General features: G+C 54.1%; 7 protein-coding genes across 29 annotated transcripts; 2 read left to right on the forward strand and 5 right to left on the reverse strand.

Annotated features, from left to right (window-relative positions):
* Positions 1 to 27,493: 27,493 nt before the first annotated feature.
* KIFC3 (kinesin family member C3) lies at positions 27,494 to 79,736 on the forward strand. 8 transcript variants are annotated; one of them, XM_047712252.1, is made up of 22 exons: positions 27,495 to 27,608; positions 46,554 to 46,758; positions 49,476 to 49,618; positions 54,471 to 54,609; positions 57,583 to 57,785; positions 67,218 to 67,283; positions 67,808 to 67,951; positions 68,105 to 68,344; positions 68,866 to 69,039; positions 69,643 to 69,790; positions 69,875 to 70,005; positions 71,275 to 71,386; positions 72,684 to 72,865; positions 73,883 to 73,987; positions 75,721 to 75,851; positions 76,401 to 76,524; positions 76,713 to 76,842; positions 76,934 to 77,163; positions 77,387 to 77,521; positions 78,106 to 78,214; positions 78,792 to 78,820; positions 79,011 to 79,736. In XM_047712252.1, the coding sequence occupies exons 2-21, from the start codon at positions 46,593 to 46,595 to the stop codon at positions 78,794 to 78,796; spliced, it is 2,817 nt and encodes a 938-aa protein (XP_047568208.1). In that variant the 5' UTR covers positions 27,495 to 27,608; positions 46,554 to 46,592; the 3' UTR covers positions 78,797 to 78,820; positions 79,011 to 79,736. The 8 variants fall into 8 exon arrangements, with proteins under 8 accessions (XP_047568207.1, XP_047568208.1, XP_047568209.1 ...); XM_047712251.1 differs by lacking the exon at positions 78,792 to 78,820 and having other exon boundaries at positions 27,494 to 27,608; XM_047712254.1 differs by lacking the exons at positions 27,495 to 27,608; positions 78,792 to 78,820 and adding an exon at positions 42,285 to 42,433.
* Positions 79,737 to 80,609: 873 nt separating this feature from the next.
* KATNB1 (katanin regulatory subunit B1) lies at positions 80,610 to 101,511 on the reverse strand. Of its 4 annotated transcripts, none has more exons than XM_047712270.1 (20): positions 101,366 to 101,511; positions 99,906 to 100,209; positions 95,574 to 95,704; positions 92,545 to 92,662; positions 86,869 to 86,969; positions 86,466 to 86,507; positions 85,760 to 85,843; positions 85,431 to 85,546; positions 84,931 to 85,002; positions 84,625 to 84,775; positions 84,334 to 84,524; positions 84,088 to 84,218; positions 83,655 to 83,705; positions 82,640 to 82,707; positions 82,381 to 82,494; positions 82,148 to 82,297; positions 81,784 to 81,860; positions 81,630 to 81,704; positions 81,273 to 81,389; positions 80,610 to 81,016 (listed from the first exon to the last, which is right to left on the reverse strand). In XM_047712270.1, exons 2-20 carry the CDS (start codon positions 99,943 to 99,945, stop codon positions 80,884 to 80,886), a joined length of 1,962 nt encoding a protein of 653 aa, XP_047568226.1. In that variant the 5' UTR covers positions 99,946 to 100,209; positions 101,366 to 101,511; the 3' UTR covers positions 80,610 to 80,883. The 4 variants fall into 4 exon arrangements, with proteins under 4 accessions (XP_047568226.1, XP_047568225.1, XP_047568223.1 ...); XM_047712269.1 differs by having other exon boundaries at positions 82,381 to 82,500; XM_047712267.1 differs by having other exon boundaries at positions 82,381 to 82,557.
* A 3,406-nt stretch (positions 101,512 to 104,917) lies between these two features.
* DRC7 (dynein regulatory complex subunit 7) lies at positions 104,918 to 122,737 on the reverse strand. Of its 4 annotated transcripts, XM_047712261.1 has the most exons (19): positions 122,644 to 122,737; positions 121,264 to 121,467; positions 120,687 to 120,861; positions 119,451 to 119,576; positions 118,431 to 118,625; positions 116,382 to 116,540; positions 115,312 to 115,530; positions 113,903 to 114,031; positions 111,748 to 111,820; positions 110,699 to 110,827; positions 110,375 to 110,503; positions 109,394 to 109,429; positions 108,951 to 109,171; positions 108,062 to 108,277; positions 107,357 to 107,467; positions 107,162 to 107,272; positions 106,086 to 106,280; positions 105,279 to 105,418; positions 104,918 to 105,182 (listed from the first exon to the last, which is right to left on the reverse strand). In XM_047712261.1, the coding sequence occupies exons 2-19, from the start codon at positions 121,449 to 121,451 to the stop codon at positions 105,089 to 105,091; spliced, it is 2,646 nt and encodes an 881-aa protein (XP_047568217.1). In that variant the 5' UTR covers positions 121,452 to 121,467; positions 122,644 to 122,737; the 3' UTR covers positions 104,918 to 105,088. The 4 variants fall into 4 exon arrangements, with proteins under 4 accessions (XP_047568217.1, XP_047568218.1, XP_047568215.1 ...); XM_047712262.1 differs by lacking the exon at positions 109,394 to 109,429; XM_047712259.1 differs by having other exon boundaries at positions 107,162 to 107,467.
* Positions 122,738 to 127,717: 4,980 nt separating this feature from the next.
* Positions 127,718 to 148,726, reverse strand: ADGRG3 (adhesion G protein-coupled receptor G3). Its single transcript, XM_047712271.1, is given in 13 exon segments — positions 127,718 to 128,723; positions 130,346 to 130,629; positions 132,004 to 132,097; positions 132,306 to 132,586; positions 134,512 to 134,624; positions 134,756 to 134,847; positions 134,987 to 135,026; positions 135,603 to 135,737; positions 136,542 to 136,688; positions 138,106 to 138,241; positions 143,016 to 143,199; positions 145,607 to 145,637; positions 145,639 to 148,726. Coding segments are annotated over 13 exon segments (1,701 nt in total). The 5' UTR covers positions 145,690 to 148,726; the 3' UTR covers positions 127,718 to 128,610.
* Positions 148,727 to 148,851: 125 nt separating this feature from the next.
* ADGRG1 (adhesion G protein-coupled receptor G1) lies at positions 148,852 to 187,041 on the reverse strand. 4 transcript variants are annotated; one of them, XM_047712264.1, is made up of 14 exons: positions 186,948 to 187,041; positions 160,709 to 160,806; positions 159,729 to 160,151; positions 158,962 to 159,094; positions 158,224 to 158,371; positions 157,532 to 157,663; positions 157,083 to 157,199; positions 156,823 to 156,868; positions 156,475 to 156,578; positions 155,350 to 155,468; positions 153,345 to 153,613; positions 151,969 to 152,077; positions 151,350 to 151,618; positions 148,852 to 150,207 (listed from the first exon to the last, which is right to left on the reverse strand). In XM_047712264.1, exons 2-14 carry the CDS (start codon positions 160,770 to 160,772, stop codon positions 150,077 to 150,079), a joined length of 2,064 nt encoding a protein of 687 aa, XP_047568220.1. In that variant the 5' UTR covers positions 160,773 to 160,806; positions 186,948 to 187,041; the 3' UTR covers positions 148,852 to 150,076. The 4 variants fall into 4 exon arrangements, with proteins under 4 accessions (XP_047568220.1, XP_047568221.1, XP_047568219.1 ...); XM_047712265.1 differs by lacking the exon at positions 186,948 to 187,041 and adding an exon at positions 179,458 to 179,708; XM_047712263.1 differs by lacking the exon at positions 186,948 to 187,041 and adding an exon at positions 179,472 to 179,707.
* A 26,771-nt stretch (positions 187,042 to 213,812) lies between these two features.
* Positions 213,813 to 235,536, reverse strand: ADGRG5 (adhesion G protein-coupled receptor G5). Of its 7 annotated transcripts, XM_047711859.1 has the most exons (16): positions 235,032 to 235,536; positions 234,236 to 234,467; positions 232,542 to 232,669; positions 231,168 to 231,306; positions 230,999 to 231,042; positions 224,944 to 225,045; positions 224,674 to 224,752; positions 223,886 to 224,042; positions 223,212 to 223,328; positions 222,588 to 222,701; positions 220,740 to 220,892; positions 219,871 to 219,992; positions 219,346 to 219,614; positions 218,250 to 218,364; positions 215,344 to 215,621; positions 213,813 to 214,958 (listed from the first exon to the last, which is right to left on the reverse strand). In XM_047711859.1, exons 2-16 carry the CDS (start codon positions 234,265 to 234,267, stop codon positions 214,858 to 214,860), a joined length of 1,950 nt encoding a protein of 649 aa, XP_047567815.1. In that variant the 5' UTR covers positions 234,268 to 234,467; positions 235,032 to 235,536; the 3' UTR covers positions 213,813 to 214,857. The 7 variants fall into 7 exon arrangements, with proteins under 7 accessions (XP_047567815.1, XP_047567819.1, XP_047567816.1 ...); XM_047711863.1 differs by lacking the exons at positions 231,168 to 231,306; positions 234,236 to 234,467; positions 235,032 to 235,536 and adding an exon at positions 229,494 to 229,694 and having other exon boundaries at positions 232,542 to 232,666; XM_047711860.1 differs by lacking the exons at positions 231,168 to 231,306; positions 234,236 to 234,467; positions 235,032 to 235,536 and adding an exon at positions 229,494 to 229,867 and having other exon boundaries at positions 232,542 to 232,666.
* Positions 235,537 to 235,661: 125 nt separating this feature from the next.
* CCDC102A (coiled-coil domain containing 102A) lies at positions 235,662 to 256,366 on the forward strand. The gene is made up of 9 exons (XM_047711866.1): positions 235,662 to 235,762; positions 242,660 to 243,407; positions 245,371 to 245,597; positions 248,255 to 248,363; positions 250,525 to 250,641; positions 251,023 to 251,232; positions 251,463 to 251,633; positions 253,463 to 253,566; positions 255,794 to 256,366. Exons 2-9 carry the CDS (start codon positions 242,817 to 242,819, stop codon positions 255,921 to 255,923), a joined length of 1,659 nt encoding a protein of 552 aa, XP_047567822.1. The 5' UTR covers positions 235,662 to 235,762; positions 242,660 to 242,816; the 3' UTR covers positions 255,924 to 256,366.
* The last annotated feature ends 22,502 nt before the right edge of the window (positions 256,367 to 278,868 follow it).

The following is a 278,868-nucleotide window of genomic DNA, read 5'->3' on the forward strand; positions in this document are numbered from 1 at the left end:
TCTTGCTGCCTCCTAAAATCTTTAAGCTGGGGGTTTCCTTCTCGCGCTGATGGTCCCCCTGCCCCAGCCTTCCTCCCCGCTGCTACTGGGCCTGTGTGTCACTAGGTGGCGCTGAGACTCGGGTTATAGCTGCGGCGATGCCGGGGAAACTGTCTTTCCCGGAGCCCCGCCAGCCGGAATTTGAGAACAGGATTCCTTCGGAGCTCACCAGGGCAGCACTTCTGTTTGACAAATGAGGACACAGAAACTCAGTGCAAATAAGTAATTTGTCAGAGTCCCCTCGACGTCTCCCCTTCCGCTGCTACTTCGTCTTTGTTTTGTTTCTTGTTTGTTAATAGCTCCCTTGTAAACTCATCACCAGAGGAGGAGCCCGGGGAGGAATGTCGCTCAGAGAGAGATGTGGTCGGATTCACGGTGCACAAAAAGCATCGTGGCACCTGGGCGGGGGGACCATCCATTCCTTCACTCATTCATCCAGAAAGAGGCTACTGAATATTTACCTTCACTTTGCACAATGCTGGGCACTGGGAATTAAAAAAAAGAAAAAAATGAGACAAGGTTTCTAGGAACTCAGAGGTTCTCTTAAGAAATCCAGAAATGAAATCAATCAATCAATAAATAAAATTTTTTTTTATTTTATTTATTTGACAGAGATCATAAGTGGGCAGAGAGGCAGGCAGAGAGAGAGGAAGGGAAGCAGGCTCCCTGCTGAGCAGAGAGCCCGATGTGGGACTTGATCCCAGGACCCTGGGATCATGACCTGAGCTGAAGGCAGCGGCTCAACCCACTGAGCCACCCAGGCGCCCAATCAATAAAATTTTTAAAAATGAAAAAAAAATCCAGAAATGAAATTTAAAAATCACACCCTAAATCAAAGATGCTATAACAGAGGGGACTGTAGTACACTTGGGTCACTTGGAGGAATTTGCAACCAGCGGCTTAAGGAGTTTAAAGGGAAGATTTGGGGGGTGCCTGGATGGCTGAGTCAGTTAAGCCTCTGCCTTCAGCTCAGGTCAGGATTTCAGGGTCCTGGGATGGATCCCACAGGACAGGGGCTCCCTGCTTAGCGGGGAGTCGCTTCTCACTCTCCCTCTGCTCCTCCCCCTGCTCACTATCTCTCTCTCTCTCAAGTAAATAAATAAAATCTTAAAAAAATATAAAGGGAGGATTTAGGGGACATTACCTTTGAGGCTGAAGGATGCGGGGGCTTGTAGGCTGAGAAACCAGGAGGGAGAATCTTCCAGACAGGGAAGGGCATGGGGGAAGTTGGCCCAGGCTTGCTGGAGAGCTGCAGGCTGTGGCTGCACCTGTGGCTGAGGGCACAGGGCAAAGCAGTGGCTGGCAATCCTGGAAGCAGGGCCACACTCTGAAGGCCTCATCCCAAGTGTTATCCTCAGAATGTGTGCTTGATCCTGGAGGCAGAGGGACAGCCCAGGGATAGCTCAGGGAATGGCCTGGACAGGTCTGCTTTTCACAAAGAACACCCTGGCAGCTGCATGGGGGGCTGGAGGCCAGGAAACCCAGAGTCCCAGGGCAGTGCCAGGTGATAGCCTGACTGGGGGCTACACAGCAGGGATGGGAGGGGAAGGTGTGTCAGAGAGAGATCTCAGGCGTGGAACCCATGGTGTTCTCTTTGGAAAACAGTGATCCGGGTTATAACCAATATCCTTCAAGGGTTGTTACAAGTTTGGTGCTTGAATTACTTACAAAGCGTTGACAAAATCAAGTTTTGATTAAATGCACGTACTACTTAGATGACATCATTGAAGTTATTTTTAAAATGCAATTTATTGGGGTGCCTGGGTGACTCAGTTGGTTAAGCATCTGCCTTCAACGTAGGTCGTGATCTCAGGCCACCTTTGTCATCTCCTTTGTCTTCTGTAACATCCCACTAATGTTTTCCTTTTAGTTGTCAAACTTCTGCCTCCACCAAAGCTTTTTTCTTCTGGCTACCACCATGAATAGCTGAGGACATGATTTCTCTCTCCTGGACCCAACGCCACCAAGACCAGCCTGAAGTGGCCTGCTTGGTGGGTTGTGGGGGAGCCTTTCCCTGTAGCTGGAGGAGCAGAAATTTGGGGGCCATTGATGGGGGCTGCTCTGGGGAGGCACTGAGCTGCCACTTTCCCTTGGAGGGTTTTTTTTTTTTTAAAGAATCTTTTTTTAAGGGGCGCCTGGGTGTCTCAGTGGGTTAAAGCCTCTGCCTTTGGCTCAGGTCATGGTCTCAGGGTCCTGGGATTGAGCCCCGCACAGGGCTCTCTGCTCAGCGGGGAGCCTGTTTCCCCCTCTCTCTCTGCCTGCCTCTCTGCCTACTTGGGATCTCTGTCTGTCAAATAAATAAAATCTTTAAAAAAAAAATCTTTTTTAAAAGAGCATCTCCAAGGCCAGAACCATCCTGTTTTCCTTTTGTCCTGTCCAAGCACTAATTACATTTATTCTTACTATTAATGCCACTTGGCACCCCAAATTAGAAGTTCTGTGAGTGGAATCATATTTCACGTGTGTCCGAGGGGATGGGGATGGGAGGGGCTGTGCGTGGAAAGAGAAGAAGCAGAGTCCTGGGTAAAATGGGGATCCTTGAGACGTTCTCAGCACAAGATAATTTCTTTGTTTTGTTTGAGTAGATTTCCCAGCTCGGGGTTTCCTTTAAGAGAATATAAAGTTCCTATTTATCTTATTGAAGGCTTATTTCATGTCAGGTATTTTTACTATTTTTGTCTCTAATCCTCTGGGATCCTCTCCTGCCAGGAAAGTTCACCTCAGCTCCCCCCTTTGGCTCCCCACGGCTCTGCCAGAGCCCCTCTCTGCCAGGATTTGCACCCAGAAGCTCATCCTCACTCTTTGATGGTCTGTACATGGACCAGTACTCCGATGCCCTGGGCTTGAGACGATTTTTACCTATAGGAGCAGGTTCCCTTACTTACCTGGCCCTCTTCTGCCCTCCCACCCCTCCATACGTGAGCGCTGTGTCGCCAGTGTCCGCTGGGGAAGTGGCAGCCGACTGACTGGTCTACAGCTCTTCCTGGCACCGGCAATGTCTCCTTGAGAGCGTCCAGGCCAGGTCAAACCCATGTGATGCAGGACACCAACAAACAAGTTGTGGAAGGTTTTGTAGCGATAGAATCAGGGGGAAGGACATTGAGATAGAAGGCTGATCATGGTGAGGAGTGCCAGTGCAGAGTTAATTTCACTGGTATGTCCAATTCGATTTTCTACACTTCCCTCTGTCTTTGTGTAATTCCCTCGGAAAGCATGAGGAGCCCTCATCTGCCACACTCGTGGCTGGTTTGTTTGTTGTTTTGTGGGTCATGAGTTTTGAAATGAAACCAGTAGTTTGGGGTTTTTAGTTACCTACACAGCCTCCCTCCCATGTCACTATTACTCAGGGAGTGTGGGAGGGGAACCGTGTAGACAACATAATCGTGGGGTCTATGGCAGCTCGGCAGGGAGGGATGAGTCCCCTGGTGGAGTTTCTGAAAGCTTGGTGAGAAGATAATTAGTACCTCTTTCACTAGTACCCTTTTTACTCCCAACTAAAGTCATTCATGCCATTTTAACTGCAAAACCAAACTTTGGGGGGAAGGGAGGGCGAGCCCTTTCTCAAACTTGGAAGTGGAAGCAAGGAAAACAAGCAGAGAGAATGCATTAGTGAACTAATTCGGGTGTGTGGAAAGGGTCTTTAGCAAAGACCTTCCTGGAAAGCCTTTGTCTCTCCTCTTGAGATACTGCCCACTGCAGTATAAAATTGTCACATAGCCACGGCTTGAAGGGTATCTAACTGGGAGGTGGCCACAGTTCTATATATTATTTTAAAACTGTAAGAACGCAAAGCCTTTTTGTTTACCTTCTTTTCCATAAAACCAAGGAGTACTTTGTAAATTTTTATATGCGTTGGTCTGTCTTGATACAAATGGAAATTAAGTTGGTTTTGAGAATTCAATTATATATTTCTTTCCTTAAAATTTTCAAGTGAGTGAGGGGTAAAAAAAGGTGCTTATGAACTCGTGAACAATAGAAGGTAAATGGCATTTCACAATACACTTGCAGCAGAACTCCAGAGAAAAACAAGGCTGGCTCACATGTTGTGGGCTTTGTGTTTTGATGAGTAGTGCACAACACTTAGGCTGCGTGTCTTTCTACTATTGAAGTGGGATGGGAGGTGAAAAATAAAAACAAATGAGACAAAAACAAAAGCAAAACAAAAATCTAAAACCTGTTTAGCTGCTTCTGAATTCTGGGGGAAAGAAAGCGCACGGAGGGACAAAGTGCCGGCATCCTGGGGACATGTTATCCATGGGTTTTCGGATGGTGGAACCATGAGCCTTTGAGATTCAAATAAACTAAATTTCTCTGTTATGTATTCGGAAATTTGAAAAGGGAAAGAAAGGAAGTTTGTTTGTAGGGGGGATCCTAGGAGATTTGGGGAAGTGAAAAATGAGAAAAGAGTCTCAGGAAGCCAGCCTGAAGTCAGGAACCAGGAACAACTTTCAGAAACAAGCTTTTCTGGGGCGCCTGGGTGGCTCACTCGGTTTGGAGTCAGACTCTTGGTTTCCGCTGAGGTCATGACCTCAGAGTTGTGAGATCGAGCCCTGGAGTCTCTGGCTCCACACTCAGCAGGGAGTCTGCTAAAGATTCTCTCCCTCTCCCTCTCTTCCTCCCCCTGCTCATGCTCTCTCTCTTTAAAATAAATAAATAAATCTAAGAAAGAAAAGGAAAGAAAGAGAAAGAGGAAGAGAGAGAAGGAGAAAGAGAAAAAAAGGAAGAAAGAGGAAAGAAAGAAGGAAAAAAAAAAAAAAAGGAAAAGAGAAGAGAAGAAAAGAAAAAAGCTTTCCCAAGGAGGGCAGGCTGACATCTTAGGGATGGTGATGCCTGACCTTCGAGTTCACTTTGTTTCCTGGGGAGATTGGCAACAACCAAGGATCATACGTGCTTCCCTCTACAGTTCCTTAGAAAGACACACAGTACACAGGGAGGGTGGGCCTGTGCCACTCTACCTTGGAAGTAAAGCCTTGACATATCTTTAGAAAATGGATTTTATCATATATGAAAAGTTACTGGCATTGCTAATACCAAAATCTTGGGCTCATTGTTATGGGTCATGCTGGTCTCGTAACAGAAGGAGAGAGGTATTTCTGGCCTATTTTCTGGAAGAGATTATGAAGAGCTGGTGTTATAGCTTCTCTAAATGTTTGGTAAAATTCACCAGTGAAACCATCTGGACCTAGAGTTTTGTTTTGTTTTTCCAGAAGGATTTGACTCTAAGTTCAATTTCTTTATTATTATTATTATTATTATTTAAAGATTTTATTTATTTATGAGAGGGAGAGAGAAAGCAGGGGGAGGAACAGGAGGAGGACCAGAAGGGGAGGGACAAGCAAACTCAGTGATGAGTGCAAAGCCCATGAGGGACTAGTTCTACAACCCTGAGATAATGAGCAGAAACCAACAGCTGGACATCTACTCAACTGAGCCACTCAGGTGTCCCTATAAATTCAATTTCTTATAACAGATATAGAACTATTTAGTCTGTCCATTTCTTCTTGGGTTAGTTTTAGGAGTTTGTGGCTTTAAGGAATCGGGCTGTTTTGTCTAAGTTGTCAAACTTACGTGTATGTAGAGTTTGCAATATTTTCTTAATTTTATACCTTAAATGTCAGTGAAAGTCTTTCATTATATCTACTTTTTTTTCCTGATATTGGTGATTTCTGTGTTCTCTCTCTCTTTCTTTGTCCATCTGGCTAGAGGTTTATCAGTTTTATTGATCTTTTCAAAGAACTAGCTTTTGGTTTTATTGTTTTTTTTTCCTATCGTTTTTCCATTTCAAATTATATTGATTTCTGCTCTTTATTATTTTCTTGCTTTGTATCTATTTTATTCTTATCCTAGTTTGTTATGGTGGAAGCTTAGCTTTTTGGGTTGAGACCTTTTCTAATATAGGCATTTAATGCTGTACGTTTTCCTCTAATCACTTATTATTTGCATCTCACAAATTTTCATGTGTTGTATTCCCATTTTCTTTTTTTTTAAGATTTTATTTATTTATTTGAGAGAGAGACAGAGCATGAGTGGGGGAAGAGGCAGAGGGAGAAGCAGACTCCCCAGTGAGCAGGGAGTCTAACAGCAAGCCTCCATTCCAGGAACCTGAGGTCATGACCTGAGCCCAAAGCAGACCCTTAACTGGCTGAGCCACCCAGGTGGCCATGTTGTATTTCCATTTTCATTTAGTTTAAAATACTTTCCAATTTTTGTCGAGACTTTGATTTTGATTATGAATTATTTAGAATTATGATATTTAATTTCCAAATATTTAGAGATCTTCCAGGCATTTTTCTATTGATTTCTAGTTTAATTCCTAGATAGTAAGAGAACACACTTTATGGGATTTAAATTCTTTTACAATTATTAGGGTTTGCTTTATGACCCAGTATATAGTCTATGATGGTGAATGTTCCATGTGCACTTGAACAGAATATGTGTTCTGCTGTTACTGCGTGGAATGTTCCATAAATGTTCCTTGGATTCATTTGCATGATGGTGATATTCACTTCTATGTCCTTGGTGATTTTCTGCCTACTTGTTCTATTAATTCCTGAGAGAGGCATGTTGAAGTCTGCGAATATAATTGTGGATTTATCTACATTTTTTCTTTTATTTCTACCAGTGTTAGCTGCATGCATTTTGAAGCTCTAGTAGGGGCCTATACATTTAGGATTATTAATGTCTTTTTGGTGAGTTGACTCTCTTATCATTAGGTAATGTCCATCTTTATCCTTGGTAATTTCCTTGCTCTGAAATTTACTTTGTCTGATATTGCTGTAGCCACGCCAGCATTTTGTTAGCATGGTATATATTTTTCCATCTTGATGCTTTTAATATACCTACACCACTATATGTAAAGTAGGTTTCTTATAGGCAGCATATATATAGTTGGATCTTTTTAAAAACTCCAATTTAAACAATTTCTGTTTTTCAGTTGGTATGTTGAGACTATTTACATTTAATGTAATTATTGATATCTTTGAATTTAGGTCTACCATTTTATTACTTGCTTTCTGTTTGTCCTCTCCACTTTTTGTTTCTTTATTTGTCCTTCCTTGCCCTCCTTTAGGTTATTTGAACATTTTTCATATACTATTTTAATTTATCTATGCAAACAGTTTTTTATTTATATACTAGGACATACTAGTTTTAGTTCTACACAAAAAAGTTCTAGCTTTTCTTTTCAAAGAAATAGTCTACGAATTTTTTTTTTAAATTGCTCTGGGAACTATAATATATGTATCTAACTTTGCTCAGTCTGCTTGGAATTGATAATCCACCCCTCCAACTGGAATATAGACATCTTTTTGGCATATATTTTTTTCTTTACTCATTCCCACTTGGGCTCACTGGACCTGCTGGAAAATTACTGTTCCTAATATATGTGTGCTTTTCGCTAATCCTCTCAAAGTCAAATAGGAATGTGTCAGATTCTACTTAAGCATGAAGGCTTGAGCATACACATTTATTTTCATCCCTTCCTGAACCGGAATGAAATGACTATAAAGGGGACTCCTGGGTGACCCTGTCAGTCAACCAGTTTGCATCTGCCTTTGGCTCGGGTCCTGGGATGGAGCTGCCCATCGGGATCTCTGCTCCACAGGGAGCTTGCTTCTCCTTCTCCCTCTGCCACTCCTCTTGCCTGTGCTCGCTCTCTCTGTGAAATAAATAAATAAAATCTTTGGGGAAAAAAACCAAAACAAAACAAAAAAAGAAAGTACTGTAAAGGGTTTAACAAGGAAAAACCTATAAGGGTAAAGATTATAGAAGAGGGAAAACATCAGACAAAAAGCATCAAAAAATCTGGACATAGAAAGACCCAATGCAGAGGTGTGGGCTGATGAGGCCCGGAACCCCAAACAGGGAACAACCCCAACTCTGACTCTGAACCCTGAACCTCTGAACCCTGAGACCTCTGGCCCCTTTCTCTCCCAAAGGTCTCAGAATACTGGTGGCCAGGATCATACCCAACCTTAACAGGAGAGAGGATTGTTCACTTGTGGGGAAATTGGCCAGTTCAAGAGAAAAGGATCTAATAAAGCCTGCCATGGAGGCTTTCCAGTGAAATACCCCGGTCCCACTCCATCCCCCAGAGGGAAGTCCTCCAACCCCAAGCCCCACCCACACAAACAATTTCTAGTTGCCTTTGTAGTGCCTCATCCCTAAATATGAACAGAAAGTCAAGAATAATCTAATAGGAAGTCTCTAGCTGAAAAATAGATACCAACACAAAGCAAACGGGAGAAAAGAAAGCGAAAACAGGCAATCCAGACAGCAGAAGAAAAAGGAAGGAAAAAACCCAAGCCCTATAATTAGTAGTTCCAGAGAGATGAGATGCAATTGCATGTTTGGAATGCTGTTTAATAAATAAATACTCAAAAACAAGAAAAATATCTGGGGAATTAAAAATATAATGTGGGGGGGGGAATGGATAGGTTGGAAGGCACAGCTGAAAAAATTTCTCAGGAGCTAGCACGAAAAGATAGCGATGATATCTAGAAGAGAAAAGAAAGGTAGAATCAAATTAGGAATTCCAAAAAAACAGATCCAAGGGAATTCCGGAGTGAACCAAGACAATGGAGGGAAGGACAATATCAGAGAAATAAACGGAAATTTCCCAAAACTAAAGCACATGAATTTCTAGATCAAAAAATGACTTGCTGAGTACCCAGCATGACAGATGACTCATTCTTAAAAGAAGTCACGAATCTCAGGTGTGCCCTGGTATTTTTCCAGGGTGTTTTACTCAGAGACTTTAATCACTAAGTGAAGGAGGAGAATAAATTTCTCTCCCTCTTAATGAAGTTTCCCCCTTTACAAATTTCCCATTACAAACCAGAGTGAACCATTGGAAATCCTTTGAATTTTACCATTGTGCTATGAAGGAGCATGAAAACCTCATCCTACCCGCCTCTACCCAACATCTTCTATTCCAGAAGCAACAATTTTGCGTCCTTCCCCTCACAAAACAAAGGGTAGTAACTGTAGTTTAAAAGACTATACTGACTTTCAGATTCTAGAAGTACCACCTCCTGCCCTCTGAGCATGTTAGCAAGTACTTTAAAGTAATTCCATCACTAACCGAGAGGACAATGCCTTCACAGATACACACACACACACACACACACACACAGAAGTGTATCTCAGCTGACTGGGTATAAGTTTGCATTGTTCTTATTTACAAGGTAATTTATCTCCATGAAACTGATCTGTAGGGAATCAATTTATGAGTGAAAACTGGGTTTCATTTCTGTGCTTATTTACAATTTACTCTTTCTGCTGGGACCACCAGCTACCAAGGAATTGTCGCAGTAGTTACCTTGAATTGGTTAACAGGGTTCCTGGCTCCACCAATAAGGGACCCAGTTTCAGACTAACAGAGCTACAGGTATAAATCTCTAAAGCTTATGGCTAACCTCTCTGCTAATCCCTTCTACCATCTGATCACTTAGAACTTATTGTTTTCTGCTTGTTAACAAATCACATAAAAAGTGGGTTACTTATCATGACATCTGAGGGGAGAAGAATTTTGGGATTTGGGGATTAATGTTTCATTGAGGGGAGAAAAAGAGAGGCAAAATGAAATCATCAGAGAACCTCTCTCACAAAGCTTCAATTTCTGGGACTATTTTCCTCACACAAAACAAAGTTTAAGATCACTGCCTCCAGGGAATCTAAATTCTTTAGATTTTTTCTTTTTTTTTAAAGACTTTATTTATTTGAGAGAGTAATATGGAGAGAAAGCACAAGCAGGGGGGAGGGACAAGGGGAGGGGGAGAAGCAGGCTCCCCACTGAGCGAGGTGAGGAGGGGTGTGCCCATGAAGGGCTTAATCCCAGGACCCTGAGATCATGACCTGAGACGCTTAACAGACTGAGCCACCCAGGTGCCCTTAGATTTTTTTCTTTTCTAACAGAATTTTCACAAACTTGAAAAATTATGTCTGAACCTCCATAGTTTTTTTCTTGTTTTTGTTTTTGTTTTTTTAAGGCTGCCTGAAGATACCACAAGCATGAAGTCCTAAGGCTTGGTACATCTTTTTGTTAAAAATGCTATACAGGGATTCTTAGGGCTTTTGTGTAGTAAGAGAGATAATTTGGTGGTCCTGCACACAGAATAGAAAATGAGATTCACAAGGCGTCTTAACACAGGTCCTGGATTTCATCTCTCTGTGTGGTCCTGCTTCAATCAGATAAATCACACCTAGTTCACTTCCAGCTTTCTGCTAAAGAAACAATGACTAAGTAACAATGATTCCGGGACACCTCTTAGTTCCCAAGGGCGTCATAGTAACACATGGACACCCAAGTGGACAAAATGAGCTTATAACTCTAATCAACTCCCCCAAATGTACGGCCGTTTCAAAGCATTAGATACAAAATAATGACTTAATATTAAAACTTTGCTTTCTGGTTTATTTTTAATCAAAGACAAAGATGCTCCAACAATCATTTTCCAGAGTATTTCAAAATTGCTTTGCCAAGGACTCTTGGAGCATCTGGGCTTCATCTGAAAGTATATACTCTTGAATGACAAGATGAAGGAAAAGAAGCCTTTAATCTCTCATACACTCAGATCTTGGCAGACCCCCTTACAGGATGCACTTCCTATCGGGTAAGTCCTATGTGAGCGTGACGCACACAGACTCTATCTGGAGTCCCAGAGGAGAACAAACTTCTTGTTGTTGATCATTTCTTTGTTTTGCGTGTAAAAGAGTTACCCTAGGTCATAATTGGGCTCCTGACATTCACGTAAATAGAAGATTTCTCAAAACCCCACACCTGAGTGTTTGCTGGGGAAGGAAATTGGACCTGTCGGCACGGAATGAGTGTGGACTGATGGCGTAGCTTAGAGCCAGCCACGGGAGTGACATTTCTAATCTGCTTTTCGCCTTAACACCCAGATGGAGAGGGAGAGAGAGGAGGGAGCCCAGCTGTCTGTGACCAGATTCATTAAAGAGTGGGGACCAGGCTGTATTTGACAAGAGAAGGGGCTACGATTCCCAGCAGGACACTGTCTTCCCGCATCTGCGGAGAGCTTGCTCTGAGAAGTTTGGCGTCCAGGCTGGGGGCGGCCAGGAGGCCACAGGTAGGGAAAGATGTACCCTACAGCTCTGTCTGCTTCCCCCAGCCTGATTTGGGTTTTGGGGCTGGGAGCCCTGCCAGCAGAGGACCCAGTGAGTGGGTGGAGGTCCTCCACTGCCCAGCCCCACCCAGGGTCGGAGTGAAGCTCTCCCTGCACCTAGCTTGGGGTCTCTAGAAGTAAAGGGCCTCCCTTCTCTGTTGGGGTGGGGGTGGGCAAAGGCATGCCAAGTTGCTGTGTCGGGGGGAGGGTCCCTACCTGGTCTCCAGCCCCTCACCCACTCCCTCTTCTCCTTCTAAGCTCCACCAGGGGCTGGAAAAGCCAAAACATTTCTTCTGTGCTTTCTCATCCTGGTTTGACAGAAATTCTGTGCCTCGAAGGGCCTCCCTTTCGTCTCACATCTTTCCTGAGCCTCCTCCATGTGCCAGGCTCTGTCCAGCTATCTGGGATACACGTGCAAACAAAACAGACAAAGATCCCCACCCCACAGTGTTTACTCCCCCTCACAGAGGAGAACAGATACTGAGTAATAGGCCCAACCGATAAGCACATCCTTTAGCATGCCGGGGGTGTGGAGTGCTAAGAAGGGGAAAAGAAAAACTGGGGTGCGGTGGGGAGGGCAGAGGTGGAAGAAGGGGGGTGAGGAATGAGCTGTCATCTTCAATACAGTAGTCAGGGTCCCCCTCCTTGAGAAAAGACATCGAGCAGGTGTGAAGGTGGGGAGAGTGGGAGCCACGTGGGAATTTGGGGAAAGAGCATCCAGGTCGAGGAAACAGCCAGTGCAAAGGCCCAAAGGGTGCCTGGTTGGGGTCATGGGCAGCGTGGAGTCTGGCCAGTGGTGGCAGGTTTGGAGCAGAATGGCCTCGAGTGCCCTGGTAGGACTTGGGCTTTTACTCCGAGGGCTATGGAAGCCACCAGAGGCTCTGCGCAGGAGCGAGTTGATTCCGTTTAAACAGGCCACTCTGGCTGCTGAGTTGAGAAGTAACAGTAGCGAGTCAGGCACTGGCACGGGGAGACCAGTGCGAGCGGCCCTAGGTCGTGCACAGCGGTCAGATTCTGGAGAATACTGGAAGCAGACGCCCACAGGAGGTGTGATGGATGGGATGTGGGGTGCGCAAGAGAGGAAGAGTCCACAGGACATGGAAGCAATGTGGCTATGGGAGGGCTGGGGGTAAAACGGGGTTTGGGGGGAGAGCAAAATCAAGTTCAGTTGTGGACATCTTGAGGTCCCACCTGAAAGTCAGGAGAGCCTAATTCATTTTATTCTTATCCCCCATTCTGTCACAATTCCAACTCTTCTCAAAACCGAATGGACCACAGAGGAGACACTCGAGCTAGAAAACCCAGAAGACAGTATTTCAGGACCCTAGCTGGAGAGGAAGCCGAAGGGAGCCTGCCCTCAAAGCTTTTTAATTGCCGGACTACAGACTGAATGGCCACCTTGTTCAGCACCAAAGCCACGTCTGGTCCAGCTAGGAATTGGTGAACCAAGCAGAAAATTCCAGGGCGCCGGCCATCACAGGCTCTGGTTTGGAAGCTTCTGCTCCCTCAGCCTGACTGAGGAAGCCGGGCCCCAGGCTGCCATGTTTGTGGTTCCGGTCCTGGTGTGGCTGAGCTCGAACAGCTGGGTCCTGCGGAGGGGATGGCGGGGAGATGAGGAGAGAGACCCCGGCACAGGCCAGGAGGAGGCCCCTGGCTGTCATGGCGGGCATTGGCCTTGCCCCTGCATCTCCAACAGAGCTCTTCTTGCCGAACTCCAAGCCCCCGCCCTAGGAAGCATCCTGGTCTCAGAGACAACCGGCCATGGTGTACAGGTAAGGAACAAAGGGATGACTACCGGATGTCGCCAAGGGGCTTATATTGTCTTTAGATAAAGGCAAGAACCTTGAGTAGGAAGGAGAATGGATGTTTTCCTTCAAGTCCTGCAAATGTGTCTCAAGTATAGTATCTTCTTCTAGTATCTTCTGTGCACAGAAACTCCTGCCAACCGACCAGACTTAACACAGAGTACTAGGTTTTTCCTGTGGTGAGTATCTCTGCAGTCAGCGCTGCCTTCAGCTTCCAGCCCCATCACCTCCTGGCTGTAGGACCTTGGGCAAATTACTTACTTACTCCATGCCTCAGTTTGCTCATCTGCCAAGTGGGGATAATAACACACAGTGCTGAGGTCATGTGTGTGAGGTCATAGGCCAGGCCTGATTGAGAAGAAGCACTCAGTGAGTGATTTAGGTCACCTTCTGACGATGCTATGATTGGATCTCTGCCAAGCAGTTCAGAATTCATTGGAAAACCTTTTTATCTGAAACATCTCAATTTGCCTCTGAGATCATCAATCTTTGAAACTTTTTCTAACTGGGTTTCTTGTACACAGTAAGTTCTCCATGACCTTTATTTGAGAGGGATTTGATTACAGTTGTGCGACCTGGTTGTGAAGGTGTGGGCTCTGCCCGTTACTGGCTGTGTGACCTTGGGCAAGTCACAAATCATCTCTGACACTTCCGTGATTGGACTTATTCAAATGGGAAGGCGGGACCATCTCTCCCTGGGTTGTCATGAGAGGAAGAGAAGTGGTAAATGCTGAGGGCTTTGAATAAATGCCCAAGTGTGAGTGTTATTGAACTGTTTTTAGGGAATCGAATTATGAGATGGAACTATTGAATTGTTTTTATTACTACTATGGTTGTCTTACTGTTGATAAAATGACAGAGCTTGAGACGGAGTTGACTAGTTTCTGAGTGAGGCCCGGTTTGTGACCCCGATCGCATTAATTATTTACAAGTTTGTTAACTAGTCCTGTTTGATTGATTGATTGCTTCATTCAGCAAATATGTATTGAACGTTTGCTCCAAACCAGGCCCCATTCCAGGCCATGGACAGGCCACTGTGGGTCTTTGCATTCCCCATAGCTGAGACAGACAGGAAACAGTTTCGGATGATGATGAGAGCCTTGCTTAGAATAAAACACGGGAAGAAGGCAGGTAATGGGAAGCTGGGGTGGTCAGGGAAGGCTTCTCCAAGGAATGACATCTCTAAGACCTGGGGTTGGGCAGGACCTGGCCTTGAGACAAGGAGAATGGAGGGTGGTCATGCATGCAGGGAGGGGGAGGGCGGGGGTGGCCCAGATGGGGAGGACCCAGAGCAAATTTCTACATTTCACTCTTTAATTTGGGTGCTTGTTCCCAGCCCGACAAGCATGCAAGGTCTAGCAAGGTCAAGAAATTGCTAGAACAGAGCTGGCCCAGAATAAGTGTGCAAATATTTGTTGAATGCGAGTCTGAATAAAGTGACATGTAGGTTATGCTTGTACCAGGTCCCCCTGGCTGCCTCAGGGAGGGAGGACTGGGGAGGGGACTTCTGAAGCCCTCTAGGATGAGGAGGCTGGGAGGTGGTCCGGTTTGACATTATCCGACATGCAGGGCCCCCTGGACTTGCTAACAACTGGGATGTGGTTTTGAGTAATGACGACTTGCTCCAGGATTTTGATTTGAGCAGCTGTGACCATTTACTGAGACCGGGAAGGCTGAGGGGACATAGATTGCGGAGGGGGCATCCAGTGGGGGGAGTCAACTTGCGATGTCTATAAGACAGCTAAGAGGGCATTGTCGATGGAATAAGATGGTGAGGAGCAAGAAAGTGCTTAAAACAGCAGAGAAACTGTCCGATGGACAAATGCGTGTCACTCAAGTATCATGCAATTTTATTTTATTTTAATTTTTTTAAAAGATTTATTTATGTGACAGACAGAGATCACAAGTAGTCAGAGAGGCAGGCAGAGAGAGAGCAAGGGAAGCAGGCTCCCCGCTGAGCAGAGAGCCCGATGATGCAGGGCTTGATCCCAGGACCCTGGGATCATGACCTGAGCTGAAGGCAGAGGCTTTAACCCACTGAAACACCCAGGCGCCCCGTATTATGCAATTTTAGATTAAAAATAAATAAAAATCCAAAATCTAGATCTAAATAAGTTTGCATACATAAACCTAACGCTTTGATTATCTTCAAGTACAAAGCATCAAATAATAACATTAGCCAAAATGCCTACATTTTCAAGTCACAGGCAGTGCTTTAAAATAAATGTCGATGGAATTTAAGATAAAATAAGGGACTCACAAAGGGAAAGGTCTCCAACGTACAGTTTTTGTATTTTGCCTTTCGGCTACAGAGACAATTACAAATAACCTGTAATATTTTAGGAAAGGGGTACCCCCCCAGAATAAAGATAATTTCCCAGAAGTCTCCTCTCCATTTTTAAGAAAGCTCCCGGTCCAGTGTGAGACTTGAACTCACGACCCTGAGATCAAGACTCACATGCTCTACCGACTGGGCAAGCCAGGCGCCCCTGCTCTCAGTTCTTCCCACCTGAGTTTTTCAGGCCACGCCCACATTGCCCAGAGGCCACGTTAACCCCAGTCACCCACCCCACCAAACGCTTCACGTTACCACCTGCCACCTGCCGCAGGGCCTTTTTGTTGCGTGGTTTTTCAAACCACACTAGCGACACTACCGATCTCTTCATGATGAGATTTTGCAGTAACTAAAAAGGGCGGGAGTGGTTCCAGCCACTGGGAAAATGACGCCAAACCCGTGAAGAAATGGATTAAGCTAAACTGTGATAGGGTGCAACCTGGAGGGGCTTCTCGAAAGCATTTTGCTTTTTTGGAAAAGGGCCGCCACAGCACCCTTGGCAATTTCAGCCGGTTCTTTCCTTTCGGGGAAGTCATCAGAGTAGTAGAAAGGGTGCCTGTCCCCAGGAGGATGATCTGCTGGCCGCCCGTATTCCACCCTCCTCAGTCCCCCCCACCCCCGCCCCATGGAGCTGTGCGAAGCTGTGCTCTGCAAACGCTGCCTGCAGGTGCTCAGAGCAGATCCACGCGAAGCCTTGCGCGGGAGAGCAATTGCGGCAGACAAGCGCAGGCAGGGCCGGAACCAGGTGGCGGCGTCGGAAACCCCCCGGGTGTGTTTGGTATTCCGCGCACGTGGAGGCTGCGAGGACGCAGCCGCAGCCGCCTGGAGGATTGCTGCTTGCAGAGCACGTGCCTTCCGCATCTCCCAGACTGCTGGGAGGAGGTGCGTGCGTAGTCAAAACATCAGCTCTCTTGCAGGTACACGGGCCTTTCACTCCGTCTCCGAGGGCCGATCTCGAGGATGCTCCCATGTCCCCGTTCTTTGCTCCCTTGCAGCCATTTGTTGGTAATGCCTCCCCTGGTGCGGAAAATACACAAAAGATGGTCCTGCTCTGTCCACGGGTTGAGGCTGTGCCTCGCGTTTCCCTCCAACCCCTCCTAACAGACCCTAGTTCAGCCAGCCAAGGTGGAACAGCCACTAGGGGTCGGTGGACTTGAGTCCCAACCGGGCTCTGCCTCGGCTTCCCTGTATGATACTCTGGCCCAATCTCAGTGTCACCTCCAGGCCGTGGAGAACTTCGAGTACCATCGCCCTCACCTCTGAGATGATGTTCTGCCTGGCATGGGTGCTCTGAAGCCCGAAACCCAGACTTTTCCGTGTACTGACTGCTCAAGACCCCGATTCCAAGGACCTTATCTGGGGGGCAGTACCAGCCCCCCCAATTAGGAACCCTGACCTGGGCAAATGGGCACACCCTCATCCTCGAATATCACGGAGGACACCTGTCTGCCCACACCTGCCCAGAGCAAATGCTGGGAAAATGAAAATGTCAATTACATGGTTGCTATGGCAACACTGTTGGCTGCTACCCTTGTGATGGTTTCTTTCCTGCGGAGCTGATTGAATTCCTTAGTTTTTGCCTGCTTCCCCAACTCTGTCCTCCTCTCCAAACACACACACATTCACAAGTATTCACACACTACACACCCAGATGACGTGTCTTTAAAAGGCTGAGAGGAAAGCTGGGAGAATGCTTTTGGAGCAAGAGTGGACATTTTTGTGACCTTTCTGTGCCTTTTTGGGGCTAGTTCAATGAAATGGAGTTTTCAGCCCAAGAACAGAAGACTCTGCCACGAATTCCTTTTCTGACTTTGCACAAATTCAACTGTTTGAGCAGGAAGTTTAGCTCTGTATCGAGAAAAAGGAATGCTCTTAGCCCTACCAGGGGGGCTCTATCTGCACCCTTCATGTTCCCTGGAGAGGAGTGAGCTGCCCACAGGTGGGGCCTGAGTGGGTGCACCCTGGTGTCCAGGGTGGCCTGGGTGCCTGGGTTGAAATCACATTTTATGAGCCACAAAACTTTGAGCTGGACACTTACTCCTTCTGTTGGCGTAAAACAGGCTGAGTAGTGCCACCTTATTGGGTTATTCTCAGAATTTAAAGAAAGGCCATGGAAAATGCTGGCATGTAGTCCGTGCCCAGTAGATGGTAGTTCTTATTATATTCATGCTGGGGATTCCAGAAGATCCACCAAGGAAAATTGTACTGTCAACTTGTCATTATTGGAAGATACGTGCACTGACTTTCCATATGAGTGTTCTCCCCTGTTCTATGGAGCAGCTTCCATAGGTTCCAGCTTCCTCTTTCAAAACAAGCTGGGATGCAATAAACAAACTCCCCCCCCTTTCTTGATAAAGTAGCTGATGTGATTTCATTATTTTTAAATTTTGTTTTTAAAAGATTTTTTTTTTCTGTTGCCAAAACCTTCTGATGATGAAATCGCCTATCCTCTACTCAGAGATCGGTGCGAGAGTGCTTTGAGGGAAGAGGCAGCATTTCTCCCATGACTGTATGGCTAGAACAAAAGAGGGAATCTTTTGTCTGTCTTACTCACAGGGCGGAGGGGCCCTGCAGGGATCGAGTCAGTCAGTCCTGGCAAAGAGGAGAGAAATGAAGACGCTCGCTTTTCTGTTGCCCGTTTTTTGTTTGTTTGTTTTAAATCCTCCTGAGCTCTACTATCGCAGCCTGGTATCTCCTACTGTTTCCTAGATGAACTTCCTTGGGGAAGAACGGGGAGGGGGTGAGGCCCGAACATTGCTGATTAGCCGCTGGTTCTGCAGAGCGAGCGCAGTGCTGTCGAGAGTCGCCAGAAGGGAACGGCTCGTCTTGATGGCTCCTTATGGATATTCCGATGTCCCAAGGATCTCAGAATTTTAACACTCAAAAAAAAAAAAAATCAAGGTGATGCTGAATAATGGATGAACTATACCGTGCGTATAACCTTTGCTTTATTCATTCCCTCATTCCCTCCCTCATTCATTTACTCATTCGTTCCTATGTTTAAATAATGTCAGGGAGTGCAGTTTGCTCAGGGAGCAACTAAACTGATGGTGTAGGTAGTTGAAACGAGGAGAGCGCCATCGAGAGATGGCACTGAGCGACTAGTTTAATAGATGGTAACCTTTAGCGATTTTTTTTTAATCAAACGGTGTAGTCAATAACATGTTTCTAAGCCACGGTTCGTGTCTCACTTTAAAAGTAAAATGGTACCTGCTTTCCTAAATATTGAGCATCATTAAACTAAGTCTGTGCGGGGTGTGAAACCACTTTCAGAACTGATATTGAAAGGGGCACCAGGCTGGTTCTGTTGGAAGAGCATGCGACTCTTGATCTCAGGGGTCCTGAGTTTGAGCCCCACGCTGGGTGGAAATACAACTTAAAAAAATAAATACACTTTAAAAAAAGAATTAAACATTGCCATTGATGGTGTCTAATTCTGTCCCCCAGATCCCTTGGAGAGGGGTGGCCATAAATTCCTTTTCAATAATTTTGGAGCCCCTCTGCCTTCCAGATGTCTCCAGAGCCGGAACTCACCTGAGCCAAGGGTAGGGGCGCTGTACGTCTATATCATCATTTCCGATGCTGGCATCATAACTATCCCAGTCTTTGAGTCCTCTGGGCTGGGGTGGGGGGTGGTCCAAGGGGGCTGCTTCCAAGTACAGCAAGCTTGCAGCCGGAGAGCCTGGAATGTAGCTGGAAGCTTCTCTGAGGCTCAGCTCTGCCTGGTTGCCTCAGCCTGTGCACAGCTTTGCTCCACAGTGCAGAGAATCCCCTCGGATGATTGGCCCCAGGACCCCAGAGTGCTGTGGCTGAGCTGTCTATGCTCAGGAATTACGGGCAGGTCCTGGTGGCATTGATAGGGAGGCTGAAGACCCCGAACTCCCTGTGGAATCATCACTACGTACCACCACCACATCTTGCACAGATGGGAAGGGGGAGGGCCACTGTCCCCTCCCCCATTCTGAGTAGGGAACTTGCCGTGGGGTTCGATCCCAGGACCCTGAGACCGTGACCTGAGCCCAAGGCAGATGCTTAACTGACTGAGCCACCCAGGGGCCCCTAAATATATTTTAAGATTTTATTTTTAAGTAGTCTCTACACCCAACATGGGGTTCAGACCCACAACCCCAAGAGTTGCATGCTCTAATGACGGAAACAGCCAGGTGCCCTGGGCTTATTTTTTTATAAAAGGAAAGAAAAGCCACTCCAAGATGATTCTGCAAAAATCCCTCTTTAAAAATACGTTTCCAGGGGCGCCTGGGTGGCTCAGTGGGTTAAAGCCTCTGCCTTCCGCTCAGGTCATGATCCCAGAGTCCTGGGATCAAGTCCCGCATCAGGCTCTCTGCTCATCAGGGAGCCTGCTTCCTCCTGTCTCTGCCTGCCTCTCTGCCTACTTGTGATCTCTGTCTGTCAAATAAATAAATAAATAAATCTTAAAAAAACAAAAACAAAAACAAAAAACGTTTCCATAAGCATGATCAGGGGAGTCCTAAGGTTGGGGGGAGGTTAGGAGAAGTGGTGATAGCAGAGTGTGTGGCTTTATCCACAGCCTTTTCTTTTTAAAAGGAAAGCATCTGACTACTCCAACTAGTTATTATTTTAAAATCTCTGTAGCAAGAGAGCACCAAAGGGTCTTGCTTCCTGAAATGGGTGTGTGTGTTGGGAAGTGGGTTTGCTGGAAGGGTGAAAATGAACGTTCAATTAATTATCCTGCTACAGATGTTTCTATTTAATTTATCTCATACTCCATCCCCCAACAAAAAAGGAAATCACAAGGATCTAGTTTATAGTCCGGTAGCCTTGAATGCCAAGTTCTGGAGCACAGAGCGCTTGGGCTTCCTGGTCTAGCTCACGGAGGGCAGCCTCGGAGGAAGGTCTTGCCTTCGTGCATCAGCATCACTGGGGACCAGTCAGAGAGGCAGCGTCTCAAGCCCCACTGAATCTTAAGCTGAATTTTGACAACATCCCGGGTCATGTGAGTGCAATTTGAGAAGCACCGCTCTGGGGGAGGGGGTTGGGGGTGCTGTCTTCAGAGGAGGAGGCTGCTGGCCTCCTGCCAAGTGCTTTGGGCTTTGGGGACCCCCCGGAGGAGCTAGCTGCCTTGTTGGGTTAGCAGGGTTCAGCCTCCCTGATGTGCACAAATGCAATTCTAACTACAGCACCAAGCCTGGTGCAAGGCAGGCTCAGCTGCTGGGTAACAATGCTGCTCATTGGAAGGAACCCTCAGGTCTGCTCATTATTCAAACCTCTGTCCTATTTCACGGTTTCTGCCTGACATTGTGTAATCCTGGACTTGCAAGGTTCAAGTGCAGCATAAGTCACTGGGGCTGATGAATCTCCAACTCTGGTGACGCTTTAATTGGAGGCGACACTCCTCTTTTGTTAGCAAGGTGACTCTTTCCTGTCTCAACCATCCCCTCAAAGCCTTGGAGGGAAAATGAGGCTGACCTCATAGTAATGGCAGCTTTGCTGGCTTCTCCAAGTAGATCAATGTCTCCAGCAAGCTCACAGCATACCAATTACCCAAGGCCCTACGGATGCTGGGATCAGTTTTTTTCTTTCCCCCCAAAATAAATATTCCTCTGGCAACTGCTTTTCTATGTGGCAAGCATTTTCTGTACAGGAAGCATTCTCGTTGCAACCCTGTGGGCATGGGGGGTTGTTCCTATTACCATTTTCCAGGAAGGAATTCAGAATCAGAGAGATAAAGCAACTTTTTCAAGGTCACACAGCAAACTTAAGTGACAGAGTGGGAACCAGAACCCAGGCCTGCGTGACTCCAAAGCTAAGGCTCTCTGTCCACCTTGGCCATATCTGGACTTTCAGAGACAGAATTTCTACTGCTGGTCCAGGCTTTTTTTGGTTTTCTGTCAGGTGAAGAAGAAAAGCTAGAATGTTATTCTAGATGATCTTTGTCATTCTTCTCCTGCTCCCCCCAGGCAGGAACTTCCAGGGGATAACCTTGTTTCTCATCTTCTCCTCATGAATGACTTGCCCCTGAGATGTGATTCCTCTGTTCCCACGGTTTCTTGCCAGGAGTTGAGCCCAGGGAAGCTCGTCCACCAGGGAGAGTGGCCAGCCGTGTGAGTGTCCATAGCCAGGTGGCTGTTCTGACTGAGGCCCTCCCAGGGACATGTGCACACTGTGGCTCCCAAGATGGCCCCGGGTGCTGCTCCTTTGACACCAGGAGAGAGGCTGGGGCATTTCTTTGACAGCTCTGGCCTTGGGAGAGGAACAGATCTGGGCTCTTCAAGGGCTTCTTACCCAGAGTGCCATGATGACTTTCATGAGTCCTAGGCACTTTTGCCTTTCTGGGTCCCTTTCTCCATTAAAAAGAAAAATCTAAAAATACATCTACTACTATGTTGATAATAAAGATAACTATTAATGTTACACATTAAAACATTTCCTTTATCCTGAAAGCTTATTTTTTCCTTCTGATTTTTAACTGAAATTAAAACAGTTCCATGGGCCCTGCAAAAAGTACAGTGGTCCCTGAGCATGGTGTCCACTGCTGCTAGTAGATAAGTCGGTCTCAGGCTTACTTGAGCAAGTTGTTTGACTTCCCTGAGTCTCGGTTTCTTCATCTACAAAATGGGTGTAGCAGCGGTCCCTGCTTTAATCATAGAGTAGCTTGCGTAGAGGTGCCCTGTGGTACCTGGTGTCTGGTCGGTGCTCAGAGATGCTTGCTGTCCCTGTCCTCTGCTGTGGGACCTGCTGTGGAGAGGCGCAGAGTCACAGCCCTGAGGAATGTGCTGCTTCTCAGGCATTCCCTGAAGGGGAAGCGGAAGGGTTTATGTGGTCCATGCTGCTTCCTGATCCCGCATCACAAAGTATTAGGGCCAAGAGGGTCTGCAGAGTCTGCCCTCTGCCCAGCCCCGGGAAGAGGCTGGATCTGTCTGGGCAGAGCTAGGGCAAGAACCCAGCCTTGGACCCCAGCCCAGAGGCATTGCGCCCCACCCGAGGCTGTCTGTTCGGGGTGCCACCCTCAGAGAGACAATTACCAGCACATCTTCTTGGCAGAGACATAGACAAGACTTTGCCGCAAACCTCCCTCCCGCCTCCCACCATGCCTCCTTGGCCATGCCCCCCACCCCCACTCCGTTTCCTCATGGCCACGTCTGCACGTGGGCTGCCTCGTGCAGTGCCCAGCGTGGGCCTGGCCTTGAAAGAAGGTTCAGCTCTGGGCTGGATCCCGGCTCTACCACTGAGTTGCTGGGTGCCTTGCTTCATGTCGGCCTCCTCCCCTGGGACAGGGACATAACCAGACTTCCTACCTCACGGGGCAGTTGCAAAAGCGATATGAGATGACGCAGGTAAAGCCCTTGCTCAGTGACTGGCACAGGCGGGGGCTCTGTCATGAGGACAAAGGCAACTGGGAGGAGGAGGGAGGGGCACAGAACTGCTTTCTCCTCCATTCTCCTTAAAAGGCTGCTCACTGGGAAAGCCCCTGAGGGGGGTCCATGGGCAAAGTGGCAGGCCCCACTACTTGCCAGTAGTGTGACATTGAGCAAGTACTTCACCTTTCTGTGCCTCAGTTTCCTTACTCAAAAATGAAATAGTCCTAGAACTTACCTTGAGGGGTTATCAGGAGGGGATAAATGAGTTAATGCATCGAAGATGCTACCTTGCTACCTGGTATGTAGTGAGCGCTCACTAGATGTTGGGTATTTTGTTGCTGTTGTTGATATATGAGCCACAGATGACAGAGTGGCCTTTGCCGTCAGGATGGAACTTTCTGGAACTTACATGGTGTTCCAGAAATGATAGTTCGAGTTCTCGGTTCCTTCCTCTCCACAGTATGAGAGAAACACTCTCTGCCCTCGGGATGGTTTGTAGCTCAGGGAATGGAGGGGAGTTTCTGGCCACCCAAGGCCTCATCGTTGCTAAGATCCAAGCTGATGACGCCTCAGCCTCCAAAAACAGCCATGTCACCAGAGGGCTGCCGAGGCGAACATCCCTGTGAGGTGTCGTACGGGCAGCGGGAGGCTCTGGAGAGGTGAGCTCCCGGCACCTTGAGGGGAAGGGGGAAGGAAAGAAAGGGACAACAGGTGTCAAGTGTCTCCTCTCTCTCAGGCATGGGGTGGCTCTTTAGCTTGGCTCTGGATTTTTGGCTATGGCGCCGTGGGAGGTGAGTGGCCCTGGGGGGGACTGTTGGTCAGGGTCCTTGGCTCTCTGGCTTTAGCTCTCACCGCGTTGTCACTGTGGGGAGTGCCCTCTGGCTTACAGCCAGCTGGACACCAAACTGCGGCCTGTGGTCACTGCCCATGGGAAGCTCCCGTCCCAAGGGCACCCAAGTTAGCCTCCGAGCACGTTGACGCCAGACTCGAACCTGCCACAGGATGTTCTCGGTTCTGGTTCCTTTTAGCTTTTCTCTCATGGAGTCCCTTCCGTCTGCTGTGGGCCCTGAATGAGAGTGCGGTGTGTGCTCTCCGCATGGTGCTCCCCTGAAGACACTGTGGTTACCCCGCGTCCTTAGTGGCTGCTGCCATCAAATATTCATACCTAACTGAGCGTGTGAGCTCCAGAGCCTTCCAGACACGGGGTCTGGTTTCACAGGCCGGAGGCGGCAGCTGCGGGAGGGGTCTGCCGCCAGCCCCAGGGGCCCAGGGCCCGAGCAGCCCAGCGCTCCTGCTCCACAGCCGCGTTCTGGAAATTGAAGGTCAAGGAGCGTGACGACGACCGTGAGAGGTATGTACCCTGGTGGATGAAGTGAGATAAAGAATCTCACTTCTGGAATCTGAACTCAAATGTGCTAGCTGCCTCCGCCGCTGTCAGCGGAACTAATGGGTTGCTTCCTGTATGATGGCCAGATCGAAGCGTGCGTGTGCACACACACTCACACACACACACACACACACACACACACACAGGTGGTGGTCAGAGGCAACTTTCTTATGCATCTTCTTTTCCCTTGTACCAAGACTTCCTACTGTGGGGTCTGTGAGCTTCCCTTCAGAAATCTGATGCAAAATAATTGCGCAGGGTTTTTGTGGTTTTGGTGCTTTCTTGTTTGTTTGTTTTTGTCTGGAGAGAGGAGTCTTCTTTTTCATCAGATTCTCAAAGGGGCTGCTTGTTCCTATCCCAAATTTTAAAACGCTAGAGGTTCCACCTCTAGGAACACCTGCGACTCCGTGTGAGAGCCGAGATCCAGCTACAAGGACGTTCCCTTTGGAAGCTGTTTCGTGGTTGTAAAAGACTAGAAGTGACTCCATGACCCATCGACAGTGACGGGCTAAATCAGAGGGGTCCATCCGCCCTTTGGAAGATGCACAGCCCTAGGGAGGCAACGTGTCTATGGGGTGTGGAGGACTCTCTAGAAGGGTTAAGTAAGAAAAGCAAAGTTCATGTGCTTGTTTTTCCTTTCTCTGCCTGCACACAGAGCGCTGTGTGCTGTGCTGACATTTGTGGGACAGTGGGACATTTCTTCGCGAGAGCTTGTATGGGAACTCTCCCGGGCAGGGTTCCCCAGCCATGCTTGCAATGATTGTTTCAGAGGAGGCAGATGGGGCGGGGGGGTTCAGAGGTCAGGGGTGAGGGGGACTCTTACTTTTCACCGGACTTTGTGCTGTTTGAACGTGTGTGGCATGTATTTGAGCGGTCCGACAAGAATACAGCCCCACTGGGCGACGTGCCAACTTGGCTTTCGAAAGAACCTGAGCAGAGAGAGGCAAGTGAACGGCGGGCTCCGGGCCGGACAGGGGGTGGCTAATTTGGGTGGGCAGCTGCCGCTTCTCTAAATTAAGAAGGTGGCCGTAGTCAAAGCCTGACTCACAGCTGGCTCCACGGCGGACGAGGGAGTTAAGTGGAGTGGCGTCCTCCTTGCGCCGCCCTGAGCAGCCCGTTGCAGGCAAGCTCGTATCCGGGTCTTAATCACGGCATCCAGGCTTTCATGGTTGGGCTCAAAGCTGTGTGCAAACCCACTGACCCTCCTCAGAGCCCTTTGAGGCCGGGAGGCCACAGCATGGGCGCCTGGTGCCTGCCAGGGAGGGAAGGACAGGAAGGAGGGGACAGTCCTGTGATGTTTGAGGACTGACAGTGGTGTCTCTGTCCCGCCTCCCACAGGTGGAATGTCCCCGGGAGGTCATCCGTGAGGGAGCAGTCTGGGTTGGCCACCGGGCCAGCTCCAGGTGGCCATCAACCAGCCAGGCAGGCCCGGCTGCGTCTGACGGTGCTGTAGGCCGCCTCAGCCCTGAGGCACCCACTTGACAGGGCCAGAGCTCCGGTTACTGACAGCCACCCATCTGTCATATGCTGGGTTCTGGCTGGTCCCGGGGACAGCTGAGCAGGCCTCAGATGCAGGTTAACTATGTGCCCGAGGCCGAGGGCAGGCCTGGTCAGGAGGCGTCAGGGGGGCAGGCCTGGCCTCCCCATAGGCTTCCGTTTACGCTTGAGGCCTTGGTTGTGCTCCAGGCAAAGGGCAACTTGGCCTCTTTGATATCCTGTTATGAGGTGAAACCCCCGAATTTGCCAGTAAGTCTCTGGCCCAGTTCTTTTCACTCATGAAGTCAGGTAAGACGAGGCATCCGGGCTGCATTCCGTCCAGCCACTATGCTGCTGGTTCCAGAGGCGGCCTTGGGGCCCTCGCTGCTGCAGGGAGGCTCACAGGACCCACCAAGAGGCTCGTCATGCGCCCAGCAGCATTCAGCCACAAGGTTGGTCCGGAAGCAGGGTGACCCCCTCCCCTGCTCCTCCCATCTCGGTTCACACGGGCCTGAAGGATTTCCCAGGATGCCAGATTTTCAGTTGCCAAAGCCAGGACAGTCCCCAGCGATCCCGGATGGCTGGTCACCCTCCCTGGAAGCCTGCCACCAGAGGGACATGCTCTTCTTTGGCAGGGGAATATGCCAGAAGCAAGCATCGTTTCAAGGGCAAGGCCATGCATTTCTTCTTCTTTTGCTTTCACAGTTATAAGCTTTACAGCAGAGTTGCAGGAATAACCCAAAGAATTCAGAGGTACCCTCCTGCTAGATCCCATGGGTGTTAACACTTTACATCTACTTTATCCTTTTCTCTCTCTCTCTCTCTCTCAGAAATTTAAGAGAAAGCTGCAGACATGACACCTCTTTACCTCTAAATACTTCAGTGTATGGTTCCTTAAAAAAAGAAATTCTCTTTTGTAACTAATGTGTGATGATCACAACCGGCCAGTTAACACTGAGACCATACTACAGGTCTAATCGACAGCCTGTATTGGAGTTTTTTTTTTTTTTTTTTAAAGATTTTATTTATTTTTTTGACAGACAGAGATCACAAGTAGGCAGAGAGGCAGGCAGAGAGAGAGGAGGAAGCAGGCTCCCCACCGAGCAGAGAGCCCGATGCGGGGCTCGATCCCAGGACCCTGGGATCATGACCTGAGCCGAAGGCAGAGGCTTTAACCCACTGAGACACCCAGGCGCCCCTGGAGTTTTGTCAGTTGCCCCAGTAATGCCCTTTATGGCCAAGGACAGTCAAGCTCAGGTGTGACCTTTGGTGTTCGGGTCCCTTGAGTCTCCTTTCCATCCCAAACAACACCAGAGTTTTTCTTTGTATTTCATGACATTGACATTTTTGAAGAGGATAAGCCAGTTATTGTGTAGAATGAAGGATCCTTCAGCAATCCGGCACGTGATTGGCCCTGTGTACATGTTATCATGTATTGAGCACCTACTGTGTACCAGGCTCTTCACGTACATGATCTCGTTCGTCTCTTCAACAATGTTTTGAAAGATGCGTGATAGGATTATTCCCATTTTGCACAAAAGGAAACAGGCTCTGGGAGGTTTAGGGGTTTGCCTGAGGTCATTCAGCTGGTGAGAGGTGGACTCGCATTTTAACCCCAGAGCCCATTTTCCTGACCACTGGGACATTGTACCCTGGGGGAATTTTCTCTGTCTTTTATTGGCCAATGTTGTTTCTGTTTAACTTCTGGAGCAATGAGGTCAGCAAGTTATTGTTAAGATCCCAGCTATCCCTTACCTAGAACCCTCCCCCATGCACCTACAGAGAGAAAGGCTGACCCTTGTACTTCCTGAGGGTTCACGAGGCCAAGACACAAGGGGGCAATTAGCTTGCAGAGCCTCAGAGAAATTGCAGGCGGATGAGTGCAGAGAATCGCGGGGTGAAAATTCACCTTTGAGTTTAAACAAGTCCTGATTCAAGTCCTCCTTTCTGGCTGGAGGAGGGCCTGGACTAAGGAACCCTTCCTGGTCAGGTCTCCATGTCTATGGCTAGAGCTGGAGCAGCAGAGGGACACCCGGCTCCCATTCCTGCCTCTGTCTCTGCCTAGAGCTGCATCCTCTCAGGGGGTCTGGTCACTCTCCTCTGGTAAATGACTTGAGGCCCAGCAGCCCCAGGCATCCCCTACCTCCTCCTCTACTCTCCTTGACCCTGTCCTGGTCCCTGCCTCCTCCCCACTCCCACCTTCCCCAGAGCAACTCTCCTCACTGGTGGCCACGGAGAGCTGTTTGATCCTCATGGATGAATGAATGGGTAAAAGGAGGAAGCATGTTTTGGGGTTTAGCTTTTGCTTATTATCCTGCCAAGTAACCCTTAAACCCTTACCAGACTCTCTCCGGTCTCTTCTCCCGGCTGGTTGGCCACGTGTTCTGGTCGGCACTGCCCTTGAGAAACAGCCTCCTTTTGCCATTTCTGCCCTTATTTGCATCCCCTCATTGCTCACACACTCCTCACCTCCCCAGGATTTCCCCAGCAGCTTCTGCTCAGGCCTCAGCCTCCAGGGCTTCTCCTGAGCTGTCTCCTCTGCTGGTCTGGTCTTTTCCCAGGCTTTCTTTGGGTGGTCTGTCTGTGGCTTTATATCTCCGTTGAGTTCATTTATTTATTCATTCACCAAATACCCAATGAACACCTGCACAGGAGGGACTGTGCCAGGGGCTGGGGTCAGCAGGGAACAGGACAAAGTCCTTACCTTGATGGGAAAAAGACAATTAAGGAGCATACAATAAATAAACAGGACACTGCAGGTTGCATCAAGTGCTATGAAGGAAAGATAACGGGGGGATTACGCAGACAACAACGGGACCATTGATGCTGGACTGGTGGCCAGGGAAGACTACCCTGATGCAGGCACAGTAGAGCTGAGATTCTAAGGATGAGGAGCCAGAATGCACAGAGTTGGCAGAATGGCATTCTAGGCAGGGAGAACAGTAAGTGCAAAGGCCCGGTGGCATGCATGGGGAACAAGAAGGAAGCCTATGCAGCTAGAGCTGAGCTAAGCTGAAGGAGGTCAACGGAGCCAGCCCTGCAGGGCCTTGTTGACCACAGGAAGGAGTTTGGATCTGTTGTGAGCTCCATGGGAAGCTACTGGGGTTTTTAAAGTCAGAAGGTGATGTACTCTGATTTTCATGTTAGGACCTCTCTCACTGTCAGGTGGGTCAGAAGAGAGGCCCCCAGGCTCCCAAGTCCATGCCTGTGCCAAGCTGTGTCCTCCCCCTGCCCTACATTGCCAAGAACAAACTGGCTCGCTCGGCCTCATTGGTCCTAGGTCTGTCCTCCTTCTCTCAAATCCTCCTCCAGTCCTCCACACCCCTTGTATGCTCGAAGGCGCTCCCCTCACAGTGGCCACATGTGCAGACTTGGACAGTCCCTGAGAGCACTTTCTGCAGAGACCAACATGGGGCTCTGGACTCAGGCAGGCCTGGGACCGAGTCCTGACTTGGCCACTCTCCAGCAGAGTGACCTTCCTCTGAGCCTCAGTCTCCTCTGGGAAAGTGGAGGAACCAGTAGTGCCTACTTCGTGGGGCATTTGTGAACATTATCAGAAAGTGCTAGACTGTGCCTGGACCAGTGCCCAGCACGTGGCCAACAGCAGGCTGCGTTGGTATCGTGAGCCCCCTTGTCTGGGAGCAACTGGGGGTACAGTGCCCACTGCGTTGTCCTCTGTTGCTGCTGCCAGGCTCTGCGGCTCACCTGTAGGCTGGGAGGCCCTTCTGCGGTCTTGACCTAGTTTTCCTCTGCTTGGTAACTGCTCCAACAGCTGGCCTTGCGGCTGGCAGAGCACAGTGTGGGACGAGGGGCTGAAACCTGAGGAGGTGAATTTAAGCCGCAGATTTACAATGCCTTTTATGGGCTTGGCAAGTGTGGCCGAAGTAAACACAGCATGGGCACTGATCACGTTAGGTAAATAGCCTTCACTGGCTTAGCCAAGTCTCAGAATGTTCCCATTAGACCCCCATTTGGAGCCTCTCTAGGGGAATGTGCTAGACCTGTTAGGTTCGAGAGATCTGCCACCCTTTAGCTGTGTGACCTTGGTCAAGTTAACTAAGGGAGACTTCTTTTCCTTTGTAAACTGTAAGCCAGGCCCCTCAAGGCTGTGGCAGGAAGAAAGTGTGATGACCGCCAGAAGAAGCTTTGTGCCCACAGAACTGCTGGGCACCAGGGAGGATGATGTCTGGCACAGAGTAGTGTGAGTTGTAGAATCAGAGAGACTGGGTTCCTGTCTTGGCTGTGCGACCTTGGGCAGATGCTTAACCTCTCTGAGCCTGTTTTATTACATGTGAGATGGTGGTAAGAGCAGTGCTGGGGTTGTTGGGAGAATTATGTGTGATATACTGGGTTGAATAATGTCTCCTACAAATTCATGTCCCTTTGGAGCCGTGAATGTGACCTTCTTCAGAAATAGGGTCTTTGCAGAGGTAATCAAGAAGAGATCACAGGAGGTTAGAATGGGCCCTAATCCAATATGATCGATGCCTTTAAAAGAAAAGACAAATTTGGACAAAAAGACACAGACGCACAAAGAGGAGAACAGCATGTAGACAGAGATAGGAGGGCAAGGAGGGGTTCTTCCTTAAGGCCTGCAGAAAAGGTATGGCTCTGCCAAAGCCTTGAATTTGGACCTCTGGTCTCTAGAACTATGAGGGACTACATTGCTGCTGTTCAAGCCACCAGATTGGGATAATTCGTTACAGCAGACCCCGGAAAATCCATACATGTGATAATCCAGAAAAAAGTGTCCAGGGCAGTGCCTGGCATCTGGGCAGTGTGTTATTATTATCCTGTTTATCACTTCTGCTCGACTGGGGGAGAGCCTGCCACCCCTCTGCCCTCCAGGCTTGGGTGGAGTGGGGTGGCTGTCCTGGCCATGGATGGGTTGGCTGCCCGTGGCAGGCAGGGGTGGCTGGCTCCCGTGCATCTTGGGGGTTATGCCGAGGTTTGGGGGAGGGGTGGTGGCTTGCCCTGTAGCCGAGGCCTCCTGGGAGCCACCCGGTGTGGCAAGAGCCCAGGTCTGGTTTCTGGAGTCCAACTTGGCAGATGCCTCATGAACCTGTCTGGCAACGACATTCTTCTGACAGACAGAGCAGCCGGCTGTCACTCCACAGCCCCTTGTGGTTTTGTAACTCGTAGACGAAGAATGTCAGCTGTGACTCACTGAGCCCAGAGGTTCCCCCGTGGCAGGCAGAACTCTTACCGTCTGCCCAGCTTCTGTTCAGTGACTGAACGTGGGTCCTCTGAGGCCTCCTTTGGAAGGAATCGAGGGCGAGATAGGCATCTGGGATGAGGCCCTGCCTTCCCTGGGATCCCGGCGTGGCTTCTGAGTTTGGGGCCAAGAGAGTTTAGGCTTTGGGTTTCAGGTGGGCAAGAGACGGAAGTGGCCTCAGGATGCCTGGTTCTGGCACTTTCCTTGGACTGGCCACTTTATCCTTTAGGGCCTCGGTTTTCTCACCTGTAAATGGGGATGTTTTGAGGGCGCAAGGAGCTATGGGAAGCGGCGGGCGCCCTCCTCCCCTCTGCCCCACGGCACCAGGCACATCTGTAAATGACTATTAGTAGCAGCTCCTTCCTGTTTGTGTCCAGTCATTTATATTGGGGGGCTTGGAGGTCCCGGGGGAAGAAGGGACAGGACTCCTGACCACCCCAGTTGAAGTTCAAGGATGGAAAAACCAGCCTGCCGTGCAGGGGAAGCCCCATCCCACAGGTGGATGCCTGGGGCTCGGGGCACAGATTTAACCCAGATGCCAAGCACTGCCTGTGTGCCTGGTGGGGGAAGTGGCCAGGAAAGGAGGGGTGGGGGCATGGGGGTGCTTTTGGTAAGCCAGAGCACTGCGATGCCATGAACCCAGGCAGCCCGGCTGTGAGACAAGCCAGGCTGGGCACCGTTGAGACAAGGACGATGCCCCTTCTTCCCAGTGGCAAATGCAGTGTTTCTCCCCACTTTCATTTTTGGAGCAGGTGTTTCCAACATCAGGGGCAGCACCGATTCTGGAGGTATCCCCAGCTTCCCTGGTGAAGGGGTTCAAGCATCCATGTTGGACAGCCAGGCCGGGAGCTCTGATGGGGTCGCAGCTCAGCCAGTGGGGTTGAAGGGCGAAGGCCCTTGCAAAGTAGCCCCTAGGGCTTCTGAGAAAAGTTGAGGGGGTGGGTCCTAGAGTTCCCTAGGGTTTTGAGCTTGGACCACAAAAACCACCCCAGGTTCCCAGCCTCTACTGTCTGCTGGCATCAGCCTCCAGAGATGTTCTGCCCCAGCCAGGACAGGGCTAGGCCTGAGTAATCCAGAGCACACGCAGGGCACTGTTTCTGCCGCAACTCTCTTCTCTCCAAGTCCCCTCCCAGTTTCACCACATCGGAACTTAAGAAACTGGATTTGAGCATCTGCTGCATGCTAGGCTTCGGGTCAAAGCCTGGCAATCATGTTAATCGTGACGATCCTGACAACAGTGATGGTTTCTGCCTCTGTAAAATGGGCGAGTAGTAGCCACCTACCAGGTACTATAAGGATTACGTGAGCTCATGTACATAATGTACTTAGCACCTAGTGCCTGGAACACAATAAATGCTTCACTAATATTAGCCATAATGGCCGCCATTTATGAGGACATCGAGGCTCAGAGAGGTCAAATGCCTTATGCAAGGTCACACAGCATGAGAGCCTGAGTCTGGGAGCTCCAGTCTAATGGAGGAGACTGATAAGTCCCCCATAAACTCCAACCCAGGGTACTAAGTGAGTTAAGGGAAGGGTTGGTGGTCCTGGTGGGGTTCTGGCTGGGTAGAGTCAGGAAGGCCTGATGGAGAATCCTTTTGTCGGGCTCCCAAGGAGAATGAGCTGTCATCTTGGAGGTACAAAGGTGGGAAGGCATAGACACCTGGTAAACTGAAGGAACAGAGACAGGTGCCTTGGAGGGCAAGAATGAGAGCAAGGGTTGGGCAGGTTAGCTGCCAGTGGTCGCTGAAGAGTGTTGAAGGCATGCTGAGAATGACCAGGACCCCACTGGCAGTCCCCTCCAGGGGCAGCATGGTGTGGTAGTTCGAGACCTGGACTCTAGAGTCAGCCTGCCTGGGTCAACCCTACAGAGCAAGGCCAACAGCACCCACACCCTTGGTAGAAAGAAGAAGGCCAGGGCCCTCAGCCTGGGGCTGGGGTGCATTCCCTCAGCCTCTGCCAGCCTGTATGGCAGGCATAGCATGGCTTTTCTGCCAAGGAAGCGTCTGGGTCTCCTCCCTGCGAAGAAGTCCACTGCAGGGGACTGAGCGCACCCAGGCAGATGGTTCCCAGCTGGCGGCAGCTATCACCCTGGTGAGCAGGGTGCAGGCTGGGGGTCAGCTTCCCAGCAGAGCAAACTCCCTATTCTTGACAAGCAGGTGCTTGGCAGGCATGCGGGTGTGACCTGACAGCTAGGACTCTCGGAAAGTAGTTATCGTCTACGGGATGGGGCTTCCTCAGTTCCCTTATGGTTGGGGAATCCAGTGCCATGTGCCCCAGGCGGCTGGTGCAGAGAGGATGTTTGCCGGGTGAGGTTTGTCTGGAAGAGGTGCTTGTAGGGAGAGATTCAGAAGGGAGGCCGTGCCTCCCAGACCCCCTGGGAGTCCCCTCTTTCAACAGTAAGTTGCCCTAACAGCAGGAGCGGACTGAGCTCCAGCCTCTTACTGGCCAATTTGGACCTCATTTTGGGTCCCCTGCACCTGCACACCTGGCCTGGAGTCCAATCTGGGCTGACCCGGCCTCTGGGACAGCAGCATCTGTCTGTGTCCCCCACTGCTTCCAAGAAGACAGCTATGCCAGTTTGCAGCAGCAGGTGGGAGGTGCCCAGGAGACGCAGGGATTTCCCATGAGGGAGTTCTGGTGTGCCACAATGTCTCCAAGCAACCGAGAGAGCCCCTGGCTGGCCTCATGTTTACTAGCCAGGGGCTGCTTCCAGGCCTTCCCAGTCGGAGCAGCCCTGGGCCCCAACTCAGGGCCTCTTCCTTCTCCGGGACGCTGCCCCTGCTTTGGCCTTCATCCCTTTTCTTGACATCCCCACCCCCGCCTCCCTATTCCTGCAGGCCCACGCCTGCTCTTGGATCCTTCACCTTCGAGGACACCAAGAGCTCCTGACACCTCTGGTCAGAATCTGGAGCCATCGCCTCTCACTTGGGTGTCTTTCCAGACACCCACCCTAGGCTCTGGAGTGTGGGTGCTTGGAGGAGAGAGAATCAGGCTGGGTGCTGAGGGTCCCACTCCCAGGAGACAAATCCCAAAGGCAGTTTTGACCCAAGCTTTATGCCGGCCTCCTTCCCACCCTCCCTCCCTCTTTCCTTTCCTTCCTTCCTCCTTTCTTTTCTTCCTTTCTCTCTTAAGCAGCTTTATTGAGATATCGTTAACATACCATAACATTCACCCATTGAAATTGTACAATGTGGGGCACCTGGGGGTCCAACTTCTGGTTTTGGCTCTGGTTGTGATCTTGAGCTCGTGGGATTGAGCCTCACAGTAGGCTCCACGCTCAGTCTGGAGACTGTTTCTCTCTCCCTCTTCCTCTGCCCCTCTTGCTCCTGCTCTCTGTTTCTCTCTAAAACAGATAGATAAATCTTTTTTTTTTTTTTAAGGTTTTTTATTTATTTATTTGACACAGGAAGAGAGATCACAAGTAGGCAGAGAGGCAGGCAGAGATAGAAGGGAAAGCAGGCTCCCTCCTGAGCAGAGAGCCCGATGCGGGACTCGATCCCAGGACCCTGAGATCATGACCCAAGCTGAAGGCGGAGGCCCAACCCACTGAGCCACCCAGGCACCCCAATAAATCTTTTTTTATAAAAGTGTAAAACTCAATGGTTTTTAGTATATTTGCAGAATTGTGCAACCGTAAACATAATCTAATTATAGAATATTTCATCACTCCAAAAAAGCCCCATTAGCAGTCACTCCCCATCCCCACCCTTGCCCCCCAGCCAGTAATCGTCTTTCTTTTGCCGCCCTCATTTCTGACATGACCTGTGATCAGCGAAGCCGGAGCCCCAGGCAGGAGTTACTCGTTCTGAGCCCAGGCCTTCAGCAGGCAGAATCTCGAGAGTCATCCCTTCCATCTTGCCCACTCACTCCCTCGTGGTTTTGGTGCTGGAAAGTTTGCCAGCCCACCCTCCTCGTTTACCCAGGGAGGAGCCCCAGAGAAGGGAAGACGTCTACCCAAGGTCACTCAGGGATTGGGAACATGGCTCCTGGCCTGGAGCATCTGCCTTTTCCAGCACCCCGACGCCATCTTCCCACAGCTGCCCCCTACTCATTTAGGGGCCTCCCCCAGCCGTTCTTTAAACATAGTACCTCAGTTTCTCCATCTGTGAAATGGGATTATAACATTGGCTATGTGGTTGAGAGGATTCCATAAAACCAGAGGCAACCAACCATACAGCCCAGTGCTCAGCACTGTTAAAAAACAAAATTCATCAGAGTAAATAAAAAGCTCAAAATGGCCTTATTTAATCATCCGTGAACCGGGCAGCATCCCGTCTAGCAAATAGAAACGAATTCTGTCGAGCTACAGATAAAGAAAGGTTTTTAAAGGCAGAGAGGGAATGCACGGGAAGGAAATTATTAGCAAAGAATGTCCTTTTAGGCAAGGTCACCCTTCTGAGGTATACAGAGGGGTCTGTCAGTAAGTCTAGTGCTGACCAGGAAATTCCCACATCGACTGGTTAAAGATTACATTCTTGGGTGGGAGGGTTGAAACTATAGTTAGATCAGGTGTAAGTCTTGGTGAACTGACATGAGTGACTACATTTCGGTCCTGTTGTTTTCATTTTCATCACACATAGCTGTCTCTCAACAAAGGCAAACTAAGTCAAATTATTTTAAATTCCTGCCGTGGCAGTCAGACCCCATGTGGATTTCCAGTCCTTTGGAATGGGTGGAAGTTCTCTCCCCCTCTTCTCCCCACCCCCACCCCCCCGAAGATGATGGATGGAAGCCACTGAAACTAGCCAGCAACTAGTCACTTCTTCCCCATCACCTGGAAGCTGGTGATGTCGGCTGGGCGGGCAGAAGGTTGAGACTTGCCACGATGACTAAGAACTCAGAGCCGTGGGAGTCTGGTTAATCAGCAGCGTCAAAACTTCCCGTGACTGTTTGCAAACAAGGACCACCCCCAGAGGAGGAGGAACAGAGTCTAGGGGGCAGTGGGAGAGGCCTCGGGGCTGTGCAGAACAGGGTGAGTGATGGAGGCAGTGTCAAGAGCCTGGCAGGGTGGTCCAGAGCCATGCTCCTGACCTGGAGGTTGCTCTGTACTCACCCCCCTCCTCCCCACCCCCTCCCCAAGAACAGAAAGCCCACTACAGTGTCTCTTGAGGGACTCTCTTTCCAGGAGCGATGGATTGACTTATTGTAAGAAGCCAGAATGGAGTGCCCGGTTGGTGTCAAAGCAGGGATAACCTTAGTAACCCTAAGACTCTTCCAGGATTGTGGAATGTTCCAGAACCCACCTGGGAAGATGTCTGGGGGCCAAAGGACAGGCAGGGAGAGGGTGCACTGACTCAGTACTCCCAGCCCCACCCCGCCCAGCCCAGTCGACAGAAACACCGACAAACAAAACCAGACACTCCTCTCTCTTGACAGCCATCATTCAGACTATCTTTTTATATGCCTCCTGCCGCGCAGGGGAACCAGCCGGGGCCTGGATTCCGGATCCAAGAAAAAAACTGTAAATCAGCGCAAGAAGTCGTTCTCGTCAAAATTGCTACCGACGACAGTGTAAAGTGTAAATTTGGTACAGCCCTTCTGAATGCAATCTGGCAACATGTTTAGAGAGTGTAAAAAAATGCTCAGATTCTTTATTCAGGAAGAATTTATGAAATTAACAACACCCCCTTCCCCTGGGAGTGAACAGGCTGCGTGTGGGGAGATGTCAACAGCTGTGCTGTTTATAAAAATGAAGAAATAGGACCTACGCACATGTCTGACCTCATCAAATGGTCAGCTCAGGGCAGAGCCGTTTGAAGTGATTATTATCTTTCGGGGCTCCTGGCTGGCTCAGTCAGTAGAGCGTGCGACTCTTGATCTTAGGTTTCTGAGTTTACTCTTTGCAGAGATTACTTTTAAAAAAAAATGGGGATGCCTGGGTGGCTCAGTTTGTTAAGCATCTGCCTTCAGCTCAGGTCATGATCTCAGGGTCCTGGGATCGAGTCCCGCATCGGGCTCTTTGCTCAGGGGGGAGCCTGCTTCTCCCTCTCTTCCCCGCTTATGCTTTCTCTCTCTATCTCTGTCTCTGTCTCTCAAATAAATAAAATCTTTAAAAAAAAAAAAAGAAAGGGAGGAAGGAAGGAAGGAAGGGAGGGAGAAAAGAAGAAAGAAGAGAAAAGAAAAGAGAAGGAAAGAAAGAGATAGAAGGAGAATGATGATTATTTCCAATAATTTTCACTCAGTGCTGGGTGTGTCTCCAGACACTGGGAGCCCAAAACTAAATGGGACCTGGTTTTATCCTCAGTCTGGGGCCTGCAGTTCAGAAAAGAACAGGACAGAGCAGAAAAAAGTAACTTGGAAAAATGCTCATTATACAGTTTAAAGTGAGAAAAGGCAGAGCTGAAAATTGCATTCACTCTCTGCCTCCCACTATAAGCTAGTATTTGTGGAGGACCGACCCTGTGTGGGATGCTGGACTCGCATTTACCTCTTACAACAACCCGAGGGGTTAGGTACTAGGGCTACTCCCATTGTCACAGGAAGAAACTGAGGCACGGAGGAAGTGTTTTGAGCCAGGGTTCAAACCCTGGACCACTTGATCCCTAAACCCAGTTTCAACTGTTGTCCTAGACCGTCTCTCCTTAATATAGAAATACGTCTGTTCAAGGTTGAATACTGAAAAGAAAATCTGGGTCAGGAACAAAAAGGTAAGGGTGGTGGGATCTGGGCTTTGTCCCCCCCCACCCCCACCCCTTTTGGTTTCTATTACATTTGTGCAGGAAAAAAAAAAAATTGAAGTTAACAAAAAAAAAACACAAAAAACAAAAAAAGCCCAGCCACCTAGAATTTGCAGCAGATGGGTAGAAATGAATGGGGAAGTTGAAAAAAAGTGGGAACGATGTTAATAATGCATGCCTTGGCTTAGAACAAGGAGATAGAATGATTTAGGAGCAAGAAGGGAAGCCGGGGAGGGAGTGTTTGGGTGAAGGAGCTCAGGCGGCTTCTGTATGGCAGACGCGGGGGTTGGGGGGATGCTCTGACTCAGGGAGGAGACACAGGGGTAGAGCTTATCTTCCAGGGGCATTCTTACTAAATCTTTTTATTACCTGGTGCCTGAGTACAGATCTTCTCAGTGTTTGCATTCCTCTCATTTTTTAGACTGCAGGAAATGATAACAGGGGAAAAAAAAAAAAACACCTCTCTGTTTGCTTTCTACCCAGGAGTGCTAGGAGGGTTAGCTGCCAAATTCTTTCTCAGGTCATGAAGAGGTTTCAGGTTTCCCTCACCTGAGAGCCTGGGGAAGCACTGCTAAGGCCAGTCTCCCTGGCAAATGCAGAAAGGTAGTCACTGTCTACAGCTTTAGGGGCAAGGTGGTTTATTGAAGGGAAGGTTGCTTGGTTCCCCCAAAGAGACCTTTGTAAATAGGAGAACTGTCTCCCCTGTTAATACAAATTTTAGAAAGGAGGCAAGCACCTTGGGCAGGGATGGGGAAGGCACAGAGGGAGCTGGAGGGGATTGGAGAGAGAGTGGTATCATTTGTTCATTTATCTGTTGAGCATCTAGCTCTTGGAAGAGCATAGTGTGTAGCAGGTGAGAATGACAGGACCTTACCAGACGAGCCAAGGGCTGTCCAACACCCACCCCTTCTTGTCAACGGAGGAGTGTGGCTTCCTAAACGTTGGCAGGTGTGAACCAAGATCCAGGGCCCCCTTCTCTCCCACCCCCAATACACTCAGAGGTTTAGCTGCCAAATTCTGCAGCTGGGAGGGAGTCAAAAGCATGTCTGCAGGGCTGAGTTCTGAATCCTGCCTGTTCTCTCCGTGGGATTCTCCCCAGCTCTTTCTGCGCTGTCCATAACGAACTATTTCAGGAGTATTGGAGTATGTGGATTCAAAACAGTGGCTAATTGAGTCAGGATTACTTAATATTCGACTCCTACCCTCAGAATGTTGTTCTCCAACTTCAAGAAACTGTTACCCAGAATCGTGCAAAGATATACAGTTTTCAAGACTGCAGGGTGCTCCTTACTGACCACATTGAAATTAATTGCGTAAGGATCCATTTCTTACCTCCTTTTGATAAGAACTATCATTAATTTACACAAGAAGAAAGTCTGTTTGGGGGCGCCTGGGTGGCTCAGTGGGTTAAGCGTCTGCCGTCAGCTCAGGTCATGATCAGTGTCCTGTGATGGAGCCCCACGGTGGGCTCCCTGCTCAGCACGGAGTCTGCTTGTCTCCCTCTCCTTATGCCCCTCCTGACTGCTCATGCTCTCTCTCTGCTCTCAAATAAATAAGTGAAATCTTAAAAAATAAAAGAAGAAGAAGAAGAAAGTCTGTTTGGATATGCTTTAAGGTACATGTTCTTCCCCATCTGAATTATACATGACCTATTTTTTAGTCTGTGGAAACTTACATGATATCAGGCACTTGCAGAGGATTTCCTTGTGATCAAGTCAGGAAAGTCCCCTGCCGTCCAAGAGCTATTGGTGTAGACAGGAGAGGCCATTGCAGTCCAGTGTGGGGGTGTGTGGCGGGGGGGCAGGGAGAGATGGTGCCTGGGAGGGTCAAGGAGCATGAATTCTAAGCTTGAAGGACTTGAAGAACAAGCAGGAGTCAGCCAGGTAAAGGTGAGTGGAGGCAGGTGGGAGAAGGGGAAGGAGAGAGACTTTCCAGGCAAGGAGAACAGCATTGCAAAGGCCTGAAGGTGATCAGATCTTAGGTTAAATCATTAAAACTGGAAAATCATGTAAATCTTATATGGTGCTTTACTCTAGGTTACTGTGAGAATCACACCAAACACAATCCGTGCTATTCCCCTCTTCGCTTCCCTCTGGGCCATAGACTTCTTGGGCCCCTGACTATATCTCAGATGGATGCCTAAAAGTGAGGGGTTTCAGGCTCTTTGAACCCCCACCTGGGGGACAGGGTGGATATGGATATGGGGCTGCAGGGTTCTGGCCACTGCCTCTTGTGTGGCCCTCCCTCCATTTCTATATTTCTGCCAGAAGGTGGGCAAAAGGGCAAGGCCAAAGGCTGAACCCAAGGGTCCTCACTTATGGATTCAGGACCTCCGCACTGGGATGGCCAGGTTTCTGGTCCATCTCTACCTTCCCTGTGGCCAGGAGATAGTTGGCAGCCTCCACATCCAAACCATCAGTGAAGTTTCTGCGATAGAAATGACCTTGAAGTCATTAGTGTATAGTTGCTGGTGACATCGTACATTCTTAAGCTAAATTCCAACAATCATAAAGCAATTTGCTTTTGCAATTTCAAGTCAAAGTTTTGCAAGAACCTCAAAAGTGTTTCCATCTAATACCTCAATTTTCTTTGTTTTTTCACTAGTGCTTTGATCTTAGTAATGCTTGCATCTGGTATCTGAAACTCGTTACATACGATAGTACGATCTGTTTGCTTGTACGTGTACATACACCCCACCCCAGCCGCATTGGTCTCACATCTCAGCTCTATCACACCCTGGGTTTATGAATGAACTGTGGGAGGCTGTTTCCTCTCCTGATAACTGGGCATATACTGGTGTCGACCTCATCGGGTGTTCAGGGTTAAATGGGATCTTGTTTATAAAGAGTTCAGCGCAGTGCTTGGCACAGTGTTTGCTTTCAATAAATGGTAGCTATTATGTGATACCAAAAAAAAAAAAAAAAAAAGACTGTACTAAAATGTTGGCAGTATTTATCTCCAGTGGGTGGGATTATGGTTACAATGAACATCTATTACTTTTGTAATCAGAGAAAACGAACAGTAAATGTTATCATGAATTTAAAAATCTGGCTTTGGCTTTGTCGGAACAAACCTGCAGTTAATGCCACCGTACTGGCCAGCAAGGAAGACAAGGCCTCCAGTTCTCCACCAGGACTTTACAGACAAACAACCTGCCTCACTCAGATAATAGGGAGATACTTGGTCAGGATTCTGGAGATACCCTGCCCTCATCCATCCCTGTAGTCCCCTTGGCCACTCTTGTCTGGAGAGAAGGCAGGGGGGTTCCGAGAAGGAAACTCTCAAATTATGGCCTTCCCTCCTGTTGGGAGGGTTTTCTGGGGTTTGTAGTTGGACATCTCTAACTCTCCAAAAAACCATTCCAGGAGAGGGATGTTTATCATCTGCTGGGCCTTCAGTTGGGTGTCTCAGAAAATAAAACACACATTAGCCCACTTCCAGTAGGGGGATTGTGAGTGTCCTGTACTGGCATCCAGAACAATCTGAGGCCCAGGACCTTGGCTCTGTTTCCGGCTGAGATTCTTGACTGCCAGCCCAGTGCTTGGGCAGCGACAGGAGACAGAACCTTCACTGATCTGCGTGTCCCCCTCCAGTCCCCTCCTTGCACCTCTTGGGCCATCCCCTGAGACACCGAGAAAAGTCAAGTCCCCACCCTTCTCGGACTATCTGTGGAACCATCAGCCTGCACTGGGCTGGCTTCTGAGCTTCTTTCTCCTCCTCCTGCACCCTGGAGGGGACAACGGCGCAGGCTTGGGAGTAAAAAGCCGCCTCTGTTTGGGAGACAAAGAACAGAGTGGCTCCTCTGGGTCAGCTGTCCCTGCTTGGCTGGCTGGCTCCCTGGCGTTCCCTGTGCCTCTTCCGAGACGTCCCCCAAGGAGGGACTTCTGGACGGCTCTGGGAGGGCTGCGTGCTCTGGACAGGTTTTCACTGGCGCCTAAAGGAATATTTTACCTTAAAAAACCCTACGGCCTGGAAGATGTTAATTCGGGAGTGGTGCCGTGGCTGGGGAGGCAGCCGGCCTGTGTATTCCTACTAGAGCTAGTGAGAGCATGTGTGTGTGTAAACATGAGTGATAACGTGTGATGTGTGTGTATGCATGCTACCAGAGCGTGAGAGAGTGGGAGTGAAAGCGAGGACTTGGATTTTAAAGGATGTGTCTACTAGAGAGAGTGTCAGAGGACGAGGCATAGGGTGTGTGCAAGAATGTGAGGGTGAGCAAGTGTATGTGTACACGCGGACAATGTGTGGGGAAGCACGTGTGCGTCTGAGCACCTGACGATAACGTTAGTGCGTGTGTAAAGTGTGTGAGAATGTGCAAATGTATACATGCGCCATCTAGAGTGTGTGAGTGCGTGTGTGTACGCGTGTGTGTTAGAAGGTCCAGAAAACGAGCTGGTGTGTGAGGGCGTGTGAAGGACAGCATGGGAGAAGTGTATGTGTAACGAGGAGTAACGAGCGTGGGCGAAAGTTCTGTACCACCAGGGTTAGGGGATGTGCACGTCAGAGTGTAAGTTTAAGCGCAAAGGCACGTATATAGGACTAGCGTGGGCACGTGTGTGAATACTGGATGGATTCGCGCTTGCAGACCAGAGCATGTGTGAAGGCATGTGTGAGGGACGTGTGTACCGGCGTGCGAAAGCACGAGCACGTATGACGCTGTGTGTACACCAGTGGGTGTGCACGCACGTGTGCACTAGCGTGTGCGGCGCGTGGGGCCCCCAAGGCCCAGCCGGAACATCTGGGCGGAGCCGGGAGGCCGCCGAGTGGGCGGTCCCGCGTGTGAGTGTGGGCGCGCGCGCGGGAGAGTGCGCGGGAGCGCGCGCGCGCCGCCGACCCCCGCCTGGGCAAGAGCCAGTTGCCATGGGAACGCGCCGCGGCCCGAGTTAATCATTTCCTGTGGAAAGTGTGCGGGAGGGGCGGGAGCGGGGCCGGGCCGAGAAGGCGGCGGCGTGGAGCTGCCTCCCACCGGCAGGCCCGGTCCGGCCGAGCCCCGGGCTCTGCGGCGACGCCGGGATCCTGCCTCCCCCAGGCCGGTGAGTCGGGGACCCTGGCGAGCCGGTGGCGGGGGAGGAGGGACGGGCTGGGCTTTCGGGATCCGCCCGGCCCGCCGTTCCGGGTGCCGCGTCCGGGCCCGCCCTGCCCGCAGGACCCCCTCCCCTGCCCGGGCCCGCTGCGGGGCGCGGAGAAGGTCGGGCCCGGGAGAAGCAGCCCTGTGCGGTCGCCGGCCGAACCCCGCGCCGTCCAGACAGAACCAAGGACCTTGCTCACAGCACGGCTTGGGGCGGCACGTCCCCTGGGGTCGCAGCAGCCTCGGGAACCCCCTTCCCATCTCTTTGGCCCGAGAGAGCCGTAACCGACCCGGGGAACCGCGTGTCAGTCAAGGCCTCCCCCTCCTCTTGCGGAGATTTTCCCCGCATCCCCCAGGGATCCCTTAAAGGCTGCAGTTTCCAGCCCTCCCACCACGTACGTTCCCTGGGCAGTTCGCTTTTCCCCTCGCAGGGCAGGGGAGGGTAGGGCGGCCCTGTGGTTGGAAGGAAGGCCTGGGCGGGTGCCCTCCTGGGCAGTAGGAAATTGAGACAGTGACAGCAGCAGCCCGGGGGATCCCAGGAGGGAGGGCAAGCCAAAAGCCACCTCCTTCAACCCCCTGTTGTGAGTTAGAGCAGAACTCTGGGGCAGTGTGAAGGGCCTGGTCCTGGGAGATTTTTCAAAAGGAAGCTGTATTTAAATTCTCAAGTATTCCCGCCCAACCCCCAGGATACCTGTCTCAAGACTGTGGGTCCCCGCTGTCCCTGACCTTTCACCTTCCATGGGCCATGAGGCTGGGGCACCTCTCCCTGCCCAGGCACACTCCCCATGCCCTTGGTAAAGTAGCAGTCTCCTTGGCCAGGGAGAGTCATTGGCAAGGAATGCAGCCTCAGAATGGGGCCCTGTATTTGCAGTTACTGGACTTTAGGGACTCAGGGTGATGAGTTCTGCTGTTCTTATGGGAGTGGAGGTTTTTGAGGTCTAGGTTGTCCTGGAAGACCCGGGGCCTGTGATTGTGTGCAGGGGAGGGCCTAGCTAGCCCCTGTCTAACCTTCCTGACCTTCTCTTCCAGGGAGACTTAAGCCCTCCCCAGCAGCAGTATCTGGGCACTTGTCAGGTCTGTCCCTCAAATTATGGCAGTATCCCTGGTCTGGCAGAGAGCAGGGGTGGGGGTGGGTGGGGGGTGTTACAGCTCTACTCCCGTGGTCTAGACAAAGAGGGGTAAATCTTTCCCTCTTCTCAAGCCAGCCCCTCTGCACTCACCCACCACTGGAGGGAGGAAGATGACTGAAAAATAAAAATTTTGAGTTCGTTGTATATGCCAGCATTGTTATGAACATTTTATATATGCATTGTCTAATTCTTATACCAACCCTATAAGGTGGAGTTCTCCCCATTTTCAGATGGAGATAATGAGGCACAGAGAAAGTAATTCTCCCAAGGTCACACATCCAGTAAGTGGCAGAGTTGGGTCTGAAGCAGCTTTTGGTCATAGCCACTCCACACCATGTCCCTGTTGTCCCACCCTGTGGGTCCCAAGTTGGCAGAAGCCCCAGCCTTGGGCTTATTTGAGGTCCTGGATACTTTTGACCTTTCCACCCTACTGGCTCTAAATTCAGCTGCTTTTTCCTCTTCAGGATCTTGCACACACCCTTCCTCTTTCTTCCTGCTATCTTCCTGGCTCCCTCTCCAACTTCCCTTCCAGAAAGTCACAGAAGCATTGTCTCCTTCTGTCCCCGTCCCTCAGACAAAGCTGATCTCTTTAACAGTCTTCTCTCTCAAACAGGGAATCAACCTTCAATGCCCCCTCTCACCTTTCCAGGCATGTGGAGCCTTTCTTCCATTAGGCTGCTGGTTCTTGGGGTTGGTCGTGTGCCCAGCTCTGTGCCAAGCAACCTAGAGAAAAGGGCATCTGGTGCTTCCCCCTGGTTCCTTCTGCTCCGTAAGGGTCCATCTTTCTTCCCTCAATGGAGCTGGCCCACATATTTGGATTAGCCTCCGCCCCATCCTCTAGCCCACAGTCCAGTAATACTGTACCCAGGAGCCTCCTCCAAGTTGTCTTCCTCAGTCAGGGAAGGCAGAGAGCACAGCTTTTTAGTCAGTAAGCCTGGCATCCTTCTAGGGCCCGGCTGTGTGAACTGCCATCACCAGATCTTCTGCTGCCCATCGCCCTGCTTTATTCATCCTGGCCCTGTCCACCCAGCAGGCTCGGATCCCTCCTATTCTGCATACCACATCCTCTCAACTCAGCCTCCCCTCCTCACCCTAGCCAAACTTCCCCTCAGAAGAAAGCAGCCGCTTCCTTTAGCCCTGCCCACCTCTTGGGCCTACCCAGGTCTGCCCTCTGTGCGGCTCCACGGCTGGGCTCCCTTCCAGAGCCCCCAAGGCGTTCTCCAGTTTGACCTCCCCACGGCACTGTTTGCTGGGAACTGACCATCCCCTGCTTCCCCACCCCTCCCCACCATCCGGTCACGTGTGAGGACTCCGCACCTGCCTGGTGTTGTCGCCACCTCTGACCGTCCTTCTCCAACGTTCCTTACCACCCAGAGTGAGCTCCGTGCTTGGTTACGTTTGGTGACTGTGTCCTCCACTGCGGCACTGGGACCCTCATTAGCCTCCCAGCTCTTGAGTCCCCAGCCCTGCTCTTTGCCGGGCTTCAGCCCGGGCTGGTATGTACACACGCATTTTAGGGTACCCACCTGTCAAGCTATTGCCAGGGGTCTGTCAAAAAAAATTTTATTTATTTATTTTAAAGATTTTTATTTATTTATTTGACAGACAGAGATCAAAAATAGGCAGAGAGGCAGGCAGAGAGAGAGGAAGAAGTAGGCTCCTTGCAGAGCAGAGCTCAATGCGGGGCTCAATCCCAGGACTCTGGGAATCATGACCTGAGCCAAAGGCAGAGGCTTTAACCCACTGAGCCACCCAGGCGCCCCCCCCCCCCCGAAATATTTTAAACCAAAAGCAAATCCCACTTTGCCTTTCTGAGCTGACTTGGCTTCTTCTGCTAACGGCATTGCCGTCTGAGTCTGGGACTGTAGCTGCTTTACCTATGATAGGTGTTCAACAAAGACTTGTGTGGGGAAGACTTAAAGTCTGTCCTATTCATCTGCTCAGAGGGACCTATGCAGCTTTCTTTCTTTCTTTCTTTCTTTCTTTCTTTCTTTCTTTCTTTCTTTCTTTTTTTAAATAAGATTTATTTATTTATTTTAGAGAGCATGCACAAGGGGGAAGGGCAGGGGGACAGAGAATCTCAAGCAGACTCCACGCTGAGTGTGAAGCCCTGTTTGGGGCTCGATCTCAAGACCCTGAGATCACGACATGAGCCAAAACCAGGAGTCAGACCTTACCCACTGCACTACGCAGGCATCCCCCCATGGGGCTTTCTATCCCGGCCAGTGCCCCCCACTTTCTCCCATACCACCTGGTGCCTCCCTGCGTCCTGTTCTGATCTTGAAGGTTTGTTGAAGTGCTTACCTCCCTCCTGACAGGGAGCTCCCCATCTCTCCTGATCAAAGAGGACCCCTGGCAGGTGCCTGGCTCACAACAGACACCAGATAAATAATTATTAGATGAAGAAGCAATGAATCTTTGTATCTTACTGTCTGCCAAGTTGTAGGCACAGAGTGAAGCAGACTTGAATAGCATGAGTGGACTTTAAGAGAATTTGGTCCATATAAGCCTATCTTGTCGCTAGCCACAGTCTGCCCTTCCTGATTAGTACCAAGATGCTAATTAAATCTGATTAGATTTACGGAGATGCTGTTGACTCGTGCTGCCTCCGTGTGGGGCTGGGACCTGGTGCGCCTCCAGGCTGCCAGGCCTCCAGTGAAGGGGCTGAGATGTGAGGTCTCCTTAGTGTGCTGCTGACACACCTGTTGGGGTCCTCACCCACTTCTGAGCCTCCTTACTTAGGAAGAAGCACCCGGAAATGGTGATAGGCTCTGTTTCATCCCGCAAGCCCAGGGATCTTTGCAGGGGGCAGGGGTATGAAGGTGGCATTGGAGTTGGGGCTGCCGCTCCAGGTAACAAGTGGCCCCGTTGCAGGCGGGCTCTAATCTGTCCCCCAGCCCCTGCTCTGGGTGCCTGGCAGCCGGCTCAGCCTCGCCTTCCCTGTTCTGTCCGCAGGCCGCCCGGCGCCCCGAGGAGGCTGCTGAGCCCCGGGCCATGGTCCCGTCCCGCCGGCCGTGGAACCTGGGAGCCACGCCCTCGCTGCGCGGCCTGTGGAGAGTGGGCCGGGCCGGGGAGCCCGAGCCCGGGATGGCTCGCCCCGCCCCCGCCAGCCCGGCCGCCCGCCCTTTCCCATACACCGGCCCGGGGAGGTTGAGAACTGGTGAGTCCGCATTTTTAAAATGCCTCTTTATTTCCCTTCCTTCCTCCAGATAGCAGAGATGAGGCCGGGCTTTCTCGCAAGTTCCTAGGCTCAGTCAGAGCTGTCAGGTAATTACAGGGTGCCGGGCAGCCCGCGGGCCGGCGCGGAGTCGCAGTCGGGGCGTCAATCTCGCCGGCGCTCTTGCCCCGCGCCCGCCGGTAAAGAGAGGTCCCGGACGCCGAGTTAAACTTCAACGCGGTCGCTGGAGCAGGGGGACAACGCCGCCCAAACCACGCGCTCTCCACCCGGCGGGGCGGGGGGCCTCCGAGGGCGGCGCGTCCTTGGTCCCTGGCCCAGCGCTGGCGGTCTCGCTCCGGTTTCTGCCTGCGGCTGGTAAACAAGGTAGGTGAAGTGGCTGCCTGGTGCCCTGCGCGGGCGCTGACACCTGAGCGCGACCGGCCGGCCCGCGGGGGGCTCAAGGAGCCGAGTTGGGGTGCCCTGCGCTCGGTTTCAGGTGCCATCCGCGTCGGCTCCTGTAGGGGCCCCGACGCAGGTGGGCAGTGAAGGAGTCCCTGAGTGCAGGCTCCCGCTGTCCCCCTGGGGGAGCTGTCAACACCAGCTCTTCTTTCTGGGTCATGTCCCCTGGCACCTCACACGCCAAGAAGTGAGTGGCACATCTGATTTCCGGTGCCGGCTGGATCATCGGGTCTGGGGGGGCTGCCCCATGACTGTCTCCTGAGCTGAGCTTGGGGGAGTCTTCCTGAAGTGTGGAGGAAGAGAGGGGTGTTCAATCAAGGTGTGTTGAGGGGCTTGCTGTCTGTTATTCCTGACCTACAGAGAAAGGGGTTTAGGTTACCAGCCTGTCTGAGCTAACAGAGTCCCTCTGGGCCATCAGACTTAAGTCCCACTGCCCGCCCCCGTAAAGAAGGGGAAACTGAGGCCCAGAGAGGGCACACAGCAAATTCCTCTTCAATCCCCTCTCTCCCACCACACTTGTACCAGTGGTGGCTGCCAGAGTGATACCCCCCAAAGTCTCTGCAGGGGACAAGTGAGGCTGGGGATGGCCCTGGGGTCTCTGGGAAAAGCTTAGGCTTTTGGGTCAGGTAGCCTCAATTGTCTGGAAGGGATGAAGATGGCCTCTGCTCCACAAGGTTTTCCTAAGGATTACAGATGTGATATATGAATGAGTATTGCTGTTCTGGTTAAAAAAAAAAAAAAAAAAAGGAGAGAGAGAGAGAAAGAAAGACAGGAAGGAAGGAAGGAAGGAAGGACAGAAAGAAAGGGAAAAAACAAGCAAAAACATGTTCCTTTGGAAAACTAAAAAAAAAAATCACTCAAATCTAAAAAACTAAAAAAATTGAAAAAAAAAAAAACCTCTATAAAAAGCACAGAAAAGTATAGGGGCGCCTGGGTGGCTCAGTGGGTTAAGCCGCTGCCTTCGGCTCAGGTCATGATCTCAGGGTCCTGGGATCGAGCCCCGCATCGGGCTCTCTGCTCGGCAGGGAGCCTGCTTCCTCCTCTCTCTCTGCCTGCCTCTCTGCCTGCTTGTGATCTCTCTCTGTCAAATAAATAAATAAAATCTTTAAAAAAAAAAAAAAAAGCACAGAAAAGTATAAAAAAGAAAATAAAAATCACCTATAAGGTTGCTAGTGGACATTTTATATAGTTCCTTCCAATCTTGTATATGTGGGCACGCATGCATATTGATCTATTAAATGAGTATTAGGAAGATCATATGACCATGCAGGCTTATCCACTTTTACAATTTAAGACAAAGATCAAATGAAATCCCGTGGGTGAAATGCTAAGCAGAGTGCATAACACTGAGTAGGGTGTCACCCAGCTTGGTCACCCCTGGCCTCTCCGCCCCCACCCTGGCTCTCACCTCTGCCTTCAGAATGCCGGCTAGCCCATGGGATGGCAGGACTGGCTCAGTGTGACCCTGGGCGCGTTAGTCACCCCCTCAGCTGTGGTCCTAAGGGCCTGCATCCGTGGCCGCTTTCTGTGTGTCTGGCACAGAGTGAGCACATTATGTGTGTCGTTCATTGTAACCCTCAGCCCAGAACTCGGAGCTTGGTTCCTTACCCCATAGTGTTGGCAAGGAAACTGAGGATCAGACAGGGGAGGAAGGCCCTGGCGGGGGGGTTGAGGTGGGGTGCAAGGGATATCCATACCAGGGTCAGCTCTCTCTCCTGTCCAGTGAGGGCAGCAATGTGTCAGAGGCTCGAGGGGATGTGTTTTAGCTGGTCCCAAATACGCTTTTGGAGCCTGCCCCCCTTGCTGTTTAGGAAGGCAGGGGAGAAAGCGCCCCCTAGAGGCGGCCTTGGTAATAAAGCCACGGCCCTGGAGTGCACCTCCTGGGAAGACGGGCACAGCCAGGTTGGCATCGGCTTCCCTTTGCTTCTCTCTGGAGAGGGTGTGAGCAAGTGCCAGCCCCAGAGACCACTGTGGAGGGCTGGGATCACCCCCGCCCCTGCCCCAGAGGTTTCAGGTGACTTCCTCAAGAGAAGCTCTGGGTGGCTTTCCGGAAGAAAGAGCACACACAGCCCCTGCCTGGTGCCAGGCCTTCCCTCCGAGTAGGTCAGGCGTGTGAGGGCGTGTGAGTCCCTCTTGGCCACGCCTGGGCCGGCCCAGACGATGGGGAAGCAGAGCTCAGCGGCAGCCCTAGCCAGGGGTCCTGGCCAGCAGCCGTCAGCCAGGGGCCTAGCATCTTACCTGTATTCTCTGTCCTGGGACAGGGCGTGGAAGAGACACCCTGGTCAGCAGTGACGAGGACTCCGGTCCCCGAAGCGCAGCCCGCCCGACCCTAGCGCAGTGCCGAGCCCTCAGTGTGGACTGGGCTGGCCCTGGGAGCCCTCACAGGCTCTACCTGACCGTGCAGGTAAGCACTGGGGCCTTCTGAGAGGTGACGGGCCGAGCCAGGCTGTGGGCCTTAGCTCTGTGAGCTTCTGCAGCTGGGTCTCCAGCAGGCTATCTGGGGAAGGAAGCCCTGACAGGGGGCCTTGAGTCTCTTTGCTGAGCTCCTCGCGCCACGTCCACCCCGAGCCCGCGTGGATGGAACAATTTGCTTTATTAGGTTATCTCTGGGAAAATCTCACAGGAGATGACAGAAACTTTTCGGCCACACCTTGGCTGAGGTGTTAAAGTGAGAAATGTGGGACCTTCTCTGAGAAGCTACTAGGAAAACAGGCAGGTTTGGGGGTAGCTGTTAATTCCCATTCGAGCACAGTTGTACGTGGGGCGATACTTGTATTTCCTATTTGACATGGGAATCCAAAGCTAGACAGAGGAATTTTGCCAAAATTTGGGTTCTCTTCTCTTGCAGTTATCATCAAGTGATTTTTCAAAAGACAAATTTTATGTATATTTGTGTATTTGGTCGTAGAGATAATACATAACGATAGTGCTAATAACTATTATTTATTGGACACGGACTTTGTACCAGGCACTGGGGCCATGTGTTGTATATCTCACATCAGTACTCTGCAATCTCAAGACCCAGTTACCGTTTTATCTGAGTTGTAGGAATGAAGTATTGGAGGCTCAGAAAGGTTAAGTAACTTGCTACTGGTCACACAGCAACCTGGGATCTGAATAGCTAAACACAACGAGCTTTCTAACATACAGTGTAAAGAATTCACAGGGCGGAGGGTGGGAGGTTGGGGGAACCAGGTGGTGGGTATTGAGGAGGGCATGTATTGCATGGAGCACTGGGTGTGGTGCAAAAACAATGAATACTGTTACGCTGAAAAGAAATTAAAAAAAAAAAAAGAATTCACACAGGGATGTGATATTTAGAAACCGAATGCCTCCTTTAGCCTTGTATCTTGGAGAAATCCACTATTTAGAGTTGGGTGTTTATGTATTTTTCCTATGTAACCACTTACTTACATTTATACAATTGTATTATTTATTTGTACACACTGTCCTGTGACTAGCTCTTTCCCTCAACAGTAAATCTTGGCGATTTCCTCATGCTTGTCCATATACAAAGAACTCCCTCATTCTTTTAAACTGCTGCAAAGTATTCTGCTTCAGGGTTTACCATAAATTATCTGTCAGTCCTCTGTATCCTTTCTGATTGCTGTGAACTCCTTAAATATCTCTGCATGCACACAGCTACAGCTTGGAGCAATGTCAGAACAGTGCAGGTGCTGCACTTTTTAAATGAATACGTTTGCTAATGTATTTACAGTGCACCCCCATGCCAGGTGCTGGCCCATTCCAGAGCAGAGAAATAGACCTGACTGCCTGCACGAAGGACCAGAGTTATTTCAGGGTGTTGTGTTTCGAAGACCCCCTGCCCAGGAAGGATAGTACAGGAGAGAGCTCACGTTGAAGGGACATGGGACGGGATGGAGTGCGGGAAACCTAGGTGCCCCGGGAGGGCATAGCCTCCCTTGCAGATGGAAGTTGTGAGCCAGGCTGGCCTGCAGCCCTGAGTCCTGATCCGAGCATGGCCTAGGGTCTCACGTGGCTTCAGAGCTTCCCGGCCCTTCTTGTGTGGTTCATGTGCAAACTGAACCAAACGGTCCTTCTTTTATCTTTCGGTCTGCAAGAAAAGCAAGTCTGGTGTGGGAACAGTTCAAGAAACCAGAGAACCCATTTTTTTTTCTCTGACTTGAGCCATTGGTAGTTAAATCGGGAGGTGGTCAGAAACCGGCCGCCTGGAATTGGGCGGTGGCTGTCTTCCTGAATTTTGATTATGGGGTGTTGAGTTGTGGTTGCTGCCTAGTCCTGGGGTCAGCAGATCTGCTGCGATTCTCTGAGAAGCTCCTGTCAGCAACCAGTTTGCATGTTGGTGTCCTTCTGGGCCCCATTATGTTTATCGGTGCTCTGAGGTCAGGCCTGTGGGGCTGAAGGAGGGACCCAGGCACTGGGGGGTGACCTGGTAGGCTTAGGGAACCGCCCCCTGTCCCAGCCTCTCCAGTAGTTAGACCCTGGGATGCTCCCTCTGGAGGCGCTGCAGGAACCACCCCCCTCCCCTGCCCCGGGGGTAAGGAGTGTGGGGGGCTGGCTGCCCTTCCTGTGGCTTGGCCAACAGGCCAGAAATAGTGTAACCTTTGCTCTGGTCGGCAATTGGAAACCCCCAGCTGCTGCCATCGCCGCCACCGCTGACAAGCCGGCTCGGGGTGGGGTGGCAGTTGGTCACAGGGTGGGGACCAAATAAAGTTGAGGGGAGTTTTCCTATGTACAAGAGATTTTGCTCACCACCCTCCCTTTTCAAGCAGAACGTGAGGTCGAGAGAGAGGGAGTCAGACATGGTGAACACCGAGGCTGCTCATGTGGCCTTTCTCTTTCTTTTCTCTGTTGGATTTGGGGTTACAAAAATAATAATACTTTAAAAATAACAAGGAGACGTACAGAAAGAATATAATGCTAACGGCTACCTGGTCTTGGGTTCTGACTGTGTGCCGGCCGCTCTGAGAACTTGGCACGAGTTTCCTGCAGCTTACCCTTCACGCCAGCCACGTTGGGAGGCTGATAACGTTTCTGTTTTGAGAATGGGGAAAATGAAGCTTCAGGGAAGGAAAGTAACTCGCCCAGAGCCACACAGCTCCCCCGAGGCACAGCCAGGCTTCACACCTGGCGCTTTCTGAACTCCAGACTCAGAGCATTCTTTTATTTAAAAAAAAAAAATTTTTTTTTAAAGATTTTATTTATATATTTGACAGAGAGAAAGAGATCACAAGTAGGCAGAGAGACAGGCAGAGAGAGAGAGGAGGAAGCAGGCTCCCCGCTGAGCAGAGGCACCCATGTGGGGCTCGATCCCAGGACCCCGGGATCATGACCTGAACCTAAGGCAGAGGCTTTAACCCACTGAGCCACCCAGCCGCCCCCTAAAAAAATTTTTTTAAAATTTTATTTACATTCAATTAATTAACATATTATTAGTTTCAGAGATAGAGTTCAGTGATTCATCGGTTGTATGAAACCCCGAGTACTCATTCCATTCCATGCCCTCCTTCATGCCCACCACCCAGTGCCCCCGTTTCCCCTGCCCCACCCCCTCTCCAGCAACCCTAGTTTGTTTCCTGTAGTTAAGAGTCTCTTATGGTTTGTCTCCCTCTCTGATTTTGTCTTATTTGATTTTTCCCTCCCTTCCTCTATGATCCTATGTTTTGTTTCTTAAATTCCACATATCAGTGAGATATGATAATTGTCTTTCTCTGACTTACTCTGCTTAGCGTAATACCCTTGAGTTTCATCCATGTCACTGCAGATGGTAAGATCTCATTTTTCTGGATGGCTGAGTAATGGTCCATTATATGTATATGCACCTCATCTTTCTCCGCTCATCTGTCAATGGACATCGGGGCTCTTTCCACAGTCTGGCTATTGTGGACATCACTGCTATAAACATTGGGGTGCACGAGCCCCTTTGGATCACTATATTTGTACCTTAGGGGTAAATACCCAGTAGCACGATTGCTGGGTCATAGAATAGCTCTCTTTTCAACTTTTTGAGGAAACTCTATTCTCTTTTCCAGAGTGGCTGCACCAGCTTGCCTTCCCACCGGCAGTGTAAGAGGGTTCCCCTTTCTTGGGGCATTCTTTCAAACAGAGCATTTGTTTTTTGTTTCAAATACAGCAGGCACAAAGACACGCACAAAGACATGTCTGTAGAGGTCCCTGGCTGGCTTAGTCAGAAGAGCACGCAACTCTTGATCTTGGGGTCGCGAGTTCGAGCCCCATGTTGTGTGTAGAGATTACTTAAATAAAACTTAAAAAAAAATAAAATAAAATGTATCAGTAATCCCCTTCCCAGATAATTTCTGTTGACATTCAAAAACAGAACACTGTAGAAGCTTATAAGACTGAAAATACAAATGCCAAGAAGAGGTTCAAAATGAAATGTAAAGGTTCCTTTCCCTTCTTCCCATATTCTCATGGTTAAGTTTCTTTTTACTCACCCAAAAGTTTAAATGAGGCACGTTTCTCCTCCTAGCTGCCATATCGCCTGACCTCCCAGAGACAACCATTGTCTATGTAGTATAGTTCCCCAGATTTTTTTTTTTGAGGCCTGTTTAATTGTCTTATCAAATGGGATTACACACTACGTGTGGTTCTGTGCTTTGGATGTCTTTGTGAGCTGCAGGGGATTTTCTCTGGATGATTCTTTCTGTCTTACCCCCTTCTCTCCCAGCCTGTCCACTAGCCTGTTCTACCTCAGCCTTCTTTGCCTCGGTTTCTCCTTGACCAGGAGATGGGAGGGAGCACGGCCTTCCCCTGTTCGCGTGGATCTGTGTGCCCCCCTCTTGGCAATCCCAAACTGGTGCTGTCTGTAGGTGGGGGCAGCTGACATCATGGGGTGGAGTTGCCCTGAGATTGTGGGGTGCCTTGTGGGGCTGGACAGCCCTGTAAATAGTGGGGCCATGGGCCTGAAGCAATTAGGCCGCTGCCTCAGTGGCTCACACCCCACAGAGCCTGCAGGGACAGCCCAGTGAGCTTCCCGTGAGAACATCCAAGTGCCCAAGAGCCTTGTTTGCTGATGCAGATGGCTGGCTGCCAATAGGAGCCAAGAAAAATGTGCTGCCACTGTCTCATCATGGCATCAGGACACTTTTCTTCCGGACCCCAGGCCTCGTTGTCCTCACCCACTCACACAGCAAGGGATGGATCCCTGGGCCCAGGGTGCTCACCAGCTCCAGGAGCACACTGTCTTCGGGCTCGGGGGACCCCCTCCGCACTGCAGGCCCCTTCACGTGAGGATTCTGGTTGTGTCTTGGCAGCAAGCCCTGCTGGACAAGGGGTGCGAGAACAAGAGTCAGGGGACGAAAGAAGAGAAGCTCCCGAAGAGGCAGGCGCCGGCCCCCAGGCGGGACTGGGAGGCCCAGGAAGCTGGTGGCACCATGAATGTAGAGAAAACAGGTAAAGCAGGCCTGCCCGCCAACCTGGAACAGCCCCCGCTGAAGCTGGCCCTGGAGGGGAGGCTGCTGTGGCATTTGAGCGGTCCCCACATTGCTGTCCTCGTCACTTGGAGGAGGCCCGGGCAAGTCCTGGCCATCTGGACATGGAACTCAGAGACCCCAGCCTGCCCACCCCTATTCCAGGGATGCCCCCCTCCCAGTGCCACCAGGGCCCCATCCAGGGATGAGAGGCCTGTGTGGGCTGGGGTTGAATTTCCCTACATTCTGTCTTTCCCCCAGTGCCTGTGAAAAGCAGGCCAACGGTGGCCGCCTCAAAGATGCCACAGCCTGTAGACAGAGGCTGGAACCCATCTCCTTTCTCTGCAGACCCATCGGGGACCCATGGGCTCTAGGACAGGGCTTTACCTACTGCCACAAGGCCAGGGTAGAGGAGCTGGTGGCTCCCTTCTTCTCTGTCCAGGATGACTGGTTCTGGAAGATTCTATGGTCCCCCTTCGTGGGGTTCCCTAGCAGGAAACCTGAGCCTAGCAGTAATGGGAAAAAAACATCCTCAAAGAGCCAAAGGGGATGGCCAAGAATGTGTGGAGAAAAAAGCGTTTTCTTGCTTTCTTCCCCCAGTCACCAGGGGTCGATTGGTGTTTCTGTCAGTTCTGTTTTCTGCCACTTCCTTGTCTGGGGTTGTCCCAGAGCTGCGGTTGCCTGTCTGGCATTCAGGGGCTGGTGCCAGGGTCTATCCACTGTGTAGGCAGACCGGCCTTGGGAAGGGGTGCACTGTCCAGCCAGACAGGTCGGCTCTCCTAATTTGTGGAGAAGAGAGAGACCAGCTCCTGTGAAGAATGGGGACTAAGTCTTAGTAGTGGGGCCAGGGCCGGCCCTCAGTGTCCCTGTGGCTGGGTGGCCGTGGGAGGCAGTGCGCAGGCAGTCTCCGACACACGCTCCCTTGTGACAACTTGCACTGACAACTGACTCACTAAGAGAGGCAGGCAGCCTTCTCAGCAGGAAGGCCCCTCAGTTCCTTGTCCCCAAGGGCTCCTTTGATCTCCCCTCTCCCTCCACTTCTGATCTCCCTTAACTTCTTCAAGGTCTTTTCTCCCCTAGCAAGTGCTCTCCAGGCCCCGTTTCAGCTCCCCTGGCTGAGCCCCTGTGCTGAGGTCAGGATGAACCCATGGTCCGGGGGTGTCTCAGAACTTTCTCAAGTGCCCTGGACGAGAAAAACGTTCCATGTCTCATCCCAGCCCTGTGGCCTGTTGGGTGACACTCACTTCTATCCATTCCTCATGGAATCCGGGCTCCTTTTCCAAGGTTGCCTCTTTGGGCAAGGATCAGTGTCCCCATTTTGCAGAGGAGGATCCCAGGGCCTCATAGGTGACAGAACTAGCTCCCAGGGCCTGGAGTCCAGAGTGTTCCCTACCTCACCACAGCAGTCTGCACAGGGCCGAGGGCTGTACTGGTCACATGCTGCTCACGGCATCCCCGTGTGCAGGCCTGGAAGCATCCATCTGACCTCACTCTCTCTAGAACAGAGAGCAGAAGCTTGGCCAAATGTGTGTGATACCCCTGCTGCGTCACATGCAGGCCCCACGGCCAGGGCCACGAGCCAGCCGGGACGAGCTTGCTCCAGCTCTCCGGGAGTCTCGAGTTGTAGCTATTCCAAGGGACTGGGAGAAAGGGAACAGCCAGCCCGTGTGTGCTTCGCTTGCTCTCTTAAGAGTGGGACCTGAGCGTCCTCAGGGTCCAGCCTCCTGGGGACAGGTCTGAGACATCCTGCCCAGCCCGGAAACTTTGTTGTGGCTTCTCTGAAGTCTCGGTGAGCGTGAGTGCGCTTGCTGCCTCCGGGAGGGTGGAAGCTGCCAGCAGGGGTGTGCTGGCCTGCCTCTCAGCTGGTGCTCCTGGGGTGTAGCGTGGGGGAGCCCAGAACCCCTGCCGCTCTCAGAGTGGAGACCTGGAATCAGCAGATGCCACTTGTCACACTAAACTCTGGGTCACTTCTTTCTGCCTCCTGGGGCTTTGGCCGGGTCCCCAACTGGGCTACCAAAGGGAGAGGCAAATCTCCGGCCCTCACAGCCTCTCCTCTGCCCCGCCCCGCACATCCCCAGCTCCTCGCAGAGACGGTGGCCTTTCTTGGTGTCCTCCAAGCAAGCTATGACATGCATCCCCGGACCTATTGGCAGGTCATGGCCCTTGATTCTTTGTCTTTGTCCTTCTGTCTGTCTGTCTGTCTCTCTCCTGCTCCTGGTGACAGGACAGTGGAAGGCCAGGGGAGGAGGAGGACTCAGGCCGAGGCACCCCGCCCCCCGGTATTTATCACTTCCTCCTGCCTGTGTGGTCCCTGTCCTCAGCGCAGGCGTCGGCCCTGCAGCGGGCCTGGCAGTGTTCCTGCTCACATGCTGTGTCTGTGTCCGTGTGTCCTGGTCTGGCTGTCCCTTGCACCTGCACACCCTCCCCTCACCTTCTCTGTGTGACAGTGACCACTCCCTGCAGAGGTCAGGTGACAAGCTGGGGAACCTCTGCCTCTCTCCTGTACTCTAGGTGGCGGCTTTGAGTTTAAAGAAATCGTATTCTCCCAAGAGCAGGGCTTTCTGGGGAGAGAACCCCAGACTCTTCATCAACTGTGGCCAGAACCGTGTCTCTCTCAGCTGTGATTCCTTGCGGCCTGGCCACAGAGAGGGGATGGCCCGTCAGACTAGGGCACATGCTTTGAGGGGTGTAAGGTGAAAGTTGCTTTCCTAAGTCCTGATCTAAGCAGTTCTGTCTCACAGAAGATGCTCACGGACGTGGCTTCCTCTAGGGCAGGCCCCGGAGCCCCTGGCTCCCCCCCCCCCCCCGAACCTTGTTGCTGCTGTCCCTGGCCCCTGTCCCACTGGCTTGCAATCCCTGCCCCATCCCCGATGGTCTGCCCCGCCCCGACGGGCCCAGCACCTCAGCTAGGGTGGGTCCTCTCCATCCTGCTGATTGGCCACTACTTTGCTCATAGGTGGGCGGCTCTTTGGCAGCGGGAGGTGCTCGAGCCTGGGGGGGCCAGCGGGTGCGGCCCCCATGGTGCATAGGATGGTGGAGGCCATGTCCCAGCTGCAGGAGGAGAAAGCCCGACTGCAGGAGGAGCTGGCAGCCATGCAGGAGAGGCTGGCCCTCCGAGACAGTGACCAGCAAGCCACCTCCACCCAGCTGCAGAACCAGGTACCTGGGGAGGACGGGGTGGGCAGACGCCACTGCCCACCATGGAGCAGCTCAGAGGACACTGCTCGGGGCCCCTGGAACCCAGTCACGGGGCCGCTGGCATGACGGACAGATAGGGTCCCCTCCCTTGGCTCAGGAACGTGTGAGAGGACAAGGTGGCAAGAAACAGAGGCCTGGGTCTCCCCTCCTGTTCCTCCTTGTACCCCATTCCTCTTGCTTCCCAGGAATGCAGGCCATGAGTGCAGGTATGTGGGGAGCTGGGACAGACAGGGTTGCTTCCACTCTGCAGCCGGGGCAGAGTCCACCCCATCTGGCTATTGGGCAGAACTTAACTGCGGAAGTCACCCCAGGGAAGACTGGGAGGAAAGGAGAGGCTGGTGTGAGTGCATGTGGGAGGAAGAGCTCTCGGGTCTACAGAAGCCAGGGAGAACCTCAGGTGTGTGCTGGCAAACACCATCTCCTTCCTTGGCTGGCCAGAGAAATGAGTGCAGACTCTGAGCCACATGCCCTCTGGGGCTCATCCTGGGCTCTCCTCCCCGATCTGCACATGGGCCCTGAGGCCCCTTTCAAGGGGCTCAGCTCCCCACCGCCCTGGTCAGCATCTGTCTTTTGTATCTGTCTGACCTTCTGCACTTCCCCAAAGCCCCCCACCCTGTCTCTATGTCATCTCTGCCTCGGATCTGTGCCCTGAACTCAGGGCCCAGGGCTCTCTGTTGAGAGGCCTGCCCTCAGGTGGAGCCAAGTTCTTCCTCTGTGGTGACCCAGCCTGTGGACCTTCTGCTTGGGGGAACATCACTGAGTACTGTGACTTGTTCTTGGTTCTAGGGAGATTATCTAGATTACCTTTAGGCACTTTTTCAATGCAGCATTTTCCCCCAGCGCACCAGTGTCTCCTCTTCTCAAAAGCTGTCTGTTCTGACCACCTGCCCCTTGGGGAGTTAGGCGGGCCTCCTTGGGGCATCCCTAGTGCTCCATGTTTCCCTCTGAGACACTGACACCGTTGTTTGCTGCCTCTGGGCCTGTCTGCCTCATTTTCGGGGGCTCCTCTAGGCAGGGTCACACACCAACTTTGTGTCTCTTTGCCTCCCGTATCACCCTTCTGCCTCCTGCCCTCAGATGTTTGTGGAGTGCCTGGTATGCGCTGGGCACCAGGCTAACCACTGGGGACATCCAGATGGGCAGGCGCGCCCTGGCCTACAGAGGCTGCGGTCTAGCATCTTGGGGAAGGCAGACATTTGTTACATGCTCACGTGTTAAGTTAGAAGAGTAATAAGGGCTCTGCAGGTGGGCACACACAGGGCATAAGGGCTTGTACCAGAGGCCTTTGTCTGGGACGTCAGGACCTGTCAGGGAGGTCAGGTACAGCCTCCTTGAGAAAGTAGGGCTGGAACTAAGGTCTGGCACAAAGCAGAGGAAGTGGGTTCTGAGCTGAGAAATCAGTCTGTGCAAAGGGACTGTGGCAGGAGGAGCAAGATGAGTACAGGGGCAGAACCACGGTTTGGTTAGCCCTGTGGGCCTGGGGGCTGGTCTAGGGCTCACACCCTGCAGGACATGCCTGGCCCGTGGCAGGAACTTAGCAGCAGCTCGTCTTTCCCTGTCCTGGCACTTTATTTTTGAAAAAGTTTTTCTTTAAAGGGCTTTACTGAAATAAAATTCACATACCATAAAATTCACCCCTTTATGGTGTACAATTTAAAGATCTTAAGTATATTAAGACGGTGATTTGACCATCACCACCATCTAATTTCAGAACATCTTCATCTCCCTAAAAAGGCCTATTTCATCAGTCTCCTTTTCCCTGCCACCACAACCCCTGGCAACCAGGGATCCGCTTTCTGTTTGTAGGGATTTGCCTTTCCTGAACATTTCATAGAAATGAAATCATAACAATACGTGGCCTTTCGTAACTTTATTTTATTTTATTTTATTTTAAAGATTTTGTTTATTTATTTGATAGAGATCACAAGTAGGCAGAGAGAGAGAGAGAGAGAGAGAGAGAGAGAAGGGGGAAAGCAGACTCCCTGATGAGCAGAGAGCCTGATGCAGGACTTGATCCCAGGATCCCAAGATCATAATCTGAGTCGAGGGCAGAGGCTTAACCCACTGAGCCACCCAGGCGCCCCCTTTCGTCACTTTAAACAAATTAAAAAATTTTTTTCTTCTTTTACTTTTTTATTTTTTGTAAAGATTTTAATTTATTTATTTGAGAGAGCGAGCACAAGTCAGGGGTTGGGAGGAAGAAGAAGACTCCCTGCTGGGCAGGGAGCCCAATGGAGGGCAGGGCTTGATCCCCAGACCCTGAGATCATGACCTGAGCTGTAGGCAGACGCTTAACAGACTGAGCCACCCAGGCGCCCCATTTAGCAAGATCTCCTTACTTTTTACAGGGGAAATGGAAGGTGAAGCATCTCAGCCTTCCTGGTGTCTTTGTGCCCTCGCTTTCCAGATCTTCCCAGCCCCTGTCCTCTCCCACCCCTGGCTTCCCTGGATGATTGGGAGAATTCCAAACGGTTCCTCCTCTTTGCTTGAGTCTGATCCTTAAACTTCCTCACTGAGAGTTCCTCACTGAAAATTTCAGGGGATGTCCCTGAAGCTCTAGGTCTCTGGGCTCCTCTTCAGAAGGTCCAACTCTGTGGCACTCTGTCCTACTACATGGGCCAGGAGCTGGGTTCGAATCCTGACTCTAGGCTGCCTTCGCACAGTGCTCTTCCTGAAAGGCAGCGTAGCCCTGGCAGTTGAGTTCGAGGGCCCCCTGGGGGTCCCCACAGACCCGAGTTTCAATCTGACGTCCACTGCTTAGTGGTCAGGTGACCTTGAACTAGTTGCTTAACTAAGGCTTAGCTTCGTCTCTTGGAATCTTTGTTTTCCTCCTGGACAGTGGGGATAAGAATGGTATCTACCTCACAGAATTGGGGGGCTCAAAGGGATGATCTTAGGGAGCCCCCGTGCCCTACAGACCAAGCTGACTTAGTAAAGGGGGCTGCCATTATCCTGCTGGGAGCTGGGCTTGTGTGGCTGCGGGAGTCTTTGGTGGCATCACCATGATCAATGTCATGGCGACAATTGAATTTACCAGGAGCCCACTGTGCTCCTTGTGGGGAGCGGCCAGACCTCTGCCTCGGGCCTCTGGCTGACCTAGGCCACAGAGGCCACCAGTCTTGACCTGGCAACCAACATGTGGCTGTGGCCAGTCTGGATGACTGTCCCCAGGCCTGGAGGACTGTCCCCAGCATTGGCAACAATAGCCCCAGGCCACATCCTGGCAACCTTGAGCTCCCTCTCCTTTGTGGATGTCCCTGGAGCAGTGGCCTCTGCACTCCCAAGGCTGCTACCGGCGGTCCACGTGCCCACACTGCACTCCCCTCTCTTTGCCCCTGAACCTCAAGGTAGAATCTTAAAAAACTGTGCTCAGAGGCTGCAGACTGGCGGACTAGATAAGCCACCAAGTACGTCTTGTTTGCCTGTTTTTTTTTTTTTTAACCATTAAAAACATTGTGATAAATACGCCTAACAGAACATTTACCGTGTCAGCCATTTCGAGGTGTATAATTCAGGGTATGAATACGTTCACACTGCTGGGCAGCCCGCACCACCATCCGTGCCCAGAACTCTTATCCCCTTGCAGACCTGAAACTGTTCCCTTTAAATACTAACTTCCTACTCCCGCACCCCGGCCCCCCAGCCCCTGCCCCCCACGGTTCTACTCTCTGCCTCGATGAATGTAGCTATTCCTGGTGCTTCATGTAAGTGGAATCACAGTATTTGTCTTTTGCAACGGCTTATTTCACTTACCGTGATGCCCCAAGCTCATCCATGCTGCGGCAAGCGGCAGGATTTCCTTTTTTTTTTTTAAAGATTTTATTTATTTGTTTGAGAGAGGGTGTGTGTGAGTGCAAAGCAGACTCCCCACTGAGCATGGAGCCCCACACGGAGCTCGATCCCAGGACCCTGGGATCAGGACCTGAGCCAAAGGCAGAGGCTTTACTGACTGAGCCACCCAGGCGCCCCAGGATTTCCTTCGTTTTCGAGGCAGAATAATATTCCCATGTATGGATGCACCACGCTTTGCTTATCCATTCATTCATCATTGGGTGCTCGGGTTGCTTACGAATGAGGCCGCTACGACCATGGGTGTGCAGATACCACTCCGAGATATTTTAATTCCTTTTGGGTAAATGCCCCGAAGTGGAATTGCTGGCTCACATGGTCGTTCTAGTTAAAACTGAGTAATCTACCGTCCTGCTTTCCACAGCGGGTTCACCATTTCACATTCCCGCCAGCAACACACAAAAGGTCCGGTTTCTCCATATTCTCAGCAATATTTGTTATTTTCTGAGGGTTTGCTTGTTTTTTTAAATAATAGCCATCATAATGGGTGTGAGGTGGAATCTTATCATGGCTTTGATTAGCATCCCCCTCATGACTAGTGTGTGAGCTTCTTGTCACGTGCTCGTTGAGCGTGTGTCTGTCTTCCTTGGAGATGTGGCCATTCGAGTCCTTTGCCCATCCTGAATTGTTTTGGTGGGGTTTTATTGTTTTGTTTTGTTTCTTTGTTTCTGTGGTTGTGTTGTAGTTCTCTCTGTATTCCGAATATTAACCCCTCATCAGTATATGATTTTCAGAGAGTTTCTCCCATTCCATGGGTCGCCTTTCTGCTCTGTTGATGGTGTCTTTCGAGGCACAAAAGGTTTCATTTCAATGAAGTCCCGCTTATCTATTTTCTTGTGGGTTGCCTGTGCTGTTGGTGTCCCATCCAAGAGAGCACTGCCACATCCAGCGCTGTGAAGGTCTTCCTCTATATTTTCTTCTAAGAGTTGTATCATTTTAGCTTTTACATTGAGGTCTGTGATCTGTTTCAAATTAATTTTGTCTGTGGCGTAAAGCAAGGGTCCAGCTTTATTCTTTTGCACGTGAATGTCCAGTTTCCCGGCACCATTTGTTGAAAAGACTGTCCTTTCCCCATTGAATGGCCCTGGCGCCCTTGTCAAAAAGCAATTGACCACATACGCGAAAGCTTATTTCTGGGTTGTCTGTTCTATTCCACTGGTCTCTATGTCTGTCTTCATGCCAATACATCATTATTTTCATTGCTGTAACTTCGTGATTAACTTCTGAAATCAGGAAGTGTGAGATCTCCAACTTTCTCTTCTTTTGCAAGTATGTTTTGGCTCTTGGGGGTCCTTTGAGATTTCATGTGAATTTTAGGATGGATTTTTCTATTTCTGCAAAAAATGTCATTGAAATTTGGGTGGGGATTGCATTGTGTCACTTTGGGTAATACTGACATTCTAACAATATGACAGTCTGTGAGCAGACTTTTTTTAAGGTTTTTATCTATTTGAGAGAGCAAATGAGTACAAGCACGGGGAGGGACAGAGGGAGAGGAAGAAGCAGGCTCCCCGCTGGGCTGAGCCCGACATGGGGCTCTATCCCAGGAGCCTGAGATCATGACCTGAACCCACAGCAGACACTTGACTGAGCCACCCAGGCATCTCAAGCTGTCTTTTCATTTATCAGTGTCATCTTTAATCGATTCCAACAACATTTTACAGTTTTAAATGTACAGATCTTTTGCCTCCTTGATTAAGTTTATTCCCATCTTATTCTCCCTGATGCTATTGTAAATGGAATTGTTTCCTTAATTTCCTTTTTAGATTATTCATTGTGTGTAGAAGCACAACTGATTTTTTTTTAAGATTTTATTTATTTGAGAGAGAGGGAGAGCGTGGGGAGAGAAGCAGAGGTCAGAGAGGGACAAGCAGGGCTCGATCTCCCCACCCTGAGATCATGACTGAACTGAAACCAAGAGTTGGCCCCTTAACCGACTGAGCCACCCAGGCATCCTGAGGAACCACCGATTTTTACATGTTGATTTTGTATCCTGTGACTCTGCTAAGTTTGCTTATTAGTTCTAGTTGGCCTGCTTTTTTGTAATCAGATTAGTTGTCAATCTTTAAGCCTTGGCTAAATTCCCACAAAAATCTGGACTTCCTATTTTGTCAGAAAATATTGGAAGACGTGGCTTCTCTGGCCTGCCATTCCCGTGTGGCACCCACTGCCTGGGGCCTCGTAGCAGCTTCTGCCTTTGGCAGAAGCCAGCGTCCTTCCTCTGGTGCCCAGCGCTGCCCCCATCTCCAGCACCCCTCCTGCCCCATGCCCTGCCTGATAGCCTCACTCAGAGACTCTGCTCTGCCTCTCGTGCACTCAGCATTCTTTCTCCTGCTGTGTACCAGGGGCTATCCTAGGCACGGGCAGTGTGGCACCCACTCAGGAGACCAATATCTCTGCCTTCAGGGGCCTTCATTCTAACAATAGAACTCATTAAGTGCTTTACGTGTATTATCTCATTTAATGTCACTTAATCCTCCAGACATCCTCCCAGGGGTGGCCTCATTAGCCCCATGAGGCATAGTTGAGACTTTTCCAAGGTTACTCAGGGGGTAGGGTGATGTCTATTTTAGAAAGCTGGGCAGTCTGCCCTGAGAACCCACGAGCTCAGCTGCCCCTCACTGGCAGAAGGACTCGGATGTGAACACTTGGCGGTGGGCAGGGCAGGCTGGATGGGGCCAGACAGGCATAGTGAGCAGTCATGTGGCCAGGAGTCGGGTGTCCTGCGAGGGGATGTATGTGGGGACAGGATGCAGTGCTTCCCAGGGATGCCCCTCTGGCCTCTGTTTCCTTGAGGTGTTCTGGATCCCAGGACCTCTTGCCCTTTCAGCTCAGCCATGCCTTGATCTTGCCATTGAGAGAGCCCTCTTTTCCTCAGAAGATAGCTGTGGTGACCGGGAGGCGGCCTTGGCGGGAGGTGGGGAGGTAATCAGCACGTTGTCTCCGCCGGTGGGGGCAGACAGTCTGGAACACAGCCCTTGGCGGGGGCAGCCCCACCCTCCTCGGAGCCTGCTTCTGCTGAGACGCGGAAATGTGGGTTTGTGGCAGACAGGCCCCAGCGCCCCGCTCCCACTGACACCCTCCGCACCGGGCCCGTGACCCAGTTTCTCTGGCTGCCGGGGAGCCTGAGCCTGGGCAGGGGTGTTGCACAGACCTGGTCCCGGTCCCTTCCTCCACCCTGGGGTTGACGTGGGCAGCCTGCCAGGAGCCTGCTTCTCCTTTGGCCTGGCTCTCTGCACTCAGGAATGTGCGTGCTGCGCTTCTGTTGTTATTCAGGGGTTTACTGAGTATCTAGTGTGTGCCAGCCACCTGCTGGGGGCGGGGCCTCTGAGGGCTAACAGAGAAGGTCCCTTCCCTCTTCTCCTCCAGATGCAGGCACCATGGCCGACTCAGCTGGGGCAGGTGTGTGAAGGGATGCTCACAGGAGCTCTCTCCCCTGGAAGGCCTTGCTCGCTGGTCTGGTGCACCCCCAGCGCCCCACTCTATGCCCTCACCACTCCTGAAGCAGAGCCCTCTGGGTGGAGGGCAGCCGTCCCACTCCTGAGCCACGCACCACAGAGTGGCTTGGGCCTGACGGGCCACCCACAGTGTTGGTGGCCTGTGCCCCCAACCCCACCCCACCCCACCCCGTTGTCGGAGACGAGCCAGGAGCCAGGAGACGACTGATACCTCTACGAAAAGAGTGTTTGACAGCCTCTTCCTCAACCCCCCACCCACAACCCCAGCCTTCTGTAGACAGTTTCTTTTGGGGCACACCTCAGGGATTCCAGGCAGAGCCCTGGAGCACCCAGAGTTCTGATTGTGATGCAAGAAGGGAGCAGGAGCCTGGGCTGCAGGCAGGCAGCAGGCGGGCCTCCTGCCCCCACCGCAAGCAAGCCCTGGAGAACCCCACTTTTGCCGCATCCGGGTCTGAGCGCCAGTGGCGTTAGGGACGAGCGAGGTCAGAGCACGCCTGCTCGGTGCTGAGGAAGCGGCCTGTCCGGGGCACCTGCTTAGTGCAAGTGGGTCTTCCTGGGGCGATTTCCCAGGGAAGGATGGGGGACAGGGGCACCCCTTTTTCAAAGGGAAATAGACCCATCTATTTCAGGATGAGGGAGTGTGAGAGGAATTCCTGTTATTTGAGACTTAAAAATTGCCTGAAAGCACGAAGAATTTGTCGGGTGTAATTCTACAGTCCAGAGACCATCACTTTTGGCTGTTGCATTCATGGTTTTGTTTCTGGATTTTTGACCTAGTATGTTGAGGGGTCTTCCTCCAGGTCAAAACTTTCGACAAACAACCACAACCACAACAGCCCGTGTGAGCACCCGCCGTGACCTACCTGACCGTCCCCCTGATGCTGGGTATTGAGGTTACCCCGGCTTCACGGCTAAGGGGTAACAGGGGGCCTTCTGCCAGCGGTCCCTCGCTCATGCCAGCTCTCAGAGGAAGGGGGCAGAGAAGCGGCACAGGCTTGGGCTCTTGTCCATTTCTTCCCTCACCAGCTCAGCTTGGGGGAGCAGAGGCTGCCCTCTCCCACTCTGGGAGACTGAGCACCTACCTGTGTGCCCCCTGTGCTGCCACAAACCACAGATGACATCTCAGCCGTGTAAAATGGGGAGCTGTGATACACCCTCACCCCCTGTACCTGGCTGGCCCGGCGCCTGCAGGCAGCGGACTTCCTTAGCTGTTGCTTAGTAATAAGAACCCAGAGCTTCATGGCCCTCTGGGGTAAAACCCACCTCCTAGCCCCCCACAGAGTGAGTCTGACTCCCTGGGCCTTTTCAAGGTGAGCTGCGGTCAGATACAGTCATCACAGAATGTTCTGGAAGAAGATGTCCAGACATACCCTGAGGAACACTGGTGCCAAAGTCTTCAGCTGTGTTTTTGGGTTACTTCCTAAGAGGTTCCTGGATGGAGGCTGATGTGGAGTCGGGGTCTGGGGCCTGCAGGGAGGGCAGTCAGCAGAGGGTGACAGGGTATGCACCCCCTTCTCTGCTGGCCCCAGCTCTCCAGCAAGGCAGACTGGGAGCTGGGGGGGGGGGGGGGGACAGAGGTCTGAGATGTGCCCTGGTCCCTGGTAGACCTGTCTCCACAGGCTGACTTGCTAGGAACCCCCTGAATGGAAGAATCTAGGTTCTAGGCAAAGACCGATCTAGGTTTTATAGTGTCTGGAGTTTATACAATTTGGGAGCCCTTTTAAGAAAAAAGAATATAAAGTTACAAATACCTGAGTAGACAGAGGCCACGACAAGGGCCAGTGCAAGGCAGGGGTCCTGAGGGTCAGCCCGAGTCTGGCGTGGGCTCCGAGTGGCGCAGGGGTCACCTCTGCTCTGCTTGCTCCCCAGACTTTTCTGAGAGCCTGGGCTCCCTGGGTCTTGCGTTGGGTGAGGGCGCTGAAGGCTGTTGGGACAGGGCAGGTGCCTCTCACCTGGAGTCCCAGGCATTTGCCCTGATGCTTGAACACAGGGAGGGCCAATGGGGGTTGGGGGCTGAGAGATCAGGCCTGGGTGTGGCTGGAGGTGAAGAACAAGGCTCACCATGACCGTGGCTTTGTGCCGGCAGGTGGAAAACCTGAAGGAGAAGCTCATCAGCCAGGCCCAGGAAGTGAGCCGCCTCCGATCAGAGCTGGTGAGGCTCGACACCATCATCCCGAGGTGGGGGCTGTTGGGGGGCTGACCCGGCCTTGTGCAGTCTGACCCTTCCAGATGGGGTGCGGGACCCCATCTCTGCAGAGCCCTCATGTCCAGCCCGGGTGGGGGCCAGCAGACTGCCAGTCGGCCCCGAATACTTATCACCACTCACTAGGCCCTCGGAGGCCGTGTGACCGCCAAAGGGAAGGAGGTTACTTCTCGTCTGCTGATGTAAAAGAGGAGTGTGAAGTCTGTGTATAAATACGACTCTCTTGTTACTTTCACACTCAGGAAAATAGAATGAGAGGGGTGGGTGAAGGCCGTCCCTCCAGCTCCCCTTCTCTCCTCTGTCTTCGCCTTATGTCCCTCTTGAGTTCCCGCTCTCTTCCCTCCCTTGCCCGCCTTTCTTTTTCTTCCTCTCCTATTCTCTCCCCTACCCTTGCCCCCCACCCCATCTCCCTGCTCTTTGCTGCCAGGGTCCTCCCAGGCCCCATGCGCCCCCTGTGCTCTGGCTCTCTGCAGGGGGGCACGGACTTGGAGAAGCACCGCGACCTGCTGGTGGCGGAGAATGAGCGGCTGAGGCAGGAGATGCGGCGCTTCGAGGCTGAGCTGCAGGAGCTCCGGGCCAGGCCGGCGGCCCCCTGCTCGGGCTGCGAGCACAGCCAGGTGAGCGGGCTGGCCTGGCCCCAGCTGCTCCTGCCAGGCTGGGTCCCTACCGGCGAACCCGGTTCCTCACTGTGACCCCTGCCTGCTTGTCTGCCCTTCCCTCTGTCTGCTGCACACTTGTCCCGGGCCCCACTCCCGACCGCCTGCCTGCAGGAGAGCGCCCAGCTCCGGGACAAGCTGTCGCAACTCCAGCTGGAGGTGGCCGAGAACAAGGGCATGCTGTCCGAGCTGAACCTGGAGGTGCAGCAGAAGACCGACCGGCTGGCCGAGGTGGAGCTGCGGCTCAAGGACTGCCTGGCCGAGAAGGCACAGGAGGAGGAGCGGCTGAGCCGGCGCCTGCGAGACAGCCATGAGACCATCGCCAGCCTGCGGGCCCAGTCGCCGCCCATCAAGGTGAGTCTCTGGCTGGGGCCACATGTGGGGCCCTTGCTCTCTTGGCCCCTAGTGCCAAGGGCAGGGCTGCACCTTGTCTTGGTGAATGAGTAGGGGTGAGTGATTGGAGGAATCAGTCCAGATCTGTGCTCTGTCTTGCTCCCTCTCCTCCCCCTTCTTGCTGTCCGGGGCACGTAGTAGGCATCTGGCCCCTGAGGCTTGACGTGCCTGCACCTGCCAGGCATGGGAATGGGCATCGCAAGATTCTGCCCTTGTCTGGGCCCTTCTTGTTTGCTCCGTGCCCAGTCTGGGGCCACAGCCAGGCTCTTGGTGGGCTTCCCGAAGTGAGAGGATTCCCGGAGACCCGGCAGCATCCTGGAAAGCCGGGACCTTGAAGCTCCTCTAGTTTTTTTCCTGGGTGCTCTGGGTGGGATGTCCCTGAGGGTCCCCTCTCAAAGTCAGCTGCATCTCAGGGCCCCCCCCCCAAGGGAGGCCAAGGGACCCTCACACCTCCATGTGCCTGTCCCTTCCTTCCCTCTCAGTACGTCATCAGGACCGTAGAGGTGGAGTCATCCAAGACCAAGCAGGCCCTCAGCGAGTCCCAGGCCCGGAACCAGCACCTTCAGGAGCAGGTGGCCATGCAGAGGCAGGTGCTGAAGGAGATGGAGCAGCAGCTGCAGAGCTCACACCAGCTGACCGCGCAGCTCCGGGCACAGGTGCACAGGCTGCTGGGGGGTGCTTGGGGCTGGAGGAGAGCAGGGGCACACCCAGCTGGAAAGCCAGAGGTGGGCCGTCAGTATAGTGCAGTGGGTCAGCCCTCGGGAGGCCCACAGACCTGGGTTCCGGTTCCTCCTCTGCCGGCTGCCTGTGTGACCAAGGCCAAGTTTTGTCTGTGTCTCAGTTTCCTTATCTGTAGAATGATGCCCTCATGGAACCCACCTCCAGGGGGCGCTCAGGGACATAATCCCAAGAGTGTCCTTGCACAGCCGCCCACCACCCCCCTTGGCCACACACACATTCTGGGAAAGGGAGGCCTGGTCACCATTATAACATATGCTCCCCCCACTCTCCTGGGGCCTATGACTTGTGCACCTGTTAGGTGCCAGGACCCAGGTGTTAGGGCTAATGAAGGAAAAAGCTGCATGGAGTCTTTCGGAGAACGAGATGGCCATCTGCCCCTCTCCTGTGTGTGTGTTTGTGTGGACGTGTGGGGGGCACTGTATGCCCACGTGCATGTGGGGTAAGGCGTGGGGCTTCTTTTGGGCACCCATCCCTCTCCCTCCCGAGCCCCACACTGAGCTTCTGGCCTGGGCCATCAGATCGCCATGTATGAGTCTGAGCTGGAGCGGGCACACGGGCAGATGCTAGAGGAGATGCAGTCCCTGGAGGAAGACAAGAACCGGGCCATCGAGGAGGCCTTTGCCAGAGCCCAGGTGGAGATGAAGGCTGTGCACGAGAACCTGGCAGGTGAGCCAACTGGCCGGGCCCTGCCCCGCCCCCCTTCCCGCAGCCCCTCAGCCTGTCCACCTTGCACCTCTCATGTCCCCCAAGGTGTCCGGACCAACCTGCTGACTCTGCAGCCAGCACTGAGGACCCTCACCAGCGACTACAATGGGCTCAAGCGGCAGGTGCGGGGCTTCCCCCTGCTCCTGCAGGAGGCCCTCAAGAGCGTCAAGGCTGAGGTGAGTGCAGTGTGTGCCTGAGGGGGTGGGGAGGAGGCTCGGAGAGGCCCCGAGCCCAGTCTTCCATTCCAAAATGCAGCAAAGCCCCCCTAGGCAACAGCTGTCCTACCCCTCATGGGGACCGACTGACAGACTGGTCAGGGGCACGTATTTTGGTATCTGTCTTATGACTCTTTATTTTTTATTTTTTAGAGTGGGGGAGAGGAGGGGCAGAGGGAGAATCTTAAGCAGGCTCCATGCCCAGAGCAAAGCCCAACATGGGGCTCGATCTCACGACCCTGAGATCATGACCCGAGCCAAAATCAAGAGTCAGACGCTTAACCAACTGAGCCACACAGGTGCCCGTGTTTCTTAGGACTCTTTAAACCAAGCATGCAGCATATATCCTTATATCTCAGACATGCTACGTATATTATGTCGGTTTGTTTTAATTTTCTTAAGCTGTTCTCATACAGCATGAGAATAGCCAGCGTCTTTGAGTGCCTCCTACGTGCCAAGCCTTTCATAGCTGTCAGCTCCTTGAATCTGTACCATGGCCCCGCAGGGTAGAGAGACTGATATATTTTGGGAATAGAAAATAGTTCTTTTTCTGTGGAAAAATTATGTCAATAACACATGGACATGGTAGAAAGTTCAAACTGTGCAGAAGGTCATCAGATGAAGAGGAAGGGCCCCTCACTGCCGCCCTGGACTGCACTCCCCAGAGGCAGATGCCCGTCAGGATCTGAGCCCCAAAACCCTGTGGACACACTCCCTTCTGCCCAACAGAGGGGAACATTGCATGTGTGGTCTGCATTTTGCTTCTTTCCCCTATGAAGTGTGACTTGCAGATCGTTACCGCCCAGGTGCTACAGATCCACAGATTAGATGGTGTTATTTCCATTTTACAGATGAGAAAAATGAGACGTGATGACCCAGCTGGTTGTCTTAGGTCCCCCAGCTGCTCAGGGGTAGAGCTGGAATCTGGCTCCAGTTGGGTCGTATTATTACAGCCAGGCACTGGTGGTGGGGAGTGAGGGCGGAGTCCTGGCTGTTTGCTTTGTTAGCAGGGCGACCTTGACCCTCGGCTTAGTCTCTTTGAGGCTCAGTTTGTTCCTCTCTAAAACAGTGGGGGCAGCTGCACCTCTGAGCAGAAGCTGTTGGAAGGAGTTGACAGGTGACAGCGCACCTCAAGCTCTCAGCTCGGGGCAGGAGGGGGAACAGGCCAGGGAACAGGCCGGTTTGGTGGATCCAGCCCCCTAGAGCGCTGTGCATGCCCCCTCTCCCCAGATCGGCCAGGCCATCGAGGAGGTCAACAGCAACAACCAGGAGCTCCTGCGCAAGTACCGGCGGGAGCTGCAGCTGCGGAAGAAATGCCACAACGAGCTGGTGCGGCTGAAAGGTAACTGCTGCGGTGGGGGTAGGGGGTGGGGCCGGGGGGGGGCAGGGGAGGAGGCTGGGGGCGCCCACACAGGGGTCCCACCTGGCTTGGAGCTGATGCTGGCCCGTCCCCCTACCCCCCCCCCCCCGCCCCAGCCCCACTCCCTGGAGCCTGTGCCCTGTCACTAGGGGCTCCTGTACCTCCCACTTTCTGTAGATGAGGGAACCCGGGCCCAGAGAGGTCAGCGAACTGGCTCAGACCCTCATGGCTACTGAGTGGCCCACCTTGGATCTGGACTTGGATCCGTCCAGCTCTGAAGCCCTCCCCCCAGTGCCTGTGGCCCTGAGGCAGGGAGGGGGTAACAGCAGGGGGAGGGGTGCAGAAGCCCTGGGTGGTGGATGGCTGGAAGGCCGCTTGTTCTGACCCAGGGCCAGGAGGAGCCTGAGAATGCTTGTTCACAGCACAAAGGACCAGGGGTGGGGGGTTGCTGTTCCAGACACTGAGATGTGGCCGTGGGCCCCCAGATGCTGTAGCTGCCCTCACAGGGCTCACTGCAGCTGGGGGAGCAGACGGTGATCTGTAAGCACCCAGAGAACCCCGACACTGCCCTCTGTTACTGGGGCGGGGGAGGGGCTCTAAGAGCCCCTCTGTGTCTGACAGTCGGGGATGTTGCAGGGCTTCCTGAAGGAGGCAAAGCCATGGCTGAGGCCTGGATAATGGGTTGGGGTGTACAGGTGAAGGGGAAGGTGGGGACGTGCTGGCTGTCGTGGAGAGTTTGTTCTTCTTTCCGGGAGCATTGGGATCTGGCGGAAGAGCTTGAAGCAAGAGGATGGCACAGTCTGTGCCCCCAGGACCCCCCAGAGCTGCCTTGTTGCCTGTCCTCATTCCATGTGCTGCTTGTCCACCTGCTGTCTGGTTCTCTTTGCCCATCTGGTTCCCAAGCCCTGTTCGGGCATCCACAAAGTCCTTTTAGAACGACAGAACAAGTCCCTTGGCTTACTGGGACCCATACCCCTCATGGAATAAAGAAAACTGAAGTTCAGAGATAGTGTCCATTTGGTATCCCACCCAGACTGGGTGCAGTGCCTGAGCCCCACAATTAACCTTTTCTCCCTGTCCCCAACGTGAGGCTCCCACTTTCAACCGCTTTGCCCAGGAAAAAAGTGTACTGATGCATGAATTCATGGTGGTGCGAGTGACTGACAATAGAGCATTGCAGGTGGCCTTGCTCAGAAGGCTAGGACACCAAAGCATCCCAGTGGGGAGGCAGTCTGGTCTTGACTGTATGTACCTTACTCTCCTCCCCCACACAATCCAGGGAACATCCGGGTGATTGCTCGTGTCCGGCCAGTCACCAAAGAGGATGGGGAAGGACCTGATGCGATCAATGCTGTGACCTTCGATGCTGACGACGACTCCATCATCCATCTGCTGCACAAAGGAAAGCCTGTATCCTTCGAGCTGGACAAGGTCTTCTCCCCGCGGGCATCACAGCAGGACGTGAGTGTGGCCCTGTGGGGAAGCGGACAGAGAGCGGTGCGGGGTTGCTGGGTGGGGTGGGGGCACACAGGGAGAGATGAAGGGGGCATATACAGAAAGAAATCTAAGAGTGGGAGAGACAGGATGGAGAAGCTTGGGGTGCTGGGATGCCTTGCTTCTTCCACTGGAGGTGAGAAGACAGTGGGAAGATAAGGCTGAGAAGCCTCTGCTGAAAGGAGATTCAAGGACAGCTTATGGCACCTCCGGGGTTCATCCCACCCTTACAGCCCCGCCCACTCGGAGGCCCCTCCCACCCACGTGCCCATGCCCACCCATAGCGCCCCGCCCACTCGGGGCCCCGCCCACCCCATATCCCCTCCCACCCCATATCCCCTCCCACCCACCTGCTCATGCCCACCTACGCAGCCCCTCCTACACTCACAGCCCCGCCCACCCACCTGACCCTGGCGGTCGTTGCTTTTACAGTCCGGAGCACCGGGATCCATCCCACAGGTATTCCTAGGACTCCGCAGCTGTCCCGTGGAGCCCTCAGCCCGTAAGAGCCACGTGGTCTCAGCAGCGTTCTTCTCTCCTCTCTGCCAGGGCTGACCGGCCAGACCTGTCCTGCTTGTACCCTTCTGTCCCTGTGCTTGGCGTCACCTTTGCCCCGTCCTCTGTGGGCAGACAGACAGGCTGCATCAGGCGCCAGGCACATGCCGGCCTCTGCCTTCATTTTGCTGAGCTCTCCTTCAGTGTCGGAGAAGCTGGAGGCTGGGCAGCCCTTCCTCAGGCGCTGGCTGGCAGGAGGCACTGCCCTGTCTTCCCTTCAGTCTTGACAACCCGATTTCCCACTGAGGTCTGTTGTAAGGGGCCTATTTAGTCATAAATTCTTCCACTGTGAGCCGCTTGTAGGTCACAAGATGTGCTGTATTACTGCTGAGGGAGAGGGCCATCTGGGGAGCTGACAAGACTTAGAGCTGGGGCGGGGGGGCTCTTGGAGGGTGGGGCTCGCCATCTCATCCCACGTCCCCTCCCCAGGTGTTCCAGGAGGTGCAAGCCCTGATCACCTCCTGCATCGATGGCTTCAATGTCTGCATCTTCGCTTATGGCCAGACGGGTGCCGGCAAGACGTACACGATGGAGGTGGGTACCCGCTGCAGGGGGCAGGAGTTCGGCCAGTGAGGACCACCCCCCTGCTGCCCTCGTGCCTTCAGGTTTCCAGCGGCCCAGGAGCAGAGCTGCTAGTTGTCTGTGTTATGCCCCAAGGCACCAGGCCTGGAGAGAGGGCATCTTGCCCAGGAGGACCTGAGATGGTCCTGGTGGGTATGGGGCGGGACTGGCACTCTGTCAGCAAACTGGCATCAGGGAGCTCTCCATCTGACATTAGACTCGAGGCCAGACCTCCTGTGTGTCTCTGGGGTTGGGCTTTCATGTCACCGCCATGCACTGAGAGGGCAGCCATGCAGCACTGGGCCTGGGACTGTTAGGATGAATGAGGGCAGTCTCTGCTCGCTCGGCCGGGGCGGGCCCTCAGCTCCCCACGGCCAACCCCCCTAGGCTGAGTGGCAGGAGAGGGAAGCATTGAGAGGAGGAAAGATCTCAACTCTAGGTAAAAGTGGAAGGTGGTTCCTGGGGATGTCTTTGGTTTGTTAGCATTTCCCCGACTCTTGAGGGGGCGCTGTGGGGTTCTCTGGGAAGGAGTGAGGACAGGTGTCCCAGTGTCTGGACAGGCTCCTTTCGGGGAGGCTGCCATGTGGTCTTTCTTCCCAGTCTGGTCCCTGCTTTTGCCCTAGTTCTGGGGTTGATTAGACTGGGTAGTGCAGCGCAGGCCAATCAAGGTGGTGGGTGGGGGAAGGGGGTCTGCATGGACTAACTCTGTCTTGGGTACTCAGAATTGGGGTGACCCCCAGGAGCATCTATCCTCCAGCAACACATCCCAAGGCCCATGTACATTGGGCGCTGTTCTGGGGGCCGGGCACAGCTGTGACCACAGAGTATCTGCTCCCCAGAGCCAGCCCGCCAGTTGGGGGGACAGCAGTGCCCACAGCAAATCAGGCTGTGTCCTGTCAGGGGCTGGAGAGGAAACCTAAAGCCCGGTATGAGGAATCAGCAAGTGAGGGAGGGCTTAGGCCTTTGGAGGGAAGATGAAGCCATCTGCCTGCGGAGGGGACATTGGAGCCTCCCATGGGGGTGTGTGGGGAAGAGCATTCCAGGCATGGGGATCAGCAGGGCTGAGCCAACAAGGCCGGAACATGCTGGGGGGACTGAGGCCTGGCAAGGAGGCCAAGCCACAGAAGTGGAAGGGGGTGGGAGGTGCGACATAAGGGGAGGCAACAGCTCAGGTGAGGACTCCAGATTTCCTTCTAGAAGGGCTGGTCAGCCGGGCCAGCCCATCCAGCCCCAAGGCACTTGTGGCTCTGCCTGTGCCTCTCTTCCACCACCCACAGAGCCCAGCCCATGGCCTCCCTGACATGAGACCCCCTCTGGGTGGTGGCAGGGACATCACAGGTTCCCAGTGCCCCCTCCCAGGACACCCCCCCCCCGCCCCAGGAGCAGGTATGCACCTGGCACTCAGCAGCCCTCGTGTTCCAGCCAGTGCTTTACCCAGTCCTCTGCTCTAAGTCTCAGGCCAGTCCTGGCAGGGCGGTACCATGGGAAGGTGGGGGGAAACTGAGGGCCAAGAGGGTGACGTTGCTTACAGCTAGGGGAGGGTGTTTGGGAAGCAGACCAGTGGATAGGTGGAAGCTTTGGGCTAGGCGGCTGGCCTGTGGTCGCCCAAGGGGGAGGGGGCCACAGACCCCACATGAGCATCTGCACGGCCCACCCCTTGTGGCCAGGAGAGGCCTGGGTCACGGGGGCCTTGCTTCTGCCTCCAGGGGACCCCTGAGAACCCAGGCATCAACCAGCGGGCCCTGCAGCTGCTCTTCTCTGAGGTGCAGGAGAAGGCTTCCGACTGGGAGTACACCATTACGGTCAGCGCGGCCGAGATCTACAACGAGGTCCTCAGGTGGGAGGCCCTGCACGGGGCGTGGGCCTCCAGGGTGGCTCTGTGGTCCTCGGGGCCATGTAGGGCCATGCAGGATGAAGATTGGAGTTGGGGCCCCATGTCCTGCTTCAGCCCAGGGGTGCAGTGGTCCCAGCAGGGCAGGCAGCAGGGAGGAGGGCTCACTCTGAGTCTACCTGGGGCACCCAGACCAGACCTGGATGCTCCTTTCCCTCCAAGTCCACCTGTTCTCTCTGTAGGCTACACCAGGTGGTGAGAAATGAGAGTAGGGATTTGGGGGGGGGGGGCTGCCCACAAGAGCTCAGTTCACTGTCAGGGCGGGAGTAGCACCACCACAAGACTTTTGGGGAACATTCAGTCTCTGCCCCTCAGCGGACTGCGTGCAGGGAAGGAGCTAGAGGAGAGCGGGGCATGGCCCAGTAGTTAAGGAAGGCTTCCTGATGGTGCGATGCAGTGGGAGAACATTCCAGATGTGGGGGGTGGATAGCAGGGTGTGGTTCAAGCTGAGGCAGATGTGGGAGGAGGGAGTGACCGTCTAGACTGTCCCTGCAGGGACCTGCTGGGGCAGGAGCCTCAGGAGAAACTGGAGATCCGGCTGTGCCCAGACGGCAGTGGGCAGCTGTACGTGCCGGGGCTGACGGAGTTCCAGGTGCAGAGCGTGGATGACATCAACAAGGTACAAGTTTGGGGAGGCCTGTGGGGCGGGGAAGTGCTGGGGAGCCCCCTGCCCACAGGCCGAGCCGAGTTGGAGCAGGACATGTGGGATTCGATGCAGTCTCTGCCCAGCCCCCAGGGCTGGGGACACCCCCTCCCAGGGGTCCTCGGGGACGAGGTGATTCCAGAGCCTGCCCTGCTCTCTGCCAGGTGTTTGAGTTTGGCCACACAAACCGCACGACGGAGTTCACCAACCTGAACGAGCACAGCTCCCGCTCGCACGCCCTGCTCATCGTGACGGTGCGCGGGGTGGACTGCAGCACTGGCCTCCGCACCACGGGTGAGTGAGGGCCACGGGCGGCCGCGTCACAGGACCCCTGACACCTGCTCTGCGAGGGACGGCCTTGACCTGCCCAGGGGCCTCTCTGCAGGGAAGCTGAACCTGGTGGACCTGGCCGGCTCGGAGCGCGTGGGCAAGTCTGGGGCCGAGGGCAGCCGGCTGCGGGAGGCACAGCACATCAACAAGTCGCTGTCAGCCCTGGGGGATGTCATTGCTGCCCTGCGCTCTCGCCAGGGCCACGTGCCCTTCCGCAACTCCAAGCTCACCTACCTGCTGCAGGACTCGCTCAGTGGGGACAGCAAGACGCTCATGGTGGTGCAGGTAAGGCTCTCAGGTGGGCCGGGAAGGGCAGGCCATCAGGGTGTGGGGCTTGGCCGGCACCACAACTGGGGACTCCATTCCCCTGTGGCCCAGGTGCCCCAGGCAGGGCAGGGCAGGGACCTTTGTCCTCAGTAGCTCTGAAGTCTGTGCACACACTGCCCCTTCCAGTTCTGAGGGGGAGGCCCACTGGCCTGGGTGGGGAACGAGCTCTCGTGTCCCCTAGGTGTCCCCCGTGGAGAAGAACACCAGCGAGACATTGTACTCCCTCAAGTTTGCTGAGAGGGTGCGCTCTGTGGAGTTGGGCCCTGGGTCCCGCAGGGCAGAGCTTGGGTCCTGGTCCAGCCAGGAGCATCTGGAGGTATGGTGACTGCCACAGACGCCTCTTGGCCTGTCAAATCCAGGTCAGGGGCAGGAAGGAGGGTCTGGGATCGGGGACAGCTGAGAGGAAGATGCCAGAAGTGAGGGGGTGTGGAGTCAGCACCTGAACCCAGGAGCCTCTATTTATTTTAAAGATTTTGAGAGAGCAAAAGCTAGAGCGAGCTTGGGAAAGGGGGGAAAAGGAGAGGGAGAAGCAACTCCTTGCTGAGCAGGGAGCCTGACTCTGGGCTTGATCCCAGGACCCTGAGACTGTGACCTGAGCTGAAGGCAGACACTTAACCGACTGAGCCGCCCACGTGCCAGGAGGCTTTTTAGTCTAACTCTTCTGGGCCACAGAACTAGCTGTGGCCGTCCTCTGCTGGCCGCGGGGTGGGTGGGAGTAACTCACCCCTTTCCTTACAAACATGGTCTCAGGTCATTCTGGGGCTCTCCTCATCGTGCCCATTTTTGCAGAGGAACATACAGTTTCAGGAGGCTGGGAGGGGAATGGGGGGGCACCACGGTGGAAGTGTGGAGCCAGGGCAGCATGGCCCCCGCCCACCTGCTCACCCCTGCCACCCACAGTGGGAACCGGCTTGCCAGACCCCACAGCCCTCAGCACGAGCGCACTCCGCCCCCGGTTCTGGGACCACCAGCCGCCCGGGCTCCATCCGGAGGAAGCTGCAGCCCTTGGGTGAGCATTTGGGGAGTGGGCAAGTGTGTGTGGTGGGGTGGGGAGAGGTGAGCCTCCCTCCAGGTAGCACTGGACTGCCCTTGCCTGAATGGACTTTTTGTTCTCAGGTTTATAAAACTCATGCAGAACCTGTTTTACAATCTTTTCTGGCCTGGGAAGGAGTCAGGGCAGGAAGCATTAGGCCCATTTTACAGATAGGACATGAAAGGTCCCTTGGCTGGGGGGCGGGGAGGGCATGTAAGGAGAAACCCAGCCCTTAGGGCTCCAAGCAGGGCTGTTGGCTCAAAGCCCAGAACAGAGTTCTGAGGCTGTGCTTAAGCCTTCTTCTTTCAGGGCAGGCCGGGCACCCCTGCCCTGGGCCGGGCTCCTGAGTGGGGGGGTGGCAGGGCCCACCCAGGTCTCAGGTAAGGAGTGAGCCCACCCCAGGCCTGGAATCCAGAGCCCCAGCCCCCTGCGTGGCCCCTCTCACAGAAGGACCTGGCAAGGCCTGGGTCTAAGGAGGCAGGAGCCTCAGGGTCTTGGGGAGTCCCGGCCCCAGGCAAGCCCACCAGTGAGACACCTGTTGCTTTGATTTCAGCCTGACGGCTGGGGCTGCAGAGTCTCCAGGTGAGTGTGGGGCCAGCAGCCCAGGCCTGCCCACCCGCCTGCCTGGCCACCTTGGGGTGCAGGGCTGTGCCGGGGAGAGGGCTGCTCAGGGCTGGGACTGTCCTGCTGCTGGCTGCTGTCTGTGTGCTTCTGCCTGCTCCCTTGGGTCCGCATATGCCCAGGCTAACGACCCTCTCCCCCCATTCTGCAGGGAAGTCCAGGCCGGTGCCTGTGTGATGGACGTGTTCCCCCTGCCAGCCCGGGGACTGGGGCCTGCAGCCTGGCCGGCCTGCTCCTGCTGTAGCACCGGGAGCCCGGGGTGGAGGCCGGAGTGGAGGTAGCCCTTCTGTCTCGCATCAGAGATGCACTCAGAGATGAGAAAACATGTTCAGAAGGAAATGGTGTCTCTTAGCACGTGGCTGTGGGTGCAAAAGGCATGGGCTGGAAGGGCAGGGATGGCCCACTCCACCTGGTAGGCCCGGGCCCTCGGGGAGCTCTTGTTAGGAGGGCAGGAGTAGGTGGGAGGGTGGGCCTCTTGCCTGGCCTGGTTGGGCTGTCCTGTGCCTGCCAGGCCCTGCTGTAAGGGGTGGGTGGAGGAGCCCCTGGAAAGCAAAGGACCCATGGGATCTGGGCAGTTGGTGGGCACCCAGGGGCAGCCCTGGCCCCACTCCCCTCTGAGGTGGGCCCCTGTGCTGGATTGTATATAGTGTTCCTAGGTGTACATAGGAGCGTGGCCCTCCCTGCTGAGGGCTGGGCTGTATTTATGGCTGGCGGGAGGCCAGGGGCAAGGGGTCCTGCTACTCCCCTCATCTGCCTGGTATCAGGCTCTCTCCTTGCTCACTGGCCTCCTGACATTTTCTTCCCTCTGAAATTCTATTTAAGAACTTTTGGAAGCTTAGCCATTTTTACTTATTAAAATAAAAACCTTTTTGCACAAGTTTAGTCTGCCGGAGTTGGTCTCATGAGCCCCTGGTCAGGCCACAGGGATGAGCCCTTGCCTTTGGCTCCCCCTCTGCTGGCTGATCCCCCACATCTCTGGCCACCCTTATCAGACTCACCCACCCTGCAACGTTCTCCTAGAAGCTGGGAAACTCTGGCCTGAGAGCCAAAGCCAGGAGGGCTGGGATGGCCCAGCTTCCCTGCCTGCCCTAGGACCTGGCCTTGCCCCTTAGGTGAACTGGCTGTAGGTGAGTACCACCCTCTCTCTGGTGCTACAAGACCCCCAACTGCAACCTCAGTGCCCCGCCCCCACCCGGACCGCCATGAGGATTGTGCTGGCTTGCACCTGCTCGTGGCCTTGGCGGGGAATGTGCACAGGGGCTCAGTGGGGCCCTCTCTCCAACTGCAGCAAATCTAGCAGCTGCTGCCACAGGAACGGAAGGGATCAGCACTGCGCAATCCTGTGGGGAGGGAAAGGTGGTCAGAGCCCTTGCTGGAGGAGAGGGCCACAGCCCTTCCAGCCCAGTCCCTCAAGGCCTCCTGGTGGTGGGCTGTGGGTCCTGGCACCCCCAGGACAGCTGGGAGTGTGGCTGAGACAGAGGGGATGGGCTGGCAGGGCCCACTCCTCACCTGTCTCCCTTAGCTATGAAAGGAGTTGCCTCCTCCCCGACTCCTCCCCTGCCCCCCCCCCCTCCCCTGGTACACTGAACTTGCCCCTTCCAGCAGGCCTGGCACTCTGCTGCCCCCTGCTGGCCACACTGCCTCAGGCCTGGAGGGGAGTCGTCCGTCTCCGAAGGGCCCAGGTGGGCGGGCAGTCTTGGGCTAGGCTGAGCCACATGGCCGGAGAATGCACCTCCAGGCAAAGAAACCAGGGAATAGTTACAAATTTAATAAAATTCGCCTTATAAATTACAGCAGCAGCCCCAGGGTGCTCTTTGCTGCCCCAGAAGCAGGAGTTGGCCAAGCAGGGCAGCCACTGCCAGGGAGAAGTTGTCTGAGAGCTCAGGGCCGTGCAGGTGGCCAGTGGGCTGGAGCCACCACCTCCAGGATGGCCACAGGGCTGCAGAGGGGGCCAGGCAGAGGCTCACGGGCCCGGGAGTGCACAGGGAATGGGAACAGGGGCTGAGGCCAGGCCCAGAAGCTCCTCAGTCCAAACTGGCCATAAGTAAGTGCAGCTCCCGGAAGGCACTGCCGTGGCGGCCACTCAAACCCGACTTGCTCTTGACGAGGCCACTGATGCTCTTCAGCTGCTTGTAACACAGCCGGCACTTGTGGAGCCTGTGGGCAGAGAGGTCGAGCGCCAAGTGCTAGGGCCTTCCTGCTACACCACTCCCACCCCCTCTGGGAGGCAGGCCAAGGGCCTGGATGCAGGACCCACCTGGCCACAGAAGAGCCCCAGCTCTGGACCCCCCCCATCCCATGTTCCAAGCTACTGGCGCAGGCATGACTTCCACTCAGGGCTGGGGCCATCAACAGGCAGGCTGGGCCCCCAGGCCTCTGTACCCCGACACTGGCACGCTGCTTGGCCCCTCACCTCTCCTCTCGGCTGATGTCCACCCCCACAGAGGGGGGCGCTGCCAGGATGTCCGTGATCAGGGGCAGAAACCGCTGCAGGATCAGTTTCAGGGACGTGCAGCCAGTCTGCACGTAGCTTCACAGGTGGAGGGATGGAGCCACAGAAGGAAAAAAGAGAGAAGGCACAAAAACAGAGGAGTAGGCAGAGGGCCAGGGGCAACACGGGCTCATTTTTACCATGGCCTCTCCGACTTGGTGGGGACTGCGGTGCCGCACACTCATGGGGGCGTGGACCCTGGGGGTCCTTCCCGTTGTCCCTGAGGAGCCTTCCGCCCCTCCCCATCATGAGAGGCTGGTATGGTTTCCCCACACGTACCTCTCATACTTGCTTTGCAGAAGCTTCTCGATCTGGGGCAAGACAGTGGTGCACAGGTCCAGCTTCCACAGGGAGCTGGGGAGAGGGCCAGGGACGGACGGTGAGCAGCCGGTTCCAGCTCCTGGGCCAGCCCCGCCCCATGACAACTACTCACGCTTTCTGGTTGACAATGTTCAGGAGGTCCACTACCACTGACAGGTCATTGATGGCCACAGCCGAGTCCACCGACGTCTGTGCAAACAGACAGTGCCTGTCAGAGGGGACGGGGAGGGCGCGGGCCCTGCCTGGGCGCAGCCTGAGGGGCTTTGTTGGGGGCTGCTAACAAGCCTGCAGCTCAGCTGATGAGTGTGAGACCAGGCGCGTCAAGAGACACTCAATAACTGGCAGCTCACGACGACGACGATGACAGAAACAGACGCGAAAGCCGCCGTGTAGGGACAGGGGCCACCCAGCCCCACGACCTGCCCTGGCCAGCTTTCTCCTGGGGTCAGCCCAAACCCTGGGGGAGAAGTGCTTGCCTTGATATCCCCTGTGGTCCACACGGCCCGCACGGTGTCCAGGTTCTTGTGGCGGCTGGTGAGCACCACGCACATAGTGTCATGGCCTTTGCGGATCTGCGACATAGCGTCCTCGTCGACCAGCTCGGCCTGCTGGGGGATCTTCACGGCCTGTGCAGGACAGGTGCTGGTGGTCAAGTTCCACCCTTGCCGCCGGGACCTCCACCCTGCCCTCAGGCTGGACCCCCACTCACAGGCAGGAAGTCGGAGGCCTTCAGCCCGATGGGCTCGTTCCGGGTGGCAGGGATGATGGCGAGCTCAGCCTTGGGCGCGGGCGTGGGAGTGACAGCCGGGGGCCGGGGCGGGACCTCGAGCTGGTGGGGTCCAGAGCTCAGTGGGGAGCCAGCCCGAGGCCACCCCCTCTGCCCATCCTGACATGGAGGGCCCCGACCTGGGTTCAGGACTGTGGCCCCGCTCCCAGCCCCGCACCATGCCCTCTCCACCCACACGTACATTTGGCACCGGGAACTGCGAGTCTGTGGCCGGGCTGGGCTTGGCCACCTCCTTGGCTGAGACCATATCTGGAGGCAAAAGGGAAAGATCTCTGGGTTAGGCCAGGCCGAAAGGGACTAGCAGGAAGAAGGCAGGGCTTGTGGTGGGCCTCTGGAGAGCACCCGCATCACTGGGAGGGATAGAGCAGAGTCGGTGGGATAACCCAGGAAGGAGATAGCAACAGTTGTGTATGTGGAGGGTTGGAGGGACTCCTGGGGAGGCATGAGCGTGGAGGCTGGACCTGGCCTCTCATTTTCCACCCAATCACCAGGCAGAAAGGTGTCAAAGCACGGTGTGTGGATGGGACCCAGGGAGCTCCAGGGAGGGGCCACCCTGTCACCTCAATGAGAATGGAGTGTGTGCTGGCTGTGGGGGGTGGGTGGGGTGCTGCAGTGAGTGGGTGGTGAGAGGGATGCACAGGAAACCCCACCTGGAGGGAGAATGATAAGATGGCTCCTTGAAGAGAAAGCCAGGTGGAAGGGAGGGACAGCCTACAGGACAAGGGTGCCCCCCACCCTGACTTCTTCGGTCATAAAGCAGATCATGTTTTTTCCCAGTAGCAAAATCCAAACCCCAGCCAGGGCCTGGCCTCCTGCTCCCAGACCCCAGGGCCTGCCATCCTCCCACCCCTTCCCACCTGCAGCCCTTCCCTGTTCCCCTATCTCCTACAGGCCCTCCGTGGCCCCCTCTCACCCTGCCCGCCCCTGCCTCCGCCACACTGTCCCTTCCACAGACAAAGCTGTGTGGCTGTCTGCCATCTCCCTGCTCACTAGGGTGAGAGCTCCTGAGGGAGGCACCTGCCTGCCTTGCTCAGGCTCCATCACCCAGGGCCTAGTGTGGGTCCCGGCACACAGTAGGTGCTTTTGGGTGAGCACAGGGAAAAGATCTGATGGGAGAGAGGCTGGAGATGGTGCCAAGGCAGGGAGGCCTGGGGAGCTGGTGACCCTGGGATGCCAGGCTCTGCCCCCTTACTCACCATCCTCCGGGGGTGCCGGGAAGGGCTCACTTCTTCGGGGTGGTGTCCGGCCTGCAGAGGCAAAGGGGACTGGGACTCACGTTGGCCAAGGCTGACATGGGACACCAGGGGTGGGTATGTGGGTATGGGTGTAAGGTGGTCCCAGGTGCATACACAGCTGCAGACCCATGACCCTGTTCCCGCTCCCAGAAACCCTCAGGCCTGTCCCCTCCCATCTACTTGTCCGTGTGGGGCCTTCTCACTCAGGGTGTGCTACAGCACTGAGCAGCTGCCAGGCCTCAAGGACCTGGGAACAGAGCCTGGGGGCCAAGAGGTGAGCCGGAACTCCAGCCAAGGAAGCAGAGCGCCATTGACATTGTCCCCGCGAAGCACCGTCTGCCTCCATGCACAGATGGGGATGCCGGGCTGGGCCGGGGGCGGGGGCGAGCCTCACTGATGCTGTTCTTGGGCTGGAAGATCTCGTTGTACTCCTCGGCGTTCTGGATTTCGGCCCGAGACTCACGCTCGTCCCGGTCATCCTCGCTGCTGGGGCTGCGGCGCTCACTCTCCGAATTCTGCTTTACCCTGTGGGGCAGGGACAGGCCCACAGGAGGCCGGCGCGGTGAGCTGGGCTGGGCCCCCCACAGCCTTCCCAGTGCCGGCCCGCCTCCGGAGCCCTCTGGGGCCCTGAGCACCCCACCTCTGAGGCTTGCTGCAGGCTGTGCCAGGCCGCTCATAGATGCGCCGAAGAGGGGCACTGGGGTGGGCTGGCTGTTGTGCCAGGGGCCGGCTGTCCTGCACGGGGTCCTGGGCCACCGTGCCTGTCCTGGTGACCCGCGTCAAGTCCACCACATAAGAGGAGACGTTGCTCTGGGAGAAGGCCACACCTATCTGCAGGAAGCGGCGGAGCTGGGGCACACCCAGGCAGGACCCCAGCAGGGCTTGGGGACGTGGGGGCTGGCGTGGGAGGGACAGGCAGCAGCGCTCTCACCAGCTGGTCGTTGCAGACAGCCAGGTCGGCCACCTTGCCCCAGCTGACCAGGACCACATCAAAGCAGCGTTCAGGCTCCCAGCCGTAGACGCGCAGCGAGTCCTGGCAGCCGCTGTACAGGCAGCAGCCGTCGGGGTTGAACAGGACACTCCTGGGGGAGGCGAGAGGGGACCATGGGTCCCGCGCAATCCAGGGAGGCTGCGGGGAGCCCCGAACAGGGGGAGCAGGAGTAGGGATGGGAAAGGCCCACCCAAACCGCACACCCACTGCCCAGGAGGAAGACCCACCACCCGGCTGCCAGCACACCTGACGGGCCCCGGCTCTCCTTCGATGCAGCTCACCACCTGGAACCTCTCCAGATCCCAGAACCGGATGGTCCTGCAAAGGCAGGCAGACTGTGCTGGGAAGCCGGCATCCCTGTGCTGGCCTCCATGCGGGCCCATGGAGGCCTATTTCTGGAAGCCTATTCCTCTGCAAACGCCTGTCCCCTGGGTGGTAGCCACTAAGAACACCACCCAAGGCCAGAGGCTGACCCCGCATGGCAGGAGGAGAGACTTGGCTGATAAGGGGGGAGCATGGGTTTTGGACCTGGACATGCCATGACAGCCCAGGACACTGGGGCTGGGGACCAGAGCTCGGGAAGAGATGGGACCAGGGCCCCAGCCCGGCTTGGCCGAAAGTCAGGTCAGTCTACATAGCATCATTGGGCAGACAACACCTCAGGACAGAGGGAGACTGGGACAGACATTCACACACAGAGGACAGACATGTGAGAAATGGCAGTCATGGGCCTTGTTCTTCCTCACCTGTCCGAGCTGCCAGAAGCCAGCAGGTACTCATTGGGGTGAAACTCCACCACGTTGACAGGCCCTGTGTGGCCAGGGAACTCGGACATCATCTTGCCAGCAGTCAGATCCCAGAGCTAGAGCAGGGCAGGCTGGAGGTCAGGACCAGGCCCGGCATCTCAGCTGCCTGCTGTCCCCTGGCTGCGGCTCCCCTTCCACAACCCCAACCCCGATCTACAAGCCGCCTTCCCCTGTGAGATATGCAAGCCTGATCAGGAGGGAGGTGTAGACTTGGCAGGAGAGCATTCAGCAGACCCCAGTCCCCAGTCCCAGGCCAGGCCAGGTGCTACCTTCACTGTGTGGTCATCTGCGGCCGATGCCAGCCACTTCCCGTCGGGGCTGAACCGGAGGCACCGCACGGCCTGGGTGTGTCCCTGAGAGGACAGAGCACTGAGCCCCCCGAGGAGCCAGGGCCCGACGGACTGCCCTTTCCACCCCGTTCCTCCCTGCCCTTGACCAGAAGGCGAGGTGGAGCCAGATGGCCGTGTGTCAGAGATGTCCCAGAGGGACATCTCCCCACGCAGTCAGGATTCCCAGTGCTGCGGGATGCTCCAGGAAATCCGACTCCCCGGTCAGACAATTTGGAAAACCACATATCTTACGCCTCTTTTTGGGGAGTCAGGTGTTTTCTCTTAGTGTCAAGGGCGTAAATACCTCCAAAATTATGTATTCAACTCAGTGCTTCCAAAACACATAGGACTAGGAATCCTTTTCACCTCATGACACCTATTACCTGCCTATGGAACCAGAGTACAGAGCGCAGTTTGGTAAACACGGCGCTGGGAGGATTCGTGGAAAGCGGGGGATCCAGGTGGAACCCCCACAGCGCTCCTGCTCTGCTTGAGATTCTGGCTTCTCCCTGGGACTCTTGTTTCTCACGTTCTCCCCCAGGTTGGACGGTGATCCCTTCCAGCCCCTGCCAGGGTCTGGGCACTACCCCAGCCTCCACGCCTGCATGGGGCTCATGGACTGTCCGACAAAGGGCGCCTTCCTTACCCTATACCGGAAAACACAGCCTTTCCTTCGGATGTCCCAGAGCTGCGGGCAGAAGGGCGGCAGAGTCAGGACAGGTCACAACCAAGGTGGGCTCGGGTGGCAGCGGCCTTGCCCAGGTCAGAGGGGAGGAGCCCGGGTCAGAGGGTGGTGTGTGGCCATGAGCAGAGAGGGGCTCCAGGCACTCCAGTCATCACACCCCAAAATGACAGCAATCTGGAAAGTGCTTGTGAACGCTGGGCATTCTGAGCAGGAATGTCTGGCGAACGTTTCCAAGTCCCCCTCCCTTGGAGGCTGTGGGCACCACCACAGAGGGAAGAGGCCCTCCCACAGCACTAAAAGGCCTGCTCCTCACGTCGGACGCACGTGTCCCAGCGGGGGACGCAGGGCACAGACATGGTCTCACCTTGATGTTCGTGTCCTGGGAGCCCGAGGCTACGAACTCGCCGTACGGGTGGAAGTCCAGGCTGCAGATGTTGGCTTTGTGGCCCATCAGCGTGCGAAGAACTGCCGAGGAAGAGAGCAGAGACAGGGGCGTGAGGGGCAAGCCAGGCACCCGGCAGAGGACGACTGTGGTGGTCGCAGGTGCGTGCTTCCGTGATAACTGCACAGAGAACCAGAACAGCAGCGATTTTCAAATCAGGGAGATACATCAACTGGAGTCCTGTCACCGCAGCACCCGACCTTCCTATTTTTGTCCCGAGAGATGACAGCCATTTCTGTCCTGACCTGAGCCCCCGTAGCCTGCGCCCCTGGGCTCGTCTCAGTGTGCTCTTATAAGGCCACTGCCCTGGAGGCAGCAGAGCTGGAAAACCACTGCACTCAGTTCATGGACAGACAGACAGCTTATGTTCCGCTGGGCATTTCGCCACAGCAGAGACAGAAGAGGCAGGCAGGCGAGGTCCATACTGGCAGAGAAGCTGCTTGGATGAAAAGAGAAATCCAGAAAGGCTTTTTGGAGGAGGCAGTATTCAAACAGGACATCAGTGAGTGGAGGGTGAGGGAGGATATTAGGCAGAGGGGAAATGGTGGGCAAAGGCCCCAAGGAAGGCAATGTGGAGGGCCTCCCTGGAGTGGCTGTGGTGCTCACACCAGTCCCCTGCACAAGGGATCTTGAGGGTAGCTGTGAGGACAAGAGGAGATGCTGTGCAAACCAAGAGAACACACAGAGGACGTGACTGGGGCCAGTTACCTCCTGCTACCCTGGGAAACCTCAGCTTCCATTGCAGCTCCGTGGCCGAGCCCAGCCAGGCCCGCGAGCAAACCTTGTGTCTCTGTCTCCGAGTATTCCCCGGTGACACTCACATTTGCCTCTTCTCTCCGGCCTCAAGTGTCTGGCTTTTGGAAAGATTCATAATTCTGTTGTCTGAAGGAAACGGATCACCCCATAAGTGGAGTGGCCAAGGGCTGTGGGAATCCGGCCATCCTTAGGTTTGAGCCAAGGTGGAACAGCCATGTCATGAGGCGACGTGCTCCCGCTGGAGGAGGGTCCAAGCAGACTCCAAAGGCAGTGCTTTAGGGTCAAGAGAGGCACGCTCCAGGCACAGAGAGATTCAAACTCTACTATGAGATTGTCTTCATCCCTCAAGGTCCAGGTTCAGGGCTCTGGAGCCAGCCAGAAATGGGAGCAGTTCTGAGCTGCTCCTCGCTTGCCAGGTGACCCTGGGCAATCCCTTCCCCTCCATGAGGATCATAATGGGTCACAATCAGAGTTAGGAGAACGGGACATAAGGGGCTTAGCATGGGCACGAACACAGTAAGTGCTCAATGAATACCAGCTAGAGTTATTCTCGCTGTCCGTCCTTTCTGAAGGAGAGCTCTGTCCCCCAAAGCAGACCTCTTCTCCTCTGGCCTCAGAGCACCTGTCTTGGTCCTTGGTCTTCTGGCACCAGCGAGGACCACTACTCAGTGTCACAGTCATTTGGGCACCTCCCTCATCCCCAGGAGAGCTGCTGAGCATACCTGGGGTGCTGAGGACAGCCTGACTTCAGCACTCCCCCTCAAACCCTGCAAATAGCACCAGGAGATGGGCGAGGGCCTGAGGCTCCGAGGGCGAAGCTGCCTGCCTCAGGCCGGTCAGCAGGGCACAGAGCCAGAAATTAAAGCAGGCGTCGGAGTCCTGAGAAGCAGGCTTTACCACGTGACCCTTTGCCCGAGTCAAGGGAGCCCATCTATCTAGGGCTCCTAAGACAGAGGCAGGCACACCCAAGGGCAGGAAAAAGTGAGCTGCTCTGGGGGTTCCCTGCCTCAAGGACATTTGTATCCCTCTGCCCGCAGCCCCCCACAACCACCCATCCTACCTGGGGCCAGCCCACTACCGAGCCGGGACTGAGCCACCTTTATTTACATCCCTCACAGAGGGTGACATGGTGTCGACATGTGCGAACCAAGAGAACACATAGAGGACGTGACTGGGGCCAGTTACCTCCTGCTACTCCGGGAAACCTCAGCTTCCATTGCAGCTCCGTGGCCGAGCCGGCCCGGCCCGGCCTGGCCCATGAGCAAACCTTGTGTCTCTGTCTATCGAGTAGCTAATTCAACCACACGGAAACCTCAGCCGCTCTTCCCCACACTCTGGGGCAGTCATATACCACTGGGGGCTCAGGCGCTGCTCTGCTGGCCAAGCCCGGGGCCTGGAGGGGGCGGACGCATGCTGGCTCCTGCTCCAGTCCGTGCCCACCTCCCAGCCTACTGGCTCTGCGTCCCACAACGAGGCTTCCAAAATCCTGCCCTGCCCCAAGAGGATGTGGCGGGTTCCACCCCTGTGTAGGCCAGATTCACGAAACACATGCTACCTTCCTGTGGGATGGCCAGACTGGCCCACCCTGCCCTCTGGCTGCGCCGTGGAAAGCAGGCAGGACTGCATTCTTCCGGCGTGACTTTTGCCCTTGCTCTTATCCCAGGAAGCCTCTTGGAAGGCCTCCTACCGCAGGACTGTCACAGGACCAGGAGCCGCAGGCTGGAGGGGCGTCCTGGATGTGTCCGCCCTGTGTGGGAGCTCTAGGCCCCCCCAGGGGGTCACTGTTCGACCTCTGCCAAATGCTCCATCGATGGGTGGCTTTTCAGCGCAGCCCACATGATGATCAGCCGGCCCCGTTAGGAGCCTCTCTGCACCTGGGCACCAAGCTGCCCCTTGTTTTCACTCAGGCTGTGGTGGGTGGGGGTGGAGGTCGGCCTGTGGTCTGAGCTCTTCCTGCCATGGCTGCTGAGGGCAAGTTTCCATTCCATCACTGAACCCCTCGAACAGCGGCATGAAGAGCACTGGAATGGGAGTCTTGATGCCAGAATTTCAGTCCCAGTTTCCACCACCCTGGCCACGGGGTCTTTATCAGGTTCAGGGGTCCTCCTTGAGCCCCAGTTTGCCCATGTGTCAAATAAGGGGGCCCTGCCAACCCGGCTCTGCATCAGAACCATCTGGAAGCTTAGTGCAAGCCAGATCTGGGGCTTCCGCCACCATTGAATCAGGTTCCCTGGGCGTGGGGTCTGGGCCAAGTGTTGGAAACGAGCTCCTTGGAGAGTAACCAACCCTGAGACTCCAGGGCCCAGGAATTCCACAGGTGTTCGGTTTTCATTCTTTGCCCGCCTCAAGGAACTCCTCACACTTCCCTTCTGTGCGAAGTAGTCACAGCTGAGGGACAGGGGTGCCCTTGGCTTCTGTCTTTTGTCCCTTGCTCCTTGGTGAACGGTGAATGGCTGGTGCTATCCGCTGGGACTGAGATCCAGGCAGAGACGTCCCAGGAAGCAAACCGCCTTGTGCTTGAGTCTCTCTGCCCCCTCAGCCTGGGCCTGGCCAGCCGGGGCTTGCTCCCCCCCAATCCTCTTCCAGTCCAGCAACGCTCCGGCTCCGCGTGGGGCCAGGCAGCAGGAGCGCATGCTGAGATGCTAAGCATGTGGCCCGGCTGGCGCTCTCACGGGCTCTGTCTTGCACATGCACCCATCCCCGGGCAGGCAAGCCTCACCCAGCAGGCCTGGGGCAACATCTCTCTTGAGGACCATCCTTCCAACAAGAGCACCGTCCTGGAGCAGAGGCCCTGGCCACTGGGCATGCGCGCTGGCGGCGGCCGTCACGGTAGAGCACATACCCCAGGAGAGGCCCAGAGAGAACCCAAGTCTCAGCCAGGCGAGGAGGCTGTCTTCTGGCAAAAGCAGCCCCCACAAAACCCACACCACGGCTCCCTCTCCCGTCCTTCAGGCAGCAGCGGGCCTCCGGCCTGGCACGCTGGGAGGTCCAGGCTGGACGCTGGCAAAAAGCAGCGAGCAAGCAGGTTTTACTTGGACCTCTCCGGGCTGCTCTGCATAGGGCTCTGAAAAAAATGTTGAATTAGCGGTCAACATTTAGAAATGGGGATGGGGGGATTTCCACTTAAATGTCCAAATCCCCAGCTTCTCTTGAAAAATCTGTACAGCTGGCAACACTGGGCCCACTGCCACGTGGCCACGCCCACGGACACTGAGAGTGCCCCCACATTTGGCAAGGCGAGACTCCCCACGTGGCCCGGAACCAAAGGCACGAGCTGACACACTGAAAGAGCTGAGCTAGGATCTAGCCCGGGACCAAGGGTCATCACTACAGAACCCCAGGACGCGGGGACAAACAGCTTATGAGCTTGCAGAGAGACAGGAGAAGCAGGTCACATGCGAGGGACACAAGAGGAGACAGCGCAGACCTCCCGATGGCCACCAAACAGGAACCTAACATGCGACGCAGCTGCACCTTCAAACTTCTGAGGGAAAACAATCTCCAATCTAGACTTCTACGGACTCTAAAATAAATAAAAAAGGATGAGGGTAGAACAAAGTCATTTTCAGCCACAGAAGGTCTCGAAAACTGTGCCTGTCACGCACCCCTTCTCAGTAAGCTATGAAAGAACGTGCTCCAGCAGAGAGGCAGAAAACCAAGAAAGAGGGTAATGCGGACTCTGGCACAGCAGTGAGATGGGAGACCTCCCTGAAGACAAGGTGGCCCCAAGATGGCGGCCGAGCTGCAGGCCCAGGTGCTCCCCCTGACACTGGGACCCGGGGGACAGAGGCTCTGAGAAGAGACACCTCAATTATGGGATGGCTTCAAGGGTACCTCAAGGAGGAGCCTCCTCTTCAGGCTGAGAATCTGGGGACGAATTAGTAACAGATGTAGGACATATACAGATGGATAAAGAACAGCCATTAACTCCAGAAGAAACACAATCCGCTGTCACAGCTCTGCAGGCCTGGTATGATAAATGCAGACTATTTACACGGTGAAATCAGGAGAACAAGGCTGAGTGACAAGGGTGGGCCAGCAGCTCTAAGAGAACTAACTTCTTTTTTGTTTAAGATTTTATGTTTTTAAGTAATTTCTACACCCAAGGTGGGGCTCAAACTCACAACCCTGAGATCGAGTCCCAGGCTCCCAGACTGAGCCAGCCAGGCACCCCTAGGAGAGCTAACTTCCTGTCTTGCCCAGGAGGAAGGCAGCCAGAGACAGGAGTTGCCATAATACCATGTTGCTTCAGAAAGGGGAGGTAGCAAGACACCAGGTCAAAGAACAGAAGGTTGAGGCTTCTGGAGAATGGGAAAGAGTGGGGTGAAGCTTCTCATTTCCATTGTGCTTATTTGTAGAATGCCTGGCATTTGACTTTTTAAACTATGTATAACTTCTCTAAAGATGAAAAGCAATATAAACAAAGCTCAAGGAGACAGAGGATCGGGCTACCCTAGGCCCCATCCCTGCAGGCAGGCTAAGAGGCAGCCACCGCCAAGTCAAGACACCCCAGTTCTCCCCACAGGCCCCCTTATTTACTTGCCCTGTGTGGCCCCTGGTGGCACCTGACATTTTTCCAGGTTCTGAATCTACACACCCACCTGCCCACACACCCATAGTGATCCGTCTGGACCTTTCCGGATGCCTCCTGAGTGTCAGCACTCACGGACAGCAACAGCATGCCACTGCTGCTAAGCTCAAGGGGGTGGAGTGGTCAGGGTCTCCCAGAGGGAAGCACCCAATGTAGTCAGGACAGGCTTCCTGGAGGAAGCAGCTCCATAGCAGAGCCTGAGATAACACGGCCACCGGTGTGCATGTGGGAAGGTGAGTGCAGATGCCTACTTTTGGCAGCTTCTAGGTCCCAAACGCGGATGGAGCCTGACTGGGAGCCGGCCACGATGAGCTCCTCCGGGGTGTTGAGGCGGACGCTCTCCACTGGGGACGTGTGACCCGTCAGGCTCTGTGGAGAGAGGGTAGCAGCTTCAGTGCCCTGCGTGGAGAAAGCCCGAGCTGCTGGCCCACATTCTGGCTCCCAGTGAAGGGCAGCAGCAAAGGGCTCAAGCAGGGAGGCTGTGTTCTGTGGAACCGCATCTAGGCTTTCCTGCACGCGGGGTGGCCAGCTGCTTCTCCTGGCTTTGGCTTCCAGGGCTAAAACTGGGCCAAACCCCTGTCATGCTCCAACCCCATCCCATGGCCCACTGTGCCCCTGATGTGGGCATCATTTGCCAAAATGGCCCTGGGCCCCTTGGAAGGGGGGGAGCAGCTGACCCTCCAGCCCTGAGTCCAAACCACTGCCCACCTAGGCTCTGCTTCCGTCTCCCCTCTGCCTGGACGAGCCCCTCTGTGGGGGAAACCCTGACAGAACCGAGGCCTGGCTTGTCAATGGCACACATCTCCCCCCGCCGGAATGCCTCGATCCCCAGAGGCTGCCCCTGGTGGAGGACCCTGCCATGTTCCTAGGCAAGGAATTGTGGAACCCAGAGAGAGCCTTTGGTGACTTTACTGGAAAAAACTGTCACCCAACTCAGGGAAGGCCAGAGCTGGAGCAGGGCTGAGCCAGGCCCTGGAACAGCCCGAGAGGAGTGGGAGATGCTGGCATTTTCAGCTTTCTGGAAAGAGGCCCAAATCTGAAGTCCATGGCATCTGTCACTCCCTGCCCAGCACTGGTCACCCCAAAGCACAGCAGGAACTCCACTGTTTGCTAAAACAACGTTAGGGAGGTGGGCGGGGGGTAATGGGGAAATTGCTCCCCAGCAGAACTGCCCAAAGGCCAGATGGTCACAAGCAGCTTATGTGACTCCTGGCCATCTCCAGCAGGAGTATAAATGGGTATAAACTCCATGGGGGAGAGCAACTGGGCAAAATGTGTCCACATTTAGAAACGCACAACCTCTCCACACCAGCAACTCTGCCCCTGGGAGCCTACCCCCGCACACACTCAACCACACAGCAAACAAAATAGACCCAAGGTCACTGGCCACAGTGAATCTTTTTCACAAAACACCAGAAGCCATATAAATGCCTACCAGCAGACACTGTCGGCTAAGCGGTGGTCACCCTGGAGACAGAATACTATCTGGCTATAGAGACCAACGAGGCGACCATCTGAATACGATAAAGACTAATCTCCGTGACACTTTTAGGTGGAAAAAGGTGGAAAACGGTATATATAAGATACAGTCTGTGTAAGCAAAACAAAACAAAAGTGGAGGGGTAAGGGAAGAGACATACATATTTGCTCGCAGACATAGAAAATAATTCTGGAAGGACACAGGGTGATCATGGACTGTGGTTGTCCCGGGAGGGTTGTGGGGATCAGGGGAGGAAAGAAGACTTCTCACTTCAGACCCCACGTCTCTTGGACACTGAGCAGTAAGAACTCACACGTGCTCAGAACACCCAGGGACCAGCAGAAGGGACCCCAAGCAGGGGGCCCAGGATGTCTAACTCTGAGGGTGAGCAGGAAGTTGCCAGGTCTGCAGTTCCTCAGCGGGGCGGGCACGGGGTGAGCCCTGCAGGCTGACCCCTGAGGAGGAAGCGGGATGAGAGCATGGGATCATTTCAGGCCTGTTTTGGCCAGGGTTTGTTGGCTCGTTTTCCACCTATAAGTGTTACTTTGGCATTTTGGGGGATGGGACTCATTGGAACCCCGAAAACGAAGTGAAACAAAACAAAGCGATTTCAGTTCGGTTCTTCACCAGAGCCCTGGCTCAGCCGGGCTCTCAAGCCCTTGCCTACATCTCACAGAAATACTGAGGTGATTAAGTTTCTACTAAAAAAAATAATAACTTCCCATCCCTTTTTATCTTCAGGTGGCCAAGATCAAAAGAATGTTAATAACCTGTGCTTGCAAGGTCAAGGATGGGGACAGGGCAGGACCTGGTATCGGCTGGAGAGAATGTAAATTGATTTCTGGAGGGCGATTTGGCAATCTGTTTTGAAAGCTTTTTAAAAAGTGCACACCCTCAGATAATGCGGCCTTCGCAGACCAGCTCAAAGGCTGAGGGAGAGGAGGACGTTCGCCTCCTCCGCTGAGCAGAGCCAAAGCACAGCAGAGGACTTTCGTGTGCTGGGAATAGGGCGAGGCTAAGCTAATTATGGCTCCTGCCGAGGATGGTGCACCGCGAAGCCATTACAAACCCTGCTGTGGAAGGGTAGTTGTTGACACCGGAAAATGCTCGCAAACAATAAAGATTGTTTCCTTCAAAACCCAGGCTACAGGAGTAAATAAGACAGCGTTCCAAAAATATGCCACTCTACAGACATGTGGTGCACATAGGTACGTGTTTGCATGTGTGTACGTATGTGTACACGCATGTGCACACATATGGACCTACGCCGGCACCTAGAAGGACACCGTAGCGGTCTCTGGATGATGGAAATGAAATTCATTTTTGTATTTTTTCCTCCTTCATGTTTTCCTGTTTTGGAAGACAGGTCTTGGCAAGGAATTGGTTGTGCAACTGGGGCAAGAGCTAGTTAAGAACCAGCTCGCTAAGCAGCTTCAGCCAGGCGCCCTCACATTCTCCTTGTGGAACCAGACAGGGGATGGTTCAAAGTAACGTCCAAGTGCAGCTGACAGGTGGGCGGGTAGGCTGGTGGGCAAGTGTCCATCTCAGGCCCATGGGCTTATTTTAGCTTTACTCACACAGGCGCGCCAGAACTCTGTCCACCACCAAGTGACTTCCCCATTCCTCAGGGCTGGCCATGGTCCCAGACATCTTGGGGGCACTGATGCAGTGCTGTGTCCCCCTAGCCTCCCGCTGGGGTGCCCTGGGCCCGACAGAGCCTACAGAGCTGCCTGCCCCCGACCCCACCCCATTCCCCTCCCTGGGCCTTGGCCTTGTCCCCCACTGGCCAGCGAGTCTCACCATGATGCAGTTGGGTTTGTTGATGGACCACAGGTTGACACGGCAGTCATCCCCACCAGTAGCCAGCAGCCGCCCGGAGGCCTTGCCCAGCACCAGCGAGGACACATTACTGGCGTGGGCGACAATCTCCTCTACACAAGGAAAGACAGGAGGAGAACGCAGTCAGAGGGCTAGTCACGGCCACGGGGAGCAGGGCTGGGCCCTGCCCAGTGAGGCCCTTGGTCCTGGCACCCGAAGCCCAGGTGGAAGGGTCTGCCCGTCTCGGCTCCCCTCTGGTGCCAAACACCCTGGCAGGACCCAGAGGCCTGACGGCAAGGGCAGGCCTGCACCCAAGGGAGGAACGGCTACTTCCCCGCTTCGGGTATTCCCTGTCCTACCCCCAGGCCGCAAGGTGTGCTCTTTTCTCTGCACGCCGACTGGTCATATTCTCATGCTTACTCTGCTCGACTTAAAATACTGACTTGCCTTCCGTATTTAGCTCTGTCTATATAAAGACAATTAAGCAATAAAATCCATAAAGTTACAAGATTGATACATTCATTATACTTCTTCTAGAATATGAGATAAAAAAACAAAAAATAATTATTAAAATGAAAAATACTGACCCACGTAACCCTCTAAGCATCTCTCTGCTGCGGCTTGCTATACACGTAAACCCACTTTGGGGAACACGCTTTGGGAACCGTTCGGGTCAACTCTAGACAAGCTGCCTCCAAGTGAGCCCACCTAGAGCTTCAGCCTGCAGCTTCATAACAGTGGACCAGGTTCTGGTCTGAGCGTGGCTACTGCAGGCTGTGTGGCCTTAGACCAGTCACTCACCCTCTCTGAGGCTGGGTTCCTCATCGGGTAAATGGGGATAATAGCAGTGCCTGCTTCACGAGTTGCTGAGGAGTTGCTGAGGAGCCACCGAGAACACGCTGTAAGCCGTGCTCGGTGGTTGTTAGTAAGGCTAAAGCACAGACCGTGGGTGACGGGGACCTCGGCAGGCACAGGAGGGTGGGCTGCATGGGAGGCAGGAGGCAGCTGACTGAGAGGCCTGGGTGGGAGGGGTGGGAGTGAGGACTGACCAGATAGAGTGGGCAGGATGGCCATGGTGGGCAGCCTGAGGGCCCCTGGCCCCGGCCGCTGGGGAAGCAGCAGAGGCGGCAGACATGGGCCATGGAGGGTCTCGTTAGGGCTCCAAAGAGAACAAACATGAGCAAAGAACCAAGAGGCAGCCCAGACCACCAAGCCAGGCCCTCAGCGAGTTCCTCCTGGAATGAGGAGAAAAGACAGGTCTCCCCACCCCAGCAAAGGGAAAATCCCGCTGACACCCTGAGGCAACTGGGATGCTGGCTTGGGTGACGCTGAGGGAAAGGGCTTGCTTCGTTCCACAGGCAGCCTCCAGCTCCAGCCTCCACCCTGCCTGGAGGTCTCTGTGGCACAGGCCTCAGACCACAGGGCAACTGGGAAACGGGGCCCAGAGAGCCTGTTTGTCAGGCAGCATGGCTCAGAGGGCCTATCAAGCCTGCCCGGGGCGCCAGACCCCAGACTCGATCTCACGTATCCCACCTCAGGGCCTGGCCTGGCCAGAGCCAGGGATGGGCAGTGCCCAGCCCTAGCAGAGGCGAGAGTCTCCGGCAGGCCCCAAAGTCAGCGGGGGGCTCAGGGACCCCATCACTGGACCCAAGGGAGCTGAGCCCCTTCCTAGTTCTCATCCCAAATATGGAGCCTTCTGTCCTCTGGACACTTAGGGACAGATGCCTGAGGTGCTCTGGGGTTTGGGCCATAGCCTCTTATCTGTTCAACAGCTTCTGCTGGGCCCCACTGACTGGCCAACTCAGAAGGAGGACAAACCACCTTCTCTCTCAGCACTCTGTTCCCAAGCCTTGGGCCCTCTCCCCTTATCTGAAAACACTCCCTGTGTGCATTGTCCCCGACTTGTGAGTCACCTATAAGGTCTGGGTGTCTACCCTGGCTCTCACCCTTCCCAGGGAAAGTTCCAGCTGGGCTCCACCTCCCCAGGCCTTCTTGGGCACACTGCTACTCCTCTGTGGGCCTCAGGACTACTGTCCCTGGAGACAGCCCTGAATTCATAATACACATGTGTTCTGCGTATCTGCTCTAGGCCCAGCACTGGGGAGCCAGTGGGGAAGGACAGTGAGAAGGTTCCTATGCTCATGCTACAGCCTGATCGGATGGGTCCTGGCACAGGGCATCCAGCTGAAGACCTACAGACATGGGGGTGAGAAGGATTTGGAGGTTGGGCCCTTCTAGAAGGCTCAGATCACTCCCCTTTAAGCAGCCTGCCTAGGTCTCCAGCCTGACTGAAGCCCCTGGAAGGGCTGGGGACCTGGAAGAGAGGTAGGTATGTGATGGGCACCAGGCCTAGAAGCTTCTGATCCTTGCTGGACTCTATACGCACAGGGAGCCAAGGGTCACTTGGCTTTGGGCTCTTCAGAGAGCTTATAATCATGGAGATGGCTATGCACATGAACTTGTCATCAGAGCCCAACATGCCTGATCCTATTACCTCTTGTTTGAACACTTCGATGGCTTGACTTCGCCTTTAAGATAAAGCCAAGGCCTCTGAAGGGCTGGGGTCCTGTGGACATATACCCCTGAGGACCCCAACAGCTTCATTTGGCACATTCTCTCCACTGTGGTGTGGCAGCCCATGGGTGCCTCTGAGCCCTTCCAACGTGCCTTATAAGCTTCCTGCCCCAGGTCCTTTGTATGTCTCTTTAGGCAGCCTACAGCACTCCTCTACCCCTCTAGTTAACTGATTGGAAGCACATGATCCAGTTTGGAATCAGATAAGGAGAAATGGAGGGGTGTGGTTACCTGATTTCTGCCTCTTGCTCTCCCCAGGCTCTAGGCCCCATTGCACGGAGACCTCATCTGCTTTGCAACCCCCACCCCCAGCCAACTATCTCCCCAGTGCCTGGTTCTATGCTCAGGAAAGACCAGCTACTGAAGGAATACATAACCCCAATAAACACAAAGCCACTCTCTGCAAAGTACACCCTCCTTGGGAGCCTATGACAGGGTTCTCTCAGAGCCCTACCGCTAAGAAACAACTTGAAACTACCCAAAGCTCTCATTTTACCTGTGAGCACACTGAGGTCCAGCACTGGGCTTTGCCCAGGTTCTAACAGTTAAAGAGTGGGGGAGCCTTGCCCGGCTTCTGAAAAAAGCTGGGGACAGCTCGTAGCAGAAGGTGACCAGTATGGCCACAGGTTATCACAGGTGGAGTAAGGCAGTTCCCAAAATATGATCAGGGGGACCTTAGGATCCTCAAGATCTTCAAGGATCTTCAAGATCCTTTTTGGGGGTCCAAGAGAACAAAACTATTTTCATAATAACACCAAGATGGCATCTGACTATTTACGCTCTTGTTTGCTCACGAGCATATGGGGCGGGGGGGGGGGGGGGTTTCGGGAAGATACAAGAAATATGATGGCCCCATCACGAGTGGCACATTTGACTGTATACTCTTGTGTCTTAAGATGCCTGATTATTGGGGCGCCTGGGTGGCTCAGTGGGAAGCCTCTGCCTTCGGCTCAGGTCATGATCCCAGGGTCCTGGGATCGAGCCCCGCATCGGGCTCTCTGCTCGGCAGGAAGCCTGCTTCCTCCTCTCTCTCTGCCTGCCTCTCTGCCTACCTGTGATCTCTCTCTGTCAAATAAACAAATAAAATCTTTAAAAAAAAAAAAGATGCCTGAGTATTGATTTCTATCATGTAAATAGTGATGATTCCCATGAACAAAAACTCCTTGGGGTCCTCAACAATTTTTCAAAGTATAAAGAGGTCCTACGATCAGAAAGTTCAGAGCTGCTCGTGGAGAATAATGTGAGGGTGGGCGGTGCTGGAGCTTAGTGACATTCCAGAGCACTGCCAGCATCTCTGGGCCTACTCTCTCACTACCGCCCCCCAACCGGCTCCAAGATGCCCAAGATCTCACAGAGGAAGCCTGGCCCATGAGAAGTCTGCAAATGCCAGAACACCTCTCAGCATCTCTCCCCCAGTCCCGCCCGTCAGCCTAAATGCACCAAGTGCTTCTCTTATGTTCACCACCCCGCCTGGGTTCACCACAGCAGCTCTATGATGCAGGTGTGATTAGCTCACTGTACAGATAGGAAATGAAACCTCAGAAAGGTTAAGTCACCTGCCCAGTGTCACCCCGCTAAGAAGTGCCAAAGTCATGATTTGCATCCTGGTCTGTCTCCAAGGCTAGGAGTCTCCCTCTGTGCCAAGAACAGGAGATAAATCCGGGGGTTCAGGCCACCTGGAAACAAGCAGCTAATGGAATAAATGGGGTGAGAAAAAAAAAAAAAAAGAAAGTCACTTACGTAACTTCCAGGCCGTCTTGGTAACCACAGGGGTGGCCATCCTTCAGCTGGCTGGCACCTGAAGCTCCACCCACTAGATGGACTGTACTTTGCTCACGGGGTGGGGGTGGATCCCCCCCAGATCCACCGATCAAGTTGGCAGGGAGTTCCCACACATCCAGGCAGAGGGAATGCCTGTCTCTCAGTCCCGGACTGTCTCGTGGTTTTAGATCATTCACAGCAGCCACAGCAACAGCCTGTGTGTGCCCGTCAGGATCGCAGCTTATGGAAGGTCAGGCTCAAGCCATGTCAGTTCAACACTGGGCTGGAACACAAACAGAAGGCGATGGCTTATCAGAAAACATTTGGTGAGAGTTCGGGGCATGCTGGGCTTGCAGAACCACAGCGCAGCTCCCCGGATCACCAAGGCTACTGCATAGAGAGACACCCACCAGAGCCACCAGAGCCACCAGAGCCAGGAGCTGAACTGTAAATCGTGTTTGAGAATCTGGAGGGGCACCTCAGGCAGGGTGACTTGGAACACAGGGAAAGAAAGGTCCTTCCAGAGGCCAGGATGATGGGATGGCAGGAGGCTCTGTTCCAGGAGGCTGGCTGCCCAGAGAGCAGCAGCAGCCGCAGTGGGGTGGGGAAGACCACATGTCTGCATTTCACATAGATTCTGGGAGTCACTGTTTCCTCTGACGCTATGGGAAGGGGGTGGAGCCAGAGGCAAAGCTTTGGGGCCCAGGAGAAGCACTCCAGAGGCAGGCATTTAAGTCATCTCTGGGGAGAATGTCAAAGAGGGCCCTGAGGATCCAATCCCTCCCTTGGCAGCAAGGGAACTACTCCTGGTCCCCTCAGTTCCCAAGGACAGTACTGGGAACTAGGTCTCCAGTCTGGGCATGAGTCGGTATGCCTCCCCAACTCTAAAAGGCCACCTCATGAAGCTTCTACCCCCTTTCTCCAAGCCTCTTTCCCATGAACGCTCTCCTCTCCGCCCCCTCTCTCCTGGATTCCCCAGCTCTGCCTCTCTAGTCCTTCGTTCATTCCCCTTCTCCTTGTCGCTTGTGTCCCCCAATCCTGCACATCCTGTCTCCAGAGCTCCTTAGCCTGACCCCTGCCTCGCCAGACCCCCTCTATTTCCTTCCCCTTCTGCGATCAGTATCCCCCATTCATTCACTCTCCTGCTTCCAGTGTCCCTATTCATCACTCAGCCTCCTGCAGACCCCCGGCTCCGCTTCCGGCCTCCCTGGTTTTCTCCTCCGGCCCCCACGCCCGTCCCGCCCGTCTCGCCCGTCCCGAGGCTGGGGCTGGTCCCTCGGCCTCGCCGGATCCTCCCACTCCTCTCAGCTCGCGGAGCGTGGGCTCCAACTTCCCCCCACCCGGAGCCCTCTCGCCACAGCCCGGCCCGGCCCCGCCTGGCTTGGCCCAATACTAGGCCCAGAGGCCCCCTCGCCTCCTCGCCCCCTCGCCCACTCCACCTGCAGCTTAGGCTCCCGAGGCCAAGGCTCCGCTCCAGGGGCGACCCCCACTTGCCTCCATCCCCCGCCCTGATTGGCCGCTGCTTGACAACCGACCCTCACAACAAAACCTCCGGCTCAGAGCTCCGCCCTCCTCACCTACCGCACCAATCAACCGCCGCGAGCGCTCCACCTCCCGCCAGGTTTGACCAATCGAAGCAGGCGCTTCTGCCGCTCTTCCTAAGTACCCGCCCCCTTTTCCTGAATAGGACTAATCACGAGGAAAGAGAATTCCAGAGCCTCCCCTTAGCTTTTAATGAGCCAATAAGGGCTGCCATTTCCTTGGTCCCGCCTCCGCCTCAAGCTTTCCCTTTACTGTCTTTTTCCTTCCTCTCCCTCTTAGTTCGCCAGACGACCCTCCAATGCCGTCTGCGCTAATCGCTTTAGCAACGGTCCCAATTTAACCAATAAGCGCTAGTCTTATTGGAAAACCAATTCCCAGATAACCAATGGGAAGGGAGGGTCAGGAGGCGCGTGAAGCCGCGGACCTTCCATCTTGGAGAGGGGCAAGGGGGGACGCGGTGTTTCCCTTCTGCCACAGTTCTTACTTCTTCCCTTTAGCCGGGAGCGGTTCTTCAGTGGTCTCAGGACTTTGCCCCTCTTCTTTGGCTCAGACCGGAGACATAAAGGGAGACGGAGCCTGATCCCGGATCCGAGCCGAGAGCGGATCTCCGGAGGCTGCCCCACGGCTGCGGCGTCCGTGACTGGATGAGTGGGCGGCTGCCTTAAAGGGACCACCAACTAGAAATCTGAGAAAGTCCTTCTTTATTGGGCTCGCGGGTAGGGTGGACTTAGGGTAGGGCCATAACCGGCCCGGAGCCTGGGCCCCACGCATGGCCGGGCCGCCCTGGAGCCGCTTGGGAGGGACTGAACCCCACAGGAGGTGCCCAGGGCCTAGTGCCTAAAGACCCCCTAAACTCCCCGTTGTCCGCCAGCCGCTCACTGCAGCTCGGACAGAGGCCTCCGACATACCTAAGACATAGGAATTCCGGTTCCTATTTACGGATAAGGAAACTGAGACCTAGATTAAGGCGTTGGAAATGAGCCACACAGCCAAAAAGAATGGTGTCCGACTTGAACCCTTGTTATTAAAGCAAGTCTGTGGGTTTCTCCACGGAATGGCACCCACTACCAGACAGAGGCAGGGGGGTCCACGTCTCACGATGTACTTTTGGGGAGTGGGTCAAGAGACGAATGTGGGCACTATCAGCAGAGGGCTAGATTAGCAGACTAAAATCCGATCAAAACTGTCCACTCTCTATTTCCCCCAACTTTTTATTCTGAAAAGCTCCATAGAGAAAACTTGAAAGAATTCTACGATGATGTATAATAGTTTAATAGTGGAATCGACCTGATGGATAATCCAACACTTGCTAAGGTTTTCCATATTTGCTTTGAACATGTAGGTGTTTTCTCTGAGCGATTTAAAAAGTTGTCAGCCTCGGGGCGCCTGGGTGGCTCAGTGGGTTAAAGCCTCTGCCTTCGGCTCAGGTCATGATCCCAGGGTCCTGGGATCAAGCCCCACATCGGGCTCTCTGCCCAGCAGGGAGCCTGCTTCCTCCTCTCTCTCTGCCTGCCTCTCTGCCTACTTGTGATCTCTGTCTGTCAAATAAATAAATAAATAAAATCTAAAAAAAAAAAAAAAGTTGTCAGCCTCAAGACATTTTACCCCTGAATGACATGAAATACTGAGCACATACCTCTTAAAAATAAGGCCCTTATCCTACCTAACCATTGTATCAGCACACTGAAGAAAACAGAATCCTCTAATATGCAGTCCAGATTTCCCCAGACCCAAAAGCTATATAAAGCTTTTTTTTTCCTAACTAGGAAACAAGATTCACCACACCGTGGTTCTTTTAAACTCACTCTGTTTCAGTCCCCCAATTTTTTTTTTTTTTAATGACATTGATCTTTTGAAGAGATTGATTGGGCCTTTTCCCTTGCAGACTGCCCTATATTGTGATTTTTGTCTCACTGTTTCCTGCTAGGGTGGCTTACCCTGTTTCTCTCTCTCTGAATGTTTTGCTAAAGGGAAGTTAAAGCTTAATTGGGTTCACGATCAGCATTTGAAAACCTCTCATACTGAAGTGTAATACACCTACCCCCAAGGGCATGTACTTTGTAAAAGCGAGTTTTCACAAAATGAATATACTCGGGTCCGGAAGAACATTCCTAGCATCCCAGAAGCCTCCACCGTGCTCCCTTACACCCTAAGAGCCACAACTATTCTGATGCCAACGACTAATTTATTAATTTGCCTGGGTATTTTTCTATACAAATGGAATCATTCAGCATGTTCTTTTCGGTATCTGGATTCTTTTGATACTGCGTATGAGGAATCCAATGTGTTATTCCGTGTGGCTATAGTTCACATTTCGTACCTACTACTGATATTTTAGGCTAGGTCGTTACTTCAGGGAGCTTTCCTGTGCACTGTAGACATCTGTAGGGTGTTAAGCAGCTTTCCTGGCCTCTCTACACGCTAGATGCCAGGGCCACTCTCAGACCAGTTGTGACGACCGAAAATGTCTCGAGACCACATTTATGTCTCCAGTCTACTCTTAATGGGCATCTGGGGCGTTTCCAGCTTGGTACTAATACTACCGCTGCCATGAACATTCTAGTACTTAACTCTTAGAGGATGTATATGCGCATCTTGGTTGAGTTCTTCTTTGTTCTTGTTCATTGTGGGGGGGGGGGGGTTGAGTAGATGGATGGGGGAGAGTGGAGGGAGGGGTGGATGGAGCAGAACCTAGGTGCAGAACTACTGAGCCAAAGGTTAGTGTTAACTAGATACAGCCAGTTTTCCAAAGCGGTTAGACAGGTTCACCCACCGGGAAAACTGCTTGAGAGTTCCAATTGCTTCTCATCCTTCCAAGTCTTACTCATTTTATACATACTGGTGGGTGTGTGGTGGCATTTCATATCCCTGATGACTAATGAATTTGACACTGTCATGTGTTTATTGGCCATTTTTTAAGCTAACATTGGGTGCTTTCTACGTGCCACTTCCGCTCCTCTCTGCTTTACAAGTCTTTGAGACAACAATAGTGTCATCCCATTTTACAGATGGCTAAATAGTGGCTGGTAAGAACCGGAGCTGGGATGCTGTTCTTTGCAGTCTGGTGCGGAGCCCCCGCGTTCTGGGGCAGAGCCCCTTGGCCTTGCCACTTGCACTGTGTCAGCTGGGCCAATGCAGCTGCAAACAACTAACCGGCTGTTTGCAGGTGGCTGTGGGACCATCTGCAGAGGTGCCGCAAAGACTCAATGTTCCAATGGAGAGAAAGAGAGGGAGCAATTGAGGAAGGGGCCAAGGTGGGTGGGAGGAGGGAGTCTCAGGCTATAGACAGAGAAGGAAAGCAGAGGAAGCCTCCTCCGGAACTTGTGGAACATGAGGTACAAGTGGCCCATGAAAAGCGTGTTTATACGCAACAAATGAATCATTGAACGCTCCATCAAAAACTAATGATGTACTATATGCTGGCTAACTGAACATAGTAAAAAAAGAAAGAAAGAATAGTGTGTTTATTTATAGGAACGTCACGAGAAGCAGGAGCAGACAGGGCAGCTGGGAGGTGGTGTGGCAGTGAGGTCTGGTGCCCGAGGCGACGGCCACTGGCTGGCTGTAGGGAGCTCAGCTCAGGCTCTGGGGGCGGTTTCAGCCAAGGTCCCATGAGGGCCTCAGACGAAGACTTTCAGGAAGTCCACCAGGCGTGGGTCCTTGTGGAGCTTTTCCTCTAGGGCCAGGTATTTGAGTGGGGCCAGCTCCTTGTGACTGAGATCAGAGAGAGGAACAGGAGGTGGCCAGGGCTCATGAAGCCCCACCCCAGCTTCCCGGGGGGTCCTCTCCAGGCTCCCCACGCCCGCTCACCGGTTGAGCCGCTGCTCCAGGATGCGGATGCGGAACATGGCCTGAGAGCAGTAACTCAGGTACCAGTCCTCGTCCTCAGGCGTCAGGGTCACCTGGTTCTCCTGGTACCACTGCTGTTTCTTCTGCAGCTCCTGGGTCTCCTGCAGGCATGGGGAGGAGAGAGCAGGGGTGGGGTGAAGAGGGCTGGCCCTCACCCAGACTGCCGCTGAAATCCCCACTGGTCCCTGGACAGCCTCACCAGGGCCGGCCCCGCCGCCACCACCCACAGAGGCCAGAGCAGCAGAGGGGGGGGCCACAAAATGCCTCGCGTGGGAGCCAGTGGGGACATGTTTAGAGGGATATCGTGTCCAGGAGGAGCAAGGCTCAGGGCAGAGACAGGCTTGTGAACAAGTGTCCAAGGTTTTCCGAGCTTGTCTGCAAATGAAGGACATTGTCCGCCCCCGGCGCCTGGCATAGAGCATGTCGCCAAGACTCAGTGGGATAATGCATGCCAACCACATGGTATGTGGCAGAGAGAGATGGGACAAGGGCTAGGAGTCGTTGCACCCCCCGCTTCCATCCACCCATCCACTCCATCCACCACTCACCCCTCCCAGCCACCCTTCCACCCAACAAGCAAGAACCAGGAAGGACAACTCCACGTTTTAGAAACTCCAAGCACTGATAACACTCATCCCCTCACGGGTCCCTCCCAAGTGCTGGAGATGGTGAGCAGACAGCCCTGGGTCCATGTTCTGGAGGTGGACCCCGAGGTGCCCTCCCCTGCCCTGGGGGAGGGGTGGGGGCGGGGGGAGGGACTGGCCACACCTTCTCGAACCGAGCCTGGATGAGGTTGGCCTTGTCAATGAGCCGCTGCTTGAAGTCACTGAGGCACTCGTCCTTGACCCGCGCGGCCTGCCAGCGTGTCAGCTTCTCTCCCGGCGGGAGCTGGGCCAGGAACGGGGCCAGGTAGTCCAGCTGGGCCTCCACCTGCCGCAGGTGCTCCTCATGCATCACGCGCTCCTGCGGCCAAGGTTGGTGGGAGTGAGCTGGGCCAGCGCAGGCCACAGAGACCTCCCCAGAGGCTCCACAGCAACATGGGACCACCCAAAACGAGGCCTTAAATCCAGATCCCGGTGCCCGGTGCCTCTGGGACTGAGGCATCAGGCTGTCCCCCAGAATCAACTCTGTCTTACGCAGATTCGCATCTCAGCCTGAGCCTGGTGCATCACTCACGCTCAGCTTGTGCAATAAATGGTGGTTATAGCAATGTTAAATCGAAAACTGCCAGGAACTCCCTCCCTCTTCCACCTGGGGCCTTCTGGCCTGTGTCGGTGGATAGGGCCAGTGAGGCTGGAGATGTGGGGGCAGCACCCATCCCCGGAGTCTAAGAGCCAGTTATCGAATGCCCTGTCCTGCCTCACCAACCCCAAGCTATTTTTAGAACTCTCCACTTGGTTGCTGTAGGGGATTTAGAAGCTGGCCTTGAAAACCCCAAATGGGCCTTTAGCCTGAGGATGTGACCCGGATGTCCTGAGCTGCAGCTGCCCGAGAACTCAGGCTGCGGCCAGAGTCCTGACCTTGAGGGGAGCCCCAAGTGGAGGTGGGTGCCGGATTTTCCTTCTATCCCCATGAAGTAGAGGCCTCGACTTGGCCCTAGCCCCTGGAGCTGGCGGGGAGACCTGGTCTAGACCCTGCATACTCTTCAGTTCATTGTAGAAATGTTTGCCCAGCAAGGATGACCACAAGGATGGCCTTGTGGATGGATGGCCACAATGACGTCAGTAATGTCATCCCCTATAAAGGGCTTCCTGGCAGAGTTCCTAATCATCCTTACCACCCTGGAGGCCTGTGGGGGAGGGGTCTGGGAAAAGCCAGGGCCCAGGCAGGGGAGAAACGCTCACCATGGCCTCCCGGTACTCTTTGCTCTTCTCGTTGCGCTTGGTGTCGTAGATGGAGATGGTCAGGGCATGCGCCTCCTCCTCCTCCTCTCTTAGCTTCAGGATCTCCAGCACCTGAATCAGGAAGTAGGGGAGGGCACAGTTAAGACACTCTCCACCCATGCTCCCTCCTACCTGTCCACGCTCCCGTGGGTCCACCTCCAGCTCCGACTCCCAGGCCTGATGCTTGGACAACTTCTCCTCATTCTTCAGCTTCATCATGGCCTCGTACTGGTAGAGAAGCTTCTTGGTGTGCTCCATGGGCTCCACCTGGGACGACAAGCACAGGGACACGGTGACAAGGACAGGCAGCAATGGCTAAGGCAGTGAGCAGACTCTGGAGCTAGACTGCTTGGGTTCAAATCTTCCTCTGCCATTTTCTAGCTGTGTGACCACAAGCAGCTAGCTTAACCTCTCTGGGCCTCATTTCTTCATCTATAAAAACACAGATAATAAAAGAAGATGAACTGGGGGCTCAGAGGGACTAAGGAATGTGGCAGGAGAGAGAGGGTTTAAACGAGGAAAGTCAGTCCTGCAGAGGTGGTAGGACTCTCTCCTACTCCAGTGTTGGTCCCGGGATCTGGCTCTGTCCAGGACTGGGGGGAAGGGACAAAGGAAAAGTCTTGGCTTGCTGGGTGGTCTTTCTTGGTGGGAAAGGGGAAGATTTTCAGAGGAGCAGCAAAGACGAGGGTCCCTAGATGGGAGCTCTTGATTTTCCCAAGGGGCGGAGATGAACTTCTGGGCTGGGAACCATGAGTCTCCATCCCAGTGTTCCCAAGTCATGGGGCTGGCACTGGGGGCCCCCAGACCTTCTCCCTGCCCACCCTGCCCAGCCCTGCCAGCCACGGGCACCCCCAGACCCACCTCAAAGCTGATGCACATGTCGGGCGTCATGATGATCTTGTTGCCCTTGCTGTCCACCTCCGTGCGCCGCAGGAACTCGCGCTTGGAGGCTGTGATGTGGTCGTCTCGGCAGTGGTAACGCAGCTGGATACGCTCCTCTGGGATCAGAAACACGCGCTCCGCCACGTCCTCGTCCGCGGGCTTCGCAGGGTTGCGGGAGAACCGCTCTGTGATTTTCTGGGAGGCCAGAACATCAAAGGATGGGAGGTGGGAAAGGGGACATCTGTGCATGCCCTTGAGGGCAGAAGTAAAGGACACTCAGGGACGCTGGAGTCTAGGGTCTTTGGGGGAGTTTGCGTGGAGCAGCCCTTCCTAGCCAGACAACGGCTCCCGTGGCCCTGTGGGTTCTCAGCACCAGGCCACCTCAGCCCTGTGTAGTGCTGCATTTCTTCTCTAGCTCTCTTTGCAAGAGTCTACTTGTTCACCTCCAGAGATGGGGAGCTCACCACCTCTCCAGGCACCCTGCTTTATCATTAAACAGCCCTTACTGCTAGGAAGAGCTCCTCTGGTACACAGCCATTAAACATAGTTGCCAAACCATTTGTAATGATGTGGAGAAAAAAGTGCACAATTCAAGGTTAAGTGAGTGCTACAGGGATCTACCCAAACCAAACCTATGAACACATGTTAATATCGGAGAGACATCCTTCTGAGGGTGAACTTATTATAATAGTAAGGAAAAAATACTTTCTTCGCCCAGTGGTGGAGGGCACAGTCTGACATCAGGCAGCACTGGGATTGTAAAACAGGACAGGGCCCTTGGGAAAGGTGCTGTTTTCCCCCATCCCAGGGTGACCTTAGCCTGCTGGACAGAGTGGGCACCCTGTCCCCAGGCCCAGCGAGAGCTCACCACCATCGGCCGGGGGTTTGACTCCGCGCTGTTCAGAGCCAACTTCTTGACCCTGTCCCCGAAATCCACGTGGCGGTAGGAGAGGAAGTCGGACCGTCCCTGGTAGTACTCCGTCATTGTCTTGGGCGTCTCCTCCCGCTTTATCAGGCCGTCCACGCGGGCAGTTTCATAGAACTCCATGACGCGGTCCATCTCAGGCTGCATGGACTTGTACGAGTGCACTGCGGGGGGAGGTGGGGGTCCCAGAAGTCCACGGGCTGAAACCAGGTGTGCTGGCCCCTGACTGGAGAACCCGACCCTGGGCCCCAGGGAGTCCCTGAGTGCTCATGGGTGAGCGTGAGTTATTAGCCAATGCCCCACTGCTGGGTTCAGGTTGTTTCTAAACTTGTTATTATAAACAACACCGAGGTGAACATCTGCAGTGTGCATTCTGTAATTCTTGCCTATTATTTGCTCAGGGCAAATTCTCAGCAGTAGCCCTGTCAAATATTTTTAAATAAATATTTAAATATATTTAATATATTTATATATATTATATATTTATATTTAAATATATATAATATATTTAAATATAAATATATAATATATATAAATATAAGTATAAATATATATTTAAATATTTTTTTAAAAATATTTTATTTATTTATTTGAGAGAGGGAGACTACGGGCAGGATGAGAGGCAGAGGGAGAAGCAGACTCTCTGCTGAGCAGGGAGCCTGATGTGGGGCTCAATTCTGGGACTCTGGGATCATGACCTGAGCCACCCAGGTGCCCCAAGCATACATATTTTAAAGCTACTATTATGTTGCCCAACTGCTTTCCCAGAAAGTTGCACCAATTTGCTGTTTTACCAGTAGTGACAGGGAGCAACTCTCTGCTGCTTGGCTCATGCCTCACGGGGCCACTTTTGTCTTCTTTGCAACACGAGGCTTGTGAGATGGTTCCTTATTTCCTTCGTTCATTTATTCACGCCTTTCTTCCTTTTATTGCAACCACCAAGTGAGACTGATCGCTTTTTCAGATCAATAACCACACTATGTTTTTCTTTTGTGCGTCCTTGGTTAAGCTATTGATTCTCTCTCAAGACGTGTCCTTCCCTGGCTTCCCAGCCTCGAGGGCTCATGGCCACACCCCTGCTCTCTGCATCGTCCTTGTGGGCACATGTGTTGGCTTTGCTGCTCAGAATTCTGACCCCTTGGAAATGTGCCCCCCTCCATGGGCCCAGCCTTAACTGCAGAATAGGCATGTGGCCCCGGTTTTTTACTTTTCTGGAGGGACATTTGTCACATTTCCCTGGATTTTCTGAACTTCCTCTGACCTCCCACACATCTGATTTGCTCAGGGAAGCAGGGGTGGTGTCTGTTGCCTGCCTCCCCTGCACCACCCTCTGGACTCCCGCTGGGCTGGCAGTGGGGTCCACTCACCACGCAGGGCCTGGGGATGGCCTGGCTTAAAGTAGTCGATATTCAGGCCTGTGTTCTTGTTGATGTGTTTCAGCTCTAGCATGTCCTCCCGGTGCTGGTACCACTCCTTTATCTCCAAAGTCTCTGTACCTGTGTGGCCCGATCGGTGCCTGCTACAGAAGGCCAGCTCCCCCCAGCCTCAATCCCCCCAACCCTCTTCCCAGCACACAGAGGCCAGCGGGGCCCACACTCACACCAAGAGACCAGCAGTGACGTGCCCAAAGTCACACAGCGTGCTGGGGAACCTGGCTTTCCTGCCCCAGCAGCCGGGGCTGCCTGCCTTACACTCCAAGTCCTCGTAAGTGGTGAGGCGGCACACGAGGCCATCACTGTTGAGATACGGGGCCCACTTCTCCAGCTTCGCCCTCTTGTACTGGATCACCTTCTTCCCATTTGGGCAGCGGGTCTCGAACGCTGTGGATGCAGAGTGGGCTGGGGTCCCTCCTCCCCAGATCGGGGGACAGGAGGGCCGATCCCACCCAGCCACTCATTGGGTCACGGCACTAAACTCCTCCAGGCCCCAGGCCCGGTCCCGGGAGGCAGAGGGAAGTAGGCAGAGGGATCTGCCCTGGAACAGTTCTCAGGTTCGAGCCTGGCCAGGGGAGCCAGCCAGACCATGCCGCTCGCTCACTGCCAGGCCTCTGCCCGCATGGCTCACTCTCTGCTGGAGCCACCATCCCTTCCTGCCCTTACTGGGCTGACTTCCAACCCCTCAAAACTTAGCTCAGACTCCTTCTCCTCCTGGAGGCCCTTCCTGCCCACCTATTCCCAGCATCCCAAATCAGAGGCCTGAGCTGGGTGTTCCTCCGCTCGTTCCCGTGGTGCCCTCTCCAGCCCTTCCCACTCCGTTGGAAGAGCCTATGCCCTCGCTGTGGGCCTCGTCACTCCTAGATAGGAACCTCAACAGCCACTAGATGCTGGCATAGAACTCCAGTCTCCATGCCCAGCTGCATTCTTGGGCCACTCCTCCCTGGTCCGGACACCTCCACTCCCCTATGTCGTCTGGGTGCTATGCTGCTTGGCCTTCTCCCGGCCAGGGACCAGGGGGCGGGTGAGGGAGAGGAATGACTGGGCCCTGGTCCTCCGTCGTTTATTACCCACACTCCATCAGCCAGGACAGGTCAACCGAGCCCCCTCCTGCATGCCAGAGCAGTGCCAGGCCCTTGTTCACAGCGCTGAGTGCATGAGGCAGGAAGGAGGTGGCTCAGAGTCCCTGCTCAGACCAGGGTACGACAGAAGGCAGGAGGGGTGGAAATGAGGGGCCCAGGCAGCTTCTGCGGACTCCCCTGAACCAGTCCTGGGGAGGCCAGGGAACAGAGATCCATGTAGGCTACCTTCAGGGGAGATCTCAATCTGTTCCACCCAGGAAGGCGGCATGTCGAAACTCTTGTCCTCATCCTCCTTGCCCTGTGGGGAGAGGCGGGGAGAGGGCAGGCTCTGTCAGGCCTGGTCCTGGGAGCGGAAGCTAGCCTCCATCTTGCCCCCCAGGGCCCAGCCACAGGGGCTGTCAGCTCCCCCAGGGGAGCCAGAGGTCACGGGCATCTCTGACATGGTAGAGAGGAAGAGGCGGCAGCGCAGGAACCCTCCCTTGACCCACCTGACTCATACTGTGATCCCACCCGCTGTGTGCCCAACCGTCAGTCAGTCAGCGTGGGCACCATGTGCAACCACTGGTCCTTCCTTGAGAGAGAGGCTTCTGGAGTCAGGTGGACCCAAGCCCCACCTGCAGGACGCAGCCCACACACCTGGGCAGGTAAGTCCCTTCACTGCTCTGAGCCTGTTTCCTATTAACAGGACCGTGAGGGAGGATTAACAGATAGAATGTATATAAATCACTTGAGACACCACCTCCCTCCTGTTTGTTTTTGTTTTTGTTTTCCTTTCCCAGCCTTAGTTTCCCCATCTGTAAAATAAGTCCTGCTTTACACAAATGATCCTCAGGCGAGGTAACTGAAAACCTCGAAAAGAGTTTTTCTCAATTTCAAACTGTTCCACAAACGTTGCTTACATCTAGGGCCACCAGGGGGCGGCAGTGCCCCGAGATTTACTGCCAGGGAGGCTCTCTGGTCTCCAGAGGTGAGGATGCTGTACCAAGCTCCTCGTGGCCATGGTCTCATTTTATCCCCGAGCTGTCCGGAGGTTATAGAACAGAGTCCCTGTTCAGAACGCAGACTTGGGAGCCAGACTGTCAGATCCCAGGTTCAAGCCCAAGCTCTACCACTCGCTGGCCATTGACCTTTGGGTATATTACTTCCCCCCTTCTGTGTGTCTAAGTCTTCCCATCTGTAAAACAGGATGACAATAATCATAAATGATAATACGAACGCCCACCTCACCAGGTGGCTGTAAAGATTTGGACAAGTTAATTCAGGTTAAGCACCTGCTAATTCAGGTTAAGTGCTTCCTGGCCCTGGGGGCCATGGGAGTGTTCCGGACTGTGATGGGCTTAATTGTGTCCCCCTAATCAGGTCCTGACCCCCAGGACCTCAGAAGGTGACTATATTTGGAGATAGGCTCTTTCAAGAGGTAGTTAAGGTAAAATGAGGTCATTGGGGTGGGCCATAATCCCACGTGACTGGTGCCCTTGCTTGAAGAGGAGATTAAGACATGCATACAGAACGACCACGTGAAGACACAGAGAGAAGACAGCCATCTACAGGCCAAGGAGAGGGGCTCAGAAGAAGACAAAATGCTGACACGTTGGTCTTGGACCTCCAGAACTACGAGAGAATTAATTTCTGTTGTTTAAGCCTCTCAGTGTGTGGTACTTTGTTATGGCAGCTCTGGCCCCCTGATATCCCTAGTCCTATTACTGTGGGTATAACTGATCCCATCCCCCCGTCCCTTCCACTTTATATACAGACAATGAAACTGAAGCTCTCCATGATTGGGAAGTTTGCCCAAGGTGTCACAGCCAAGAGCTAAGGCCTCTGGGCCCCGACCCCCCAGGCACAGGTCCTCACGGAGACCTGCCTAGAAGGGCTCCTGACTAGGAGATGGGAGAAGGACGCTGACACCATGCGGAAGGCCCCAGGCCAATGAAGGGCTGTGAAGACAGACAAGAAAGGCCTGGAAGCATGTGAGGGGGATCATGGTGGCTATGCAGGAAGGCCTGGAAGTGAGCCCAGGGCTGCGGTCAAGGTCTTATTACGCCTTTTGCTGGGACATGCTCTTTACAGAAACAGGGCAACCATCGACCAGGGTGGGCTGCATGGGAGCCAGGAGACCCGGATGCAAGTCCCAGCCCTTCCTTACCCTCCCCCACCCCCAGGAGTTCCTGGGCAGGTCCATGAACTTGTCTAGGTCTCAGTTTGCCCATCTATAAATTGAGAGCATGGTCCAGGCCCCTCTGCTTTGGGGAATCTACAATCGGTTCCTCTGGCCCATTCCCCTCCAATACACACACACGTGATAGAGACGTTGGTCGGGTTGGCCTGACAGGGCACGAAGCCCCATCCCACCGCCAGCCCCCATGCCGTGAAGACCCACCAGGTTCTCCATATCTTCATCATCATTCATCCCGTCGTCCTCTTCCTCAGCCACAGCCAGTTGAGGCTTGTCAGTCCCCAAGAGCAGGTACTCCCACCTCACAGGGTCTCCCAGGTCAAAGACCAAGTCCTGATAGGGGAAGGATCAGCTGAGCACACCACAGGGCCAGCAGACCCCCTCCTGTTCATGAGGCAGGGGAGGGGGGGCGGGCAGCTGCACCCAGAGTAGAAGAGGGACCCGGGCCTCGGTCTCAGAGGGGCAGAATGTCGGCTCCCAGCAGCCTCTTCGAGTCCACGCCCATCCTCCTCATTTCAACAGGGAAACTGAGGCCCGCCTCCTCCGACAGACTCCCGTGAAGAAATCCTGCTGTTAGTCTCCATGAGACTTGGCAGCTCTCTGGCCTGGGACGGGCCCGGAGGTGGAGGTTATCCCGCACTGTCAGGGGAGCGTCCCAAGCAGAGTTTAGAGCAGACGAAAGCCAGCAGCATTTTATGGGACAGGGAAATGGTAGGTTTGAAAAAGGGCCGCCTCACGGTTTTTCCCTATGCCGGGGAGAGGGGGACTAGGCAGGCACACAAGGAATTGCATAGAGGAGACAGGTGGGAATTTCTCTTCCGTGGGGTGGGGCCCCCACCTGCTTTTCATCCAGCCCATCTGAACTCAGGTGTGTGGCTCAATGAATTTCCATAAATTGGACACACCTGGTTTCCTGCACCCAGATCAAGAAATAACATATTGCCCACACTCCAGAAAGCCCTCCTGTGTCCAGTTAGGACCCTTCCCCAAACGTGTGCATGTATTTCTAAATTATGTTATGTGGCACTGGGTTTTATTTACGTGTATACACAAAGACACACACAGACACCTCTGTGTATATGCACATAGAAATATGGGAATTCACTGTACACTTAGGATGAGTGTACTGTTCTGCATGTATGTTGCACTTCAATACATCATTTAAAAAAAAAAATCATTCAGGGGCGCCTGGGTGGCTCAGTGGGTTAAAGCCTCTGCCTTCAGCTCAGGTCATGATCCCAGGGTCCTGGGGTTGAGCCCCGCGTCGGACTCTCTGCTTAGCAGGAAACCTGCTTCCTCCTCTCTCTCTCTGCCTGCCTCTCTGCCTACTTGTGATCTCTGTCTGTCAAATAAATAAAATCTTTTAAAAAATCATTCATACAAAAACAATCCACATTTTGTAAGGATACATATTCCAAAGAGATATTTATCATATTAGATATTAGATACTAGATAATAATATTAGAATAGTTATGTCTGGACAGAGGAAGGGGCTATGGGGACTCAGCCCTGGGGAAAGTCTGGAGCTCTGTGGCAGCCAGCTCGCCCCACAGGGAACCCCCACCCCCACCCCGGGACTGCCTGTCACACTGGCCCCGCACCGGGCCCAGTACCTTGCAGCCGTTCCAGCAGTCCTGCATGTTGACCCAGTAGTTCTTATGGTTCCAGAGGCTCTCGATGCCCAGGAAGTGGTCGTCCTGGGTGCTGTAGCTGCGTGCCGTGAGTGGGTCAATGAAAAAGCTCTCAGGCACCTCGCGCTTCCCCGACAGCACCAGGACCCAAGCGTGCACCCGGAGGCCATGCAGGGGGTCGATCTTTGCTTTCTCCAGCTCCTGCACAGGAAAGGTGGGTAAGTAGGTAAGCATGGACCGATGGGTGGGAAGGGGGGTGTCGGGGCCCAAACATCTCCCCAGGGCTGGACAACCAGCAGGAGAGCTGAGTTCCGGTCCAGAGTGCAGTTTGCCTCGCTTCATGACCTTGAGGAACCCTGTTTTCTTATCAATACAGTGGGAGAATCTGAGTTTATCTGTAGTTTACAGATTGGGTCCTTTGGCGCCCTAGAGCATCTGGGATTTACTGGCTTTCTGCATTGCCATTCTGGGGGGGATTTTATCCAAAGGAGGGTAGGGGGCACTGTGGGGCTTCCTCCTCTGCTTCCCTGTGGAAGGAGGGTGACTGTCATGTTCATTATTGCAACCACAGAGCCTGGACGAGAGGAGATGCTCAGCAAATACTACATGGAAGGAAAGGAAAGGGAGGAAGGAAGGAAAAGAGGGAGCAGGGGGAGAGACGAGGGTATGGGTGGATGAAAGGAGAGCTGGAGGGTGGATGGGACGATGGAGACCTGGAAGGACAGAGAGCAGGGAGGACAGATGGGGAGTGTATGCAGGTAGGTCTTTAGGGAAAGAGTCTGGAACCAGGAGAACATCACAGCCCAGCATGGAATGAATGCGTGGCCTCAGGCAGTAGAGCTCTCTGATATGAGGAATCTATTGCAGAAGCTGGCTGACCACCAGGGAAAGATTCCCACATTGCTGGGCAGAGGTGGGGGATGGCGGGGCACGGAGGGGGCGATGTGGATCTGGGGTCCACAGACACATCCCCTCCCTGCCCTGTGTCAGTTCTCAGCTGCTAGTGGCCCCTCCTGGAGAGCTGAGCACAGGGACCGGAGGAAGGGACTCACCAGGAGGCGCTGTTCCTCCTCCTTCCACCGCTTTTCCTTCTCCCCTTTGATCTCCTGCTGCTTCTTCATCTTTTGCTCCTGCTCGAACCTGCTGCTCAGGTCTCTGGGCGGTTTAATGGCATACTTCTTAGGTGGTACCTTCTCTTCTTCCTGCACCTCCTGTCACCCAACGAGAGAAGAAGGATCAGCCGCCCTGCATTGCCCAGCCCTCGGACCAGGAGGTCACAGCTGCTCCGGAACCCTCAGCCCCCAGGCTTTTTGGTGCTAAATGCCTCAGCTCCCACTTCCCTGACTTCAGGCCCTTCTGGATATGGGAAGGAAACAGTAAAAACCTTCTCCCCAGGCTTGTTCTGAGAAGCAAAGACAAGGAAATGCCCACGTGAGGTGCCAGGCACCACAGGGATCGGGGGATGTGATTTTCTCCCCTTCGTTGCCCACGGCCCTTTCTGCCTACGATCCAGATCTGACCTAGAAAGTGGGCGAATTGTGGGGAGTTGGAGTTCCCAGATTCTGTCCTTGGAGGGTTTCAGGAGCTGACTTAGAGTTTGCTGGGTTAGGAAGAAGACGAAAGCCTGTGTGCGTGCGTGTGTGTGTGTGTGTGCATGCATGTGCCTAAGAGTGTGTGCTAGCTGGCAAGAAAAGTGTCCTGGGCACAACACCACAGAGGCTGCAGATGTCCCCGGGGCCTGGGACAGCGAGGAGGGGAAATGGTGGTCTCCGCAGCCCGGAGTCCGCCAGGTGGGGCCTGGGCCCCCAGGTCTCCTGCCCTGAGATGCAGACACCGCTGGGGCTTGACTCTGATCATGGAGCCCTGCAATCTGTCCAGTCCACAAACAACATTTTCGGTCTGTACTGTGGCTAGTTCTCAAATGCAAAAAGATGCTTTTTGATTCCTAAAATTAAATGCATTTAAGAGTGTTTCTTGGGGCGCCTGGGTGGCTCAGATGGTTAAGTGTTTGCCTTCGGCTCAGGTCATGACCTCCAGGTCCTGGGACTGAACTCCAGCTCAGCGGGGCGTCTGCTTCTCCCTCTCCCTCTGCCTCTCCCCCTCCTCATGCATATTCTCTCTCTCTCTCTCTCTCTCTCAAATGAATAAATACAATCTTTTTTTTTTTTTTTAAGAGTGTTTCTTGTGTCCACAGCAGCCTCTAGCCATGGGGGGCTGTTAGCAGAGATAAACATGACCACAATCTGCTGGAGGGTTAGCGATAATTTTTTGCTGTTAAAAATTTTTGAGGGGGTTCCTGGGTGGGTTAAGCAACCAACTCTTGTTTTTGGCTCAGGCCATGATCTCAGGGTTGTGAGATCAAGCCCCGAATTGGGCTCCGTGCTCAGTGGGGAAGCTGCTTGGCATTTTCTCTTTCCCTCTGCCTCTCCCCCTGCTTTCTCTCAATAACTAAATAAAATCTTTTTATTTTTTTATTTTTATTATTTTTTAAAGATTTTATTTATTTATTTGACAGACAGAGATCACAAGTAGGCAGAGAGGCAGACAGAGAGAGAGGAAGGGAAGCAAGCTCCCTGCTGAGCAGAGAGCCTGATGCGGGGCTCCATCCCAGGACCCTGGGATCATGACCTGAGCTGAAGGCAGAGGCTTTAACCCACTGAGCCACCCAGGCGCCCCTAATAAAATCTTTTTTTAAAAGGGGGAGTCTTTTGAATTGGGGGATGGAGGGAAAAAAGAGCAAACAAAATGTCTATCCATTTGTCTGTTTTTTCCTTACATGAAAGTGGCTGTGTGGATTTTTATCACACGTGTCAGGTAAATCTGGGGGAGAGTGACCTAAGACAGAAGCCATGCAGCAGTCACAGAAGTCACCCCGCGGGGAGCGGTAGCTGGAAGTGAGTTAGGACAAGGGAAGGGGGGACAGCGGTTTGGAAAACTGGGCTGTGTGTGCCTAAGGGACAGACCCACCAGGGCTGGAATGGACCGCGAGCAGCCGGCAGAGGCTCGGTGAGCGGCTGGGCAGGGCTGGGAGACGCAGGGACGCACCGCGTTAGGGAGGGCGCGTCTTGCAGGTTGGCCAGGTCAGCAGGAGCCCCGCATACCTCCTTGTGCTTCATGGTGAGTGGGCACACATCCCGTGTCAGGTCCATTTGGCATAGGTCCTGCGAGCCGTAGCCATTGACGCAGTAGGCGTCATAGCCGGCGCCGATGAGCATGGAGCAGAGCAGTGTGCTGAAGTCGAAGCAGTTCCCCTTCTGGTGCTTGAGCACCGTGGTGGAGGAGTACAGGTGCGAGGGCTGGCCGCAGACAGCTGGTCAGCACAGCCGGCCCCGAGGCCCCCACCCACCCTCCCCGCCCATCCTCCCCACCTATCCTCCCCACCTGTCCTCCCCATCCATCCTCCCTATTGGCCAGCAGCTAGGCACTAGGCCAGTGCACAGGCTGGATCCCCACCCCTCCCCAGGCTCCCCTGTCTTGTCAAGTTGGGGAGCCTGCTAAAAATGGGATGGGAGCCACAGCCCGTGTTTAGAAAGCACAACCCACATTTGCCTGTAATTTTAAGTGCCCGAGGACTTCCTGATGGGAAAGACCCTGTGGATGATGGAAGCTTCTGGTCTAATACTCTCTGATTGATCTTTTAATGGTTTTTAGTCCGAAGTTCTCCTCACCTTCTCTTCTCATCCTTTCCTTCTCTTCCCTTTCTCAGTTCTCCACTGTGTACCTACCCCTTTCTCCCTCGCTCCCTCCATTCTCAGTTGGGAAACAGACTAAGCTGGACAGAAGCTCAAAGATGGGGCCGCAGGTCACGGGCAACAGGGTCCTCCCCTCTCTCCTTTCCCCATCTCCTGAAGTCTTAAAAGGAAGACTTTGAAGGCAGAAGGAGGCAAAGGAGGCAAAGTGGTAGGAGCCAGGAGACCAGGCTTGCTGTGTGACCTCAAGCAAGTGGCCATCCCTCTCTGGGCCCATTTCCCCACCCACACCCCCTGGTGTGGGGGTGAGCTCTGAGGGACTCAGACCAGACAGACCATGGGCTGTGGCCTGAGCCTCCCTCTCCCTACCTCCCTGGCTTCTCATCTAAGCCTCAAGGGCCTAAGGATGCCGCTTGGGGCGGCGGCACTCACCGGCTGGAGGGGGTCAGGCAGAGACACCATGGAGAGGAAGTCTGAGACAAACTGGGCACAGCTGTCCCAGTTGTAGAGCTCGGGGTAGGGCATCAGCGTAGGCCGGATGGTTGTGCTCACGAACTTCTGCAAGGGGAGAGACCACAGGCCCCAGAGAGGGCACCCTACCTGGGGGAGGCTGGTGCACCCTGGAAGCCAGAGCCCTAGGGTGGGGGGGTGGGGAAGGCTCTCCAGGCCTCTCTGGGCCTCAGGCTCCCCACAGTGCCTCAGGAGCTGGAGAAAGGGGTCCCTCAACGCCTCTCCAGGCCGAACTGAATGTAGAATAAGCTTGTACCCCACTGAGCGCCACCAGCCCGGGCACCACCTCCTGCTCCCACAATGGCCGTGTATGTAAGGCCCACTGGCACGTGGGGAAACTGAGGCTCTGGGAAGTGAGCTGATTCGCTCAGGGTCACCGGCAGCAGCAGCAGCGCTGGTCTGTCTGGCTCTCAACCAACCCCCCTCCCCAGTGTGAGGGGATTAGTGCTGGCAGAGCCCACAAGGGGCTGCTGTCCCCCTGGGACTCACAGTCTGGGGTCCCAAACAGCACCTCTAGGGTCTCCCTGTAGATGTGAGGAAGGCCTGCCAGCACAGGGTCCCCCCAGCCCCACCCCTGCAGGCCCACTGACTGCAGCTGGGCAAGTAAGTGCTGTGGGATTACCAGCTCAAAGGAAGGAGGGAGCAGGGACCTGCAGGGGAGTCACCGAGTCTCACATGCTGGCAGCTCCTACAAATGCTAAAAATCACCACGTGGACCAAGTCAAACAGCCTGTGAGTCCCTGTCAGCCCATGGGCTGCTGTTTGAAAGCTTGGCCTTTCTCTTCTGCCATTCCATACACTGATGGAGAAACTGAGGCCCAGAGAGACTGGGCAGGAAGGAGGCAGGAAGGAGGCCAGTGCTCAGGTCCCGGTCCATTTCATCTCATTTCTCTGTCCTTCCAGGACAGAGCTGGTGTCTGGGATCGGAGACAGCAGTGGTCCAACCGGCCTCTTAGTTGGGCCTGGGGTCTCCACAACCTCCACACCACAACCTCCCCCACCATCTCCTCCAGGGTAATTCACATCAAGCCTGCTGGGGCCCACTGGCATTTGAGTTTCTGCTGTCCCCAGATACAAGCTCTGATCCACGAGCTTTGGCCCACCCCCTCCACCCTCTGCTTTCCAGTCTCTGTCCTGCCCTCCACAACCCGGCCTTACGGGCACTTGGCACTCGTTCAGCGGGTGCAGGAAAAGGGGCACGCGATCCGGGCACAGGTGGCTGTACTGGCGGGCGAAGTTGTCTGCCACCTGCAGCAAGTGTTCCTCCTTGAGCGTGTTGCTTCGGTAGGAGAGGGGGAGCTTGGAGATGTCGATAGTGTCCTTGGTAATGATCCTGTGCCCATGAGAGGGGAGGCCTGAGCCCATGTGAGGTTGGGCCTGGCCCACAGGGAGCCATCCGCCCACCGTAGCTGACTCTATCCCTTTCTCCTGGAATCCTCACAATTGCCCAGAAAAGGGGTATCATTATTACCATGTGCACTTTTAAACAGAGAAGGGAACAGAGGCCCAGAGAGGCTGAGTGACTTGCCCAGGGTCAAACAGTCATGAGGGGCAGAGAGGGGACTCGGCCCAGGCAGACGGAAAGCAGAGCGCTCACACATTATCTGCTTCCCTCTAGGTCCAGTCCTGCCTCCCAACCCTGGGGCCGCTACCCTGTCTAGCCTCTTCTTTTGCCCGGCCCCTGTCTGGCCCTCGCCAGGGCTGCCTGGCCCAGAGCCCCCACCCTGACACACACAAGGGCTGCTCCGGAATGGCGATCTCAATCTCTGACAGCTTCTTCTCCAGGTCTCTGAGCATCTCCTGCGTCATGGGCGGTTCCTCCCTCCACGTCTCCAGGGGCCTCGTCATCTTCTCACCCCTCTCGGCCGCCTCTTCCCGCTCAGCCTCCTCCTCCTCCTCCACTTTCTCCTTCAGGACCTCCATCCCGGCACGTCCCTGGCTGTCTCAAGACAGAGTCCCCGTGGGAGGGATAAATGCACTCAGAATGGCCCACTTCTGCCCTCAAGACCACCTGTGTCTCCGGGAGGTGGTTTAGAGGGGGGAAGCGAGCCCCTCTTCAACTTCCCTTCCATCAAGGAGAAAGCCTAGCTTGGGGCCAGCACGTCTGGAACACGTTTCTAACATTTGCAGATCTCCCTCTGAGACAAAGAGCAGGCTGCAGGTTGAAAGCTATGGTCTGGGCTAGAGCAGGTGCCCAAACTTACCAACATTGCTTTATTTATTTTAACTCACCACTATCTTCTCTTTGTGGCAAGTGATGCTAGAGAGGTAGGGATTAGAGGAAAAAGGAAAGAAAGAAAGGTAACATGACCAAACTTGGAGCCGAGGCCCCAAGAAGGCAAGGGCAGGCTGCCACTGGGCACCTGGACAAGGGGCAGGTGTGTGGGGGGTGACATAGCTTGTGCTCTCCGTGTCGAGCCCTGTGTTGACCCGCAGGACGGAGGTTGCAGAGAAAGGTTTGGGGTGGGGAGAAACCTGCACACATTTGGTGACCAGAAGTGTCGGGGCTGAAGTGTCCCGGGTGAGAAGTAAAGGAGATAGGACACTGAACTGAATTTTTCCGTTACACACTTAAAGAGGCAGTCCCTGATTTGGTGCCCACTTTGTAGATGAGAAAATGGAAACCTAGAGAGGTTAAGGGAAGTCCCTAAAGTCTCAGAGCTGGTAAGTAGCAGATCTAGGGTTTGAGCCCATAGATTTCTGGCTCTGGAAACACTTCAGGGCCTACTGACATAGGGAAGCCCTACAAGGGATGGGGCAAGGGCAGAGGTAAGTGAAGAAGGAAGTGGGGAGAAGGCCGAAGTGTATGCGGGCAGCAGGGGGTCGCAGCTGTGACCAGCACCTGGACGGGACCTGAGCCCGAGGTCCCAGAACACCTTTATCAGAGGTGGACCGGGCTAGAACCTGCCACACGTATCCCCCACACCGGGCTTCCCTGTCCACTACAGCCCAGTTTGGGGAGGGCAGACCCTGCCCAGAGGCCCTCCTCACCCCGCAGACCCTTTTCTGCACCCCTCCTTGGCAGCAGTGCCCCAACACCCCTTCCCCAGAAAGATGAGGGCAGAAAGTCCCCAAGCAGAAAAAGCCCCCTTCCCATCTCCACTCTACTTCTTACCCTGCCACCAACTACCTCAGGTCCTCTGCTCCCTCCTCAACCCTCTGAGGAAAGCCAGGGCTGTCTGTTTGCCCATCTCCACGGTAACAGCTTTCCAAGCCCAGGGCGGTTCTGGGAGAGGAGGCTTCTGGGAAATGTAGTCTTCCGTCACTGGCCAGGTCTCGGCCCAGAAGACCATCTGTGGTAGGTCACTCAGCAAAAGTGACAGGCTGGAGTCAGTTTGTGCCTGCTCGCAAGAGTTGACTTAAAATTTCAGAAATGTTTGCAAGCCAGTTGACAAACTGCCATGATCACACATTAAGTTACGAAAACATAAATAGATGATGTTAAAAACAAAAGTATAACTCATCACTTTTTCATTATTTGACTGCATTTTGCTAGCATTTATGTTCTTGAAGTTACTTATGACTACTGTATCTGTATAATGGAAATGTTATATAAGGGCGAGCTACTCTGAATTTCTTCCCAGCTTCTCTTCAGTGATGTCATCTCGACAGCTTAATGGCAAATGTTGGGGTGCCTGGGTGGCTCAGTTGGTTGGGAGTCCATCCCTTGATTTCAGCTTAGGTCTTGATCTGAGGGTTGTGAGTTCAAGCCCCGCATGGGGCTCCATGCTAGGCATAGAGCCTACTTAAAATAAATAAGTAAATAAGCAAAAAAATAAAATAAAATAATACAATAGGCGAATGTTATAGACCAGGGCTTTTTCCTCCTGTGAGCCCCTGTTAACCACCTACCAGGACACCACTGCCTCTGTCCCATGCATGGTCTGTGTGCTTTCAAGGCAGATGGAAACCAGTGTGGGTCCTGGTGTGTCTGCTTATCATGGTGAACAGTACCAGGCTGCCTGAGTCTTGGGTTCTAGTCCAGGCTGGGCCTCTGATTTCATCTATAACTCACGAGACAGGGAAAACTTACCCAAAATGTTAGTGCCCATGAAAATTAAATTTAGGGATGTCTGGGTGGGTTAAAGCCTCTGCCTTCGGCTCAAGTCATGATCTCAGGGTCCTGGGATCGAGCCCCGCATCAGGCTCTCTGCTCAACAGGGACCCTGCTTCCCTCCTCTCTCTGCCTGTCTCTCTGCCTACTTGTGATCTCTCTCTCTGTCAAATAAATAAATAAAATCTTTAAAAAAAAAAAGAAAATTAATTTTAATCTTTCAAATTCAGAAGAAAAAATGAACAGACTAATGACAAGTACATAATTATGAGTCCACCCTGGATTACATTTGTCTTTGTACCAATGCAGTCAAAAAAATATATTTTTACTTCTTTGTTATTAGAGGAAGGGGCCCATGAATGTCACAGAGCAGCCTTGCGGGGTGTGGCGGGGGAGGGGCTGTCTGGAGAAACCCCATCCTGACAAAGTTGGTCAGTTGCAGCCACTTGGGGGAGACAGCAATCACTTCAATTCTCAACAATAAATAATGATTTTAGGGGCACCTGGGTGGCTCAGTGGGTTAAGGCCTCTGCCTTCAGCTCAGGTCATGATCCCAGGGTCCTGGGATCGAGCCCCGAATGTGGCTCTCTGCTCAGCAGGGAGCCTGCTTCCTCCTCTCTCTCTCTGCCTGCTTCTCTGCCTGCTTGTGATCTCTGTCTGTAAAATGAGTGAATAAAATCTTTAAAAAATAAATAAATAAATAAAGATTTTAAATTCTGTCCGGAATAGTACTCAGTCATGAAAAATACAGTGTGAAGGATAAATGAAGCTGAGAGCAAGATCATGGGGCAGCATGTCCTATGATTACTTCTGGGGAATTCCCTTGGGGCGAGGGTGAATGAGGAGGAGGGAAAGGTAAGCAGGTAGTGTGTTTGGCTGATCTCATTTCTTTTGTGTTTTTATTTATTCCCTTTTATCCCTATACCTAATCCCATTCTCTGACCCTCCTAGGCACCGATTCTGATCCATTTTTTCCCCCAAATGGGCACTGTTTTGCATGCTGCTGTTTTTAACTATGTACATGATACTGTGTTAATACCTCCTCCGTTTCTTCTATTTTCACTAAGAACTGTGTTTTTAGTTCCATCCATGTTGCTGTGTGTCCACGGTAGGGATCCACTCTGTTCTCCCAGTGACGGACCCCATCCTCAACTCCCTTTGCCACCAACCCCTACAGATAATGCCACACGCATCATCGGCCGTGCCCCTTCTAGACCTGTAAGAGAATTCCTCTCAGGTAAAGGACCAGGAGCAGGACTGCTGAATGAGAGGCAGCTCCCTGTTTTTCTCCAGGCTGTGAAAGCTACACTCTACCCAAGGTCCACGAGGCCTGAGAGATCCTATACCCTCACCCCCCACCCATTAGTTGACATTATTCATCTTCCTGTCCTGCCCTTGGCCAGTTTCATACAATGAGGATACAGTGATGTCCCCCTGTCATCTTCAAGTGCAACTCCGTGATCACTGATGATTTCCAATGTGTCTTCGTGGGCTAACTTACTATGTTTAGATAGTTCTTTCTCTGAAATTGCCATTTAAAATCTCAGCCCATTTTTCTCTATTAGGGAAGTACCCTTGTTTTGATTTGCAGGCCTTCCAGATGTCAATTCTTGGTTTCAGATGTTGCAAATACCTTCCCCCACTCTGTCCCACGCCTGCTAACGTGGCCTATGGTGTCTTCCACTGAACAGAAAAACGCTTCATTTTGATGTAATGAAACGTACCCGCTCTTGGTCTGATGTTTTGTGCTTATGATTTTTTGTTTGAAAAGTCCTTCCTTGTCCTTAGGTCACAAAAATATTTTACTACATTAACTTTATCGTTTTGCCATTCCATCAAGAAACTTTACTCTGCCTGGAGCCCATCTGTGGATAAGAAGTTAGGGAGGGATCCTGTTTTATTTTTCCTCATATAACGAGCCACTTTTCCAACATCATCATGAGACTATCTGTCCCTTATTGGCGATGCCACTATTGTTGTGCCATAAGACCCCCAAGTGTGTATAAATCTGCCGCTGAGCCCTTTTTTCTGCTCCACTGGCCTTCATGCCTATCCCCGCTCAGATCCCATGTTGGATTCACCAGTATGGCCTTGTAATATCTTTACATCTGCAGGTCAAGTCTTCTTTTTACGCTCTCTTTCATTAATGTTAACTTAGGTATTTGAGGGCCATATGCCTCTGTATGAATGTTACAGTACATTTTGGAGGAATCTAAGAAAATACCATTTAAAATCTTTATTGGAACCATGTTGTATTCTTAGGTTAATTTGTGAAGAGTTGTTGTCTTTTGATATTACATTATCCATCTGCGAGCACAGGGCCAGTACGTCTTCTTATTTCCTGCACATTTGTTGTAACATAGTGAAAATTACAAGGAATGAAGAAGTTGGTACAGAGCAGAAAGAACCAGGCAGGGAGGCATGGCGGGAAGCCCTCCTTGCAGATGACCACAGTGGCCTGGAGCAAAGCTGTGGATCAGTCACTTTCACGCTGGGCTGGGGGTCCAGACACCGGGCAGCCCTCCCAGCCAGAATGTCCCTGAAGCCTTCATCCATTCTGTGGGGCCCTCACTGCTCTGCCTGCTTTATGGGCTCAGTAGGGGAGGAACTGGCCCAATGAGAGGTGCAGAGGGAGAATGTGGTCCAGACGGGCTGACCTTGGAGTTTGTGCCTTATGCCTTTAAGCCTAGTGCCGCCCATCTCCCAGATTGCTGCTGTGGTTCTGCGGTGATGGGAGCCCCATTCATCTGCACTGGGACTTGGGGTGCGTTTTTACCACCTGCCCTTAGCACGTGCTCAGCTTGGCACTTGGAGCCGCTTTTAGGGTGATCCCAGGTAATGAGGGACCCCAGCCCCTCTGCCCCTACCTGGCCCTGGGCTAGACAGTCAGTGGAAAGGGACACATCCCCACCATTAAGCACATCTCCCCATCTTCCCTCTCCATTGGCACCAGGAAATCCAGCCCATTCAGTGGCTATGGTTTTGTTGCTCCCACATCCAACTGGGAAAGCCAGAGCCTCAGGAGACTCAGGGATCACAGCGGAGGCAATAGTTCTGGAACCCAGGAAATGCTCTGGGAGGAAGAACGGGGGGCCGATCCATTTGGTGTCCACTTGGCAGGGACTGTAGAAGGAATCTGGAAGGTAGATTTAACCCTTCATACCCCTCCCATGTCACACACAGGTCTCAAAGGCTCAGGCTTCACACAAGGGGGCCACCTGCTCTTTCTTTAAGCTGCAGGAGTCTCCAATACCAGGGTCTTTACTTTTGCCACCTCACTTAATGCTCTTAGGTCGAGGCAAGAACTTGATGACCTCTATTTTTATGGACGGAGACACTGTGGCTCAGAGAGGTGAGGTGACATGCCCTGCATCACACAGGGCCTAAGTAGCAGCGCCGGGCTTTGAACCCAGGCCCGTCAGACATGGAAGCAGCTGTAGAGCATGCAGGGTTGTGTTCAGAAACTCCGAGATTTTGGGGTCAGGGAGCCCAGCCCTCCAGTGTGAGAAACAGACATCTGTAAACGTAAGTCCCCAAACCCACCAAGCTTATCACAAAACCTGATATAATGTGGCTCTAACTGTTGCAATTGTCCACACCCTAGAATTTCTCTTCCAGGAACCCAGAAGCTTGCATAAAGCAAGGGCCTCTGCCTTCCTGTCTTTCATCCGTTTGCTGGGTGGGAGGAGGGAGAAGAGAGGACATCCACTGGGCACGGGCATCGGGGAGCAGGAGGCGGGATGGCAGCCCAGGGACTGTGGGGGACGGTCTCCTAATAGTGGCTTCTCACCTCTAGCAGGTGCCTGACCTTGGCAAAGCACACTGGCAAGGGCGGGGGTAAGCAGGGAAGGCGAGATGGCCCCAGGGGTTAGGAACTTAAGGTTGGAGCTGGGGCATGATTGCCTGGGGTGGAGCCACCAGGATGCTGCTGTCTTTCTGTCCCCTCCACTCTTTTTTTCTTTCTTTGTGTTGGTTTATCTGTTGATTCTCTCTCTCTCTCATCTCTGCCTCTTTTGTTTCCTACTGAGGAAACCAGTAGCAATGTTGTGAAACAGAGGCCAGCCACTGGAGGTGACACAGACCCTCCCCAGCTCAGAACCCTGCTCAGCTGATGCCAAACTCACACATCCATCTCTTCAGCCAACAGATATTTATTTGGGGCTTGAACCGTGCCAGGCTCGGGCTGGGCTGAGCTGGGGAGTGAGGCCAACATGCCTGCTGCGTGGGATTCTGGGAGAAAAGCCTTCTCTCTCTCCACTTAGCTCCACCTGCGGCTCCCCTGCCCTGGCCCTCGGCCCTCCCATGTGCAGAGCCCTGGACCATTCGCCCTCCAGTCCACAGGGATGGGCGGATTGGAGGTCGGACCACACAAGCAGCCATCAGAACCCGGGGGCAGCCGCTAGTGGTATGACATCCACTACCGAAGAAATGGCATTCTCTGAAATTCCGTGTCCCGGAAGAGCTGGAGGGTTGGCAGCCCCCTGAATGGCGGGAGCTCATCCTTGAAGATAGACCCAAAGCTCTAGTCCACAACTGCCCCAGTGCCTGAGGGGGTGGGGACAGGCAGCCATAGGGTGTGGGTGTGGGAGGGCAATGGAAGGGGGAGGAAGGGGAGAGGCTGGGATCCTTCAAGGGGAGACCAGAAGGTGGCCAAAGGCAGAGATGAGCTGCTTGGCTATGAAGGCAGGAGGTGGGGGTGGGAAGAGGGGGCGGTACTGGCAGGGGTCTTCAGGTGGGGGTAGGGATGAGGGGGCACCTCTCTGTGCTGGCAGGGGTCTTCGGGGAATCAGAAACTTAGATTCCTACTATCCTTGATTCGTGGACTTTAGGACCCATCAAAGTATCTGGACGGAACCTTTGAGGCCAGGTGGTCCCCTCTGGTCCCCATCTCCTCCCTCCCCAGCCACGCTGTAAAAACACGGAAACTGAAGCCCAGATCGAGACAGGGAGCAGCCTGAGGCCACATGGGAAGTCAGAGCTGAGTCCAGAACGTGGGGCCGGCTCCCAGCCTGACCCCACGGAGGCCTCCTATTCATGAAACGTGGTGTGGACCTGGTCAGCTCGGGGCACGCTAGAGGAGAAGGCCATGGCGCTCCGGCTGGGGAAGTAGAGTGTGGTGAACCAGCAGAAGATGAAGACACCTGTTGGGAAGGAGGGGGCCTCCGTGAGCCTGCGTGCGGACCCCCCGGGGCGCTGGGCAGCCTGGCCGGCGGCTGCACAGAGACAGTCCGCTCCGTTGCAAAAGTTCAAGAAATGATGGAAAGAAACATCGGGCAAAAACGAAGCCGACGCCCAACCAAGAACCCAAGAGAAATCTTGGAAGAGAGAAACGGAGGCCCTGACAATCACATAAGACGTACATCCATCACAGAAAGGGAGGAGTGAAATAAAGGCGTTTCCATGCAGACCCAACAGCCAGCCTGGCTTCTGCCACGCTCCGCTAAGAGTTATTCCCGGACTCACGCCAGCAGGAAGAAGCAGGAAAGTGGGAGGTATGAAAATTAGAGTAAGCACAGAAATCGATAGAAAAGTCAAAATGCTGTGTGGGTTTAAAAGGAGTTTACAACTAAAACTCGAAACGACCACCAAATGATGGAGACACGTTCAAGCGCACTAAGGGCCACGGTGTTTGGAAGAGCAATGTACTGAGGCGCTCGCACTCAGCTGAGACAACTCCATAGAGTGAAGTGTTCAGGCTTAAACACAAAAGGTGGCCCCTGGAAGAATAATGACACAGTCTAGTTTCAAGGTGCCTCCCCTCCCCAACCCCGGGATGTCCCCGATACAGACTCATGATTCTTCCCCTGGGGACCATCTGTGTCTTCCACAAGCATTAGCTCAGTTACTCATCGCAAAATCTGATGAGAAAAATACCAGCTTTGTCCCAGCTTTAAAGATGATCGGAGGGGCTGGGGGACTTGCTGAGGTGGTATGTGGAACCAGGGTTCCCTTCTGGGTCTGCTTATCCCCAGGGCCACCCAACCGCAATGCCACATGGCCTCAGGAGGCCCTGGGAGCCAGCCCTGTTTGGGTGGGCCTCGGGCCACTGGCTGTGAGACTTGGACTCAAAGTCAAAGCACACCTCGTCAGTCCCTTCACAGTGGTTCGTCTTAGGCTGTGATGCCTGTGTATGACATTGTGTGGGGAGCGAAGAGGAAGGGGGAGCCATCAGTCACACCCCAGACGCCTGGCCCTCTCCTACCAGAGAGTAGGACTCAGGGCTCGATCCCGACCCCTGGATATCGGAGGAAAGACCCTGCAGGGGCAGGGAGCACACCTATCAGTCATTTCCTCTGCTAATCACATCCTTCTGCCACCACAATTCCTTACAGACCATCTGTGTCATGTGCCCATCATGTCACGTGCCCCTGACCTCCTGGTCACAGCTGCCTGGACCAGAGGTGGACACCTAGCCCAAGATGGCCTGATCTGATCCTTGACTCTCCTGAGAACACAGACCAAGCTGAATCAAACCACACGCCAGGGAAGGTTACATGGGATGGAAAAAACCATTTGGGACCCTGGGTGGGAAAGGGCCAGTGGAGAGAGGGAAGGAGTTTGCACAGAGAGAGGATAAGACACTACACACAGCTCTGAAGAAAAAATAGGGGAAGTGTCTGCTTCAGTTGGGTGGCTGGTGCCAGCTCCCAGGTCAGCCAGCCTGAGCAGAATCCTATGTCTTGCCATCCACCCCTCTCCATACCCGCAAAACACCCCCTAACAGATTAGGCGAAGCATCACAAACCTGGGCCCAGAGCCTCACCTTGCAGGGAGTTGAAGAGTGCGAAGATATAGATGGTGGACCAGCCCAGCGGCATGAGGATGGCCAGCCACCACGTGGCACCCACCAGGCTTGAGAGCCCCAGCACGGTGAGGACCCCCTTCCAGTTCGGTCCCTGCTCCTTGCCCGCTGTGGCCCTCGGCAGAGTGAAAATCTTCCAGGCTACCAGGCCCAGCACCACAGCGCTGAAGAGGGAGGTGATGAGGAAGTAGCCGTGGACAGTGACATAGAGGGCAGAGACAGCCGTATTCTCCTGGAACCAGCACCTGGAGGAGGCAGATGGCCACCAGGGCTGGAGATGTGCCCCCACACAGCAAGTCCCCGGCACTCTCCCCTGACCGACTTTCTGTGACCCAAAAGACCCCTTCCCCCACCCCCCACCAACCCCCCATTCTCCTGGGGAGGGGCTGTCATGAGGCTCCAATCTGCCATCTCTTCAGACCAGCAAGTGCAAAGGAGCCTATTTGGCCCCAAAACATGTTTGGTTTACCCCACATTGTATTGTAAAAAAAATTAAACTAATGACTACCCTTTAAAAAGCGTGAGGTTTGGCATAAGTATCCAGATTTCTGCTTTCCTTTTTTTTTTTTTTTTTAAGATTTTATTTATTCATTTGAAGGAGAGTGAAGGAGGAAGCATGAGCAGTGGGAGGTGGGGGGTGAGGGAATGGAGAGGCCAAGAGAGAAGCAGACTCCCTACTGACCAGAGAGTAGGACTCAGGGCTCAATCCTAGGACTCCAGAGTCGATTCCAGGACCCTGGGATCATGACCTGAGCCAAAGGCAGATGCTCAACCTCCGAGCCACCCAGGCGCCCCTCTGCTTTTCTTATAAAAGCATACAGCTGGCAGCTCTGTGCATGCCTCCCCAAGGGACATTAGGTAGGTATGCGACTGCCTATCTACTACAGTCCCCACCTGGGTCCCCGCGTGCACATATGTCACCTCCCCAGCCCCTGTGGCCCCTGTATTTGAGGCTCTAGGGACAGGACCAAGACCCCACCAGCCTCTCTTAGCACAGAGCCATGGGCCCAGGGGAGGGTACCTTGGAGAAGGCTCACTCAGCCCCATGCTTCCTGCACTGCAGGGCAAAAGGCTCAAGAGAATGTCCATTACCACCCCCCACCCCAGTACAAATGAGGAGACTGAGGCCCCAGGGGAGGCCAGGCTAGCCCACATAGAAATTCAGAGGCAGCACCTAGCTAGAACCAGGCCTGCCACCAACGTGGGGCAGCTTGTGTCCTGCTCAAGGGCACCTGGCTGGGGGTGGGGGGGGGGTCAGGCTGAAATCCAGCTCACCTCCCATTCCCCAGGCTGAGCCCCTGGCATGGCAGGTTGGCAGAGTGGGGAGGGATGGGATACCTTTTTAAATCTGCCCAAAGGTGCCATACGGGTTGGTGGTGTCCAGGCTAGAGCAATGCATCCTGCCACAGCTCACTCTCTCCCGTCTCAGACCCCCGTCTCATTGCACTTTCTCCTTCCAGTCCTCAGTTTACCCCTCCAGACTGTGAGCTAGCTGGAGAGTCCTTTGCCTTGGCTTGGTCTCTCTTCCCAGGATCCCCTCCTCTCCCGACATCCCACTGGCCCAGGTGTGTGCAGCCAGGGGCCTGATGTCACCGCTTCCCCCCCCAGCCCCCTCTTACAGCTCCAGGGTGGTGGCGTTCCTCTTGTCGCGGATGGTGTAGCGGCCATAGCTGCCCGCAGTCCCGGTGCCAAAGACGATGAGGGCAGGCAGGCCTGGGTACAACAGGGGAGGAGGTACGGCATCGCTGGGGCTCCCTTGGCACGTCCTCCTCCAAAATCCCCTCCAGCTGCCCGTGCCTCAAGCCCTGAGCCTGTCTGAGAGAGGGAGACACCTCTCTGCCCTAAACAGGTCTCCCTCCCGCCCCTCCCTCCGCCGGCCATGCTCTCTGCGCCACCCCCCCCCCCCCCGAGCTGCACCTACCCCAGCCCATGAAGCTCAGCTTCAGGAAGTAGTGCCCAAAGTAGGTGTTGAAGACCTTGATGACGAGCAGGTAGAGGTGGAAGGCTTCCAGGCCCATCCAGGTGAAGGTGCAGAGCAGGAAGTAGTGGAAGACAGCCGCCCAGGCCTGGCAGGTGGCACCCGACGGCTGAGGACCGTGCCCCATATTGAAGAAGAAGGTGAGATTCAGGAGAAATAAGCTCATACTGAGGGCCACATGGATCTTGGGGGCGTCTTCTGACTTGAACCTCTGCCGGTAGCACCTGGGGCAAGAAGGACCCATGAGAGGCCGCAGGAGGCAGGGCCGCAGCTCCTGTCGGGGAGGACCCCACCGCAGGCTCCCCACCCCACCGCCCCTGGTGCGCCCGGCCAGCCCCCCGCGGGAGCTCTCTTTCTCTCCTGGCTCACGGGGCCCTGGGGGGGTCCACGTCCCGCAGGCCTCATCCTCCACGCCGTGCTAGTGCCAAACCGCACACTTGGCAATTCCCTGACTGCATCCTGCTTTTCCGTCCCTCCCAGACTTCGCCTCTGCTCTGCTCTCTGCTCTCAATGCCTTTTCCTACTCTTCCTTCAGAAACTTCCCTGGGCATTTCCTCCTCAGGAAGCTGTCTCTGAATGCCACTTAGCCCATGCTGATCTGGAAGTTTCCTGCAGCGCAGGGTAGCCCTCTCCCCTCTCCTCTGACTGTAACCAAGAGCCAGCACAACAGGCAGCAGGGGGCCCTGCCTGCATTATTTGAGTGAATGGACTGACCAACAGGGCACAGAGGTAGGAGGCCAAGATGTAGTAGGGTGAGGCCCAGAGAGGACAGGGACTCACTCCCTCTCTGTGGAGCTCCCACTCAGAATTCCTAGCAAATCAGATTCTGAGGGCTCTCACTGGAGGAATAGGAGCCCAGGTGCCTAGATGGGAGTATGAGGCATTGTGTCCATCTCACCTGCGATGTCAAGGCCCACCCATGACAGACGGTGATAAGTCCTCCCAGCGTGCCAGGCCTGGCTCACGAGGTCCACCAGTGTGGCCCGCTGGCAAGTCCCACTCACCTTGTCGGGAATGGGGACTGTGCTCCAGGACCGGGCTCGGTGGGGGGCAGGGCTGGCACTGCTCACACTCATGCTTTAGTCTGAGATGGGGGTGGGGAGGCTAGACAGGGCTGCAGCCCAGGGCCAGTTGGGGACAGAGGCAAAGAGGCACGTGGAGAGCCCTGGTCTGGACCCAGAGAGCCTGAGCACAGGCCACAGTGATCTCTGCCTGTCCTACACCTGCTCCTCCTTCTGGAAACAGACCTGCGTGTCTCTGAGAAACACCCTTCCCTGCTGGCAGGCCTGATGTTTGGGGTGAGGTTGGCTTTTTGTTGGCTCAAATCCAAGAGCAATCACATGACCTGGCCTGGCCAATCAGTGTCATCAATCTCTTGACCACAGTGGCCTGTTCAGTCATGGGCACGTGACTCAAGTGAGACCAGCAAAACTCTGCTCTGGTATACGTGGGATAAAATTGCATAGAAACCCCCTCCCTACCCTGCACCACACACACACACAAATGCATGTAAAAATTTACAGAAGTCCTCTGGCACTGTACCAATGTCGATTTCCTGGTTTGGTATGATACTACAGTTCTAGAAAATGATATCACCAGGAACAGCTGGATAAAGAAACCAGGGGACTCTATACAGCATTTTTGTAATTTCCTGTTAGTCTACGATTACATCAAAATAAAATGTTGAAAAAAAAAAAGGCTTCAGTGTTGGAATTTGGTATAGAAAATTTGCTGCCTAGAAAGCTAAGAAGCTGTGAGACAATCCCTGGGCTTCCCAAGGCCCCTGAGAGTGAAGAAGCTGCTTCACATGGCTGACAAAGGAGAAAGCAAAGTTGGGAGAGGCAGAGGGAGAGCAAGTCCGGGGAACATCTTTTGAGCCCCTGGATCCAACCATGCCTGAAGGGAGCATCATTCCACCAACCACATATTCCCCCATTGTGTTTAAGTGAATTTGAGTTGAGTTCCTGCCACTACCAACTGAAATAGCTCTGACACATTTCAACCCCAAACCCCATTTTATAGATGAGGAAAGTAAAGTTTGGAAAGGCTATCAGTATTATGCTGCACAAGCAGGGAGCTTTCTAACCTGTTCTGCTCCCACCCTTGAGGACAAGCGGGAGACTTGGGATGGGGGTGGGGGATCACCCACCTTAGGGCAGCGTAGAGGACAATGGTAAAGGCCAGGAAGGTCATAGAGGCTCCACAGCCAGCCTGGGAAATGCGAATGAGGAACTGGACGGTGGCCTGGTCCAAGATCGGCTTCTGTGGGCGACCCCCCCAAACCGGGACCCCATCAGTTGGAGGCCAGGCCTCACACATCCCAGAGGCCCTGGATGCTGCCAGGAAACCTCGGTGCTCCAGAACTTCTGGGATCAGGGTGGGTGGGCCCTTACCAGCAGCAAAGCGAAGAAGGTCAGATGGTCACAGCGACAGATGGTCCTCTTGGCTCTGAGCTCCGTGGAGCAGCCCGTGGAAGACCAGTCTCCTGTTGACCGTGGAGAGGAAGGGCAGGGAACGTAGGGGAGTGTATGAGAATATGGGGGAGTGGAGGGGACCAGAGAGGAAGGGAGGGAGGGGAGGGGCCCCCACCTGTGGATCTCTGCCCCCACACCCTCCCTTCCTACCTTTAGTAGCATCCCAGAACACACAGCTGAGGGCCATGTTCTGAAACCAGAGAGTGGGAGTCAGCGGGAGGCAAGATGAGGCAGGGGGAGGTTGGGAGAGAGGAGAGCAGAGTGCGGAGAAGGGAAGGGAGAGGACAGGGTGCCCTACCCCCATCCCTGGGGTGTGCATTGGGTAGGAAGCAAGGCTCACCCCACAGGTCACACAGGACCATGAAGTGCACCATTTGGTATGCGTGGATCAGCATGTGAGAGATGTGGACACTGTGGGGCTGCGGCGTGGGGAGGGTAGCATGTCTGTGTACATGTGCCTTTAGGGGAGTGTATATGTGGGTGGGCGTGTAATCCCATGTGCGTGCTCATGGGTTTGCCACGTCCTTGGTGCTCCTCTGTAAGCACGAGTGGGAGGGTGTCTGTGGGTCAAGTGGACATTCGCGTGCGGGTGGCATGGGTCCCTGGGCGTCCCCGTGTGTGTGGTCTTAGTTGCTAGGGGGATGTGGAAGGCTGTCTATCCTTCAGAGGACTCTACAGAGTCCTGCACCTGTCTATCCGTATGCTTGTGCGTGACCCCCTGCCTGTCTGCCCCTCAGAAGCTGCCAGATTTGGGTCGGGGGCTCACAGGGGGTAGGTGCTGGTGGGAGAAGGTGATCTCCAAAGGCTCAGCCAGCCTTCTGACAGGTATACGGCCCAAGCTCAGGCCCACCAGGCGATTATTCAACACGCGGCTGCCATCCTCCAGGCTGAGCTGGGGGCCCTGTGGAGAGAGATGGGGGGCCAGGCTTCAGAAGGCGCTGTCCCAGCCCAGCATTGATGGGGGTTCCTGGAACCTCCAGAACCCATGGCCCTTGCCTAGAGAGCAAAGTCTGTGGCTAGGGGACCAGGGGACCCAGGGACCATGGGCAACCTTCTTCTCACGGCCCCCTGCAGTCTCCTGCTCGGACTGGATCACAGGGAGCCCCGCACCCCAGGCCGACTGGTCGCAAAGCCATCCACCCGATAGCTCTCCAATGCTGGCCCCAGAGCTCCTCTGCCCTTTGAGCCGGAGGAGCACAGGGCTGGAAGAGAGATCAGCCCCAAATAGAGGTCACTCGTGGTGCACTCTATCCACATGTGAGTGCATTACATGCCTCTGAAGATGCTCGCCCAGGACCCATTTGCAAGAACACGGGTGCACTTGCTTGTGCGGACACAGTCACACAGGAACACGCGTGACGGCATGTGCACCAGGAGTATGAAAGAACATGCACGTTTGTCCATGCATAAGGACCCACAGGAGGATACAAGCACTTGGGCTACACATACAAGTCCAAGGACACGGACGTGTGAATCCAAACATCTGAGTGTGACCAGTGATTATGCAGTGCACAGACTCCAGAGACAGAAGTCTGGGGTGACCTCAGGTTGCTTTAGAAACGCTCTCCACAGGCTCATCCCCTCCTTCATCCCCATGGGGACCCACAGCCAAGATTCCAGAGAAGGCAAGCTGGGGCACAGGGCCCTGGTGAACCGAGCATTGACCCACTGAGCTGCCCTGAGCCCCCACTAGGCTTCTCCTCACCTTGAACAGATTCCCCGGACCGATGTCCAGGATAGTGATGGCCAGCAAGACCTCCGACCTGTTCTCCTGCAGGGATTCAAAGAGACTCCTGGGCAGCCGGACTCTGTCGGGGTGTTCATGCTCATCCTCTGTCACCAGCCCTGGAACCTGGAACCACAGACCCCAGAGCTCCTATCTCTACCCCAGGCTTCCGGCCCCCAACATGGGGCTCTTGCCATTCCCCCACTTGGGAGGGGAAACTAAGGCACCAGGGGGAGGGGCAGAACCTGACGGCATCACTCTGAGAGGCAGGACGGAGCTTGGCTCCATCCAGGCTGTGAGCCTACAGAGAAGCCACGGCCCTCATGGACCCTCAGTTGTCCCACTACGGAGAATGGGGCTAACCAGGTAGCTGTGTGACCTCCCGTCACAGTCAGGCTGAGTGGACAACCGGCAAGTGTGTGAGGAGGGGTCGGCTGTGGTGCACTTCTGGCCTGTGTCCTGCCAGCCACTGTGCTTTCACAAGATTTAGGATCATGGTGTCTGGGTACTGACCTGGGAATAACTGGAAAGAATAAAGCCCCCAGGAAGAGAAACCGTGTGAGCAGAGGCGGAAAATATAAAACTTCACACGGAATGTGATTTCCACCCCCTGCCCAACAGCAAGTTTTGTAAAAGCGAACAATGGTTAAAATAATAAAATAAATTTCATTGGTGATTTGTTCACTCTTGACCTCACTGGTCCATTGGGCCTGTAGCCTGGTCTCACCGGGTCCTGCCTCAAAGGCATCCCATGGGCGCTGGAACAGAAGAAGCTAAGGTTGGAGGCAAGGGACCCAACTTTCTCCTTCTCAGTCTGGACCCTTGTCAAAGGACGTGAGGTGATCTCCAGGGCCAGCGGGTGCCTCCACGCAGAGGATGGGTCACATCAATAAGGGCCCTATCTTTCATGTCCTCTTTTCCAGACAGATCTAGAAGGACCTGGATGATGGCCAGCTCGCCTGTTTCCTGAACTTCCACACTCAGCTTCACCCCTTTAGGGAGGCTGCACCCTGCCCCCTGCACCCAGCACTCCCAGTGCCTTATCTCCCACAACCTTGCAAGTGGGCCATGCCAGCACCATTTTGTAGATGGGGCCACCAAGGCTCAGAAAATTCCGGTCATGCACCCAACATCACATTAGCTGGTAAAGGGCAGAACTGGGACTTGAATCCAGACCCATGTAAATCTAGAGCTCATCTTACAGATGAGAGCTATGGGGCCCAGAGAGGGGAAGAGGTTTCCTGGAAAACACCCAGTAAAGGGGTGGGGAGTCCAGGACTGGAACCCAGATCCCCTGACTCTCAACTGGGTGGTCTTCCGAATTATACCAGCCTCTTGCCCTGGGTCATCTGTCACCTGGATCCACCCACCCAAGCAACTCACTAGCACCATTAGCAAAGTGACAGAGCGCTCTCAAATGGGACATACGAGGGATAAGCTTCAGTGGGCACCCAACACAGACCAGGAGTCTCTCAGAATTCTGAAAAATATGGCAGAGGGAAATGGAGTCAGAACCAGCCAACAGGGATAGGGAACTCTTTACCTGGGAAGGCGTCAGGGAGAAGAACAAGTCTTCTGAGATGTGGGTGCTGACATTCTGGACAGCAGCCTTCAAAAAAGACGTATTCACTATGCTCATCGGACTCTCCAGCAGATGGTACTCGAATTTCAGCCAGTACCTGCCATTAGAACACCGGCCAATCAGAAGCAGCAGAATGAGATTGTTGAAACCCATTGACCGAGCTACACAAAGTGTCTAGCTTTTATATACCTTTTAAAAGTCTAAATAAAGAAGTATTGTGACTTTCACTGTTACCAAATATAATAGTGAATTATAATTATATATATAAGCACTTAATTGTATTTCTCTCTATATATAAATACACACATATATATTTGCATAGATATATGCACTTAAAAATTCTTTGGCCTCACAAAACAATGCAATTGACTTTCTTGAGGGAAGATTTCCTGATTTGGTTCTCAGAGCACCTGAAAATTATTTTAGTTGTGAAATGTAACACAGAGTCAGAAAGTCTAAAGCATAGATGTAAAGTTGAATTTTTAGTGACAAAGTCGACACCTGTTTAAACACCATTTTCTTTGATATTAGCATAGCCATGCAGATATCTTTGGTTCATGGTGCATGAGATTTGTTTTTCCACATTGTCCTTTTTTTTTTTTTTTACATTGTAAATGGTGTGAGGCTCAACAACTTGCCTTCACCCTCAGAATGGATATCGTGATGTTCTCCAGACCTCTGAATGCCCAGAAAATTCCCTGAGGTGAAGGGCCCCTGAATTCTTGTGGGGTTTACTTCCCATCCTCTAGTCCACATCTGTTTCCCTAAGGCATCTTAATTACATGCTAATTTTGCTCATCAGATCCAATCCCCATGATGTTGCCAACATAGTGGCCAGAGTGACAGTGCTCTGTAGAGTGTCAAGATTACTAAGGTTTCTGTGAACTGAATGACGACAGAGATCAGGAGAATTGACAGAGCGCAGAGGAAACCATGGTAGTCTACTGTTGGCTCTGCCAGGTCAAAGTAAACAATTTCCAGTAGCCCTTGAAAACTGGGATAGAGAACAAGGCATTAGCCATGGAACGTGTCAGTTGCCAGGGGTTGTGTTGATTTCCTCTGGGACTGCAGCTACGATTGGACTCACCGCCCGATTTTTTTTTTTTTTTAATTTATTTGACAGAGAGAGAGAGAGATCACAAGTAGGCAGAGAAACAGGCAGAGAGAGAGGGGGAAGCAGGCTCTCCACCAAGCAGAGAGCCGGATGCGGGGCTCCATCCCAGGACCCTGAGATCATGACCTGAACCAAAGGCACTGAGCCACCCAGGCGCCCCTCACTGCCCAATTAAGTGTAGGATAGTCCACAGGCATTCCCCAACGTCCAGCTGGCTTCTGGTGAGCTAAGATCGGCAGTTACGATGAGTTATGATAGGCATCACCGCCCCTCCCCTGCATCTCTCAAGTCCTTTATGGTGGCGTTAATCTCTGCAGTTCTCCCCAGGGACGTACTTTGGTTTCTGGTTTACTATCTTGGTAGGGAGAAGACATTCCAGGAGCTGCCATTTAGCTCATCAATGGAATGCCCTCCCAGAGGCAGTTAAGTGGAGAAAGCATTCTTTTCAATAAATGGTGTTGAAATAATTAGATATCCAAATGCAAAAAATCATAATAATGATAATAATAAAGACATCTACTTCATACATGTATAAAAAATTAACCCCAAATGTAGAACCTAATTTTAAGAGCTAAAACCACATACACTTTTAGAAGAAAACTTAGAAAATCTGTAGCTGGATAAATGTTTCTCTGATATGATATCAAACACAAACACACATTTAAATCTGACTTCCTCAAAATTAAGCGCTTTTGATCTTCAAAAGATATCATTGAGAAAACAAAGAGACGAGACATACACTGAGAGAAAATATTTGCAAATTGACATCTGATAAAGGACTGGCATGCAGAATACATGAAGAATTCTTAAAACTCTGGGTGCCTGGGTGGTTCAGTCAGTTAAGCATCTGCCTTCAGCTCAGGTCATGATTTCAGGGTCCTGAAGGATCGAGCTCCGCATCAGGCTCCCTGCTTACTTAACAGGGAGTCTGCTTCTCCCTTTCCCTCTGCCCCTCCCCCTGCTTATCCTCTCTCTCTCTCTCCCTCTCTCAAATAAATAAAATCTTTTTAAAAAGTAATTCTTAAAACTCTGTAATGAGAAGACAAAACCCAATTTTAAAAAAGAAAGATTTGAGTAGTCATTTCTACCAAAGAAAAGATACAAATGGCTAATCACCACATGAAAAGACACTCAACATCACTGGTCATTTCTGAAACACAAGTTAAAACCACAGTGAGCTACCACTGGCACCAGACGGCCATAATAGCCGAGAAGACTGACAATGTTGCAAAAATGGACTAGAACGACAGCCCTCTTTCATGCTGATGGGAAAGCAAAAGATACCCTTTGAGGAACAGATGGGCGTTTTTTATAAAGCAAAGCATATCAGATATCCCAGCAATTCTGTTCCTAGGCATTTACCCAAAATAAACGAAAACGTACATCTACAAAGATCTGAATTAAACATTCATGGCAGCGTTATTCATAATCATTATATTCATAATGAATAATATTCATTTGGAAACAATCCAATTGTCCAACAACTGATGAATGAATAAACAAATCATAGCATGTCCACACAATGAAATATTACTCAGTGATTAAAAAAAAAGAACAAACTGTTGATACAGGCTAATGTATGAATATAACTCAAAACCAGTGTACGTGAAGGAAACAAGACTCAAAAGACAGTATGTTTTATGATGCCCTTCTAGAAAACACCCAGCAAAAGCAAATCTGCAGAAGTAGAAAGCAGATGAGTGGTGGACAGTAGCTGGGGATGCGAGCCCGGATGGCTTGCAAACAGGCACAAGAGTCCTTTGGGAGCTGGTGGAAGTGTCCGTAAAATGATTGTCTTAATGGTTCCTTATATTGCATTATATACCCTAAATTATTCAACCATGCTCTAACAATGTACAGACTGGATAGTATGTAAGTTGTACCTTCACAAAGCTATCAAAATTAATAAAAAGAAATGAGGTACCACCATAACCTTTCCAGAATGGTGAAAACCAAAACGACTATTAATACCAAGCATCACAAGAACTCTCACACGTTGCCAGCAAGAGTGTAAACTAATGTACCCACGCAGAAGACTTCAACAGTGCTGACCAAAATTCATCAGACATCTACCTTTTTTTTTTTTTTTAAGATTTTATTTATTTATTTGACAAACAGAGATCACAAGTAGGCAGAGAGGCAGGCAGAAAGAGAGGAAGGGAAGCAGGCAGGCTCCCTGCCGAGCAGAGAGCCCTACTCGAGGCTCGATCCCAGGACTCTGAGACCATGACCTGAGCCAAAGGCAGAGGCTTAACCCACTGAACCACCCAGGTGCCCCAGACATCTACCTTCGACATCACTGCCACTCCTAGGTACCCACCCAAGAGAAATGAATGTAGATGGTCATGAAAAGACACATACAAAAATGTTCCTGGCAGCTTTATTCGTAACAGCCCTGGTGAGAGACGAAATGTTTGTGCCCTCCCCGCAAAATCGTACGTTGAAATGGGTTGATGCCCAGACTAACTTTATGGGGGTGTGAAGATAAAGGAGGTTAACTGCTAGATTTGGGAACAGAATCCACATCTTCTGACCCCAGAGTCCCTGCTTTTTCCAAAATGCGTATTGCCACCATAAGGCAGCACAGAGAAGAATTCCCAGAACAGCCTCCTGGAGCAAAGAAGCTAATGGAGGAGGTTCGGTATGGGGGGTAGCAGTGTTTTCAGGTCACGGAAATGACATAGTTTAATCAGATTGTTGTCCTAACACTGAATCTGAGAACACAGGGTTTTCGTTTGTTTTTTTCAAAAAACGTGCATTGAGCACCAGCTATGAGCTTGTCCCGAGTATCTTAGAATGATGGCCAGCTTTGATTCAGAAAGGAGGAGAGAGAGGCAAAAATATTTTTGAACCTGATTCTTCAAGATGTTATGTTCTAAACCCCTTCTTCTCCCTCAACCCCGTATCTCTGAACCTGTTGGTCTTATCAGTCTCTTGGTCTTACTGGTTCTATATCATATGATATTTCTAATCTATCCCTCCTTTGCAGATGTGCAGTGCCAGTTGGTGGTGAAGGTGGTGGTTCAGCCTTCACACCTACCCAGACCATGCTTGGATCCTACCTGGTCACGTCTCCTGCATCACCACCCTTGTACCCTTCCCTGAAACCTGTGCAATCTTTCTCAAATGCAAAACTGACCATGCTCTTGCTCTGTTTAAAATATGTCCTTGCTCTACCCCCTCCCACGCTGGTATAGCTTACCTGACCCTTCATACTCTGCTCCCTGCTTATATTTCTAGCCTATTCCCTACCCAATCCACCTCCCCATTGTTGCCGCCATCCCCAGCACCTCACTTTTTCACATTTCAAAGCACTGCTGTTCTCCCCCAATACTCCCTGAAGTTCTGAAGCCTGTAGCTCCTAACATCGCTCAGATCCAACTAGAAAACTCCTATGCAGTCTTCAAAGCCTTTTTGTGAATCACCTCCTCTGTGAAGCCTTGGCAGTCTTCCTTTCTCTGAGCTAACCTGGCGCCTTGCCCACCCTTTTCTATGATTACTCTCTAGAATCATTATCATTTGGGCCTGTGTCTGACCTTCCACAGTGGTAGGGATGGGGGCTGGTTCATCACTGCAATCCTTGGATCAGAGAAGTCTCAATGAGTGGATTGGAGAGGATGTGGGTATCAAACAAGAGAGTGGAAAGATGAGATGGGAGCAGCGTTTTCAGAAGCCGTATGAACTGAGAGCTTGGTCCCTTCCTAACAGCCTTCAAAGGAGCCCCACATTCCTGCTCTAAGTCAGAACGCCCTCTTACCTCTGCAAGTTTTCCAGGTCACAGGGTTCATTCCCTGACTCCGAGCACTTTGTGAAGCAGTCAGCAGTGTTCTCCAGGTGGAAGTCTTCATACTGGTCCTCATTGATGAGCCCCAGGCAGACGTTTCTTGATTGCTCAGTTTTCCTCCTCCATTGCTCACTTATTTTGTTAGAACTTTTCATACCTGAAGGAGGGATGCAGAAGGTGTGAATGGGCTGGGTAAAGAGGCAGCAAGGGAGGAGGTTGGGGGTAAGATGCTCAGGCTCCAGGGTCTGGTGATGTGGGCTAGAATTTCAGTCCCCTCCATTCACGCTATGTGTACTTGAGTTGGACTCACTCTCCCTGGGCCTCAGTTTCCAGGGCAAAAGGAGATATGACCCCCCACCTCATAGGGCCAGTGGGATGTTTTGCAGAAGATATGTACAAAGAGCTTGGCACATGGCTCTGTCGATTAAAGGATTCATATGTTAGTACTATTACCCTTTACCACCTCCTCCAGGAAGTCTGCTGGGCTTTCCACAGCTGTTCCCCATCAGACATTCCGAAGCCCTTGCAACTGTGGCCTCATGGTATAACTCTCGGGCATGTTCTATCTCAGTTCACCTCTTTCTCCCACATTCTCATTATGACCCCCACAAGCTACCTCCTGGGGTGAGGAAAGAACACTGAGGGTCCCTGGAGCACAATGACTTGAGCAAGGGCACCAGCGGGAGGCAGCTCCAAGATGACAGACCAGCTTTCGTGACTTCCCGTTCAGTTCCCCTTTCACCTGATATGGGGGGTGGGGTGGAGCTTGGCGTCACTTACCAGCTGTGTGACCTCAGGCAAGTTACTTAAACTCTCTGAGGCACCTTCTTCTCACCAGCCAAATGGGACTAATAATACCTTCCTTGTGAGTTTGGGGGAAGGTTAGAGACCATCCATATACGTAAAAGATAAAGCTCATCATAAATTTTCAAAGAGTCAGTATCACTCCAGGAGGTGAGGATTTCATTCTAAAACTGTTTCTATAGTTGTGTATTTACATTGGGCTACAGGTCTACATAGTTACCGATCTATCAACAAAATTAATATATGCACAGCTTTTTTCAAAACCGTACACAAGAACACAAAACGAGCAGTAAACATCCCCACAGCTCCCAGCTCACACTCCAGAGTTCCCCACCAGCGACAGCTCCCTGCACAGCTCGTGGAAGTTTTCATTACATAGGCAAGTATCTGGATGTAAATCATTTAAAAATTTACATGAACGGGATCACTGAACGAGGTATCTTGAGGAGCTTTCCACGTCAGAGCCTACTGATCCCTCTTTCCACTGGGTGGGTGTGGTAACACTTTCTCAACAGGTCCTCTGTTAGTGGGCTTTCAGGATCCTCACTCCTTTTTTTTTTTTTCTTTTTTTTCCTATTTTGAACAACACTCTTACATCTTTGTTAGCTTGTGTTAAGAATTCATAAAAAAAAAACATTAGGTTGGGGCACCTGGGTTAAGCCTCTGCCTTCAGCTCAGGTCATGATCTCAGGGTCCTGGGATCGAGTCCCGCATCGGGCTCTCTGCTCAGCGGAGAGACTTCTCCCCCCCACAGCCTACCTACTTGTGATCTCTCTCTCTCTCTCTGTCAAATACATAAATAAAATCTTAAAAAAAATCTTAAAAAAAATCTTAAAAAAAAATTAAAAAATTTTTAAAAAGGGGTAGGTTAACGGACGCCGGGGTGGCTCAGTGTCTGACTCTTGGTTTCAGCTCAGTTCATGATCTCAGGGTCCTGGGATTGAGCCCTAAGTCAGGCTCTGTGCTTGGCGGGGAGTCCCCTTCAGCATCTCTCTCTCTGCCCCTCCCCCCACGTGCACATGCTCTCTCTCTCTCACAAATAAGTAAACAAATCTTTAAAGGAAAGATCTTCATGACACTGTTTCATGGGAAGAAGCAAATGCCAGATGAATATATATATATATAATGGGGTCCTCGTTTGCTTTTTAAATAAAGGAGGAAGGGGGAGAGAGAAGAGGGAAGCAGAGGGAGAGGAAAAGAGAGAGGAGGGGAGGCGAGGGAAGGTGCCACTCTCCGTGTAATCCTAGCCCTCTGTGTGCCCGAGGGGCTACAAACGGTGCTGGGCTGCACCCTGACGGGTGTTCGCAGAGCCTCCCTCCTGGCCTACTGCCAAATTTTGGCACAGTCATACATGAGAAGCTTTGGGCAAGTGCAGAAAAGATGACTATCCTTTTTGTGATTATTTTTTGAAGACATTGGAAGCATTTAGCCCAGACAGAGAGAGCCTGGCCCAGGCACTGGGCAGGACCATGCTGGTCCCCACTTAAGACCTGTGCTACCCCTGCCATCCCGCTCTGCCCCAGAAGCTGGCCTCCAGGGACCACCTTAATCCAGGTTCAAGTGGGGAGCAGGGCCAGGAGTCAGGGCAACGCTACCTGCCCCTCCCTTCGGCTCACCACCGAAGGGACCTGCTTTTTTCTGCTGTGGCCACAGCGTCTCCAGCACAGAGCCTGGCACAGCCCAGAATTCCCCATCAGTGTTTACAGAATGAATGAACCCATGCGCAGACCCATAAATGTCCACAAAAGAAAGAGACTTACCTCTACTTATAAGCCTCTCAAGGCTCCTCAACGCTGTTCAAACGGCTGACACTTTGCCCAGACTGGAACTCCCCCATCACCATAGGTCACCTCAGTTCCTTGGGGGACCCTTCAAGTCCCAACCAGTGTGGTTATGTGAAGGGCCTTCCGTGAAGGGCCCAGTGTCCCCATGTGCCCCAGAAGACTGGATGATAGCCACGACTGGTTATTGAGTGACTGAATCTGTGGGTTCTGATGGCTTGCTCTGCCAGGAGGACAACTCCGCCATTTTGCCCCCCTTTTGAGCCAAGGACTGAACTTTGCCCTTCACCGAAGAAAAGATTCTTCGAAGCCCAAAGAGGTTGATCCATGCACCCAAAGCCACATGGCCCCCCTGCTGGGCAGGCATGCAGGACATTCAAAAAATCAGGAACAAAACAGGAGGAGCACTGGGGGCACTGCGATGGGAGCACTCCCTCTGCCTGAGGGGGTCACTGCCGACATCACAGGGCCTCAAGGAGGGTAGGTAAGAGCTGGCCAGCTGGGCCGGAGTGGCCTCGGCTTTCCCAGGAGAGAGAACTGCCAAAGGCAAGGCCTGGGGTCCTCAAAGTACCTTGGAGAACCCCGCATGTGTGTGCACAAGGCCAACAGGGAGGGTGGGGGAGGGGAGGCTTGTTCCCAGCTCCGGAAACTGGGGACTGGGGGGGCCACTCCTGGGACCAGGAGAGGGGAGCCGGTGGGGTGTCAGGGTGGAAGGAGCCAGACAAGGGGGTAGGGGGAGGAACATATAAGCCCCTACTGGCCTCAGTCTCCAGAGACTCCTGACCCCCTTCCCCAGAAGCTCGGAGGCCAGCTGGGTAAGAGTGTGTCTGGGGCCCACCTGTGAGGGAAACACAGCCCAGACTGGGGGGAGGGGTATGGGGAGCTCTGTGGGGAGCACAAGACACCTGAGACCCAGAGCTGACCCAAGTTTATCAGGATGACAACTCACTCAGAGGATAGGGTCAGAGAAGGTGCTGAGGTCATCGGGGTGGGCTCCTTGGACAGACACGCTCTAGACAGCCCCACCCATCCCCACTTCCCTGTCCCTGGGTCTCCTGGGGGACAAGGAACCAGCTGCTCACCTGAGGCCCAGAGCAGGAGGAGCGAGAGAAGCAAGACCCCCAGGGCCCTGGGCGTCGTCATCCTTGGGCGGGCTTGCCCACGCTGGCCAGAGCCCTGTGTCTGAGCGTCCCTCAGGTCCCAGGCTCTGTGGTGTGGCCTGTCCCCACCTCCCTCACCCCCCTACACCCCCCCCACTGCTCAGTGTCATGCTTCCTGTGGCCTCTTTCTCGGCCTTCCTGCTCCACGCCACCATCAGTTGGGTTGTGAAAGGCTAGTGTGGGGAACTGGGCTGCGCTCCTATCTCACCCCACCCTGTGACCATGTACAGAGGGGGCTGCTCAGCCCACCCAGGGACACTGCTAGGGGCTGTGAAGTTGGGGTCCAGCAGCCACAGAGGCTTCCACACCCAAGCAGACCCCTGGGAAAAGGTGACGAGCACAGGCTTTGGAGTCAGACACACCTAACTCAGACCCTCTTCTCAGTACCTGGAGACCTCTCTGACCCTCAGTTTCTTCTTCTGTAAAGCAGAAACAGCAATAAGGCTGCCATAGAGGGCTGTGTTGGGGTTCGAGGAGACCGGTAACATGCCAGGCACAAGCCTCGCTTGTGAGTGGTGTTAATGCACCTTCCCTCACACCTATGGGTTGAACAAGACTGGGATCAATCCCATGACTGCTGGGGCCCCAGGGGGAGAGGACAAGCTCTGCAGGCCCCAGCCTTCCCTGCACAGACCAGATAATAGGAGAGGTGGGATGGGGTGTGCAGGAGTGTGGGCTTAGAGGTTGGTAAGGCCTGGGCTGGCGTCTGTCTTGGGCTGACGTCTGTTCTGGCCACATAGTGGCTGGGTGAGCTTGGGCGAGCTGTCTGCTGCTCTGAACCTCTTACAAGACACGCAAAGAGCTCATGAGATCATGCGAGTGGAACTGTCCAGACCGCCAGGCGTGGCCACGGTCGTTATCTCTTTACAACTGTCCCCACTGCGCAATTACTGTCCTATCGCCCAGCTGATCACTGGTGGCCCAGATGGGAAGTGGGAGCAGCAAACACACATGGGGGGCAGCACAAGGGAAGGGGAGGGGCTGACCACTCAGGCTCCAGATCTGATGGCTCTGAGGAAGTCGTATGGATGAGGCCAAGTCCCTTGGCGTGGTCCCATGGTCACTGCAAGATCAAAGGTAGAGAGCACCCCATCAAGAAGGCATATCCCCCTAGCATCCCCCAGCAGGGCCCGAGCTAGACACGCTCTACCCTGGGGGTCTGAGGACCCCCAGCCCCTTCCCCTTCCTCCCACACAGCGTGCAGGCAGGATTCTGTTTCCCACAGGCCCTCTGGACCTGGGGAGGGGTGGGGAGAGGATGTCGGGGACACTCATAGGCCATGGGGGGCAGGGGGGCTCTGGCATGGTACCCCAGGCACTTCCTCTGCGGGGAAGACTTGGGGGCAGACGGGAACCACGGGGCCTGTCCCACCTCCCTCCCGATAGCAGCCAGGTGAGGTGAGATGGTAGACAAGCGCTCTGTGAACTGCAACCTGCTGGGCCCACCGCTGGGGACCCATCCTGGCACAATGACCCTCAGAGGGCTCACGGGGGCCTGTTTGTGAAGAAGAGCCTGGAAGGAGGGACCCAGCGCATCCAGCACACCTGGAAAGACAGGACCAGGGAGTGGGGGAGCAGCTGGGAGAGTGGCAAAGTTAGCTGGGCAGGGCCATTACCCTGGCATCACCTCTCTTGGTCCTCACTGGGGCTGGGGGCGGGCCTGGAGCCACGTGCAAAGCCCTGCCCCCCCCCCCCCCAAATCCCAGGGCAGGTGGAACTGTAGCTTTGCTCTCTGCCAACTCCCATCAGTGCCAGCTTGTCCCAGTGGCTCCGGGAAGGCTCCAGTCTCCAGGAACAAGGTCTCCAGGCTTCTGGCTGCCTCAGTACACGTTCCATGCCATAGCGATGTCTGCGCACGCAAACCTGGTTGGGTCCTTCTGAGAACAGCGGTCCTGCTCTCCAAGGCCTTACAGCCCAGTGAAGTGCACAGTGAGAACCATCAAGTGGCCTGTCCAGCACTTGATGTCCTGAGAAGGGGGACCCCAGCCCGAGGCCCTCCCTGCTACTTCCTGATTGGCCTGTTTTTGTCAGTGACTGTTGATAGAAGCACAGAAGAAAGTGCTCCAAATGTTTACACTGGTTTATTAGGCAATAACAACAAGCTGATTTTTATTTCTTTTTCTGTGTGCTCTTCTACAGTTTCCAAATTCTCTACAATGAACATCTACTTCTTTCAATTCAAAAGACAAATGAGATAGTGCTTAAAAAGAAAGTCCTTCCCCATCCTTAAGGCTGAGATCCAGATCAAATGTTGCCTCCTACAGGAAGTCTTCCTGGATCCCCAGCAAGGAATGGTGGCTCCCCTCATAGTTCCAACCTCTTAAGAGCTCGTTGGGCTCTCTGCCAGGGCCACCAGGGGATGCACGCCTCCGTCTTCCCCGTACTGGGGCAGAGACAAATTTGCACTGCTACGCTCTATAGTTCTTGCCACGAGAGGGCTTTGAGAGAAGCTGGGGGTCCGTTTGAGGGGTGGGCTCGGCAGTGGTGACCAAGGGCAATGCAGCTTATAGAGAGGCCCAGAGGGACAGATAGACCTAGCCCAGCCCGGAATGTCTACACTAAGCCTGAGTCAAGGGCGGGCAAAGGCCCGTCCAGTAAAGAAAGGTTTATAACAGGCATCCAGCCACTCTTGGGAGCCACAACCCAAAATCCAGCCCTGGAATTGGGACCCTGCCCAGGACTGAGTGGGGGGCTGGAGAGTGAGGGCTAGGGAGGCTGATGGAAGGCCCTGGGCTCAGAGGTAGAGGAGCTTCTGCTACGCTCCAGGAGGGGCTCCCCTCCTCCAGGGATCTGGCTCAAAGCTCTGCCCCAACCCCATGCGCCCTGAGTACCACTCTCAGGCTAAAATGACAGGAGCACAGAGTGTCCTTGTGGAGATCGCCAGAGACAGAGTGGCTAGGGCCCGGGGCCTAGGATGCTGCCAGGCCTCACAGGACCAGGACTCGGCCTGGGGGCCCGTGGGCTCCCACCTGTAGCCATGAGGGCTGGGCCCAGTGGTGGTGAGTTCAGCTGGGCCTGCGCCCCCCAGTGAGGACATCAAGGTTACGGTCCCTCTCCTGAGCCCCTGTGAGCTAGACTGGGGCACCGAGCAGTCCGCAGGCCAATCCGGAAGGCCCGCCTGGGAGTCTGGCTGCCGAGGGCAAAAGCCCCCTCCCCCCGGAGGAGCTTGGGCCTTCTCCCGGAGTCTCTGGCTGCCCTAGGTGTCAGGCCTGGCTGTGGGGGTGGCAGGTGGGGGTGAGGCGACGCCGCATCTCTGTTTCCTCACGCAGCTCCCAGAGGGTGGCGGCGGCCTAGATACGGCTGGACGAGGTGCTGCCCGAGCTGATGGGGAGCCTTGCGCTGTCTGAGCTGTTCTTCAGCGGGGAGGGTCCACCCCGGGCCTGCAGCCGCATAGCCCAGTACCAGAGGAAGATGAAGAAACCTGCAGGCAGTAAAGGGATGCGGGGTTCAGTGGGTGGGGGGTGGTCCTGCCCCTTCCCCTCCTCCCTACCCAGGCTACCAGCATCCCTGTGACTGGGAGGGGACCCCACCATGCACCAGACACTGTGCAATGGCCTGAGCCCCAACTCATTTTATTCTTTCAAGGTTCTCATGAGGTCAGGCCTACTCATTACTATTCTGTTTCACAAACAAGGAAACTGAGGCCCAGGGAGGTAACAGGCCTTGGTGGAACCAGGAGTTAAACTCTGGTATTCAGACTCCAGACTACCTGTTTAAGTACCTCTGGGACAGAACAGAGGGGCATGTGTGTCTGTGTGTATCTGTCTGTCTGTCCTTGGGTGGTGGGGGTATGTAGAGGGGTGCAGGTAGAAGAACCCCGCTGGCATTAAGCCCCGGCCCTCATGATCCAGCCCTCTACTCCACTCCCCTCTGCCCCTCCAGTCCTTCAGCCTCACTGCCCCTCACCATTCTTCCATCCAACAGCCTAGCGCTAACCTCAGGACCTTTGCGCTTGCTCCTCCCTCTGCCTGGCACACTCCTTCCTTAGACCAGACCTCCTCAGCCTGTGCCACACACATGTATCCCCAGGTATCTGTTACAATGCAGATCTGATTCAGCAAGTCTGGGGCAATCAGAGCCTATACTTCTAGCAAGATCCCCATGATGCTAAGGCCCACGGGCTAGGCTCACACATGGAGTCACATGGCCCTTGGTCTCTCCCTGGCTGGACCCTTCTGTTGTCTTCAAATGTCTCCCACAGAGGCCTCAGCCCAGCCCAGATTTTTCATCACATCTTCACTCGAACTGCCCTCCTCTCAGAGGGGCTGCGTGCTTGCTTGTCACCCCGGGTCTTTCCCACAGGAGATGACCTCCATGGAAGGAAGGCCCTCACCCAACCAGTTCACAATGTTAGCCCCAAGGCTTAACACAGGGCTGACACAGAGCAGGTACTCAATAAAGACTTGTCAACTATGGCCTGGCGGGGAGGGGCACTTTACAGCTGGGAAGACCGAGGCCTAGAGAAGGGAAGCCTTCGATTTGAGTCCATATCCTCCCTGCCCTGTGCCCCATGTGTGGGCCCTGGGCCTGGGGGCCAAGCGGTGGGGTCTTCTCCACGCCTACCTTGGAAGGAGGTGACGATGCTGAAGAAGTAGAGGATGACAAGCTGGAAGGTGCCGGAAGCGAAGGAGAAGAAGACCAAAGCCCAGGGCAGACCGAGGACCAGGCTGAGACCCAGCAGCGTCAGCACGTGGGGCCACTTCTGGGCGTGGGGGCGCAGCCGCAGGATCTGCACCACCATGGTGCCCAGCATGGCCGTGTTGAACAGGAACACCAGGCTGAAGAGGCCCAGGTTGGTGACATGGTTGACCAGCGAGTCCCGGATCCAGCACCTGGGGGCAAGGGTTCAGCGCACAATGGCGGGGCTGGCGCCTCAGTGAGCCGGAGTGCCCAGAGACACCGCGGACTCCTGGGGTGACAGCTCTCCTCTGTGCCTTCATCCTCTCCAGCCTATTCCCACTCGTGCCAAGAAACCCAGGTGTGGCTCAAGGTCACCAGTGAGAGAAGGGCAAATCTGGGCCTGTTTTCACCCTCCCTGACCCCCCAGCCACTGCCAGGCTGGCACCTCCAGCAGCCCCAGGGCCCAGGAAACCCCCCGACCGGCATGGCCTCAGCCCAGGCTGCTCTGTAGCCCCTGAACCACAAGGCCCATGTTCCAGCCCTGCCACACTCAGCCACTCACATGGAAGGGTAGATGACACTCTGTGGGGTCCTCTGGACAGCCAGGATAATGGGGCCATAGTTGTTCACATCCACAAGAGCCACCAACATCACCAGGAAGATGGGGAAGCCTGCAGGCCGCAAAGCATGGAGCTCAGCCTCCCACCCTCTGAGGCATGCCCCCTCCCCTGCCCTCCGGCAAGACCTTCTCCCGGGCTTATGCTCTGCTCCATCTGGGGTGGGTCCTCTGTGATCAGACCCTCCCGTTCTCGCACTCGTTTGGGTTTCCCATAGGGAGCCCTATCTCCCCTGACTTTCCCCCTTCCACCATCCCAGGGGGCCGTGGGAGAAAGGGCCTACATTTCCCTGCCGAAGGGCAGGATGTCAGAAGGGGAGATGGGAGGCACAGACTGGGAGGGTGAGGGACAGCTGAAGGGGGGACTTCCAGAGTCTGCACTGGGCCTTGACCTTGTCCATGGGCTGGAGCTGGAGAGCTCTCCAGAAAGGGTCACCCACCACCAAACACTGGGGTCTTGACACAGAGCTAACTCTGAAGGAATTTTATGTAATACAATGGAGTGAGCCAAGAAAGGGCCAGATGAGAAACACAGAGGAGCAGCAAGTTGGGTGAGGGACATGGGGAGTTTGGAGGGCTGGTGCAACATCTAGAAGGACTTGCGGTGTGCCCCCTGGGCCTCCAAATCTGACTGAGGTCTTGGCCATGGGTAAATTGGGTGGTCTTGGCCAAGAACAAATGCCAAAGCTATGCGGAATCTGCTACATAAGCTTAAGAGGATCCACAGACAGAGCCACCACCAGCCTGGGTGAATTAGGTGAGTGGAGGACTGGATGACAGCCCACTCCTCCCCCAAGTGGGTGCCTTTGAGCAGTGCACAACCTGCACATCCATAGGCAATATCTCTGTCTGCAAACCCCCTTTTAGAAGAGTGAGCCATGTGGAAAATATGTGTTTCTTTCTTTCTTTCTTTTTTTTTTTTTTTTGAAGATTTTACTCATTTATTTGACAGAGAGATCACAAGTAGGCAGAGAGGCAGGCAGAGAGAGAAGGGGAAGCAGGCTCCCTGCTGAGCAGAGAGCCTGATGCGGGGCTCGATCCCAGGCTCCTGAGATCATGACCTGAGTCAAAGGCAGAGGCTTAATCCACTGAGCCACCCAGGCGTCCCGAGAATATGTGTTTCTTGGGGCAGTGCTCACCACTTCATCTTCCTAAAGGGAACCTTAACCTAGCCAAGGTCAAGAACAAATGAGAATGGGTGGGTGAAGGAAACAGTGAGAGAACAATCAGAGAGGTAAGCAGAGAAGTGGAACCAGGTGCCTGCGTTTTACTAAGTAGGAGAGGCAGGTCTGGGGGTCCAACAGCGCCCTCTATCAACTTACCCCAGCCTATGATGCTCAGCTTGAGCAGGTAGCCAGGGACATAGGTGCCAAAGACCTCAACCACCAGTCGGTAGAGGTTATAGCCCTCGAGGCCCATCCAGCAGAGGCAGGCGAGCAGAGAGAAGTGCAGGAAGATGGCACTGGCACGGCAGCCAGCCTCGGATCCCGTCAGGGCCACTGGCTCACTCAGCAGGAAGCTCACGTCCAGCAAGAAGACAGCCAACAGCAGGTTCATGTGCACTTTGATGGTGTAATCTCGAGGCTTCCTCCTACACATGAGAGGGGGTGGGGTCACCCTGGTGACCAGCTTGGAAAGGTGGTGGCTGGACTCCTCCTCCAGGCAGCCTTCCCAGGGTACACACACACACACACACACACACACTCTATCCCATCCCTATGGCTGCAGCCAGGTCATTCCCCACAGGTCCCTGTGCACCTACTGTGTGCCAGCACCCACAGGCTCGGGCTCCATGAGCACACTGAACAACAGATTTAGCCACGGAGAGAGCAAGCAGGACAAATCCAGCCACTATAGTCAACCAGATGCTCCCAGAGCTGGAGGGAAAAGACTTTGGATTTGTTGCTGTTTTTGGAGAATCCATGCCACCTGTCTGTCTGCATAGTCATGTGTCTGTGAGACTGACTGTGGGGGGAGAGGAGGACAGTATGTCTGTCTGTCTGCAGGTTTGCAAGTCTGTGAGCACATCCCAGCACCTCTCCCACCTCAGGACTCTACCCAATCCAGGGAGGCACGGCTGGCATTTCCTCAAAGGGCCCCCTCCTGTGCACTGCCCAGCACCACCCACCACCTGTGCCAGAGGGCAGGACAGGATAGCCACGCCCACCCACCCCTGCCACCAGCTACTGCCTTGGGCTGCTCCCTCCCCCCACAGTTCACTCATCTATTAAGTTTATGAAGTGGGAGGACAGCGCCCCTCATTGGGTAAAGCCTCAGTCCCTAACGTTCCCTGGCCCCGTCCTTGGGCACTCTTGTGATCAATGGGTAGGGCTGGGGGCTCGGCCACTGCCCCCTGGCCTCTCCTGAGCCTGCCAGGTGTCCCCTGTCACCACTCCAGCCCCACCATGTGCACAGCTGCAGGTTCATACAACACAGTCACTTAGGTACCTGCAAGCACACGACTCCATCCCCCCTTCCTCGCACGTGCAAACATGTAAGCACACTCTAGGTGCTCGCACCCACAGAATTTAGAGCGTCCCCCCTGCATGCAAACGGACCCAGGCCCAGGCTGCAGGTGGACCTCCACTTCAACCAAGCTCAGCGCTGACCATCCAGACCCATCCATGCAGCCAGTGTGAGGAGGGGTGAAGGCGCTCCTTCCTCCACCAAAGCCTTCCCGTCGGCACCTTCTTCCTCAAGACACCCAAAGGACAGAAGTGGAATGACAGAATCTTCCATGGGGGGGACAGGGTAGGCTTTGTCAAACTTGAATGCTCACAGGGGTCAGGCCTTAAATCAGACACCGGATGTATGCCTGCCTCTGCCCCTTCCTTGCTGTGTGGCCTCAGGCAAGTCCCTTACCCTCTCTGAGCACTCTTTCACAGGGCCCTTGTGAGGACTGAACCGATTTCATGCATGTAAATCACTTAGAACAGTGGGTAGCATGTGGGAAGCTCCAAGAAGGTGTTAACCATGATTATAATTGTTAACATCCTATTATTATGGGCCCCCAGGGGTGATACATCTGATTCTTCCAAGGCAGAAATCTAGATTTTTATGTCACCTCTCCCTGTGTTCAGTGTTGGGAGATAATAAAGTTTTTAAGTATCAGGTCATCCGAACACCACGGATCTGAGGAGACACAGCCCCCGGGGGGTCGAGTGACTTTAGTTCCCAGGGCTCCTTCCTGCAACCACACACACATTTTGGGGAGAATCAAGCTGATCTCCAGGGTGGGTCTCCATGGTTGTGGGGTCCCGGCTCAGGGGCCCAGAATGAAGGTTCTCCCTACCCCCGCCTTACCCCCACCCCTCCTCCAGGCCCTACCTGGAGCAGAGGTAGGCAGCAATGGTGAGGACGCAGGCCAGAGCAGAGATGACACAGCCCACGTAGGAGACGAGGGTCAGGTAGTGTTTGTGTACGGCATCGACCTCCACAGAGGCGACCTGGGTCCACGAGACAGGCGGGGGCTGGCCTCAGTGTCCCCAGCTTGACACTGAGGGATTGCCCCAGGTGAAGGCCAACCTGAGCCTCCCGGGGGGGCCTGGGGCATCTGTGAACCACCACCACCCAGAGCTGAGCAGAGGCTGGTCCGTGAGTGCATTCTTCGGAAGGGGAGGGGGTCTACAGTTCTCACGGACTCCTCAAAAGGGTCCCCCACCCAGCACAGTCAAGAACCCTCCACTAGGGGGCGCCTGGGTGGCTCAGTAGGTTAAGAGTCTGCCTTCAGCTCAGGTCATGATGTCAGGGTCCTGGGAATAAGTCCCATATGGGGCTCCCAGCTCAGCGAGGAGCTGGCTTCTCCCTCTCCCTCTCCCCCTCTCTCCACCCATGCTCTCTCACTCTCTCACTCTCAAATAAATAAGTAAAATCTTAAAAAAAAAAAAAAAAAAAGGACTCTCCACTAGAGAATCCCTTTTCCAGCCTGGCACTCATTTTTTTCCTAGAACTCAACACCGGCGTGAGCATCCCACACCCAGGGACGTTTGGAAGACCACTTTGATCCTCAGAAGCTGGGTCCCAAGATTCTGGGAGACTGAATCTAGGACACAAAGCTTCTGTGATCTTGGGGACACTGAAATCCGTTGTGAGACCCTCCACAATGGGCCTCAGTATCCCCTAGAGGGCTCTTTGGAAACATACTTGTGCCCTTCCCTCAGCCTGTGGAATCAGAATTCTAGGTTAGGGCCAGGAATCTGCATTTTTATCATGCACCCAGATTTGGGAATAAAGAGCAACAAAGTCTTTAGTGACCAGCTCTCTTGCTTGCTAGCTGTGTGACCTTAGGTAAATTGCTTAAGCTCTCTGAGCCCCGGTTTCCCCATCTATAAAATAGGACAGCAACAGGAGACACCTTGGAGGTTGGTGTGGGGAACAAATGGCATATTTGTGGAAGGTGGCTGGCAAAGCCAACCCAGGGTATGGCTGCAGGGCAGGAAGGGGACCACTCACCATCAGCACCGCAAAGTACGTCAGGTGGTTGCAGTGGCAGGATGTCTGCGTCTCTCTCCGGTTGGTCTCACACCCAGCATCACTCCAGCTCCCCAGGCCACTCACTGTGGAAGGGTTCCGTGATGCTCTGATCAAGGTGAGTCCCTCACTGGACCCCCCCAAAATGCGTAATTGTGCCATTCTTCTGAGCCTTTGCTTCCCTTGGCAAATATCTAGTCTGCCATCATTCCTTCTTCAAAGCCCACTTTCTCCAGGAAGCCCTCCCTGATTAACCCCATCTCCCCCACTCTCCAGGACCCCCTTTCTCCTCCAGATATCCACCCAGCTCAGAGAACCCTCCACACTCACACGTTGGGTCTTCCACCCAGAATACGCACTGGAGAGTCACATTTTTCTGTAGGGACAAGAAAGAAGAGTGGACCCCATTATAGCCTGCTCCTTTCTGGGCCAAGCAGAGGAAGTCAGTGTCAGGCCACCATCTTGTGTGGACCTGACCGGCTGAGGTCCTCAGCCAGCTGATCATTTTGTTAAAGACAAGAGACTCAGAAAGCAGGGAAGAAAAGATAAGCAGGGGCCCTCGTCTCCTTGGCGGGTTTGCCTGCACTCACCGGCTGTGGCTGGTGCTGGAAGGTAAGCACCACGGGCTCCGAGAGGTTGGCTACTTTGGTGTTCTGCACGACAATACCCAAGACCTTCTCACCCAACACTTGACTGGAATTCTTGTCCTAGATACATGAGATGGGGGAGGAGAGGAAGGGTGTGAGGGCTCAAGGCTGAGAAGGCCCAGACATCCCCTGGTTTCTCTAGACTCCTGTCTCTCCCCCACACATTGCTCTGAGATGCTGAGTCTCCCTCTGGCAACAATTCTCGCACATGTAGTCATTTACACTGTAGCGAAAACAACATAATTTAGCATTCTCCTGGGGAGATTCGCACGTCACAGTTCCATTTCTGACCTTACAAGGAAAGGTTCTGACTTCTGGATGAGGGGGCTTGGCTCTATGCCTGCCTTCTACCTCCCCATCAGACAGAAACTGCTTTCCCTGGGGCTTCCCACCTGGAACAGAGCTTGACTGCTGAAGTCCACCAGGAGGAGTCTCTTTTCGGCCTCCCCTCTCCGGCCTTTGGTCTTCTGGAAGAGCGTGCCGGGCAGTAGCACGGAGTACTCTTGGATCTCACTCTGTCCCTCCTACAGACCAGAATCCCCGCGAAGCTCAGCCAGAGGTGGGCTCTGAGGCCTCTACCTACCCACGCCCCTAACACCTTCCCAGGCGCTGCCATCTTGAAGCCTGCCTCCTCCTGGAAGCCCTCCTTTTCTTGGCTCCAGTGCTGGCTGGGAAGCCTGGTGGGTTGAGCCCAGGGCTCCGGGGGCAAACAGGCCTGGGAGACTGCTGTGCCATCTGAGCTACCCGGGGTGGGGAGGATGGGGGCAGCGTGGTGGCTCCTGACTAACAGGCCCACGCAAGGGGCAGTCTCAAGGCTGACATGCACACATAGGTGTCTTGGGGTCTTCTGTTCACACGGGGGGTACAGTGGGAGCCTCTGATGCCATTCACCCCACCCCACCCCATCCCCACCACTCTGCCAGGAAGGGTCCTGTGCTGCGGGGCAGCCACTCCCAGGGTATTCCCTGGGCCCGAGACCTTCCTTGTCAGCACAAATCTGGCTCCCAGAGGCCCCTGGGGAGGGGTGTGTTCATGCTTCCATGTCTGCTTCCAGCCCCGGCCAGCCTGGCCCCTGACCCCTGACCTCGCGCCTGGAGTGGATGTGCAGGCCCTCGAGGCTGGCAGTGGGCTGCAGTTTCCACACTGTGGCGTTGACCAGATCCTCCTCAAAGGACAGCGTATCCCCAGGGAACTTCACAGAGGTCAGCTTCGACTCCAGGCTCTGCAGCCTCCTGGCAGGGGGAGAAGGGGCGGGGAGGTTGATCCTGGCGGGCAGGAAGATGGAGCGAGACGGGGAATCTCGGCAGAGACACAGGAAAAGAGACAGACTGAGACGGGGGAAGGAGGGTCAGGGGGCAGCAGGGAGGGGACAGGAGAGAAAACAGCCCTAGGACAGTGCTGGCTTGGGACAGAGAAGGCCTGTGGGTGAGTGGGGGCAGGGGGGTGAGAGGAAGCTGAAATGACAGAGCAAACAGGAAAGGGGGGTGATCCCGAGCACCAGGTTCCAGGCCCAGCTGTGCCTGGACTGACCCGCTCTGTGGCCATGGAGCAGCCTACCCATCTTCGGGCCTTAGTCTGTCAAGCTCTCAAATGGGCCCATCGGTTCTTCCTTTTTTGGTGGGGAAGAGGGCTTGGGTGGCTGTCTGGGGATGGTGATATTTGTTTTTACAAAGGTCAGGGGTTTGTCCTGAGGGGCTGGATTTTGATTCCTCCCTAGGAGGTGGAAAGACGAGGGGAACATTCCGGCCCCAGGAGAAGTCTCCATTGCGCCTCCCACTCCAGTCACTGCCCTGCCACGTCCGGGTCTGGGGGGCCAACTTACTGGCTGGCGGGGGTGGACGAGGGCCTCCTCGAGATCTTTCCAGGGTGCCTCAGAAGCTGGCTGAGCTGCTCGAGGTCCTTTTTCAGCTCGCACATGTCCACTGAGGCATTGTGGGAAGCCTTCTGGGGAGGATCTGGAACAGGGGACAGACAGAGGCTGTTAACCAGGAGCCAGATGCCGGCCACACCCATCCTACTCCCATTTAACCCTCTGGTGACTGTGAAGGCCTCTCTCCCCAGTTTTACAGACTGAAACTGAGCCTCCAAGACAGGGGTGAACCCCCCAAGGTCACCCAGAAGCCGGCCAGATGAGGGCTCTGCCACACGGGACCCTCCAGCAACTCTAGCCCCAGCAAGGCCGGCTGGGACACACCTGCCCAGGTGCCCTTCTGTCTACACACCTGGAGCTGGGAGGGCCTACCCTGGGAGGGCTGTGAGGGTGAGGGGTTTCATGGGGCCTCTGGCTTCTGACACCCAGTCCCATCTTTCCACACTTTCTGCTCCCATCCTGGGCAGGCCTCATCTTCCTTCACCTGGACCTACCCTGCAGCCTCTGGATGGGACTTCTCCCCTCTGCCTTCACCCCTACCTTTCCACAAACCTTCCTGAAGCACACCTTGAATCACACCACTCCCCTCCTCAGACACCTTCAGTGGCTCCCCACTGCCTGGGAACAAAGCCCAAGGTCGTGACCTGTCACACAGACCCAGTTCACTGCCCGGCCTCCCGGCCTTTGTCCAAGTTGCTCCTGCCCGGAAGTTGCCTTACTGTGGAAGGAGAAGGTAAAGCCGGCAGCACTGGGCAGACTGGTGTTCTGGGGGCTCCACCAGGAGGTGACAGAGGTGGCAAGCAGTGGGGGGCCTGGACCCAGGCTCTCCTTTTTGTGCCGGAAGCACAGGAGTCCAGAGGCTTGGTTACTCAGCAAGAAGTTGCTCTTGCCATAGTGGAGTTGCAGAGTCCCTGCGTGGTGGTTCCAGTATAGGCAGAAGTGGTAGAGGCCCCTGGGCTCAGGGAAGAGCTGGGAGGCTGGGAGCACCGCTGGGAAGGGAGCGTGGATTGTGAGGGCTCCCTCTGAGTTCTTGATGGAGATGTGCAGCTCTGACGTCTGCTTGTAATGGAGGCTGCTCTTCTGTGTCTGGTTCCTCTGGCCACAGAAACGGAAGTCTTCATGGGGGTCCCCACCATGGGTACCTGAGGAGATAAAGACTACAGATGGGACTCTGGGGCAGGGAGCAGCCAGGGGGCAGGAGAGGGGTTTAGACCTTGGGCCCAGAATACTGGATCCCAGCACCTGAGATCCAGCACGTTCCAAAGGCCTATACCTCAAAGATCTGCAAAAATGTAAATGTGCCCTACTCACAAATTACCAGCTTTGAATTATGACAAGAACTAAAAATTAATAATAATTTCAAAGGCAAAAAACATTTCAATAGCAATAAAGTACTTCATGAGGCCATGTCTGCCATAGACTGTCATGCAGGCTGTGCACTGCACAAGGATGCTCTGGCTGCAGAGCTGAGTGAGGCCAAAACCCAGTCCATGCTCCCAACCCCAAGCTGTGCACTGTGGGGCTGCATCCCCATAAAGAAGGGATGCCTTTTTCTACAAGATACCATATACTTGCTAAGCTGCGTCTAAAGTCCTGTGCCTGCCCAAAGGGATTAGTGGATATGCTGGCAGCTGTCCTACAGATGGGGGTGCTGTAATGTAAGTCACAACAGTCCCGGGGCATCCCTGAGATTGCCTACCTTGAACCAGGAAGAGCAGACCTATCGAGAACAGTACCGTCTGCTGCAGCACTTGGGCGGCCATCTTCCTCCCCAAGGTCACCCTGAGAAGTCAGCGCCTGAAAGAGGCCAGAAGTGTTAGCGCGGGGCCAGATCTGCAAGGTGGTTGGGCCAGCCCTGCAGAGGGGGAGGCCAGTGTATCTCTGGTGTGGGATGTAAGGTAGGGAAGCAAGTGTGGAAATAGCCCATGGGTCTCCCCAGAGCTGCCAGAAGCTGATCATCAAAGGGCAGCAGCCATCTGGAGCCCAGCCAAGTTCAAGTCCTGGCTCCTTCTCACACATGCTGCGTGACCCAGCGCAAATCACAGAAAATAGGACAAATAATAGTACTTGCCTCTAGACCCAGCAGTGCTAGGGTCATCTTGGCTAGAATCTGGTGGGCAAGGCTCCACAGCACCAGCTGGAACCACCCCCCACCATCCTGCCCCTCCAGGAAAAGGGTGGATCTTTGGGTTCCCCTCCAGGAACCTCACTGTCATCATCCCCAAGACCCAGCTCAGAGAACACCTCCTGTCAGTCAGTCCTGGCCTCCTTTGCTTCCCACCACTGGCCAGGGCCACCTCTGTCCCCCAGGCAGTGCAGGATGGTTCATTCCCTCCTCAGCTAACGAGGCAGCTCCTGGTCTATCTCTCTGGACCCAGCTTAGTGCATGGGGGTTGCTGGACAAAGGCTGAGCAGTTGGACCCGTGAATGAAATGAAGGATCAGCGCTCCCGCAGCGCCCCCTGCAGGGAGCGGTGGAGAAGGGTGCTTCCTGTCCTGACCACCAGGGAGAGCCAGTTCCTAGCTGCCCCCAGCTCCTCCTCCCAACCACAGCTGGAAAAAGGCAGAGGTGTATTCCAATCTGATAGGGAGACACTGTCAGTGTGGCGGAAGTGGGGGGAAGTCTGGTTTCCCCCTCCCAGTCCTACCCCTGCATAGAGTGGGCACTTCTGGCCCCTCCATGGCCTCCATTAGCTGAACACCAGTCTGCCAGCCTGTGCTCTCCCACCATACCCCTGTACCTTATTCGTTGTCACTTCAACCCTGTGAAGTTGGCCCTCCTGTTGGCGCCTTTCCCAAACAGGGAATCGGAAGCCCAAGGGGTTAAATGACCTGCTCAAGATTATTCCAGAAGCCAGGGCTTTCCTTGCCTGGTCAGGACTGTGGTGCCTTGCAGGCAACTGCATGCCTGCCCCTTGGAGAGAGTGGCCACGGCCAGCGGGACCCATGACTGAATGAGGCGCCGACACCCATGCAGCCTTCTTCAGTTCACAGGGAACTGTGTGGGGCTGTGGCAATATGTGCCATCATCTGCCACAAGCCAGGTAAAGGGAAGCTGGAGACCTGGGTACTGCACGAGCAGTCTCTGTTTAGAGGAAGCCAAAGGGGGCTTCCAGGAAGAGGTGGCTTTTGGACAGAATATTGGAGGGTTGCATTAAAGGGATGGGGGACCCAGGCAGGAGCTCATTGTCTCCTTCCTTGAACTAACTTAACCCCCTGAAGCTAGAGCCAGTCTCCTATGTCCCACCAGGCATAACGGAAGCCCAATTTCCAGGCCCATGTCAGTCCAGTCATTGGTCAGCTTGACTCATCAGCTTGCCTCTGTGGCATCACATGACCCCTTAGAAGAAGGCTTTGAAAGTGTTTTAGGGAACAGTCCCTGTCACTCAGGTTGCGATTTTAAGGTTTCACTCTGTCCTGAGCATTTTGGTCCTTTTTGTAACCACGTCCTGTCACCTCAGACCAACAGAAGGAAACCCAGCCTCTGGAGACAGAGACATAGCCCTCCTGGACCCTCTTCTTTTCAACCCCTCCTGCCAGTCCCTGCTGCTAGCTACCTCTGATCCCTCATCCAAATGTCACCTCCTCCAGGCAGCCCCCCTCTCTGCAACCATTGCTCTACACTTATGAACTTGTAGCTGACAGATCACTTAGGGACTTGGTCCAAATTCTCCATTTTATAGTATCTGGATTCAAGGCCCAGAGAGAACCAATGGCTTCCTGACATCACACGGCAAGCAAGGATGCAGCTGGTCAAAACTCCATGTGCCTCTGTGGCCCACTGGCCTTCAAAGTAAGCTACCCCTGTTGGTAAACAAGGGCCCTGGACAGGGCAGAGTCAAACATTTTTGCAACAACCCTCCTGGATTGAGCTTTGAGAGCAAAAAGGCCCAGACAAAGAAGTGACCTTCCAGTCACCAGAGGGGTACAAGCGAGGTTGCATGAAGTCCCGCGAAGGGGATTCCAACACAGATGACCAACTACGTGACTCTGACCTTTGCAGGCCCATCTCCACTCTACCCTGGCTGTTTCAACAGCCACTCCAAGGTGGATCACTCTGTCCCCAAGGGCATTCTTGGGATTTGAGGGGGAGGGTCTGCCTGGCTTCCTTTAACCGGCTCTTAGGCTGTGGATTGGACTCTGGGGTCAGACTGCCTGCGTTCAACTCCAGCTTCTCCTGCTTGTTAGCTGTGTGTCCTTGGGCTAGTTCCTCACCCTCTCTGGGCCTCACTTGCCACATCTGTACATGAAGTGATACTTGTAAAGGACTTAGAACACGGCCACGCATGCAGTCGGCGTCCTAGGTGTCAGCTAAATATATCTGTGTACTTTCTGACTGGCTTATGCCTGCCCCTATGTCAGCACCCCAGGGACTGTCACAGGGTCCTCTCCCTCCCCTCCCACTCTCCGGGCCCCCTGCCTTGTGGTCCTGCCCAGCTCAGCCTCCAGAGCACCTTGACGGGAAATTCTTAGAGCATGAAACTTCCCTTCCGGGAGCGCAATGGGAAGCTTGGAACCCCACCCCAAAAACCTCCATCCTTGCAGCCCTGATGTGAGGCTGCTCAGAACCCTCTGAGGGGCGGGAGAGCAGGGCCAGGGACAAAGAGAAGATCCCAGCCCTTACCGGGAAGGGGGAGGGCACTGCCCGGCTAGTCTGCTTGGCACCTTCCCAGCCCATTTCACACCTCAGAGAACCCTGCCCACTCTTGTGGCACCCTCTTCCTTTCCTCCATCCCCTGCCTGTGGTTGGGGGGTGGGGGGAGGGAAGGTCAGCCACCCCCAAAACCCATATACACAACCCCCCACTACAGCCAACTCAGATGCAGTCAGCATCCCTGATGGGGACCACACTCTCCCAGCACCTCCAACAGGGCTGCAGAATGCCCTGGAACCACCCCGGGAACCCCCCCATGTGGCTCAGCCAAGGAGGGAGAGGTCCTGTGCTCTGGAGGCTGAACCCCAGAACCAGGAGCCAGGGGCCCATACGTGGACCTCGACACAGACTGCAAGGGCAGAATCCTGTTCCTTGTCTCTGAGCCACAGACTATCAGAGCAGGACAGGCCTTGGCTGTCTAAGACCCTTAAAACCAACCATTGGCGCACAGGCAAGATCAGACCTCACATAGCACTGGGCCAGGGCCAGGGTGCCACTGAGAGGGGGACTCTAACGGCAGCACCCCGATGATCCCAGCAGGAGCATCATGTGAAATCCCCAGAGCTACTCTGTGAGGCTGGTCTCACTGCTTTGCCATTTTATGGATGAGGAAACTGAGGCTAGGGAAGGGTTAGCCGATCCAAGATCACCCCAGAAGGAGCCAAGACACAGACCTGCATCTCGCCCTAGAGAACCCCTGGCAGAGGTCCTAGACATGCATCCTCCCCCCACTTTGGGAGGTCCCCCAAAGAAAAGGAGCTAAGAATGAGGGGGCAGCCAAGACCACTGGCAGGTGCTGACAGCTCCAGCCTGGGAGAGAGGGTCTGAGGACCAAGTCCCCCAGGAGAGACTCCCCTCCCACCTCCCCTGCTGGAGCAGCTGCCCTTGACTTCAGGCCTTCCGTAAACACACACAGGGAACAGAACGGTCCAACCCAGCTTAACACAATGAGGGCCACCATCCCAAGGTCCCCAGGACACAGGCAGAGCAGAGGGTGGCCAGGGCTTGCCTAAGCCCACACTCCCCCACCCACCCCCAGTACTGGCTGGGCCCAGGAGAAGGAGCTCTGGTTCCCATCAGACCCAGCCCTGCCCATCCTCATGGTCGGGGAGGGGGCACTGGGCAGAGGACCTGTGGCTACTTTCTCCCTGCGGAGGCCTGAGTCACTTCCTCTGCCCTCCGTGTGGAGCCACGAGTCACCACTGGCCCAGTCCAGGCTCCTGGAAAATGCATTTCCTCTGAGGACGGAGGTGGAAGTTGAGTGGACAGGACCTGGTCTGATCGGCTTGGAGTTAACCCTTTGCAACCAGGCACCTCTCCAACATACTTAGTAGGCTGATACCCAGACCTGCCCCACCACCACAACTGCTCTTCTAGAAGTTCATATCAGAGGTGCCCAAACTTGCCCGTGGGTCAAAACCAAGCCAGGGAGCTCACGAAAGTGCAGATTCCCCAGCCCTGTACGCTGAGGATCAGAGGCCCCAGGTTTGGGGCGGGGCTTGGAGTCTGGCTTTAACAAGTGTCCCATTGATGGACACTCCTAGGGCTTGGAACCATGGGGTTCCAAGCCTGGGATAACAGTAGCCCTGTTTTCCAGAGAACACCAGAGTTGAGGGAGCCCAGGTCCAGATCACTCAGCTACTGAATGGCATGGCCTGGGCTGGGGGTGCCTCTCCACCCCGGCAAGGACATGGCAAGCCCCTCGATGGTTCGCTTGGTGCTTAGCCGGGTGCCGGCAACCTGGAAGGGGCTTCCTGAAGGACAGAAGGGGTGGAAAGGGAGCCCTGGAGTGGGTTTTCAGGTGTAAGCCTGATCTTGTCTTCCTCGAGGGTGGGACAGAAGGGAGAGGACCCAGCTCAGGTGTCCTGCTCCAGCCTCCATCTCTGGCTGCTCTCCAGTGGCAGAGGCAGGGGCAACACGGAGCTACAGGCTACCTCCTTGAGCCCAGGAGCAGAGGGCTCGGGAAAGAAGGACATGACCCAGGACAGAGACAAGGAAAGGAGTGGGTGAGCGGAAAGCCATGAGAATGTAAGCCCACATGCGAGTGTGGGTGTGTTTGCACATATGCATGTACGGGTCTGCAGGGGAGCAAGGGGAAAGCAGAAGAAGGCTGGGAATGGGGGAAGGTTAGCTCTGCGGGGGAGGAACAGAGGGCTGCTCAGACCTCAAAGGGCAGCCAGGGAAGGCAGTTAGAACAGAACAGAGCACAGCGCTGGCAGGTGCTTCCTCCTTGGGGGATGGGGCGGGGGGTCGAGAAGACCCTTCACTGGCACTTTCTGAATTATTCGAGAAAACTAAACCTTACTTAGAAACACCAGCTCTCCAACAAATCAATGGAGGGACCCACATCAGACCTGGGTGGGACCCAGGGCCATGCCCCATCCTAGACCAGCAACCCCCCCACCCTCGGCAGTGCCCACTCCCTCTCCTCCCTCTGCTCCCATTCTCCAGGGGGGTGGCCAAGCTCAGGCTAGGTGTCCACCTTGGCTAGAGGTTCCCCCCAGCAGGATGTTCTGGGCTGGCTAGGGGAAGCGGAGTGACTTCAGTTTTCAGGAATTCTTCTACAATAAAGGAGAATAAAAATTAAGCTGCATGTCTGCCCCCAGAGGCTGGCGGATGCCAAGGCCATGCCCACTCACTGCCTGGGATGAGTCTCACATTCTTGCACCCGACCTGCTGGAGGGCCGTCCCTGCCCACGTGGCCCCACCTCCCTGCGGTTCTGGTCTGACCAAGTCCGTGGGCAACGACTCTCTCTGTGTACCCAGACGAGGCCTAGCCCAGTGGGAAGACTGAGGAAGGGGGGAAGCAGAGAGCTGTCTGCTAGGATGGGAGGAAAGGGTCTGTTGGTGTGCAAGGACCCTGAGTCCTCGCCAAGAGCCTTATCCAGAGCCACCCACCCTGAAGCCTGCTTTATCTAGCACCAGAACATTCACTTAAGGGACCTCAGAGAGGCCAACGTGTAGTCACGCAAGCAGACGTGAGCCCGGGCTTGGGTGTCCTGCCTCTAAGCCTTTCCACACACTGGTCCTCCTTCCTGGGATGTCAGCCTTAGGATGTTTCCAATGCCCTGGGCCTTGGGCCTCCACACCCCACCCCATGGCCTCTGCACTCCAGCCCACAGTGCCTGGCCAGACCCCACACGGTGGGGAGGTGGGGGAGGGGGACAGGGTCTGTCCAGCACATCGGGAAGGACCCTGGAATCCAAGGAGGGGGATTTAGCAAGTGCTAAATCCATTTAGCAAGTGCTCAGTTTGTGCTGGTGTGGAGCAAAGCACTTTGCACAAATTACCATTCAGTCCTCACCGTGAGTCCAGGTAGCAAAGGCTATTATGACCCAAATGAAAATTTAAAGTTTAAAGAAAATGAAATTAAAGTCCAGAGAGGTTAGGTGAGGCCCAAGATCACACAGCAAGTAGCCAAGCCAGAACTCAAACCCAAGGCCACCCAACCTCAAAGCCATGCTGTCATGGTGGTCTCCAGAGTCCTATCCCTTTTCTGCAACTGTCTCCTCATCCTTACCACGTGGTAACTTGCCAAAGCACTTTCCAAGAAGCAATAGTTTCCAAGTTAGAGAAATAATGCAGGCCCTGCTGGGTCTTGTGTATTAGCATGTCAAAGGCTCTGATAAGTCCTGCAGAAAGAAAATCCTCAGAGCTTGGTTGGGCTTAGTTTTCCAGCCCAGTGTGATGGCACATCCTTTTTAGCATGGGCACCTGTTATCAACATGAGAAGCGAGCTCTCAAAAATCTTGCGGCCACACAAGAAACCTGTCAGCACCCTCCCTCCCAGGCTCCAGCCCCTCCCTTTCCCTCAGAGGCCATTAGCTACCAGGAGATGGGCTGCAGGAGCCATTTAGACTGTGATGTTCCCCTAGGCAACTCATCATCATCCTTGACACTTCCAGGCGAGAGGTCCCTGGGGAGCCTGGGGTATATGCAGCCCCATCCCATCTCCCTCCTGTGGGCAGCAGCAGTTCTTGGGGAAAGGGGCACTGCCAGCCCTGTCCCCCGTCTGGCCCTTCCATTAAAGTCAGCTATAGCCAGCTGGGCCCTCAGCCTCTCCTCAAGCAGCTGGGACACTTAGGAGATTGGAATTGAGAGAGAGAGAGAGAGAGAGAGAGAGGGAGGGCGGGCAGGGCAGAGAAAGAGAAAGAGGCAATATGAGCATGCCAGAGCTTTTAGAAGCCGAGAATCAAAGCCTCTTAGAATTCGAGAATGGATTACAGGGACTTGGAACCTAAAAAGAGAAGAGATCAGAAAGGGTCCCAGATCTGGCCCAGGCTGGGATCGGACTCAGACGCCAGGGGTTTTTAGGAGCAGTTCGGGAAACCTAGTGCCAGCCCCATGCTCCTGGCACAGTGTGGGGCCGACCCCCCCCCCAAGTCTCCCCACAGCTGTCTCCCCAGGAAGCTGCTGAGGCTAGGCTCCAGGGCACCAGGACACACACCAGTCAGCACCTGCCCAGAGAATGCAGACGCCCAGAGCGGGGGTGGTAGGCGCTAGGTGTGCTGGGTCCAGAACTAACTGCAGTCAAGTGGCCCTGGGAACTTTTGGCCAGCCCATCCCCTCTCTGATCCCTATCCCCATCTGTCTTCTCCATGGGCTGGGGCCTCTGGATGCTTCTAGGGAAGACCAGGGCTTGTGGCCCAAGTGGCAGCCAGGAGCAAAGAAGGTGCTTGGCCATCTCCTCCTCCTGGCCAGACTCTCTTCCCTCTCAAACCACAGGCAGACCTCATCTGGCTGGCTGCAGTGTCCCTTCCCCATCTGTGTTCCCACACTGCCCAAGGCCAGGCCTACAAGGTCCTCCCAGTTAGCATCCTGCTGGGGCTGCAGATCAGCTACTCTGGGCCTGGCAGAGCAACCATCTTTGGAGTATAGGACCCTAGTATTCCCAAGGCCAGCCATGAGCCCTCCCTTTCTTTCTTCCTCCTCCGGGTCCCAGATCCCTGGCTGAGATGTGCACAGGACACAGGGCCAGGTGTCATCCCCCAAGAAAGCTAGGGGCCTGGGAAGGGCAGTGGAGGCACAGACCAGGATCCCACCCAGCTCACTGAGCGCCACAGTGTCCTCCATCGCTATTCGCACCCCCCCACCTCCGCCCCGGCAGTGTGCTCACCCCCTCCAGCATCACAGCTAACGTTGATTAAAGCTCTTGGAAAATGCAAGACTCGAGTCTAAGCTCTTGACACAAAGGAACACAGTCATTCTCCCCCAAACCTTAAGAGGCATGTGCCGTTATACTCATTTAACAAATAAGGAAACTGAGTCCCCAAAAGGTGGCACTACCTGCCGGGGACTGCCCAGCCAGCGCAGGGAGGGTATGAGATGCTACCCCAGGGCCTGGCTCCAGAACGGATGCTCTTGGCTTTGTGGCCCTTGGCTCTGTGGCCCGTATACCCTTAACCTTACCTGACTGTTAGAAAGCCTTCTCTTTCAAACTCTCAGGAAAGGTGTTTGCAGATGTGTCTCCTTGGGGTTCCAAACACCCTTCCCCTGAGGGCCCAGGGGACCCCCATGCTGGGGATGCAGCCTCCCAACACCCCTCAGAGGCTTATCTGTGTTCATTGGGGGGGCAGCCCAGAGCTGGAGTGTGGCTGAGGAGAGTGGTGTGGAGCCCTTACCCCCCAACCACTTCCTCCCTGTGGCTGCTGTCTGACTCCCCCTTCGGATAGCCTCTGGGCCTCCAGAGGGTCCCTGCCGCCACCTAGCTCCACCCCCACCCCATCCATCAGCTACCTTAGCAGTGCTGGGGAAAGGGGAAATGGGGAAGAGGGATGGAGGGAGAAAAGAAAGAGAGGGGGAAGGGTAGGGAGGTGGGAAGGAGCAGGGGAAGGGGAGGCAAAGGAGGGGAGGAAGAAGAAGGGGAAAGGGAAGGGGAGGTGGGGGAACAGGGAAGCAGCACCAGGAATGAGAGGGATGGAGGGGAGAAGGGAGGAGGGGAAATTGTACCTGGGCTCCTCCTTTGTGGCATCGAGTGGAGTAAGTACATAAAGAGCGTAACCGTGCACCGAGTGAGCAGAGGGCTGCAGTCTGCTGGGCGGGTGGATCGCTTTCTGGGGAGGAGAACTTTGAAGCTGAGCCACCCCAGCCCCTGCCCCCTCACTGGAGCTTCAGACAAAGCGGGCAGCCACGGAAGACGAGGGCTGCGAGCCCCAGCCACTAGCCCGGGAGAAGGGGCGCAGGTGACAGCAACCCCTGGCAACCGTTGCCCTGGCAACCGTTGGCAGCTGCAGGAAGGGGACTACGTCACTGCCCCGCTCCGACCCAGCAGAGCACAGGCGCCCTAACTTGTCCTGGACCCAAGTCTCCTGACTCAAACACTGGCCTGACCAGGAGGGAGCCAGCAAGAGGAAGGGCAGGGTGGAGGACGGTGGGTTATGGGTCACGGAGAGCAGCACCAGACACCTGCCTGAGTTTATCAACATTGACTTTAAACCAAATCCTTTTGGGACGTGGCGGGGGCTTCCCTTGTGACCAGAGATGCCTATTAGCAGCTGCTTTTGCCCCTGGAGGCTGCCAGGCTGTGGCCTTGACCTCTTCCCAGGCTGGACACCCCTCCAACCCTCATCACTGGCTGTCACAAGTGCCAAATGTGCACCATACTTCTCCAGAAGCCTTCTAGGTTGCCACAGCCCACCAGGAATCTTCCTTCTGAGATATCCTTAGGGCTGGGGGCGTTCCCCCTGGCTTCCTTCCAGAGAGTTCCCTGAGGGCCAAGAGTGGGTCAGACCCTCCTTTCTGTGCTGCACAATGAGTACCAGGGCGGGAAGGGAAGAGAACACAGTCAAAGCTTCTGAAACCCCTTCTATGTGCTTGGTACTACACTAGGCATTTTGGAGATCTCTTTCTACAGCTCTCCAAGGTTAGCTCCATGGAAGCTATCTTCCAGATAAGAAAACAGAGGCTCAGGGAAGTGATGTGACTTGCTCAAGGCCACCCAGCTGGTAGGGAGGGATGGGAACCTCTAACCAAGATCTCTTCTGAGACACGAAGACATCAAGACCAAATGTGGATCTGACGCTTGACAAATCCCAGCCCCCACCAAGTGCACATCCAAACTTTATTTGATCTCCTCCAGTGACAGGGAGCTCACTTTCCCCCAAGATGGCACATCACTTTGACCTCTAAATTTTCATAGCCACCGAGTCCAAGAGGAAAGGGCATCGAAGACAGGGGGTGGCCTCCACGTGCCAGACAGGGCAGGGAAGAGAATCAGGGGCAGACGTGTCTGCCTGGGCCTACGGCTCCAGACCAGTATCAGACCAGGAGACAGGGCGGCGCTGCTCAGGAGGCTAACGGGCTAGGGTCTCAGCCAAGCAGCTATGAACACTTTCCCAGAACAAGCGGGGAACCCCCTTGGCAATCACACTATAAGGGGCTGGAGGGGGCTTTGCGATGGTTTCTGGCAGAGGCCATGGGAAAGGCAGCAAGGGCTTGGGGCCGGCGGGATGCTGTGCCCATGCACCCGCACACCTCCCCTCCCATCCCCAACCCCCACCCGTGGACCAGAGCCAGCGGGGAGGCTTCAGTCCGGGAGGCAGCTATTGTCTTGCTGCTAGCCCAGAGCTGTGTCCCATTCAGGCACTATTTTTGGCCCCCCCGGAGGAAGAGGAAAAGAAAGCAAAGAAAGGAGCTGCTGTTCTCAGTGGAACCTTCTCCCGGAAAGGATTCCAGGGCCTGCTGGGCCAGAGAAGGCAGGCCCTGTTGAATCAGAAGCTTCTATGCTTAAAAAGAGCTGGCAGGGGGGCTGCAGTTCAGGGGAGCCAGGCACAGATGGGGCACCCCGGCCTTTACACACACATGGTACTCACTAACTGCAGGGACTCATCGGTAAGGGCTACCCAGAGCCAAGTCTCTGCCAAAGACATTGACAAGGCTCACGACACTGCGGACCAGAGCGGAGTGTGGGACAAAAATGATGAGGCTCATTTTACCAATCAGACAGCTGAGGCTCAGGAAGCAGCATGACTGCCCAAATCACAAGCTAGCAGTCCCACACACCACCACTACCACCTGCCCCTGTCCTCCCCCACTCACCAGGCATTCACCAACTCCAGCACACTAGCCTTCTTTCTATCCTCAGACACACCTCAGGGCCTTTGCCTTTCAACATAGCACATCCTTTCTTGGACCCATTCCCTGAATCATTTCTTCTTAGTCCTTATTTTGAATATCACCTCCCCCAAGAAGCCATCTATGATTACCCAGCCAAAATTATCCTCCCCATCGTCACACTCATCCACGCCACCTTATCTTCTTAATTTTACAGCACTTAACGCTGTCTGAGATGACCCTTCAGTCTGCTTACTTGTTTTCCATTTCTCAACACTTACTGTCTGGTTCAATTTGAATCTCCTGCACTAGTGTTATCTTTGGTCCACAGTCGATGCTGCATGAAGGCTGGATAAATACACAAATGAATGAGACAGAGCTGGGATTCTAAGCCAGGTCAGGCCAGCTCTGAGCCAATTCCTGATGCTATACTTCTGCTCCAAAAGTGCCCCTGGGGCGGGGGTTCCAGGATCAAGCCATCCCGACTCCCCAGCCTCTGACTGGCTAGGGAGCATAATCATCTCTTCCCAGTGCTTGATCAGAGAGGGAGTCCCAAGACTGTGCACAGCTTAAGAATAGGGATAGGACCTAAAACGCCAGCCTTGCATTTCCTCCAATACACAGCTGCCTGGTAAAGGCTCTGAAAAGTCCTGCAGTGAAGAAGCCTGGGAGCCCAAGCCTTTCCTAAATCACTAAGACCACAAACGGACTCTCAAAGTTGCTAGATTAGGTGATGTCTGAGATCCCATGAATTTGTGATCACTGAACCTTGAGTTTTCTCTGGACTCAAAGGCAGTTATTACCCCAGGTCCCTTGACAGCCTATTCCTATGGCCCAGGGCTAAGAGGGGACCCAGGAAGGAACTTGCCATGAAGGTGGGTCCCATTCCCACCGATGCAAATGCTAAACTTCCATCTGGACTCCTGTGGCCTCCCCCAAGGTGGGGCAGGGAAGGGAAACTGTACATTTCTGTGGCCAGGGAAGATCCTGGGGTCTAGGACCCTGGTGGTGGGCATATCCCAACGGCCAGCATTCAGAGACTTACAAGGCAACAGGGAAGCAGGGAAGGAAACCACGTGGGAGCACAGATCATATGAAGTGCACCTAATGTCCCATAATGCGTGTGCCTGCCCACTCTATGAGGGGGGCACTATTATGCCCATTTCACAGCTGAGAAAACTGAGGCTCGGCCACGGGAGAAGCTGTTTGCCCAGGGATACATGGCTGGTAACTGGACCCCAATCCAGTTCCATACACGCCTTTGCCTGCACTGTACCCTCTGCTCTGCATGGACCCCCTGCCTGGGACTCTCCAGGACACAGAACGGAAACATCAGTAACTCTAGGGGATTGGATAGGCAGCTCCACGAGGCTGTGCTGCACCCAAAACCTCACAGCCCAGGAAGAGGGGCTGGGCCCCTTCATCCCTACACCCATGGGGTCTGCGAACACTTCTACCCTTCCTGGACAGAAGTTACTGAGGCTTCCAGCTCTGTGGGAGAGAGAACCCGAGAGCAGGAGCTGAGGTGGGGACCCCTGGATGTGCTAGCACTTGCTGCAGGGTCTCCATGGGGGAGCACCGGCTGTCCTCCCAACAACAGCTAGTGACAGGTACTGCTCCCTGGTCTGCCCCACCCCCATGGCTGGCCAGGCACCAGGACCTGGGAATCCCTGGCTCCCAGCCTGGAGAGAGGACCCCACCCATCTCGTCTGGGCTGTGTGCCTAGGTGGCAGAGCCCGAGAGAGGGTGGCAGGTGCGGCCACAGACGCAGGATAAATAGAGCTTTAAGGAAACTGGGTGAGGACTCCTTCCGGGCCTGCCCGCTGTCGCTGTCGACAGCTCTCTCTCTGAGGCCCTGTCACATGCAGGTGTGTGGGAGGGGGAAGCGCCACGGGGTCAGGAACACCCCTACCCAGGTAACTCGCCCATTGGATAGGGAGAGCAAGGGGCAACATCAGCTCCCTGATGACTTGGGGTGGGTGTGTCCCCTTCTGGACCCCTCCCTCCCACCCTCCAGACTCACTCCCGCCCCATCCCTGTGTGTCTTCCACCCAGCCCTCCAGATGATTGGGAGGCCAGCGGGAGCCTCCCAAAGATGCCACTGGATGGCGCTACTGGTAGGAGTCTGGGCACAGTGACAGGCAAGGCTCTGGAGTCCCACCTGCCCCCAGACATGGCCTGATGCCATCTGGATGACCAGTGGGCTGGCTACTTAGGGACTTAATGCCTGGGAACGATGTGGGACTTGGGTATCTTCCCACTCGGAGCCAGAAAAGCGCCGGGCTGGAAGGAGCCGTAAAGAACCCCACCTGCTGCTCCAGTTCCCTCTACAATTCCCTGCCAAACTTAAACACTTACAGGGATGGGAAGCTCACTATCTCAAGTGGAAGCAGCCATCTGTGGTGGCAGGGACAAGGGTCCAGGCCTGCGTTCAGGCCCCCACTACCACCGACTGTCCAGGGAACGTGAGACCTACTTCCTTATCTGTGAAATGTAGATAAGGATCCAAATCTCCAGGGGCCAGCAGTACTCAAGACTGGATAAGGGTCTTCACAGGCAGTGAAGCTCTATGTACCAGAAGGGGTGGGTGTTTATGAGTCTCTCCAAGGGTTTGGCACATGGCCAGATGGTGGCACAGCCAGAGGAGCAGTAGGCAGAGGGCACCAGGCCAAACATGACTCAGTTGCTCCCACTAGCCCCTGGGGTTCAGCCCTCACATTTGTCACCATGAAGACAGGTGGGTCTAGGCAGTCATCCCCCCTGCCACAGGGTCAGAGACCTAAGGAGCTAACCACAGAGCCCCCCCACCCCCCATCGCCCCAAGAGCTATACTTGTCCAGGGACCCAGAGGGGGCCAGCCACCTAGTGCAGGCGAGGGGCCGAAAAGCCAAGGAAACAGCCCAGCAAAGGAGTAACCGTAGAGTGCTGCCCAAGGAAACAAGCCCAACTTGGACTTAGGCCTCCCCTGCAGGCCCAGGACAATGGCCAAGGGGTCAGGCCTGGGGTCAGAGAGCAAAGCAGGAGGGAGTCCCATTCTTGAAGAACACCATGCCAGCAGACCAAGATCCCATTGGATGGGAGTGTCCAAGGGCCCCCACGGGCTCTGGGGGCCTGGTGACTTTCCAATGACATCATGGGAGCACAAGTCTGGATAAGCTCACTGTTGCTTCCTGTGATCTTAGTGGTGGCCCAGATCAGTGGCAATGACAATATCACTTACGGTGTGCCAAGCATGACACTCAGCACTTAAAATACAGTGGCTCACTTCACCTTCTCAAGGGACCATTAACAGCCTCATTTTAAAGACGAGGGAAACAAGGCACAGAGAGGCCAATACACCTGTCCAAGATCACACAGTTGATGGAACTGAGACAGAACCAGACAGCCCCAGAGCCGCCATGTTCGGCTGCCTCTCTCAGGGACACAGCTAAGCTGGGCGATGGAGGAGCCGAAGTTCTGGGACAGCTCTGCGTGGGGTTCTACTGCCCATGGGGCCCCAGGGGGACCGCCGTCTCAGCTCGTCCCACACAGGCCTCAGAGAGAGATTAGAAACTGAGATGTCTTCATCCCCATTTTACAGCCTAAGTAACGAGGCTTTGAGAGACTGAGCTGCTTATTCAAGGTTGTTTTTCCAGGATTTGAACCTAGATCTAACTCAGCCACCACGTGACCCTGAAGACAAACTCTTCAGCCTGGGTTTAGGGAAGACCTCTCAAAGAGGCTCAATGAGCTGAGTACACGCTTCCCACCCCAGGGCGGCTCAAGACCCATCCCAGCAACCACCCTGCCCAAGGATGGGACTCTTGGCTCTGTGTATCGTAGGGACACTGAGATCCAGGTAGGTCACAACCTTGGGCCCCTGTGGCCCTCTGTTTACTCCTGTGGGCCTTGAAAGACAAGGCAGGGGCTTCTGGGAGGTGTAAGGCAGAGGCCTGAGGACAGGGCAGAGAGACCTGAGAGGCGGCTTGAGAGTCTCTCCTTGTTGCTTATCTGGAGTTCACCGAAGCAGTTTAGGGGGAAGCTGGGCTGGAGCCATTAGCTGCAGACCGGCCAGCCTTGCAGGGACCAGGCGCAAGGCTGGCTCCAACAGAAAGGTCCCGGCCCTCCCCCCCAGGCCGCCTCCCTGTAGCCTAGAGCCCATTCCACTGATGCCTAGAAGCTCTGCCCACTTCTGGGGGCTCAGCCTTTATCTCTGCCTGTCTGGGAACAGCCACGGACACCACAAACTGTCTGAGCCTAAGCCTGCGGCCACTCAGGAACCCAACACCCAGCCCATCAACCTTCCCACCAGGTCCTGCCAGAGCCCAGGTGGCCCCAGCTCTCCCCAGGGGGCAGGCAGGATGAAGCCCCACCCCCAAGCCTGGGTTGTTGCTAGTTGTCCCTGGGCCTCAGTGCCCCGTCCTGTCCCATGAGGAGCTCTTAGGATAAAGGCCCAGCAATCCCTCCTTCACAAGTACAACAGTCCCCCCAGTGGAGACACTATTGTTACCCGCTTTTTCCAGATGAGGACCCTGAGGCAGATGCCCCAGGTCACACCACCAGAGAGGAACAAAGCCAGGACTCTCCCCAGGCAGACTGGCCTCGGTCTCTCCCTCTCCCGGTCTCTCCCTCTCCGTGGGTCCCGACACCACAGCAGAGCGCAGGCTCGGCAGGGGCGGGGCTGGGCTCCCCAACAGGGCACAGGCTCTCTGGCACCCAGCATGGAGCCCAGCCCGGCCCAGGAGCCCCCTCCCAACTGAGGAGGCCAGGGCAGCACGGTGGGCAAAATCGCAGACTCCGGAGCCCCAAAGACAAGCAGTTCCTCGTGGGTAAACCCCCCGTGCCTCAGTGTCCTGGTCTCTCAAGGGGACAGTCAGGAGCACCAGCCTGGCAGGAACAAAGGCGTGTGCAAAGCACAGAGCCCAGCGCCCAGCAGGGTCCCCAGCAGGGAGCTCCACGATGTTCTAGCTCAGGCCAAGCCCCCGGGAACCAGGGAGAGTTTGGGACCTCAGGGGCCCCAGGTGGGTGCCTTGGCCCACCTGTTCCAGAGTAGCCTGGCCCTAGGCGGGGGTCAGAAATTGTGTGTCCCGAGCTCCTCCCACGCCTTGGCCCCTCTCCCCAGCAGCCCAGGCCTGACCCCAGAATCTGCGGGACTCCCCGAGGGCCTCAAGGATCTCCCGGTGAGGCATGAGGAGCTGACGGGTGGAGGGTAAGCCCAGGGAGCTTGAGGCCCAGCCAGCCCCTCCCCGGGGTCTGAGAGGCCCCTTTGTGCCAGCCCGGCCCCACTCCCCACTTGCCATCTGCCTGGTCCCTGGGCTCCTGCTTCCCCGACTGCTGGGTTTGCTCACGTGATGCCCCCATCTGCTGGGAATCAGAAGGCAGGGTCTGGGGGTGCCATGTCCTCCCCCTACAGCCATGCCCCTGACTCTTCACCCCTACCCTGCAGGAGCCCACCTGTGCCTGCATCCCTGGGAAGGGCCCCACCCCCCACCCCCTACCCCCCCTGCCTTTGCAGCTCTGCTGAGGACCAAGGGACCTGTGGCCTGGCTCAGCCAGAACACGGAGCATGGTCCACGTGACCCCCTTCAAGGCTAGCCTGCCTCCCCCTCCTGTCTTTGTCATGCCCGCCCTGCTAGGAAGGCAATGGCCACAGCACACAGACTCTGCCTCTCTCAGCTGCCCTCCCTTCAGCTGGGGGCCCCCTCCCTCTCTGTCCCCATAGCCAGGAAGCTGCCTTCCAAGCACAAGCAAGCGGTGGACCCAATAGCCTAGACTTCGGGCAGCCAGGCCACCCCGCATCACAGCCTTACCCTCCCCATCCTGTTGGGGTCATAGCCAGGGCACCCAGCACCGCCCCCGCTGGCACCCATCTGACCATGCTGCTGGTCACAGTGCCATCCCCCACCTGCAGTGCACAGGGAGACCCGCTGGCTTGGCACTCCAGGCCCCATAAAGTGACCCGTGGCAGGTCTCTTCTGCCATCACCTGCTCCATCTCCCAGCAACCATTGTTCCCAGCCTTTTCCATGCAATGGTCTCTGCCCAAAATGCCCCCTACCCCATCCTCATATATGCACTTCAGTCAACCCCTTTACCCCTCCCCACAGGTCTCCAAGCCCAGCCGGGTCCTCCTCCCAGCTCAGAAAGCTCTCTACCCCTCCTCAAGCAATATTCTGTCACTCCTCAACCCCAGATCCTCACCGTCTCGTTTATCTGTGTCCCTGACGAGCCAGGTTGACCAGCCCCTATCCAGGGGCCCAGGACACCGAAGCCAGCACCCGCAATGCACGCAGGCTGCCTAGCACAGCCTCTCCCCCACAGACCGTGCCCGGACTGGTGTCCTTCACACGCGGACACCCTTGAAGCCAGGCCCCAGGACCACAGGCAGAGCAAGCTATCATCACCCCTACATACCCATTCAGCAGCTGGGACAACTGAGGCCCAGAGAGAAAGAGACGAGGCAAGGTGCTGTGACTGAGGAGGATCTGTATCCCAGATGTCCCGGGTCCCTGCCACAAAGGGGATTAGGTCTGGCTCCCAAAGCAGTCCAACCTCTAGACACTGGCAAGGAAGTCTCCATGGGACCCTGGCCTGGGCTCTGGGGAACCAACTCAGCAGCTGGTGGCTCTCACTGACAGGGAAGGCTCCTTCGCCCTCAGTCTCCAGCCCCAAGGAAGCCCCTTTGCTGTCAAGGTGCTCGCAGGGAGGGTGCGGGGGCTTAGCCCTGAATTCGGGCCACCCATGAGTTCTCAGACGCCTTAACGGTCTCATTCATTGCTCCCACCCCCAGGATACCAAGCACACAGTAGGCACTCAATAAATGCTTGCATGAGTAACTTCTTTGGTGCTCTGGAGCCACAAAGGCTCTTCCGACCCACCCTACCAGGCAGGATGGGAGTTGGGCTGAAGGGGTGAGAGGTTCCTTTCTGAATATAAGCACCCCAACCCTCCTCAGTAAAATGAGCTCCAGTCCTTCCCGTGGGGCCACGGGAGACCCCAGCTCAGCCCCGCAGGAAGGAGGTTGGTTGGGGAAGAGGAGGGAATGGGAACCAGTAGATCCCCACCCCGCCCACCCCACCACCCACCCGCACCTCCCCACCCCCCGCCGCCGCTATTATAGGGTAGGCGCTGCAGGAGTGCCTAGGGAGGAATTCCTATCAGTGCCACACACATGGGAGCGCCAGGGTCTGGTGGTTTGCTGGTCGAAGGCTCCAGCCGCAAAGTCTGCTTCCCCATCTACCTTCCGCTACTTCCCGGGACCCTCTCTCAGACCCCACGGCCGGGGCCACCCCAGGGCCTGTGTGGTGAGGAGTCAGACTGCCCCTGGTTCACTTGGACACCCCTGGACCCCGCCCTGGGCACCTGTGGACAAAGCCCTTCCTCCCCGAGGCTGCACCCTGGCCGTTTATTCCCTAGACTTGAGACATGACCTGGGAGCCTCAGTCCCCTATCTGTGCAGTGGGAGGAGTGGGGAGTTATCTCACAGATCAGAGAGCAGACCCTAGCTTGCTGGACCTAGTGACTGTACCACCCTGAGCCTCAGTTTCCCTAGCCAACAAATAACAAGCGGCCCCGAGAGATTTCATCCTCTGGGGCCCCGTCCCCTTCTGAGACACCTCCCTGCTCAACCCAGCCACCCCTGCAGACCCCTCACAGCAGAGTTCATCTGGGCTGGCTGCCACCAAAAGACCTCCCAATTCCCTGTTACACACCACCCTGCCCTCCGCCCCACACACCACATCCCTCCTCCTTCCCGCTGTCACACCCTTGATCTGGTACCCGGTGCTGATGGCAGGTCCTGTGTGGAGCCAGGCAGCAGGAACGCCTTTCACGATTCACCTCAGAGGCTTAACCCACCCGCCAGGGTCCGGCTGCCCCCAGTGGGCGGGCTGGTGAGCGTGGGAGGTTCCTGGCTCCTCTCTTGCGGCAGAGCAAGGCAAGCAGGGAGCCGCGGAGGTGGCGTATGTTTGCGGGGGGGGGGGGACGCCCCCCTCCTGCCCCAGTCGGACTCCTCCCTCTTCCCTAGCTTGGCTGGGATGACGGGACCTTACAGTGAGTCACAGATTTCTCGAGGGAGGCGGGAGGGGGCAGGGCCGAGAGAGCTCTGGCCGTGACCCTGGGGGATGCCCGTGACTCAGCGCTGGGTTAACCCTAACCCTAACCCTAACCCATCCAGGCAGACAGGTGCCAGCGTGGACAGACAGCCCCGCTGTGGATAACTCTGCCTCCCCGCCCTCCATCTGTCGCTTCCCCCACCCCCTGGGGCTCTTCTCCCCAAAGTTCCCTCAGAGAAGCCAGGGTTGCCATGGCAACCGGCCCCTCAGATGCTGTGCTCCCCCTCTCCAAGGCGCAGGCGACAACTGCCCCTTCCTGAAGGAGATTCCAGAGACTCCAGCCTCCTTGGCAGCCGACAGGATCCGGCACTGACCGGCAGAGCGGAAAGCACTTGGGGGAGGGCAGGGGTGTCAGGTGGCTTGGCATGTGGTCAGTCAGGCCACCTGACCTCGAGCCCTCCTTGAGCCCCAGTTGTCATAGTAAAGGGACATATCCCAATGCTCCCCAAGTTTCAATATTCTAATACTCTCATTCCAGATTCTGAGACCCTAGGGGTACATCTGCTGGGCCAAAGGGGAAACTGAGGCCCAGGTAAAGAAATATTCCTGGTGGTTTCCAAAAACCCAAAAAGAAAAATTTGGGAACGGGCTCATCCCTTCTGGCCAGCAGCCTCTCAGCGGCTTGCTCCCACTGCTCAGGTTCATAACCACCCCGAGAGTTAGGAAGCTCCGGACGGCTCATGGCCTGCCCTGCAGGCCTAGAGCTCCCCATCTTCCCTCATCCCCACCCGACTCCTAAGTCAAAGGTGCCATAGGAATTTCACAGTATAATGAGGGTAAGGGATGACAGCAACAATAATAACGATGATGATTACATATACTGACCATTTACAGCATTCCAGAACCTTCCCTCCCATCAACACTATAGCACCACAGGACAGCGGTGAGGGAAGCATGTGGCTCAGGCCAGTGCCCGGCACTTGATGAACCCTCAATAAATATGTGGTGATGAAGAGGGGAGAGCACAAGGTGGAGAAATACAGCTCAGAGAAGGGAATTCACTTGCCCAAGGTCACCCAGCAGGGAAGCAGCAGAGCTGGGGATGGAGGCCCAGGAGGTCTGGCTCCACACAGCGCTCCTGACCACTCTTGAATCCAGCATCCCCAGACCCCTGGCACAGGGCCCAGGCGCTGTAAACCCCTTCTCTTCCTGCAAGGATCTGCATTCTGAAAAAGGAACCTGAAAAAAATCCCCTGAGGCCACATGAATGGAAGCTTTTTAGGCGGTCTAGGAGGCCAGGGGTCCGCTGCGAAGGAGAGGTACCCCTCACCCGCCTGCATGGATATCAAGCCACAGGGAGAAAGGCAGTAAAGCTAACGGTGAGGGTCAGGGAGGATCCAGAGTTGTCAGGAAGCCAGTGTTGTGTCCTCTGAGCAGTCAGCAGCAGGCGGGCACTGTGGGCACGCGGCCCGTGTCTGGCCCATGGTTCCCTCCCATGGCCATAGTGGACACTCGCTCCCTGCCAGGGCTGGAGGGGCCAGGAAACAATGGTGCGGAAGTGAGTTATCCAGAAAGGACGTGGAGTCCCTGACGTGCAGTGTCCTTGAGAAAGTTGTCGCCTCTAAGCCTTGGTTTCCCCAAGATCCATCCTCTGGGGCCAGGCCAGCCAGTAGTCGCAGCAGCCTCAGCTGTCCCCCGGGGTCCAAGCCACAGGAAGCCATCCCTCCCAATATACATGCCCCACAGAGGGTGCTGAACAGGCCCTCACAGGTGGAGGGGTAAAGGCACCACTCTCTTGGCAGGACATCTGAGCAAGGGACACAGAGCCTGGACCCAGCTGCCCCTTGAACCATGTGGGAAAGGCCCATGTGGTGAACTGGCCCGGGCAGGAGGTCGCTTGCCTAGCTCTGCCTGCCCTGTCACCTTCGGGCTTCTCAGAGACCTCCCATGTGCTGGGCATGGTGCCAGGCTCCGGGGCAGGGGTGGACAGTGGGCCCACCCTGTCCTGAGTCTGGCTTACATCAGGGTGACACTGGGAGTCAGTTCCTGGCATTGAAGAGCTGCCAGTGTTCTCTGGGGGTCACAAATGAGAAACCCAAAAAATTACTATTCATCACAATAGTACCTATTATTAGTACTAAGCAGAACTGATGACAGCTGCTGTGTCTACAGGGTTCCTGTCAAGATGCCTATTTTAGGGGGACTGCTGTCATTTCATCCCCCCCAAACCTGTGGGCTGGGTCCCACTGGTTTTTAGAGACACAAAGTAATTCAGCAAGAGAAATCCTGGTTTGGACTCCAGGGGCTTATGCCAGCAACGTGGGTGGGCCGGGTAGAGGGGAGGTCCAGGGGGCACTAGAGAACATAGAGGGAGAAGCTGGCAGGGGGAGGCTTTGGTCCAAGACCCCGAAGCAGGGTTAGGACCCCCTAGCCCACGTGTGAAGGCGAGGGGAAGGGAGAGATGTCAGAAACTGCCCTGAAGCATGGTGGGGGTGAAGGCAGGGGTGCAGATCTGGGAGGCAGGGAAGAGGCTGCCCTTGGATACAGTGGAATGGGGTGGCCTGCGACATGTGGGGGAGCCTTCCAACATGCCACTTGAAATGCACTGCTGGGGCTCAGGGCTGAAGGGCTGGGGTCACCCGGGGCCTAGAGAAAGTCAAGTGCATTACTGGCTGGTGACAGAGGCCAAAGGCTGGGTAGAGAGCACCCAAAGGTGAAAGTGCAAAAGGGTCTTCGTTTTAAGGAATGAAGGAGAGGCTGGGAGCCTGGGCTCGGGGCTCAGGCCGACCAGCTTCTCCTCCCAGCTCTGTCAGCTGGGTCACTCAGGCTCCCTCTCTCCAGTCACCCACCTTCTCCCCTATCCTGGGGAGACAACACCAGCGCCATAGGTAATAATTAACAAGGCCACACCATAGAGCTCGCAGCCCGGGCACCCGGGCACGAATGAACAGCCCTGATGTCATGGCGAGGGCCCTGTTGTTCAGAACAGCCTGAAGATGAAAGAGAAACGGGACTGCCGGGCGGGTGGGAGCCGATCTGCGACTGCGCGTGGCCCCCAGGACAGGGTAAGAGGATGGAGCTGCAAGGCCCGCTGTGACAGAGCTGGGGGAGAGGCCTTCTCCTCCTCTTCCTCCTCCATCCTCACCCCCCGCGCCCCCCAGGGCCTTGCAGGCAGTGAAGAGCCGTGCCCCCCTGTGGGAAGGGTCACAGGCCACCACTGGAGGCTAGGAGGTGGGTTTTTATTGGACAAAAGCATTTCAAGTCCGCCCTTGTCTCTTTGCAAGCTGAGTGGCCTTGTAAAGCACCGAGAGCCACGCCTGGCACACAGTAGGTACGCAACAAGTATTGGCCAGTGTCATTGCGGTTATCATAAAGTCAACACAGATGCCAAAGGCCGGGCACTCCACAGTTTGCAAAATTCTTTCTTGTTTTCTTTCCTTTTTTTTTTTTTAACTTTTATTTTTATTTATTTATTTGACAGAGAGAGATCACAAGTAGGCAGAAAGGCAGGCAGAGAGAGGGGGGAAGCAGGTTCCTCGCTAAGCAGAGAGCCTGATGTGGGGCTCGATCCCAGGACCCTGAGATCATGACATGAGCTGAAGGCAAAGGCTTAACCCACTGAGTCACCCAGGCATTCCAGCAAAGTCCTTTCATGGCCAACATCTCCTCTACAAAAACAGTGATGACTGGTCCCATTGAACAGACTTGAAAACTGAGGCTTGAAAAGAGAAACTTCCCAAAACCTCATGGCAGGTCTGCTCCAGATCTGGGACGCAAACCTGGGTCCCGGGATCCAGACCCCGTGCTTTGTGGCCAGCACTCCCAGACACCTCCCAGTTCGTTCCCGTGGGAAAGCCTCCTGGCCACAGGCGCGGGGGCGGCCGTAGACCCATGATAACACCACCTCTCATCACAGCCGCCCCAGGGCCCAGCATGGATGGCGTTGCCCATGTGACTCAGCCACCCTCACAAAGGGAGCTGTGTGCCTGGGCCCTAGGCCCGCCTCCCCAACCCACTGCTCATCCCCCCACTGGAGAAGGAACAGGGAGCCCAACGGATCCAAGACTTGGGAGAGCACGGGCCCCCCCTGCCCCATTAAAATGGGACAAGTCTAATGGAGATTCAAGCCCAGGCTTGGGGTGCAAGACATTGGTGCCAGTTCCAAGGATGGACTGCCAGGCCAGGCAAACAGGAGGGTGGAGACCTGGCAGGTCCACACCTGGTTTTCTGAGCACTTATTTGGAGGTCCAAGGACAGGCTGGACCCAGTTCGCTCCCTTAGGGGTGGAGCTGAGGCCGGTACCCGGCTCACCTTTACCTACAAGGGATTTCAGAAGGTCTGGAGCTGGTGGTCAGGGCACCTGTCCCAGCATTGGCCCTCTTGCCACCCCTCCCCCTGAAGGTCTAAGACCAGACCTGTTGCGCACTGCATGCCAGGCAGGTGACTTTCATTCCCCCCCACAATTCTGCCAAGGACGCCTTGTCCTATCTGCTGGGGGAGGAGATGGAGGGTGGGAGAGGGAAGGGAGCCAGTCCAAGGTCACACAGGATTTGAACCAGAATCTAACTCCATGGCCTTGAAACTGCCCCCAGTACCTCCTTCCTGGTTCCAGTGGCATCTTGACCTCATGTAAACAAGAAGTGGCCTTGGGCCCAGCACAGACAGGCAGGCAGGCAGACATCCCCCCTGTTCCTGTCCCGCTGGGAGGAGATCACTACAGACCACAGGTCCTCACAGGGTTCAGGTTGGCTGGGCATCCGAGAACCACCCCTGCTGACCTCCCAAGGAGGCAGGCACACCTGGGTGCCCACCTGCCTGAGATAGAAGGTAGACAGAGCTGCCACCCCCTCTTTCCAGGCATGACGGAATGTCTGACCTCAGCCCAGCCCCCAGCTGCACTCGGCAGGAGGTTCAGATCCAGCCAGAACAGGCCTGGAAGGTCATACCGGGAACCCTCCTGCCTCTCAGCCATCAGAAGCCCCTGAGCCCCAGGGCAAGGATGGGCCTGCCAAAGAGGGACCACAAGCTCTCTCCCCACCGCCACTTCCACGCCAGCGAGGCTGGGCCACTCTTGCCATGGGAAACAGGTGCAGGGACAGGCATCTAGAGGCCTGGGTTCCTCAGAGGAGGTCCTAACCATCTGTGAACATAGGGCCCTGCTTTATAGCTCAGGGGATTGGAGCTAGGGGATCTGGGGGGGCACCTTCCCACTTGGCTTCTGGAGCCAGCAGTAGAGCTGGGAGGACCGCTTCTCCCAAGGGGCCTCTGGGTGCCCCGCTCAGGCCTGGGGGAGACTCAGTGACCAGGAGGCTCCAAACTGCCCCTCACCCCTCCTAAACTATCCCCCCTACCGCAGCATGGCCCCGGAGTCCTTCAAATAGTGCCACATGGGACCTGACACCACAGTGTCCAGCTCCGAGCATTCAGTGCTGTGTCCCCAGGTCTGAGATGGGGACATCAGGCCATCTCACTGGGAGAGCGGTAACAGGCGCTGTTACTACCCTGGGCTCTCTTTTAAAGGCAAAGTCCTTCAAGGTTGGGGGCAGTGCGCAGAGGAGACTTCCAACTCCTCCCCCCACCCCAACTGTTCAGACAGGAGGGCTGGGGCAGGCCGCCCCACTGATGTCTCTATGGTCGTGCCCCTTCTGTCAGCGACTCCCTGGGCCCTGGACTCTGAGGTTTGGGTGGCAGCTGCTCGGGGAACCAAGACTTAGGCCTCTGGTCCGGCAGTGAGTCATTGTAGCTCCCACACAGAGGGAGGCAAATGAGGCCCAGAGAGGTGGGGCGACACCCCGTCGGACGGTCCAACAGTGTACAAAGGCGGCAGGACTGGCTTTGTCTCACAGGTGACAAAGCGCCACCTCCCTTGACTGCCAGAGTGTCCCCAGAGCCCTGGATCTCGACTTTGACCAACACGGTGTGCCCCGCCCCTTCTCCTGTACACCAGCCTCCCCATGCCTGCAGAGTGAAGGTGCTGGCCACCGGGGAGAGGAGGAGGCCGGTCTCCTCACCCGGGACTCCAGCGGCCCCCGCTTCTCTCTCAGGAAAAGAAAGAGCCAGAACTGGACCTTTCTGGTGGCAAGCCCACAGAGCGCCTGGTCTCCGGCCCCAGGAGTTCCCCCCACCCCAACAGCTCCCAGAAGCCCTGCCTTCTGCATGTGCCTCCTCCTGGTAGCCAGGCCGTCGCCGGGGTCTCCCCCCAAGTGCGGGGGCACAGATGGCTCACAAGGCATAATGGGGCAGCGCTGACAGCTACTCATTAGTAAGGCCTGTCTAATTAACGGAGGGAACGTGGGGCGCCCATTTTGCTGCCCACACACCCCACGGGAGCCAAGTGGGTAAGGGCAGAGCTGGCCAGGCGCCAGGCTCCTCCCACCCACAGCCACCCACATCTGTCTGGCTGGCTGTCTGGCACGTGGGGCTGGAGAATCAGAAGGGCTGAGAACTGTGGGGTGAGGGCTGCTTCAGTCAGTGTTTTCACACCATCACCCTTGCCCAGCCCCCTGGGGATACAGACAGGGAAACCACCCAGGGAAGGAAGCTCCCAGGCCCTTTTCTCCATTATGGCTCTCCCGTCCTCGGCCACCCCGCAGGAGTCTCATCACAGGGACCTGAGGGACTTGGGGAAAGGCTCAGAACCCTGTGCTGGCCAGACAGGGCAGGCATGTCCCCAGGCCTGGGCCCTGTCCCCTCCACTCAGCTGACCAGGGCAGGCTGTCTTTCTCCTCCTTGTCAGAAGTCCAACAGCCTGGGCCAACCTGCTCCCAAACCGGTTTCCCTTGGGATCCTAGGAGGAAACGGGCTCTGGGTGCTGGGGGACGGAACAGGCAAAGACCCAGGTGCCTGTCTCCTGCCTCCTTGTCCGAGCCCTGGGTCTCACAGCCTCACCTGGGTCCTCAAGAATGCACAGCATCCCCCCGTCCCCCAACAGCCAACCTGTGCCTAAACGACCCCCCCCATCGGCTCACCCAGCCCACACTCAGAGCAGCAAGGGGGAACCCCAGCACAACCAGGGCCTCCAAACCTGCCCAGAGCCCTGAGCAGACCCAGGGCCAAGCCTCCCGCATGCCCTCAGGGCCCAGAACTGGACCTGAGAGCCTGCCCACAGGCTGATTACGGAAGGTGGGCCAACCTGGGAGCCCGACTTCCCGAATTTTCCTGCCCTGTCCTCCACCACAAACAGCGACCAGCGGCTTCTTACCTCCGAGTCTCGAGTCTTGGCAGCCCCCTGGCTGGACTCCGCCTCCTCCCCAGACACCTCTACCTCCTCCCAGGGCTCACGGGCACCCAGCCTGAGCTTGTCTGGGCAGGCTGTCCCAGGTAAGGCTCCGCCTGCCTGTCTTGAATTTCCGGCTGGCTGCCACCTCCCTCTCTCATTCCCGGATTTCTCTATAGGGTCTGCCCGGATCCTGGGTGCTGAGAGCCCCTCACCCCTGGCCTCAGCCCTCCATGAGTTTTCAACACCTCTACCCAATGCGTGGGCTGCTGCCCTGCCCAGGGGCCCTGGACCAGCCTGGAGGAGCCCCCGTAAGGGGGTGCTGGCCCACCTTCCGTAATCATCACCTCCGTGATTGCCCTCCTGCTGCCTCCCTGAGCTCAGGCCCCACGTGAAGCCCGGGGCCCGGGCTTACCTGCCTATAGGAAAACAAGTCAACAGCCCCCAGCTGGCTGGAGGGGGCGGTAAGGCAGCGCTACGGGGGATGGGGAACGGGATGCCCAGTCTCTACCCTCAGAACCTCCAGCCTCTTGGAGAACACAAAGCAGGAACTGAGACAGACAAAAGAGGGGCATAGGGATGGGCGCTTCATCCTAAGGAGGGGTTCGGGGAAGCTGCTCCAGCCACCCCAGGGGTTACAGAAACAAGTAGTCCAGACAGGCTCTGCTCCACCCCAGAGGCTCCCATGGGGACCCTGGGCACACGCCTGCCAGCCTCCTCAACCACTGGCCCCCAGCCGGGCCTGGCCAGCCCCTGCCTCATCCTTTGTCCTTTGTCCGGAGAAATGTCCTCCAGCATTTCTCCAGGGAGGGAGACCCAGGGCGGGGTCTTTTCCAAGTTCTCACAGCCAGGAACCCTCTCCCCCAGGGGGCTCCTGATTCCAACCCCCACCCCCAGTACTGAGACCTGAGATACCACTCCTTCTAGGAAGTCCTCCAGGCATGGATTCATTCAACAAAGTCTGTATCCTGTGCCGCTGTGGGCCACCCTGTGCCCTGGGAAACTTCCCTCACCTCTCCCCACCCCATGTGTCACCCAGAGCCCCCTTGGACTCCCCCTTACTTGGGACCCATTCCCCAGTGTTAGAATTCTTCCTTTCTTATCTGTGTTCCCTGCCCCATCACCAAACCCAAGCCTCAGCCTAGGGCCTGGTGCAGAGAAATTCTGGGTGACTGATGGGTGACAGGAAATGTGGGAAGACAAAACGGATCATGGGCAGATGGGAAAACGGTCAGGGGAAGGACTCAACCATGCTTTTAACATGTGCTTACCGATGACCTATGGCACGCCATGCACTGTTCTAGACTCTAGGGATACAGCAGAGAACAGAACACAAAAATCTCTGATCTCTTAGAGCTGGAGGGAGAGATAGATAATTAATTAATAAGCCAATACATGTGAAATATACCCGGTGGTAAGAACTATGGAGCAAAGTAAAGCAAGTAGAGAGGAAGGAGAAGAGAGGATTTGGTTTCAATTCTCTGTGAGCAGACTGGATGTGGCAAGGGAGGCAAACTACACGTTTGCAGTGAGGGCATTCCAGGTGGCTGGGACAGCACATACAAAGGCCCGGTGGTAGGTGGGCACTTGGTGTGCCTGACGAACAAGGAGGAGGTGGGCAGAGCTGAATAAGAGTCAAGGTAGACATGAGAGAAGGGAAGCGCAGGAAGGATGGATGGACAGATGGACAGCAAGGGAATGGGGTGGAGAACTCCAATCTCAAGGGTGGCCCTATCTATTGGCCACAGCTGAGACCCACTGGGGTTGCTGGTCCCAAGATCACCTCCAACCGCTGTTCCCCCCGGGGCAAATTGCCAAGTGCAAGACCGCCTCTGCTCTGCCCACAGGCATGCATGCCTGCTCAGCTCAGCCGGAAGCCGTGGGCCCTCTCTGCCCCCATGGGCTGAGCACAGGTGACCCCAGAGAGACAAACAGGCCTGCAGGAAGACAGTCTGACTCTTAAAGCCCCAGGGTTTCCCCAGGCCTTGAGAGCTGTGCCTGCCTGCTCGTGACCAAAGATGCTGCCCACCCTGATAAGAACACCAGGGGAGTCCCAGTTTGTGACCCCTGTGCTCCCAACGCCCATGCTCCATCCCCCTCACCCCACTCTGCCCTCAGGGCCCCTGACAGTGATATAATCACAGAGCTCTACCCAGACAAGGAGGGGAGGCCTTGGCTCCACCCTCATTCCCCGGGGCTCTGGGCCTTGCTTAAACTCACTGTGCCTTAGGTCGTCTCTTAAATGAGGACATCTGCCTTTGCCCTGCTTGCCTTCTAGAGGAAAAGGAATGGGGTCAGCACTGTGCCCTACCAGAGAAGCTACCTGTGGAGCATTTGCGGGGCTGGGGGCTTGGTCTCCAGGAGCCCCCCTCCCCCACCATCCAGGACTCCTTGCTTTACCCTATGAGAAGGAGACCCTTTTTAATGCAGGTTTTACAGGTAAAGGTGGGAGGTGGGGGATTAGGAGTGTTAGGTAACACATCTGAGTCATACCCAGGAGGTCTGATCCAGGACTGGGACCTTTTCTCTGTCCTGGCCTAAGCCCAGCCTCCCTTTGCTCTCCCCTAGGCCTGCTCAGTGGGAAGTCTCAGGAAATGCAGACTCCTTTATCTGGACAGGAGGGAAGTGTGGGGGTGCTCCCAGTTCTGACCTCTGACACTCTTGTGGGACCACAGGCTCAGGCTCCACACTCCCTCTCAGAATGAATGTTGCCCACAAAGGCAAGAAGTGAGCTCCCCATCTCTGGGGGGAACCAAGGAGAAGCTCAGCAGGGGTGTTATAAAGGAAATACCTGCCACATCCATGGGGAAGACTAATTGGTCTTTAAAATCATTTTCCACTCGGGGTGCCTGGGTGGCTCAGTGGTTAAGCCTCTGCCTTCAGCTCAGGTCATGATCTCAGGATCCTGGGATCAAGTCCCACGTCGGGCTCTCTGCTCAGTGGAGAACTTGCTTCCTCCTCTCTCTCTCTCTCTCTCTCTGCCTACTTGTGATCTCTGTCAAATAAGTAAATAAAATCTTCAAAAAAAATCATTTTCCACTCACAGGTTAATTCACAAGAGCCATTTTGTACTACTTCGTGTTTTTGTTCATTAACCTGATATTTACAGAGTAACTACCAGGGGCCAGGGTCTTATGTTTGGAAAACACTCCTCACTGTGCTGGGATGGGCTCCCCCTCTTCAGAAAAGAAGTGGAAAGACAGCCAACAGTGTTCCCGTTTCCCCTGATGAGTTCATCCTCCCTCGGCTACATCTGGTGGTCGCTCTCCCCCCATCAGCCTATTATCTGTTCACCTGCACCCTACCTGGAGGTCAGTCTTGGGTCACTCCCTGGCTGCGTGGTGCAGAGCAGGCCAGAGCCCTTCTCTGAGCCTCGACGTTCCCCGTCTCTGAAATGGGGATAATAAAAGGACCCATCCTACAGTGTTTTCAAATGAATGACATGAGGAACCAGGGCAGAAACCACTCTGAAATGCTCTCTGCCCAAGACTCATTTCACCATCCCAGCAACTCTGAGGAGTGTGTCTGCCCCCATTTTACAGGTGAGGAGACTGAGGGCAACCCAGAGAGTCAGAGCAATTCATGCAAGCCCATGGGAGTCGATGGCATCAGGCTACATCTTGAGCTTCTGGGACATGTAGGACCCGTCCTGGCGCAGCCCTGTGGGGCTTCTCCGGATCTGCCCCGTGTCAAATTGACTCGGGTCTACTTGGGGATGGTATTGGGGCAACTGAGTCATCTCCTCCTGGGGCATTTTCCGCCAGGCCTCCCCATGTCTCCCCAGAGTCAGCACTCACAGTATACAAACCAAACACAGGAAATGGGTATAAATGAAATGTCAAGGCCATGTGGGCAGGGAGGTTGCGGGCTGAGAAGAGCACAGCTCATGCTGGGCCTGTCTCTGTGAGAAGCTTCAGGAGCATCTAACCCCAGGGCAAGGCTGGCTTGCCCATGGGTCTCTTCCTGGTACCAGGTGTCCTTCATCTCTCCTGACCTCCCCACTCCCATCTCCGCCTAGAGAAATTTCACCCCCCCAACCCTGCCATGGTCCATTTCAAATGTCTTCTCTTCCAGGAAGCCCTCTTGGAGTTATCCCATTCTTATCTATAAGAAGTCAGCCTCTGAACCTTAAAAGCCCTGCATTTTACCTACAAGAACACTAACATCCAACTCTCTTGGTGTGTGTGCCAAGCCCTTTCCTAAAAACTGAATGGGTTGACTTATTTAATCCCTGTAACAATCCTATTTATTACAGAAGAGAGACTGAGGCCCAACGAGATATAGTGACCCATCCTAGAGCACATTGCCAATTAGTGTCAGAGTCAGGATTTGAACCCCCACCTCTGCTGGACTGTGATCTAGCCCTATGTTGTGCAGCTCCTCAATACATGTATTGGATCCATTCATTCAACAGATATTTTCTAAGGGCTCACTAAGTGCCAGGTCTCACACTGGTTTTTGTGGACAGGAGATAGATACCACCCCTGCCTTCGTGGAGCTTATAGTTTGATGGAATGAGGGGTAAAAAAAAAAAAAAAAAATCAATGAAGTAATTAAGTAATTCAGTAAGTATGAAGACAAATAATGACATATAATGTAAGGACAATGAAGAAAGCAAACCAAAAAACCAAAGGGCAAAGATAGTATGCAACAGGGAATCTGCTTTAGCCAGGTAATCCAGGAAGCCTTCTTGGAGGGGGTGACATTCGTAACAAGGTCCTGATGGATAAAGAGGAGCCTTGGAAAGAGTGGGCCTGGGACACAAGGAACAGCATAGGCAAAAGTATGGAGAAGGGAATGAGCTTAGAGTGTTGGGGAGACAGGCAGCCGGTGAGTGTGGCTGAAGCAGGGAGACAAGGACATAAAACAGTGCAGGGATGGTGGTACAATACCCAGCCCCGGGCAGTGGGATGCCATGCGTGGATTTAAATAGGGGGATGAGGGGCGCCTGGGTAGCTCAGTCATTGAGCATCTGCCTTCAGCTCAGGTCATGATCCCAGGATCCTTGGATCAAGCCCCAGAGTTGGGCTCCCTGCTCAGCGGGAGGCCTCCTTCTCCCTCTCCCACTCCCCCTGCTTGTGTTCCCTCTCTCGCTGTGTGTCTCTCTCTCTGTCAAATAAATAAATAAAATCTTTAAAAAAATAAAATGAAAATAAACACAGGGATGAAGGGATCAATATACATTTCGAGGAGAACAGCTGAAGGACTAGACTCTGCCCTGATTAGGTCAAGGCTATGGGTCAAGGCTAGGTCAAGCTCCCTCTCCTGTACCCCAGGCCAGGCCTGGTCAGGAATTCCGCTGCTAACACAGAGAGAAATGTACAGGGCACCAAGCAGGAACCCTGCAGAAGTACCCTGGGGCAGAGCATAGGGAGGCCCCCTATCCCATTCAGGACTCTGGTCCACCCACAGAGCTGGAAGGCAGGCAACCGTCCGTCTGCCAGGCAGTCTGTCTGTCCATCTACCCATCAGCCCTTGGAGGCCTTGGGTCAAGAGCAGGTCTTCCACCGTCTTTGGTGTCAAGCTGCTCACGTAGTGACAGTTGGCTCTCTGAGTATTGTTCAGGCACGAACGCTGATCTTTCCCTTGACGCTGCTGAGTCCGACAAAAGTGAAATGACAAAGACATGTGAGAACCTCCCTTACTCATCAAGGACATGAGTGATTTTCTACAGAACTGGACAATAGCCTTCAAGCCCTGGAATCCTGGATGACTCAGATCCCGACTTTTGATTGCACTGCTAGAGGGGACAACCACGTTCAGTCTTTGGTGCTATTCACAATACAGTGACCACAGACACGACACACTGCCACTAGGGTGCCTCGTGACCGTTCTCTCTGCCGCTGCCTGACATCTCTCTGGACAACTAACAAAACAGTAGCTCTAGGCCTAATGGGAAGCATCTACCAGTCTCCATGGTGTAAGTACACACACGTGGCCAGCTTCGGGACACAAGCGTTGACCGCGGACTTGGGGCAGGAAGTGCGATGGCTCACCGTGCTGCAGTGTTTCTGCCATATGAGTACCAGAGGTGTTAGTAACTGTGGGAACACAGATGATCCGTGCACTGGGGCTGCCAGAACACGGGACTACAGACCGGGCTGTGTCAACAACGGAATTGTATTGTCCCAGGGTTCTGGAGGATGGAAATCCAAGAGTGAGGTCTCCGTAGGATTGCTTCCCTCTGGGGGCCGTGAGGGGAAATCTGTTGCACGCTCTCCCCTCGTTCTAGTGTTGGCAATCTGGCATTTTTTTGGCTTCTAGAAGCATCTCCTTGATTTCCAAAGCCTTCATCTTCAGGTGGCATTCGCTCTGTGTGTCAATAACATACGATGTTACATGGGTTTCAGGGATACAACATGTTGATTCAACACATCTGCATCTCACTCAGTGTCCACACCAAGCGTAGCTGCTACCTGCCACTGCCCAAAGTGATTACAATAGTATCATGTGATCTCATTCTTAGTAGAGGCTGTGTTTAACGATCAACTCTTGTGAGCCAACACAAGCAGGCTCCAGCACATCAGAGGTCCTGGCCACAGCCCTCGGCCCTGCCCCTATTTCCTGGCTGACGTCCCTGCAAGCTCAGAAGAGGGACAGGTCAGGAGAGCTGGGTTAGCTCCTGTAGTCTCCATCCCCAAAGCCTGGTCTCCTCCCACAGGAGAGGGGCTCCTGAGGAAAGAAGGCAGATGACAAGCTGTGGTCACAGGGCTGTCCCGCCTGACCAGCCCATAGAGGAAACAGTGCAAGTGCCTAGTACCAGGAAACAGCTCGGAATGCACAACCAGCGCTGTCCCCCTAGGGTGACCAACTGTCTCCATCTGCCTGGGGCACCAAATAGATCGCCATTGCTTTAGCACTAAGAGCTCTACGTCCCGGGAAACCCGGGACAGTTGGTCACTCTTACCTCGTGGTCCCATGGCCACGACCAAAATAGAAGTGTTTTTAATCCTAAACTCGGTGAAAATAATCAGAAAGCGAAGGTGATGTCACGCCCTGTCTTGGGAGTTTGCTCTGAGACAGGGCCAGTCCCGGGTCACCTCAAAAATGCTCTGTATAGAGAGGACGAGGCTGTTGCTGATGCGTTTCTAGGTCAAGCCTAAAGGCAGCAGGGATGTGGGGAAAGGAGAAGCCACTTTGAGGGGTTGGGCAAGTGCAGGACCCCGGAGCCGGCTCAAATCTTCCCTCTGTCCCACACTAGCGGTGTGACCTTGGGAAGATGACCTAACAGCTCCGTGCCTCAGTTTCCCCATCTGTAGCCTGTTCCCACCTACTGGGGTAGTCACGAAGCTTCAGTGAGAGCACCCCGGAAAGCACAGCGTCTGACACGTAGCAGGCACGTAAGCAATGGTGCTGGGGAAGCAAAGCCAACTGCTGGGATTGGGGGGGCTCTTTCCATTTCAGAGTTTTTTTCCATTATTGCTGCTCTAATGTAGTTTGCACAATAAAAGCGAAACAAAACTAAAACCCTTGGTTCTGTGTATACCAATGTATATAAATAGAGCCCAAAACCATATGTTGGGCTGTGGCGGAAGGCACGATGGGGGACTGCTCCCCAGACGCTGTGGCTGGCCCCGGAGCATTGCCACTCCTGGAGGTGTGTTGAGAACAGCTGACAGAAGGCACTGGCGCCTCACTGAAGTTATCCAACCCACGTGAGCCCTGAAGCTTGAGAAGGCAGCTCACTAGAGGGAACAGGAGGCACGCGAGCACAGCTCCTGAGTCAGAGAGGGTGTCTGTGCTGGCGGGGCAGCCCAGCCCGGGCACAACACAGGTCCTCTTCCCCAGCCAGCGCTGATTCTCTTCCAATTTGGGGCGGTCATGGCCCTGGGGCCGGGGGGGGTCGGTGGAGGGAGTCTGTCCTATGACACAGAAGGGGCAGCCACACCCTCCCAAATGGGCTTTTCCACTTATCTGAACTCCTACCCCCACGGTAAGCAGGTCCTGTGCATGGTGGGTGAAGGAGGCGCCTAGAGAGCAAACATTAGGAGGTGGTTGAGGTCAGATGCCAATGGCCTTGACCTCCCTCTAACCCTCCGTGACTCCAGGAGGCAGACTGTTCTTATCCCATCTCACATTCAGGACAAAACAAAATATAAAGGGCTCAGAGCACAGAGGTTCCTTGCCCTGAAAGTGGCCGAGCTGAGATTTGAACTCAGGCCTGTCAGGCTCCAGCACCTACTGGTTTAAGCACTGAGCCATCCTCCCCGTTGAGCACAGGGACAGCTGGCTAACCCTCAGGGGGCCGGCGTGGCAGAAGGCACCTCAAAACTGAGTTTGCAGGCCGGCTCTGGGGGCCCAAAAACGTCCAGCTCGCTGGACGACCCTGGACAAGCCCCTTTGTTTCTGCGGGTCTCAGCGTTTTGACTGCAACAGCTGGTGGCCGGACTCCCAGATGGAGCCCACAGGGGCCAGGCAAGCCAAGCCCACAACAGCAGGGAGGAACTGGGGCGGGCGAGCACGGGCCATCTTGGTGGGGTGACGCTCAACTCTCACCAACCGTCCCTTGAAGGGCTTTGGCCCAGTGTAGCCTGATCCTTCAGTTTTTCAAGAGAAGCCAGAAATCTGATTTTTATGTGAAAATCTAAATGGTTTAAAGTTGAGAATGAATTTACATGGATTTAAAGCCCTTTGAGAATCAGTCAAAACCTATTTAGGGACAGACACCGCCCATAGGCCTCCAGATTCCAGGGCAGACATTTTGGACATTGTCCAATAGCCACATGTCCCTTCTGGAGGAATAGAGCCTCGGGTTTTAGCAGGACCCATAGCTCCTCAGAATATCACCGCCTGGTTTCCCTGGCTGCTAAGTGTGGCCACAGGACCAAGTGACTCGGTCTGCCCATGGAGATCTTAGGATAAAGGCCCAGCAATCCCTCCTTCACGTGTACAATGGCCCCCCAATGGGGACACTATCGTTACTTGCTTTTTCCAGATGAGGACCCTGAAGCAGACGCCCCAGATCACACCACCAGAGAGGAACAAAGCCAGTTCTCTCCCCAGGCAGACTGGCTTCGGTCTCTCCCTCTCCGTGGATCCCGACACCACAGCAGAGCGTGGGCTCGGCAGGGGTGGGGCTGGGCTCCCCAACAGGGCACAGGCTCTCTGGCACCCAGCATGGAGCCCTGCCCGGCCCAGGAGCCCTGCCCCAACTGAGGGGGCCAGGGCAGCACGGTGGGCAAGATCGCAGACTCCGGAGCCCCAAAGACAAGCAGTTCCTCGTGGGTAAACCCCCCGTGCCTCAGTGTCCTGGTCTCTCAAGGGGACAGTCAGGAGCACCAGCCTGGCAGGAACAAAGGCGTGTGCAAAGCACAGAGCCCAGCGCCCAGCAGGGTCCCCAGCAGGGAGCTCCACGATGTTCTAGCTCAGGCCAAGCCCCCGGGAACCAGGGAGAGTTTGGGACCTCAGGGGCCCCAGGTGGGTGCCTTGGCCCACCTGTTCCAGAGTAGCCTGGCCCTAGGCGGGGGTCAGAAATTGTGTGTCCCGAGCTCCTCCCACGCCTTGGCCCCTCTCCCCAGCAGCCCAGGCCTGACCCCAGAATCTGCGGGACTCCCCGAGGGCCTCAAGGATCTCCCGGTGAGGCATGAGGAGCTGACGGGTGGAGGGTAAGCCCAGGGAGCTTGAGGCCCAGCCAGCCCCTCCCCGGGGTCTGAGAGGCCCCTTTGTGCCAGCCCGGCCCCACTCCCCACTTGCCATCTGCCTGGTCCCTGGGCTCCTGCTTCCCCGACTGCTGGGTTTGCTCACGTGATGCCCCCATCTGCTGGGAATCAGAAGGCAGGGTCTGGGGGTGCCATGTCCTCCCCCTACAGCCATGCCCCTGACTCTTCACCCCTACCCTGCAGGAGCCCACCTGTGCCTGCATCCCTGGGGAGGGCCCCACCCCCCACCCCCTACCCCCACCTGCCTTTGCAGCTCTGCTGAGGACCAAGGGACCTGTGGCCTGGCTCAGCCAGAACACGGAGCATGGTCCACGTGACCCCCTTCAAGGCTAGCCTGCCTCCCCCTCCTGTCTTTGTCATGCCCGCCCTGCTAGGAAAGCAATGGCCACAGCACACAGACTCTGCCTCTCTCAGCTGCCCTCCCTTCAGCTGGGGGCCCCCTCCCTCTCTGTCCCCATAGCCAGGAAGCTGCCCCAGCCCTAAATTTCCTCACTGCCCCCACTCAGCCTGCTTCTCTCCAGGCTAAAGAGGTCTTTACCTGGACTCTGATGTACTCAGCCTGTGGTTGCTGTACTACATCCAGCAAATCACTGCCCTCTCCGGGCTCCTCTCCATTCCAGACCCCAGGCTGCCTGCCACAGCTTCCGATTTCATTGGCTGGGATGGCGCCCAGTATTGGTCATTTTTTTCAAGCCTCTCCAGCCAGGTGCCTTCAGTGTCAAGAGCAGGAGGGTAGTTGTTTCTTTCTAAGGGTCTGGGGTATGAAGAGCCCTACCCTCAAAGGGCCTCAGTCACTGGTTCAGGCTGCAGTGTCGGGTACAGGGGGCAGTGATCTAGAAGGCAGAGGCCCCAGAGGGTCAAAGTCTAGGCCTCTCAGTGTTAGAGAATGAAACCCTCGGCTCACCCAACACCAACAGGCCGCACCTGTTGCTCCGTAAACACACCTGCTCCCACTTCTGAGTGGCGGGACCCCTCGGGGAGGCCTCCTTCGGGCACTCGGCCAGGGCCACCCCATTCTGGCCATGCTGAGCCTCCACCAGAGTGAAAAGGCCAGGCCTGTGCCACAGTCACCCGTGGGGTGGGCCACAGGGCGTCACAGAGAGAGCCAGGCCCTGGAGATGCGCGCAGACGGGGAGTCCGATAGCCCTCCGTCGCCAACTTGAAGTGGCCTTGGACGAGTAAGTCTTTTTTCGATCCTGAGCCTCAACAGGCCTGGATTTAGCCACAGTGGGATGAGGTACCCACCCCGGGGTCCAACCCAGACTCAGAGCAGCACACAGCCTCATAACAGGAAGAGAAAGGAAAAAAAAAGGTAAGCTAATTTTACTTTTTTCCAATGCTTGCAGAAGTCAGTAGATAATATCCATGGTTAATAAATCAAGCAAGGGCTATATAAGCATGTTATTTATTGCCCTAAGGCCACCACCACATGAACTAAAACTGTTAGAGTGGTTGCCTCTGAGGAGGGCGTTGACAGGAAACTGGGCCTTTTGATAAGGCTTTTTTTTTTTTTTTTTTTACCAGTTCATGTTATTTAATGTTTATTCATTATAAGTATTTATTAAAAGTGACTCAGCCTGTCCAGTGTTGCTCGGGGAGGTCAGCATTGTTAACAGAAGTATTTTGGGTTTTTAAGGCCAAAATAAAATCAAGTGTCCCGGTTGCAGAGTCAGGCTGCTGGGTTCAAATCCCCACTCTGCCACGGACTAGCTGTGCCACCTTGGATGAGTGACTTAACCCCTCTGTGCCTCTTCTACAGGACAGTAATAATAATAATCCCATGCTACTGGCATGTACAGTCAGCACTCCATTTTCTGAGCCATTATCACTTCATATACCTGCAACTCGTATATGCCACTGTTTCACAAAAACGCGATTATTGGGGCACCTGGGTGGCTCAGTGAGTTAAAGCCTCTGCCTTCGGCTCAGGTCATGATCCCAGGATTTTGGGATCGAGCCCCGCATCGGGCTCTCTGCTCAGCGAGGAGCATGCTTCCCCCTCTCTCTGCCTGCCTGCCTCTCTGTCTACTTGTAATCTCTGTCTGTCAAAAAAATAAAAATCTTAAAAAAAAAAAAACATGATTATTATGCTCTACACCGTGTGGGCCACTTGCTTTCTTTTCTCTTGCCAAGATATAATGGATATGGCTCTTCCAGATCAGGACGTAGAGTTCTATTTCATTCTTTCGAATTGCTACAAGAATCCTGTCGCACAGAATAGAACATTCCCTTTCCGTAACCCCCTTCTGAAGGAAATGTAGGCAGTTGCCAGTTTTTAGTAAAATACACTTTGCAGGAATTAACACATATTTTGGGCCACAAAGGTGGCTATTGTTGACAGATAGATTTCCAAGAGAGAGATTTCTGGGTTGCATTGCATAGTTCATGCAGCTTAAACTTTTACAGGTCCTGCTAAACAGTAGTGCTTATGCTTTAAAGTAGAACCTTAAGGGGCACCTGGGTGGCTCAGTCGGTTAAGCGTCTGCCTTCAGCTCAGGTCATGATCCCAGGTTCCCTCTCCCTCCAGCCCTACCTCTCATGCTCCCTTCTTCACTCTCTCTCTCAAGTAAATAAAAATCTTTTTTAAAAAACCTTAAAAAAAAAAAGTAGCACCAATTTAGGTTCCCAACAACACTGGAAGAAAGTGCCTGTTTTCCCCTACCCGTATCAATGTTTTTTTTAACTTTTGCTAATCTAGAGAGGGGTGATATTATTGTTTTAACATTCCTATCTGTAATTATAAAGGAAACTTTTTCATAACTCCATTATCCATTCGTATCTCTTCTTGTGTGAAACAAATGTTCATATCCTTTGTATGAACATTTTTTTAAAGATTTTATTTATTTATTTGACAGACAGAGATCACAAGTAGGCAGAGAGGCAGGCAGAGAGAGAAAGAGGAGGAAGCAGGCTCCCCACTGAGCAGAGAGCCCGATGTGGGGCTCGATCCCAGGACCCTGGGATCATGACCTGAGCTGAAGGCAGAGGCTTTAACCCACTGAGGCACCCAGGCACCCCTATATGAACATTTTAAATTGGGCTTTTTGTCACTTTCTTACTGACTTACAGGACCACTTTGCATATTATAATCCTAATTCTTTAATACATAGGAGACAATATTTTCTGGAGGTCTACTGCTTGTCTTTTAGCTAAATTCTTGGTGTCTTTGGTCATAGAAAGTGTACCATTATTATATAGTCAAATGTAGCATTCTTTTATGACCTCTGGCTTTCATGTCTTGGGCTTTTCCGGTTAGAATTTATAAAAAATAAAATCTCCTCTATATTCCTTTCATCCTCTTACGGTTTTTGTTTAGCACTTAATCTGTCCATCTTTAATCCATGAGGACTGTGCACATATGTGTATATGGTATGAGGTAGGGATCTAATTTTATTTCCTTCTAAATGGAAGGCCAGTAGTCCCAACACCATTTACTAATTAATCTATCAGTTCCTGGCTGACTTGTGATATCCCTTTGCCAAATGTAACTCTCTGTCATTTTAAGCACACTTGCTGTGACTGGCACATGGCAGAACTTGAAAAATGTCAGCTTTGGGAACAGCTGAAAATGATAGCTAAGTGGAAACCAGCATAAACAATAGTGCAGCAAAGTACAGGTCTCAGAACTCAGACGTGGCAACAAATATGAGTAGTTCCTGACATATATGAATATTTGTGGCTTTGGTTTTGATTTTGCTTTCAAAACAGCTTTATTATAATTTGCACATTTTAAGTGTACAGATGGATGACAAATGTGGACACTCATGTAACAAACACCCCCAATCAGGATATAAGGCAACTTCATCTTTCCAGAAAGCTCCTCCATGCCCCCTTTGCAGTCAACCTGCCCTCCCTTCTCACCCCAGGGAACCATGATTCTTTTTAAACTGTGTGTATGTAGCACATTGATAACATTTGCAGAGAAATAAATGGCCCACTGCAGCATGAGCCTGTCAGCTCAGGAGGAAGACCAACTTCCCCTCTGGGAAAGGACTTCTCTCTTGGGGCTGACAAACCCCTCCCTGGACCTGTCTGGTTAAGGAAAGAGTGGGTAACCCAGATCCGGTCTCCCCAACTTCAGGCAAGCAAGTTTGTTCTCACTGTTTCACTGTTTTGTTTTGTTTTGTTTTCCAAATCTAGAATTCAAATCTGCTAAATATTTACCTAATATTTTCTTTCAGATCTATAGATTTTTTTTTAAAGATTTTATTTATTTATTCGACAGACAAGGATCACAAGTAGGCAGAGAGGCAGGCAGAGAGAAGAGGGGGGAAGCAGGCTCCCTGCTGAGCAGAGAGCCCAATGCGGGGCTTGATCCCAGGACCCTGAGATCATGACCTGAGCCGAAAGCAGAGGCTTTAACCCACTGAGCCACCCAGGCGCCCCTAGATCTATAGATTTTTTTTAATGTAATTCAGAATGGTAGATTTTAAAAAGAAGACACAATATGCCTGTGTTAAATTACCAGAGTCACACGCTGTAATTAAAGTCTGTGCACGAAGCTAGGGATGCCTAGCTGTCTCAGTCAGTAAAACAGGCAACTCTTGATCTCGGAGTCATAAGTTAGAGCCCCATGTTGGGCACAGAGGTTTGAAAATAAAACCTTGGGGTGCCTGGGTGGCTCAGTGGGTTAAGCCTCTGCCTTCAGCTCAGGTCATGATCTCAGGGTCCTGGGATCAAGCCCCACATCGGGCTCTCTGCTCAGCGGGGAGTCTGCTTCCCCCCTCTTCTCTCTGCCTGCCTCTCTGCCTACTTGTAATCTCTCTGTCAAATAAATAAAATCTTTGAAAAGAAAACCTTTAAAAAAAAAAAAATAAAGGCCAGGCATGAAACTACATTAAAAATTAAAAATTAATCTCCCTTTGTCTTCTAAAACTACATTAACGTTGCCTCATGGGGAGAACCACAGACAAGAAAGAGGTAGTGAGCAGCAGAAGAAAAATCCCGAACTTGAAGACTAGGTTGGCGGCTTGAGGGCAGGAGTGAGGCTGGAGGGGAAAAGCCAGCTCCAGTGTGCCTGAGGGTCTGAGAGCTTCCTTCATCTCTAAAGCAATGGAATTGCTTCGAGAACAGACCTGAATCCAAAAGAGTCTTTCCTGACAGGCCGTGAGGGAGTCAAACAACAACCCCTTAGCTCTCAGGTTCTGGAGTCTACCATGCATGAAAGGAAATTGGTATTTGAGGAAAATGCCTTAAGGGGAAAGTACCTTGGGAGTCAGACCCACCGAGATCCATTTGTACTGAGTGCTGTGATCTCGGGGAAGAGAAGAGCCTTGCTGAGCCTCAATTTCCTCACGGGCAAGATGAGTATAATAATAGTCCCTCACTGGGAGGGCAGGATGACCTGGGGTTCGTAGCCCACACCCCTCGGCACAGCACTGACTCTATAAATGATAGCCATTTACCTTCTATTTCCTCCCAGGATCTTGGAGGATGCAAATCCACAGATATCAGCCTTTGTCCAAGTGACTAAGTGGTTAATAAAATCAGTCCCTGTTGAAAGAAGTGGCTCTGGAAGTCATCAGTTTTATTAATTAATTGCTCATTAAGGTCTTCCTGTTTTGCTAATGGAACCAATTAGCTGCCTGCAGACTGGTGGCCTAACTAAATGATAACTAATTTGAGGGCTGGCCTGGAGCCCCAGCAGGATATGGGTGTGCCCCCCACCCCTCCCCCCATCCCCCACTACCCCCCACCCCCTAGCCCCCCCCACCCCCACCCAGCTCCAGGAAGGGAACTCCAGCATCTGCTCTGGAACCTCGTACAAGGCTCTTCTGAGTTCTGGCTCCGTCTGCAGTGGAGGCCCAGGAGCCTTCAAAGGCCTGAGAGCTGACTCCAGCCCCTGCAGCCTGGCAGGAGAGGTGGGGGGTGTGGGTGGGCTGGGAATTACGGTCTGCATTACGGAACACGGTTGCAGTGCCAGGCCCTGGTGATCCCTCCAGCCCTGCCCCGTGGGAGCTGCTCTCCACACACTGGTGAGGCACTCTGGCGCTAGGAGAGGTCAGATAGTAGGGTGATTGGGTGGTGGTCCCCGTGCTCAGGGTCTGTACTGCCTTTCCCCTGCAGTGGGGGCAGGTAGAAATCGGGGCCACGTGCTAGGAGGGACAGCCCCGTTTGCCTGATGGGCAGCCTTTATCCACAAGGTCCCCCATCCCATTTCTTTCATGGTGGCCTGAGGCCCGGAGGTGGGCAGGGACCGATGGGAGACACGGAGCGCAAGGCTGGAATTCAGGTGTCCTGCCTCGGCTCAGGGGGGTCTAGAAGGAGCAGGTGTGGGAGACCCAGAGAGGGAGGCCTGCCTGTCCAGCCAGCGGGCTGCAGCACCTTGTCACCCGGGATGTCAGCCAGTGCCCCTCCCTCCCCCGTGGGAAGCTGCTTACAAGCCAGACCTTGGGGAACACCTTCTCAAAGGCTGCGTGTGGGTGTGACAGCAGTTGGGTTTGAGGCTGTGAGTTCTCAACCCTGTGGATTCCAAGAAGGCAGCTTCAACCATCATCCCAGCCCTTGCGGGTCCTCGAGTCACTTGTCTACTCTCCTGTGACCTCCATGAGCTAGTTACCATCACGGTCATCCCCATACTGCAGATCTGGAAACAAAGGCATAGAAAGGTTGGGTGACTTGCCTGAGGTCGCATAGTTCCTACATGGGGCCCGGAATCTCCACTGACCACCTGGGCTTCAGAGTCCGAGTTCCTAACCCTCCCCCGCTACTGCCCCCATTTCATGAACTCTCCATGGAAAAGGAGACAGGAGGTCCTCCAGGCAGCTGTCTGCGGGACAGGTGGACATGGGAGAGGTGACTGATAGATGTCTCAGGAGCTGGGGAGTCAGGCTTCACTTTCCCACCTCCCTGAGGACAGGCAGAGGAAGAGGGATTTCATAGCATCTATCTGCTAAAAACCCAGGGCCCATCCATCGGTCATATGGGAATGAGAGGGCCAATTTTTCAATTTGATAGGGAAAGGAGATGAAGATTCTGTAGATTTAAATAACTCTGTTAATACAGCAGATTTAATGAGCAGAAATAGAACACTGCACACAGCAATTACAAAAATACCCATTTCAAGCACATCAAGAACGTGTACAATCATGGCTCATATTCTAGGCCATAAAGCAAACTCAATGAATTTCCAAGACTTGTAAATCATTCAGATAATGTATCCCTGAACCCAGTGTAATTAAGGAGGACATCAACATATAAAAGTCCTAGAAAAACTTTGCTTACCTAAACAGACTGAAATATATACAGAAATCTTGAACGCTCCTATACATTGTATAACTTGTATCTATAGTTAAAAAAAAAAAATTCTCCCACCGGGTAAACTCATGACCAGAAAGCTTCACTGGCAACATTCCAGAAAGAAAAAATCATTTCACGTTGGCTCAAACTCATTTTATGAGGCTAGCATCATCTTTTTTTTTTTTCCTAAAGATTCTACCCATTTATTTGACAGAGAGAGACACAGTGAGAGAGGGAACACAAGCAGAGAGAGTCGGAGAAGGAGAAGCAGGCTCCCCACTGAGCAGAGACCCCCAATGAGGGGCTCGATTCCTGGACCCTGTGGTCATGACCTGAGCGGAAGGTAGATGCTTAATGACTGAGTCACCCAAGCGCCCTGAGGCTAGCATCATCTTAACACCAAAACCTCACCAGGCAGCCTGAGAAAGAAAATTATAGGCCATTCTCTCTCAAGAATGTAGATGCAAAAATCCTAAATAAAATATTAACAAACTAAATATAGGAGCACCTGGGTAGCCCAGCCAGTTAAGCATCAGACTCTTGATTTCCGCTCAGGTCATAATCTCAAGGTCGTGAGATCAAACCTCCAGCCCAGGGTTAAGTGTGGAGCCTGCTGAAGATTCTCTCTCTCTGCCTCGCCCTCTGCCCCTCCCCAACACCCCGCTTGCACACAAGCACTCTCTCTCCAAAAAAAAAAAAAAAAAACCCACCTAAATCGAGTAACATATAAAAGGGTAATATTATGATCAAGTTAGATTTAACCAATGCAAGGTAGATTCACCATTAGAAAAAAAAATAACATATTTCACATTAATAGATCAAAGGCAAAAATTCTAATGATCATAGCAATATATGCAAAAGAGATGCTTGACAACATTCAATACTCATTAATGATTTAATAAAAAAACACCTTAGCAAATGAGAAATAGAAATGAACTCACTATGGGGCGCCTGGGTGGCTCAGTGGGTTAAAGCCTCTGCCTTCAGCTCAGGTCATGATCTCGGGGTCCTGGGATCAAGCCCCACATCAGGCTCTCTGCTCAGCGGGGAGCCTGCTTCCTCCTCTCTCTCTCTGCCTGCCTCTCTGCCTACCTGTGATCTCTATCTGTCAAATAAATAAATAAAATCTTTAAAAAAAAAAAGAAATGAACTCACTAAATCTGATAAAGATTTAACAGCAAATGATACACTTTAAGGTGAAACTGTAAAAATACTTTCCCTTTGAGATTGGTAGCTAAATAAGGAAGACCACTGTCACTATAGCTCTCTGATATTGTTCTTTAAGAACTAACCTGTACAATAAAAAAAAAATTAAACATACAAGGATTAGAAAGAAAAAAATAGACTTCATTTATAAAATGATTTATTTAAAAATCTACAGATAAGCTATTAGAATTGATAAGAATGTTTAGTAAGATTTCTGGATGCAGAAAATAGTATGAAAACATCATTAGGCAACACCATATAGCAGCCACAATTAGAAAATCAAAATGTGGGGGCGCCTGGGTGTCTTAGTCATTAAGCATCTGCCTTTGGCTCAGGTCATGATCCCAGGGTCCTGGGATGAAGCCCCACATCAGGCTCCCTGCTCGGCAGAAGTCTACTTCTCCCTCTTCACGCCTCCTGCTTGTGTTCCCTCTCTCAATGTATCTCTCTCTCTGTCAAATAAATAAATAAAATCTTTTGAAAGAAAGAAAGAGAAGAAGAAAGAAAGAAAAAGAGAAAGAAAGAAAATTAAAATTTGGGGGCCTCCTGGGTGGCTCTTACGCGTCCAAGTCTTGATTTTGGCTTAGGTCATGATCTCAGGGTCATGAGATCGAGCCCTGCTTAGGGTTCCAGGCTGAGTGTGGAACCCACTTAAGATTCTATCTCTCCCTCTGCCCCTCCTTCTGCTTGCTCTCCCTCTTTCTCTCTCTCTAAAAATAAATACATAAAATCTTAAAAAAAAGAAAATCAAATTTTTTATTTTATTTTATTTTTAAGATTTAATTTTTAAGTTTATCTTTGCACCCAGCATGGGGCTCAAACTTATGACCCTGAGATCATGCACACTCCATCAACTGGGCCAGCCAGGTACCCAGAAAATCAAAATTGTTGAAGATCACTGTAATAAGAGCTACTCACTGTCGGATGGCCCTAAATGAGCCCCACTTCCTGGTAGTCAAGCCCTTATGCTGTCCTCTCCATTTCTATGGGCTGTATTTGGTAATTCACTTCTAATGAATAGAATATGGCAGAAATCACAAGATGTCACTTCTGATATCAAGTTATTAAAAGACTATAGATTCTATTTTGGGTGTTCTCAGATCACCCGTCCTGGGGAAGCCAGCTGCCACATGCGAGGCAACCCTGTGGGTCTCCTGCACAAGTCAAGCCTTCAGACCAAACCAACCTAACCGTCAACTTAACCACAATCTCATAAAAGACCTTAAGCCAGAGCCATCCAACTAGGCGCCTGACCCACAGAAACTGGAGTGAATAAATGTTTCTTGTTTTAGCCACTGCGTTTTGGGGTGATTTGTTACATGTCAATAGGTAGCTAATACAACCTCCATTTACAGTAGTTCAAAATATATCAAGTATCTAGAAATAAATCCAACCAGAAATGTGCAAATTTTAGATAAAATTCTAAAACATAATGGGACGAGAAGAAACAGAATAGAGCACACCCTCACAGTCCCACACATATGTGGCTGCCTGGCTTATGACAAACGTTACATTTCAGAGTATCATGGAAAGAGTTGACTTTTCAGTAAACAGAGCTAGGACAGTTGGTTATCCACACAGGGGAAAACACAAAATGTGACCCTAACACATAATTGGGTCATGAAAATCAATTGCAGGTGAATTACAGACCTGGTAGTGCCAAGTCATAAACCTTCTGGACAATAATATAGAAGGATGTCTTCCTGACTTTGAAGCTGGGAGGCAGGTCTTAAACACAAAGAGCACGAACTGTAGAGTAAAAGTTTAATCCACTATAATCCATTAATCTCTGATGAATTTCAGTTAATCAAAAGACTACAGGGGGAAAAAGTGAAAAGACACATCAGAGACTGGGTGAATATATTTGCAATAATGTAACTGACAACAGAGTAGTATCCAGAATATATAAATATCTCCTACAAATCAATAAGAAAAAGAGAAGACAGAGACAAGGGTTGGGTGCAACAGAGTATCCAGAAGATGATTCCAGAGGCAGGAGTGAGGGTTGGGGTGAGTGAGACAGGGTGGCCAGACATCCCAATATGAGGACATCATCAGGTCGTTGCTGAAGGCAATGTGAGCTCCATGACCTCTAGGGAGCGCCAGAGCTGTGTCTGTTAAGGTCAGGAAACTGGATGGGGTACTTCCCCATCAACAATCATCCCACCATTCCAATCTTTTCCACAGTCCCGGAGAAGGTAGAACATGGGAAGGCTGGCCCTCGGACAGTGGCAGCCTTGTTCACCACAGAGCGATCAAAATCAGAGCAACATTGGCACCATAGGTGTCTGCTACAAATACAAACAACCCAGTAGAAAACAGGCAACAGATCTGAAGAAACACTTTAAAAAAAAAAAAAAAGAAGAAAGAAAGAAAGAAAGAAATCCAACCAATACATATACGAAGAGGAAAATGTGTATATCTGTGCACACCAGCTGCAGGGAAGAATGTCCGTGCATTGCTTGCAACAGCCGACTTGCAAACGTCCCAGACGTCCCCCAGCAAGAGGCTGGGCTCCCAGCTTGTAATGTTCACCCTACTGGAATAGCATTGCTCCCGCTACTGGAATAGCATGCAGCCATGCCATGAATGTGCACAACCTCGACCTAACACGGAGCCTGCAAATACAAAGTTTGAATGGAAGGAATGTAGGCTTTCATTTCCTTAGACTTGCCAAACAGGCGAAACCCAGGCCCCGTTGTTTAGAGATGCGGATCCTGGTGGTGTAAGTAACAATCAATGTGAGGAAGAGATTCTTCTGAATGTCAGGATGTTTCTCTCTCTGGTGCAGGGAGGGGGGGTCACAGAGAGAGGGGACCGTGCCAGGAGGTTCTGGGGGGGTGGTTACATGGGGAGATGCTTTATTGGGTTTTTATTTATTTATTTGACAGAGAGAGATCACAAATAGGCAGAGAGGCAGGCAGGGTCGGGGGGGAAGCAGGCTCCCCGGTGAGCAGAGAGCCCGACAGGGGGCTCGCCGATCCCAGGACCCTGAGATCATGACCTGAGCCGAAGGCAGAGGCTTAACCCACTGAGCCACCCAGGCACCCCTGCTTTATAATTTTTGTTAAATTGTGTGTATATCTTATGTATTCTCTATGTTCACAATATTGTTTCAATGTTTGAATACAAATAACTAGATCAGTAAGATGGCCCCCACATGCCACCTGTTCTCCCTTTCCGGTCTCCCACCCCGGTTATGGACTGGCTGCTCCAAGGATCCAGGACCCCGAGAGAGCAGCTTTGATGACTCCCAACCCCAACTCCTAACCCCAATCCACCAGGTCTTCCACCCTGGGAGTCACCTCCCTATCCCTCTCAGAGCCTCACCCCTCACTCCATTCCTACACCAACATGACTAGGGGTGGGGAGGCCCAACATCACCTCGGGGCCACCCAAGGATGAACCAGAGACAGCCACTCCTCCCTGAATGTCCTTCCAACCTGTCTCCACCCTTTTGAAGTGACCCTTTTGAAACACCACCTGGATCAGGAATTCTCCTGATCAAAGATCTTCAATATCTCCCTACTGCTCAAGCTCCATGACCAACCCCTCTCCTCCCTCTGGTTTCCCTCCTGCCCCTCCCACCACCACCCCACCTGCCAAACCTACCTGCCTCTCTCTCTCTCTCTCTTTCCTTTTCACCCCTCAACCCTAAGCCTTTGCTCAAAACACTTCTCCCCTCACCCTTCCCCTGTCTCACACTGAGGCCCCAGCTAGAAATCCCCTTTCACAAAAAGCCTCCCTGTCTGGCTGGGTTAAACCCCTCACCCTGCCCCCAGCAACCCTGGCCTAAGGAAGCAGCCAAGCCCACCAGTTCCAGGCTCTGGGCTCTGGGCTCTGGGGAGGCCGGTGTTCCTGCAACTCAGACCCCTGGTATGAGGGAACGAAGCTAAGACATACCTGAACCCAGAGGCTCCCGCCACTGGCGACAGCTGCATGGAAGGTCTGGGGTGCCTCTGAGAGGCAGCTTCTCAGGCTCAGGTCAGCAAAGCTTCCCTAGAGCCAGGAAGCTGGGGGAGAGGCAGGGAGAGAGCGCCATGAGGGGCTGAAGGTGAACCAGATGTCTTCCCCTATTTTCCTTCGGGAACAATATAAGCCTCCAAGATTTTTGTTTAATTCAAGGGCTTTCTCCACAAATGACAAAGCAGTGTCCTTCCCATGCAGGGGATGGAGCCTTAGAGTCTAACTTAATGAAAAAATTAATAATGAAATGTGAGATTTTTGCTCGCTCCTCCAAGTCTCTCCACACACATCTCGTTATTTTATCACTGCCTGGTGTAACTTCTGACCCACCAAACAGTGAGCTTGGGGTGGGAGCAGGAACTGCACCTCCTCTCTTTATGGGGTACCCTAGGACTGAGCAAGGCCTGGCTCAACAGGGGCTCTCAGTGCACATGGGATAGACAGAGGGTAGATGGACAGATGTTGGTTGGATGGATGGATGGATGGATGGGCAAATGGATGAATAAAAGCAGGATAGACAGATGGGCAGACACTAGGATGGACGGGTGGACAGACAGATAAATGGACGAAGGATAGGTGGGTGGCTGGATGGTCAGGTGGATGGCTGGATGAAGGGGCAGATTAACGGGTAGATGAACAAACGGAAGATAAAGGAAAAATGGATGTATGAACAGACAGATGAGTGGACAAAGGGACAAAGGATGGGTGAGTGAAAGAATGGTAGACAGACCCACAGATGGATGGACAGACTTACCAATTCTCTTCTTTAACAGAGATAGAAAGCCAAGGAAGTCAGGGCTTCAAATGCATTCTTTTTGGCAACACCCCCACCTTGCTGCTGGCAGGAAGGCTGCCCTCTGCAGGCCACCCTGGGGTGCTGCAACTAGGCAGAAAGGCAGACCCGGCCAACCCTGACCCCTGGTGGTCACCATAAGAATAACCACCCCAGGAGCGGGTCTTAGCCACACTGGCAGTGACCAGCCCCTGGGGAGCCCACTTTCACTCTCGCCCTGGACCCTGATCTCCTGGCTCCTAGGCTGAGGCTCCCATCAAAATGTTCTTAGACACAGTCCGCAGAACCTGCGGTGCATTCGGTGCCAGACCAGGCGTTCACTCACACTCTGGAGGGCCTACCACTGGCAAAGTCCTGTTAGAGATGGCCTGGAGAGAGCTGCTGAGGACGTCCGTGGACACGTGACAAATAACAGCCCACGCGCATTACTAATCATGCGGATGGTAGGCCGGGACACCTGCAGCCTTCTCTCCCCCATCCCTCCCGTCAGGCCCGGAAGTAACACCTAGAACCATCCCGAGAAGGTGAGAAAGTGAAGTCTCACCTGTAAAATGGGGATGGTTCTAGGTGTTACTTCGGGGGCTGATGGGAGGGATCAGGTCGCACGGGTCTCTAGGTGCACCTGCGAGAAGGCTTCCTCTTAGAATCCTGAGGGCAGGATGACTAGAACACAGGTGTGTCAAGGTCTATCTCCACAGAGAAATCAAGGACAGACTATCTCTCCACTGGAGCCAATTCGCACTCCTGCCAGCAGTTCAGAGAACTCATGTTGGCTTATCTCCTCGACAACATTTAATAGCATCCGACGTCAGCCATTTGCCAATCATATGGGGGAGAAAGGAACATCTCACTGTGGTCCTCGTTTCCAGGTCTCTGCTCCCCAGAGAGTGTAAGTATCTTGCCATGTTTTGTGACCATATTGGTTTTATCATTCATGAAATTCTGGTTCATGAATGGTTTTTGCCCATTTTTCTCCTGAGCTGTTTATCCTTTGCTGTATTTGTTTAAAATTTATTTATTTATTTATTTATTTGAGAGAGAGAGAGAGAGAGAGAGAACAAGTGCAGGGAGGGGCAGAGGGAGAAAATCTTCAAGAAGTCTCCCTGCTGAGCTTGGAGTCTAACGTGGGGCTCAATCTCCCAACCCCTGAGATCATGACCTGAGTCAAAACCGAGAGTCAGACCCTTAACCGACTGTGCAATCAAGGAACCCCTCTTTGTTTTTTAAGTAGGCTCCACCCCCAACACGGGGCTTGAACTCACAACCCTGAAATCAAGAGTCACATACTCTACCAACTGAGCCAGCCAAGGGCCCCTAGTCCTGTTCTATTTCTTTTTTCTCCTTCCTTAACCTTTTTTTAAAAAAGATTTTATTTATTTATTTGACAGAGAGAGAGAGATCACAAGTAGGCAGAGAGGCAGGCAAAGAGAGAGGAGGAAGCAGGCTCCCCGCTGAGCAGAGAGCCCGATGTGGGGCTGGATCCCAGGACCCTGAGGTCATGACCCGAGCTGAAGGCAGAGGCTTAACCCACTGAGCCACCCAGGCACCCCTCCTTCCTTAACCTTTTAAAAAGCTTTTTATGTGTTTGTTTTCCTGTCCTACCTTTTCCTCTCTATTGAAATGAAATGTATATATTCCAGGGTTTTTTTTTAGTTGTTATCCTTTAACTTTGACCACTCACATTTAATTAACAATGTCTAATGTTCAACAATATATTTACCCACTCCCCAAGTGCAAGGGAGCAATGTTTAGAACACGCAAGTCTTGGTCTCCCACACGCATATAATATTGCTGTCCAACATTTCAGACCTGTTTTTCCTCAACATCAGAAATAAGTCATTATTATTTTATACAGATGATTTTCAAATGTAGGCGTTACCTACATTTATATTCTCTAGGTTCCCCATCCCTTCCTGCCTCTCGGGCTGACTTTCTGGAATTCTTTTCCTTCTCGAAGCACATCCTTGGGAAGTGTCTTTGGTGGCTCCCTCACTTCTGGTTATCTGTGAATGTAAAAATAAATGTTTTTTTTTCTTTTCTTTCTGTTTTGGTTTTTAAAAGGCACTTACGCTGGGCCCCATTCTGAGTTGACATTCACTTGCCCTTACTAGTTTTCAGAGATCTTTCCAGCCTTCTAGCTTCTGTTGTGGTTGCTGGGAAGTCAGCTCACGTTCCGTCAGCCCTTCATAGATGGCTGGAAAAGGGAGCCCGGGGGAGGAGCCCGGCGCTGAGTCATCCTGAATATGGGGGCTTGTTTGGTGAACAGAGGGGGTCCCCAGTCAGCACACATGGGGTTCATCTGAAGGGTAAAGGGTACACACCCCAGACACCCATGCTGGTGGTCCTTGACAATAGTGTTGTCAAGGCATCTTGCTGGCTTGTTTGGCTGAGCGTCTGACTTTGGCTCGGGTGGTGATCTCAGGGTTCCGGGATAGAGCCCCACATCAAGCCTTATGGGGCTCCACCCTCAGCAGGAAGTCTGCTTGTTCCTCTCCCTTCTTCTCTGTCCCAGCCCTGCCCCAGCTCATGCTCCCTCTAAAATAAATAAAATCTTTGGGGCGCCTGGGTGGCTCAGTGGGTTAAGCCGCTGCCTTCGGCTCAGGTCATGATCCCAGGTCCTGGATTCGAGCCCCACATCGGGCTTACTGCTCAGCAGGGAGCCTGCTTCCTCCTCTCTCTCTGCCTGCCTCTTTGCTTACTTGTGATTTCTCTCTGTCAAATAAATAAATAAAATCTTTAAAAAAAATAAAATAAAATAAATAAAATCTTTAAAAAATAAAGAGTTGCCAGACAACAAAAGAAAGGGTTAGAAAAGGGGTGCCCAGGTGGCTCAGTAGGTTAACCATCTGCCTTAGGCTCAGGTCATGATCCTGGCGTCCTGGGATTGAGGCCTCCCCTCCCCACTGCCCCCCTCAAGCTCCCTGCTCAGCAGAGAGTCTGCTTCTACCCCCCTCCCTCTGCCCCTCTCCACCCCACCCCTGCTCATACATGTGCGAGCTCTCGCTCTCTCTCTAAAATAAATAAAATCTTTTTTTTAAAGGGGGAGGAGATAGACAAGTAGAGAATGCCCAGCTAAATTTGAATTTCAGATACACAATGAATTTTTAATGTTTTAGTATCTTTCTCCCAAATTTAGCATTCTGTATTTTAACTGGCAGCCCAGCTTTCAAAACCCACCCCATCACATACACACACTATGCCGTCTGATATAGCAGCAACTGAACAACACAGAAACTTCTAGTACATGACCCCTCTGCTGTCCATTTGTCCTCCTACCCATTCCATCTTCCCACTGGTCTGGAAGCCCCCTGAGAGCTGGACCCAACGCCCAGTGGCCAGTCTGGAGCAGGCCAAGACCCTGCTGGGAGTGAGGAGAGGGCAGGGAGGCCCAGCAGGTCTCCCCCACCCCTGCCCGCCTATACGCAGTGGGGCATTTCTGAGAAGTGACCCCTGCCCAGAGCCTGGCCCCTCATGGTGCTCAGAGCTGCAAGCCTGGCCCTATCTCCTGGAACCACCAGAACCATCCCCTTGTTACTGTGGCCATAGCCTCCCTTGGGTGACTCTGGGCTTGGGAGTGTGTAAGAGGCTGGGCCTAAACCAGTGGGGTGGGCCAAGTCACAGGCAAGGCCCAGCTGTGTCACCACTTCCTGGAGCTGGTCCAGAGAGGGCCTGGGACTTCCCATGATCCCTCTGCCCCCTCCTTAGTGTGGGAGCCCACCCCAAGGACCAAGGGGCCCGGTACCACTCAGGACGGGGCTCAATCGTGGCAGGGGGGCTTGGATGGGGACCCACATCACCCTGATAAAGATGGGGGGACACTGTCTGGAGTCAGAGCAAAGGCCACTCTAGGGAAAGTGGAAGAGGAAGTGACAGAGCTGAGGGAAAGCAGGTTGTGCCCAGTGAGGAGCTGGGCCTTTTGGGCCTAGAGTTTAGATAGTTTGCCCTCTCAGTCGACTCTGTTAATAATAATAGCAAAAATACTAATAGTAACAATAATAATGATTTATTGAGCACTTCCTACTTGCTAAGCCTCTTTATATGGATTCTTTTTTTCATCTTCAAAATCAGCACCACAACAGCCCCTACTCTACAGATGGGAAAACTAAGGCACAGAGAGCTTGAGTGGTCTGTCCACAGTTACACAGCTAGCAAATGGTAAGGCCATTTGAACCCAGGCAGTCGGGTTCCAGAGCCTACAGCACTCACCAGCTGGCCAAGGGCTATGGGCATCCAGAAATAAACAGAGAGCAGAGGATCCCTGCCCCCACCCCCAGGAGAAAAGGGATCTGGCTCCAGGACTCTCGCCATGCCATCCAAAGTCGTTATTACCTGTCTGATGGCCTGCAGCGGGGCTCTGAGTGCCTCCCCCAGCCCACCTGCTCTAGCGCCATGGATGCCCAAGACCCCAGGACCCAGAGCGAACAGCTGCGTTGGGAAAAGAGAAATGGGTGTGCAAACAGTGCGAGAATCCTTTCTTCAGTCACTCAGCAGGAGCAGTCCCAGAAGCCAGACCCCCTCCATCTGGTGTGTCATGTCCCCAGACAGGCGGCAGTATTTCCAGATAGGATTCGGGGAGCCAATGGCTTCCGTGCACAGGCCAACAGCTCCCCCTGGTGTGCAAGCCAGGAATGGAGCTGGCTTTAGGAGCCCTCTCCCTCTTGCTCGGACAGAGGTCGAGGGCAATGCTCATTCTCCACAATTGTAGCCTGGGCTTCGTTTTAGACTCCATACGGTCACGCCTACCAGGGGCAATTCAAACCTACCCAATTATCAGAGGGCCACCTGGCCACGGGCCACCTGCCTCAGGAGGCGAGGAAAGAGGCTCTGCCTTCCCATCCCCAGGAAGCCAGGGGAGGCAGAGCAGCGCACTGCCCTCTGGGCCTCGGGAAGCCACGGAGGTAGAAAAGCCTCCCTGGAGGCCACAGGGGTCCCTGGTGTCCAGCAGCTGGCCTGCCACCTTCTCTGGGGGAGCCCAGAGCCTCGGGCTACAGGTGGCCAGAGAGGCGAGGGCTTCCGGGCGAGGAGGCCCAGACTACAGCATCGTCTGGGAGGAGCTGAACCCCTCCATCTCTGTCTCCATCTCTGCCTCAGAGTGGTGTCTCTGGGAGCAGAACCACAGGAAGAGGAAGAAACCTGCAAGGGAAAAGCGGGTCAGCAAGAGACTAGAAGGAGAGACGCGGGGCCTCACCCAGAATCCAGGGACCTCCTCAGTGGGGGTGACCTGGGCTTCCCTAAAGCCCAGGAGAAAATCTCAGCGTCCCTCCCTGTTGGAAACCAGAAGGGGCAGAGCACAGAAACTGGCCGACCAATTGTCAGCAAGCCAAAGGGTGCCTTTGTGCAAATGAGGAGGAAATGCCCCTTTCTATGGACAGAAGGAGCCCCAAACCAGCTTGGCAGGGAAGGGGGAGCTCAATTTCAGCCCCTGACTTGCCCCCTTGACCTGAAGCCTTGAGCAGTCAACATCTGACCAGCCAAGCACCACCCCCGGGGCTTCCTACACACCTCCCGCGGGCCCTACCATACAGCGAGTTGAACGTGGTGAAGAGGAAGAGCTGGGGCAGCAGGAAGACATCAAAGGAGAAGAAAGCCAAGGCCCAGGTGGTGCCCAGCAGCACGGTGAGGCCCAGCACGGTGACGCTGTCCCGGCAGGCCCGCGGGTTCAGCGCCCTGTCCCGGGCCCGCAGCCGCTGCAGCACCCGCAACGCCCAGACCAGCACCACCAGGTTGAAAAGAGACGTGAGGCCGCCGTAGCCCATGACCAAGATACTGTGCACCCAGCGGTTCTGCACCCAGCACCTGCAGGGGAGCAAGGAAGCGGGAAGTGCCAGGGTCAGTGTGGCACCCCAGGCTGGGTGGGGAGGGGCGTGGGTACAGAGATCCTGGTCTCTGGGCCTCTGGATGGGCTCTTGAACTTGGTCCTGTCTCCCAGGCCAGACCTGTTGCTTCTTGTCTGACCACACGTGTGAAGTTCGGGGCCTGGCTTTCCAGCCAAGCCATCACGTTAGGGCCCCCTGTCACCTCGGCCCCCGGCCTGAAGCCCTCCGTTTTCTCCTTTCCAGCCACACAGGGCCCTCTTATGCCTTTACTCACCTGAAAACTCTTCCTCTCCTCACTTCTCCATCTCACCTCTCTCCCCTTCCATGGCCAGCCCAGTTGCCCACTTGTCCAAAACTCTACCGGATCCCTGGCCCGGGGCCCTCTTCCTGGCGGCTTCTCCTCCCACCCACCACAAGGTCAACATCATCTCAGCACCATCTCTGTGCAAAGGGCGCCCTGCCCCAGGACCCACCCCCCCTCAGCTAGATGGGGCTCACGAGCAGTAAACAGCTGTGGCACATCGAGTGAGAAGCAGGATGAGGCCACCAAGGGCCGAGGGAAGAGCAGAGGCCTGGCCGTGGCCCCAGCCCTGCTCCCAGACCCTCCCTGAGGCCTTCATGCCCTTTGTGTCCCCAAGACATTGGCGAGACAGGCGGTGCCTTTCACACAGTCACACACCATGTCATATGCTTTCCGTGAGTGAGCCCATCCGCTCCACATGAGGACCGTATGAGGCAGGTCCATAGTCGTCTCTGCCCCGCAGAGGGGGAACTGAGACTCGGGCTTGCTCAGAGGTAAAGGTGGGACTTGAAGCCCCACGCTCCACGCCCAGAGCCTGTGTCCCTGTCCCAGCCCCCTGCTCAGGCCCCCGCCGTGGGCACCTGCTGCCACAGCCACAAGGGGCCTTGATCGTTATTTGGGAGATTTATGCAAGGGGCTCATGGATCATTCCTTTTCACTGCCACCTAACTGTCCCGCAGAGCTGGCTATGTTGCAACTTATTAACCTTATTAACATGTCGGAGGGCATTGGAGTTCCTTCCAAAGATTTGGTTATTGCTGTTCTGTGTTCAGGAACGCAAATAGACTTGGTAAGGGTTTTATAAATGCAGGAGAATAAAAGTCACGGAACCCTGGGGGAGAGGGAGAGGGAGACTCGGAGAGGGGGGTTCTTGAAGTGGGATACTCTGTGACAGCCCAGCAACACTGTGCTTCCTGCCCCCGCCCAGTCCTCCGATCCCCAGCACATGTTAAAAAACTACATTGTGTGGAGTACCTTGGGTGGTTCAGTGAGTTAAGCCTCTGCCTTCAGCTCAGGTCATGATCTGGGGTTTTGGGATCGAGCCCCGCATCGGGTTCTCTGAGCAGCAGGGAGACTGCTTCCCCCCTCTCTCTGCCTGCCTCTCTGCCTACTAGTGATCTGTCAAATAAATAAAATCTTAAAAAAAAAAAAAAAAAAAACCTACATGGTGAAGGAGCCCTAAGTCACACCTCTAAGAAAGCAGCCCCAACCCCACAGTGAGAGGAATGAACCCCAGTCCACCTCGCTTCCAGGAGGCTGAGAGGGGTAGTGGGGGGGGGCCCTCTGGAACCAGCCTGCCTGTGGCCAAGTCCCAGCTCTGCCAGGAACCACCTGGGTTTCCTTGGGTGGGGTTCTTCAGCAGCCCATGCCTCAGTTTCCCTAACTGTAATCAGAGGCTGACAGTAGGACCTACTCCTTGCTGCACAGTTTATTTTTTTTTTAAAGATTTTATTTATTATTTATTTGACAGAGAGAGATCACGAGTAGACAGAGAGGCAGGCAGGCAGAGAGAGAGAGAGAGAGGGAAGCAGGCTCCCTGTCGAGCAGAGAGCCCGATGCGGGACTCGATCCCAGGACCCCGAGATCATGACCTGAGCCGAAGGCAGCGGCTTAACCCACTGAGCCACCCAGGCGCCCCAGCTGCACAGTTTAAACAGGAGATAGGTCTACAGGGGTTCGTTCAGCTACTCTCCCTATGTTGGCCGTGAGAACCTTCATTCTCAGGGCACAGGAAGAGGCAGCAGAGTCTGTCCCGCAGACTGCCCAGGCCACCTGATACACACACGCGTGCACACACACACATGCCGAGCCCTGTCCCTGGGCGTCCCAGCCCCCGCAGTGCTCTCCCTGCTGAGGACAGTCTGAGGGCTGGCAGCACTATGCAGGAGCAGATCAGGGCCACAGGAGCCCGAAGGAGCACAGCAAGGCGGTGGGAAGAGCGAACAGAGTCAGGAGTGGGCTGACCTCCTGGAGCAGGGTCGGAGAGCAATAGGGGGAGCTGGGCCGATCGCCGCACTCGGCCAGGAGCCAAGGGTCCTGCTGCCCTGGGCATGGAAGCCCATGAGCAGGCACCAGAGCTCATGCCGGTCTCCCGAGAGGTCGCCAGCCTACAGCAAGAGCCTGCCTCTGCTGGAGACCTTGGGATCCAGCAGAAGGGCTATAGCAAAGCCTGGAAACTATCCCTCTCTGAGACACGGCCCCTTCCTCGCCCCCCAGCCAGTGCCCTGCCTATAGGACACCCTGTTCAGAGCCCAGGGGCCCTTCTGCCAGAGCTAGGGAGCCTGCCACACCCCTCAGGGCACTCACATGGACATGTTCTGGAAGCCCGTGCCATTTTCTTGGCTGCCGGAGACTGGAATTGTGCAGGGTCCATATGCTGAGCTCTCAACAACAAGGAGCAGGACCAGCAGGGCTGGGACCCCTGAGAGGTAAGACAGAGGCTCAGCACCTGTCAGGTAACCCTGAGAGGGGCTGGTCATGGGTCCCTGGGGCTGCTAAAACAGAATTCCACTGAGCAAGCAGGGAGGGGAAGGTCTCTTCTGAGCCCCCAGGCCCTGCCGTAAGGTCCAGCTTCAGGGCACTTAGCCTGTAGGTCTTAGAGGAGGCTGCGCTCCAAGATAGTGTCAGTGAGGGCTCCAGGGTGGGTTGGGAGTGGCAGTGGTGGTGGGGAGATGGAGCTAACAGGACAGAGGGCTGGCAGAACTCAGGAGGAAACTGAGATAGTAAAGAGGAGCTAGGATGGGGTTAGAGGTGCCAGTGACGGTGGTGTCAGAGATAGTGTTGAAGACAAGGATGAGCATGGTGGTGATGATGGAGGTGGAGGTGAAGGTCAGGGTAGAGTCAGGGGCATACATATTTGTGGCGTTGATGGCAGTGTTGGAGGTAGACATGGTGGAGATGATGGCGGAGGTGATGGAAGTGTTGGAGGTGGTAGTGATGTTGGTAGATGTTGTTGGTAGATGATGGTGTTGGAAGCAATGCTGATGGAGGTGTTGGAGGTGATGGTGATGGAGGAGTCAGAGGTGATGATGGAGGTGGTGGAGGTGATGATGGAGGGGTGGAGGTAGAAGGGACAGAGGTATTGGAGGTGGTGATGATGGAGGTGTTGGAGGTGATAATGGAGCTGTTGAAGGTGATGTTGGAGGTGGCGGGGATGGAGGTGTTGGAGGTGGAGGTGATGAAGATGTTGGAGGTGACGGTCATGGAGATGTTGGAAGTAGAATGGATGATAAGAACAGTAGAGCAGAAAGTAGTGGCGAATGTTGACAGGGATGAGCCGTGCTCAGGATGCGGTAACTATGATGAGGAAGAGGAGAAGAGAAGGGCAGGAGTGGGGTAGACACACTGTCCACTGTCCAGCCAGAAGCCTCAGGGAGCAAGATCGGAGGGAGGCTCTACTTACCCCAGCCCACTGCACAGAGCTTGAGCAAGTATCGGCGGATGTAGATGTTGTAGACGCGCCCAAGGAGCAGGTAGAGATTGAAGCCTTCGATGGCCGTCCAGGTGAGGCAGCTGAGCAGTGCGAAGTGCAGGATGGCAGCCACTGCTGTGCACGCTGACCCAGGCACAGGGGGTGTGGCCGGCAGAGGACTCAGCAGGAAGGCGACATTCAGGAGCAGCACGGAGGCGTGCAGGTTCATGTGTATGCGTGTCATGGAGTCGCCCTGCTTCCTGCACGTGGAAGCATGACCTTCCATGGTCTGGGGACATCACCCAGGCAGTGCCAACCCCCGGGGCTCAGGGACACATGACTGAGGTTGGGGGTGGGGTCAGGGACTGAACAGCAGCCACAGAGCAAGGCTGGTCTCCTGCCTCCCAACCTCCATGCCCTGGAGGAGCGCACCCTGCTCTGGGGGGTCAGTTAGATAAGAAGGAGGGGTGCTGAGCAGCAGCAGGTGGGCAGGCCCAGCCCGGGGGCAGGGGGTACCTGGCTTGGAAGTGCAGCAGGACAGTGAGAATCGAGGACACAATGGAGATACTGCAGCCCACCAGGGAGATGTATATGAGAGGCACCAGCAGCTCTCTGGGGACCGGGGCTTGGGACAGCTGCTGCAGGAAGGAAGGGGAGATAGGGGACAGAAGCATGGAAATGTCCTCCCGACAGTGACAGGAACCTGCTAAGACCTTAGCTCCAAACTCCCCTGTCGCACCACAAACCTCACTGTGGTCCTGGCTTTAAAAAAAAAAAAAAAAAAAAAGGCCTGGCAGACACAGTGGCTTTTGCCTTCCCTCAACTCCCATCTCCCCTTTTTCTATGAGAACGTCCCCTCCCCCACTGTCTGTGCACATGGCCGGTCCTACTATGTGTGAACAGGTGCACTAGGCCTGATTTATCAGAGCCCTCCCTCCTCCTGCCCAGTGACTGGTTGAGGGATGGGAGTGGGACACACTCCAATGCAGTAGGACCCAATCCCAAGACTAGTTGGCAGAATTGGGTAAGAGAAAGCTCTCATTCTACTGGCCTAACAGCTAGTAGGACATGAGCCTGGGTCTGCTAGCAGCCATATTATTATCCTGTGGGGAAATCCTGTCCGAAGGCTAGGCCAGCACAAAGCAAGCACGGCTGGGAGATAGATAGAGCCCTGTCTTGGTGATATTGAGCATCTGGATCAAGCCATGCCTGAAGCCTAACATAGCTTCTTCAGCAACATGAGTTCATAAGTTTCTCTTTTACCTCCTTAAGCCCATTTGAGTTGGATTTTGTCCCCTACACCAACCTCTGCCTTGCTCCTTTTGCTTAGACATGGGGCCCTTTATTGCTTTGACTCCCCTCAGTTGGACTGGAGGCACACATACCATGAGAACAGCAAAGTAGCTGAGGTGATTGCAGCGGCAGAGCACCCTGGAAGGTGAGAGCTGCTCTGTGCGACAGCCCTCAGGGCTCCAGACCCCCCAGTAACGTTTACTGGCTCCTTCCTTCCAGAAGACACAGGTCACCTTGTAGCCTTCCTAAGGGAAGAGGCTGGAGTTGGGTGCATCCAAGGGATGTGGGGGATGGCCGTGGGTCAGAGTCTGGAAATTGTAGTGGCCAAAGTTGATTCAACTGCACCCTAGTCAACATTTTACCAGGCACTGGCTGGGCTTTGGCATCAGACAGAACCAGATTCCAGCCTCACCACTACTCTGACTCTCAGAGTAACCTGGGCAAGTTGTTGAGCTTCTCTAAACCTCAGTTTATTCATCAGCAAAATGGGATCATCTATACCCAAGTCCTAAGGATGGTATTAAATTACAGGCAGTGAGGAATCTTGAGGGTCCAGCTCTGGCCGGACAGTATTTGTTCTGTAATCAACTGTCCCCTTTCCCCTCCTCCCCATGGAGAACAATGATGGTGCAGCCCCAAGCCCAGTGTTGGGGAGAGACTCACTCACAGACAACCTGGATGCCAAGTCATGTGGGTGGAGGGGGGCGCAAATGACACAGGCAGTGCCATGGAAAACCACTGAGGAATGAACCTTTGCAGGGGCAAAGCCTCAGAGCAAAGAAAAGGAAGTATGGGGGCACCTGGGTGGCTCAGTAGGTTAAAGCCTCTGCCTTCGGCTCAGGTCATGATCTCAGGGTCCTGGGATCAAGCCCCGCTTTGGGCTCTCTGTTCGGCAGGGAGCCTGCTTCCCTCCCTCTCTCTCTGCCTGCCTCTCTGCCTACTTGTGATCTCTGTCAAATAAATAAATAAAATCTTTTTTAAAAAGGGGGAGGGGGGAATATGATGGAGAAATTGGGAGTGCAGCACAGTCCCAAAGAGGCTGACAGGAAGTCAGGGCAGAACACAGAGGCCCTGGGCTTTTAAGGGATGCCAGGGCCAGAAGAGTAGAGGCCTCAGAGCTTATGCCTGCCCAGCAGCCCTTCTCCCTTCCTCCAGGATCAGCTTCTGCATTTCTCTGGAGGACCCATGCCTCTCCCCATGGCAGGTCAGATGAATCCAGCCCAGTCCCTGAGCCATGTGACCCAGGCCTAGCCAATGCCACATTCCATCAACCTGGTTCAGAGATGGACATATGACCCAGCTGGACCTTTAGAACTCCGTTCTGGGACCCTGGTTTGCACTGATGAGGAAGAGCCCGCTGGGAAGAGGGGACAGAGGTCTAGCACTTAAGCTGCCATCTTGCCAGAGTAGAGAGCCAAGGCAGGAAACCATTGCTGAGAAATGGAAAGAGGCTGAGCCAGGATGGCATTATATAAGCCCCTGGATCTAGCCACGCCTGAAGCTTGACAGCTCTGGACATTTTATTTACTTAAGTCAATCAATTCCCTTTTGTGCTTAAGCTGGCTTCACTTGGTTTTCTATCACTTGCAACTCAGAGTCCTGCCTAGGGGGCATCTGTGTGTCTCATTTTGTTAAGTGTCCAACTCTTGATCTCATTTCCTGGTCTTGATCTCAGGGTCCTGAGCCCAAGCCCTGGCACTGGGCTCCATGCTGGGTATGGTGCCTACTTAGAAAGAAAAAAAAAAAAAAAAATCCTGCCTACTGCAGTAACTAAAAACTTCTCTCTGATTCTTTTGACAGGAATTTTTAAACTGTGATAGATTTGAAATCATTTGTTTCCAAAATGCTGCTACAGATTTGGGTTTGGTCAAGCCAAAATTCAACAGGAGAGCCACAGGGGGGAAGGGGAGAGGTGGAAATGGGGGCACCCCCCAAAGTACCAGACTCTGGTTGTGCTGGAAGCTGATGCTGATAGGCTCGTTGAGGTTGCTCACGTGTCCCTGACCCAGCTGGGCCCCCAAGACGTAGTTATTGAGCACAAGTGAGTTGGCATTCTGGAACGACAGCAAGAAGGGCTGACTGCAGGGGACTCAGGGAGACCCCCGCTGAGGGCTGAGAACCCCCCTTCGCCAGCCCCTTCCCCCGGAGGAGAGCAAGGAGCATGCCGGTCACGTGGCCCGCATGGCCAACCTCGCAGCCTTCAGGTGCCCCGTCCCCTCCACCCAGAAAGCTGTCCTCTTCCTACCCACACCTCTCTGCCCTGTGTTGAGAGCATTCAGCCTCCATCCTAACTCACCACTATCCTCACTCACTTTCAAAGCCAAGGTTAAAAAGGCATCTTTGTCTATCTCCCCTAGGACAGGCTCACACATAGGTTTCCTATAAGTGGGCCTGCCCACCATTCTCCTCTTACTGAGGCCCGGAAGGGGCAATGCCTGGGGCCACGAAGGGCTGGTCCCACCCAGTGCAAGTCCCCACCACGAGGCCAGTCGATGATGCGGATGTTCACAGTGCCCCCAGGAAGGGGCCCGCGCCTACCCTGCTTGGCCCGCCAAGGCACAGACCTGGAAAAAGTAGGCTGTGGAGAAGTAGATGCAGATGAGACGCAGCTCCCTGGGGCGGGCCCTGCAGGTGTCCTTGGTCAGCTCTGCCGGGAAGTACATGGCGTGGGAGACCCCAGCCTATGGAGGGGGCGCAAACAGGCTCAGCCTGGGGTGCATGGCCTCTGGAGCCGGCCCAACGCTTTCACTGCTCCCCACTCCTTGTGACGCCTTCCCGGCCTGACCCCAGGCATTTCATTTCTCTGAGCCTCCACTTGCAGAGCTCTTTCCCGGTTAGCAGGCTGCCCCTCCTCCCAAACGTGCTGAGGTCCCAGGCCCTCCCTCCAGGCCACCCCACCTTAAATGACCCCACCCGGCTGCGGCCCCTGGGACTGGAGCTCCTCTGCCTTCAGCGCCCAGGCATTCAGTAGGAATCACAACATGGTCTTTGGATTCCCTGGCCTCTCCCACAGCTGCCTCCCTCCATAGACCTGCAAAAGCAGGAAGACAATGCCACCCTTGCGGGGCCACAGGGTACCCCCTTTTCCATCATTTGCATGAGGTACATCAGCCCCATTTTACAGAGGAGGCAACTCACAGCTAGGCGGGCAAACCGGATTAGTTTGGGTGGGGGAGGGGAGTCAGGACCTTAAGCCCTGCCTGCCCCCCAATCCCGGCCCCCAACCACGACCTCTGACCTGGGAGTACTGCTCCATGGTGGTGCTGTTCAGTGAGAGGCCTGCGAAGCCGCAGCCCAGCTTGAAGATCAGTGACTGGATAGAGCGTGTCTGCAAGGTCAGGTTGTTGCCCCTGAAGCTGGCGTTCAACAGGCTGTTCTCCAGTTCCCGGATGTTGCTGAGGGCAAGAGAGCTGACCTGGGTCCACAGTGGACTTGGGGGATGGAGGGGCCCCAGGCAGCCTAGAAGGACGGGGCTTCTCCCATCCCCAGACCTCAGCACGCAGCGCGTCCCTGGCACACGCTTACCTCTCCACCCCACTCATCCATGTCTCCTGATTACCTCTCTATCTGGTCCAGCTTTGCTGACACCTCCTTCCGGAAGCCTTTTCTGACTCTTCTCTAGTGGCTGAGTGAAATGCCCGATAGTCCCTGGCTTCCCCGGCCACTCACCAGCCCTATCCCCTCACCCGCAGCTGTGCACCCATTAAGATCTCGGACCCCAGAGAGAGCCCAACCCGAGTCTTGTCTCTCCTTCCCAGACAAATGCAGAGACGGGATTCTGCACCAGGTTTCATTGCCTCCGTAGCTAAAGGCCCCAGCCAGAGATCAGACTTGATGAGGGCAGGGCACGCTTATCCTGCCTCTCCAGAACCTAGTGCCAGGCACACAGTGGGTACTCAATAAATGCATGTTGAATAAATGGATTAACGGTCCACACTGGACAGCCCTGAACCACTGACTCAAGGTGAGAGCTAGGGGTAGGAGGCACAGCTGACTCTAGGTGGACGAGGGAATCTTCTGACTCACTCAGGAAGAGAAGCCGGTCTGCGGCCTTTGGATATGGTCTCCAGTTTCTTCATGCATCGCAGGGGTTCTTGGGATGTGTCTGCAGGGAGAAAGTCAGACCTCTATTTCAGCCTCTGTCCCTGAGCCTTCCACCCCAGCCTCAGTCTTGCTGCTGCCCGAGGTGGCCGCGGTGCCCCCTTTCAAGCTCCCTTGGTTCAAGGGATCCCCCTTTCATGTCACAGCCAGGGGCCCGGGCTAGGATGGCCCCCCAGTTCAGCATCACCCTCTTACCCATTGTCTCACTCTGAGAAGTCATGAAGCACAGGCAGAGGAAAAAGGCCCCCCGGCAATCCATGCCTTGTACCCGGTCTCTTCTGGGAACCGGCTTCCGCCCTAGAAAAGATGCACGTCACTGTCACCGTGGTAAGAGACACTTTAGGTGTCTGACATGTCCCAAGTGTAGGACGTCTAGCATCTTAATTGATCCTCGTTACTCTTGCATTTCACAGATGGGGAAACTGAGGTTCAGGGCGGAAGTGGTCTTGCTCTGTATGAGGTACCCTGAGTCAGGTCTTTATGACTCCAGAACCCCTGGCCATTTGTTCAAAAATGGCTGTCAGTAACAGCTTTGCTTGAGTCACTCCCTGTCCCCAAAAATGGGCTCTCTGGGGGCTCCTCTGGGGCCCTGATTTCATCCAGGAAAAGACACTTGGAAGCAACATGTAATCCTGTCCACCTCTGTCACTGATCCACGTGTTACTTTGGACAAAGGTTTGTCCCTCCAAGCTTTTGTTTTCTGTGGTTTTAAATTTTTTTTTTAAGATTTTATTTATCTGAGAGAGAGAGAGAGCACAAGCAGGGGAAGTGGCAGGTGGAGAAGCAGGCTCCCTGCTGAGCAGGGAGGCCAGCGCAGGGCTCCATTCCAGGACCCCCTGATCATGACCTGAGCCAAAGGCAGATGCCTAACCGACTGAGCCACCCAGGTGCCCCTTCTGTGGTTTTAAAATAAACTAAGACATTTCTGCTTAAATATAGCAAATTTATGTCAAATCCCCTGAAACTCCACTAAACCAAGAGTGAGTGAATAAAATGGGCAGAGAGCTGCACAGACAGAATGAAGAGAAAGAAGACGACAGCAGGCAGGAAAAGGTTAGCAAAACTCTGGAGATGCCAAAGCAGGTATCACCCTGAGTGCCTGCTGTGGGGAGAGGCGTGGAGTGAGGGGAGGGGAGTGGGAAGGGGACACGGAGAAGCCTCACAACCCTGGGAACACTTGAGAACTAGAGGCATCAAGAACCTCTAAAAACAGGGATGAGGGGTAAAACAAAAAAATGGGATATAAAAGCTTGTGAGGTTCTTTTGTTTGTTTGTTTGTTTGTTTTTTGGAGAGAGAGAGCACATGTGTGAGCCTGAGGTGGGAGGGGGCAGAGGGGCAGAGGGAGAGGGAGAGAGAGAATCCAAGCAATCTCCACACTCAGCAGAGAATCCAACATGGGACTCGATCTCACGACCCTGAGATCATGACTTGAACTGAAATCAAGAGCCAATGTTTAACCAACCAAGCCACCCAGGTGGCCCAACTGTGAGTCTGTAAAGTGACCAGCTGGGGTCCCAGATTTCCTCCTCTACCTGGGGTGTCCAGGACCACTGTCACAACCCTACCATCCTCAACACCACCCCAACATAAAGTTCATTCCCTGGAGACAGTGCACGATAGACAATCTAAGGGGAAGGATGGGATGCCATTCATGTATAGAAAAATTGAGCCATGTTCCTTCCCACCTCCTCCTCCACTCAGCTTCCAGAAGCCTGCAACAGGCCAGGCAGCAATGCTCTAAGGCAGAAGAAAATTCTTCTCTAAAGAACTGGCCATTCCAAGAAAAATATCCTGTCATTACAGATGTTTTGGTGCTCCTCAATGAAATGCCCAGGACCAAACTTAGGGTGAAGCTTTCCCAGTCAACAACTGGGAACTAACACTTAACTGCTCTGACAAGCAGTTAAGTGTTAGTGCTGCACTCTCAAAGATGAATGGTCAACCAAGGATCACTAGGTATTTTAAAGCACACACCCTCTCTCAGAAAGCTGCTGGAGGATACGCTCCAAGAGAACAAGGGAGTAAATCATGAAAGACAACATAGGGTACAGGAAATCCCACCAGAGAAGAGGTGAAACTACTTCACAGAAAATGCAAGAAGCTACTCCCCCTGGGTGTTGGTGGGACAGCAGGACCAGGGTCTATCCTGTCCAGAAGGCAGCAGGAGAAAAGAAGGTTCCAGGATGGAACAAATAAACAACAAATAAAAGGAGAAGAATATAAAGAATTGGATGAAGTGTATACAAAATCTTTCTGTACTTTTTTTTTTTTGCAACCTCCTGTGAACTGATCGTTGTTTTCCAAAGTAAAAAAATTCAAAGTTCAGTACAATGGAATGCCATTTCACTATCAAAAATCATGATGTCATTAAGGACATAAAAGAGGAGCACAGTATACCATTCACTGCCTAGAAAGGGCCAGTAGAACATAACACACACAATGGAATTACATGTATGGAAAATTATGGTAATATACATGTTTAGGCCTAGGAGCGTATCTAGAAGAACAGTCACCAAAATGTTAATAATGTTATGGGGAGGAGGATTCCCTTCTTTTTTAGGTTTTCCGGTACAGTTCAAATTTTCTACGACAAACATGTACTACCCTTGCAACAAAAAAACAAGCCTTTAATGCTTAGAATTTTTTATGTTCCAAATGACTACCATTATGGAAAAATAATGGTGGCCTATTACTTATGAAAAAAAAAATCTTGCAAAGCAATGTAATCCAATCCTTGTAAAAGTCACATTTTTTAATAGACCCAAGTTCTGAAAGCTGCGGGGGTCACTTGTGTGTGGTGAGGTTCAGACTCTTGTTTTGGGTGCCCCGATTTCCCAATGTTACCCCATACATTACAGTTACACGTTTCTCAATTTTTATTTACTCTTAAGAGAGTTGTTGTGTTTTTAAGGAGGCTCCCCACCCAGCATGGAGCCCAACACAAGGCTTGAACTCACAAACCTGAGATCAAGACCTGAGCTGGGGATCAAGAATCAGATGCTTGACTGACTGAGCCACCCAGACGCCCCTGCTCTTCAGAGAGTTTAGAAATTTACATCTTTCAAATCCAAACAATAAGTAAGTCCACAAAGGTGTAAATGCAAATGATCTCTGTCTCCTGTGTCACCCAACCACTCCCTTCCCAGGTAGTCTCCCCCAGGTAACTACTGCTGCTAGGGTTTGCTAAATCTTCCCAAGCCTCAAATAAATATAAGGATATAAGATCCTCGTCTTACATGAAAACTTTTTTGGCTTGGAAATACATCTTGGAGAGCTTTCCGTAACAGTACCTAGAGTTTCCACTTTTTCTTTTCCAACTGCACAGTCTGACGTTGGAGGGAAAAGCGCTAACTTATTCAGCAGATGCCCTCAGAACAGCAGGCTGTGTGGGTTCCAGTCTTTGGTTCCTTCCAACAGTGCAGCTGTTCTGACAACATTTCTCCCACGTCCAAGTTCACCATCCACCCATTTTTGTTTTACGTTCAAAGCTTCCTTACCATCTTCTCGAAACTCTTTACATAGTAGGGAAATTAGCTCGTGGTCTATTATGTGAGTTGCAAATATGTTTCCTGGCTTATCATTTGTCTTTGTACATTACATATGGTCCTTCTGCCATGTATAAGTCTTTTTTTATGTGTATAATTTTTGTGTGACCAGAATTACCAGTATTTTTCTCTTTTGGCTTCTGGATTTTGAGTCAAAGCTAGAAAGGCCAACCTACCCTACTCCAGGTATAAAGGAATTCTCCTAAATTTCTGGTAGGACTTGTGAGGTTTCATTGTTCACATGGGAACCCTTAGTTCATTTGCATCAATCCTGGAGTATAGTATGAAATGGGGATGCGATACTTTTTTCTGGGTGCTCCCATCCATTTATCTTAACATTATTTATTAATATATGTGTTTATTTGAAAAGAGACTAGAAGGGCTCCTGGGTGGTCTGGTCAGTTAATCATCTGACTCTTGGTTTCTGCTCAGGTCATGATCTCAGGGCTGTGGGATTGAGCCCTGGTCAGGCTACGTGCTCAGTGGGGAGTCTACTTGAGAATATCTCTTTTCCTCTCTCTCTGCCCCTACCTCATACCTCCCCTGCCTCAAATAAATAAATCTTTGAAAAAGAGAGAGAGAGAGAATAGAGACTTTGGTTGGAGTCATAGAACACTGGGTTCTTAATCATTTGGCCACTTGGTTAGCTACTCGGCTATGTTATCTTGGGCAATTCTCAGAACCTCAGAGAAGAGAGGAGGGAAAGATCTGAGGAGACAAAGGAAGTGCTGAAGGAAACAATTTGAGACGTTTCAGATGAGAAGACTGAGGGCCCCATAGTGCAGACAGGATCTTGGGTCATCTTGTCCCCTCCTTCACTGTGTGAATGGGGAAACTGAGGCCCAGACCACAATGTGGATTTGACCTCCAGGGTCTGGACCATAAGGCTTGGACCCCAGGCCCTTGGCCACCCTGCTCTGTGTCTACAGAGGGAAGGGGGTGGCCTAACCCCATGACCAGCTGGAGAAATCAAGGCCAAAGAAGAAGTGAGACCTCCTCCAAGTACCCCAGATGGCTGTGGTTTCCACTCCCTTTCCCAGGGGCGAACCACAGTCCTCACTTCCACTTGAGACTTCAGCACCGCTCTCCCCAGCCCTTCAGAGTAGCCACTGTGCCTGGTCACCCCACACCCTCACCCCTCTCACCATCTACCCTGCAGCTCCTTATCTGGGGCTTCCTGGGAAACAGAACTCCCTTACCTGACGTCCAAGATGGTTCCAGTGGATCGTGGGGAAACTGGAAACCACTAAGAGTTGGCCTGGGGTTATAGCAGGCCAGTGGTCAGGCTGGGACTCAAACCCAGCACTGTAGACTCCAAGTCAGCTGCCCTCCCCGCGCTGTGCACTGCAGCCTCTCCAAGACGGCTGGGTGTCTGAGTTGCTCTACAAATGAGTAAGACTCTGTCGAGGCCAACAAAGAGATGAGGAAACATGCAGAGTGCAGGCCACAGGCTTTAGAAGATGCAAATTTGATAATCAGTTCCAGTAGTCAGTGCCTGGGCCATGACATTGGGCAATAAGTCCATTTCTCCATGCTTCAGGGTGTCTTGTCCATAAAGTGAGGCCAAGGAGACCTATCTCCCAGGAAGAGAGACTCAGAGACATTTTCACAATCCCCACTGCAAGTTTAGGGCTCTGATCCAAAGCCCCAGCCCAGGATATATCTGAGCATAAGACTTGGGACCCCCTGCCTTCCTCCCTGGGGCTGACCATGCATCCCCCCCCACCCCCCCTGTAGCCCACCCTGTCTCCCACAGCCCCAGGCCTGCTGAGCCAGTCACACCCCTGCATGTGGCCCCGCTGTCCCCCGGCAAACAGCCACTCCTGCCAGACACAGGCTGGAGCTCCCACCGCTGGCCTCACCATGGCCTGGGAGATGAGTGAACCTGTGGTCTCTGAAGGAAATCCCTGACAAGTAGCATTCTTATCCCCATTTCACAGGCAGGGAAAGGGAGGCCACGCTAAGGCCCAGCCAGAGTCTGCAACCAAGCAAGCACCAGAGCCACTTCCCTGAGATATACTGTCCCCAGGCTCCAGTCCAGGTCACTCTGAGAGGAAGGGCACCAGCTCTCATTGCCCAGTAGAAACTTCTGGGCTAGAAATTTCTGGGTAGAAACATGTGGACCCTCCCCCATGTCATCTGTAGTACAGATTACCAGATTCACCCCATTTTACCAATGAGGAAACTGAAATCCAGAAAAGTCTAATAACTTGCCCTAGGCCACAGTGGGAGCTAGGATTTGAACCCAATGCCTAACCACTGCTTAATTTAAATTGCTCTTTAAAAAAATAAATAGAGGGCCACCTTGGTGGCTCAGTGAGTTAAGCCTCTGCTTTCAGCTCAGGTCATAATCCCAGGGGCCTGGGATGGAGTCCCAAGGCGGGCTCCCTGCTCGGTGGGGAGCCTGCTTCCCCCTCTCCCTCTGCCCTCCCCACCCCCCTGCTCATGCTCTATCAAAGCAATAAATAAAATCTTTAAAAAAAATAGATAGATGGAGAGATCGACAGACTTCTACATTCCCAGAGATTCTGGAGTTGCCACCAGAGGGTGAAGAGGATAAGGGCGGGTCCCCAGCCGGGAGCCCCTAGGATGTCACCGATTCTGGGCCCACCAAGGCAGGGACAAGCCTGGTGCCTGCTGGGGACCTACAGATGAGGACAGAGAGCTGCGGGAGCAAGGAATAGTGCTGCCCGGTGAAGCTGACCTGCGGGGCCGCTGCTGTCCGGCTGCTGCGTCGCTGTCACCGTCCTGTCCACAGAGAGAAAGGGAAGTTGGATGTGTGTGCCGGGGCTGCCTCTCTGCACCGCTCAGCCCAGGTCCTCAGCCCTCCCCTTCTCTCTTCACCCGGTGCCCCCACACCACGCCACGCTCAGGCTTCACTTCTTCTTTCCCCATCAGCAGCCCTTTTGCTTCCTCTGAACTGGTAGCTGGGCAGGACATCTCTTGCTCTCACCCTTACCTGGTGCCTGCAGCACTTCCGGGGGGTAGCTGAACCTTGCAGAGGCGCTCGGGCTGTGGGGAGGTGGGGGAGGGCTGGCCCACGTAGCACCCGGCAAGGTTTCAAGACCCACCCCCGCTCTACGCCTTTTGGGCCTCAGTTTCCCCACCTTCAGGAAAGGGAGAATGATCCCCACCTGACCTGACAGACAATTAATGGGACTGAGAAGGCCCCAGCCTCAGGCGAAGGCGGGGTTTGACCGCCTGGTCTCAAACCACAGGCCTGCCATTTACTGGCTGGGGGACTTTGGGCGAGTGACTGAAACCCTCTGAGCCTCAGTTTCCCCTCTAACATGGAGATGAGACAGTACCACCTCATGGGGTAGTGTGGCACTTCTGGGAGGTGATGCTGCCAAGCCCCCAGCACTGTGTTTCACAGCTGTGGAAAGGCCTCGCTGGGAACGGAGAGCAGGGAAGACTGGGCCAGACTGTGGCTAGAGGCTGGTTCGCCTGTCCTGCCCCAGCTACTTCCTCCACAGAAACCCCAAGGGGAAGGGGAGGTGTCTGTGTGAATTGGTGGGAGGCAGGGTGCTCTCTCTCGCTCAGCCAAACTCCCTGGGAAAATTCTGACTCAGGAATGTACTTTCCTATCCCCAAGGTGAGATGGGGAGGCAGCAAAGTGGAGAAAGCAGGCAAGTCCCAACAGGGTCTCTCTTCCCCCTTCCCCCACCCAAGCACAACCCACAGTGGGTGGCTCAGCCATCTACGGGAAGCGGGCAGAGAGCTGCGCCTCTGAAGGCAGCAAGACTTAGGGGGAGCGCAGACCCATGTCTCCAGGCCCACCACCACCGCAGCAGTAGGGACATCCATGCACCTGTGACCTGATCCCTCGGCTACACTCCTGCTGGATGACTTGAGCAAGCCTTTGCCTTTCTCTGCACTTGACCCAGATCATGACCTCCAAGCCCTTCCTTCTGAGGTCTCCTAGCCACCTCTAGAATTACAACACCAGCAGTCTTCCTCCTTATGCTTCTTGCGAACCCAGGCGGCTGCTTTCGGGGCCCAGGAGGAGGCCCCGCTCACCCTGATGCTCCTCTATTTTCCACCCGCGATCTGTGCCAGCCTCACTATGCCTTGCCTCTGGTGGAGTGCTGGTTTTACCTCACCCTGCTCTCCAGACCCTAGAAACCATGGCCAAGACCCTCCCCAGCTCAAAAGCCAGCAGTGGCTCCCTATTGCCTTCATGGTCTAGACCCATCTGGCTTCTGTGTCCGCCCACTTCTGGATGAGCTTGCCACAGTCACACTCACCTCTCTGCTCTGTCCTAGCTGCGACACACGTGTGTGCTGGGCAGGACCCCAGTTCTCCATCCCTCAGGGGCCCATGGGGCAGCTCCTGTCCTGCTTCCGCTGAGAAGGCTGTGCTGTCTCTGACTCCCCTATTAAACATCCCAGATGCCTGAGCATTAGAAGCATGCCAGTCCCTCCGTCAGCACCCCAGGCAGGGAGAAGGGCAGCAGGCCACCTCCCACCCCCCCACACACACCATCCCCAGTGACATGTCTCTCCCCGTAGGGCTGCTCACCCTGTGATCAGTGAAGGATGGGAAGGGGGACCGCCAACAGGACATGTCATAAACTGAGTCGCACCATGAAAAACTCATTTAGTTTTCAGTGTTTTCCAATCCTGGTTGCATCTGAGAGAAGGCTCCATTTAGAGCCAAATTTTCTCTAACTCCTCTCTTTCCCTGCCCTGTGTCCTTTTTTTTTCATTCTTCAACCTGTTATTGGACACAGAAAATGAGATATCTGATTTTGAATGATTTTTGTATTGTGGCAAAATATACATATAATTTACCATTTTGACCCTTTTGTGAGTGTACAGTTCAGTGGCCTTAATTACACGGCCGTTACCACCGTCTACCTTCTCCAGAACTTTTCCACCTCCCAAAGGGAAACTCTGTCCCTGTTAAGGAGCAAGTTCCCTCCCCCTTCACCCCCTCCCAACAGCCCCTGGCAGCCACCATTCCCATTCTACTCGGCTCTATGAACTTGATCACCCTAGAAACCTTATGGAAGTGGGATCACCTAATAGTTCTCCTTCTCTGACTGGCTTATTTCACTTCACATGGATCAGCCTTTCCTTCCTTTTTAAGGCTGAGTAATATTCTTTTGAATGTACAAATAGACCAATATCATTTATCCATTTGTCCCCTGACAGACCCTTGGGTGGCCTCTACCTTTTGGTTCTTGTGAAAGGTGTACAATCACGTCCCTATTTAACAAAGAGCCAGTTTCTAGTTTCTCAGTGGTGTTGTGTGTTTACACGGTATTTATTTTTATGATTTTCTTCTATTTATGGCGACCGATGCCAATTTCCTACTTACTCTAAAATACCCGTACGTCTTACAACATGGAAATGACGGGCAGGGAACGTGCTAGGTGTCGATGGCAAAAAGTGGCAGCAGGGGTACAAGACAGAACTTCTGGAATGTGGAAAATACCAACACAGTCCTCTGTCGAAAAGCCCACTGGGCTGAGCTGGGGAAGGAACCCCTTCGGAGGGCTGCCAGGAGGCTGACACCAGTGGGCAGTCTGGGGGTGTGGGTTCAGGAACAGTGGGGACAATGTTAAGTAACATTGAGCCAGATCGGGGCTCTCAGACCTTCTGGTTTTGTGCCTTTTCCAGGCCTGTCCCTTGACCTCTGATTCTCACTTTTCTCACTGTAGGCTGGTGGGGCGGCTGAACAGTGAGATAATTCCTATGAACTGCCATGCTTCAGGTCTGTCCCCATCTTGGTTCCATGACAGGTGGAATCTCCCCACCTGCTGCAAGGCACATAACTAGGACTACTTCCTTTCTTAAGAGAAAGGGCCCAGCTGTGATGTTCCAACTGGAACTGAAGTTCACTGCCGACTCAGCCTCCTCAACCTTCTCCAGCCCCCCTGCTGCCTCCAGAAACTCTAGGAAAGAACCGGGGGCTGTTGGCCCATTGCTGTCCTTACCAGCCATGGGACTCTGGGTAAGTCTGATCCATAAGCGCCCCCTGAGCATTTCCTCAGCTTTGGAATCCTTTGGTAGTCAGTTCTCTCTGGAAGGACGCGATCATTTCTAAGTGATGTTCTCTTCCTCTGTGGTCAGCTGCGGCTTCATTTGTACCGCGTCATGCCAACTTCACGAAACCCCACACTTTTTGCAAGATTTGCAGTTTTGCTGGTCTGTTCAGTTGCTTCATATCTGCAGGGTTAGAAACTCTGATAGCATCCGATGGAGGCCGATTTGGGTGGGGGTATGTGTTGTGGTAGAGGGAAATGGAATGAACGTTGCAAGGCAGGTCTTTGGTTTCTGTGTACCTTGGGCCGGGGAAAGGCAGATACTCAGTACTCTGAGCACACAATCTAAATTAGGGTTAATCAGGACTTAAGGCTAGTTTTTCTACAGCACTTTTAGTTTCCTTTTCAAGGCAAAGTCCTGATGCAGTCTGGCTGCCCTCCCTATCTCTGTGAAGTTTCAGTTGTCTTTTTATAAAGATTCACCGCAGGGGCGCCTGGCGGTCTCAGGCGGTGGACCACAGGACTCTTAACCTCATGGTCCTGACTTCAAGCCCCACGGTGGGTGTGGAGACTACTTTAAGAAAAGCGGGGGGGGGGGGGGGGGGGTGGTTGGTTCACCGCAGTTGCCTTCCAGGTACAGGATGCCCTGAGAGGCGCCTGACCCCACCTCCCGCTCAAACCGCAGACACCTTATTCCCAAGGGCAGAGGAAGCCCCACAGCCGCGGGGCGCAGGCCTGAGCGCCTTACCGTAATTGCTTGGGGACCGCCAGCCCGGCCCTGTCGCCAGCAGGAAGCACCGAGGCGCTTCGGAGAAAATCTCCGCCGGGTGGGCCAAGTGCACCACCATGGCTTCTCCACGCGCGTGAGGTTACTTTGGTGACCCTTTTGTGGTACAAAGGGGAAACTGAGGCCCGGCGACAGGCAGAGCCTTGTTGCTTCGCGGCCGCTCAGCTGCATTGCTGACCCTAGGAAGAAGGCAGGTAACAAAAGTGAACACTAGGTCAGCGCGCCCCACGTGCGGAGCCCAGGACAGGCGCTGCCCACTTCTGCTGCAGGGCGCCTAGTGCGTTGCTGGCGCTCGGGAAACCTGAGGCGGGAAAGTCGAACCCTGCGGGGCCCCCAGACCCAGCCTTCCGTCCCCCCACCCTCGGCCCCAAGCAGGGGTGGGGCCTCAGGCCGGGTCCTGCTCGCTCTCCAGCAGAGCCCTCCGCCCCGGCCCGCGCCCCTTGCTCCAGAGTCAGTCTGGTGCCCCCACCCAGCGATCCGGCGGACCCGGGTCACACAAGGGCCGCCGCTGGCCGGGACCCACCGCCCCCGCTCCGCCGTCTCCTCTCCCCACCACCCCCCCCCCCCCGGTGGGAGGAGGAGACTCGGCAGCCCTCCCTCGGCCCTCCAGGCGGCGGCCGCAGCAAGCCCCGTGCCCGCTCCGCCCAGCCGCAGCGGGTCGGACATTCGGAGCCCGCGGGTCCCCGGCGGAGGTGAGCGAGGGCTGCAGTGCAGGGGGCGGCAAGCCACTGTGTCCCGGGAACTCCCACCAGACAGCGAACCTTCCGCGGGAGGGAAGGGGTTAAGTTGGGGGCGTGCTGGAGGAGAGGGGCTCAGCGTCCGCAGCAACCCCCAAACTCCGAGCAGAACTTCCTAGCCCCCTGCCCGGGCTCCCCCCACCTCGCGGGACCCTGGACCTCGGGTGTGGAAGGGCTGCGGGGGCTGGGGGGGGGGGGGGGCAGGGCCTCCTACGGAATGCTGCGGGCCGGGACCGGACGGGAGGGGGGCGGCGGGCGGGGGCGGAATTTGGACCTCTCCCGGGGGACCCAACGTGGTCACCATGGCGAGTGCGGGATGGACGGGCGCACGATCCAATGGGAGCACGGCGCTGCCTCCCCCGGCCCGCGGTGGCCGCCAATGGGAGCCGCGCGGCGAGGTGGGCGGGACTGCGCCGCGCGGGGTCGGAAGCCCCCTCTGCCCTCCGACAGCCGCTAGAGGGAGCGGGGCGTCTTTGCTGGACTGGGGAGGCTGCTGAGGGGGCAAGGAAGTGAGGGCGGACGCGGCTTCTGGCGTGGGAGGGCAGAAGGCGAATTTCTGGAAGGAGTTGGGGCAGTTAGAGCGATGGCTCAGTGCGAGGAGACTGGAGTGGGCCTCAGTTGCCTCACCGTTCTGATGGTGCGGGTGGATGATAGCTGGCAAGCCCCGTTCTCCGCCCCGGCTCTGGTTTCTGTATCTTAAGGGTGGGTTGTACAGACCTAGATGGGGGTTGGGTTGGTTCAGGTTGGTTCAGTTTGGCGCAGGGTCTGCCCACTTGTTGGACAGAGCTTTTAGGAATCTTGTTAGTTCCTCTCCTCACTGTACAGGCAAGGAAACAGTCCCAGCTAGGGCAGAAAGTTGCCCATGATCACGCAGCCTATCAGTGGCAGAGCCGGGATTGGTGGGATGTCCCTTCTACCAGAGAGAATAGTTGAAGGAGTTGGTGAGAGGCCGGCCGGCCCCCATGAAAGGCACACTCACTCTCTCCCATACCAGCTATGCCTGGCCACTTGGCCTGATGCCTGAGGACCCCCATCCTGTAAGTGTTCCCAGGGGAACTCATGCGATTAGGTAGACATATCCCAGGAGTGGAAGCAGCCAGTCCCAGCACTCCAGCACTACCCCCCAGGTCACCCCTACTTTGCTGTTGGTCCCCTGTGTGGGTAAGTAGTCACTCCTCTGGGCCTAAGCTGGCCGGTTATAAAGAAAGGAGTTCTCAATGTGATCTAGGACATCTTTGTGGCTCCTCGGTCTGAGATGGGGATTCCTGGGACAGGCCAGAGGTGCCTACCCTGGGGCTCAGGTCCAGCCTGCAGGCCCTGCTTACCTCTCTCACTCCTCTCAGTCCTCTCCTGGTGATCCAGTGGCTGGAGCCCAGGCAGCAGGTCCAAGGAACAGGTGCCCACAGTTTGTGGGCTGACCAGCCTTGGACCCTGCATTTATCCAATCAGGCTGTCCTCTGCGGTTTCCTGCCGGGCTCTGCTCCCTGCCCACAGCCAGGCCTGTGGCCATGGGCAGCTCCAGAGCGCCACCTGAAAGGTTCATGGAAAGACGGAAGAGTGTTCTGAGTTTGAGGAAGAGTTGAGCCACCTGGCAACCCCCAGGCCCCTCAGCTGGCCCACATCCAGGCTTCAGCTTTGCTCACTTCTCTCACTGGATATTGACCATTATCTAAACATGCTAAGGAAAAAACAAAGTTGTCTAGTTAGGCTACCTCGGGTAAGAGGACTGATCCCTGACCTGGCCACAAGATGACCTCTGCCTTTGACCTTGGCCACAGACAGTTTCAGACACTTGCCTGTTTCAGAGCGTGGCCACAAAATGACTCCTTATCCTTAAGGATAGTTCAGTCTTCCGTCTTCACTAGAAGACCCCTAACCGTCCATCTTCTATCTGTCAGCCTAGAATGCATTTATGCAGCATCTGCTGTATGCTGGACCCTGTGCTGACAGCCAGAGAGACCAAGATTTCTTGTGACTGCTACTGAAGAACAGGGAGGTGCCAGTGTTTTGGGAACACTAACATACTCTGTGTGAAATCAGAGAAGGCTCCCCAGATGAGGGTCTTGAAGGATGTGTAGGAGTTTGCTGATGGAGAAGGAAGCGGGGAGAGACCTTCTAAACAGTTCCACAAGCAGCGGGAACCGCTGGTCACTTTCTGTGAACAAGGTGAATGAGAGCCTACACTGAGGCAAGTATGGGATCAAAACATTCTAGTTTCTGTCCTGGAGTGGACCAGCAGCTGCCTGGGGCAATGAAGATGGCTGTGAGAGTGGGTTTCAGGAGCTCTGAGTCCCACTGGGAGGACTGCCCAACTAAGGGGATGCAGGGTCATGGTTTAGCCTTCGGTTGCCCACCTCACCAGCCAGCTTTAAGCAAATCCTGTATCCAAGTCCTGTCCTAGAAACTGTGGGTGGTACAAGTGTCGCATCTGGATCAGAGAGGCGTGCGTTGCAAGAGGAGAGGGCAGCTGGCCAGATCTGGCCATGACAGTTTGTAGGGCTGTGTGCTCCCTGGGGAGCAGTTGGAGCTGAGGAGATCAAGGCGTTTCCTGGAGGTGGTAGAACCGAGCTTGAAGGACAGGTGAGGGTTTCATCAGAGTCAGGAGTGAGGAGGGGGGCCATTCTGAGTTGGGGGAGCAGGGTGAGCAGAAACCATGAGGATTAAAGCAGGGATAGATCCGTCTGGCTGGTGGGAGGCAGGAGAGGGGAGGAGAGGGGCAGGTGGGGCAGGGAAGGCTCTCTGAGGGCTGTGGTGGCTGGTCCCTCCCTGATCTGCTCTTTGGGGGGTGGTGACACCCTAGAGGAATCCAGAGGCCACCCCACACACACAAAAACACACACCCTATGGGAAGAAGGTACTGAGCCTGGTGGGGAGGGGACGGGTAGGACAGGGCAGACAGAGCCTGTCTCTGTAACTGTAAGCTGAGCTTCTGTGTTGCAGGACTCTCAGTGATTGCGTCGGTTACTAGGGCTATGTGTGAGTGTGTCTCCCCAAGGCTGTGTTATGTGAGTGGGATTGGAGTGGGGTGGAGGGGGGGATGAGGGAAGGCGTTGCTAGGCAGGGTCCGTCTGCCCTGAATCTACACAGGGTGCAGGGTTCCTGGTGTGCTGGTGAGTGGACTTCTCAAGAAAACCAGCTTTGGGACCCCCACCCCTTCCCCAACATGTGCACAGACAGCCTCCAGGGGACCCTGGAGGAAAGGCAGAAGGGCTGTCCGGAGCTCCTCTTTCCCCCTTGCTCCCCTTCCCCCACCCAGCCCCCAGGAGGGAGTGGGACAGGCTGCTGGGAAGGGCAACAGGAGCTGAGCCTGGAGCCCACCCCTGCCTCTAGCGTGGGCGCCTGGAAGCTATTAGGGGCCTGGGCGGCGCCTGGCCTGCCCCTTGCACGACAGGCTGGAGATTCCTGGACAGAGCCCGCCCCCACGCCACTGAGCCCCATGCCAGGCCTGGTGGCTCCCAGACACAGCGAGGATATGGCACTGGCCCCTGTCCCTGCCACCCTCTCCATTTAGGGGTGGCCAGAAGGGCCCAACAGACAGAGCCTGGAGGACCTTCCCCGACTCCCTATAACCAGCGTGGCTGTGGCGGGCGCCGGGCTGGCACTGGGATTTCCTGCCTCCTCCCCTCCCCCTCAGGCTCTCACATTGTTTTTCTTTTCCAAGAGCTTCTCCTCATGGAGCTGGGCCAGGAAAACGGGGAGAGGAGGAGTGTGAGTGCCCATATGTGTGTTCGTGTGTGTCCGCGTTTGTCTTGGGGATGAGTGTCTGCATGTCTGTGTGTGTGTCCAGCTGTGTGTTGGCTGCATGTGTCTCCAGGTGCATCTGTGACCCTCTGTTCCGAGGTGAGCGTCTCCACAGCCATACGGCTGTGGGCGCGTGGGGCCATCCTGGAGGGCATGCGTTTCTGCCCAGGTCTTCATATCTGTATTTACGTTGCCTGTGTGTCTGCACGTGTGTACGGGTGTACAATGATGTCTGTGAATGCAGATGGTATCTGGGCCAGCCACCTCACCGCACAGGTAGGGAGACTGAGTCAGAGGGCGTGCGGCCTGCCAGGGAGTTAGTGGAATATGGGGAGGTGTCTGTGTGTGTGACTTTGTCCCCGCGGATGTTGTTGGCATTGAGACATACATGTTTATATGTATGTTTATATACATGTTTATATGTATGAAACTCTGGGTGGTAACAAGGCATCACCAAATACTCAGGTATCTCCAGCTTGGGCTACTAAAATGCAAATCCCCAACCCCCCGCCTACCAAGCATGAGTCTGGGGAAAAGGGGTGCCTGGGAACTGCATTAGCGTCCACGTGAATCTGAAGGACCCATTGATCAAGCGCACTGGTCTCCCTCACCCTCACCACAGCCCCATTCTGCAGGTGGAGAAACTGAGGCCCAGAAAGGGGCAGGTGGCTTACATGAGGTTGGTGACAGAGCTGAGCCTGGAACTGATGCCTGGCAGAGAGGCAGACAATGAACAAACAGCCAACAGACTAGAGAAATGCAGTAGAATCACTGAACACTCTGAGATGCTAATGGTCCTGACACCTGTCCACACGGTGGGAAAATCTGCCGTTCCTGCTTGGATGGGGGAAGGCAAGATAGAGCTGGGGAGGTGTCCTGGGTTGGCGTTGCCGGGAAAGAAGAGGACAAGAGAGGGGCTGGGGCACCAAAGACATTGGCCAGGGCCAGATCAGAGCCACGGAATGGGAGCTGGGCAAGGGAAGAGGGCTGCAGTGGGCAGGAGGGACAGAGAACAAGTGGTAGGATCAGGGGGCTGCTTTGGGGATTGAAGTTTTGGAGTTGGACTCCTAGAGAACATGAGCTTGGACTTGACACTAGAAAGCTGTCCCAGCTATTGCTGACAACAAAGGGTGTGGCCCCTGGCACAATCAGATTGGCATTTGTAAAAACTCCCTCTGGCTCTTGCTGTTCAGAATGGATTTGAAGAAGGCACAGCTTGCAGGGGAACTCAGGGCAGGGAGGTAGTGGCTATGGTTGCCTAGGTGGGAGGTGATGGTCGTGGCTTGACAGGCTAGTGGCCACGTAGGAGGAAGGTAGCTAGCTCCTTGTGATGTGTGGCAGACAGACGGACAGGACTTGGAGGTGGCAGGGTGGGGGTTGCGGGGAGAAAGCAGATTCCAGAACATCCTGCACAGCATGAAGGAGTGAGGAGGTGCTCTTTTCCCAGACGGGGCATCCAGAAGGAGGAGGTGGTTGTGGGGGGAATGGAGAGGAGTTCCAGTTTGACCAGGCTGAGTCTCAGTTATCTGAGGAACATCATTCTAGAGGCGCAGGGGAGTTCTGGAGCACAGCCTGGGCTGGAGGGAGGGAGAGCCCTTCCAGCCTCCTAGGGGCAGGGAGGAGGGGGCCATGGTCCTGGGGGCAGGACCTGGAGGGTGTCCCCATCTGATGGCTTCCGTTTTTCTGCTGTCAACTCTGATATTAGATCACCTGCTGAGAATGAGTGGTTGGAGGTGGGAGATGGTTAGAGGGGACAGAGAGAGTTGGCCGGGCTGTGTTGGGAGCAGCCAGTGCTGAGGCCCTTGGCTGTGGTGCTGATGAGAGCCTCACCAGCAGTGCCCCACAGAGGAAGAGCTGGCCATTGGGGTGGAGGCCCAGGGGCTGCTGGTGGGGGTCAGTGCAAGACCACCATGGAGAGAGAGGGTGACAGGTTGGGGACAGAGAGGAGAAAGACGTGCATCTTACGTCTTTTAAAGTGATGTGGCCCAGAATAGCAGAGCCCAGCAGTGGGACCTCTCACCACGCTGCACCCTTGCCATCTAGACTCTGGCTTATTTCCATCCTAACCCCAGAGCATGCCTCGCATTCACCACACACCTCGCCCTCACCTCACCCTGTACCTGGAATCAAATCTGGGCTTGAACCTTTCTGAGCCTCCCTTTTTCTTCTGTGATAAATGGGAGCCATTTCCCCTGAGTCTATTGAGAGGAGTAAGTCAGATAGTTCACAGAAGACCACGGGCATGGCCCCTGGCCTGTAGTCAGACCTTCTCAAATGTTATTGCCATTGGCATCATATGCTGGGATGGCCAAGAGTCAGCCCCAGCCCTCAGCAAACTCACAGCCTTGGGTAAGGATGGGGAGCAGGAGGTGACACAGATAAATGGTAGGTGAGGTGGTTACACTCGTGATGGAGACACAGGCGGGGCAGGCCAGCTGGCCTGAGGTGGTCCTGGAGGACTTCTAGGAGGAGGTGATAACTCAGATACATTTTTTTTTTTAAGATTTTATTTATTTGACAGAGAGAGAGAGAGATCACAAGTAGGCAGAGAGGCAGGCAGAGAATGGGGAAGCAGGCTCCCTGCTGAGCAGAGAGCCGGATGCGGGGCTCTATCCCGGGACTCTGAGATTATGACCTGAGCCGAAGGCAGATCCTAACCCACTGAGCCACCCAGAGGCCCCAACTCAGATACATTTTAAGGCTGAAAAGAGTTAGCCCAGTGCAGGAAGAGGTAGGGAGGGGAGGCCTGGCAGCAATGCCATGGTGCAAGCATGCTGCACTTGGGGTGGACGTGAGGGAGTAGCCCGAGCCATTCACCGGATCACATGGGACTTGAAGGTCAGGGACAGCAGATCAGGGTTTGAGATCAGCTGCCCTGGCTGCAGGGTAAAGGATCTGCAGGAGGGTGTCTGGAGGCCCCTGAGGAAGCCGTTACAGGCCCACTCTCGCTCACCGCTACAGCCTCACCGGGGCTTTCCTGGGGCAGACCGTTTCTTTCCTCTCGCTTTTGCCCATGCTCTTCCTGCTGCCTGTTTCTCCCTTCCCATGGCTGATCTTACGGGTATGGACAGATGGGGGCCACGGCCTTCTAACAGTTGCGTTCTCCCACAGGTGCGAGCAGGAGGAGGCCTCCCCCACCCAGTAGCCCGGAGAGCAGTGGAGAGCCGTGGTCAGCATGCACAGTGGTATCCCATCCTGAAGGCATCCCCCGTCGGGCCCCTGAGTCCGCCCGGAGTTGGAACCCAGGGCCCGCCCGCTCGGCCGCACCATGAGCCACGGGCCCAGCCCCCGGCTGGCGGAGTCCCCGCAGCTGTCCAAGGGCAGCCTCCTGACCATCCTAGGCAGCCCGTCTCCGGAGCGCATGGGGCCGGCCGACTCGCTGCCGCCCACGCCGCCCAGCGGCACGCCGTCGCCGGGGCCACCGCCTGCCCTGCCGCTGCCGCCGGCGCCCGCGCTGTTGGCCGACGGGGACTGGGAGAGCCGCGAGGAGCTGAGGCTGCGGGAGCTGGAGGAGGCCCGAGCGCGGGCGGCGCAGATGGAGAAGACCATGCGCTGGTGGTCGGACTGCACGGCCAACTGGCGCGAGAAGTGGAGCAAGGTGCGCGCCGAGCGCAACCGCGCGCGGGAGGAGGTGCGCCAGCTGCGCCAGCGCCTCGACGCGCTCACCAAGGAGCTCGCCGGCGCGCGGCGCGAACGCCAGGAGGCGCAGGGCGAGTGCGAGGCGCGGGGCCGCGAGCTGGCGCGGCTGCGGGGCGCCCGGGGGGCCGCCGACAGGACACCGGACGGGCCGGAGCCCGAGCCTGAGAGGGAGCAGGAGCCCGTGCGCGACGTCGGGTCCGAAGTGCCCCAGGGCAGCCAGGTGCGCGGCGGCGCGAGTGGGGTTGTGGGTCTGGCGAGGGGGCGGGCTCGTGGGCAGGGCCCTTGGCTCTGGGGTCCGGAAGGGGTGGGGCAGGACTGAGAAAGGGGAATAGGAAGGGCTCAGTCCCCTGGGAGGTTTCACTCAGCTGTACTGCCTTTGCTCGTTAGGACCTCAGGATGGCATGCTTCCGGCGATCCCTAGGGTGGAGAGGCGGGGATCTGGTGGGCCTTCCACTCCCACACCTGAGCAGTCAACAGAACCTTAAAATCTTCCGTTTGCAGCAGGAGCGGGATGGAAGCTCGTGCCTGGTAGACATCTATTAACAGCAGAGAGGAATCTGTTCTTTCCTTCAACTTGAATGGGGGCGGCGTGGGGAGGCGGGTGTAGAGGGTAAACATTTATAACCCGCATCAGTCAGAGCTGAGAGGTGGGAGGTTGTCCGGGCACTAGGAGCACAGAGAAGGTCCTTGAACCAGGCTTTGAGGAGGGGGCTTCACAGAAGCTTTCCTGGAAGAGGTCCCATCTCGGCCGAGACCAGGAGGATGTGGAGGAATGCGCCGTGCAGTGTGCAGGCAAGCGTTCTAGACCTGAAGAGGCCCAGAGGCAAGGCATGATCGCTCCCATCATTCTGTGGGCTTCTGCAGACGGCAGTAAGCTCGGCATGTGCAGTTCTCACAGTCCCGAGGTGTTTGCTTGGTGGAGGGGCACACTGAGGCGCAGGGAGATTAAGTACCAGGGTACCCCCGCTGGTGACTGGAGGGCTGGGTAGTTAACCTGGGTGACCTCCGGAGTCCGTGGCAATCATCAGCATGGCCGGAGCGTGAACGGTGGCTGTGGAGGGCAGCATCTCCCGACCCAGCAGGCCTTCTAGGAGCTGAGTCCAGGCTCAGGGGCCTCCTGGCTCCATCCCCAGTCAGTCCACCTCTTCCAGCTAAGATTTTTGGCTGCCCCTTCCCCTCCCTTGAGCAGCCCCTGGCTCCCCTGTAGGCTAGAGTGGGCACTGCTGCCTACAGTGGCTGAAGCCCCCACTTCCCCGGGTCAGCCAGGTGGCGTTCCTTCATTGCTCTTCTTTGGGGCAGAGGACAGCCCCTGTCAACCAGCCTTACTGTGCTGTTCCTGCCCTGTGCTTGCTGCGGTTGTCACTCTCACTCCAGGAGGTGACGCATACTGTGGGGAGCCCTGGCATTACAGTCTGAGTTCATTTCTCCAGCCCAGCCACTTCTGTGTTCTGTGGCCCAGAGCCAGTCCCTTCCCTCCCTGTGTCCCCATTTATGAAATAAGGCTTTGGACCAGGTGGCATTTGAAGCCCCCATCTAGATAGGGAAACTGAGGGCCAGACAGGGAAGGAGTTGACCTAGACTCATCTAGAAAGGTCACAGGGGAAGCCAGACTGGAACAAAGGCCATGGATGTGTCTCAGGTCTGTGCTCAGAGTAGGCCTTGGGTGCAGCAGGGCAGGCTGGAGGGTCAAAGAGGAATGGGAAGCTCAGGGGTTTGGCACTGAGTTAACAGTCCCTCACTGCTTCCGTTCTGGGAGATGATTCTGCTCACAGGGGCTGTCTTCCTATGCATCTTTTATATCACTTATCTCCTGGTGCCTTAGTGTTTGCACCTGAAGAATGGAATCTTAGAGCCCAGAATTCCTTCTGAGGGAATCTGGTTCAGATCCATTGTAGGAGTCCCTGCTTCTACATCCATTCACATCAGTGTCCCACCATGTGCTTGCATGCTTCCAATGACAGGGAGCTCACCATCTGTCCAGGGCCATCTTCTCAGATACAGGGAACTGTGGTGGCTGACTCTGTGTACAGTTCCAAGAGGTGAAGGGGTGGGGCCCGGAGGGCTGTGTGACTTGTCCAAGGTTACCCACCAAGCTGATCCCAGATCCAGGGTCTGGGAAAGGCCATGAGGTCAGCCAAGAGGGTGAGGGCTCAGCAGCCACTCCTCCACCTTGGTCCCTACAGGAGCTGGAGCTAGTGGAGAGCCTGCTGAAGAGCAGACCAGAGGAGCCTGAGGGCTGCTGGGAGGCACGCAGCGCAGGGCCTGGGGGCCCACGGGGCAGCTCAGGCCGCCAGGAGCGCAGCCGGCTGCCCTGGGAGGACACAGCCACCATCGAGGAGGATGCATCCAAGTTGACCGCCCTGCGGCTGCGGCTAGATGAGTCCCAGAAGGTGCTGCTCAAGGAGCGAGAGTAAGTCCCGGCGGAGAAGCAGGGCTCCGGCAGCGGACCCCATCACAATCACAGAATGCAAGTCTGTGTTGTAGAACGTGAGACTCACTGAAGGTGCCTGGCACTTTTGAGGCTTGAGGCTTGGAATTTCAGAGCAGTGTGTTCTAACCAGAACAACGCAGTTTTGTTTTATTAACCTTATTTATTAACCAATGCAAGTTTTTTATTCAAATAACATACATATCATGCATTTGCTCTGAGTCAGACCTGTGCTCCCAACCCTCCCCACTGCCCCCCCCCCGCCTCATGGAGCTCCTGTCCCAGAGGGGAGAGCACGTCCTGGGCAAAGGGAAGAGCAGGGAAGGAGGGTCAGGGAGGTTGAGGGGTTGCAGATGGGAATTTGGGTTTGGACTAGTTGAATTTGAGACGACAGGGAGGCCGCAGCTGGGTACGTGAATGAGTCCGGAGTTCACGAGGCAGATCTGGGCTGGAGGTAAAAAGGCAAGATTCGGCAGGGAATAAATGATTTCAAAAGCCATGAGCTGAGTGAGGGAGGTCAAAGGATGGACCCCTGGAGCCCTCTGGCTTTAGAGATCAGAAGACGAGCCCAGTGGCAGAGGAGACAGGAGAAGGAAGTTTGAGAAGGGTCAGGGAAACCAGGAGCACCTGTTTCGCAGAGGAGGGTCGGAGCAGCTGGTCAAGGAAGATGAGGACAAGGTGCTGACCAGTGGATTCAAAACGTGGAGGTCACCGGTGACCTTGGTCGGGCAAGGCCCGATTCTAATGAACATTTTGTAATACTCCCTATCCGTCCAGAAATTAAATGCGTAGATAGTGTGAAGGCAGAGACCGGGAAATGCTTCTGTATGTCAAGGACACCAGAGATGGACCGCGAACTCCCAGAAGCAAGGGGACAGGTTCCTTCTCATGGGCCTCAGACAGAGCCAACCCTCCTGACATCTTGATCTTGGACTTCTAGCCTCAAGAGCTGTGAGGCCATAAAATTGTCTAAGCAAGATGGCAAAAAACAACCTGTTTCACTAACTGAAATGTAAAGCAGAAATGAGGGGAATTTGTAACAAGATATACGTATTATGACGTGGACACGCTCAGGCCTGGCTCCACTAGAAGAAATAATGAAGTGTAGTCGATCCTTGGACAATGTGGGGCTCAGAGGCACTGACACGCCCCTCCATGCAGTTGAAAATCTGACTCCTTAAATTTAATCCCCCCAAACTTAGCTCGTTGGCCAGAGCCTTACCGTTAACATAAACAGTCGACTAACATGTATTTTGTATGTCTTGTGTATCATGTGCTGAATTCTTATAATGAAGGAAGCTAGAGGAAAGAAAACATTAAGAAAAAGAAAGGAAAATACAGTACTGTACCATTTTTATCAAAATGATTAGCATGTAAGTGGACCCATGCGGTTGAAATCCATGGTGTCCGAGGGGAGGATGTGGTCAGAATCTGGAGCCCTTACAGAGAGGGGTAGTGTTGATAACCCTCCCAGTAACTATGTCCGTAGCCTGTCCTCCAAGTCAGGCTTTATGTGGACGGGCTCAGTTAAGTCACCTCCTGGGACAGCTACAAAAACAGCAGGTGCCGGCGGGCAGGGTCCGCCGCTCAGATATGTCAGCGCTGTCGTGACAAGATTTCCTGAGAGAGGAACAGCCTTTGGGAAAGTTCTGAACCAAGCAAAGCACACCGTTCCCTCAGTTTATACAGTGATTCTGTTCCTGGGGAAAGGCTGTGAGGGGGAAAGGCTGTGAGTACAAAAGATACTTTCTGTTCACGTGTCAATCAGAGCGAGGGTCTACGTTCAGATGGTTTGCACACCCGGGGGTGTCTGACTGGGCATACACGCTTGACAGAGGATGCAAGATCATCCCTGGAGGGGCGGGATGGCCCTGGGCCTTCAGTGCAGGACATAGGCACCCCCGTCCCTGCCCACCAAGTGAGCCGGTCATGCAGGGTTTCCAGATATGCCTCCTAGAGGGTGCCCTGTCTCCTCTGAGAAGCCCATGTTAGAGGCGTGAGAGGTCAGGGCTCCCGAGAGGGAGGCTGGTGGCGGGGGGCCATGAGGCACAGCATGCTGAAGAGTGAGGGTAAGTACAGCTCTTCGTTGAGCACCTGCTGGGTGCTGGGGCCAGGCCCCATGCTCGTTACCACCAGCGTCTCATTCCTGCGCAGAGCAGAGTGTAGAGTGAGGATCGTAGGAGAGCCCCCCACCCAGTGATGATGACAAGAGGGAATCCCTCCATCTGAGACCCACTGGACAGCATTTTCCAGCTTTTCTGACCCCAGAACCATGTGTTCAAACCAAGCCTTACAGGCAACCCCAGTACATAAAACAGAAACAGAGGTCATATTGGGCAGTTGAACATGAGATTCTTGGCCAGGCACAGCCAATGCCCTGGAGTCCTGGTCACCTTCCCACATCCCTGGACACCCTGGACATACTTCCCTGGACACCTGCAGTTGTGCAGGGGGTGGGGAGTCCAGCTCCCAAAGGAATGCAAAACCGGGGTGCCTGCCACAATGTGGGGTTCCAAGGCCTTGAATGCCGAGCCAAGGACTTCGGACACTGGCTCCCCAGGCATAGGCCGTGCGGGAGGACTCTCAGCAGAGAGCCTCAGTGGGCTCACCCTCATGTCTACCTCTCCTCCTCTCTCCAGGGATAAACTGGCGCTGAGCAGGAACATTGAGAAGCTGGAGGGGGAGCTGAGCCAATGGAAGATCAAGTACGAGGAGCTGAACAAGACCAAGCAGGAAATGCTCAAGCAGGTGAGTGTTGGAGACGGTGGTCTTCCTAGAGAAAGCAGCTTTGCACTGTTGACTTTCAGCAGCTAGAGTGGGAGAAAGGAGGGAGTTCAGTCATTCTCCGTCAAGCTCTGGCCACACGTCATCCACTGTTCTGAGCCCTGGGGCAGGCAGTGTCCCTGTCTCCAGGAGCGCACCTTGTGGGAGCTGTGGGTGCGGCACGGGGCGTACCAGCAGTAACCAGGCAGAGAAATTCATAAGCTAGGAAGGTGTCAGACAAAATAAGAAACATGGTGGTGGGTCAAGAATGACATCTCTGAGAAAATAAAATAAGAAAGTAGTAAGTAAATAAGTTAAAATTTTAAAAAAAGAAGAATGGCCTCTCAGAAGGTGATATTTGAGGCAAGATCTAAGGAAGCCATCCTTGAGAGGTTATGGGGGCAGAGTTCCTGTCAGAAGGCACAGCGCATGCAAAGGTCCTGAGGCTGGAGTAAGCCTAGTACGTGCAGGAAGCAGAGGGCAGTGTGGCTGGAGGGAAGTAGGTGAAAGATGAGGTTCCGAGGGAGCCAGACTTCAGTGGGCTTTGTAGTCCATGCTGAAGGGTAGCATTCATGAGGTCTAGTGTTGCTCCATCTCAGTGATGCTTCAGGGAGTCAAGGAAGCTGGGCCCTGAGGTCCCCATTTTATAAATGACAAAACTGAAGGTCCACCTGGCGGAGAGGAGATCCCACCACTGCAGTTTGGGGACTCAGGGCCGACCGAGGTCTTGCCTCCTGTGCGGGCCCTCCGTGGCCACCAGGGGGCACAGCCACGCAGAGAAAGTCTGCGGGACAGGCTGCATTTCTAGAGGGAGCAAAGACTCCCCCAGACCTCAGAGCCTGAAACTGCCCTGGAAGCAACCAAGACTGTCTCACGGTAGACTCTCAGGAAAAATCCTAAAACCCTCACTCTCCAGAAGCAGCATCTTTTGGGGGATGGGTCCGGGAATCTGCCTTTTCTTTTTTTTTTTAAAGATTTTATTTATTTATTTGACAGAGAGAGATCACAAGTAGGTAGAGAGGCAGGCAGAGAGAGAGAGAGGGAAGCAGGCTCCCTGCTGATCAGAGAGCCCGACGTGGGACTCGATCCCAGGACCCTGAGATCATGATCTGATTCGAAGGCAGCAGCTTAACCCACTGAGTCACCCAGGCGCCCCGGGAATCTGCCTTTTTAATCTTTCCAAGTTATGAAGTGGAATGCTTTGTGGAGAAGTGAATAGAACATGAATGTTCCATTTAGCAGGTAGATGTCAAGATTCTCTTTCATAACTGGCTGCTCTCCCTCGGTGTTACGGATTTGAGCTTACTCGTGTCATCGCACACAGTGATAGTTTGCTGTTTTTCCTGCTATACGACAGGACATCCATGCCATGCCACAGTCACCCCAGGCAATCCTCGTGTGTCCAGGCCCGCACCCACATGCGGACCCTGCTCAGATACACAGAGTGCTTTCAGTCAGTTTCCAGGGCTACCCAGTGCCAAGGCCATATGGGGATACAAAGGTGGACAGCTCTGTCCTCCCGTGCGCACACGCTAGTTGCGGGGGTGGGACCAAGAGTAAAGGAAACACCCCTTGTAGTGAAGGATGAGGAGAGAGGCCTCCCTTTAGGAAGGGGCATTTAGGCCAAAGCCCAAGAATGTAAAAAGTCAATCCTGTAAAACAACTTGGAAAGAGTGTACCAGGTAGAGAGAACTGTATGTGCAAAAGTCCAGTGGTGGATAGGAACTTGGTGTGTTTAAGGACTCGAGCCTAGAGCACAGTGAACTAAGAGGAGAGATGGGCAAGGGTCCAACCATACTGTGAGACCATAGAAAGGAGTCGGGCCTTATCCTAAGGCACCCAGGGATGGGGGTGTGGTTGGATTTATCTTTTTTAAAGAGCTCATTCTGAGCTACTATCGTGGAAGGTAGGGTGACGGGCCCCAAGTGGATGCTGGGAGGCTAGATGGCCATGAGGTAGGAGGTGTGAAATGCCAGAAGCAGCACCAGCAGTCAGATTCAGGCTCTGTTCTGGATACCCGGGGGCACATCGGGGCTCCACGTCAGGCTCCTTGCTGAGCACCCCTGCCCGGCACCCAGCCCCTGGAGCCGGTTCTGGGATGTGCCCAGTTGGTTCTCACGGAACCTGGCTGCACTGTGTCCTGTAGCTCAGCATCCTGAAGGAGGCCCACCAGGACGAGCTGGGTCGCATGTCCGAAGACCTGGAGGACGAGTTAGGTGCGCGGTCCAGCATGGACAGGAAGATGGCAGAGCTGAGGGGTGAGGTGAGGCTGCCTGCGGGACCTGGGAGGGCTTGGGGCTGGCAGGGGAGCGGTGGGGAGAGGCAGGGGCCTGGCCTCCATCAGCCAACCACTCCTCTAAGAGGGCAAGAAGGAGATCTGTGCGCTGAGGCAGGAACCAGCCACACCCGGGAGGTAGTGCGGTCTGCGGGGGCGGCAGGCCTTTCTCCTACACCGAGACCAGAAGCGCCCTCACATCCTGCACGCCGTGAAATCAGCCCAGGTTAACTATAGCTGTCGCAGCTGGATCTGCTTCCTGGAGCCAAAAATGGCTCTGGAGGGGGAGGTGGGGACGGGGAGCACGCAGCTCAGGCCTTTCTGCCCCTTCTCCCCCTGGAGCCCTGACCCTGTCCTGCCCTGTGGTAGATGGAGCGGCTGCAGGCGGAGAACGCGGCCGAGTGGGGTCGCCGGGAGCGGCTGGAGACTGAGAAGCTGGGCCTGGAGCGCGAGAACAAGAAGCTGCGGGCACAGGTCGGGGACCTGGAGGAGGCGCTGGCCCGGCGGCGGAGGCAGACAGCCAGCGCCCTGGACTGTGACCTGCGGGCCAGCCAGGCTGCGCTCTTCGAGAAGAACAAGGTAGGGTAGCGGGCGGTTCAGCCAAGGCCGGGGCAGAGCACCTACTGTGTGTCGAGCTCCTGCCCACAGTGGGCGGTGGTGGGGGAGGGCAGAAGCAGCCATGGCCCCGGAAGCCGCTCCCGCCGGGCATCCCCCGGGGCCAGGCCCCGCGCCTGTGCTTTCACGCTACCCCTCCAGCCTCGAAGCTGGGAGCCGACGGGAGCCCTGTGACCCCGCGTGCTCCCCGGCAGGAGCTGGCCGACCTGAAGCATGTGCACGGCAAGCTGAAGAAGCAGTTTCAGGAGAAGGTGGCCGAGTTGGCACACGCCAACCGGCGGGTGGAGCAGCACGAGGCGGAGGTGAAGAAGCTGCGGCTGCGGGTGGAGGAGCTCAAGAAGGAGCTGGCCCAGGCCGAGGACGAGGTGAGCCCCTGTGGGGCCCGCAGGTGGCGGAGGAGGGGGCTGCGCGGCCCTCCCGGGTCCCTCTGCGGTCGTCCGGTAGTCAGTGGATAGGTGCTTGGGAAGAATGGACGGGCAAGAGGGACGAGTAGCTGACTAGGTTAATGGATAGACGAGTGGTGGACATGTAGGTGGTCTGTGGAGCACATAGACGTGGAAATGGAACAACAAAGTAATTCTGTGGATGGACAAATGGATGTGTGAGAGAATAGAGGAGCTGGTGGATGGGGACCGGAGGGCAAGACGGAGGGAAGGAGGATGGATGAGATGTCACAAGAGATGTCTGATAGGTGATTGGATGGATGGGTGGGTGGGTAGGTGATTGGACAGGTGGGTGGGTGGATAGATGGAGGGGTGGGTGGGTAGATAGATTGGTGGATGGATGGGTGGGTAGGCAGGTGGATATGTGGGTGGATGGATGGGTGAATAGATGGATAGGTAGATGGATGGGTGGTTGGATGGGAGGATGGATGGGTGGATGGGTAGATGGATGGGGGGTGACTGGATGGGTAGATGGGGGGATGACTGGATGAATGGATGTATGGGTAGGTGACTGGATAGGTGGGTAGGTGGGTGGAGGGTGGCTGGATGGACAGGTGATTGGATGGATGGGTGACTAGGTGGGTAGATGGGTAGGTGATTGGATAGGTGATTGGGTGGGTGACTGAATGGGTGGATGGATGTGTGGGTGATTGGATAGGTGTGTAGATGAATGGATGGATGGGTGGATAGGTGAGTGGATGGGTAGGTGATTGGATGGATGGGTGGATAGGTGAGTGGATGGGGAGGTGATTGGATGGATGGGTGGAAGGGTAGATGGATGGGTGAGTGACTGAATGGGTGGGTGGGTGGATTGATGGGTGGATGGGTAGGTGACTGAATAGGTGGGTGGGTGGGTGGATGGAGGTGTGGTTGGGGGGTTAGAGGGTGGATGATTGGTTGGGTGGTTGGGTGGGTGACTGGATGGGAAGTTGGATGGGTGGATGGATAGATGGATGGGTGGGTGGACTGGATGGGTGGTTGGGTGGACTGGATGGGTGGATGGGTGGGTGGGTGGATAGATGGATAGAGTGGTGGCTGGTTGGGTGGATGGATGGGTAGATAGCTGGTTGGATGGGTGGATAGATGCGTAGATGGATGGGTGGATAGATGAGTGGATGGGTAGGTGATTGGATGAATGGGTGGAAGGGTAGATGAATGGGTGGGTGGGTGGATTGATGGGTGGATGGGTAGGTGACTGAATAGGTGGATGGGGGGGTGGATGGAGGTGTGGTTGGGGGTTAGAGGGTGGATGATTGGTTGGGTGGTTGGGGGGGTGACCGGATGAGAAGTTGGATGGGTGGATGGATAGGTGGATGGGTGGTTGGGTGGGTGACGAGGTGGATGGGTGGGCAGATGGGTGTATGGTTGGGTGGGTGGATTGATGGGTGGGTGGGCGGGTGGATAGATGGATGGATCAGTGGCTGCTTGGGTGGATGGATGGGTAGATAGCTAGTTGGATGGGTGGATAGATGCGTAGATGGATGGGTGGATAGGTGGGTGGATGGATGGGTGGGTAGATGATTGGGTGGATGGGAGAATGGGTAGATTTGGAGGGCAGGGGCAGCAGGGAATGGGGAGGAGCAAAGGCATGCTACCTTGGAGGAGGTGGGCCTTGGTCTGGGCCTCAAAGGACCGATACGGACTACTCTTGGGAAAGGCAGAGGAATGGCGGGAGTGGCCGGTCCCGGGTAGATGGCCGGCCAGGCTAACTCAAGGTGACCCTCACGCTCTCGGCCCTGCTCCCCTGCCAGCTGGACGAGGCCCACAACCAGGCCCGGAAGCTGCAGCGGTCGCTGGATGAGCAGACGGAGCAGAGCGAGAACCTACAAGTGCAGCTGGAGCATCTGCAGTCCAGGTGAGCGTGCCGCCCTCTCCAGGGGCTTGGGGGTTAGTCCCAGACAGGACACAGAAGCCGGCCAAGGAGAGACTTCCTCCCAGCCCAGGCTAGAGGGGAAGGCAGAAGAGGAAGAGATCTGGGGCCCCTGGGGCCAGAATCCTGTCCCCTCCAGGCAGGAAGGGCCAGGGCCAGGAAACCAGGGATGAGGAGGGCAGGAAGTGAGACCAGCTGGGGGCCCTGGAATCATGTGCGAGCAACTGGCTGTCTGGCAGGTGGGTGGGTGGTGAGAGGGGAGGAAGGAGGGCCGAAGAGGCCAGGTCCAAGGTGGGACAGCAGGCAGGGCCTAAGGGTCTGGGGAGTCACGGATAGGAAGCACAAGCAGCCCCCGGATCCCTGGGCTGCGGTGACCCCAGGCCAGCTGGGATCTGAGCAACGGGAAGGCAGGGAAGCGTGGAGGAGCCCCAGCCCTAATGGTGTGCCCAAGCCATCAGCTGCAGCCTTCGTGAGGGAGGCCCGCAGGGTCTGTGGGGGACCCACCCATGGGACCCACCCACCCATCACACTCTTCCTCCCTTCCCTGACCACCCATCCCAATACTCCAAGGTGCCCCTCTCCCAACACTCTCCCTAGGCCCATAAGGTGACAGAGAGCCAAGTCCAAGGCCCTCCTTACTCCACACACGCCCCACCAGCCTGGAGTGTCAGGACCACTGTGCTGACTTCCTGTGCCAGGCCTGTGCCAGGCTCTTACTCGCAGTTTCTGGTGATGTCAGAGGATAGAGGGAACGGGCTCTGCAGCCAGGTGGGTGGGAATCTGTGCTTAGTAGCTGTGGAAGTGGCCTGTGTGGTCTTGGATCACTCGCTTGGCCTCTCTGTGTCCGTTTCCTCCTCTGTAAAGTGGGGATGATACACTTCTTAACCCTTGCTTATTGTGAGAATTCAGGGAGCTTGTAAAAGCTCCGGCCAGTCGTAAGTGCTGAGGAACTGTCAGCTGTCGCTGCTGCTACTCCCCCCAGGGGGCCGCTGGGGGCTAGGGGAGGAGGGGACTTATATTTGGGTCCCACGTTATGCCACCAAGAATCATGCGTCTACAAGAAAACGGAAGTGGAAGATATTTTTTTCTAGGAAGCTTGGCAGAGAAGGAAACTAAGGCCTAAGAGGGAGGGTGTGTCCACGGTCACACTGCTGGGGTGGGGGGGTCCGGCCAGATCGCCCCCAACCCCCCGGCCATCAGTGCCATGATTTACAGAGCCTATACTTTGTGCTGCCACAGGCTGAGTTTCTGTGGCTGGAATACAGGCCACGGAGCCAGGCCTCACAGCTGTGTGACATGGCCAACCTGGCCTCAGTTTCCCCATCTACCTGGGATGTTGCCCATAACATGCTGCACAGGGCCCAGGCATGACAGGTCACAGTTCATGTCTGACCAGCGCTGCCTGCTCTGTCCCCCCACCCCCAGGGACCGCCGAGCCCCGGGCTTTACTGCAGTGTTGTTTGGCCACATCCTTTGGCCCCGTTCATTCCAAAATGGGCAGGCAGGCTGTGCCCAGCCTCTTGAGTGCTTCCATCGGGGAGGGTAGGGCTGCCCAGGACCGCTGCCTCGTTTTATTTTCCAACTTTTTGTGCTTTAATGTTCCGGGGACAGCTCACTAAATCACGGCCCAGTAATGGAGGCCCCCGCCTGGGCCCCTCCCTGCCGTGTTAATAATTCATGCCTTCCAGTAAGATGGAGCCAAGGCGGCCACTCTGCTGGGGGATGGGCATTTCCTCCACCAGCCCTCGTAAACTGGGGCTTTAGGAATTTCAGAGTGGGGAAGAACTAGGGCAGAGCCCTTTGTCATTGTCGTGGAGGGTAAAGGAGACCTCCGACTCCTCCATCTCCAAACTTTCTCCCTGTGGTCTTTGGAGCCTGGTGTGGGTTCGAATCCTAGCACGGTGACCTTAAGGGGATGCTTCACCTCTCTGGCCTCAGCCCGCTGCAGAGCCTAGCCTCACTCCCTGCTGTCTGGGGGATAGGTACATTACTTGACCTCTTGGTGTCTCAGTCTCCTTGTCTGTCAAATGAGGGTGATGGTAGCACCTCAGTTATCCCAGTGACTTCTGGAAAGATGCGGTGACATGAGGAACTGGAGGGAAAAGCCCCCAGCAGGTGCCTAGCAGCAGGGACATGCTAGGGAAGAGCCGAGCTGTTTGCAGCGCCCATGATCGACTGACTGTCCCCGACCCTCCTGTCACCTGGCCCACAGGCTCCGCAGGCAGCAGCAGAACGCCCCCCTCTTCGGGAAGATCCGAAGTGCTCGCTTTGGCACCGAGGAGGCCGGGGACGGAGCCAGCGACCTGGATGAGGACGAGGACTTGCAGATCCAGGTGGCCTAGAGCTCCCAGGGCCAGACAGGACCCGCCTGTGGCCACAGGCCCCTGGGTGCCCAGGCTGACCGGCGGCTCCAGCTGACACAGCTGCCCAGCCGTGCTCCCCGCTGTGGCGGACGTCATCCTCTCCCAGGGAGGGCACCGATGGTCCCATCCCAGCAACACCCCGTGGAGGGGAAGCCACAGCCCATGTATACATTATCCGTGTGTATTTCACATATGTGCGTGGGGTCCTTGGATCCGTTTGGTCTACAAACACGAGACCACTCCAGGACCCAGTCTCAGCACGCTTGTCCACCCAGGACCATCGTGCAGGGGCAAGGGGGTGTCAAAGGGGGCTGTGGGGGCCTCGACCCAGGCTGCCTCTCTGAACCTTGGGGGTGAGGTGGAGCTGTTGACAATGTGCTAAACTCAGTCTTTTGTAATAAATGGAGTTTGGGTTCTCGGGGCAGAGTCCTCAGAGTGTGGCAGGTGGGGGCAGGGGGTGTAGGGGATAGCAGTCAGCCTGGGTCCGGCACCCAGCCTGAGCTCCTGAACGTCAGGCGACTTGCTGAATGAACGAATGTGAGGAAGAACGAATGGATGAGAATCTGAGCCGCTTGGTGGCCTGGAATCCGCCTCCTGCGAGGGGAAGGAAAGGTCTGGTGTGTGTCTAATCTGGAGGACAGGAGACTTTGAGCCTGCACCAGATGGATTCAAACCTCTGCCCCTTCCTGGCTGTGCAGCCATGGGGAAGTGACCTGACCTCTCTGAGCCTCAGTTTCTCCCTCTGTAAACTGAGGCGTCTCCTACAGGTGTCAGGAGAATAAGATGAGTTCGTCTGGAACTCAGTAAAGGTTAGTTATTATTAAAGTACTTAAAGGTATGCCCTGGAGAGGAGGGATTTGCCAGATGGGCTCTGTCCCAAGGGATGAAGTTCAGGCGACCGGAGGTGGGTATAAACACCATAAATAATAAATCCTTTTCTCTTTCCGCAGCCCTGCTCTAGGTAATGAAATTGCAGGTAATTTTAATTTTATTTGTGAAACTTCATTTCTAAGCCCTCTATAACCAGCAGATTTCTGTTAAATCTGGTGGAAACTGTTACTCAGAACACAGTAGCCTACATGTTTGCATGTGCAGGTCGAGGTGACGCTGAGACCCCTGCCCCTAACGAGACTCTCTAGATGAATCCTCGACAGCAGGCCTGCTTTCAGCAGAGAGAAGATCTGCCCGCGTGGTCTTAGCCAGCACAAGAGGCGAGCTCCCTGTGCTCAGGCGGTGTGCAAGGAGCCGCTGGGGCGCCCTGCCTGCGGAGGGGAGCTGCCTCTATGGCTCTGAGGGGAAAGGAAGGAGTGGGCCAGCCCAGCCATGGGGAGCCACCCGCCATAGGGCTTTCCCCACAAGCCAGGGCTGGGGGGAAGCTGTGGGAAGAGGGCCGTTTCCTGCCGGGGGTCTTTCTGTTTTCTCTCCCAAACAGTTGGCCCCAGAAGTTGGCCCCAGAAGAGGCTGAAATGCTGCCCTTTGACCCCCAGGAGCCAGACCCTCGCTGACAGCAGCCCTGAGAGCCCCTGCACCAGGCCACAGGCAGACCTGCCATTCCCAGACACAGAGCAGATCCGCGCCCTGTGGGCTCCCCCAGACTCCCTGGCACCTCCGGCCGAGCGTTGAGCAGAGGCCCCCTTCCTGGCCCTGCCTGCAGGTGGGGCCGCTCCTGAGAATGTCAGTGAGGAGAGAGTCTGGCCTCCTACTGCACTGTCCAAGGAGAAACCAAAGTCTCGGGACGGGAGACGCAGCCACAGACCCCAGGGCTGGAAGATCCCTTGGGCCTGGAACACACTTCCTCTCCGCTCCTGGCTCTCTTGTCCCCTTGTTCATGGCGGAGGGGGGCAGCCTCTGCCGACAGAAGGGTCAGCTTTGGCTCCCATAGGTTTTAAAAATGATACTATACACATTGCTAGTATTAGTAATGGGGTGTTTCTCAGAAAAATGTAGGTTTCCTTCTCATGAGGAATCAGTACTTCTGCTGGGTTCACACCCCTGCGTGGCCAGGGCCCCTGGGGTGGAGAGGCAGGTGCTGCCCAAAACGGGGTCACAGGCACCTCAGTGGGCCATAGTCCCCGCCACTCCCTGCAGCCTCACTCTGCACGCACCTCATTTATATATGTCCCCTCCCACCCGGAGGCCATGGGAACCTGCTCATCCAAAGTCAATGTGAGCTCTAGTGGGTGAGTGCACTTGTCCACTGCGGGCTCAGAACTGGGCACACGGGGTGACTACCAACAACTGTTAAGGCCTATGGAGCCACGCCATGTGCTTCCTGCCCTTTGAGGCAGGCACTACCTCTTCCCTCCTTTGAGCAAGGATGCAGAGCCCCGGAGGGAGCAAGTAACTAGCCCAGGGCCACACAGCTCATTGGTGGGGATGCTGGCATTCCAGGTCAGATGGATCCCAGGCCAGAGCCCGGGCCCCCGATTACAGCTCCCACATCCCACCCTTCCAAGGCAAGGCCCCTGCCCTCTGCTGGGCCAAAGACCTGCAGCTCTGGTCCTGTTGAAGTCCTCAGTGCCACCAGAATTGCCCCACCCATGTCAAAGTGCCACCAGCCCTTCCAGGTTCAGCCTACCCAGTTCACTCTTAGAGTGGTAGCAGGCTGTGTACTCGTCTGCTTCTCGCATCCCACCAGATGCTCCCGGAGACCAGAGAGCCCTGCCAGCAGCCAGCAAGGTATCCTGGGCTCTATGGGCACCTTTGAAAGGGGCAGGGAGGGCGGGCAGATAGGTGGTATGGTCGGAGGCGGAAGCCAGAACCATCCCTCCTGCCCCTCAACTCCAGTCCCACTGCAGTGCCTGTAGGACGGGCCTGGGTGGGTCTGTGTGCTGCTCAGATAAGAAGTCTCCCAGGGCAGACAGTGCAGTACCCAAAAGCAGCAGCAGCCCAGGGCCTCTTCTGCCAGGCCTGGAGTGCCCAGACAGGCTAGAGAACCAGCTGGGCCAGACTGCCCCACCCAGGCCCTCCTCCCCCTGCAGGAACAGGCTGGGGGCCCTGGGGTCTGGCCTCTGAAGGCTTGGCCTCCGCTCGCTCTCCAGCAGAGGTCATGATGTCAACCCGACTCTACCGGGAGCAGCTCTTAGGGTTGCCTGCGTGGAAATTCGTGCCCAGGAGTGTCCCTGCACCCCAGTCCTCCAGATCACCCTAGCATCTAGCCCCAGCTCTTTTGGATGGGGTTGGAGGGTGGGGGCTGTGTCTCTTGGCAAGCCCTTGTCCCTCTCTGGGCTTTCATTCCCTGATCTGTAAAATGATTACGATAGCAAGTGGGTTGTCCAGACCCACACCCAAAAACATGACTTAACTGTTAGTATTATTTTTCTGGCTTTTCCCCTGCTCTGCATTCTCTCCCAAGAACTTAGTACCCTGTCTGCCTGGGGCCTGCCAGCCACCCTGGGCACCCTTCTGGAGCAGTGAGGGGGACCCTGGAGGCAGAAGTGGCGCCCATAAACCAGCCACAGCTCTCAGCCCCACCCCTCCACCCCCAGCTCCTCTGCCTACTAATTGCAGGGTTGTGAGATGCCAGCTGCCTCCCAGGCCCCAGGCAGACTCCTCCCCATGGAGCGGGTCTCCCTGGAAAGCCTCCCAGTTCTCCTCCAACCCCATAGATCCAGCTGCACAGGGGGTTGTCTCCATGGTGCTCAGACGCATCGCCTTCTGCAGGAGGTAGCCTAAAAAGGTGTGAATATGAAAACTTCCTCCGTGGTTTTCCCACTTCCCAGGCTTCCCAAAGTCAGAGAGGCACATCCTAGCCTTCCCTTTCCCCACTCAAGAACTAGCCATGGCTCCCCAGTGCTGGACAAATACAGTCTCCCTTCACATCCTGGCCCCGAGGTGCTCTCTACATGCCCTTAAGCATGTTCCCCAAGTTGCCTTGGTCTCAGGTCCCCGTTACGCTACAATAAAATCCAGACATGCCCCTTGCTATGGCCTCTCTCCCAACCAGCACTGTCCCTGCCCCTGCACCAGTGGCCTAGTTGGACTGGGTGACAGCTGTGCCCTCCAGCTCTGCAGGTGGGGGTCCTGCCTCTGGGGATTTGACCTCCCCGGGGAGGAGGGAGTGTATTCAGAGCTGCTACTTCTCCCCCAGGGAATCACTTAATTTTTGTCTGTACAGCCTGGGAGGTGGGCAATGGCATGATGGGGAAAATGAGGCCCGGCGAAGGAAGGGACCAGCCAATGCATAACAGGACTGGGAACTGAACCCAGGCTGCTGCTGCTCTCAGGTCCAACCAGGAGCATGGGTCTGGGGTCTGAGCTGGCTCGGAGCAGGCTGGAGGAAGGGAAGAGGGAGCTGATGACGCGGAGAACGACGGACATCAGGCCCTCTTCCTCACATACTCTGCAAAGCCCTCTCATCCTGCACCCCTCTTTAGTCTCTAAGGCAGCTCGGAGTTGGGAATCTCATTACCTGGCCCAGGAAAATGAGGTCCAGAGAGCAAAGCAACCTAAGCAAGGGACCCCAGCAGGTGTGACCTGGGAGGCCCTGGGCCTTTTTAGCAGTGCTGTGACCCTCCACCCCTTTGACCTTCATTCTTATAACGTGAGACAGCGAGTGGCACTCCTATACCCCTGATAGGCACCTGTACCCTCAACCCACCTTCCTGAGCCTGCCTCAGTTTCTACTCAGGTACCATGGGTGCTGTGGGGTTGGAAAGCACATTTGCCAAGCTCCCAGCACAGACTTTAGCTCCCAGCAGTACTGTTCGCTTTTGTCTGAGGGCCCCATTGTGTCTGTGTGGGAGCACCATGCTCTTGTTTTTTTTTGTTTTTGTTTTTGTTTTAAGATTTAATTTGTTTATTTGACAGAGATCACAAGTAGGCAGAGAGGCAGGCAGAGAGAGAGGGGGAAGCAGGCTCCCTGCTGAGCAGAGAGCCCAATGTGGGACTCAATCCCAAGACCCTGGGATCATGACCTGAGCCGAAGGCAGAGTTTTTAACCCACTGAGCCACCCAGGTGCCCCAGCGTCATGCTCTTGTACCTACTTTGGGGATCCTTGTCTGAGACCTGCCTCTGCCTGCATGCTCCACCCACTCACCCCCCCCCCCACCGCCCTGTGGGCTCTCCCTGCCGCCACCCTAGCTCAGAAACCCCACCCAACCACTTGCCCACTTGCCAGGTCTCTTGATTCCAGGATGGAATGAGGTTCAGGGGTGTGGGGGGGATGCAGGGCGGGTAGCCCTGGGAAAGCGAAGGTATCTTCGTCCATTCCTGGACTACCACCTCCTTCCCCACCAACCCCACCCCACTGGCAGACAAACTGGAATTCTGTGTGTTAACAAAATCGCTTGGATGTGGCTGGTGGGAATCCCGTATTAGATAAAGTTTATCTGATCCCCCAACTCCCCCCGCCCAAGGGCAGATGTGAGGAAGCTGCCAAGCGAAGAAGGGTGGGGTCAGAGACAAAAGAGGTGCCCCAGCAGGCAGCCGCCTCTGACTTCTTTGGATGCTCATGACAGCCCTGCGTGGTGTCACAATTATTCTCCCACCTTAGCGGGTGAGAATACAGAGGCTGAGACCCCCAGCGGCTTCCCCAGGTGTCACAGCCACTGACAAGCAGGATTTGAACCAGGGTCACGGTTGTCCAGAGCTGGGGCTGAAACCCATGTACCAGCGGCTCCCGGTGCACTCTGCATGTACCACGTGCCCCTCCCCAGCCTCCGGGGCCCTAGGAGGTCTGGATGGCGTCTCTTTTCGTCTCCCACACTGTTTCCCCACTTCCCGCTCCCTGACTGTGTCCCAGTCCACTGGTTCCTTTTTTATTCCTTCAGTACCTCAACTCCCTTCCCACCCTGGGGGGGGGGGGGGCAGGCATCCTCTTGCTTCTGCCCTGAAACTTCTTTCCCTCCACATCCTTCCCTGGCTCCTCCAGCCGCAGGGAGATCTCCACTCCCATGCCCATGAACCTCCGTCTCAGTCCCTTGACGTTGATTTTTCCCGATGGCTTCTCCTTTCACAGTTGCCGATTTATTCACCTGGCTGGTGCTGACTCCCCGCTCCCTTCCAGCCAGTGAATGTTCTGACGGCTAGAATTTGGGGTCCTTTTCAGTCACCCTCGTAGCCAGCACCTGCACCTACCACCTAGCAGGAGCTCAAACGGAGCGCTTGGTGAATGAGTGAATGGATGCGGAAATGAACGAGGGACCTTCGGTGCTCCCTCTCAGGCACCTGCTCTGGGTTCCCCGAGGCCCATCTCAGAGGCTCAGTAGGTCAAAGGCAGCAAGTGATGAAGTTATAAACCAGGGCAGGCAAATGGAGTGTGCAAAGTTTTTTGAGAGGAAACTCTAAGACGCAGTGCTATTAAAAATTGATATTTCAATGAGATAATCCCGCTCTTAGGCTTTTAATTGATTGTCTAAAAAGCCTTCCTCTGTTGTTATGCTTCTTTATTTGCAGGGACCATTAATTTTTTTTATGAACAATCAAACCCAGATAGAGTGGAAAGGCTGCCGTGTGGCTGATCCCAAAACAGTAACCAAGGCGCCAGGGGCAACATCTGGGGGTCGACCAGGACAGGTGAGATGGCCATGGGGCTGGCCCTGGCTCAGGACACTGGGAAGAGGGGGAGCCCCTGCCCGCCCTAAATACACACATGCACCTGCCGCTGCCCTCAGCACCCCCAGGGCCTGTGTGAAGGGAGGAGGAGCAGGTGGGGTGGTCTACAAGGGTGTAGGGCAGCCCCACTGTGGGAGTGGGGACCCCTGGGATCCCCCCTTTGCCACTGGTGGCCAGTCCCCCACCACTCCAGACCTCTGCTCCCCATCTGTCCCTTGCAGGATGGGGCTAGAGGGGGACAGGGAAGAACAGGGGGCTGGGACTTAGGACCTCTAGGTTCTATCATTTCTTCCCTGATGGGTGACACTGGCCGGCTTCAAGAGCCAAACACAGAGCCAGGAAGGGCCGCTGCCTGCCGTTGTTGCCCTCAGCATTCCTCTCCTGGCTCTGCAAGCAGCCCTCACATCTACGTCCCTGCCCCGCTGAATGACCTTGGCCACCTTCTCTCTGCTTCCTCTGGCTCGACTCTGAATCAGCCTCTGTGCTCTGCTGCCAAACCCATGGCCACGGAGGTGTTCTGTGTGCCCCTGTCTGCCAGGTCTCGGGCCACATCTGCTTCCCACCCCACTCCTTCCATCCACGCCATCAACCTGACGGGTGGCCCCCAAGGGTCCCCGCTCCAGTGACAATGGGCCAGAGCTGGGCTGTGCTGGCTCCTGGTTCTTTCTTAACTGATGCGGCCCTGAGCCAGCCTTCCTCACCTCCTCTGTGCTGCTCCGTGCTCCTGACATCTTTTTTCTAGAAGGGAGAGGCCAAGCAGGGCCTGTGGCCTGTGCAGTCATGCCAGGCCCTGTCCTCGGAAGACCCTCATGCTGAGTTCAATGCTCTGTGGCTGCCGTCTTGAAATGAGCAATTCTACAGGGAGTCCCACGGTTTCATTTCGCACTAGGCCCCACCAATTATGCCAGTTTTGCTGCAAAGGGATGGACCTGCTTCAGGCAATGGCCAGAGGGCAGGTCCCCAGGGCACAGCACCCTTGCCTTTGGCCATTACCCATTCCCCTGGAGAACTGCCCTTATCCCCTTCTCTTTTCCCCGCCTTCCCCACATGCCCCTCATCTCAGAAGCCCTTCCAGTTCTCATCACCTCGCTGTGGGACCCCCACCAGAGGACGAGCACATTAGCCGGGAATGTCTTCTCCAGGCATCTCTCCGACTTGGACTTGGGGTGGGGGCTCAGAGGAAGACAAGGCGGCCTCCTCAAATCCGTGTGTTACTCCAGATAGGTATGACTCCTGGGTGCCTCGGAGGAGATGAGACTCAAGTCCATTTAAACCATCCGTGGAATTCATAGTAGTCTTCGGTCAGTACGGGTTTTCTTCAGGCACCAGCTACAATGGTTTTGGCCTCATGGGCCCTGGAGAAGTGCGTGTCCTCAGTTGGCAAAGGGGTAGAGATCCCCCCAGAGCAACCTGGCACAATGTAGCTGAAACAGACGGGGTCACTCCTTTGAAGTCTGAGGCTGGGGAGCCTTTGGTCCTGGCTGCAAATGTTGAGCCATAGGTCGGCTCCTTGTGGCCTTGTTTACAAAACCAAACTTGGAGAGAGCTAAACGGCCAGCAGCAGTAGGGGGCCAGTCAAATAAATGGCAGTGCCTTCCTCCAGGGGGAGGCCAGTCAGCCAAATCAACCCTGTCGAAGAGGGACTGGGTGCCAAATCTGATTTGAGTGGAACACACAATGCGGGCTTGGCTTTCTCTCTGTACACATGCAAGTATCAATATTGGGGTGTTCCTCTCTGGGTTTTTCTTCTTTCTTCTCCCTGATACTTGGCTCCCGTTAGCTAGTCACAAGGGGTTAGAAACACTTGACTTGCTGAGGATCTGTCAGATCTGTCCCCTGCTGCCACCCCTCTCACTACCCAAGCCACACCACTTCTCTCCTGTGAGACTTGCCTTCACTTCCTGTTTTGTGCCTCCCCCACAATCCCATTACATTCAGGCCCCTCCATCTAGTCTCTCAGGGCAGCCAGAAGGACTTTTTCAAAATGCTGATTAGATCCTGTCTCCTTCCCCATTTAAAAACCCTTGATAAGGAGCGCCTGGTGGCTCAGTGGGTTAAGGCCTCTGCCTTCGGCTCGGGTCATGATCCCGGGGTCCGGGGATCGAGCCCCGCATTGGGCTCTCTGCTCCGCGGGGAGCCTGCTTCCTCCTCTATCTCTGCCTGCCTCTCTGCCTACTTGTGATCTCTGTCTGTCAAATAAATAAAATCTTTAGAAAAAAAAAAAAAAACCCTTGATAAATTCCCCATTTCTATTAAGATGAACACCAAACCCTTGAACCGGCCTTCAGGGCTCTCTGTGTGGCCAGCCTCACCGAGCACCATACTTCCCCTCTTCCCTCTGCCTTGCGGCCACTCTGGTCTCCTTCCACAGTCATATACAGAACAGACTCTCTTCTGCCACAGGACCTTTGCACCTTCCCTCAACCCAGAACACTCCTCCCTCCTCCCTCCTCCCGGCTCTACCTAGTTAACTTACTCATTTGCTTTCATCACTTCCACAGGACGCCTTCCTAGACAGGTCAGCTCTCCCTGTATCTCTTCTAACCCTGGATAACCCCTCTCTTACCTTCTCTGCCCTTCCCACAGCTACAACTGAGTTCTTAGGTCAGTGCCTGTCACTTTCACTAGACCATGAATTCCTCAAGGGCCAGGTGGTTCTGTTGTGCCCCATGCCTGGCACAAAGTAGGTGCTCACATGTTTGTTGAACGAGTCAATGAACCAGTGAGGGAGGGAAGGCTGGCCCAAGCACTCAGCCTCTCGGGTCAGACTTGCTATTAGCATATCACAGGAGTGCTCAGGAAGGCAGCCTGGGGAGAAATGCTGGTGGAGCCAGGGTGGTGTGCTGGGAGGCTGGGACGCTGCCTCCTTCCTGAGAGCTGCTCTCTGCATCCATAGGAAATTGCCCCTGGCCCAGCCTCCTTCAGAGGAAGCAGAGGGAGCAAGGGGGCCCCATCTCCTTCCTCTCCACCCCCCTCCCGGTCAGTCCCCTTTGATGTGAAGGTTCCTGGGGAGCCTGGTTTGTGTCACTGTGGAGCTGGGGGAGGGAGACAGTCTGGGGCCTCGTCTCAAATAGTGAACTGCCCCTGCTCTCTGTGCTGCTGGACGCCAGAGGGCCCTGGGCTCCCCCAAACACCACCCTCCCACCAACACCATTTGAAACGAAGCCATCAGTCTGAGGGCTGCAGCTGGTTTTGCCCCGGATTCTGGGGACTCCTTGAGCCTCCAGATTTCATCTTCTCTGACACTGGCTCTGTCAAGCCCACCGTTTTCCCAAGAGCAGGCAAAGATGTACGTGGTGGGGAGGGCAGGTGAGGAGCTTACAGGTGGCCCCCAAGGTGGGACTACCACGGGCAAGGATTCCCATCCTTCTAGGTAATGTCAAGCCCCCAAGAAACAGATCACACAGTCTCCAAATTCTGACATGACTGCCTGTCTTGAATAGATTCTTCTGTTTACCGGGCCTCAATTTTTCTACCTGTGAAATGGGGGTTGCAATGGATACTCTGGGTTGCTACTGTGGGGTTTAACAGGCTGGCACAGTGTTTCCACAGGTGTGGACTCACACCACCATGGTGAACAGGATGATGTGGGTCACACTCCACAGAACGGCCCAAACCAAGATGGGTTGCACAACAAGAAAGCAATTGCCTGCTCATTTTTCTTTTCACCCTCTGCCGGTTGCCAAGGAAAGTCTCAGACAAACGGTAAGTGTGGGTTTCGTTCCTACCTGCTCAGCTCCTTTTTAACAAGAACTCATCAGGCAGGCAATGCTAGCCAGCATGTGTTTAATGCATTTGTCTTATTTCTTAGGTATTTTATTTACATATATTGTTTGCAAGGCAAATAGAAAAATGTGAGCCGAGTTTTTAAAAAAGTATTGAGCCAGTAATAGTACAGGAGATGCTTGGATCAGCAACATACTGCAAAGGGGCTGGAGTGGCTGGGGCTGTCCTGTTGGAGTGCGGGTGAAAATACTCTGTGTGTGTGTGTGTGCGCACGCTCTTAAGATTTTATTTGTTCATTTGACAGAGACATTGAGAGAGGGAACCCAAGCAGGGAGAGTGAGCAGGAGCCCGAAGCAGGGCTCAATCCCAGGATCCTGGTATCAGGACTGGAGCCGAAGGCAGACACATAAGGACTGAGCCCCCCAGGCTCCCCTGAAAATACTTTCTAAACTGTCAAGTGATGTGCCAACACAGAGCTGAGGTGAGGGACGGAAAGGGTCAACTCGGGAGAAGGGCTTTGCAGTTCCTGGGAGAAAATCTCAGGCCTGAGGGACGAAGGTCAGAGTGATTTAAAAATAGTAACCTGAGATAAAGCCCCCCTTCCATCCTGTGCACCAAGCACCAAGCAGATAGCACCACAGACAGTGTTTTCGGTCACCTTCATTTTTCCTGTGTCTGGAGGAGGAAGTTGAGGCTCCAGATGGTGAAGGGTCTTGCAGCAGAGCTGGGATGGACCCCCAGAGGCTTCCCTGCCTCTGTCTCAGGATTTTCAAGTGCCTGCGAATGCCCCCTCCTTCCTGCTCTCTCTCCCAGCTGGATGCCTGGGTCAGGCAGGTCCTGAGGCCTGGGTTGTCCTCATCCCCCCAGGGCGGTGATCAGAATCCTGTGGAGGAAGCCTCCCAGAGCACTGCGCCCACATCTCCACCCCCAAACAGCCCCCTCGGAGGGGAGGGAGTGATCACACCCCTTAACTCCAACAAACAGATTTTTGTACTTAAACAGTTTTGTTTTTTTTTTAAGATTTTATTTATTTGACAGAGAGAAAGATCACAAGCAGGCAGAGAGGCAGGCAGGGATTGGGGGGGGGAAGCAGGCTCCCTGCTGAGCAGAGCCTTTGAGAGAGAGAGAGAGAGAGAACAGGGGGAGCAGGCAGGAGCCTGATGCGGGGCTCGATCCCAGGGCCCTGAGATCATGACCTGAGCCAAAATCAAGAGTCAGACGCCTAACCGACTGAGCCACCCCGGCACCCCTCAAACAGTTTGGTTTTTGTTTTGTTTTTTAAATATTTTATTTATTTATTTATTTATTGGACAGAGAGAGAAATCACAAGTAGGCAGAGAGGCAGGCAGAGAGAGAGGAGGAAGCAGGCTCCCTGCCGAGCAGAGAGCCCGATGCGGGGCTCGATCCCAGCACCCTGGGATCATGACCTGAGCCGAAGGTAGAGGCTTAACCCACTGAGCCACCCAGGCACCCTTGTTTTGTTTTTTTTATTGAAAAATTCACACTTGGCCATCGCAGGAAATCTGGGAAACTAACAGACAATAAACAAGCACTGTGGGTGAGGACTGGCCTGTCTGGGGAGCCCCCCGGGTGCGGGGTCCCCTTCCAACGGCTTTGTGTGTGTGTCCTCAGAACCGATCACTCACACTTTACAGATGGGAAAACTGAGGCACAGAGGAGCTAGGTCAGTTCCCCAGCAGTGAAAAGAAAGCGTGGCTCGAACTAGGTAGTTGGTTGGTTCCAGAACCCAGGTGCCTCAGCCAGGGCCCTTCTCTGCTTGAGGCTTCCTGTCCCTTAGAGCACAGCCTCTCAGCAGGCCCTGTGGGGTCTGCATCCCCTCCCGCTCTGTCGCCAGAGGGAAATAGAGACACGGAACTGAGTTCACACAGCCAACCCCTTGTCCCTTATCTACTGCCTCAGTGTCCCCTAGGCGGCTCCTTCTGAAGAGAGGTGCCCACTGCGTGGGCTTTGTTGTTCCCTCCCAGCCCAGGAGGACCAGGGGAGCCTGAGGAGGAGGGAGGGCCCTGGGTACAGCCGGTGTTGCCCTCACAGCTCCTGGGCTCAGCCATTTACAGCCCCGGAGAAGAGCCCGGGCGGCAGCCCTGTCCTGCTCTCCGCTCTCCGTTATCGCTGCCGCAGGTCATCCCTCTCCCGCGGATCAGACCAGAGCCGCTGAACCCCTGAGAATGCTCAGGCAAGAAGCAAAGCTGCTCTCCCAACCTAGAAGGAGTATTGGCCGCAGAACGAAAAATGGCAGGAATTGAAAGCAGTCTGCCTAGTGGGGCTGAGCGGCCTCGAATCTCAGCAGGCTTGGGTGTGAAGGAGCTAATAAAGCCAACACAGCCGGAGACCAGGATGTTGCCCAGCCCCGGCCGGCCCCAGGCCCGGCATCCACGCCAGACGGAAGCAGGCTGGAGACCCCGGGCCAGGAGCCTGAGAGCAGCACCCACCTGGCACCAGCCTCGCTTCAACCCCCCTGGTCGGCACCGGAGGACGGAGCCGGGCATCCGCTCATGAAGCTGATTTTAAACATCAGGACCCTGAAGTTCTGGGAAGTTCTGGGAAGGGAAAAGATTTGCCAATGGCCTCACAGCCAGAGGCCTCCAGGCTTCATTGAAGGCTTTTCCCCATGACCCACGGTACCCCAGCCTCCCCTCTCCGCACCTGCACCCCAGGGTTGAGCCAGCACCTCCTGGGTGCAACTTCAGAGTTGAGATTTGGAAACCGGATCTTAGAGATTGCTCAGCGTAGTAGTTTGCAAGTACCTGATTCTGGGTAGCACGTGGATGAACAGTTCTGTATTTTGAGATGTGATGTGTGTGTATGTGTTATAATATGTTATAATATCTATATATAATATATAATATAGTCTGTTGTTATATTGTGATACATGTGTGTTTGTAATTATACAATATGTACTCTTTTTTTGTCTGCCGCTTTTCACTTTCAGCATAATTATTTAATCTTTTTTTAAAGATTTTTAAAATTTATTTGACAGAGATCACAAGCAGGCAGAAAGGCAGGCAGAGAGAGAAAGGAGGAAGCAGGCTCCCCGCTGAGCAGAGAGCCCAATGCGGGGCTTAATCCTAGGACCCTGGGATCATGACCTGAGCCTAAGGCAGAGGCTTAAACCCACTGAGCCACCCAGGCGCCCCTTTTTTTTTTTTTTAAGGTAGGCTCCACACCCAGTGTGAAGCCCAGCGTGGGGCTCGAACTCACAACCCTGAGGTCATGACCTGAGCTGAGATCAAGACTCAGACGCTTCACCGAGTGAGCCACCCAGGCGCCCCTCAGCATAATTATTTTGAGATTCCTCCGTGTCATTGCCACTATCCATGGTTTGTTCTTTTCTTTTCTTTTTTTTTTTTTTAAAGATTTTATTTATTTATTTGACAGAGAGAGAGATCACAAGTAGACAGAGAGGCAGGCAGAGAGAGGGGAAGGGAAGCAGGCTCCCTGCTGAGCAGAGAGCCCGATGCGGGACTCGATCCCAGGACCCCGAGATCACGACCCGAGCCGAAGGCAGCGGCTTAACCCACTGAGCCACCCAGGCGCCCGGTTTGTTCTTTTCATTACTGCTGTGGTTCGCCCATGTGTGAATCTATAAAACCGGCAAAAAGGGCAAACTAGTACCTAGCGACAGGAAACAAACAGAGGGTTGCCTGGGGACTGATGGGGTGAGGGATGGCAAAGGAAGAATGAGAGGAGGGAAGAAACTGGAAAGACGAATATGTTCACTATCTTGGTTGCGCTGATAAGAACACCTACGTCAAAACATATTACACTGTGCATTTTAAATATGTGCGGGTTTTCGTAACTCCATTACACCTCAATAAAGCTTTAATGTATACGTAATACACTATATGTATACATAGAGTACATTGTATATACGCACACACATATAAATATATGAATATACGTTTATCTGAATACTGGCACTCATCCGATCTGTGATCTGATAAATAGTATTACTTAGTTCAAGGGCAGAGCAGGGGTGGTGTTTACGTTTTTCTTCCCTTAAGTGAGTTGGCACTTTTGCTTCTGGAGAGAGAAAGTAGTCCCACTTTTCTCTATGCCTCCCACTAAGTACTGTTAAAAACCCTGGCGCTTATATGTAAGACAAACACAAGAAGACTCTGAAAAGCAGCAAAGGGAAGGCAGACAGGCCACCTCAGGGGAGGTGGGACCCAAGCAGGAACACAGTGGTGAGTTCCCTGGATTCCCTACAGTGCCCTCTTGATGCTGAAGTCAGCCACCAGGAAATGCCAGTGAGCACAAACCCAAAGAAAGCTCTGACAAAAGCCTGCTCTGTCTGGCCTGGAAAGGGACATCCTGGCAAGACAGAAAACTTTAGATGATAACCATCTATGCCAGCCAAAAACCACAGAAAAAATTGCAACCCCGCCCTCACCCACACCAGCAAAGGCTCAGTGGGGAGCCCAGACTTCCACCCTCAGCAGGCATCCCCAACCAACAATGAGGCTCCCTTGCTGCCATGTCAGTGGAGGCTGTATGGGGAGCCTCAGCTTGCACTTGACCTGGCAATAATGAGGCACCCCTCTCCCTCTACTCTGGGATGATATCAGAGGAAATCTAGTGGAAACTCAGGGCTTTCACCACCACCCAGTGGCAGTGAACAGCCCCCCCCCCCACACACACACACTGTGGTTTCAGTTGAGAACAGCCCTACCCAGCAAGAATGAGGAGCATTGCCCTCCTTCTCGCCAACAGAGAGAGGCCAAATAGAGAATCTAGACCTCTATCTCCACTTGGCTGTAACCAGGTGCTGGCCACCCCCCATCCCCCATCCCCCATCCCCTGCTGGAGCAGAATCAAAGAACACCAGCTAAAACAGAAAGCTTAATAAGATCTAGAGTCTCATAATATGAAAGTGTCCAGAGTTCAAAACATCACTAACACCAAGAACCAGAATGATCACAAATGATTATAAAAAGACAACCAAGGGGCACCTGGGTGGCTCAGTCCATTGATCATCCAACTCTTGGTTTTGGCTCAGGTCATGATCCCCAGGGTCATGAGATCAAACCCTGTTTCAGGCTCTGCACTCAGTGGGAGGTCTCTTTGAGATCCTCCCTCTCTCCCTCTGCCCTCCACTGGCTCATTTTCAATCTCTCTCTCTCTCTCTCTCTCTCAAATAAATAATCTTAAAAAAAAAAAGATAACCAAGAAATTTCAACACTGAGATGACAGAGATGTTAGAATTCTCTGACAAAATTTTAAAGCATCTGTGATAAAAAAAAAATAAATGGTTCAATGAACAATTACAAATATACTAAACACAAATGAAAAAATAAGTCTCAGCAAACAAAGTGTAAAGAAAACTAAATGGGAAATTTAGAATTGAAAAGTACAATCACTGGAAGAAAAACTCAGTGGGTGGGCTCAACAGTAGGATAAAGGAGACAGAGGAAGGAACCAGTGAACTGGAAGATGGAACAATAGAAATTGCTCAATTTGAACAACAGAGAGAAAATAGACTGAAAAGTAAAATAAAATAAAAAGGAACAGAGCCTCAGGGACTTGTGGGACTGTAATAAAAGGTTTAATACTAATTTCATCAGAGTCCCAGAAGGAGAGGAGAAAAAGGGCAGGTCTGAAAAAGTACTTGAAGATAATGGCTGGAAATTCTCAGGTTTGGTAAAGGATATAAACCTACAAATTCAAGAAGCTGAATGAATGCCAAAGAGGACAATCCAAATAAAGCCACTCTGAGACCCATCAAAATTAAACTTCTGAAAGCTAAAGATGAAGGAAAAAATTCTTGAAAGCAGCCAGAAGGAAACCCCACCTTACATATAAAGGAAAAACAATTGGGACAATAGATTTCTCATCAGAAACCATGGAGGCCAGAAGAAAGGAGCAAAATAATTTTTAAGTGCTGAAACAAAAGAACTGTCGTACCAGATTCCCATACCCATCGGCAGTGTTCTTCAGGAATAAGGGAAAATCTAAACATTTTCAGATGAAAGAAAACTAAGAAAAATTATACCTATCCTTAAAAAAAAAAAATGACTAAAGGGAATTCTCTAAACAGAAAGAAAATAATGAAGGAGCCTGAGAACATCAAGTGGGATGAAAGAACACATTAAGCAAATATATGAGCAAATACAATCATCCTTCTTTTTCTTCTCAAGTTTTCTAAACTATGTTTGACAGTTAAAGTAAAAATCATTACACCACCTGGTGTCGTTCTAAAATACATAAAGAGAAAAATTTAAAGATGATTCAGTTATAAATTGGGGAGAGTAGAGGGACCTAAAGGGAGGTAAGATTTCTCTATTTCTTTTTTTTTCCCTAAGATTTTATTTATTCGACAGAGAGTACAAGGAGGGGGAGCAGCAGACAGAGGCAGAAGGAGAAGCAGGCTCCCCACTGAGCAAGGAGCCTGATGCAGGGCTCCATCCTAGGACCCTGGGAGCATGACCTGAGCCAAAGGCAGACTCTTAACTGACTGAGCCACCCAGGTGCCCCAGATTTCTCTATTTCATTCAAACTGGCAAAATGATCACACCAGTAGACATCAAGTTATAGGCTTGATGCAATACCTACAGCAACCACTAACAAGCTGTACAAGAAGATACATTCAAAAACATAATAGGTAAACCGAAGTGGAATTGTAAGAAACGTTCACATAACTCATGGGAAAGCAGGAAAAATAAAATAAAAACAAAACAAAACAAAACAAAACAGACAAAACCAGAAAATGAAACAGCTCTAGCCTATCAAGAATTACACTAAATGCAAATGACCTAAATACAACAATTAAAAAGTAGGTATTTGCCAGGCTGGATTAAAAACCACAACAAAATATATGCCATCTCCAAGAGACTCACTTCAGATAGAATAATAGAGACAAGTTGAAAATTAAAGAATGGAAAAAGTTGTATCATGAAAACACAAATCAAAGAAGCAATTAATTCATATTAATTATCAGCAAAAGTAGACTTCAAGAGAAAAAAAATTTCAGAGACAGAGAGACAGTATACACTACTAAAAAGATCAATATATTGAGAAGATGTGAAAATCCTAAATATGTAAGTACCACAAAACAGACTTGCCAGATATGTGAAGCCAAAACTGATAGAACGTGGGGCACCCGGGTGGCTCAGTGGGTTAAACACCTGCCTTCAGCTCAGGTCATGATCCCAGTGTTCTGGGATCAAACCCCACTTTGGGCTCCCTGCTTTGTGGGAAGTCTGTTTCTCCTTCTGCCTCTGCCACTCCCCCTGTTTGTGTTCTCTCTCTCACTCACTCTCTCTCAAATAAAGAAATCTTAAAAAAAAAAAAAAAGACCTGATAAAACTGAAAAGAAATGAACAAATCCACAATAATAATTGAAGACATCAATAGCCTTCTTTCAACTATTGATGGAAAACTAGGTAGAGAATCAGCAAGGATATAGAAGAACCCAATGACACCATTGCCAAATATCCAATTGATATTTACATGACAATTCATGCGAGAAATTGAATGCTTTTCCCCTAAGATCAAGAACAAGGAAAGGATGTCAGGTCTCACTACACTTTCTCCACATAATGTTGAAAATTTTAGCCAATGCAAAAAGGTAAGAAAAGGAAGCAAAAGACATACAGACAGGAGAGAAAGAAATAAAACTGTCTCTATGTGAAGATGACATGATCATGTAGAAAATCTCACAATGGTGCTGGAAAAATTGGACATCCACAGGCCAAAGGGGAAAAACATCACCCTATGTCTTGTACCTCCTACAAAATTTAATTTAAGAGGGATCACAGGCTTATATGTAAAACATAAAACTTATGTGTAAAACACACTTATATGTAAAACTTACATGTAAAACATAAACTATTGAAGTTTTAGAATAAGACATAGGAGAGAATCTTTAGGATCAAGGCTAGGCAAAGAGTTCTTAGACTCTGCACCAAAAGCACAATCCATTGAAGGAAAAGTTGATCATTTGGACTTCGTTGAAATTTTAAAATTTTGCTTTGTGAAAGATCTTGTTAAGTGGATGAAAAGACAAGCTACAGACTGGGAGAAAATATTTGTAAAACACATATCCAAAAAAGAACTAGTATCTAGAATATATAAAGAACTCTCAAAATTCAACAACAAAAAAAAGCAAATACTCCAACTAGAACATGGACAAAATACATGAAGAATCATTTCATGGAAGAAGATGGCACACAGATGGCAAATTAGCACATGAAAAGATGTTCGACAACATCAACCATTAGGAAAATGCAAATTTAAGCTGTAATGAGATATCATGACACACTTACCAGCATGGCTTTAAAAAAATAAAAAAGGGAAGCAGTGACAACAATAAATGTAGGCAAGGATGTGCAGAAACGGGATCATTCATACATTGCTGGTGGGAATGTCAAATGGTATAGCCATTCTGGAAAACAGTTTGGCAGGGTTGGGTTTTTTGTTTTTTGTTTTTTAAACTAAACCCAATTACCATATGACCCAGTAATTGCACTCTTAGGCATTTATCCTGGAGCAATAAAGACTTGTGTCTGCACAAAAACCTGTATATAAACGTTTATAGCAGCTTTATTCATAAGAGCCCCGAACTGGAAACAACCCCAATGTCTTTCAATGGCTGTACGAATAAGCCAACTGTGGTACATCCACGTCATGGAATACTACTTGGCCGTGGAAGGAATGAACTAGTGATACAGACAGGAACTTGGATGACTTTCCAAAGAATGAGGCGGAGTGAAAAAAGGCCATTCCCCAAAGATCACATACTTAGGATTCTAATCTTATAACATTCTGGAAATAGAGTATAGAAATATAGTACAGAAATAGTATAGAAATAGAGAACAGATGGGTGGTTGCCCAGGGTGAAGGAGGGGGAAAGAGTGGGAGAGTGGGAGGGCAGTGGGTGTGGTTATAAAGGGCAACATGACTGATGGATCTTGGCAGTGATGGACACATCCGTATGGTGACTGCTTCAGTGTCCGTATCTGGGCTGTGATACTGTATAGTGGCACAGATGTCACCATTGAAGGAAACTGGGTAAAAGTACATGGATCTCTCTGGACTGGAGCTTACAATTTCACGCAACTCTTCAACTGTCTCAAAATAAAAGGTTTCATTAAAAAAATCTTTTTTTTAAACTTTTTTTTTTTTTTTTGACAGAGAGGGAGATCACAAGTAGGCAGACAGGCAGTGAGAGAGGGGGAAGCAGGCTCCTTGCTGAGCAGAGAGCCTGATGCAGGACTTGATCCCTGAGATCATGACCTGAGCGGAAAGCAGAGGCTTAACCCACTGAGCCACCCAGGCACCCCTCATTTAAAAATTTTTTTTTTTATTTTTTAAAAAGATTTTATTTATTTATTTGACAGAGATCACAAGTAGGCAGAGAGGCAAGCAGAGAGAGAGAGGGAAGCAGGCTCCCTGCTGAGCAGAGAGCCAGATGCGGGGCTCGATGTGATGCCACAACCCTGGGATCATGACCTGAACTGAAGGCAGATGCTTTAACCCACTGAGCCACCCAGGTGCCCCTCATTTAAAAAATCTTAAGTGACAGTAGTCTACTTGGTGATTGGATTGTATGAAAATGATGAAGATAGAGAAGGAAGATATTTGTGAAACCCCCTCTAGAGAAGATGCTTTTTTTTTTTAAAGTTTATTTCTTTAGACAGAGCGTGCGTGCATGTGTTTGCGTGTGCTTGTGAACTGGCAGGGGAGGGGCAAAGGGAGAGGGAGAGAGGGAACCTCAAGCAGACTCCCTGCTGAGCGGGCGCTGACCCCCCCCCCATGCCCCTGAGACCATGACTCAAGCTGAAATCAATAATGGGACACCTAACCGACTGAGCCACCCAGGCACTACGAGAAGATGCTTTTTTAATCGTGAATACTGTTGTTGTTGTCGTTGACCAAAAGTCCTCCAGAGGTTTCTGTCAAAAACAGTTTGCTGTAATGGATGAGTGCTGGGGGCTCTATAGGCCATGGTCTGAGGGAAAGCAGGTGGGGTCAAGTCTGGGAGACCCGTGGGGAGTTCAGAAGGGCGAGACCCAGGCCAGCTTGGCCTGCAGGGACCAGGGCAGCAGTTTCCTCCTCTGGCCTTGTTGGGGTGGTTAGCTTGGGCCCATGGTGGGAGGCTGCCAGGGTCCCGGGGAGCACTCTTGGTGGTCCCCAGCACCACAAGGACTATCCAGGGAAATGGAAGCAGCCCCCTAAAAAGCTCCTCGGGGAAGCCTGGGCGAGGCTGAGGCCCTGTGTCTCGGGGGCAGGGGCATGGACGCCATGGACGCCATGGGTGAGTGCCGAGGTGGTTCTTGGCACCTCCATGCCTTAGGCCTATCTCTCGAGGACACCTGAACGAGGCTTGGACTTGGAGGTGTTTTCATCTCTCAGGGTTTCTGTTGTCCAGGTGTGGCCTTTCGTTTAGTTGTTGTTGTTTGTTTCTGGGTTTTGTTTTGTTGTTTTTCGGTGGCAGCAAAGCTAGGTTTATTGAGCAATAGCACCAAGTGATGGTACAAAGCTCCGAGGAGGGAGGGGACACTGGAGGTTTTGCCCTTTTGTTTTGTTTTGTATATTTGGTCTAAAGCGGTGGCTAGTGTGTGGCAGAATCACCTAGGAGCTTGAGAAAACAGAGTTCTGGGCGCTACTCCCAGAGATTCTGATTTCATGTGGGGTGGGGCAGAGTGATGCTGGTGATGACCCTTCTGGCCCGGGGAGCACACTTTGAGAACCACTGGTGCAGGGGGGGGGGGTGGCCGTGTACAGACCAGAAAAACCAGAGGGGTGAGACCTTCCTGCCCCAGGAAGGTCCCCAGGTCCTCATCCCTGCCCGGCTGAGGAGGCCTGTGGTTTAAGATCCCCGCGGACCAGCCACAGGGCACCGGCCCAACAGGCCTGAGGGGCAGAAGGTGAGTCCGTGTGCTGGGGGGGGGGGTGACAGCGAGGAATGGGGTTTGGACTTAAGGCCAAAGTCTCAGGGGGGACTGAGATTGGGGGTACTGGGTGTTTTGAGGGTAGAGCGGAGGCCAGGGGAGGCAGAGGCTGGCAGACTGCTAGAGGAGCTGACCTTGGGGGTAGAGGTGCTGTTGCGGTTCCCCGAGTGTGTGTGTGGAGGGTTGGGGGGACCGCTGAGGAGGATGAGGGGAGGCTGGACTTGGAGGAACCTGGGAGACCTATTGGGGATAGGGGAGCAATGGGCGTGTGGGCGCGCGCGATTCCTGAAGGGATTGTGGGTTGAGATTTGGGGGCTGGAGGCTGTTCTAAGGTTCAGCTCTCAGGGTGGGGAGGCGATAGGAGGCTGGGATTGGGGACCCAGGGAGGGGTGGTGGGGCTGGGCGGGTTACGGAGGGCGAGCTGGGGGGGCGGGGTCGGTAGTGGGTGTCCCGCGGCTCGGAGGAATACGGCGGGGGCGGGCCTCGGGGCGGCAGGGTGGGGCGGGCCTCGGGCTGCCGGGGCCACACAGTCGAGTCTCCGCCGGAGCCAAGACCGGCGGCCGCGCCTCCCTCGCGCTCCCTATCCGGAGCCCGGGACGCCACCGCCCCGCTGCCCCCGCCGGCCGCGCCGTGACGCGGGCATGAGCCTGGCCCGCCGCCCGCCGAGCAAGCGCCCCGAACCCGGGCCTTGGCGCCCAGGTAACTTGGGGGGCGTGAGGCCGGGAGGGGGCCTTAGGCCGAGCCCGCGAGACCCTCAGGCGACCCCAGCTTGGGAACTCTCAAAGCTCATGGGACCTACCTACTCTGTCGGCGGAGGGGCCCTCAGGGACCCGCCCGCAAAATTCCTCCCCTGGATCCCCCGGGCCCCAGAAACTCTCCCCGAGCTCCACCTACCCCAGCTCTCTTCTCCAGGGGAGCCGGTCAGGGCCTGCCCTCACCCCTGTCTCACTCGCCTTCGGAGAAGCCCAGGCTCCTGTGCTCGCTGCTCTGGGCCTGCCGTCCCCACGGGGCATATCCCAGCCCCCATCCTCCCCACTTTCCTGCTCCCCATGGCCTGCTGTCTCTCAGCTCCCCCAAACTCCAGGAGACTTCTCTACCCCAGATGCCCACTGCCCACCCCCACCTGCAAATGGTTGCTATCCTCCAGCTTGAAGCTCTTGGCCAGCTACCCTCCTTTCCTTGAACCTTCCTCCCCTGGCCCTGGGGGACAGTCAGCCTTCTCCCCCAGAGTCCCCAAGGCCCTGCTTCCAGTGACATGCTTTCTGTCACTGCAAAGAGGGATGAGCAGAGGCTGAGCACCTGGGTGATGTGGGCAGAGCAGAGCCTCTGAGCGGGCCAGCACCAAGCTGTGGGGGCCGTGTAGCTGCCGGGATACTCGCATGGAGCATGGGCTTTAGGGGTCTGCAAGTCAAGGGCAGTGAGAGGCCCCCCAGGATTCATGGCAGTCGTTAGAGGCTGGTCTTGTTTAATGCAGATTCTTTTCTTGCCCCTTGCGGGAGAGCTGGGTCTCAAGCACAGGCCATTTCTGCTCCCCTTCAGGGATGGGTTGTCAGGAGCTCTGCCCCCTCCCACCCAGTTGCTTGCCTCTCTGTGCTTGGGTGCTGGTTACTTTTAGCTCTCCCTTCCTGGGCAGGGCACAACCCTGACCAAGGTGGGGCAGCCTGGCCAGGCCTGGACACAGTGTCAGCAGTATTCTGTCCCCCGAGGCAGCTTTGAACTGAACTGGGTCCGG

The sequence above is a fragment of the Lutra lutra genome, chromosome 17, assembly GCF_902655055.1.
Source record: "Lutra lutra chromosome 17, mLutLut1.2, whole genome shotgun sequence".
NCBI lineage: Eukaryota > Metazoa > Chordata > Mammalia > Carnivora > Mustelidae > Lutra > Lutra lutra.

Coding starts and splice junctions, on each gene's coding strand:
- KIFC3 (XM_047712251.1), top strand. CDS start 46,593: ATGGTCCCGTCCCGCCGGCCGTGGAACCTGGGAGCCACGCCCTCGCTG. Junction 68,345..68,865: donor CCCAGTCGCCGCCCATCAAG/GTGAGTCTCTGG, acceptor CTTCCCTCTCAG/TACGTCATCAGGACCGTAGA. Junction 69,791..69,874: donor TGTGCACGAGAACCTGGCAG/GTGAGCCAACTG, acceptor ATGTCCCCCAAG/GTGTCCGGACCAACCTGCTG.
- KATNB1 (XM_047712267.1), bottom strand. CDS start 99,945: ATGGCCACCCCTGTGGTTACCAAGACGGCCTGGAAGTTAC. Junction 84,776..84,930: donor GGAGAGCCGGGGCCCGTCAG/GTGTGCTGGCAG, acceptor CGCCTCCCCCAG/GAGTGTCCTGTTCAACCCCG. Junction 82,558..82,639: donor CGCAGTTCCCGGTGCCAAAT/GTACGTGTGGGT, acceptor CCTCCATGTCAG/GATGGGCAGAGGGGGTGGCC.
- DRC7 (XM_047712259.1), bottom strand. CDS start 121,451: ATGGAGGTCCTGAAGGAGAAAGTGGAGGAGGAGGAGGAGGCTGAGCGG. Junction 119,577..120,686: donor TGAACGAGTGCCAAGTGCCC/GTAAGGCCGGGT, acceptor CTCCCCTTGCAG/AAGTTCGTGAGCACAACCAT. Junction 105,419..106,085: donor TCCAGGCTCGGTTCGAGAAG/GTGTGGCCAGTC, acceptor CCATGCCTGCAG/GAGACCCAGGAGCTGCAGAA.
- ADGRG1 (XM_047712264.1), bottom strand. CDS start 160,772: ATGGCCGCCCAAGTGCTGCAGCAGACGGTACTGTTCTCGATAGGTCTG. Junction 157,200..157,531: donor GCAGTCAAGCTCTGTTCCAG/GTGGGAAGCCCC, acceptor TCATGTATCTAG/GACAAGAATTCCAGTCAAGT. Junction 156,579..156,822: donor CTGGGTGGAAGACCCAACGT/GTGAGTGTGGAG, acceptor ACCCTTCCACAG/TGAGTGGCCTGGGGAGCTGG.
- ADGRG5 (XM_047711859.1), bottom strand. CDS start 234,267: ATGGATCAGACTTACCCAGAGTCCCATGGCTG. Junction 225,046..230,998: donor GGACAGCAGCGGCCCCGCAG/GTCAGCTTCACC, acceptor CATCTTTTCTAG/GGCGGAAGCCGGTTCCCAGA. Junction 222,702..223,211: donor CCACAGCCTACTTTTTCCAG/GTCTGTGCCTTG, acceptor CTGTCGTTCCAG/AATGCCAACTCACTTGTGCT.
- CCDC102A (XM_047711866.1), top strand. CDS start 242,817: ATGAGCCACGGGCCCAGCCCCCGGCTGGCGGAGTCCCCGCAGCTGTCC. Junction 243,408..245,370: donor AAGTGCCCCAGGGCAGCCAG/GTGCGCGGCGGC, acceptor TGGTCCCTACAG/GAGCTGGAGCTAGTGGAGAG. Junction 251,634..253,462: donor TGGCCCAGGCCGAGGACGAG/GTGAGCCCCTGT, acceptor CTCCCCTGCCAG/CTGGACGAGGCCCACAACCA.